The 203,374-nt window shown below is 46.7% G+C and overlaps 5 protein-coding genes across 8 annotated transcripts; 1 reads left to right on the top strand and 4 right to left on the bottom strand.

Moving 5' to 3' along the window:
• Positions 1-11,841: 11,841 nt before the first annotated feature.
• LOC126539275 (hydroxysteroid dehydrogenase-like protein 2) lies at positions 11,842-16,033 on the top strand. Of its 2 annotated transcripts, none has more exons than XM_050186062.3 (3): positions 11,842-11,986; positions 13,554-13,688; positions 14,252-16,033. In XM_050186062.3, exons 1-3 carry the CDS (start codon positions 11,977-11,979, stop codon positions 14,491-14,493), a joined length of 387 nt encoding a protein of 128 aa, XP_050042019.1. In that variant the 5' UTR covers positions 11,842-11,976; the 3' UTR covers positions 14,494-16,033. The 2 variants fall into 2 exon arrangements, with proteins under 2 accessions (XP_050042019.1, XP_054931270.1); XM_055075295.2 differs by having other exon boundaries at positions 11,843-12,024.
• Positions 15,268-37,567, bottom strand: LOC126539256 (DNA helicase MCM8-like). Its single transcript, XM_050186032.3, has 8 exons — positions 35,102-37,567; positions 34,215-34,594; positions 31,077-31,418; positions 29,010-29,289; positions 24,948-25,207; positions 24,261-24,487; positions 20,126-20,324; positions 15,268-17,971 (listed from the first exon to the last, which is right to left on the bottom strand). The coding sequence occupies exons 1-8, from the start codon at positions 35,556-35,558 to the stop codon at positions 17,666-17,668; spliced, it is 2,451 nt and encodes an 816-aa protein (XP_050041989.1). The 5' UTR covers positions 35,559-37,567; the 3' UTR covers positions 15,268-17,665.
• An 8,846-nt stretch (positions 37,568-46,413) lies between these two features.
• Mob3 (MOB kinase activator 3) lies at positions 46,414-64,291 on the bottom strand. 2 transcript variants are annotated; one of them, XM_050186052.3, is made up of 7 exons: positions 64,224-64,291; positions 59,742-59,904; positions 57,972-58,065; positions 56,324-56,457; positions 50,825-50,940; positions 47,538-47,624; positions 46,414-46,771 (listed from the first exon to the last, which is right to left on the bottom strand). In XM_050186052.3, the coding sequence occupies exons 1-7, from the start codon at positions 64,257-64,259 to the stop codon at positions 46,712-46,714; spliced, it is 690 nt and encodes a 229-aa protein (XP_050042009.1). In that variant the 5' UTR covers positions 64,260-64,291; the 3' UTR covers positions 46,414-46,711. The 2 variants fall into 2 exon arrangements, with proteins under 2 accessions (XP_050042009.1, XP_050042010.1); XM_050186053.3 differs by having other exon boundaries at positions 59,742-59,892; positions 64,224-64,259.
• Positions 64,292-70,227: 5,936 nt separating this feature from the next.
• Positions 70,228-120,534, bottom strand: LOC126539266 (phospholipid phosphatase homolog 1.2 homolog). Of its 2 annotated transcripts, none has more exons than XM_050186050.3 (7): positions 119,740-120,534; positions 119,056-119,135; positions 89,113-89,273; positions 88,226-88,419; positions 85,796-85,910; positions 83,496-83,681; positions 70,228-72,108 (listed from the first exon to the last, which is right to left on the bottom strand). In XM_050186050.3, the coding sequence occupies exons 2-7, from the start codon at positions 119,108-119,110 to the stop codon at positions 72,055-72,057; spliced, it is 765 nt and encodes a 254-aa protein (XP_050042007.1). In that variant the 5' UTR covers positions 119,111-119,135; positions 119,740-120,534; the 3' UTR covers positions 70,228-72,054. The 2 variants fall into 2 exon arrangements, with proteins under 2 accessions (XP_050042007.1, XP_050042006.1); XM_050186049.3 differs by lacking the exon at positions 119,740-120,534 and adding an exon at positions 119,493-119,722.
• Positions 120,535-125,296: 4,762 nt separating this feature from the next.
• Positions 125,297-191,076, bottom strand: LOC126539258 (lactadherin-like). The gene is made up of 13 exons (XM_050186036.3): positions 189,741-191,076; positions 169,238-169,388; positions 156,266-156,330; positions 148,141-148,433; positions 146,238-146,360; positions 145,269-145,407; positions 142,712-142,872; positions 141,021-141,176; positions 140,750-140,894; positions 138,074-138,121; positions 134,332-134,574; positions 133,513-133,812; positions 125,297-127,098 (listed from the first exon to the last, which is right to left on the bottom strand). The coding sequence occupies exons 3-12, from the start codon at positions 156,324-156,326 to the stop codon at positions 133,550-133,552; spliced, it is 1,632 nt and encodes a 543-aa protein (XP_050041993.1). The 5' UTR covers positions 156,327-156,330; positions 169,238-169,388; positions 189,741-191,076; the 3' UTR covers positions 125,297-127,098; positions 133,513-133,549.
• Positions 191,077-203,374: the final 12,298 nt, after the last annotated feature.

Here is a 203,374-nt window from a genome sequence, read left to right as displayed (position 1 = left end):
TCCACTGCGACACCAGTCACCCGCCGTGGTTCCTCAGTAGCTATGGTGTTGGGCTGCTGAGCACGAGGTCGCGGGATCGAATCCCGGCCACGGCGGCCGCATTTCGATGGAGGCGAAATGCGAAAACACCCGTGTACTTAGATTTAGGTGCGCGTCAAGGAACCCCAGGGGGTCGAAACTTCTGGAGTCCTTCACCACGGCGTGCCTCATAATCGGAAAGTGGTTTTGGCACGCAAAGCCTCATAATTTAATTAATTTTGCGACACCAATCAACAGCTCAAAACTGGGTTTGCTGTGTCCGTTCGCCCACCCGTCTGTCGGTCCGTCCGTCCATTCCGTAACGCTGTTATGTCGTCGTCGTCATCATCGTGTCATTGTCACCAGCCTCCTCACTCTCAGATTCACGTACCCTCGCCGTATGGCGAAGAAAAACTAAACTCGCCACCAGGGATCCAGCTCGCGCCCCAGCGGCAATGTGCTTGTATGGGAGCCGCGAATGGCTAGGTGCGCGTGTCTAAAACATGGCGTCTATGACGTGTTTCCTGCCCTGCAATAGCTTCCGGTTCCAGCGGTCAATAAAAGGAGAGTCTTCGAGGTCCGCTTCCGTTACCCAGAGGGAGCCGTCGCTGGTTCGTCGATTCGGACACCCCTCGTAAAGATTGTACCACCGCACTCTGACGCAGCTGTGCAGCTTAGTAACCTGCGCGTTGTCAGGCGCGCCGTGTATAGACTCCGAGTGTGACGGCATCCGTGCACATATTTTGGAGGCCACATATATAACTGTGGCGGGCGAGGACGACGTCGTGACCATCGCAGAGAAAAAGGTGTTGTTTTCGAGATGACTGCAGTGTCCACTGTGACGAGCCTGCTGCTATGGCAGTAGATGGGCTCGGAACCGGGTGAATCGTCGAAGACTGCGTCGGGAACTTGCGCGGCAGGCAGTATACGGTGCCGCTCCACTTACGACGACGTCGCCCACAAACTGCGAGAACGCGGCGGTGTCCTTTCGACAGTGAGAGACTGTACACCGGTGTACGCCTCGAGAAAGCGCGCAGGCGTCGCTGCTTAATTGCCGGCTCGTTTCGCTTCGCTGGTGCGAGACGTGGTCGAGGCCTGCGTTCGTATGTACGTGCTATAGGTATCCACACAGCGAAGCTCCACTAGCGCGCTCCGCCATACTGTGACTTGAAACGTGCCGCGTCTGCGCACGCGCAGACATAACGACTCGCAGTGTGCTACAATGTTACAGTTACAATGTTATAATGTTACTGTTACAATGTTACAGTGCGACCGAACGTCAGAGTACGTTAAAATTCATTAGCTGCGCCAGAAAGCTGTCCGCGGTACATGCGAAGCGAGAACAAAAGGAAGTCCATAAGAGCAGCGAGAAGTGCCTGAGCCAACGTTGACCGATGTTGGGCCAATGTTGGGTTTTCATCATTAGCCGTGGTCGGTTGTACACTGACTATGTTGTTAGGAATTAATAGTACGGTTGCGCGTGCGATCCGAGAATAGTAAGCCAGCAGCCTCATGCATCATGTAACCGCACAAAAACAAGGGACAAAGAAGGAACACACAAGACAGGCGCGCCTGTCTTGTGTGTTCCTTCTTTGTCCCTTGTTTTTGTGCGGTTACATGATGCATTCCAATAACGACCACCAACTAGCCCGCTTATCCCTGTTAAAAGCCTCATGCAGCAAGTTTCTAGGAGCTGCCAATGGCTCGCAACAGTCTCGGGACATGCATGCAGTCATCCTAATTTCGACGTACGACCGTGCCCATGGTAACAAACTCCTCGCCGTACCGTGTCAGCTCCTGAAAACTCCCTGCCGCTGTTGGCAGACGACAGGCAGACGACAGATTCGTGGCAGACGACAGCAATAAACAGTCGCCCGTTGGGACTGGAGTCACTTAATTCTGTATAGGTGAGAGCAAGGATCGCATTCAGGATTATATAGCAACACGACTGGGGGGTAAGACTTGTGCGAGAAGCTTGAACGATAACCAGCGGCAAGCTCAAAGCCTATTTCGTGCCTACCAATGACACATCACTATAGGTCTTCGAACACATATCAAGTAGTTTCGAGTGCGTACAATAACAAACGACGATCACACTATCGACACGCATTTGCCAAACACATCTCAACGCGTCCCTCGCGATTAAAGCTGGACACCTTCCTACAGCGATGAGGAGGACACTATTGAGAGAAGAGAAACGAACGCAATTATCTACAAGGAAATCCTGAACGGGCAGCCTTGTACCGCGATGGCCTTGCGATTATCCTAGGAATGGCGCACATGTGAAGAAACGATGTGAGAATCGGAAGGACACGATGAAAACACGCGCTGATGCTATATGCCGAGGATTAAGAAGAGCTTTGCGAAATTCGCCTAATAAGACTATCCTTGTTGGTGTTGAAGACATTGTCAAGGCAACGTATGGCTGGTTTGCACCACGGAGGTTATACAGACGCATTAAAGAACTCTACGTGTTCACGGCTCCTTCAATTTGAAATGCAGCAAGACAGTGCGGTAACTTGCGACAGTCGGTAACCGAAAGAAACTAAAGCTTTACAAAGATTGTAGTTGTTTAAGCGTCTTCACTTTGAAATCCAGATAAGCAGTGCTGAAGTTCGTATCAGTTCGTATGTCTGAATTGAAATACGTTGACCAACGTAGCCAAGAATAAGATAGACGGTATTACAAACAACCAAGAACGCCGGAAAGCTGAGCGCGTAGGGCAACGTGGATTCCTGGTTTTCAATGTTAGGCGTTAAAAACACGCACACACGAGGAACCAAAAGCGTTGTATTGCTTAAGCTTTTTTTACCCCTTTTGTGAGCGTGTTTTCTACTCGTAACTTTACAAACCGTGAATCAAGAAAATGGCTATTGTACATGTTGTACCTTCCCGGTTATGGACATCTCCTGCTAACTTTTCTAGCTACTTCTATACGCCAGCGAGTTCCAGCTTGTCCACACACCTATTACCTTACACGAAATAGCGGGTTACCACAGACGTAGACGTGAATAGCGGCGTCGGTGGCACCACCTTGCGGCGCAAACTTCAACCAAAGAAAGCACGCAGCTATTTTTGCAGTAACCAACCGTGTTCTTTACAGCTGCTGGTGTAAGGCGACATAATAGCTAACGTGATTTGCTTTTTTTTCCTCGACGAGAACACGCACGTAGCACGAAAAAAAAAAAGTTATTAACGCTTTACGTTTGAACAGATACGGCAACAAGGTGTACCTACCAGCGATGCAACTGCCGTCTACGTCTCCAAGCTAAAGCCCTCTACTAGTCTGTAAACTTCTCTGTTTTTTCTGTATACACCCGTTCAGAAACACGTCAAGCTTAACAAATTTTAATCAACGAAAAGTGAACCAAATAGCTTTAATTCTTATATCCATGAGCAGAATTCCTTATCTTGTACAGGAACGAACGAAGCGGGTCTAACTTGTTCGCTTTCTGAGAAATGACCGGCGGGCAAAGGAGTGATATACCTTCTTTCGTAGGTATACCACTCTGGGAGAGGCGCCCATTCGGTTCGGCAACGAGGTGTTTACGTTTTTAAGAAGGCTCCACACCCACCATCCTTTTTTCTCTATGGAACTACACACGACTACAGTGTATAAAAAGATGGATGGATGCTTGAATCCGGCAACGCTCTTTGTGTATGCAAATGGATGGATGGATGGATGGATGGATGTTATGAGCGTCCCCTTTGGAACGGGGCGGTGGCCTGCGCCACCAAGCTCTTGCTACTATGCTGCCTAATATCCTACCTAGGTTAACCCATGAAAAAACAAAAAAACCCCACTATGAACTACCACGTCCAAATTTTCTGATACCCTATTGCGAACTGTGCTTTTGTACGTCTCCGTCTTTTGTCGTTTCCCTACTTTTCTTCCACCAATCCTCCAATCGCCTCTTACTGATGTCTATTGCGGACCTGTTTGCTTTACCACTGCTCCCGCTGAACCCAAGGGCTTCAAGGAGGCCAGTGGTGCCTAAATCGACCGCTGGATAGACGTCTTCACATTCTAATAAAATATGCTCCGTCGTTTCCCTAGCTTTACCGCAGCAAGCAATGATGCTTGGTGCGCGCGCCCACCCGCGGGCATTCTTACGAGGAAGCTTTAGTTGGAGCCAGCTCCTGTGTCCCTATATATTCAAATTACACGCGAAATGCGAAAGCGTCCTCATTATGCAACCGCCGAAGTGATTTGAATGAAACTTCCCTTCTTAAAAAAAAAAATAAAATAAAAAAGAAGCAGAAGCCAAATTCTCGTTACCAAGCGTTGAGAGGACAGATTCCTAATCGCATGCTTATTTTTTGTTTGTTTATTTGTTTGTTTGTTAAATGCGGAAAAATGGGCGAATTGAAGACGACAAATAAAGGTTCGAGAACCAAATTTAGCAACGCAACAAAAATAGGTATAGCATGAATGGCGCGCTTTTGTTTCACCATATAGTGCCATATAGCTCACCGTTAAAAAAAAAAAACATAACGAAACTGCATCTATCAATTTCTAGAAATTACTGAATACAAGTCAACATGTTCATTTAAAGTTCGCGTGAAATAGTCACGGTGGTCACGTGAGTTTTGCAAAAGTCTGATTTACAAATATTCGCATTCTTAGTAGCGCAACGTTTGCAGTAATGTATCAGCTTTGTTCACTTTAGAAGTCTCAATGGACGCACTTTGCGTGCTTTCAATTGCCTCTCTTTTTTTTTCTTTAATTTTCCTTGACAGAAACCTGCATTCACCGAAATATTTTACGTTGCTTCTAGTGCAGCGCCTTTAAAACGGCAACGACGAACGTAATTACAGAGAGCATACGTATTGGCCGCGGAGAGGGATTGTTTGCGAAGTCCAATTTGCCAAATACGTTGTACATGCAGTGAAATAGAAGCGCAGCTTTGTTTCTTTCCCGACGTTAAATTTATAACAGGTGCCACTTGCAGAATGCTGAAATGGCTTTCCTTTATTTTTAATTTTGATTTTTTTTAACTAATTGCAGAACTTTCTTTTTTTTTATGCATCAATCAAACGCTTAACAATTGCCAACGAATACAGCGAGCATTCCTGCGTTCCTGCAACGCTGTAACGTGCGCTTCTAGCGTGATTTGCAGAGCGGTTAACTAATGAGAGCACTTCCGTTTCTCTGGTTTGTGCTATTGCAACACGCGTTCGACACTTGCAATGTGGCACCCATAAGGCGAAAAATGCACACGACTTTCTCTAGTACGATCAGGCCATATGACGTGCACGGAAATGAAAACTGACATTTGCAAGAGGCACGTCTCTGCCATTACGATGACAGCTGCCACTGCGACGAAGTGCCTACGACGTCAAGCCAAAAAAAAAAAAAAAAAAAATGCGAATCGGCTCGTGAATCTGAAAACGCTTTCGAGACGATAACAAGAGAGAGAGAAGAACTCGAAAGTATCGAAATCAGTCCCAGCATTACCTTGTGCCGCTGCACGCCAAAATGCAAAATACAACATAGATTACCATAACTACGATATGATTCTGAGCCACGCCGTTTTGTGTGTGTGTGTGGGGGGGCTCTCCGGATTCATTTTGACCACTTGTGTCTCTCTAACGTGCACCTAAGTCTAAGTACACGAGTGTTGTCTTTTTTCATTTCGCCTCCATCTAAATGTGGTCTATACGGTCGGGATCGAACCCCCGACCTCGAGCTCTCATCGGCGCAACGCCCTAACCACTAAGCTATATACCACGACGGGTCTCGCAAGATCCACCACCGGCGGCTGCGAAAGCTAGCCCACTGCTGGAACCGTCGCTATATAGGCGTCTCCTGTTTTTGGCCCGCGTCTTTCGACAATGACGACGCATCCTGCGAGAATGCGCACGTAACCGCATATATATATATACGAGCCGCGGGGAATATGCAGAAGCCCGGCGTGTGGGGACAGTGCGCGCGAGTCGGCACGCTCTGCATTTCCACATGCAAACGAAGTGCAGGCACGCGACGTGTCAGTACGAGACGCAGCCCGAGAAAGAGTTGTGTAAACATATGTTACTCAGTGGCGGGGGGCACGGCCCGCGTTGTACCAATTCGCACATGCGTCAACGGTGCACCAAACGTCGACGATGCATTTCGCTTTTCTTTTTTCTTTTTTCGTCTCCCGACCTAAGCCGCTCGGAGAGTTGGCGCTGCGTTGTATGCCAGACTGCTATAGGCTCGAACAAATAACTATACAGCCCGCTGAACACTCGTTGTCGCCGCGTAGGCCGACACGAACACTCGACTCGCGTGTTACCAGAACGTGTCACAAGGAAAACGTGTACACTATAAATCAGTGCGTCCAAAGACACGCGCGCGGTAGTTAGAAAACGTTAACGATAACTGCGGAAAGGTTAGTTGATCAAAAAGCCTTGGCATACTATAATGTAGGTTTAAGACATGGCGCGACTGGGGATCAAAGAGAGAACAAAGCGCAAGGTCGCGGGGTTCGAATCCCGGCCACGGCGGCCGCGTTTCGATGTGGGCGAAACGCGAAAACACCCGTGCACTTAGATTTAGGCGCACGTTAAAGAACCCTAGGCCGCCCAAATTTCCGGAGTCCCCCACTATAGGGCGTGCCTCATAATCAGATCGCGGTTTTGGCACGTAAAACCCTACAATTTAACTTTTAAAGAGACAACACACTCTCTCTCTCTCTCTCTCTCTGAAATGGGGGCAACTCTGAGCACCATGAAATGGATAAAGTTGGAAAGTATGGGGCACCCGGAATATACACAAATTGTCTTCTATCTCTCTCACCCTGAGGGCAGCAATGTACTACATCCTGTTTGACAAAATGAAAGAAAAATAAGCACAACTAATATAAGAAGGGAGCAGTTCTTTGCAGGGCGTTCCAGCAGGCCGGTATCTTTCGCGCCGCAGCAAATCGAGCACCGCAAGTGTAAACAACGTGTCCTTTATGTATACTTTCGCGGCGCCTCCCGGACACCATACGGGGAGACCAAAAGCGGGCAGCGGGGCTGGTCCGTGGGTTGGGTAGGGTTTTTACATTTCACCCCCACCAAAATGCGGCTGCCGCGGCCGGGATTCCATCCCGCGACCTCGTGCTTAGCAGCGCAACAGCATAGCCGCGCTAAGCCGCCACGGCGACTATCTCTCGCCCCAGGACGTTTATATTTTCGCATTTATTACGCTTTAGTGACAGTGCGATAATAACTCATTAGCACTCTAGTTTGCTTATTTGCTTTGTGTGCTACAGTTCTCGTTTTGTATTACTGGGAATGCACCTCAACTACGTACATCAAGACCCCTGGGTGCACGTGGTAGTATCAATGAATGAAAAATCGCTGGCTGCAAAGTGAGCTCGCTGACCAAGCCGGTAGCTCCTTGGCTTTTAGGGTTCTGCTGCAAAGTATGAGGTGACGGGTTCGAATCCCGCCATACAGTGGCGGCCTAATAACAACCATGGTTACTCCCATTTCAGTGCGCATCAGAGAATTTAACATTTAATAATATGCACATGCGGTAAAGATGAATGCTCGATCAGAGCCCACCACTATACGGCGTCCCTCACACCAGAGCTGGCGTTGCTTCAAGACGCGTATCAAAAGTGAGTCCGTTGGTTCTTTATGTAAATAACTGCTGCAGTTTGCACTACCCCAAAGGCTCTTCTCCGCTTTAAAATAACCTGACTGCATCGTCTCGCAATATACCATCGAGATTCAGAGTTGAGCAAACGTCTTATTTTTGCCGGCGACGACGGGGATCAATGCACCCTCGCGAGACAGTTACGTCAGACTAAGTCAACACTGCTCGCAGCGCTGTGTACACTCGATTGTGAGGGTCTGTCATCTTTCTCTCTCTCTCTCAGTCGCGACCTTTTGAATATATTTTTTTGTTTCTTTCGCGTAGTTTCTCGCAAACGACGCCAAGGTAATCTGGTTGTATTTTGTAACGGCGTTGACCCGAATGACAGTGAAAGAAGGGCCGCCACTGCTCAGGAATCAAATTAAACAAATAAAAACTGCAGAGAGTGGGGTGGGGGGGGGGGGGGGCGAATGCCTGTGAGACGCCTATACAGCGGCTAGAGAGACAAAAAGGAGCAAGGTTACGCTAGGCTTTTCTGGCACGCTCGCGAGAGAACGCGGCAGACGTGAAATTGGGAGACAGTATACGAGAGAGGGGCTGCTGGGGGAGAGAGAACGATGCAGACGTGAAACGGAGAAAGTTCATGATTATATTGCGCTTAGTGTTACACTGACGATTAAGTGAAGGACAGGACGTGGACGTACGTAGAAAGAACGAGGCAGACGTGAAATTGGGAGAAAGTATACGAGAGAGGGACAGTTGGGGGAGAGAGAGCACGAGACAGACGTGAACTTGAGAGAAAGTATACGAGAGAGGGACAGTTAGGGGAGAGAGAACTATGCAAACGTGAAATTGAGAAAAAGTATACGAGAGAGGGGGGACAGTTGGGGGAGGGTTTCGAGAAGATCGCCGGCGGCTCGGTTCGAAGGTCCACCGGACTTGTTTGTAGCGAGACGGGACCAACGGCGCTTTCCGGTCGGTGACGAAGAACGTGCCCCGCGGTGAGCCATTCCGGAATTCGAAAAAAAAAAAAAGAATAAAACGAAACATGTTTTCAACGCGCACGCGCCAACGTCGATTGCTTTCCTGGTGAGCCTGGAGAAGACATTATAGGCGAGTTCGGGCGTAACGCGGCGGGAAGACTTCTCGTTAAAAAAAGAAAAAGGGCACGTCTGAAACGAGCTTGCCGTCAGCGCGCAGCCGCCGTGGAAATGTACGTGTATACAATGAAGGGGAATCCATAGTAACAATTCAATACGAGATGAACCTAAAGCGGAAGACACTGTTAGTGGAAATGTTAAACCTGTTCTTGTGCTAGAGAGCTTTAAGCCTGTCCGCATGCGTAGCAATAAATTTACGGGATACTGGCCGGAATACCGGAGACGTAGCCGCGAGCGGCAAAGCCATCCTGTGGCGTTCGACCAAGCCGTGCAGGACTATTTATTATATGGTCATTGCAACCGTACAGTATGTACTCCCGTTACGACGAACTCGAAGGGACATTGAAAATCTGTTCGCCTTAATTGTGAGAGGTTCGTGTTAGGAGAAGCGATCCACAAAGCTCAAGATCTACTATTCCTGGTCGACCCACGTATCCACGACTTACGAAAACGAACATAAACATAATAAAAACGTGAATTGGATGTATACGTCCATGATACGAAGCATTGCTTCTAGCACTGTGCTATTGAGTGATCCTTGCTTGCCGTCGCTGGTGCAAAATTTTGCGATGTCACAGAAGCTGTCATCTAAGCTAGCTTGCTTGATTAAAAATTCTTCCGTGCCCTCAAGATGAAAAAAAAAATTTAACACAGTATTGAGCGCATATTTAGCTGCGTAACGTGTGAACATCACTTGTTCTTGAGGATCCTCTTCAGTGTCCTCACCACAACGATTAGTCGGCATAAGTCAACACCTTCCCGTGTAACTATCAGAGTTGCCTTCACGTTTTCCCAAGTCCGCTGTACAAACCTATTGCAGAGCGTCAGAGGCGGTAGGGTGGCTAGAAGAGGTGGCTCATGATGTTCGATTTAACCGAATGAGCGATTTGTGTTTAAGCGATTTTTTTTTTCTTGCATTGGATCTATAGAAAACCGACCAAAACTTCATAGGTTGTTCCTCATATCCGCAAAGTCGGCTTAAACAGTTTCGTCTTAACGGGAGTCCACTGTAGTTCTGTTTGACGTCAGTCTCACAAGGTGGCGCCAGCAGCGCCGCCGCTCACACCTACGTCTCCGCGGTATTTCCGTGTCCTGCAAAGTGGACACGACGGAACCAAATTCGCAGCGACCACGTTGCTCTAAGCTTCTGGAGTGACTATCTCTTCCTCCCCGAGCCGAGAGCACTCATGCAACTCGGGAACGTTTCTATATGTTGTGGTTGAACAAAGCGTGACAAGACGCCGGAAGATGTGACCATGCGTTGCTGCCGCCGCATACGTGTGTCCGGCGTCCCCTGGCGACAGCTGAATCGAACCCCCAACCTCGCGCTCAGAAGCAGAACGCCGCCACTGAGCTCTCCCTCATAACCCATCACATATGCAAATATATATATCGCGATAAAAAAATTTACACACACAAAGCACGTGGCGCCCTAATAGCGACAGCGAAGCGAAAGGTACTTGCGACATTCGATGCATGGACAAAAGGATGCTACATATACAGCGCAATTTTGTTTACAACATCGCCAAGCAGCGTGCATTTGTTGACGGTGTCATCTGGAGCCCCCCCCCCAAGCGAAGGTAGACCTTGAAAGCCAAGGTCTATAGCATGCGCCTGTAACAAATGGCGCTTCCAGCCTTCACGCCTCGTAAGGAGACCATCTTTCGGCAGACAATCGAAAGGAGCGTCACGCCCGGACAGCGTCGCGCATAGCAAGCAGAGTGCTCGAATAAAATGCGAGCTCCGTAGAAAAGAAAAAAGAAAAAACGAAGAAGCGTCACCGGGGCGATACTGCAAGGTTACAAGTACATTGCCTCCGATGATGCGTTTCTTTTTTTTTCTTTTATTGCTGCCGTCGCTTCTTTCCTCAATAACTTCCTCGATAGACGCAGGCCGGTACCGCTGGTCGGCACGCGGAGATTTATCCTGCTACAGAAGTCAAGTAATTACGGGTATTTTCCTCGTTCAAATTCGTTCTCGCATTTCCGTCTCGCCGGTGCCGATTTCGCTGAACTCATCGGTGAAAGCGAGTTCCGAAGTTATGCGCCAGGAAGCAAAATCGACTTTTGCAGTGGGTAGTTCGGACTACTGCTATTCATCACAGTTTTCTTGAGCTACGTTATTGACAGGGAACAAAACGAAGGAAGAGCGGCGACGCAAACGATTGTATGAGAGCGCAATCTACAAAGTGATTTTATTCAAGCGAAGCGAATGCTTATATTTCGCGATAAATGGGTGATCTGAGCAGTTAGCTGTGCATCACAAAATAAAAACAAGAAATCGAGAACGAAAGAATCCGAGCAGTAAGAAAAACAATGACACCTTTTTTCAATTAAAGGAATGCGGCATTTGTCGGCCGGCGATGCGGACGTCATTGACGGTTTAGAGTTGCACTTCGTTTGTTACGCAATCTATCTCGACGTCTCTGAGCAGAATCGAAGAAGCTTACTAGTCCTACCGTGGTCATCAAGAATCTAATAACACCTAAATAGGGAAACTATAGACACCCAACTGCTGCCACGATGACGGCTTGAATCAATCAGATAGGCCGTAGCATTGCTAATGCTACGGTGGTAATACGGCGAAACGCGACGCCATCTTAGGGCAGCACTGAATTCGCGCTTACAACCATTCCGGTTTGCACATATATACGCCGCTATCCTGGAAAACACTGACAGAATATGTGAAGGAAAAAGAAAAGAAAACGTTCTTCAGTGTTGCACACAGCTGCCGCACTAATGAGTCGCATATTTGCGCAAGCTTTACGCACTGCTAACGCGCTGTCGCGTGGTGAGAGAACCTTTCGAAATAACCGCCCAGAATGGCGCGACCCAGAAGCTCCTAACTAAAACTATGCAATGTATTCAATATATACATTCGACATGTCCTAATGTCGCGCATGTATTCAAGACGTTTGCGTCGTTCCCAGTCGTGTGCGGAACGCGCGCACGTCGTCTGCTACCAGCGACCGACGCGACGTTTATCAGCGGCCGGCGGCGGCTCGCATAGCCTCGGAGATACCCGGCAGTGCGTCGTCGAACTTTGAGTCCACGCGGCTAGCCCGTGGCGCTCGATGGCGAGCTTTGTTTACGGGAGGTCCGTGGGCGGCGGTAGGCGTATCATATGATCGCCGTCTGCAGTCTTTGACCCGCCTCACCGCAGCGCATCCGCTCACACAAAAGGACTTCCGCAGTGTCGCTCAAAAGCTGACGACGTGCTTCTTCTAGTCACATGTCAAAAGGTACGGCAACACGCCCGCGATCACGGCCGATACTAAAGGCACGACACGGCGCTACGCCGCGCGCAAGAAAGAAAGGCACAATCCTTTTGCTTTCCGCAGTACTTGCATAACCGATCACGTGCGTCGGTCGGCCTGCTTTCGGTTACACAACGACTGCGCAATTACGTTACGACTACGCCGCTTCGAAAGAGCCGCGCCGTCCGAGCGGGCCTACCCGAGCGTTTCCCTCCGTTTTGCTGCCGCGCACACCGAAACCTGTTTGTGGAACCGCGCTTGCATGGCTCTGCGCTGCGTTTTCTTTATATTCTTGGAGCAAAAGCGCGCGCGCAAAGCAATGCGCGTCCACGCAGTGTAACCCTGTTTTTCCTCAATGCGATGAACATGTGAACAGAACTACTTTCGCATGACGGAGGACCTTTTAAGTATACGGCCATTCCATGTGAAATGCACGAAGAGCGCGGCTCTTCGCTAGAGCTTATGTGTTGGAGCATATCAGTGCCCAATTAGAATACGTGCATTGCTTTCACAAAGCCTAAAGCTTCACGACAAGAGCTAGAGTCGTGAAGGATGTGAGCTTTTGGCGCACCGGTGTGAAATGTCTAAAATAAATCGCGAGAAGCTTTTCCTAACCCAAGCTCATACGTTGTGCAATAACATGCTGTCCATGGTCCACGCTACTAACCACCCCAACTATTACAAAAATCAAATACCAGCCATGTTACGAACACTCAAACTTGTGAACCATGCGTTTTAGAGACACAATGACCAAGCGACCTAGATAGAGGCACGTGTCAGTACATATGCAGTTGTACAACTATTTTATGCAGACTATAGTTTGCGTGAATGCCCCATGTAATCCCATACAATCAAGTACAATCTTGAATGAAACATGCCCAACCCCACGTAATCATGAGTTGACGAGAATAATGCAGTGCTACTGTACAACAAAAATATAAACGTCACTTATATAAAAGCCTCCCAATTGACTTTACCAAAGCATTTGTTCAATACTTGCAAACAACTTGAAGCACAAAAATAAGCGAGGCAAGGAACTCCAGTAGCAGCACGTGTTCGTAATCAGATATCTTGCCATCCTGTGCACTCTGGCAAAACAGTGCATCAGGCTGGTACTTCACATAATGATATTCGTTGTATGTTCATAGTGAACCCGAAACCTATGTAATGTACTTTTAACTTTTGTTTGTATTAAAACAGAATGCCCACGTGTAACAATTGCATAGCCGATACACTTGAAGTTACACAGTGCACAGCAAATCCACTGTCAAAAGAAAGCTCACAAACCAGCATAAGTTAAGTATCACGAGCTCTGTAGTAGTAAAAAAAAAATTTCGTCATGTGACGCATCACGCAAACCCAATATTGGGGAGAAATTATTGTCGAGACCTTCATGTGAAAACCGAGTGGTAATCAGACCAGAAATACTACTAGTTTGGTGCTCCCTTTTTTTAACAGTAGACCGTTACTGTACTTTGTACTTAACATTGGTTTCCTAAATAAGCCTTCCTTGCGTTTGCACAGATTATATATTATCAATGCTGTAATGCAGGCAGCAAAACAGGAAATATGGCGGCCCAGCTAGTATCAGCAGAAACCGTGGAAGGAGTATTCAGCATGATCACCGCGTACATGAACGAGGACCTGGTCAACCAGATTGGTGGTGTCTTCGTTTTCGACATCAAAGGTATGTCCTGCGTGCATAACATTTCTTGTCGAGTACACACAGCAACGTTGCCTACAGTTTAACTACAGTGATATTGAATGAGGCCTTCAAATTAAACCTGCCATTGTCAGTATGAGGACTGTGATAAGCCTTTGTAATCTAACTTTCATTGCAGACATCCCGCAAACATTCGATTGGCACTAAAGATAAACATAACGTGAACCTAGACTGGTAAACTACACCTCTAAAATACCAAATATGTGGGCCTTATCAGAATTGGAGGTATGTTGAGGCAGAAATGACACAAAAACAAGACTAGTGGCTACACCACCTTGAAGATGCTGCACCAGCTTCTCGTGATGCGACAGATTTTGGCAGCACCTGCCGAGTGCTAGATGGGCATTTACCAATGAAGGATTACAGCAGACTTGCAAAAACACAGACACAAACCTGGCACCCTTAGGGGGTATTTGATTGACAAAAGTGATTGAAAAGCATGAAAATCCACTGAAACCTGTGACCTTGCAACATTGTTGCTGGCATCACATTTCAGCCACAAAGTTAATCATCCCTTCTCATCCCAGGTGAGCCCAACAAGTGGTATGTCGACCTCAAGAATGGCAAAGGTTCTGCTGGCAAGGGAGACCCACCTCAGGGCAAGGTCGATGTGACCTTCGTCATGGAGCGTGACACCTTCATCAAGATGTTCACGGGAAAGCTGAATCCGACCAGTGCCTTCATGGGTGGCAAACTGTCACTCAAGGGCGACCTGCCTATGGCGATGAGGCTGGACAAGCTCATGGGAGAGATGCGTTCCAAGCTCTGATTCCGGCCGGCGCAGAAATGCAACCATCTGGACACTTTGCTCGTGCCGTGCGTTGACCGTGAGACATGCGTGGTGAAAATTGTTGGATACTTCTTGTGACAGTGAAGTAGATGTTGTGACAGAGAGACACAGTATCTGTGTCCGAAGTAACACCATCTGCCACATAAAAATTTTACGCATACGATAGACAGATGGAAGAGCTTGAGTACAAGCAAGAGTTTTCATCCTTGCTTGTCGCTTGCTCTATTTATGTTTTTTTTTTTCAATGTGGGTACCTTTTATGAGAGCTTATAAGCCATCCACCGCCTTATTTTTCAAAACCGTAAACCCACCTAGAAAAACTGTTCAGAAAGATAAAATCTCTTCTGCTATCCAGTGAGACTCGCATAACCCCAGAGCTTATGATGCGCGGGACCATTCCACATATATAAGCAAAGCAAAGATGATGACTTCGCAGTTCCCAGTAACCTAGGACTTGAAGCTAATGGTAATTAATGGCACAGTCAGGCAGTCCTGGCGACGATGATATCAGTGGTAGTTTATTAGAACAGAGCTGCAAGTGCAGTAGTAGTAAATTAATGTCAGTTGCATATGCTGTAGAAAAAAAAAAAAACGAGAGAAGTAATGCCACACAATTCATGCAAGGCAATATTAATTAACCCTGGTTTGTGATGCTTGGACGCCTGAAACCAACACAAAAACATAACGAGGATTCTCTGAACAGTTGAACCCATTCACAGAAGGGTTCACAGGCATGAGATTACACACAGGACATTACTTAGTGTACGTGTTTTATTTGTTATTCTCTATTTTTTTCTAATGAGATTTCAAAGCAAACTAACACAAGTCCACATAATGCGGGTACGAGACATGCTAGTTTGTATGGTTGATAGTATGAGTACCAATTTGCTGAAAACACATTTGGAAACAAGTCTGTGATCGAACAACTATTGTCACAGGACATGGTGATATATATTACAACTACAACAGAGATACCGAATATTGTGCAGTACTATAAATAGACCATTCAACAACAGCACTACGTTAGCTGTGTGCAGTGTTAACAAGTGTATTAAGTTACTGATCATTAGTTATATTACAATGACACAAGCATAGTTTGTGAAATACAGAAATGTGACTACTGCATGCACTTTTAACATACAGGCCATATAGCTGTGCCGTGTGTGAAATACGCAAAAGTTAGACAGAAAATTTGCATCTGCAATGCAAAGACAGTGAAAAAACACAAGCAAAATAAATTACCCAACAAGTGCCACTTAGAACAAGTGTCTCTGTACTCATGAAAAGTGAAAGTTTGTACACTCTCTCTGTACTTGTGAAAAGTGAAAGTTTGTACACATTGTGCTGTGTGAGTGTGGTACCGTCAATGGAAGTAAATGCGACACGACCAAACAACAGGGATGCATTTAAAATGCAAAACGAAAATTTAAAGATATATAGACACAAATGTTCCAAGAAATGCCACTTGGAACAACAGTTATTGTGTCCTTTCTCAAACAAAACTTTGTATGCATACCTATATACTTGTGATCTCATCAACTGACGACACATAATTCTGTACTCTACAGGCAATATCGTCCAAAGGTCTTTTCTTGTTTCGGAGGAAGTTTCGGAGGAACAATAAACCTAGTAAACACCAGTACACTGAGAACTGGTACATAAGCACACAAATATGCACATAACAGCACTATGTACTACAAATCAGTACAACTGTACAATAAGCTTTCGCGCTTTTGGCAAATAAAACTTAACACGCATAATCACATAGTTTTGAGCCCACTGATAGATGACCGAGAAGCTGGCTGTCGGGAGCTGATGTATCGGGCTGAGCCCTTTTCAAACGAAAAGCTTTGGTTGTCGGGGACATGAATAATGCTTGCACCAGTTGCGATAGTATTACAAAATGACAAGCTTAAGACCACTGTTTCTCTAACTTTCAGAAATAAGACTACCTATCAACAGAGAATACTTGTGAATTCGTTGATTGACAACACTTAACTCGGTAGCCTAAACCACGGACCCAAGCCTTTCCTCAAGAACGAAGCCCTGGGGACTCAAACCATTATCAATAACGTCGGGTACTGTCATTGATTCCTTATCACACTGCTGCACTTGGAGATGTTTTCTAAGAGGGATGTCTAAGTGATCACATCCTCTACAAACTGCCTAGCTTTCCTGACTTCTCCTAACTATTAAAGCAGGATGTTCCCTAACTCATATACTCATAACTGGCACTTGCTGATGAGCTGCAAGACCAAATTTATGATTTAGTACTAAGGTAGAAAAAAGAAATGATAGGTTACTATTGAAACCCCAATCTGCACCTTCTCTGTCATGCTAGCTGGCCAATTAATCCATGTTTGTGAAAAAAATGTGATGCGGAGCTTTAAGGGAGAGTCAACAAAGATAATTTTGATAAACAGCACTTTTCATTTGGTCAATTACCCTGACATGGTCTACTTTTTTTAAGTTTGCCAAACAATTCTAAAAATATTTTGATGCACCTAGGACAAACTTGATAAACTTTAAACCTCTCACTGCATATGAGGCTGCTAGACACCCGATTCACCAGGTTACCCAAAAGTAACAAAAATGAAAATTTAATCACTCGAAAAGTGTTGACAGCAGAGCACAAGCTTCTCGTAGAAATGTGCAGAAAAACAAGGGAGTCTTTAAAATAATGAAGCATTTAATTGCTGGAAGCTACATTTATAACATATAAGTGATGCTGTTATTCTATTGTACAAGCCACTAACACAACAGAAGCACTGCCTGCTGTTGGCAAATGTAACTACCTATTCTGGCAACAATTCATGCAATAATTGCATTGTGCTACTATCCACACTTTCCGAGTTATTGAATTCTTATTTCTGTCACTTTTGGATTGCCATTACTTGCAAGCACGTTAACCCATTAACTTCCAATGACTAGTCAAGTCATCATGAGAAATGTAGCACTATTTTGTAATTTTCTCACATAAATAACTAACACACATGTTTTGCAATTTTCTTCAACAAGAGCAGTAAAAAATCTATCAGCATTCCTGGTACCATAACTTTTAGAAGAATATGGCGAAAAGTGCAGGTTAAGGACAAATCTGCACTTTTCATAAATTTTTCATGGCAGTTAAAGTGTTAATGGACAGTCCCTACTAGAAATCGGTGGTTTGCAGCTGATAACGGCCCGAGCCTTTCTTGAGGAGAAATCCCTGGTCATTCAAAGCATCAATGATGACACGCACCGATGATGACAGTATGCCACACCGCTGCTCCGCCATCGTCCTCAGCTCGCTCGTGGTGAAGATGCGGTTGCCCGTCCGCTGCGACTCCTTGGTGAGCGCACTCACCAAGGCTCGCGCCTGAGCCGGTTTGCTCATGCCAGAGCCGTGCTGAGAGCGCCTGAAGTCCACGGAACCCAGCCCGTCACTCTGAGTGTCCGCGATACTGTGCCTCATGAGCTGAAAGGAAAAAATACTTGGAACATTATCCCTCCATTAGTCAGGAACTTTCAATGCTTATGTATACACATTGTTTCAAATATCAATTAACAGGCAACGCTATGAGGCTGGAGATACTGCTTGCATTTGCAACCTAAACATAGCGTATCACATATGAGAGATATAGGTAGGTGTCAGTTCGATGTAACCATGTAAATTCAATGTAACGTGAAGTTTTGTTCTTTTATGTAACTATGCATGATGTATGTATTTCATATAGAAAGTGTTGCAGATCTGGACCTACTATTCACCACCAAATGAGCGGAGTGACCCGTTTTTACGGCCAGCAGCCAGAGCTTCCACATCAGCGCTTGCAACCAACTTGGTTTGTCGCATACTGGAAGCACAAAGGCGAACAAGTGATATAGCAATTTGACATAAACTTACTTCCACAAGTTGTAGTTGCAATACAGCAGAACCTGATTCATACGTCTTGAAGAATAAAGCAAGAAAAAGTGTACTAACCGGGAAAATATACAATCTGCCCACAAAAAAATTTGCAGACTCAACTGCAGTTGACATTTACATAATGAGAAGGTTGCGTATATGTTGCCCCTTGTCGTTTTACTATTGCATAGTGTTCTAGTACGGCAAAGGGAAACAAACGAAATCGAGCTGACAAGTGATGCCAGAATACATTGCCACCGGTACAAAATGTATTCCTCGCTTCGTGTCGCCTGCAGCAAGGAACGTTCTGGTGGCAGGTTTGGATTATCGCCCTTTGTAACGCCTATTAAAAGCATGGAGTATGCTTCCAGTGGCACTACGACACAAGTCTTGTGAAACAGACAGGTGAAGATGCTTACCACAATGCGGCTGGCAGCAATAACGGTGAATGCAACGTGTGAAGTCCCGTGAGGAAATTTGCTGGTACCAGAAAAGGAAACTGAATGGGTGCCAGCATTTTCATGTGGCACAGTCAGATGTGTATTGCGGGCAAGCTGCTGTGGCGGCTGCCCACTACTCTCGATCGTGTGTGCCTTGCACATTTGCTTGTTCACACGGGATTTAGCAGCTGCAAAATGTATCATACGATCGCATTGTGGAGACGTACTGAACGTCGGTGCCGAATGATTGTGTTTTCCAGGAACATATTAACTGCTAAAGAGAAGCGCAACTAGTATTTGGTCAATTCTTGTGTTTATAATAGTGAACATTGGCACTGAGATATCATATGAAACAGGATCATGTAAACGAGGTTATACTGTAAATGGAGAATTTATTCCATAGAATGCACTGCAGATCCAAAACAACTTCCCTGCAAAGCGCACAGAGTGAGACTGCTATGACCCCACTACTTGCATGACTTCCGCAGTGCTGCTAGTTAAGCAGGTAACAGTGTATAGCCAACGAACATCAAACTAATGTTACATGCCACAAGTTCCTATCCTCCGACTGTCTACAATGATGCAAAGCCCTCTTGAGATCAAAGCTAGAAAAATCCTGTCGGCGCCAAATGTTAAGCTGCTCACAGGACTTCCAAATGAGCAACATGAGCAAAATTATGTGGAGTCTCGGTTGCACTTTTAGCTTGAAGTTGAGAGCATTGCAGAGCACTCTGAATGAACTAGGCAAATGTGCTCCAAATGCTGGATAATCGGCAATCTAAAGTGCTTGAAAGCAATCATTCTAATCTACTGTAAGTGTTCATTTCAGACGCTTCCGTGTGGCCACTTTCAATTGCAAGTGAACATGATGCTGCTTGGCTTGAGGAGTTCTTGTGAATTGTCGTGATGTCATTGTCACTTAATGCCATCGATTAGCACAAATAATCCCCGCTGCGACATTTTAAATTGGTGAGCAGATAAATAACGACAAACATCCTGCATAACACTTTCTACTGCATTTCTTAAGTTACCGAAGTCACTCCTGCGTAGTGTGCATCACAATCTGTTAGGGGTGTTCATAGTGCACGACGATGCACAAGAAGCCTTCTACTCCAATTACACGACAGCTATTGTTCCATAGCCATTCACCACTTACGTTGCTCACCTGAATGGTTTGCCATCACTTCATCCAGGACATAAGGTACCTCAAAAATATCCGTAATTTAGAGTTCCTGCTCGAGAATATAAAATGTGCTAGTACAAACGTGGGAACCATACAGTACTGTACCTCAATAATGTCAAGGGCATCCTGAGCCGTGCATTCTTCCCGTAGTTCGAGCCGGGCCCGTGCCTGGGTCAGCCGTATCAAGGACTCTAGCTGGCGGGTGGTTATGGGTACGCAGTCAGCTTGCCGAACTCCGCGAAGTTGAAGGTAGAATTTTTGCAAGTGCGCTGCACACTCACTGCTCAATGTCGGCTGGACGTATCTGGGTTGCAAGGCAAGCAACGTAGAGTTAAAGGCACATTAAGGAGAATCATTAAATGAGTTTCGTTCGATAAAGTGTTGTGCTCGTCATTTGTGCTGCCTGTAACCATAAAGAACTAACTAATCCTAAGTGATCATCCTAATTACTCCCGCACCGCAAATATTATTGCAATGAAAATTCACTGGGACCTGCTTGACCTTATGGCACGAAGAAAAATAGTGTGACTTCGGCTATTCCACAAAATATACCACACCAATCATCACTTTAGGAATGCATTACTCGCTGCTCCTCATTACATTTGAGGACGCACCGATCACAACTTCAAGGTCCACGGCCTAAAGCTGGCATATAAACCTGCATGCTTATTCCTTCATTCCAACGACAGGGACCGGCTCGAACTGCCTCACCGCCTCCATTGTCAGCAGCCCTGTTCCATCATCCTTCAAAACTGTGATTTCCATGCATTGTATGGAATTCCACTCCTCTCTGTAACGCCCCCACGTGGCATTGAGAGTATTGAAATAAATAAGTAAAATGCTGCCTAAAATGCTGTCTCCTCCTATTGCACTGTTGGCTAGAATGTGGATTGTGTGCTCCATACCAGTTTACAGCAAATTTGTTTTGTTTTTTCTTTTTCAGAAATCCTGCAGTATTTAAGAGGCTTGCTGCTTTAAAATCACAATCCTCTTGTTGACTAAGAGTCATCTTTTGGTGCAGCTGGGAGATTTTCGAGGACTTGCGGCTGGGCATAATTTTCCATAAGCACCAGTGGCTATAACAAGACCGCGCAGCAAGTCAACCTAGACCCATGCTGAAACACAGCAGCTGAGAGCAGTAGATTGTACAAATTTCTTATTCATGTATGTATAGGTTAGTTTTAGATGCTCACTCCAACACTTTTCGAACACTGCAAAAAGATAAATGCTCCCAATCTGTAAACAATGCTGCCACGAATGTGCAAGACAAATAGTATCATACCACTCTATGCAGAATTAAACCCACAATCTTGTTTTAAAGATCACTTGTTCTCCCTTGCAGCCATTGAGGCAATCTCTGTTGCGCCACCCATGATGTCATAGGCCCGCGCAACAGCCCAGAGCGACACAATGGGTGATTCAAGAGCTCAGTTGCTCTCAAATGAAAGCCTCGTGCATGCGTGCACATTGCTCCAATCTTCTATCAAATTGGAAAGCAGTAGTTAGCACGCCCTGACATCCTGTCACTGCTTCTTCACTGATCTCCGGCACCTTTGTCGGATGCCAACATTGCTGGATTATCATAAAGTTTACTGCGGAAAGAAAAAAAAGAAAGAATGGAGCAATAGGCTCGCCATTGCTGTCGGTGCTGACCTCAGCTGAGAGGAAACATGTTGAGGAGGTATGGGGAAGGTAAACATTACACTCTTTCTATCTGCATTATTAATAACTTCTTTTTAAGAGTTTCTCTGGGAATATAGTGTCGTGTTGCAATGACAAAGAAGGGCAAGACAGTGCCAAAACTATGACTCTCTAATCTAATTCTTTTTTCTTTTTTTATTGACATGATGCGAGAGGTTGGAGCCCTTACCGGCTACTCCTTGTTGCTTGGAAAGTAAAAATATTAGCGAAAAATGTGCAACAAAATGTGGCACAAAAGTATCACAAAAGAAAGTCTGTCAGCAATAGCACAAAGTTCTGTACACGAGTCCTCATTCAACAAACTTGTGCACGAAAAAAAAAAGAGAAAGACAAGTGACACTTAAAACATAATGCCAGGGGCCAGCACAGTCGGTCGTCAAAATCTGATCTGCAAGTCAAGTGGGTCAGCTATTGATAAACGACTTGTAAATTCACGTGTAATTGATGGAGTGAATTCACATCACATGCACAATCCGTTTAGATAAGACTCTCGATTAGAATTGGCAACAACATTCCGGAAACTTTGAACACATGCAGGTTTGTCTTGCCTCAAGTTATATTTTTGTAAGATTGGTTACATCGTGAAAAACTGTCACTGCAAAAAGATGACCGCAATGTGTAGGGCCTAGTGGGCACAAGGGCCAGGTCTGGCCAAAGAGTGCCATGCAAGTGCCTGAAAGAGACAGTTAAACCTCGATACTCGAACAAGTGTCACTTGTTTTTATTTTTTTCCGTACACAAGTTTGCTGGATGAGGACTCACGTACAGAACTTTGTGCTATTGCTGAGTGACTTTCTTTTGTGGTACTTTTGTGCCACATTTTGTTACAACCTTTGCACAAATATTTTTACTTGCCAAGAAACAAGGAGTAGCCGGTAAAGTTTTCACGCCTACTTCACCCCCGCGGCTGATAGCGTCTCCCACAGTAGGACGACACGACCGTGAAAAGCGCCAGCAGCGGGGAGCAAATGCTTCGTCTTCGACTTCAACACCTATACGAAACTCGAGATTACCCAACCTCCCGTACTAAACATGCAGGAAGACAACGTACATGATGCGACACCATCTCGGCATGCCAACTCCTTGCATGCACGGCAGATTAGCTCTAGAACAAGGCGTTCGGGCTGCATATCCGCTCAGCTGCACTATAAAATGAGTTTATTTATTTATTTATTTATTTATTTATTTATTTATTTATTTATTTATTTGCGATACCCTGAAGGTACATAATTGTACATTGCAGAGGGGAGGGGCGAGAATACATTCTAAGAGTAAAAAATACAGGATTAGTTCAAGGAATTTCCAAGGAACAAAAGCAATATGAAAAAAGCAGTAATGCATTCATAACAAATAACAGAGACTTAGATAACATGAAAATACAGAAAGAATACACTTTAGCAAGCAGACAATGTTCACGAATAAGTACATAATTATGCCATTTGCCACCATACATTATTTTATGTTGATTAGTGCATGCCAATTCCCTCTCCCCTCGTGCACGCTTGACTGCATTATCGCAAACTCACTCCCCTTTCCCCTTGCTCGCGTGGGAAGACGCCACTTGTCAAGCTACCATCCTCTGCTCACCCTCACACTCTTTCACTCACACCGAGAGCATACAACGCGCAGAGCGCAATAGAATCTTATCGCACTTGGACTTTTTAAATTTTTTTGTATTTATACGATACTGTGGACTCATGGTCCAAGCAAGGTGGTCGATACAAATGCAAAAGAAATATAAAAGACACACCAACAAAGAAAAGCAACAATAATACAGGCTCAGAAAGGTTACTTCACAGTTTAATCACTTGCTTTGATAAGGCCATTCACTAATGGTTCTCGGGAAATAAGAAAACTTGAACAGGTCTGTGCGAGCAAAATATGCGGTGAGGGCGCTTTCACTGTGGTGTTGGGTGGGCCTTCTAGTTAAGGGCGACAAATATGTTGATGCATCTAGCGCTGGATTGTTTTCCAAGAGTTGGGAAAGAAATTCTAATCTAAAATTTTTGCCTTTGTGCCTGTAATAGGGTAATGCCATTTGCTTGCATTAAATCAGAAAGCGAGTCTAATTCTTTATACGGACCTTATATGGATTTTATATGGACCATGAAGCTGCTTCGCATTGGTAATCACCCTATTTGAGAAGTGCATTCAGAACAGTCACTTGTAATTCAACTATGTGACTATCTGCATCGGTGGAAGTTTCCATTTATTGTCTTGGTATTTCTTCGCGACTGCAGTGAAATTTAGTTTTATTGAAATTGTGTATAAACACAGTTCGCCATATTGAAGTCTTGCGTTGTTCTATGACCAAGAAGTTATGAAAAGTTAAATACTTTGTTATAGCGAGAATTTCGTTATATGGAGGTTTAAATGCATTACAATGGACATGTTGTTAACACATTCATTCAAAGGGATTGCGCTCACTACAGCATGTCCTCAGTTTCGAAGCGAAAAGATGTTGCAAGGCCCTTTAGAGGATTAGCTCTAAACACAACGGTATCAAATTCGAAGTAAGTCAGAATAAAGCAACACCTACTGGCGTGCATATGTGATGTACTTTCGCAGCAGCGGAGCTGAAACGGGGTCCGTGACAGGCCCACGGAGTCGCTCCGCAAGCGATTTTGATGGATGCGGCATCTGGGAAAAGGCGGCCGATGCCTGAGTGTCGCCTGCGTCCTCCAACAGCTGCTGGCACGATGACAGTGAGCTGGGTTTCTTCAAGTGCATTGCCATGACGTGCTCGGACAGACGCCGGTCAAGATCCTGAGGAATAAGATTAGATTTAACTGCGGGGTTTAACATCTTGAAACTACATAGCGCGGTTATCAGAGATGCCTTAGTGGAGAGCTCTGGATTACTTTTGATTGCCTGAGGTCCTTTAATGCGCACTTAAATGCATTTCATATAGTAGATACATAATATCAATACAAATAACCCGTACACGAGTGTTCTTGTACTTTGCACCTATAGAAATGTGGTTGTGGTGGCTAGGAATAGAACCCGTGACTTTGCACTTATCTTTACATATGTATCATGTCTGTTTCTGCATTCACATGCTGTAGCTGTTGTAGTGCAAAAAGGCACAGTCCCCGTCGAGCCAATTAATGGATTTATGGCTGTATCCTCAACATCATGTATGATATGTTATGATCAAACAAAAATATGATGTAATTTGATTTGATTAGCAGTAGGAAGTAGTTCTCCACTGTTTGTGGTTACTCACAGCATTCGGCTGATCCAGCAGAATGAAGACCAGGTCGAAGCGCGAGAGCAGTGCGCTACCCATGCGCAGGTTCTCGGCCACCGTCTTTGCACGGTTGTAGTGGCCTCCGACCGGATTCGCGGCGGCCAGCACGCCAGCCCTGGCGGGCAGTGACACCGTCAGCTCGGCCTTGGCTATGCTCACGCACTGCTGCTCCATGGCCTCCAGCAGGGCCCCTTGCGCTGTCGACATCTTGTCCAGCTCGTCAATGCAGCAGCAACCTTTCGTTTTTTTTTTGGTGAATAAACAAATGTAGAAAACACTGAGTTTCATGTCTTAAACCCTTTCCATTCCATGTTATTACTCCGAGTTCTGACCGAAAATGGCCAAATTATTTTTAAAAAGCGCAGTTGCCAACATGTCACACTTCTCCCGCAAGAGTAAACTTGCTCGCGCTCATGCTGCCCCACAGATTGTGCGCTGTCATCTACCAGAAGCATGACAAAGCACCAACAGGAGACCAATTAGTAAGTGATACTACTAGAAAATGAAAAGTACCGTCATCGTTCAGAACTTCTCCTTGGCCATTTTTGCCAGAAGCATGTGGATGAACCCAGCTCATCCATGACACGGAAGAGGTTTAAGGAACACTAGAGACACACTAAATCAGTTTAGACTGACAAAGTATTCTTACAAAATTCTAGTTTCATGGTAGAAGGTTGATTACTGGAAAAGAAAACAAGGACCAAGCTTCCACTTGTTGGATTTCACACTGAAACCTCAGTGCTAGTACGTCAGCAGGACGTCACAGACTTTTATGTAGTATTTTTCTCCCACTAGACATGTGTGCTTGTTTACGTTTCTCTGGTGACCGCTTTTCACCTGCTAACAAATGTTAAACATAATCGCTCAGTGCAGAATACACCTGCATGTATTGTAAGTTTCTCAAATGTTATCGATAGTGGCGGATGTTATCGATAAAACATCCGCCACCGGATGTTTTGTAATCTTATAGTATGCACGACGTGAATTGTGTACTATTTTCTTGAAGGCATGCGGGCACCAGTGATTACGGTGGAACGTTTGACGAGCCACGTATCAAAGCCGACGTGCTTGACTCACTGATGAGATTTTCGCCGATACCGACTATGCTCACAACTATCATGCTTTTAGTGTAACCTGTTTTCTTGGCACAGGTTCACCTGATAAAGAGATAGTATCATGATTCAGAGTATTTGGTAATGCGTTTTTCACCGTCACTACGACGTGACACTATTTTGACCTATTGTGGTGCAGTAAAAGTTCCATAAACTCTCTAAGTTCAATTTTTTGCCTTCTTTACAATGAAATGTAGTTCGCTTTTACCTAAGAAAAATTGACCAGGCCTGAAAGGAGAGCGTCAAAATGCATGAGAACCCGGCAAGCTAGTGCAGGAAATTCAAGGTGGCATCACCAGCAGTCTTTTGCTTTTGCATCATTTATGGCTTACCAAGTCTGCTCTCACAGTAAGAGTGGCATTTTTGGTATTGTAGAAGTACAATTTGTTAATACAGCTCCACTTAAACCTTCCCCTCTAATGTTCCTTAAAAACTGTACTGACACATTTTTGAAGATTTATAAACTGCACCCCGTGCATCTCGGACATAAAAGGATTTAAGCGTGAAGGTGGAGAAATACTTGCAAGACGTTTTAACTTCATGGTAACGTTGGTGTCTAAATGCCGGACCTGGCATTGGTGACATCGCGATTTCCCGACGCACATCAATATTTGCCAACATCGTTTAGCAACAAAACTAGGTATAATGACATTGCCCATCAGAAAGTAAACAAGAGTGCTGCATACACATTTCTTCTGACTATGCTAGCATGTAGCAGTCACACTGATTGCAGGAAAAATGCAAGCCAGTGCATTGTGACAACCTAATGCATTCAACTTTCTGGATACAGAGACTGAAACTGGTCTATAGAAACAAGCACTCTATAGCAAGTTACATAGGGTGCTCTGACACTTGCCAGAGTTTATTCTAATGTTTAGTGGTCTTAGACCTTCATTTATAGCAAAAAAAAAAATGACAAGTTGAAAATGTCATAGAAGTGGTACCCCTCTAACGTGGTTACAGCCGCAACACTAATAGTCTGCACTCGCTCTTAACAAACTGCATCTTGCATGCATCAGCAAGCCATTGCTGTCGTTTCAATTAAGAAGTTGAACTTTTTATGCATGCTGCAATTTTAATTAGTGATATGAATAACAGAGACCCCACAAAGACAAGTTTTTCTCTTGTTGAAACATTGGCTCCAAGCTGCAGCTTCCCTTGATTGCCCACTATTGACCAATTACAATTCTTCATCTTCCAGTTAACGTTTTCCCTTCACTGAACAAGGACAGGCTTTGCATGTCTTTCATTATCTGTTCTGTTGAGGTAAGTGTGATTAGTTTGTCTAAGAGCATGTCTATTGCTCATGCCTTGTATACAAAGATGTTGAGACATACTGGCTGATGCTTTCAGAAGTTCTAGCTCTTCACTTAAGCTCTTAAGTGTGACGTACCAATCATAAATTTTCCTACAAAAATTACTAAAGGAAGCTCTACAAGAAGCATGGGGGTTCAGATTGTGGGTATAGCATGTAGATTTACTTAAACTATGTCCTTTTAGTTTCAAATAACTTCCCGAATTTGCAGATTGATCACATTGAACAAAGCATTGTGCTATAAATGCAATAATTTCAAATAAAAAGGAAAATTGACATCCACCCTACAGCAGCACGAAGCTACAAAGGAAACCCCATAAGGGTTTTCCAGAAAGAAAACTTTGCACTTGAGGAAAAGTTCACTCTTTTCTTTTCACACAGGGATCAGGGGCAACGAAGGGGCAGACAGCCTAGCTCGAGGGATGACCAGCCGAGCAGGAACGTCAACCGCCCCAGAGGGGCCACAGACCAACTGCGGGAACAGCTATTCAGAGCTATTAAACCTCTATAAGGGGCTAAGATATCAATATCCCCCACCACATAAAGCATTAACAAAGGAGGAGGCCGCAGGATGGCGGAGACTGGAAACGGGCTCCTTCCCAAACTTACACATACTAAGTAGGTTGTTCCTCACGCAGTATAGCGCAACCTGTCCGTGGTGTGGAGCTAAACCAACATTATACCACATTATATGGGAGTGTACAAGAAACCAGGCATTCCACAAACACAAAACACCAAGTGCGGAGCAATGGGAGAGCTGGCTTACCAGCCGCGAGCTAGAGGCTCAAAGAGCTCTAGTAGCGCACGCGTGCGAGGCGGCCCGGCTCAGTGGAGCCCTGGACTAGGGGCCCATCCATGGCTGAAGAGGACCCAAGCTTCAAGAATGAAGACTTCAGCCTCGACCCGCTAAAACCTTAAAAGAGTCAATAAAGTTTTCCATTCCATTCCATTCACTCTTTTCTGGGATTCGAACCTGGGACCAACGCTTTCCCGTGACAGCCTCTCAACCATCTGAACTAACGAGGATGGTTAGCTCAAATCGTAGAAAATACCTTACAATTACTAGCAGAAAATATTGTATGATCATTGGCAGAACATACCATACGATTACTTGAAAACTACAATTTAATTAACTTATGGGGCTTAATGTCTTGAAATTGGACAGTGGGTTATGAGGAAAGCCATAGTGGAAACCTCTGGATTAATGTTGACCACCTGAGGTTTTTTACAAGCACCCAAAACACGGTACAGGAGCATTCTTGACAGCCTGGAGACGAACAGCATGTTCAGCCCCACAATGACATAGCATGACATAGCCTCTGAACCACTGTGGTGGGTCATTGGTATTTTGAAAGATCAGGATATATAACACGACAGGAATACTTGAAGCCACAAGAGTGAAGATCAGACAAATCCATGTATACTAGTCATCATTCGTGCGGAAGTTGAACAACTGCAGCACCCGAGTTCCCTCTAGAAATTTTTCTAGAGAGCTCTATGGTATCAACAAGCCCGCCATGCAGCCTTAGTTAACTTTATGTAGCTATCACACTAACGCTAAAATTGCTACAGAACAGCAAAAGACACACAGGGATCCCTGTGAAGACTCACCCCTGTCGGCGAGGACCAGGGCCCCAGCCTCGAGTGAGGCTTCGCCTACCGAGCCACGGCCAACGGAGACAGTGAGGCCCGCTATGGATGCAGTGTTGCCGCATACGAAGACTCCCCTGGGCGCAACTCTCGCGCAGGCATGCAGTAGCTGACTCTTTCCCAGCCCAGGATCGCCCACCACCAAAACATGTGGGTCGCCACGTACGGGCACGTGGTCGGGATCATCCGAGTACCTTCGCACTCCTCCGAAGAGAGCCAGCAACAAGCCGGCCTTCACTATCTGTAAGGAATTGCAGCAGAGGAATCAGGTTAGGGAGGAAATTTAAGCAAGACATAAGTTCAGGAACGTGGAGGAACAGTGGTTGAACAAGGAATGTCACTGGAGTCAGCATTTTGGCAAGTGGGCTTGCATTCACCAGGCCAGCAACGTTGGCTCAAGTGACATTCCTTGTTCAACTATTATTGCCTCCATCTCAATCTTCTTGAACTTTTGTCTTGTTCGGAAAGTGTTACAGGAAATAGTTACAGCAAAATATGTGTACAAAATGATTGGAGTTCACTTTGTCAGCGAAAGTATGTGCAAGAATAGGGTACAATATATTTCAGTTAACCTGGCTGGTTGTTTCACTTTTTAAATTAATTCGATCCCGACCAAAGGTCCCAGCTGGCCCCCATACATTATTATGGGCCATAACCTTTGTCATTTTGGCCCTGAAATTAGCCTTCATCTCATAATTTGAACTTGACAGGTCAGCACGCACGAGCCTGATCACAATGGTGACCCCAGTGGCTGCAGCGTTTGTCTTGGGTGCACATTAGAGTCGGGGACAAGTTAGAATCGGGTAAATAATGCCAAAAGAAGCAGTGGCATGTTCAAACATTTCCTTCTGCCCCTCTTTTTTCAATTCGATCAACTGCATAATGCTATTAAACCTGTTGGGCTTGTCATGGTTTAATTAATAGAAACTGACTGTATGTGTTTGCATTGTCATAAAATGTACTGTAAGCTGTCAAATGCACACTGATCTCTCTTGTTCAGTAGAATCTAGTTAATTCGAACTCCAAAGGGACTGGAAACTTATTTGAATAAAATAGAGTTTGAACTAAGGAGAGTCTCTTTAAATGTAGTGTCCAATCAATTGTGCGGTACAGCACACAAAACCAGAACTGTCACTCCACTTGCATTGAAGGAGTGTTATCATTCCACCATCAGCGCATGAGGACATGCACTAGAAGAAACCTAGGTTCCGTATCAAGCCCAAGTGTGATAAGATTGCGCCACGCAAGTCGTTTGCAGTGGCTGTGAGGGAAAACGTGCGACGATGAGCCGAGAAGGATGGTGGCTTGATGCGTGCCAAATGTTGGAGATGATGTGATAAAGCGTGCACTAGGAGGAGTCTAGCTGAGTGCGTTGTAATGTGATAAAGTGCACACCACTCTGCTTGCTCCAGTTTGCTCTCTGCTTCCCGCACCAGTTCCCTCAACAATGACATTATCGTGGGTAGCAACACATTGAACTTTCGCTTTTGTCTCAGCTTTGTCCAAAAAGAGGTCCATGGGAGTGAGAGATCTTGTTTGAAATAACCGGCGGATAGTTTTTGGAGTTCAAATAGGCAAGGGTTTTTCTCTATTCAAATACGTAAGACTTTGCCAGGACCAGCAGAGCAGTTTGAATTATCCACTAATTTCAATTGAGACATTTCAAATGATCTCAGTTCTACTGTAATGCATTGCGACTTTATGCATTGTGAGTGTAAAGCATTGTGCTTTAATGTAAATCATTATGTAAAGCATTATGTAAGCATTATGTAAGCATCCTGCATTTCCACTGCTCTGATCAGCCAACTTTGTAATAAGTTTTAAAGTTTCTTTGTTAAGGTTGTTAATAAAGAAATTCAACAATTACCAGCTCTGTAGCTTTGGCAAAATTGCTTCTGTAGCACATATGACTACAGATTCATAACCAATAAAGCCAAAGTGATATTTTGTAGCAGTTGGCATTTGACAAATTACTGGTGTTGCCCTCTAAGGCATCAAAAAATAGATAAACAAAAGCTGTCAACCGACCTCATGGCCGTAAATTGCGGGGCACAGGGAGTTCACCAGGAGGCGGAACAAATCCGGCTTGTCATGGATCGCCTCGATGGCATAGTAGTCCAGGCGACCGAGGTCAGGTCCCGATGGAGTCGCAGTCGTGTCCGCCTCGCGTTGATCGCCGAGCACATGATTTGCCACCAAGTAACAGTCAACAGGACCGGTCAAGTTTGAAGGACCGTCACAGCGTGCAAGCTCCACAACACCCGTCACCGTAACCATGTCACCGGGGACGGCTGACCCAACCAGGTCGTCAGTCAGTTCACAGTCGATGATGCGTGGTATGCGACCACCTTCCGTACCCTCTTCTGACTCCTGAAAGAAGCAACCAAATTAACGGATGTCATGACAAAGGCAAAAAATAAACTGTTTATTCGCACGGTTTAATTTTATTCATTTATTCATCAAGCTTTAGCAAGACGTGCAGAATTTTGTTCAACTTTATGAAGGTCAAGTCAGAGGATTCCCTTAAGAGGAAGCTTTAGCTCAGGGCCAACTCCAATTTCCCTATTCAAATAAATCTAAAATGCGAAAATGTTTTTATACTACAACCATGGGACTGATTTGAATGAAATGGGTTGCACTTAACAGAGAAAGTTAAGTTCTAGTGACTCTAGCAAGCATAATTATGATTTAGGGCCTGAAATGTTTTCAAAAATTCCAAAATCCTGATAAGTAAAAAATAAATTGAAGCTTGCAAGTTTACGAAGTTTGCACATCCGTAACTTTGCACCAAAAACAGATATCGCTGTTCCTGTACACTGCATCTGTTAGAGCATCCCGAGCAGACAAATTTCATATATAAATTTATAGCATACATGAAAATGTTAGTAGGTTTTCGGGAGTTTTACAGAAGTCTTACTCCCATGCTAATGGTATAATTTAGACTGGTGTATAATACATCCCTTTTGTCCACTTCAGACATATTATTAGGTGCAGTTTACAAAATTATGAAATTATATTTTACTGCTGAGTTACAGAATTGTAAGTTTTTCTTATTTAGCAATCTTTGGCAACTTGTTTTGTTTTCTTATTTTTTTTATTTACGATACTGTAGGCCGTAATGCCATTACAGAGTGGGATTTCAGGCATCACAAATACCAAACTGGGTGTTACAACAGTAAATTACATCATTGAAGTGTCAGTCATAGAAAACAGACAGAATTTGTACTGTAGTATAACACTTTGGCAATCACTCTTCTAATTCATGAAAAACACTCGAATTCATAAAACAGACGATATGTGGTATATCTACTAGTTGATAAAAAATACAAATAAAAAAACATATATGCACAAGAATGGAAGCAAACAAATTTTCAGGTTTGTAATGATGTCATTCTGCATTTTTCGAAGGTTTCAGTTGAGGTGCAGCGCATAACAGATGATGGCAAGGCATTCCAGACTCTTATAGGTCGAGGTAGGAATGAATATGCATATGCGTAGATATGTAGATGTGGCGCAACGAACACCGAGTCATGCTTTTTCCTGAGAATTCACTTCTTTTGGGAAGCTAAGTAATCTGCAATGTCGATGTTAAAATGGTGTTTAGAAAGCAAAATGATGACCTAAATAAAATATATGTTTCCTCTAGACTCTCTCTTCTTCTATTTAAATGCAGCAAGCCTCATCAAAACCGGTGCTGTGGTTGCCAAGAAAAATTATTTCTCCATTCTTATGTATTTAGATAGTCAGCTGCCAAGTTAAATCTCCCTCTTAAATTTGAGTGCAACACTATACGAAAGAACAAACAAAGGAATGTTTCATTCATGGAGTTTACCATACCAAACCCACACTGGGACAATGAAATATGCAGTAGTGCAGAGCTCTTGGCCAGTTTTGACCACTTGGAGTTCTTGAATTTAAGCACACAAGTGTTTTTTGCATTTCATCCCCAACAAAATGCAGTCGGGAATTAAACTCACTACCTCTAGGTCAGCAGTAAGACACAGCCAACAAGCCACTGCAGCATGTAACAAACAAACAAACAACAACCATAAACTACAAACCAGTACCTGCCTCCTGTACTAATGAGCAAGTGAAAGGACTACTGGTAGCTGAATACTAAACCTGACATATTTGATTCAATTGCATTTGTCAATTGTGCTTTCTATTGCAGCGATGATGTGAATGTCCTGCATTGATACTCTCTTTTATATGATGCCATCATGCTGTAGGGCCACTTTTGATTACAGGTATAACTGTACTAGTACTATATTAGCTATTGTAAGTGTCTGTAGTAAAAAAAGATGTACGGATTTCACTGCATGTACAGTATCTATCAACTGGGTCATACTATACTCATCTTCGTATGCTTCATGTCTAAGACATGAAGCATACGAAGATGAGTATAGTATGAGCCAGTTGATAAATACTATACATGCAGTGAAATCCGTATATCTCTTATCGTACTCTATTGGGAAAAGACTCTTGCAGTCAGGATGGTTCAACAGAGCCGAGCATTCTTTAGGCACTTTGTATTGTTTCCAAGAAAAGTTTGCTTAGTATTGAATAAAATTAAGGTGCGCATACCTGCCGCCACTTTTTAAGCTTCTTGAACAAGCACAATGTGATGTGGCATACTGACATTTTTGTTTTCTTGTTTATCCTTAACTCTGGCAAGGGCATGTTGGTCATATAAAATCTAAGTGAGGAAGGAAAGGCTTATTGATAACAATAGCATATAGAACAGTGAAGTGATCAGAACAGTTCACAAGCTTTAAAGTTGGCCTAGTCAGCTCACGACTGTACAAGTACAGAAAATGGATGCAAAACATTGACAAAGAAAGCACAAAGTGCACAAGAAATATTGCTGAAATATCTACTCAACTTGTTTTCTACATAATGCCCCGTTTCAAATGCAAGTCAAGCGACTGATAGAGAGTAACCTAATCTGGAAGAGGTAAGCAAACAACCTAACCTAACGTAACCTCCACTTCACAAACTCAAATTAAAAAAATTTCATTGTTAGTCCGGTACAGCTCTGGCTCAATTTGTGCTTTCTTTGTTGGCATGTCATGTCCAGTAGTCATACCCATAGAATGACCAGAACAGTAATATCCCACCTAAGATTTGCACAGAGCTTACAGAGAGGTTAGGCAATGACGTAAATACCTGAAGTCTCAGCGACTGCCAGTCGCTGAGCTGGGTCAAGGGCGATGTAACCTGTTCCTGGAAGGTTTTAGATCGGCAACCCCTCTCTGGGCAGCTGGTGGGTGCTGTAAAGTAGCCACCAGGCTGCACAACAGCTTGCTGAGTGCCGCAGCCAGAACAACAGAAGCCAAGCACACGGTACTGTGGCTTCACTTCGCTTGCACGGACCACTGTGCCTCTAACGGCCACCATGTGGCCACAAGTCATGCTGCGGACGTCACGCAGAGGTGTCAAAGGCCCAAAGCCGGCAATGCGAACAGTTAGCTCGGGCAATGGGTCATCTATGCAAGCGTCTATTTGTTGCTGCTCATGCTTTGTCAGTGTCTGGTGTAATGCAAGACCTGGAAAAAAATGACAATGGGTCAGATAATTGCAGCTTGATAGAATAAGCAAATAAGTTCATTTTAGACATAAGCAAGGTTTGGTTAAAAAACAGTAAAGTAAGAGGGTTGACAGCTGGCCAAGTTAGTATGGATAAATGTAAAGCATTTGCATTTCACTGTGCTTCCCAGAATAAACACTTTCATGAATAACCAAACTTTCTAAAGTGTTACAGGTTGGTTTCCTAGCTTCACTTAACAAGCACGTGCACCCCTCACATTGACCAAAATGTTGATGCTTTTCATATCGACACTTATTCCATGCAGAAACTAACACAACTAGCTACGTCTATAGCATATATGCACGGTAGAAACTATCTGTGACTGTGCTTCGAACAACGTTCTAAACTTCTTACACTGACATTACGGTAGACCGCATACTCCACCAATTAAATTATTGGCTTCTGGCATCACAATAGCTTGCAAAGTTCACGGCATAGAATAATGAATAGAAAGATGGTGGCCTACCCAGCAATTTGAGAACGTCGTGGGGGCGGCACTTCAGGGACTCCTTGAAATCGGGCCATTCCTCCTTGACGCCAGAATCGTCCGCGACTTCGTCTACACGCACTTCGTACGAGTTTCGAGAGCGGTCGACAAGACCCGCGGGTCCCGCAAACTTAGACGCACTCTCGGCGAAATACGCCTCTAGGAGCTTAAGCCTCTGCGCTACGGTCGCGTCGGGAGGGTAGTCTTCGTTGGGGAAGTAGAAATTCCATCCAGGGTACGGTGATTGAACAGACGCGCGACGGCGGTTTGAGTGGTTTCCAACTTCAGGAGAAGATGAAGGGACTTGACCGTCGCCTTGACTGCCGTCCGAGGTTTCTCGGTCAACGATTCGCCGTCTGTGAGGAGCGAACCTCGAGCCGCCAGCCCGGCGTCGGAACCGCCCGCGGCCGCGGTTGTTCCAAGAGTTGTAGTTCATTTCAAGAACAAACTCGGAGTACCTACGAACAAGCTACACAAACGCATGCGGATGCTTCAGCTGCTCACAGCTCCCGCCTCCCGGTGGCAGACGAAAGTTGAAATGCGCGAGGAGCACACGTAAACCTGTATTTCAACTTTGGAAAAGATAGCCGATTCGCTTACCAAACCTCTGCTCTAATACCTCACAAAATAAGCTTTTGAAGACAGTGTTTACCCAGGTTCTTCGAGCACGGGTACAGGTAATTGCGAACCGTAATTACCGCCAGAAACCACAAACTGTGGCTTCTTTTATGCTAAAGAAGACTTGCGCTTGGCTTCAAGAGGCTAGCAGCGTGATGATGATGATATATTTTGGTGAAATATGGCATAGTGCGCGACCAACTTAACTACTACTGTTCATAAATTGTGGAAGCGGTATGAAAGCGTTAGTTGGAAAGGGAATTGAATTTGTTATTGCACCATGTGGTGATTGTGCAAGGATGCACAAATCCTTTCAGTAAATTGCCTGGTTAGCAAGTAAAGTGGACCATATTTAACTCCTTTTGCAACGCTAAATCACAAACTAAAAAGCTCAGCAAAGCAAGAAAAATATTCTAAGTCTGCATTTTTTAAATGTACATACTTAGCGTATATTTGTGACCTTCTAATAATAAAAAAAAAAATAACCGGTGCCCTTCCGCTCTGTGAAGAAGGATGACCAGCGAACCTGCGTAAGTGGGCCCTTAGAATTGTACCTAAGCAGTGGGTCGGCCCGACATTTCACTATCTTCGGGATCGGCCCACGTATAGGGAGTTTTATGTCTATGCACGGACACGATCCTGAGGGAACTAACCCTTAACAGCTTCGCTGTAATTCGCTATAAAATTGTTTACGTGTTTGTGTTCATTAATGACGACGACGAACGCGGGAGCAGTGGCACGAGCGCGGTTGTGCCGAGGGCACGGAGCAAGAAGTATTGTGGCCGAGGGGCGCCAACGAGCTAGCTGTGGAAGACGACGCTGCTGGAGCCAATCCTGATGATGATAGTTTTCTGTAGAGACACGGACACGATTCTGGGGGAACAAGCCCTTGACAGCGTCACCTAAAAAAAAAAAAAATCAAAGTTAACACACTACATAGCCCTGTAGTAGCCTCGCTGGCATTACAGAACACTGCAGGAGTATCACAACTTGGAATAACACCTATAACTTGTGCCAAATGTGTAATTTCATCACTTTGGTCAGCAACACTTGTTTTCTTCACGATTTTTCCTAACTAGACGAGATTTCATCAAACTATCAAATGAAAGAGACATGCACATATATGTAACGCTGACAGGCAATTCATTACATACCTGTGTGTCTGTCCTGTGGCTGTGCGCTGCAAGCTATCGATCAAGAGCAAGTTAGCTGAACAGCAGATTCTCGTGAATTCCTTTGAATGATATACTTCACTGTTCTGATCGGCATTGCTTGACTTTACAGCATCTCTGCGACTTGATGAGTAAATCAGGAAGCGAGTGCCAACTCAAACTATTCACACTAACAATTAAAATTTGAAACGTATCTGCTTCAGCTGTTTTATGCCGAGCTGTAGACCCTAACGTTAAAATTTAAATTAATATATGGGATTTTACGAGTCCAAACGCCAATCTGATTATGAGGCATGTCGTAGTGGGAGATTCTGGATTAATTTCGACCACCTGGGGTTCTTTAACATGCACCTAAATCTACTTCACTCGAAACAATAATGAACAGGATATAGAAACTCCTCCTATAACTAGAGATGAGGTCGGAAGGGCCTTGCGAGACATGAAACGGGGTAAAGCGGCAGGAAAGGATGGAATAACAGTCGATTCAATTAAAGATGGAGGAGACCTAAGGCTAGGAAAACTGGCGGCTCTCTATACAAAGTGTCTATCGGCTGCAAGGGTCCCAGAAAACTGGAAGAATGCAAACATTATACTAATCCACAAAAAGGGAGACGTTAAAGAACTAAAACATTATAGGCCCATTAGCTTACTCCCAGTATTATATAAAATATTTACCAAAATAATCTCCAATATAATAAGGGCAACACTAGACTTTAGTCAACCAAGGCAACAGGCTGGCTTCAGGAAGGGATACTCTACAATGGATCACATCCATCCACGTTATCGAGAAGTCCGCAGAGTACAATAAGCCTCTCTACATGGCTTTCACAGATTACGAAAAAAACATTTGATTCAGTAGAGATACCAGCAGTCATATAGGCATTGCATAATCAAGAAGTACAGACCGCTTATGTAAATACCCTGCAAAATATCTAGAGAGATTCCACAGGCACCTTAATTCTACACAAGAAAAGCAGGAAGATACCTATAAAGAAAGGGGTCAGACAAGGAGACACAATCTCTCAAATGCTATTCACTGCATGCTTGGAAGAATTCAAGCTATTAAACTGTGAAGGTTTAGGAGTAAGGATCGATGGCAAATACCTCAGCAACCTTCAGTTTGCCGATGACATCGTTCTATTCAGCTACACTGCGGATGAGTTACAAGTGATTGAGGACCTTAACAGGGAGAGAGTAAGTGTGGGGTAGAAGATTAATATGCAGAAGACAAAGATAATGATAAATAACCGGGCAAGGTACCAAGAGTTCAAGATCGCAAGTCAGCCTCTAGAGTCTGTGAAGGACTATGTTTACCTATGTCAACTAATCACACGGAACCCTGGCCATGAGAAGGAAATTCACAGAAGAATAAAAATAGGTTGGATCGCATACGGCAGACATTGTGAGCTCCTGTCTGGGAGCTTACCGTTATCATTGAAAAGGAAAGTATACAATCAGTGCATTTTACCGGTGCTGACATATGGGGCAGAGACTTGGAGACTGACAAAGAAACTTGAGAACAAGTTAAGGATTGCGCAAAGAGTGATGGAACGATGAATGTTAGGTATAACTTTAAGAGACCGAAAGAGAGTGGTTTGGATCAGAGAGCAAACGGGTATAGACGATACTCTAATAGACATTAAGAGAAAAAAATGGTGCTGGGCAGGTCATGTAATGCGTAGATAACCATTGGACCATTAGGGTGACAGAATGGGTGCCAAGAGAAGGGAAGCGCAGTAGAGGACGGCAGAAGACTAGGTGGTCCACTGGCTTCATCCTGCAGTGGACATAAAATAGGCTGATGATGATGACGATGAAATCTAAGTACCCACGAGTGTTTTTGCATTTCGCCCCCATCGAAATGCAGCCACTGTGGCAGGGATTTGATCCCGCTACCTCGTGTTTAGCAGCGCAACACCAAAGCCATTGCATGAAAACTACATTCGCACTGTAGCCGCAAGTTTGCAAAGCGCTTCCCCATTAAATGCTACTGTTTCTGTTAACCTGCAGAACTTGAGTGTTTGTTGGTGAACAAACAAAAATGAGAATGACATCCACGTCACTGCTTCAGATTTTATTTTCTTTAAACACAGGATGAAGCACTTCCTGATCACAAGAGCCACATGGAAAGGTTTCTTTGCACAGTATGCGCAAGGACATTTTGCACCAAGCCCAAAGCCTGTTGACATATAACCATACATTCCACATTAAGTCGTAAAATATGGTTACTGGTCAGCTGCAGGGTTGATTTTGACTGCCACTGGCTGTGCGTCCCCTATTTAAGTAGGGCTTTGCTCATGCAAATGAAACTTATGCAAATGAAACTCAGAAGCATTGTCGCTGTTAAAATTGCATGAAATACATGCACATCACATGTTAGCAGTGCTTTAATGCATGCATGTGAGAGTGAGAACTGTGCACATGTGTAAAATAAATATACACTTTAGTAAAGCGCAGTGTGCCGTATGAATAGAGAAAGCATGGCATAAAAAAAAAGTCTGGCACATTTTTTTTTAATCTCTGCTTCCAAAGGGACACCATAGAAAAATACTAAACCAGTTTCGACTGATAACATACTCCTTCAAAAGTCTATTTTTATTAATCTTATGCTGAGAAATTGATTGATTGACACAAAAACAAAGGGTAAATTTACGTTTTTCTAATTTGGCATCAGAACCCCTGCGCGGGTACATCAGCCTGACGTCACAGACGTCAATACATTTTTCTCTATTTGGGTCATTGTGGCATAATAAATGCTCCCGAAACTTTGGCTCCTTTAGAATATGATGTACTACATTTTACTGATACAAAATTAACCAGGCCCAAGCAGACAACGTTAAAATCCATGACATCATGGTGAGCTGGTGTGGGTGATTGGCGGTGGCATTGCCACCCTCTTTTCATTTTTGCGTCTTTTCCGATTTAATCAGGCCTGTCACGGTAAGATTAGCTTTCTTTATTATATTGCAGAAGGGTATTATACTGACACAGCTCGGCTTACCTTTATCTTTAGTGTCCCCTTAAATTTCCTGCCGTGGTTAGTAGCCAGTGAGTGCACAGGGAATATGATGCGAAACAACTAATTAGGAAAAGACAATAGGGTGTCTTGTAGCAAAAGCTATGCAAGATAAGAGGTTTGCAAATGTGGTTTTGAAAGAACACAGGACGAATAAGGGTATGAATGTCTGACCTCACACTCCACTAATCAGTAGGGAAGCACGGGGCTTAGTTTTACATAGTTTGAACAGTAAGTTGCAAGTGACAAAAGGACATGCACACACATAAAAAAAATCAACTCCTTATGCATATTTCACTACTCTGATTCGTTGGGAATAAAAGTCTAGTTTCCTCATTCTAATATATACCAATGTCAAAGTGACAAAATGTGCACATCCATGCGCAACATAATAAACATTTTCCTGATGAACACTGATAATTCTAACCCAAGTAGAACAACATGCAAGACCAACGCAGGCTCAATGTCGGACATACATTAGCAACATTGGTCCAATGATGGCCCAAAATGAGTTTACTATAAATAAAGGTCACACTGTGCTAACGTCCAAAGCAGCAAGTTAAGTGTACACCCCATCATCCCGTGACAGACAGATGGCACAAGGGCCAGACCAGGCTTTAAGACACAACATTTCCACACTTTACCATGTGAGCAAATCAGCAGTCAAGCAAAATGCCCAGCGAATTTCCGACGAATGGTCACACATGGCTGTGGCATTAAGGACTACAGTAGCGTGTACCGAACACCGCTTGTGGAGCATTCAGCAACTGCGTTTCACACTATTTCAACAGTACACTTGCAATTGTGATGGCACTTGAAGGAACTTTTAAGAGACACACAATCATCGAGGAGAACACACCACATCTCACGAAGTATGCATCCAATACAAGCTCATTTAGGCAATCACTGTATAACCACTTCAACTTCACTCCATAAAATGTGTTGAGCTCCTCAGTGAGCTCATTCCTGCATTTATAAATGCTTGTTTTCCGCACCTTTTCCGGTGTCAGAAAACCCTGACGGGCATAAAACAAATTTCTTCACATCGTCACAATGTCAACATTATCGCGCAACAATTTTCACAGTAGCCACACAAACAAGATGACAGTTTCAAACTTGTCCAGTAATGTTTAACAGGCACTCGCAGATGTCATCAGCACTACAATATTGAGCCAATGTAACCAAATCAACATCAGGGTTGACGGTGCTCTAAACAAATAATTATCCACATTCCTCGTAAGCTTATTCTGGTTAAAAACTTGCCATGCACTTACAAACGCACACACTCTCAATTTCAGTGAAAGAACAAATGCAACCACTCTCAGAATTTCACCGTCCCAAAGCCACCTTTCAATCAGCTGGTCTGCCAAAAATACTCTGTCGCAAGTCAGCATAAAAATTCGATTCAGTTTCCTGCACATAAAATGTACTTCATGCACACCATATTTATGGCAGCAAACTGACGGCAAAGACACAACCGAGAGCCAAGCAATAGTCATTCAATCAGCTCACAAAATGTGGAAAATGTGACGAACGATAATGGCACTTATATTAGATTTCAGCACATACCAGAAACACGCAACACACAGTAGATTCTGTTACAAGACACACCTAACTACTCCTTCAGTTCCAGTCAAGGAAATTAATAAGTGCACATCTGTTCTAACACCTGGGAGCTGTTAATTACAAGTTCAGAGCATAAATTTAGCAACCACACTTGTCAATGCTCTCATCGTCTACTTTCTTGGCCAATCTTCTATTGTATTTATCAAGATGTAGAAGCATGGCCAAACTGTACAACCACAATACAAGGACTGCAAGTGGGCACAATGTGTAAAGTTAAGCACCTTACAGGAAGACCTCGCCATAAACAACAAAGATGGCAGGAAGAAATGCATTCACCGTGGGTTAAAAATGGCAAATGTAAATGTCTTCATCGATTTAGACTGAAATGACATGACCACAAATTGTTGAAAGGTTGAAATTTCATCTAGAATGCGTGCTATACACATGTGCCTTTGGCCACCACGAACATACTACTCAAAACCAAAGCTTATCAGATTGACACTTTTCATACCGTCATCATGGTACTGGGCAGTCATAAAACGATGCAACAGGTTTCGTTTCTTCAAATTCTGCCACACCGTTAACAAGTTCTCATGATTCAGTGACGCCACTCGCCAACGTACCATGCACAGCTCACCGAGCAAAACAAAAATGTGACCTCTGTTTAAAACACACTATTTACAACCATTAGAAATGCGCCAACTTGAGACCACAACAGCACCACTTTTATAATCACAAGAAAGACACGGTTCACATCATTGTGCATCGTATGTTAAGTTTCTGAAATGTACATTTATACAAAAAGTTGCAGCAAGTTGCATAATTATTTCCAACAAAGTGCTCTCAGCTAACACTAACCAATTTACGAAGCTCAGCATTGTGCAAACATAATTAAACCAAACATGCTTTTGAAGCAAATTGCATTCGAACTTAGAGCATTGCAACACAAAGCATGCTTTCTAACCAAGTGCTTTCAGCTAACGCTAACAAATTTATGCCGTTCGGCATTGTGCCAGCATACATAAACCAAACATGCCCCTGAAGCAAATTTCATTCGAACTTAAAGCATTGCAACAAAGCATGCACTCACATTAATAAAGCATTTGTGTGAGCTATGAACACAGTGAACTTGTTTCAGGAGCAGAAGAAAGCGTGAATACTCGTGAAGGGCAGAAGAAAATTGGCAAGCAGGGAAAGTAGTGAAGCTAGCAGTTAGACATAACACATTTGCAATAGTCATGAGCGTACAGCATTTAATGCCCTCATATGACATTCAATATGAAAGTAATGTGGCCACAACAAACTTATTTTAAAAGAAATGCAGCTACACAGAGTCAATAACAAAAATAATCTTAATTATACGTTTAAATTTTATCTAAAATCAAATGACTTTCACAACATTACTGCATCAACCCATTTAGACCTTTTACACGTAATTGTTTTAGTCAAGCTTTATCAGGCTCTCCTTGAAACACACTGTACTAGGTTACGCCTGACCAGCCTTAAAGTTTCTGAATTATGCTTTAGAAATTGCATGTTTGCCTCTCTTGCCAAAGTGCTTGATGCTGCTGACAGTCAGCAATCTTACATTTCCTGAAACCTGCCCAAAGCAGGAGCTGGCAAGCCATGTTTTGTTTTTCAGTTTTATTTTTGCTGTTGCTATGACGCAGAAGACTAGGGTGCATATTATCAATAACTACAATTTCACAGCTATTAGCTGAAAGGGACAAGAGTACAATCTCGACATGCAATGTTCTATATTTTACTCACGTGAAGATGAAAAAACAAAGGATACGCAGCTATGCATGAGAATTGTGGCACCAAATTGAAAAATGCCGGAGCAGAATATAAAAAGAAGAAAAACGGGCTGCATGTCAGGACTGGGCCTTTTGGGGATCCTTTTACAACCCCCACCCAGCCCGAATGCTCAATGCCATATGCTCTCGACCTGTTCCTCAAGCGACCATCTGGCCATACCATTAGTTCTCAGTGATTTAAAGATCGTAGGAATAACAAAAACACATATGACGTCTTCCATGAATTATGCTCTAAGTAATTCTTCACACTACATTGCTCTGGCTGGTCAATTTAGATCTACTGGAAAAAACTTTTCTTAGAAGGTCACCGTTTGCATGTTTAAGGATAGTCAATCTCTTTAAAGGGGCAGTGTGAATTTTTTGAAGTTGGTAAGAAAACGTTCCTGACCTGAACACAATGCTGTCATGACCATGCAGGCCAAACATTGTTTCTTTAAATAGGCACTAAACCTACTATCACGCATAACAGATTGCTTGCCTTCTCCAGCAGCTTTTGGGGGCCTTGTTCTTCCCCCCCCCCCCCCCCCCCCCAGCCAAGCCAAAGATAACTGTCTGTCAAGTGCTAAAGCCGACACACGTGAGCTTGGGCATGTGCATGCAGATGCTTTTCCAATGAAATGGGGAAGTCATGGTTAATAACCCTTTAACTACCAAGCCCAAACTGCACTCGTCCTAGCTGCCTGTACTAACAGTGCAAAGGATGAGCTGTACCTGTCCAGGCCACATCGGCTTCTGCATTGCTCGCCGGAGACAAGACAAGCCACACTCATCAACTCAATTTTAGTCGTGCATTTCAGTTTCGGCACTGGGACATATTCCTGCACGCATCACGATTTCGTTATGATCTGCCCAGTTAATTGAGATCAAACATTCTACACATGCCGAGTGAAAGTCTCTCTTTCGGGGCAGATGTCTTTTGTTTATATTTCGGAGCAATATAGGAGACAAACTGCACGCATAAAATCTTTGAACTGGATATAATGTGAAATGATTAGCGGGAATAAAAAGCACTAAGGTTTGCGCACCTTCTTGAGAAAGAACTTGGTAGTGAAAGGGTTAATGTGTCTAGACTGTTCTGTCACTGTTCCTTCGTCGGAGCACCATTGTCAGATGTCAGCCTGGCAGAGTTACCATAAGGAGGCCGCACAGAGTAAAGAAAGGAAGGAACGATAGGCAGAAAATTGCCACCAGCACAGCCCAGCTGAGAAGAACCAATGAGTTGAGGGGGAACGGGGAAAGTAAGCACTGCATTCATTAGGTCCTTCTAAAAAAATATCCTTGGGAATATACTTGCTGAAGAAAATTGCATTCACTCCTGGATTCAGTTTCAAGAAAAAGTGTTTCAGGAACCATTTAAGAAAAGAAAAAGCGAATGCCCTAGAGAAAGGTAAAGTGGAAGAAAAAAAAAAAGTGCACCTGCCAACACGAGGAGGAACACGACAGTGCACAAATGTCAGCAAATAAAGCCCACCACAAAGACAAGGGGAAAATAATGCCCGACACTGCAGTATGCTGCAGATGTTCTTGCACAGGAAAGACGAGAGTGTCCAGGCTCACAGAAAATAAATACTGAAGTACTACAATGAGCGAATGAAGTGCAAACTATCAAGAAGGACCGCTCTTACACCAACCTAAGGGTGCAATTTCGTGCTGCTAAGGGTCCAGTCAGGAACAAAGGCACCGGCCTTAAAGCTAGGTGCCCAAGTCGAAATAATTCTGACAATCACAGAAGCATAGAAAGTGAAAATCAAGGAATGAGTTCTAGTTAGTCATAGCCTATTCACATCTCATTTGTACACAATAGTGCATGCAAAATCAATATTCTCATATATATATATATATATATATATGTCTTAGCCTTTTTAAGGCCTGTTTTATTCTTGTTCTTGGAACTAAGTAGGCTTGATATCCCAAGGCAACACTGGGCCTATGGGAGATGCCACAGCAGAAGGCTTAGGACTAATTTTTAACCATCTGAAGCTCTTTTAATGAAAACGAAGTTTTCAGTACACGAGTGTTCTAGCATTCCTGCACCTTGCAAATACTGCAAGTGAGTCGTTACATGGCATTTTTATACAAAGGATAACAGTAAACAGCAAGTGAACAGTCTCCTGCTGCAATCATGTATGTCTTTCTGCCTGCTTAGGTCTATTTTAGCTCTCTCCATCTGCTGGCAAAACAAGCCAAACGTGTAGTATATAACCAAAATATTGCTACCTTATCAGCTACTGCATGTACGTCGAAAAAGACTGAGCGGCTCACGTGCCGTGCCCGACTCTGAGAAATAAAATGCCGCATGTAATGCGTTGCCGCGCAAGCACTGCAACTTGTGGCGGCGAGCCTCTTTGTGCAAAACGAAGTTCTGTTACAGCACACAGTTAAAAGTTCTACAAGGGGACACAAGTCAAAGCGAAAGTGCCTTCCACATACAACAAACAGCTCGTCGAAAATTTTGCTACTCGCTTTTTAAAGTTTTGCAATGCGAAGATGGAAAATGATGAATAAAACGGTTGTCTCAACACGGACAATTAGTCTGCATGCAAATTCAAGCGCACAAACCACAGGCACTTGGCAAGCAAGTGCGGAATCACGTACAAAGGCTTCGAGCAATTCCAGTTCACAAAAACAATTGTAACATTGCAACTCTGGGGTAACCATGCAACCCACAGCTATGGGGAGCAGTCTGGTTGCCGTCTTTTGAGACATTATTATATATGGATACTCCATGTAAGACACAACTTACATATTAAAAGACATAAAATAAACAATCTTTTTTTTAGATAGAGCATCTCTGAAGTTTATAGACTATGTTTTGCAAGTCAATGTCAGCTAAATTCCATTCTTTCAAAATTATGAGCATTCATATTCACAAAAACCTCAATTACATGCCATTCACAAGTGGACATTGATGCCACGGATGTCCTGTTAACATGCCAACTATGAATTCAACACTACAATTGCTAAGAAAAGGAAAAAGCTTTTGCAGGTGGGAAAAAAACAAAATAAAATCAAGCTATTTACACAAGCCCTTCAGGTGCTGTACACAGGAGGTCAAGGTGTTTAAAACATTGTCAATAAGGGATGAAAAAGCATGTAGCGAAATGAGAAGAAAGCACTTTTTTCTTTTGTAATAAGTGCCAACAAAAGAGAGAAAAAAGAAAACGCTTCAGTTTGTGCGAATTTTTACCAGCAGTGTCCGTGCCAGCAAGACTAGAAGAGGTTTCCGTTCCGTTACGGTTGGTGGTATAGTACCGGTAACTACGGTGACATCTACGTTGCGTTAACCAGTGGACGTAACGATTTGTTGACGGACAAAGGCGGGGGGGTCAGCAGAGCAAATTGCAGACATCACAAGGAGGAGTAAAACGGCCGCCGTGCATGGTGCCGTCTCTCTTGTTTTTCATCTGTGACGGGGGCTCAGAATTACCATGTCCTTGCAGACTTTCCTCGTCATCTCCGTCTGCAGCCAATCAGGAAAGAAGACTTAATGAGCAACCAGAGGAATGCGATAGACATTAGAGGAAAACCTAAGTTTGAGCTAAAGTGATAGAATGCCGTCAGCTATGGAAAGGATTGGCACCAGTGTTAAGCTATGAAACCAGTTCTAAGTGACACACAATGTCACGTTTATTCTTTCTTTAAAACTAAACTGTGAGGTTCGATGTCCCTAAGCTGAACGGAAGATTACGAGAGACACTTAGTTCAGGCCTCTGAGCTAGTTTTGACTGGCTGAGGTTCTTTAACGTGCACTCCAAGCATGGTATGCAAGCATTTTTTACGTTATGCTGCCATGTGAATGCAGCCTTTGTGGTCAGGAATGTAAATCGCGACCCCGAGCCTGCCAGAAAATCGCCATAGCCACAGAGACACTGTAGTGGGTATGACCAATTTGACTGACAGGACAGGATTGACACAACGAAACTGTCAAACCTTAAAACCAGCTTCAAATGCATATGAGGATCCCAATTAGGATCCATACCAAGCACATCTGCGACGCCCATACGCCACTAGAAATATAAGCAGCACTGTTGGGGTGATATGCCGTGTGTGGAAACACCAGAACAAAAGCAGAAAAGTTATAGCCTGTGTAAGAGATTTTGATGCAACACAAGTCTCTGCACAACAGAAAATGTCTACCAGGTGCTTTGAGTTGCATTTAATTTTTCTTTTTGACAGAATGCAGACACAGCTCCAAATGCAGAAACATCAGGAAACACACATCTTACCAAGGGTTCTAGCTCCTTTTGGCTTACTAAGTCAAATTCAGTGATGAAGTAATAGAAGTGCTTGTAGCACGTGTTGACGTGGGCCTCCTGAAAATAGACACGCACGTAAAAACAAATTTACGTTTTTCAATATGTAGAAGTTTCACCCTTTATGTTACCCTTTTATGGACACTTTGCACTCCTTTTATAACATAGCTGAATGATAAGAACATGCTCGTAAATGTAGAGCAATCTGGGGGCCGCCAAATGCAATGACTGTAGATATGCAAAGCAGAGGCACGAGGCATCACAGCAAAACCCAGCGTCTACCAAGCACTTTCTGCTGTATGTTGGATGCTCCCTCCGAGTGATGGATGACATGATTACTTATTTGCCTGGTGTGCACTTCTGTTATGCTTCCAAATCTCCGGTTTTCTGGTCGGGGCTCCTCTGGTATCTCCTGGATTTCCTCACCACTGCCAAACACATCTTCAGTTGTTTGGTGACTTCTACAATCAACACATTCGATGCCGTTTTGCACAACAGGCTTTATTCTCATCATCTGCAACCTTCTTTGTGGAGCCCCTCTTCAAAAAAATTCGCAGTTGCACCGAAAAGAAGAAGCACTGATTGCGATAGAAAATTAGATAGCGGTACGAAGTAAGGATAGTAGTTGTATCGGCCGTATAAACTTGTATAAACATTCACTTACTAAATAAATTTCGTTTATTTCATTTATTAAGCATAAGCAAGTTCCCCTATGTTGTCCTTGCTGTCCGTGCTTGCTGGCTTGTGATATGACTAACAAAAATCGGGCTCCTCGGTTAACCCCCTTTCTTCTTGATTCTTTCTACGTCCTTTTCAGTCACGCTTACACATTCTATCATGGATTCAAACCAACTAGCCCACTAAAGTGTTTTAACTAAATTAACCAGCACGGTGTCATGCACGCACAGGTTAACAGGAATACATCTCACTCAATGAGCGCGGAAACTCGCTGTGAAAATTTTGTAGCTAAAAATCGCGGCAGCAGCCGCGAGCGAATTAATCTCCGTGCATCTGTCACTTCAACATGAATGAAACGCCGAAAGCACAGCACATACGAAGCTACCAACACTACGCGCACTCTGCAAACATCGCATATCACTTTGAAGACGACGCACGCACGAGCACGCGCTTTGGCCATGTTCCAGGCCGCTTTCAAGACACATGAGCACCAGCAACACGTCCCTACGGTGTGCACCAAAGACGTCTATTACGGCGCCCGCAATTCCCGTGGCCAACGCCATAGTAGACGCCACGTTTGTCTCCACTTTGCATGGAGCGGTGGACGAGGAGGACATTGAGGCACCCTAGCAGCCGCCATAGAAGAACACCCCTCCTCTCTCGCCTGACCGCCTTGCCTCGCATGTGACAGGAGAGCGCATGCATCCGGGCCAGGTTCCTCACTTGCGCACGTGAGATTGAACTGCTTGAACATCTTCAAGCAGGCAGCGCAAGACAACAAAGACAAAAGGCAGGAAACACACAGGACAGCGCTGCCCCTTAACCCTTTCGCTGTCACGGACGTACTGGTACGCCTTCGGGCTTCCCCCCACAGTGTCACTGACGTACCGGTACGTTCTCTATCGTGCGTTCAACATTTCGCGCCTGAGCGCAAAGTTGGCGTTCCTGGACTGGCGTCGCCATCTGTTGACTCTTTCGACAAGTTCGTAATTTCGCCCCGACCTGTGTTAGTACATGTATTGAAGAGTATGGTGCGGCTGCCACTCGCCCCTTTCTCTTTGCTGAGTGGCGCAGTGGCTCCGCGTTCGCTGTATCATGCGTCGCGCTCGTGTGGTTATGGTTCAAGGGTTGTTCTGCCGTCTCTGCTGGTTTGAAGGTTTTTATCTTTCTTCTGTTTGTGTGTCTGCTACAGCGAGTCAAGTTGCAGGGCACGCGCCGTTGCCTCTCCGAAAAGTGTGACTCGATTGCTGCTTTCGCTCTCTCGCCGCACCCTCGCTTCCGACTTGCAGCAGTAAACGTAAAGCCCTTCGAACTTTGTTTCAGCCTTTTTTATCTCCCTCTGTTTTCTTGATCATGCAACGTCACATTTCTCTCCGTTGTGCGGGCGACTGAGAACGCATCCTCCCTGCGCGCGGTTACTTTTGGATGACTGAGCACGCGGGACCTTCGTCTGCTCATTGGAGCGGTGGCTCAATTTCGATTCAGAATACGAGCCGAGCTCGGATTCGGACTTGGACAGAGTCTCATGCGAGAAAGAGATGAGTTCCGCATCGTCAGATTCGGATGTTGAACAGATGTTATAGTAAGGCTGATGATGATGATGATGTTTACTAACAGCTGCAGAACATTGAAATGTGCATATTTGTATACCAATCATAGATAAAAAAGAAAATTAGCTGAAGGCTTAGCTTGGTTAAGCCTGGAAGATTGCGAAAGCAATACCCTTGGCTGTGCCTTTGCTTGGCTGATGGTGTGGACATGGTTGCCCTGTGTTAAACTTATGGCTATACATCATCCGACATAGCGCAAGGCAGCGCGCCGACCACTGCGAGGAGCCGAGCTGTAGCCCCATTTATCCTCCTAGTGTGACGTCACACCAGCGAGCGCCCTCTCTCGGTAGCGCTGCAGCAGCGGTGCACAAGGCTTCGCCTCCACCATCGATGCCGCGAGCTGGGGCCCCGTCTCTCGAGCTGGGGCCCCGTCTCTTGGTCTGGCGTGACGTCACACGATCACGTGACGCACAGCTGTGTAAGGAGGCGCCACGACCACCAATGGGCCGAAAGTGCGAGCAGTATTGCTTTCGCAATAAAATAAAATGCTACGTTCATTCCCTGTTATGCTCGTTCTATGAAACCAAGCCGACACTGGGGGTGCGTCACGGCCAGAAAGGTCCGACAGCGAAAGGGTTAAAAATATTCAACCAGTACCAACTCGCCCAAACGTCGGTCCTTCTACAGAGATTGAACTGTGTTCGCCGGCTCACCCTCACACGCTTTCACTCGCATGTACAGCATACGGTGCACGGCGACTGTTTTATCGCCCTTGGACTTTATACGGAACCTCACAGCGAAGCCGACGGCAGAAGTGCGCCTGGAGTGTCCATACGGCAATAATGAAGTGCACACTAGCCTGTCAGGCCTTTATCATAACATCCACAAAATCATATCACATGCCATGTGCTCTGGTGAATACAGCGCTTAATATGTCCAAGCGACTCCAGGACCCTTAAAGGCCACAGAAGATAACATAAAAGAAAATCCCCTAAATAATATATGTCACATGGGTGCCACCAAGGTACATACCGCTCCTATGGCAACAAGCCTATCGAAATGGTGGATGTAGACGTGCACGAAAACCCGAAACAGCCGAGCCAAGATCTTCTTGCATGTAGGAACGAAGTTCCTGGGAAACGGGACATCTGTAAAAGTGAATGCGACTGCATTGAAGTAGGCATTAAGAGGCACAACAGTACAAACTGACCCAGTGTAGGTAAGCAATACACGAACAGCCGCTGCAAGCCAAATTAAGAACATGCATGACATGTTATCTCTTTAAATTCCCTCGATGAAGGAATGTGGAAGATATTGTACTGTTATAGCAGTCTCTTACGTTCCTAATAAGAAGCTAATTCCAGTGAGGCCCCGATATCCAATAAACAGACTCGTTCACTTTAACCTTTTAACAGCCAATGACATGATAACTCACATCACAACGAGCATCCTCTAGTGCCGATGATGAGTTAACACGTGAATTCCTGGCAATTTTTGCACGTGTGTATGCATTCAGTATCTTGCATTTTTGACAAGAAAATATTATACAGTGAGTTTTGCTGTAGATTTTTGCTCTTTTAAATATTTTTTTGCAATTGTCATGGCAGTAAAGGGGTTAAGAAGAATCTTTAGCTTAGGACCAACTCCGATTTCCCTGTTAAAATACATGTAAAGTGCACAAATGTTTTTATCAGACAATTGCCAAGCTGATCTGTAGGAAAGTGGTTGCATTTGAGAGAAAAAGTTAAATTCTAGTGAGCCTATAAGGAAAATGCACTGTTCAGGACTCTCACCAATGCAACCTTAATAACATGCTCGAATCTGTACAAAACCACGCCGTACAACTTATTTTCTCAGATAACTCATCAGTCACATATCACTGAACTAAAGTCACGTGCTAACCTGACAAACCTTTCATTATGCTTTATCATAGCTTGTCTGCGCGCTTCAAAGCTTTATCATGCATCACCTCATATTCCAGCCATCAAAACAGCCCTCTGTCACTCAGCACATTAAGCCCAAGAAAAGCTGTGTACCTGCCATCCACTCACATCACTGTGCACTTTTCTTAATTTTTTGTCAAGACATCATACACTTAAAGTGGCCTTCCCCCTGATGTTGTGTTCCAATCCTGACTTCATATCAATGAACAACCAACTGTATAACAATTGACTTTACTGTAATAGCCAATCCCTCATGCAAAACCCATTCACTCGGGCCTTTAAAGTAGTGTTTAAAAAAGAAGAAAAGAAGAATAATTACTTAGGACCTGGAAGTTTTGCGAAAATTCCTGTTAGTAGATCTAAATCATAAAGTTTACAAATTAGTAACTGAACTAAAAATAGATATCACAGTTCCATAAATTGCATCCGTTAAAAGCATTTAAAGTGGTCAAATTTGATGTATGGATTTACAGTTGACGTGAAACTGTTATAAAGTTTGAGGGCTTTTAAAGAATCCTACTAACAAATGAGTGCTATATTTCAGAGTGGTATATAATAAATCCATTCTGTCTGATATAGATGTATTAGTAGCTGCAGTTTACAGGATTGTGATATCATATTTTATTGCTCATGTTACAGTGATAAACTTGAAATGAGGTTTTTTAAAATTATTTAATTTCAAAAATGTTCTTTAATTGATGGCCTAAATAAAATATCTATTTCTTACAGTCACTAGATCTTGACTTTTTACTTTAAATGTAAGGTGTCTACCGAGTAGACATTTCCAAATTCCCTGAGTGCCTTTTCAAAACTCCCTGAGTGACCCAGAACTCTTATCTTATGTCAAGATGGGCTGACACCATGTCGCCCGATGCTGTCACACTCTAGTAAGCATGTTAAAAAGATTTTAAAAACGACTTAATCTAGTCTGAATAGTAAGTAGTAGCATTTATTTTATTCCAAAAGAAAACAGAAGGGAATGGTTAGTAAAATGCACAGCGAATAAAATATTTTTCAAAAAATAAGGAAAAAGCCATTTCAAATCGAGTCGAACATTCTCGAATATGAATAAAAAGGAGATGCATACAGAAGCAAATATTTTCGAATATGAGCTGTTTCTATCAACTGATAGCAAGCTCAGTGGTATGAGGCCCAAACTTTCTCCCAAGTGAGATTCTCTCGCAACAGCTGGTAAGTCAACCTCAACTGTCCTGACGTACTCTCAGCCTGCGCACAATGCCTCAGTGTTGCGTTTCACTGCTTTATAGAGTTTATTTTGGTTTGGATGGCACACACCTGCATCTCGGTGTCAGCCAACACTTTGTAATTCTTTTAGCTCAAGAACTTTCAAAGAAGCGGCGGCACGCTTCCTTTCCTATTCATCCTTCAATACGTAGGTCTTTTATGTTCTCGTCCTCCTTCTGCCACGCGTTCACCCCACATACAATTTGAAGCATCCTCTTGGCCAGCTGTACAGACAACGTCTGATTTTTCAGACTCCCTAGGGGCCATGAAAATGTCCGAAAAATCGGGCAGTTAGAAAAAATGAATGCGTACCTTTTACTGCTCTTAAGGGCTCAAATCGCTACAGGCACATCCAAAAAACCTCTGAAGGCCTGCCAGTACACCTATTAGGCATATCGGTGCTCGTACTGTGACAGGAGATGGCGGGTGCACGCGTGTATAATTAAGCAATACATACTGTGTTCCGTGACAACTGACCTTTCCCATGCTTGCTATGGTTCCTCACAATACTTTTGTGTACGCTTCACAGCGTAACATTGCTTTATTGAGACGAAGCTGACATTCAGGAACCGGCATTATGCAACACACTGTGCTTTCCGAGCTTCGAAGCCAATCGCGAGGACCACAAAGGCGAAGTCGGTGCCATTGCTGACAGCGGTGAAAGCAGCTAGGCCTAGATTTGTTCCAGTGGTGGCTACAACTACCAGCAAATCTGCGTGCGAGAGCACTGGTTCGAGGTGGTGAGGTAATCAAAACGGCAGCGGTGGTGGCTGTGATTAATGCCTTTTCGGACCTGCAGTCAATCAGATGGCGAAGGGTTCTCGCATCCGAAATTTCAGAGACGTTTTCAGAGACATTCTTATACGTTACTTATATGTTATGCGTTATTGTTAGACATTCTTATTGAATTATCGGGCATACGGAAGGTCGGTCATTGACTGTACACTGGGAACTCTTCCAGCCAATGACACGTCATGAAAGAGAATTCACTGCGATTCCTTCTCTGTTACTCGAACCAACATTACCGCGACTTTCGCTCCCTTTCAATAAAATTACAGCTAACTTTCCCTGATAGAAACACAAATTCCCTGAGTTATCCCTGAGTATTTCCAGTTTTCTTGGTTGGTAGAGACCCTGAGATGCAACAAACCTCATCAAATTCTATGCAGTAGTTGCTGAGAAAAATGATTTCTCAATTCCCATGTATTTAGACAGTAGTTCCTGAGCTAACACTTCCTCTTTAGAAGGAGCCCATCAATAGTGATTTAAATGCTCACAGCAGCTTAAATTTGCAGTAATGAGCTTGCACAGCTATACTTAACGAAGGGAAATCTGTAACCAAAATGTCAACCTAGCAGCTCTGAAGTACTTTTCTGGCACAGAAACTGCCTAAACATACGAGAGCACCACGAAAGTAAAGTCACATTAGCATAATTGGGATTCACCTTGGGCATGGAGTTTGAAATTTCAGCCTTCAGTTTCTCCAACTATAATGAACCTTCTTACACCAAAGAGATGAAAATATAGTTTCAAAATAATTTACCAGTATAACAGTACCTATGGAGAGTACCTCCTAAAGGCTCAGCCACACGAGGCACAGCATATGCACCTTGCTAGTGTCTGCATCAGCTTACGTGCCTCTTCACTAGTCAAACTTCCAAGCCTCTGAATACTGAACTGCTTTAGATGCATTGCATTGCAAAATTTAGATGCATTGCATTATATGCTTATTCAGTTGGAAAATTATATGTGAAGCCAGAAAACCCTTTTTCGCGGTTTAGCTCCATTGTGTGTGCAGAGCTGACATCTGGAGTAGAGTGCCAAACGACCCGCTGTCCGCAATAATACGCGCACCAGCACTAAACATTCTATACACACGTCCACTTTTGTCGTTCCCCATAAGCCACGTGTAGAAAGGAGCATTTAAACGTAGGAGAGAAATGCCTAAGCCTTATACCGAAAATTAAGCGGAACATCCCTGAATGGAAACTGTCCAAGATATGCATAACCTTATATGGTACACAGCAGGCACTGCCAAATCCTAACTGGGAGCTTAACACTGTCGTAGAAAAGTGTACAATCATTGCATTCGACCAGTGCTAACATACAGGACAGAAACTTGGGAGGTTAACAAAGAAGCTCAAGTACACGTTTAGGACCGCACAAAGAGCGACGGAATGAAAAATGTTAGGCGAAATGTGAAGACACAGGAAGAGAGCGGTGTGAATCGGAGAGCACTTGGGGATAGTTGACATTAAGAAAAAAAAAAATAAAGCTGGGCAGTTCATGTAATGCGTAGGGTGTATAACCGGTGGACCATTAACATTCCAGAATGGGTGCCAAGAGAAAGGAAGCGCAGTCAAGGACAGCAGAAAGCTAGCTGGGGTGATGAAATTAGGAAATTGCAGGCGCAAGTTGGAATCAGCTACCACAAGACAGGGGTAATCGGAGATCGTCTCACTGTGGACATAAAAATAGGTAAATTATGATATGGCTGTCAGCATGGTTCGTAATGTACATGTTCGGCGATGCAGATATGTGTATCTCTTTGTGTGTACGACTCATGCATAAATAAACAACACATCCAACAACATAACCCTCAGACATATCATTACCGTGCGTGACACATTCCACACCTCGCTGACTGCCACATAATGCTATGCATATCTTGTGACAGTTCCTGTTCAGGTAGGCTTCGTTTAATTTTTCTCTTTCTTCTCTCTGGGAATCGGTATGCACCCGTGACATGCGTCTTGCATGGGAAGATGTACAGGTGTGACACAGGTCTGCACAAGCCAGATATCTGTGCCTTGGTGGTTAGGGAGGCAGGGACAACTTGCACATCTACTCCAAAAATGCACAGACAGTGGCTGGTGAACAGAGAGGTGAGGCCTCCACAGATATCTGTAATCTCACTTATTCCCCAACGGCCTGTCACGTCTTGATGTGGGCTCTCTAGCTGTGCCCTCCCCCTTTTCATGCCTGCTACCTGCTAGCATGCACTCATGATCTCGCACACGGGATGCAAAACATCCAGAGTCAATTGCACTAACAGTCACTGTTGTAAATACTGCAAGTAGTCGTATGTTACTTTTCTTCTCCCCGCTAGTCTGCTTTCTATACCATCTCCTGTTCAGTTTTCTTTTTAATGCACCCACCTTGCTGGCCAATTTTCAGGTGAGGGCTTTGTTTCTTCTAACAAACTGCAAATAGCAGCTTTTTCCACAGCCACATGCCCGGGCATGGATGTGTAGCCATGCCCCCGTGTGGTCAGGCCTTAAAAGTGCCTTCCACAGGTATCCCAAATTTACAACACAATGACAACAGATCAAGACCAGCTTACTACAAGTGACGGGGAAGATTTCTTCGTTGTTGATCTGTGCTTCCACCCAGTCCATGAGGTGCGAAATATACTGCGGCGCTGGCAGTGGGGTAGGCTTCTTGTACTTTTGACCATCGCACCAGAGGTACTCGAATCTGCATAGCCAAGCCAAAGTGATTGTGCCAGCTGTCTTCTTGCTACAGGGTAGCACTCAAGGAAAATGGCTCAGTCACGTTCAAGAACCACCGGCGTGACATCAAAGCAGTTCATATGATCAAGACGTTAAGTGTTGCTCGATTGATTGATTGACTTACTAGACCTGTGCGAATATCAATGACTGTGTTTGAAGGCAACTTCAAGTAAGGTAGTGTAATTACTGTGAACTCATTTCTAAGTTAATGATGAAACGAGAATTTTGAAGCGAACAGCTTGAACAGTTGTCGTGCAGAAACACCTACTGCAGCCCAGCTCAATGCTAACTTGTCTAAAGAAAGAAAAACTTAAATATGCAAAAGGGCAAGGGGTTGAGAAGGTATTGCATTTCAGAAAGCAAATTATTTTCAGGGTGGTGTTGACAGAGAGATTCAAGTATGAGCACCAGTTCTGGCACATGTTGAGAAGGACGTTCTTTCTTCAAAAGGACCTTCTTACAGCCAATTACAACAGAAGACCACAGTGGAAAAAGCACCTCTAAGGGAACTGGTACGAATTACAGTTGCTATTTACTACCCACCCTTAGCACGCACTTATGTTCACTCCTCAATAAGCTGGCTCACAGCATTTCGTTGTCAACACCAGATCCATTACAGGCTGTAATGACAAGAGGGCATCACCATGTGCTGTTGAGACCACGTTTGTACTTCGCACTAGATGCTATGCGCCTGTACTGCCCCGCTATTGCAACATTTTGCTGTTTGTGAGAGTTCTTTGGCCCCACTCTCAGTTGCAACAACTCTGTGCCTGGTACGTCTGTATGTGCAGCAGCATTTACTGTTTCCATTCACAATCCATGTTTACGCACTGACGGCATTAAACATTTTGATACAAACACATGCTAAAAATAACACGACATGGACATGCATATATGCAACTACTGTAAAGTGACAAAGTGGTGCCGTCTGATTGTTTCAGATCAAAAGACAATGTCAACTCTCTCATCTGATCCACTGGGCCATTATTCTAAGTCACTATAACACAGAATTGGATGATGTGAGCTGTCCTGGGCTTATCTTGGCTTTATTCTTGATGTTGTGTGCTTTGTTGACGGCATTGTAGCTTGCTCAAGAAAACCAATAATGTCAGTGCTGTGCACAATAGCTACAACATTCATTTTCATCAAATACCTCAACACTTTCTTTCATTACCTTACTGCACACGCAACACAAGAAACAGTACACATAATGTGTAAACTCCATTATCTAAATTGTAGCAGCACAGCTACGGACTGAAAAGACATCATCGTGAAGCATAAAATGTAGTTCTACACAAGCTGTACTTGTAGACTGCAGTCTATGCAGCCAAAATCTGCTTCCTCTCCTGATCACCAGGTGGCAACAGTTGTTTGAATTTCACGCTCACCTTTCGCGCATTAGGTAAATTTAAAAAAGAGCACCCGTACGCCTCATTGTCATTCAGTACTTTAGCACTGCAAAAGTGAAGGCTGACTTACTTTGGGCCCCCTGACATTCTGGGGCAGCTCTCCTCAGTGCAGTAGTCAGAAATGGTGCCATAGATGAGGTTTATCCGGTTGAAGAAGTCCACCACTGGAAGTGTAGCACATATACATCTATGTTTCAATGTTGCAATTTTGTGGTAGATCAATAATTAGGTGCGAAGATCAGTAGGTGCTTGTACATCTAAATATGCACATGCAAAAGCACACACAAATAGATTAAATATGTGCACACAGTACATAGTGCACAAGAGGAGGGGTTCATTGTGATTAGGAGGGCCACAAGACTGGTGGGTAGGCAACGAAATAAGCAAATGCTAGAAAAGAAAGTTGGAAGCTAGAAGCTAGAAGTTGGAAGCTAGAGAAAAAAAGCTAGAAGAGAACTGTGGCACAGTTTATCACCTTAGCTTATTTAAGTCCAGTGCAGTACAAGAGCTACATGTGGTGATCTTCGAACACTCCTGTTCTGTGTCGATCGTGAGTACCCTCTGCACAACAGATTTTTTTTTCATCACCCAATCCACTTCTCTCTAACCCTAAACTGCATTTTCTTTTCCTTGGTACCCATTCTGCTGCTCCAGTAGACCACTGTTTATGCCATATTTATTCGAATATAAGGCACAGTTTTCGTTCCCTGAATACTTAGCATCGAAGTCACCCCATCGCCTTATACGTGAGGCTGATAGACTCAGTCACTACTTCAATACGGCGCAGCAACGCCACATTTATGGCGATCCAGATTTTAGACAGCAGCGCAATTGTAACAACTAATAAGCCTGGGCAGGTGAGGCAGTACCATAGTCAAAGGATGTATGGTAGCGCGATTAAAATATGGGACAAAAGAAGACACACAAGGACACACACAGTGCTAACTGTAAGTGTGTGTCCCTGTGTGTCTTCTTTTGTCCTGTCTTTTAATCACGCTATCGCACACCCCTTGAAGACGCATTACCAACAAGTCCACATTGCAAACCTCAAGTACCATAGTATAGCGCATTTAACCCACACAGATTATTAGAAAAGTTTACCGGTAAAGGCAGGGTACAGTTTTCCCCTCGAAGTGGTCGCTTCATGGCAGCATATATTTTGCCATATGATGCGGCCTCTCGGTAGTGTGCACCGATTTTACCTATTATTCTGGAGGCTTCAGTGTTGTTTGGTATTTCTGCCAATCCCCACCACCGAGTCTGACTAATTCGTCGGCTACTCTATATCACGTTATAATAGTGTGCATACTTAAGCATTTCTTTCTTGGGTCCCCCAAGAAAGAAATGCTTCACCTTATAATCTTGAATGCCTTATAATCTAACAAATACCAATAACAATAAAACAATAACACGGGTCCCATTGCAGTCATTGACTTTGGGACCCTTGTCTACATACTATCTGTTACATATTCATTGTTACTGAATGGAGAATAAACTGAAACTGAAAAAAATAAATAACAAGTTCAAATATGCCCTGCCATTTGATCTCTGCCGCCTATGACTCTAATAACAATTTCTTTATTTTGTTGTTGTTGTCCTAGAATTTATACTAGAGCAGCAAAGTGACATGCACTCTGTGCATACTTCTGCTGCTGTGCCCCCTCCTCCCCCTTTTTGTACACGCTAATGCAGTTAGCACTAGTTATTCATAATTTCACCAAGCCTGAATATCAACTACAAAGATCTCCACTCCAAGAGACTTGTTTTTCAAGTATGATAAGCTTTTCCACATGGACAAGAGAGAACAGCAATGGCGTAACATGAAACTGAAGCACATTACCATGCACAGCCAGCCAGTCATTCATGTCCTCCCTTGGAGGCAGCCGCACCGCGTCACGCAGATTGATGCCCGAGTTGAGAGAAGCCTGGGCCTGCTTGTGCAGCGAATATCGCATGGTGCCCGGCTCAAACTTCTTCTTTGGCCGGAACGTCTGCACCGATGACTGACCGATCGTCAGAAGAGAGGTAGATTTGTTTTGGGAGGGAGGACGGGAGGGAAGGCAGGCATGCAGATTTCACGCATGCGTTGGGGCTATGGCTAAAGCAAACTCAACGTAGTGGCACGGGAGGGGAAAAACACGATGGGATGCTAAAGAAAGACGAAAGATTTTGGTTAGCTGGTAATGCGGATTAAATGGGAAGACTATGGCAAGGCTATGGCAAGACTATGGCAAAAATAATATGGGATGAGAGGGGACACAAGTCAAATGAAGTTATAAGGGGGAAGGTCAACAGCAATGATAATTTTCATCACATAGAATGCCCTAGCCAGTGTCGACATAGGGCAGCCTTTGTAGAAAGCTTTACGTTTAAAATATGAGTGCATACATCATGAAGAGGTTGCAAAAAATGTATGTACCTGATATCCAATCGAAAAAGAAGAATAGCATCTATTACCACTTGCTGGAAAAAAAACAAAGAACCCAGAATATTGAGAACCATTACTGTTCCTTGGCATGATCCACAACATCACAGTACTCATGGCGTACTGCAAAAGCCTCGGAATCTGCGATCTGGGATTTCTGTACCATCTGCTAATTCCCAAGTACATGTGGCAGTTTCTTAAATGTTATTCAAAAACTGCTGATTTAGACAATTATCAGCCCAAGATTGCTTCAACAGTATACAATACCAGGCACAACAGGTAATATATCAGTTGGCCTGACTAAGTTATTGTTACAGATCAGGTATCAAGATGAGCAGGCTTAAAATGGGTATCAGGACACAACACACTTGACACACCACTGCCAACTTTTACAAAAGTGTCCAAACAAAGTCATTCACTCAGCATTCTTGTTCAAACGGATTTCAAGAACCATGTTAAGCACCACTAAAGAGAAACACTATTTTGCAGTTATAGGTCGTTGCTAGAGCAAAAAATCAAGGCAGAACTTCCATTTCCAAACCATGCCAAACCCGCAGTGCCGGATATCAGTGTGACGCCATGGACTTTCAAAGTATTTTCTTGTTGAAGCGCAGTAAAAGTTCTCGAAACTTACTAAATTCATTGTTTAGCTTTCAGAATACAATAAGACGCATTTGACGCAATAAGACGCATTTGTTTCCCTCAAATTTTCATTGGTGCGTCTTATACAATCTTGCAACATATAGCTGTAGCAACACTATATATGTATATACAGGGTGTCCCAGTTAACTTAGACCAAGATTTTAAGAATACCCAAGAGCTCTAGAGAAACTGTACCGACTGCATAGTAGCCATAGTCGTATGTACATGTGGCCGGTATTTTTTTCATCACAAAGTATTACTTAGTTAATGACTTTTATTTAGTGAACTTTCTAATTATTGCTTGAATCGCAAACGTGGTCTTGTTTGCCTCAGCATGTTAGCCACAAAAACAACAGGGCATCCTTGAACAGCGTCCACGTTTGAGCATGTGCAAGCACTTAAAGCTTTGGTATGACCTTTGAAACATATGCTGCAACAATGAAAGAAATTCTGCAACGAAGTGGCCGAAGCTGTGCTGGTGTAATACAGCGATTCCTTTTACTCAAATTCAATTCCCTTCTTATCACCCACTGCTTACAGCTGGCCGATGCCGGTGATAACGTAAGCAGAACACCGCACAGACCAGTGACAAAGCACGAAAAGAAACATAATTAGAACACAATCACTATATTATCCCAGCCCTGCTTTCCTTATCACTGCAAACCAAAGCAAGGTGAATGCACATGCCAGCATGTGCTTGTACAGTGTGAATATAATAAAGGCCTTGTGCATCATAACTAGTTCCCGCCAGTTTAGCAGCTGTTCTATGCTCGTACAAAATGAGCCTCGGCACATATATGCTGCGCTACACCCTTCACAACTGCGTACTTGTTTTGCCCGAATTCTGCACCATGTGGCATTAATGGCAATGGGCAAATGCTGCCTTGTTGCCCTAGTTAAAAGGCAAAGTACAGCTCGAGACATAACGCTTCTGACTTTCATTTAAAGCTGTGCTGTGGCGTGTGAATGCTCCCGTGCTTTCCTGACCATGACTGCTGGATGCAGCTTCCGTCTTGCCGAACAGGTCACACTTTAAAAGAGAAAAATTCAATTACGTGCCCAATGGCGGGATCAAACATTGGTCCCTCAGCATAGCAGCAGTGCGCCAATGCCAACTATAGCTCTTTGAAATGACCGCCACATGTCACATTGCATAGCATGGGTGCGCAAGAGCACATGCGCATGTGCCATTTCTCTTTACGCTAAAAACGCAGGAATTAAATGCGCAAATTCACAGCATTTGATTAACCATTTCACGAAAGCTTCCCTTCACACAGGTACCAAGTGTGAATTGGATCTGCACAAAATTCTTTCTTTTTAATGGAAATCCTAGAGAGGGTGTGCCACTATGAGCACCCGAGAGGTACTCCAGCAACAATCCCTGAGGAAACATGAGTAACGAGAGCTCACTGTAATACATAGCAAAGCAGCCGAAAAATTGAGACCTTTGTACTTTCTCGATTTCACTGCAAAAGCAAGGACAATTCAAAGGCTTGCATGCTAATGGGGTATTCCCCTTGACACTAGCTCTGCCTGCACGTTCCAGAGACCGCGGAGACGTAGTTATCGGCTTGCGTCATCGCTCACGGCGTCGACCGCCGCTGGCACGCGCGCGGCGCCTTTTATCTGATCTGCGTGTCGCCAGCGCCGTAAACTTGACCCTCAGCGACATTTCCCAGTTCCACCTGGAGCGCTCCGTGAACGAAAGGTGTAGGTAAACGCGTCGCACAGCAGTCGCGGCGGAAGCAGACGGCGACGCAAAAAGGAAACAACGAGGCGCTCGCGACATCGGAAAGACGAACGCGAGGCCGGATACGAAAGGAGCTCCGGCACCGCGGAAAGACGTACGAGCTATCGCGCCTTAAACCGCCGAGACTCGAAAACGATATTAAACTTCCTCTCCTGCTGTTCTCTCTCTTTCCTGACCCCGCTGTTCGCCGAATGCACGCGCGAAACCTGGAACCGAACTTCCACGTCCTACTACTACCCCCACATCCCCACTTCCGATCATCTGGCGGGGCTCGTTCCGTTCACAGGCCCTTCCGCTGGCCTCGGTAACAGCAGACGCGTCTGCCTCAGGTAGCAGGCAGCATCAACAAACAACGTCCGAATATAACTTTCCCCGTTTTCTTATTATATTGCCAACCAAAAACCGCCGCGTCACAGGGTACGGGAACCTTCGTGCAGAAAGAAAAAACAAAACGAAAAAGAACGCGGTTTCGACGATCTTGGTCGTCGAGCCTTTTTCTTCATATATTGAATTTTATCTTTACGTCTACGTGCCACACGACCGGATGCCTGGAACGTTACGTTTCGAAAAACTCCTCACGTAGAGTCGCTTAGCGAGGTTGTTACGACAGACCACGACATCGGAATGAGCATCGTACCGTTCGTTCTCGGACCGTTTAGAAAAAGAAAACGTGTCTGCGACACCCTAAAACAGCTGGGATCGGGAACTGCAAGCTCGACTTCGAACGGGGGTAACGATGTCTTCGTCCTTCGTCATCGTACAGTACATCTGAATCACGGCGCAGCCGTGGATCTTCAGAATATTTACACAACGACGCTGCGAGAATTAGCGAAGTATAAAACAAATACTGCTGTGGTGACAGAGCAGTGGGTTGCGAGGAGCATCGCAACATGCGAGGGCGATGTGAAAGTCCTGAATTCTTGATGGCAAGTTTCAGGCGTTGATTCAATTTGACGTCGCGTCAGGGCTGCTTTCAACGCAGCCCATGAGAGCCCGACGTAAGCGTGGGAGCTACTTCGTCACTGTCAACTAGCTAACTCAATAGGAACGATGAAAAAAAAAAAAAATGTCAGCATGCAGTACAATGCTACAGGGTTCATTCACTTCTAAACACGCGACCACGACTTTCTGCTAAGCAGCTGCACGGCTGCAGTGGGCGTGTTGGGGCTCGTCGCCGACTTCGTTTCGACCTTGGATGCGGCACCACGCGATGCGGGTCTCAAAATGGGTGGCGAGTTATTGCTGTGTAAATACAGACGGAGGACTCTCCAAAACTGCCGCCAGGCAATCTGGCAAAGGTCAACGGGCAGCCCACGAAACATCCTTCTCCGATTGCGGACGGTGCCATCACAAGCAGCCGCAAGGACAAACCTCCATAACTGTGTACGAAATCTATACCCACAACAATGTTAGGCAAAAACAGATGAATGTGCGGATCACAAACGCTTTTACGTGGAAAAATTAGCCTCAGAGTGCTCGTAAAGCAAAAGCAAGTCATTATTTACCTTTCCCTTGTGGAAGAAATCCACAAAGCTCGCCATCTTGGGTGGACGCTACATACGAGCGCATGGACGTACTCAACGAGTAAGGCAACTGAATGTATCCTTGAAGTTCTTGCGCAGTAGCGCCATCTTGTGGTACTTTAAGCATATAGTTTTTTAGGCTCGAAATTTGAAACAGTTGTGGGCTAAGCCGAAATTTTTAAGTGTTCGACCCACCCACAAAATGCGCGCGAGAAGTCTTGTTGCGACTACTCTTCCCAAGTGGTTTCCAAAAAATGCTCATTGTAAAATGGAATTTAAATACTGTTTGAAAAACCATCAGGCGGCATCGCCGCTGACTATCGTGGGTTCGTATACGGATTCACTGTCATGACTTTGGTTGCGCTCCTCTTTTTAATAAACACAAAGCATAGGATACAGCTGACTCGGGCAGTTATCGATGCTAAAATGATAAATAAGTTGGGGGATATGTGTGTTAGTGAAGCCTCCGTTGCACTGTCGTATCATATGTTGCCGGGTTTTGACAATGATGGGCACGTTCTTGAAACATGACTGAGGATGTGGACAGCACTGCTAGCTCTAAGGAGCGTCATCCTTGAAAAAGGAGTCTGGCTCCTATACCTCGGCTAGATGAAATAATCTTTTGGTTTGAGTCAAATCCAGTACTTTCAAATGAGAATGTACGTACGTAATATCAGTCGCGCTCCCTTGTCTTGCTTCCTTAACCCCGGTGCACATAATTTTTGGCCTCTCATGAAAATAAAAATAGCTGGAAGTCGGCGCTCTTTCAATTGCCAGTCCTTTTTTCTCGCAGTATGTGTGCGCTGTGAACACCGTCAAAATTACCAAGACTCTTTTCACGGCAAGAGTCGTCGTTTTGCTATTGCAGAAGCGCAGCTTACCATGTGGGTGGCAAATGAAGAACCTGCAAATTCATTACAAGCTCCGCTCACAGAACCATACTGCATCTGCGCCTCCCCCACTCCGAAACATAGTTCGTGACAGACGACAGTAGTTCGTTTCAGCCGAGATGTCACAGAAATTGGCAAACGTAATTGGCTGGCGCATTCATTGCCAGGATAGTGCATTTGCCCCTGCTAGGGATAGCCACTCTAACACTACAAAACGCAGAGCCAAGTACACCGCTGTCCGACGGGAAAAAATATCATAATAATAAGTATCTGCGGGTGCGCTAGCCAATTGTTTCGTTCATTTCCGCGGTTTCACGGCCGTGAACTTTCAATATAGGCGTCTCTCGGGGACTATGTTTTGGAGCGCGGAGGCACAGAAGGCAGACGCAGCTCGGTTTCGTGATTGGAGCCCCTGCTGAATTCTTAAGTTTTCACCGACCGTAATACAGTAAGCCGACGAAACGCTGTTCTGAGGCGTAGTATATGATTGCTTTATTGACAGAAAATATGGAGATTAAAAAAAAAGTCATGCTAGCCACACTGTAAGTGTGAGTTCACTTTAATTTCAGTGCTGACACACGAACGGTGGCCAGCAGAGGGGAATGGGGAAAGGGGAGGCAAGGAATCAAGAAGAAAGACGCGAAAGTGATGACGAAGAGACAAGCTGTAAACGTGATGATGGATTAAACTGTTTACGAAATACTATATGCATTTGGCGACTTGGTCAAAGTTCACCATTAGTTCGGATGTATTTCCACAGTACTTGGTAGTTTTTGCACGGCCCCGCACACCGTAACCGCACACCGTCGGGCGAGTCACGATTGCTGTAGAAAGTCGTCAAAGTCATCTTCCTGAGTGGCGAAGTGGGCTTGCGTGATCGGGGTTCTCTATACCGCACCACAATTCCTGCCGGAGTTCTGTATTGGCGAGGCGTCTCTTGATCGAGTCCAAACAGACGCGCAACCGCAACAACCTCGCACGTTGTTGCCTCCACGTACTACGTGCTGAACGCACCACTAGCTGGCAGCAGTACACCTCCCGCAAGGAGGGTCACAGAATGGAGGGTGGCGTGATGCTTTTTGAGGAGGTGACGTCTGCTGATCGGCCGCGTCCTCACCAGGCAGGGTAATAGATGGATGGATCAATGAATGGATGGATGCTATGAGCGTCTCCTTTGGAACGGGGCGGTGGGTTGCGCCACCAAGCTCTTGTACTAGAGTTCGGTGTCAGCGTCGCTTGTTATCAAGGCACCCTGCTGGGAAACGGAGACAGGCAGCATCTGGTGGGCGCTTGCCGCAGACGAATCGATGATCTCACTGTCAGCAACATTGGAATGGTTTGGGGCACATTGTAGTTGGGCGCTGCCATTCTTCTACATTTACGGGGAGGTGGTGGAAGTGGCTGAAAGAAAGAAGAAAAACGGTAACTGTCTCGCGCGGGTGGTAGACATATAAGTCTGCTGTCTGCAAAACTGTTGGGGTGTACAGGTGTGACTCTTGCATACGACTCCACTGTGGTTACATTGATGCCTGGAGCTCCGCTGGAACGATATAAATTCACCTCAACCGCGGACCTTTACGGGGAGATGTATGGCGAGAGGTGATGCGGCCTTTCTCTTCATGGAGGAAAGAAAATGTGTGCAGTGAAAATGGCGAGATGGAGCATGACGTCAGGTAGCTGTAGCCTCGTCAAGCTAACCTCCCCTGACACCGTCCCACGATCCTTTCTTTCGCAGCCCCTGTGGGCGTTGACTCTTGGCGAAATAGGCCTTCCATGGCTGCCAGGCATCCCGAGGCTTTAACCCCACGGTCAGTGGCAGCTTTCATAGGCTTCGCCGCACGCCGTGTGCACATACGGCATACGGCGCGCGGCAACGAATTTATCGCCCTTAGACTTTACACGGAACCTCACGGCAACGGCACAAATGCGACTGGAGTGTCCATATAATTGCTATCGCAATAACTCTGCTACTACTATTAATAATAATAATAATAAAGTTGCAACTTCGCTGTGGAAGTTCAGCGTTCTTAGACTGGCTCATACTCATATAGGAACGTTGGATGTTGCGGTGAATACGAAGCTATTTGTGATTGCGTATGTCGTGATTTGTGTGCTCACACGTATATTTCGCCGATCTTGAACGCTTCCCAACAGTTTTAGCGAAGTGAGTCCTTGCTTACGGGAAAACCTTGCCGACCTCGTTACTGCAGCTAACCTTAGCTAATTATTACCTGCGAAAGATGATTATCACTAGGAACCTGGAAACATATAATCGCAATAACGGAACAATCGCAGTTGACGACAAGGCTGACCGCGTTACGTGTAACTTAAGCGTCACTTACCATCACCGCTTAGAAGTAACCTCTAATCGCCGTTTATACAAACCTGGTTGAAGGAAGGAAGGAAATCAACTTTATTCGAGGTCCTGCAGGCCACGAGAGCTTAGGGCTCTCATGGAGTGGACGTCTCCCACGACGGAACCGGGAGGTTGAGTTTCCTGGCGGCGTGGACCTGCTGGACAGCCCAGAGTTGGGGAGCGAGTTCTTCGCTCCGGATTGCTTCTTCAAACTTGCGCTTGTCTGTTCGTAGTTTATGTGAGCTTGCGAGCACGGCCAGAGTAAATGATATACGTTAAGGGATCTATTGCAGTTGGTGCAATAAGACTTGTCGTAGAGCTCAGGTATGTAATGGTGTAGTCTGTTTTGCGTGGGGTATGTGTCTGTTTGTAGCATTCTGAGTGTAACCGCTTGAGCTCGAGTGAGCGTGCGGTGTGGCGTGTTACACTCTCTACGTTGTAGGTAGTAGTGTATAGTGATTTCATTGTATGTAGTGGGGGCGTCCTTGTTCTCCGAGTGGTCGGGTGAGCAACGCGGTCTGTAAGCGCGGTCTGGTTGAAGGCCACTGGGGGAATCGATGCAGCCACCTAAATACTGAGAACCCACCGAGCGTGTGAATTCCCGCGGCGAAGTGCAACGCCATGCCTCGGCGATTACACAGCAACTTGGTATTGAAGAGGAAGCCACGAGATGTGCTCTTGAGATCACCACTGCGTTCGAGGCATACTTACTCACGAGTACACATACTGTTCCACACGCGTTTCAAAAGAATGACTAACTGTTTGATTACTTAGCCTTGGGAAAACTGTTTACGGCAATTAGAACTGTTCGCCGCTTCTTCCCGTGTATGCGTGAGTACGCGCGGGAGAGAGTGAGTGCCGGTGAGTTTGGATTTGATCGTGGACAAGAGTGAATGCCGCTTGCGTGATATACGAACAGAGGTCAGCGACGGCGATCTTGAACATGGAGGTGAAGTACATTGTCTGCGAAAATAATGGTGAGCGAGCTAGCACGAGTCAGTATCGGCTTATTCTGTGGACCTATATGGCTTCTTCTCAAGCCTCCTTATCATCTACCAAGTTAGGCTCGCGAATTATTATCGATAGAACGCAGTGATTGATCCTTAGCGGCTTTCACGTGTTTTCCTATTTATTTTTTTTACCGCTTATTTGTTGTTGTTTTTTCGACGTTACACCCTATTCATCCGGAGTTGTATGCCAGGCATTTCGCTAGGCTAGCGTCTCCAGCTCTCTTTAATGTGTTTCTCTGCCCAACTGTCGTTAAAGTGCTGATGCTAATAGTGCATTCCACTCTAGCGCTACGTTATTGTGAACTTGGTAAAAGCAGGGAAGCTCACTTCCCACAAAGGTGATTCTACAAAAATATGAAGTATAGACTTTCTTGCTGATGAAGTAGCTCCGTACGAAGTTCCGATGTTTCAAATAAATACAATCGGTCAGCGTGGTATGCGTCTGTCCACACTCATTTAACAAGGGATACTGTCGAATAGTTATTGTATCGTACGAAGTTATAAAATGACTTACCAGCCGAACAACACTGGGCATGGTGGATAATTGGGACCCGCACTGACTTTGGTGAGACAGTGGAGTGATGAGCAAGCTTCTAATTTAGCTAATATACATACTGGCGGATGCATATATGGGAATACCGGTAGACAGACGTATGTGGGAACACAAACACTAGCGGCGACATCTTGCGGCACTGTGGTCCATAATGCACAATAAGCGTTCTAGTGTTTCAGAGCTCTCATATTTGTGATTTTTAAAAAAAGAAAACGAAAAAAGGTGGAAAGAGCGCCTACGTAAGTCGCTTTCATGTTTTTACGCCAGCGTATAAGAGTCATGCAGTCCATCGTCGCAATCGTGCTCGTATTTATGGGCATTGCTTCATCGTACCCGTCTTTTCAGGCGTTTTTACTGCACCATATACGAACAAGGCTGAACGACAATGCTTGTCAATAAAGTTCTGCACCATATTGTGGGACACGTATCGTCACAAGATGTCGCTAGCAGCGCTGCTGCCCGCGTCTACGTCGCCCGCTGTACCAGAACAGTGGGCTAGACTACCGTCGTACCAGTACGCGTGCGCGTCGGTATACGCCTCCACTTTGCTAAATGGAATGGTGTCCCTAAAAGTTCTCGATGCCAAGGAGGAAGAAACGAACCAGGAGGGAGCATTGCGCAACACGATTAAAGCCAAGCGAACCGACCCGACACGTGATGGCTACGTCTGACCCCGCGGTAGGTTTTAGTGCACCCGCTTTGCACGACACTTGCATGCGGAGCTATACGGTAGAGTGGCGTAGAACTTCTAGTGCACTCTATTTACGGCACGGCAGCCAAACAAGTGCGAATCGATCGAAAACTACGAGTAACCAAACACTCTCGGCCAATATGCTGAGTGTCAGAAGTCACGCGTTGGGCCGATACTGTGAGGGGAAAAAAAAAAAAAAAGCGAAGGGAATGGCTTCACGCAGAGTTCGCTTGCCAAGGCTGGCAGCGTAACGTAACGTAATGTCACCTCCTGGTTTATTTATCTGTCTTCATGCTCGAGGTCCATTGAAATCGTGTCGTCTGCACAGCGCATGCGCGAGAAGAGCGAACGGCGTTTGAAGATTACGTCCACCACGCATGCCGGGATGCGCGCTGTAACCTCGTCGAAGGGAAATTAATACCTGTGGGCGTAAACGCCCGCTTCAGTGTAGGCAGGCCACAAAGAAACGACAAAAAACAACCGAAGTTTCGTGTTTTCTTTTTAATTCCTGCTCAGCGTACAAAAATACGGCACCGTCAGTCTGCCGCTACGCGTCTGGCAACAACGCAGTGTCCTGGAGGCCGCTCTGGCAACATACAACTCCCGGGCCGGTCACGCCAGCTTTGGAAATAGAAGCGCGCGCTCGACCTTGGACGATGAGGAAGAAAAAAAAAATACTTCGATCGTCGCGGTCGCGCGCGCGCGTGTGAGTGCGCGACGTTGTTGTTGGTGTTACACTGCCGCGGTTACGGGGCGGGGGCGTGGGGGTAGCACGGGAACAACAACGACGGCGACGATTCAAAGAGAAGACAACCACTGTAGAGATAGAGCGGAAGCAACAACGACGCCGCGGCGAAAGCGCCTCCGCCAGACTGTGTGTGTATATATATATAATAACGATTCGATGCACACAGATGCTTTTATAGAAAAAGAGGACGGTTCGAGTTGTAGACGCTTCGCCGATGGTCATTTTGATTTGTGTGGAAGTGAAAGTATGCGTGTGTCCGTGAGTGAGCGAGCGAGCGAGAACGGTGAGTGAGCTAGCGCATGCGTACGAGTGTGCCCGCGTGCGAGCGCGCGCGTGTGAGCATGTGGATGGGATGGTACCGCTTGCAACGGGTAGCGCATGGTTCGCGGTCATTTTTGGAAGAAACGACACGAAAGAAGAGGACACGTAAGACTAGACAATGTTACAGGTGCCACTAAACCTCATTTTCCGAACGCAGTGCAAGACGTATGTGTAACCCTGTACAGCGCAAACGCACTGCGGTAGTGTCCTGTTGTTTTTCGTGTGGTATTTTGTACGAGGCACAGGCAAACGTTGCCGCCAACTACTCGTACTACTGCTTTTCAATAAATGAATCTCTTGCATCCTTCATTTCTCTGCTGGATATAACGCATCCGTACTTAACGAAAACATTAAAAAATCTTAATTTCGTTATAGGTGAACTTGGGTATATCGAATTACCTGATATATAGAACTATTTTTAGCACACAATAAGCTCGTTCATTATAACCTGGTTCGACCATGGTCGGTTTGCAGATACTACGTGATTACCTTGATGAACAACGCCGACGCACAGTACAAGACGGAACACGTGCGCTAGACGTTTCTTTCTCGTCCTGTTATCGGCGTTGTACATCGTGCTTCTGTCGTGCCATTTCTTCCAAAATGAACCTGTACAATCTAGGCCTAGTCCAACTCGAGCATCGTTCGTGATAACCATCGCTACCACGTGGCCGCGTAATCTCCGTCGCGATATTTTTACTGCTGTCAACAGTATGCGACACATATAGATGAAAGCCGTACAGAAATAATATTCACTAAAAAAACAACAACACGAAAACGACAGCACAGTTCTCGTATTGCGAAAGTCGCGAATAATTTTACGCTAGAGGTCCCATGTTCCAAAATACTGCTACACGCCCAAACTTACTTGTCCAACGTTTCGGAGTCTACGAGTGTCGCGCCACCTGTGAAGATAGGAATGAATCAAAAGTGAGCAAATACCTTCCGATGCCGCGGCGCCTCAAGCTTAGTCGTTGTCGTCTCACAGGTGGCGCGTACGTCTGTTAACTCCCCAAAATGTAGTGGCGGGTGAAGTCCTGCTACAGAAGCCAACACGCGCAACTGGCACACGATTAACGAACTCCGGGGAGAAGGAAAACAAGAAGCCGTGCTGTAACATTGCCCATGTCCTCGGCGCGCCGCGTTGGAATGTCGAACGAGGGGGTAATTAAATAGATGTGTATAATATCACTACTACTCTATGACATTGGCGCGGAGTGACGCGCGATCTCTTTCCCTCTTCTTCATTGGGCTTTAGATTCCATACGATGTCGACTGCTCGAGACGAACCACCGCACCTGGAACGAGAAAACAAAACGTCGACGATGAGTTCTACGAAATCATCGTGATTATCATCATCAATAACATTCGAATATGTCTGTTTAATTACAATGAATGAATGACTGGATAATGAATGAGTGAATGCTTCCAGTTTTTCTTTCTGTACAGAAAAGATAAAAGCTGCAATTACCGCACCTTGACGAGTCAGCAGCTCAGTGGTGACAACCTCGTCACCACGGAGCGGAAACGCTCAATTGCTTTATATACATATTTCAATTGAATGAAACATTCATTCGACAAGGCGTGACAGTTTACGCATTGTGGAAGCATTCGTCGTGGCAAAAAGCAGAACCACACACAATTGCAAATGGCTCATGATTGATAATACATGTGAATGGCAAAAAAAGGGTATTACATATCACTGCCGCAAGGTGTAATCGATGACATTACTTCTACAAGTGCCTTCTACTACCTTAGACATTCGTAGAGCCTAATGCGTTAAAAACCTCGAAGCAACGACGTGAACCCTACCTTCTCGCCCGATTTAACGAAGCTTTGGACAAGGCATGCTGCAAACTATGGCTATGTCAGGCTTCAAACTATGCGACGGGCGCTATCGGCACGTAAAAGCTTGCCGTTCCCATAAATGTACACAGGACACGCTCAACGGGCTTACAATGTATGGTAAGTGCATAAGAAGGTAAAAAGTATTCTTTTCTGTCTTTGAATAAATATTTTGTTCGCATAACTGCTTTGAATATTATAGATTCAACGAAGTTCTCGATTTAACGAAGTAATCCTCTGGTCCCATCGACTCGTTTAAATTGAGGCTAACTGCAGTTTTTTCTTCGAAATAAAAAGTCGCGCAAACAATTCACAAATGTTTCCAGCGTTTCATGGTTGATCACAACTTCACAAGAAGCAGTCGCCAGCCCTGTTGTTTTTGGCAGCGTTTACGCTAGTACCACTCAATATTCTAAATATCCCTAAGGTCTACTCCGTTGGTGTCCACGTCTTGCTCCGTCCACGCTCAACATGTTCCATGATGATCATCATCAACCAGCCCAGCGCCATGTTGTGTAGTCACAAATACGTCGTTTACGAATACACCAATTTCTCATTTTAATCTTGACTCGCAAGGACACAGCAAAAGGGCATGACAGCAATTACCGCTCGCTTTCCGAACGCACGGAATTACGTAAATGTCGACGCGGGAATTCATAGTTAAGGCTCACCTCAAAAGGAGAGAATGGAATATTCCCATCACTTGAGTCTACAACTTGAACAAAATAATCATAATAATAAAATAATAAGTGCGACTGAAGTACTTTGAAGTACAAGGCAAAAGAAAAGATCTCCCAAGAAGACAGCATCAGACCCACAGGAGCTCCTTTATACGGACGCCCTCTAGCGTGCATTCGAGGGGCAGTGACCGGAACAGCTCTCTCGGGGCTTATACAGTAGTGTATACGTCATGGCGAACGGATCACGAACCGGGTGGTACCGGATGGCATTGGCGATTCAGAGAAGATCCGCATTAAGGAACGAGCCCGGAACGAACGGCGCGCTGCAGCGAAATGGGATTTAATCTCGCTAAAGGTCGTATATATATATCTATATATATACGTATACGGTCGGCGAACATAAATTGCGCCACCGTGTTCACGTTCGTCTTCTGCTTTTACTTTCGCAAGCAAGCAGACGACAAAGAGAAGCAGAAAAAAAAAAGCAGAAGACAAGCAGAAGATAAGCAGACACGGAATAAAGCGAGGTGACGGCAAACTAGATTGTAGGGAAGAGATAACGAAACAGAAAATGGGGCGAAAGAGGAAAAATAAGCTAATTTGGCAGCACAGGACGCGATTAAAGCGTGGCTCTCCTCTCTGTTCTCTGATAAAATGTCTGTTGCGTCGCGATCGTGTACCACACAGACGCCGGCGCAAGGACGCTGTGAAAGCGAAGAATAGAAAAACAAAAATAAAAGGAAGAGAGAAAACAATTCCGAGCGAATGACAAATACGACGCTGGACCACGGCCGAATGTGGCCCGGTAAAAACGAAAGGGCACAGGGGGCAATAAAATGAAAAAAAAAAAAGAAAGAGAACCGAACTGCGGAGCGAGGAAAAAGAAGAGTGGGTGACAAACCGTGGTTCCTCGAATGAGAAGATTAAACCGACGAGACACAAGGGACACGGCCTGGGGAGGGAAGGCCGTGTAATGAAAGAGCTTTATTTCGCGATTTTTGTTTTGTTTCCTTTGGCATTTGTCGCATACACCATACTGTCTCGGCCTTCCGAAAGAAAAAGAAAATAAGGGTGATGTGGTGATGGTTAAGCGGGAGACAAGCACTGCCGGCGACAGGACTGGGTGAACGCGGCGAAGCCATTGAACAATAAGCAAATACTCGCGCAGAACCGCGGCAGCTGAAACAGGCTACGCGTGGAATGAGCGGACGGGCGAATATGTGCGGCCTCGTCGAAAAATTAGAACGGCAACGGCGACACGAGGCGAAAAGGAATTCTCTCTCTTCACGAAAGAAAGGAAACAAGGAAGAAAAGAAATGGCGAATGAATGAATGTATTGAAAGAGGGGAAGGCAGGAATGAAGGAATGAATGAATAATCAGCAAACAAAGGTCGAAGGGAATAAAATGGGAAGGAGAGAAGGTAAGGGAATGAAGGGGGACGGAGGGATCAAAGAAGGGACGAAGAAGATGAACTAAGAAAAGAAAGAAGGAAGGAGATGCGCGGGGAATCCGGAGGGAAGCAAGGGAGAAACGGGGAAGAGGGAAGAATGAAACAAAAGGTAAGCACGAGGAGCGGAAGGGAAAGTAACTGAATGAACGAATGAGAAAAAAAAAATAAACACAGTACGCAAGAAAGAAGAAAGATGCAACGAAGGAGAATTTAAAAAATTATGAATGAAAGAAATGAGTATTGGAAGTAGGGAGGAAGTGAACGAGGAAGGCGAGAAAGAAGAAGCAAACCAAGGAGGAAGAGAAACAAATGCAAGTAAGGATCCAAGGAAATGATGGGGATGAATGGAAGGGGGGAAAAGTCAAAGGAAACGTATAAGGAATAGTAGATGCACGAATGAGGAATGAGCAACAGGAGCACAGGGAATGAATGAATGAATGAATGGAGAAAGAATAAAGGAATTAAATGAGCGAAGGAAGTCGTGGGGAAGCATGTGGAAAGAGGGAAGAAAGTTAAGGGGAAGAAGAAAGAGGAAAGGGATAGACTGTTCCCACACAGGTTTTGCGAGGGACTGCCCTGGTCAGCCCATATATATCCGTCTGCCGCCGCGTCCACCCACTGCACTGTTCTTTATTTTGCTCTCCCGCAAAACGCACCGCACGAACCCTTTCTCTCGTGATGTCGCGTGTTTCCACACAGGGCCGGACATTGTAAGGGAATGAGGGGAAGGGGAACGGACACGACTGGCGCTCGATTCGAAATCAATACGAAACCGCCTCGGCTGTTAGAAAACTCGGGGCGGTTGATCTACGATCGTCAGATACCGCAGTTCCAACCAAGCAAGCCCGCGCACGACGGGCTGTCGATGGATGGACGGGACGGACACACAGACGGACAGACACACCAGCCACTAGGGGGCGCTTTTGACGTTCGGGGCGGAGTGGGGGAGGTGGCATTGGAAAGGGGAAGGGCTACAGGGAAGCCAGATCCGTCGAGGCTCGCATTTTGACATTACTTGGCCCCACGCACTATATATTTCAGTCCTTGTTAAGAGATGTCTCCTTTGCTGCTGCTGCGCAGAGATCCCGCACTTCCGCATTTTGTGTCCTTTGCTTTCCGAAACGGAGAAAGCCGACACGAGAAGAGGTGGAGGCGAGGGAGGTTTCATATTTTCGTGATGGAGCGACGGTAGCGCCCCCGCTGACCGTTTCTAGTACGACTCCCTTTTACCCCATTTCTTCCTTTTCTTCTTCTTTCCTCCCCTTCATCTAATCTTGCGTTCCCTTTGTCGCCTGCCCAATCGTGCGGGCGCAGTTACGACATTTGCGCCCCCCCCCCGCTCACCCCCCCTCACCGCGCTGCCACCCTTACCGCCTTCGCTAACAGCTTTGCGGACGCGTTAGGGTGGGCTTGCGAGATGACAGAGAGGAAAGGGAGGTCGAATTCTGCGCTCGCGCCATTGCTTCTGTCCATTTGTCCGAGCTCGGTTTCTCCTCACAGACAGACTGGCCCCTTTCATCGTATCTTGCACTATTATATTTTCTTTTTTCGCTTCTCGGAGACTTCCGTACAGTCGTTCTGTTTCATTCCTTCAAATTCTTTCGAGGACTTCGTCGTTACTCTCTCGAAAATTCTTCACTCAGTTAGGTTCTCGCGTCGAACAATTATAGAAGTGACGAAGAGGACGAACGAAGAAGGCCCGTCACGTATGAGAAGCTGCCAAGTCTTCATCACTTTTATATATTCACGCTTGTGCGCCTAGTATATGAGCGTGTGTCTGTATTTCATCCGCCTTCCGTCGTGAATTCTGCACGCACACACACACACGCACAAAATAAAAAGCAAGCTTCCAGTAGCCTCCCGGATAGTATGCGAAGTATGTGTAATAGGTCAACCCGACGCCCAGCTCGGATGGAAGTTCTGAGGTTTCCCAACGCTTTTGGACACTCTCCTTCAGCTCAAGCTGAGACGGGCGGCAACGACGTCAAAAAGTTTGAAGACACGCGGGTTTGAGAGAGAGAGAGAAAAAAAAAAAGAAAGCGCAACTGATAAATACATAAAGTGACGCGAGAGAAAAGAGTATTCGCGAGGTGGGAGGTACGATTTCAATAGGATATCCAGAGACGAGCTTTGTGAAGAGTAGCCTTTCGCGTAGCACCGCTGGCTAGAGAGGCCCCGGGAAGAATCTAAATGCCAAGTGGGGGAGACGTCTGGCCCAATCGGCTTACAGACGAAGCCAGTTCTTACGCATTTCTGTTTATTTTCTTCTTTGTGTCGTCTGTTTCTATTTTCACGAACGGAGAAAAGGGTTTGGTGCATTACAGGACAGAGGGGGGCGACGGAGCGCGTTGGTGTGGTGTCGGAGCCCGATTACACGTGAAAAAAAAAAGAAAAAAAAAAAAGAAAAAGGATGGTTCGGCGAAAAGCGGGCTAAAGCTGGGCGACGTGAAGAAAAATGGCCTCACACCACCGGAGACGGCGCAGTGACGCAGGCAGGAAGGAAGTTATGCTCCGCCTCGACATTTCTGTGCAGTGTGGGAAAAGCTATAACCGGCCGGGTGTCTCAAACTGTGAGGAGGAATTGGACACTGCGTGCAGTTAATCCTTGCGTGATAATCCTCTTCCTGCTTAGCACGAATCGCGCATCAAGGGATTAGCGACATACTTGGAGGAGCTGCTTATTTTCTCAAGTAGTATACTATAGTAAATTCAGTTCTCGCGGGTTCTCGCTCTTTCCCTGTGAAGCACGGACATTGGCTCTTTCGACGGCGTGCATTCCACCTGCTTCTAGTTGTTGGCACTGTAAAGCGAACAGTGTCAAGCATGCAGTAGTATGTTTACATGAACTCGACGCGAGAGGGTCGAGTTGGAACTCGAACTGACCCGACCCGACCGCGGTCACGTGCGTCTTGCACGACGGGTTGGCCGAGTCAACTCACCCCTTACAGGCGGGTTGACAGAATTCGCCTCGACGTCCACTCGATCCCGACACAATAGCGTTTACACGAATCCTATGAGCCGAGTCGACCCGGTTTTACCGAATTCATATAAACGTAGCTTGTTCTGCCACCTTGTTGACACTGTAAAGAGATCAGAGTTTGTTTGAAGGAAAGGAGAGAGGTCTGCCTTTGCTGGCGCGCTCTAGCCTAGTGCTACTCCGCACAAAGGGAGAGGAAACGGGTACATGAAGGTGTGATGAGGGATGGTGATGACGTAGAAGAAGGGATGTACAACGGTGAAGCCCACGCACTATAGCATCTTCTCTGCGCGTTTTTGTTGAAATTTCATTTAAATTAGTGACTCCGGAAGCCAAAATCTGGAACCCGGATCACATTCTTGAATGACATTTTCTAACTTTTTTTTGTTTGACGATGATCGAAATGTTGAACTTGGCACTGTAAAGCAAAGCCAAAGTGCCAACAAGGTGGACAGAGTGACGATATTTGGAAATCTGCAGGCACATAAGACTGGTTTGGCTGGGCGGCGGGGTAAACTGGGGATCTGTGACAGATTTCATTTCGGGGAGGTACACAAATATTTCACGAGGGAGGGGTGAAGGTACTCGCTCCCTGCGTGCCTATGCCCCGTCCTCCATGGCAACGACCCTGGCCTCTACACTGATAACAACGACAATGACGACACCTAAGGACGCCAACCGTCCAGTCCCTTGGAATGAGCCATCCTCCTGCTTTTAGATCCTGGTCGTGGCCCACGCGACCCGTAGAATTCGCTTCAATGCGTGCAACTATATAGTGAGGCGGAGTGCGTATGAACCTAAGGAACGATGCAAGAGACCCCGAGAGGAAAAATGAAAGAAGGAGTGTGCGTGCGTGAGAGAGAGAGAGAGAGAGAATCGGGTCCGAAGAGGAGTTGACGGCGACGACGATGGTGTCTCGGCGAAGCAGTGCGGCGTAGCAGGGCTACGACAACGAGGTGGTCCGTCGTCGCCGACGCGATGACAGAGTTGATATCGCTCTTCCGTCGCCGCGGCCCGCCGCTGATGACCGAAAACTGTCGGAAACGGGGCCAATGAAGAGAACCCGGGGGAGGGGATGGGGATGAGGGGGGCGGGGGCGTAGGTGACGAGAAGGGATGTGTTGATTCGAAGCCAGCGTGGGGGGTCCCGGCTCGGAAAGAACAAGATGAACGACTCCATATACCGCAACTAGGGAAGAAGACGCGATGAGGTTCGTATAGCGCGGATCTCCGGCGAAGTCGTTGTCGTCGTCGGTTTCTCGGCAAATTGGGAAACCCCGCGCGCGCGGTCCGGAAAAAACGCATTTGCTGGCCGTCGCTCTCACGCCACGTCGTCGGCGTTGCGACAAGTATAAAATGTATTATACGGGGTGACAAATTTTACGTCGTCGGCATCGCCACGACCCGCGCGAGCCTGACCACCACGCTGTCCCTAGGGTTGTAACGAAGTTACTGTTTCTCTCTCTCCCTTCTGCGTTTTTGTTCGTTGTTGCCTACACTGGAAATCACGGTTTCGGTAGGATATACGACGGCCAGCGATGAGTTGTGTGGCCGGGATGCGTCACTGACGTTGACCGACGCAACGCAGACGACTGAGGAGGAATTGCGTGCTGAGAAGAGGACGTCGTTTGCGAGGGCCGACGTTCACAATATACGCTGCTATACGCTCTTCCCGTATTTCCTTTGCCTTCAGTCTCTATCTGCTACGTTTGCCTGCCGTGGACTTGTTTCTGAGTCGTTTCTTGGTTTGCGATTATTAAGTTCACCATTTATTATAATTAAAGTGCGCTCGAATGGTCACATTTCCGAATCGAATACGAATATTGGAGGGAAAAAAAAACTACATTCGAACATCGAATCGAATGCCCAATATATATATATATATATATATATATATATATATATATATATATATATATATATATATATATATATATTTAATTTTTCAGACGAAACAAAATATGAAGTTGGAGCGCTACGTTTGGTTAAGAAAAAAACGCGCTTGTTTACGTAACTTGCGACACGCATGCAATGTCGTTCGCAACTCGGCGAGCTCCGGTCGAGTGAGGGGTTCGCAAACGACACACATCTTTTAGTAATTACCTGGTGCACCGCGACAATGAGGGTGAAGAAACGAGAGAACTGCACGTCACCACGTGCAAGTACTGCGTAGCGTTCGTCGATTTACAAACCTAATCGTAACACATCGCCGTACCGCACGCATGCCTATATAGAGTGCAACCGTAGGTGCTAGAACGACCAAACAAAAATCGATTTGCCTAAATCGGAACATCAAATACATATGTGCAACCAAACTCGGAGGCAACGGTTTCCAATTAATTAGCCGGTTAAATATCATGCCACCTCCTTGAGTGTGTGACGTCATTATGACGTCATTACTTCCGCTTTCTACTTCCGCTTTCTACTTCCGGGTTTCCAGGAATTTCGCCGAAGTCGTGCTCACGTGGCGGGTCTCTAAATTCAACGATTCTGTGCTTTGCTGTGCGGCAATCAGTGATTTCTAATTAAGTCTAACTACTCCAGACACTTCAGTAACTTAACTTTTTTCATTTCTGAAAGTGTTCTTTGCCACCGGTCTGCCAGTATGCAAAGGGGGCCAGGGACCACTCAAGCTGCCAATAAGCAGCTTTTTACCTTGGCCCCCCTTGTAAGTATGCTTGTAAATGGCCCAAATAAAATGAAATGAAAATGAGAACTTGTAACTAAACTTATACTCTGATATCACATCTATAATGAAACCCACGAATTTTGTACTGTACTACCCTTTTCTCAATATTTTTTCTGATTTATATTGAATTTCCTCCCCACTGTCTCGGGAGGTGAACCGGAAGTGCTGCGCAACAAACAAGAGTCTCACTCGATGCTCGTGCCACTGAAATGTGACAGATTATACAGCTTGTGAATATACGGTCGAAGGTCGGTCTGAAATCGACCGCGTGCTCTTGTGCGAGTGAAACCCCCACACAACGGGAAGGAGTGCTCGTAATAATTTGAACGTATGCTGTCGAAGCGCTGATGGGTAAAAGCAACCCACGACGGGGGAAAAAAAAAGTAAAGTTGCACTCGACAGTGGTCGGACACAGTTGTCAATACAACACGAACTCGTGTTGGAGAAATCGATTAAAACACCCCACAGACGTCGGATCGGAAAATTAAGACAACCAGACAGAAGATTCTGTCTCTTCATTGCTGCTGTCATTTAAAAATTACGCTGACGAGTCGACCAAAGCGCGAATTGTGCGTCGTTTTTTTATCGAGGAAGCGCTAGGAGTACTGGAGGCTAGCTTCGACGAAAATACTTCCATTCGAAATTTCGTTTTTCCAGACTCTGAAATCTGTCGAAAGTTGTCAAACGTGACCAGTAGCTAAAGTTCAGCCGTCGTTTCAAACGGTGCGCGGCGTTGCTATAGCACGAGAATTCCAACGGAAACGTTTTAACAACGTGTAGAAACGCTGTCGATCAAATTGGTCGATTTTTATATAGGCTCGACAAGGAAAGAGTTAATGGAACATGGCGCATGATATTCAACGGTTTCAGTGACTTCCCTAAGTTTCTTATATTTGCGCTACCCGATTCTTGGGCCATTTGACATGTGCCACTGGGTTATGTATCTTCGCCTCCCATCACATCTATATGTGATAAACCAATAAAGAATCAATCAATCAATCAATCAATCAATCAATCAATCAATCAATCAATCAATCAATCAATCAATCAATCAATCAATGTGCCCCATTCTTGGTCAACCCAGAATGGGGTTGGGTTGTAAGGAGTATAGAATCCTTAAACGTATTTAAGTATGCGTCGTCCACGAGCATGATAGATATCACTTTCGCGAGATCGCTGCATCGAAGCGATCAAACTGTGCACCAGTTTGAGTTGTCGTTTGCATTTCAGCACAGTTCGTGAAGGGTGTAAAGCATGAACAGAGATTGCGTGAATCTAATGTTGCGACATGTGCGGTTGCATAGGATGACAACGAATACATTCATGCGCGTCGCACTGGATTCTATATTAATCGCTTAACGAAAGCTTCGTTTCAGACAGATCCCAATCACGTGCGTTGAATCTGCATATTCTTTTTTTTTTTTTGAAACGCAGCGAAGACCCTGAAATTCGGCACAGTTGATTTTAGAAAACGATATCTCCGTTCTCATGTATCCAGAAAGGAGGTCTGACGTAAAACTAGACGATACCGAAAAAAAAAGTTTATTGGTGAGGTCCGCCATTTCACACTTACTTTAATGGTCTTACTGCATTCCTAATTGTCAGTGTATCCCATAGATCTTAAGCAACCTCCGTAGTCACCCATGTGGCGTTTTAACTATATCGGCTAAATAATTCCTTAACATGTACGGTAACTACAAAGCGCTAGCATCAGCAATATATACAGTTAGTTTTCTTTTTTTCGCAGTCCGTGTCTTTTAACATAAGATCTACAAAACATCAATAAACGCATAACAACAACAATCTCGAGGTTACTGGAACTTAGGTTACGGGGTTCTGAACTTAGTGCGATTTGTGTCGCGTTATGTCGCGATTCATATTCTCTCTCTCTCTTTTCCTTTCGATTTTTCATTATTTCAAAAGGAATTGAGTGCCTAAATCAACAATGTGGTACCAGGAGTCTCTGTAGTTTGGCTTTTAATTATTTTTAATGAAATAAATTATATTTGAATGCCCAGTGAGATGTATTTGTGCGTTTCGCATGTGCTCGAACAGGAACAAGTAAGCTGCCTTCACATGCCCGCACGTTGTTTGCTTTTGTGAGTGTGGGCGCGTCTGTGTGCGTCAGTGCGCGTCTGTGTGCGTCAGGGTGCGTCTGTGCGCGTGCGTACGTGCGAAGGCTCCCTACATGTAAGACGATGCCATATGCCTTATGCTGGTACTGGCGCACGGCATACATACAACCCTGAGAACGTTTGTCTACATACATAGTGCGCAAATGTGGTTGGCTCAGAAGCGCGTTAGCGCCACCTACGACAGACCGCTGGCTCGAGGCGACTTGCTTTCGAGATCGTGTTGTCATGCAGGTCTTCGCTACTTGCGCTTTTAGGTATGCGGTTTGGCGCCCGCAATTTCCTTTAAACAACGACACCCCGCTACGACGGGCGTATACCTCGGCAATCGACAAGGTGCAAGACAAAGACGGGCCTCACGTGACCTATTGCAGACTGCAGTAGCTATCCTTATGTTCAAGGAAGGCTGCGCGACTTGCGGTGACCTGCCAAAAAGGAAGCGCACTGCAAACAAACAAAAAAACGGAAAAGGAGGAAGAAACTCCCGATACAGTAATCGCCAACAGACGGTGCAAACGTTTGTCAAGGATGATGGAGTACACCCTAGTCCTTGCAAATTTTGTGCTCGTTCCCATCCTCTAGAGAGAGAGAGCAAATGATAAATGAAAGGTAGGGAGGTTAACCACCCTCTAAACATGCATACCTGCTCGCACAAAAAAAAAAAAAAAAAAACGTATACGGCTAAATTTGTCGGCTAGTCGCGCACCTTGACGTTTGCGGGCAACTACAGCGCGCCTTCTCGTCCACCGTTCCCATCTTTTCGCTCCCTTTATCCCCACTTTCCAACTGCAGGGTAGCAAACCGGACGTGCCCATATGGTTATAACATTCACCTATCCTTCCCTCCTTTCCGTCTATCTGTCCGGTTATACGCGAAGGAGGCTACATATGCATGCAGTCACGCGTCGCTCACCGTGGCCAGTCCACCGAGCACGCCGAGCAGTCCCCCGGTGACCACGTCCACGGTGTGGTGCCTGCGGTCGTAGATGCGCGACGCCGCGCATGCGCAGGCCAGCACGAAGAGGCACAGCTGTAGCAGACGGCAGCCGCCGCGAGACCACCGCGACGTCACCGACGGTAGCCGCACGGCGCAGTACGCCTGCGCATCGAGGAAGAACGGGAAAGAAGCACCGCGTTTAACACGCTGTACAACGTAGCACACAACACATTCATAAGAAGCCAACATACAAGGACACTGAGGACAACACAGGGGAAATTACTTGTACTTAGTAAGTGAAAATAAACAAATTGTAAATTAATGGAATTAAAAATGGATGAAAACAAAAATTGCCGCAGGTGGGGGAACGATACCACGCATTACGCGTACGAGCATCGCACGCGTAATGCGAAGACGCGGGATCGTTTGCCCACATGCGGCAAGTTGTTTTTTCATCCACTTTCAATTCCATTAATTTATAGTTTGTTTATTTTCAATTAGTAAGTACAAGTAATTTCCCCTGTGTTGTCCTTGGTGTTTTTGTTTGTTGGCTTCTTATTGTATGGTTAACAAAAATCGGGCCCCTCGGATTAACCCCCTTTCCTCTCGTTCACAACACTATAAGGCCCACAAGAAAGTGAAGGAGGAGGAGGGAGGACGAGGATATACGCGGGTGGCAGGTCAAATCGCCGCCGCCGTGTTTCCCTCAGTTTGTACAGGGCGCTTGCAGAGCTTGTCATTAGGACGTTGCCGGTTCGACTCCCATTGGTGCTGAAGTCGCGTTCAACCCCCCCCCCCCCCCTGTTAATTTCACTTCCACTTATCACGAATCCTCTTACTGGGCGCCTTAAACTAAAGGTATGAAAACTACTTGTTCTATCCATTCGTTTGCAACGATGTCTGTTGGTTCCATACGGACGGACTGAAATGCCGAACCCTCCCGTTCACACAAATCTTTTCGCTCATGACCACCAGGCGCGGAAGCAATCGACGACCCTGGGATCCAGCTCTGTGCATGCATTAGCGTAAGTGAAATCATCTCTCGTGGCATGCGATTGCAGAGTGGCTAGATGCGAGTGGCCGTGACAATCAACGCTGGAAAAGCGCGTAGCTGTGCTTTGTCGTGAGTGTGAGCCAGAGTCTCGACCGCGCATTCGTATGGCGTCCGTAAACGCGCCTGGACATTGGATGGATTGTCGGCCGAACGCTAGCAGCGGTTCCTTTGGGGCTGTGGACGTCGACATCTTTTACACGGAGTAGCACACGACCACCCGATCCTCGTCGACATCTGTGTTGTGGCGTCGGTATAAAAATTAACGGCTCAAAAAAAAAAAAAAAGAACCGTATATCGATGGTTTGCGATCGCTCAGTTGCACTGCCTGCTGCAGTGGTCCATCAACGAATGCATGCTTTGCGTCGTTGAGGCTACGCGCCGGTGTACACATTGACGTTATACGTACGTTTTACGCGTCACTGACCATCACTCGTTACATATTCAGTAGAGGAATATCCTTAAAGGGCGGTACTCTACGCATGCTTCCTTTAGCCACGCAAGGGATTTACTTAGACGCAGGGCGACATCCAAGCGTCGACGAAGGCTGAAGGACCACCCCTCGCGACCTACCATGTCAGTGGCGGACGACCTGCTTAACTATAGTCACTCCGGAAATCGTTCCAGTGCGTGTATTAGAGTTGCGCGCTTTAGTGGGTTATTATGCCGTTTCGGTAAGCTGCCCTTTCGGCGTGGCTTCGCGTGCGTATACGATTTCGTGGGCACTAACTCAAACATAGACTTGAAGGCAACTTTTTTGAAAATTATTATTACGTTTCTGTTGTTGCAGTTTTTGTCCCAAGTGTCAAATAAGCTTGCGTCCCAAGAGCACCGGCTGAAGGTGACGTCACGAAGACGTGACGACATGGGTATTCGCGTTGCGAGCCTCGAACTAGCCCAGATTTTTTTTTTTTTTTTTTTTGGGGGGGGGGGGTGTCTTCCTTTTTGTATGAACTCGATTTCGTTAAAGCGCCATAAAGTGCTTGGAGTTCACAGCTACGACGACATCATAGGTGGCTTGCACTTAGCCTCGAATTCCAGAACGAAACTTCTCGGATTTCATTTTTCTCCTCTAAAGAAGCAACGTTCTTGCGTCGAAGTCATAATGAGGGTGATATACGCGAGCCCAGTCTATTATTTCTCTTCAGCGTCCCTTTTAGTTACTGTTAGTTACGTTGGGTGGGCGATTTAAATTAAACCTAGACGCCATCGGCCGATCACTCACCGCGACGAAGGTGAAGAGGTAGAAGGCGAGCGCCGAATGACCGGACGGGAATGACTTGTACATGTCGACCAGGATCCAAGCTTCCTCATTGGCACACTGGTACTGCGTCACCAGACTGAAACGGAGATACGTAAATGTACGCGACTGTCACAAAGGATAGTTCCTTGTCAATTTTGGCCACCCGTGGTTCTCTTTGAGACAGTGACTCACTCACTCACTCACTCACTCACTCACTCACTCACTCACTCACTCACTCACTCACTCACTCACTCACTCACTCACTCACTCACTCACTCACTCACTCACTCACTCACTCACTCACTCACTCACTCACTCAATCAATCAATCAATCAATCAATCAATCAATCAATCAATCAATCAATCAATCAATCAATATGATTATTAATTCGACACATGCTGGATAGTCCGTTGGGTTTAATGCTGAGATAGCGTTGTAGGTTGGAAAGAGTACAAGGGGAAAGGGATAAAATAAAGATAATGACCATATGAAAAGAAAAAGGTATATTAAAAAAGGGAAAAGGAAAGAAAATTACCGGGAACACTTATCACAGCCGTATATCTACCTACCTTGGGAGGGAGTGAACTACCTCCCAAGAAACCCACAATGGCCTTCGTGGCCTGGCCCACACAGCATTTTGGTCATGGACCTAAATAGGTTTTCAGAAAGCAGCCATGTGAAGATTTCAGCGTTACATGGGCCTAGACAGTAATTACAAGGCTGGTCTTGCATGGGAACAGCTGCATGTAGCATAACACTAAAACATTGACAGTGGTAACATTGACAGTTTTTAACAGTGATAATCCGAAACAAATAACCAAGCATTATTGATACGTATTGCAATAAGGAAATTCATGAGTAGAAGAATTGAAGAGTGCAATCTCTAGTCAAAACCTATAGTAACATGCAAACAACTTTAAAAAAAATAGAGGATATGTAGTTGCTTTTGTGACGCATTGTTATGTCTACTTTTGTGACGCATCATTGCTATATCTGTGTGCACAAAATACACAAACATTCAATAATGCGTCTAAAACCAGCTATATATAATTACGAAGGGGTATACCGAAGGAAGTGGTATATTGCTTTTCTTTAATATGCACGCACGCACGCACACACACGCACGCATTTTTGTTTTAAAGTTACGTGTTGTGAAGTCTTACTTTGTGAAGCCTGTATTTTGATGTTTCAGTAATGTTTTACTATTAGGTTCTAGCTCACGTTAAATGTATGATCGGTCGTGCAAGTGTTGTAGTTGCAGCTACGTATTATTGCCATTCATACACACTACACATTTCCTTGTTGATAGCCTGCATAAAAAAAAATTGACCGACGATTACAATACTCCCTTATGCGAAATTTGAGCACAGCTCTTTAGGTGTTGTGAATTCCACGTTCATTGTTCAGAAAGAAAGCGTGAACAAGGGAACACGTGGCTCGCGCAGAGCGCATTCTCAAGTGTCGTCGTCGTCGGCGTGGCGGCGTAGGCAAAGTATATAGCGCATGCGCAGTGGGCCCGAAGCCCATCTCAGCCCTTTGTTTCCCGGTGGACGCGCTTGCCGCATGCCTTAGTAATGACGTCATAGGCTACCGGGTGACGGCGTACGCTACCACAGCGCCATCTCGCAGCGAGTCGCCGCCGTGGAGCCCATCTCGTGCGGCACTCCATTTTCCTCCGCGCCCTTTCGCCACACTCTCCTCCGCTTTCCTCCTCGCGCTCTCTTTGATATCGCCGTCTTTCATCTTTGGCTGCGCTCCGCTAGTAGTTACGCCGAGGCCGACGCTCAACGCATGCAGGGTCGGGTGCCTAAGTGCTGCGCTCTAAAATCGATGTGCATGCGTTTATATCTGTGCTGATGTAACCCATTCTGTTTGCACCTGCCGTGCACCCTAAATAATAAGACAACAGAAACCAGCTCTATCATCGAATAACTCGTTTACACACTCCTTTGTTTCAATCATATGTTACGCTATGCGCTTACGCTAATCTTTTCTCTTATCCTACACTCTAAAAAAATTTGTTGCAGTCTTCGGGGTTCTCCTTGCGCCAAAACAATATCTTTATGTATATTGAGTTCCTTTTATTATTTAGCACTCTGCGCTCGCTACTTCCTGCAGGAACGCTGCGTCGTGCTGACAGGCGCGTGCACTTCGTGACATAAAAGTACCGGAAGCGCATCACTGAATAAAGGAAGTACATTGCAAAATCGACTACAATTTTTATTTTAGGACAATATACGTCTCAGGGTGTGGAAATTTTCACTAGATCGTGGTACCACCCTATTGTCTGTGCCCTCTTTTAGAGGCAACAACGACATCATTATCATAGTCAGCTGAATAATAGTATTGATTAACACTAACAGGCTACATAAACAAGGTCTACCGCGATTAAAATGGACCGCTATAGTTACCCCTGCGAGCAGTCGAGCTTGTCCCAGTCGGGTCGGCACGAGTCGAGGAAGTGTGGGCGGGGCTTGGTGACCAGCGACTTGACCACCTCGATGGCCACGGAGACCAGCTCCAGGCCGAGCACGTAGTGGCGCAGCGCGGACCGGACCAGCGGCCAGCTCACGGGGCCGTCGGCCCACCGCTCCACCAGGAACAGCTGCGCGCGCCAGAAGGAAGAAAAAAAAATGACGATTGGTTTCTAGAAATTGCGGATCCAGATGTACGCTGGTAGTTTATTCAAGCCCCGCTGTTTGATTGGGATCAGCTTGCTCACTCGGCTCAATAGTGAGCTTGTGCCCGCTATTAAACTCTCTACTGGTTCACCGACACTGATGTAGTTGCACAGTTCATTGCAACTCTATAAAGCACTATTGCAAGAACTGCAACTGGGTCGACGCGGACATGCGCTCGGATTCACAGGTAATCAATCCGTGCGCCAGTCAAGTTGACATAGTGATAACTAGTGCATCAACGTCTGTTACGCAAACTTTCGTTCACTGATTGATTGATCGGGCATGACTTCCCATGGCGACACGTGGGTCACGAGACACAGCGGTGGAGGGCGCCGCAGTAATTCCGTTCACCCGGGGCTCGTTAGCATACAGCCGAAGCCCAGTATAGGCCATCTTAGTATTCCGCCCCCTCGCAACGAGACAGCAGCGCCTGGGAGTCGAACTCGTGACCTTGTGCACAGCAGCGGCATACGACACAGCCACTGAGTCGCACACCATCGGGACTTTTCTAAGAGCACAGACCGTATGCGGAGTATACACTGAGCTTCGCGCTCATCCCGTCCTGCAGACGTGCACATAGTAAACAGGCGAGTCACGCGCCTACAGTATATACGCACCAGAGGTCCCGGCAGCACGATGACCAGCGTCAGGATCTGCGTGAGCGTGACGGTGTCGCCTCGGAACGGGTGCCGGATGTGCGGGTCGTCGCAGCGGAAGCCCGGTAGCGTCTTGGGCATCAGGGCACCGCGCATGGACGCCACGCATATCGCCAGCAGACCTGCGTCACCGGTGGAGAGTCACAATGTACACAAACACCCGATGCACTATCAGGCGCAAGCACAAGACAAGGGACTGAATCGGCTTGGAGCATCACTAGGGCGTACGTAGAGACACCCTTCGGAAGGACATCGGAACGGAGTGCGTACTTCGGCCCCGAACTGTGAATAGAGCAGAACAGGAATAAAACCAGAAGTATAGCCGCTTTATTCTCCGATAATAAACATCCCCCCCCCCCCCGAAAGTTGTTGAAAGTGGGACTTTTGGAACAACACACTTCGGGTGTGACGTCACTTCTGCGCAAGAACAATGCGCCAACGATTAGCAGGACGCATTTGGCCAACAGATACGTCGGCGAGCCCGTCTGAGTCGCTTTACCTTGCATGCTTAATTCCTTTGTATTCGCATTCCCTCCATGTGTAAAATGTTCAATGAAACCCGTTTTCCCATAACCAATGTGCCTATATGTATAACGAAGAAACGTGTGCGTCACTGGCTGTGCTTATCGAATGACGGACAGGTCTCCTCCATGCATTGCCATAGCCATAGAGTTTCATACAATAATTGGCCACAGCGCTCCACTCTTGCTCTGGGCTTATCACGCGTAGGCAGTGATGGTTTTTGGCACTTTTGTCTTTCTTGAGGGCGACTGGCCTATGTGAACGCCTCTGACTCACTTAGGCCCTCCGTGTGCGTGCGCGAGCGCACTGCAGCCTTCCTCCCCCTCCCCTCCCTCTACCTCATCTTTCCTTTCCCTCTCTCCCGTCCCCCAGAGTAGGGCAGCCAACCAGACGCATTTCTGGTTAACATCCCTGCCTTCTCTCTTTATTTCCTCCTCCCCCACAAACGCTGAATTCCCGCTGATTAACGCGAGTAATATAACTGCTCCTGCGATAAACCAGAAGCAAATAAGAAACAAGCAGATCATTGCGCGTTTGCTTCTATGGTTGCAACTGTCCCTGCCAGACCTACGCGCTATACAGACGCCTAACTGCATATACGTGGACCTGCACCGCGTGACCAGCACCGGATACAAGCGGAACAGGAACGACGGCGCTGATTATGTAAACACGAGTTACCTTAATGCACACCCAGCTGCTCGCACGCGTGTGCACGATGCTTAATCCTCGCCAATCCGCGTACGGTGCAGCGAGACTCTCGCGACATGCGCCGCGGTGTTTGCCAACTAATCCGGGATAATCGCCCGGGGCTTTGGACATTGCCGGCTCCATTAGCGCGTAGTCTGCCTCGTTCGAATACGCCTCGTACGAAACTGCGTAAGAAATGCCCGGGCATAGCCGGTGCTGACGCAAGAACGAACGGCGCATACATGGTATGTATATGTTCTTTTTTTGTTTCCTTAAGCGAGCACCCAGTGGTTAGAGCGGGAACGTTTATTACCAGCTTTTTTTTTCTCATTAATGAGAATACAGGTAACGTCTCCTCTAAAATAAAGGAAAGAGGGAAAGAAACAAATGGGGATAAGAGGTTCGGTCCGCTCCCCTCCAACGATAATGAGCTTAACTCATTTCCAGCGTGAATAAAACATCCGATTAAAAGTTTAGTGTCTAAGGCAGAGGTTTTCAGCACAAGTTCGAGTAATAGAAAAGAAGAACGCTTTCGGGTGTCGTGGGGGAAAGACGAGAAATATATCGGCAAGACCGAGAGAAAGTTTAATGATAAGCGGAGGTCATCATTAAAGGTTATCAAGACTAGCTACAGGATTAGTATGCTGCCCTAGGTTTAGTATATGGTGCGGGAGGAAAGAGAGAAGGCCAACACACAAACGTGCGAATTGTGCAGAGAAAGAAAAAAGCATCGACGATTAGTTAGCGTCGCTGACACTGATCGGTTTCGGTAAGACGTTCATTACTAAGTTCTGTACTATATTTTGGTTCGTGCGCATTCTGAAACGTAGTGGAGGACTCCGGAAATTTCGACCACCTGGGGATCTTTTGATTGATTTTTAATGCAGACAGATAAAGAAAAAGATACTCTTTCATTATGATTATCATTATTTTCATTATTGACAGGAAATAGGGAGACGAAGTTCCGGAAACCTAGTCGACCCCTACGTCGTTGGCGCGGACAGAGCCCACTGTCGAACGGTCAAGCAACAACCGGTCAAGCATCGACGCGCTCAACGGCTATACACGGCGCGATATTCTCGGAAGCCTCAACGATCGAAGCTTGCGCCTTGGGATGAACTGTCCCGTCGACCGACACGAAATTCTCCGTGATGCCGCTCCCCCCCCCCCCCCCCCCCCCAAGGGCAACTTAAATAAATAAAAAAATTGCCGCTGACCCGAAAATGCGCTTGGCTTTTCTTTCTTTCCTTTTTGTTTAGATTATCTGTAAATGAGTTACTTCTGGCGCCGCCGCCGCGATCAAGCCGAAGTCGTGGCATTCTTCTCGGTTTATATAGCACAATGGCACGGCACACCCCTGCAGGAGGCTGGCACGCAACGGACGTTGTTCGAAAGTTTGCAGCGCGCCTCCGGAAGCTATGCGTGTCCCGAAATTGCCGCGGCCGCGACAGTCGAGCGAAATTGAATTCCTCTGCATGGTGTAGATTGTGCTGTGTGTGTACAGTGTTTAGGAAGTAGATCGACGCGGCCTACACTGAGCGCAGCGCCCGAAGGCGGCGCTTCTCCACGGGCCGAGCGTGTGTGTGTGTATATATATATATATATATATATATATATATATATATATAGAGAGAGAGAGAGAGAGGCTAGCGTGCGACATTTGCATAGCTTTCATGCACGTGCACATCCCAGTAGGGGTTACCACGCGATGCCCATACACGGATTAAAAGAACTATGTCTACAGGCTGCTTCCAGTCTTCTGCGCGGTTTAATGACGGAATGAAAGCCGTGCAATGGTTCTTTTTTTTTTTTCATGTGCCGTGGTCAAGCCCACCGCCTCTTTAGCAGCTTTAGCAGCACACAGTACAGGATGAAGAAATAAGTAAGCAGTTTTGTTTTTAGTTGCGTTTCGTTTCGTTGCGTTGCGTTGCGTTGCGTTTCGTTTCGTTTCGTTTCGTTTCGTTTCGTTTCGTTTCGTGTTTTTTTTTGCGTTTCGTTTCGTTGCGTTGCGTTGCGTTGCGGTGCGTTGCGGTGCGTTGCGTTGCGGTGCGTTGCGTTGCGTTGCGTTCGTTCGTTTCTTCAACTATAACGAGGGAAATGAGTTTGCGGTATTTCAGCTTACACCAATGGTTGAAGCCTGGCTACTCAAAAGATATTCAGACTGAATGTCGAGGTGAAAAATGCGCTGTTGGCTGTGTCAGAATGCCTGGTCTCCCCCTAACATAAGGTTTTTATTTTTCTAGCTGCACCAAATTTTTAAGAAGTGCCTATGGCAGACAGCACAATTCCACTCGTTGAGGCAGCCATTACGCCTTACGATAAATAAAAACGCTGAATTCGATCATTAATGTTTACAGTAATTAACATTGTAATTAATTATTTTACGGCGTGCATATTGCAATGTACGAATTGTAGCTAGTGAGTATGCAAGGCATATCGACTTGGAACGAATTCTGGGGATGGCACCGATGTGCAGATATGAGCCGTCAAACTTGCGGTAAAGAATACACTGTCATTCCACTTACACAAAAAGAGTGAGAGAGAACGACGGAAAATAGGCGCACTAGAAGACACGCACAACAGTCGAGAAAGACACAGGACAGGCGAAGGAGAGAGAGAGAGAAAAGAAAAGAAAAAGGAAAAACGCTGTTTTATGCACAGAAGCACACAAATAACTGGAACGACGACGCATTTAGTAGGACCTTTAGGAAATGAACCTCTCGAAACTGGTGTAGTTCTGAGAATTCGTTCAAAGTGGATATCGCCTTGAGAACTCACCGGCTACAACTCGCAAATTTAGATATGTGCCATCAAGTAATTATTTAAAAGGTTACTGTAACTATGTTAGTTAATCACTTCGGCATTTTGTTTTCTCGTAGAAAGAATGGTCGTCGCAATGACTATAATTTATCTCATTGATTAGAAATGTGCAATGTGCCATATAAGCAATCTATATTTTTAATTTGGTCCAGCTAAAGCGCGCGCGCGCACACGCACACGCACACGCGCACACGCACACACACGCACACACACACACACACACACGCACACGCACACACACACACACACACCTGGTATATAAGTATATACGGTAGCTGGCTGAAAAACTGGAACCGACGTCACTGCGTGCATATATTTTATTCGGTAGGCTTTTCCGTTCTCTCCTTATCCGCTCCCCTTAGAGGCGGTTTCCAGCTGGTTTCCGACTCTTCTATTAACGTTGTAATATCAAAAATAATAACATGACAATAACAAGTTGGCCACGATCGAAATACACGAGATTTAAGACGGTCTCACCAAACTCTGCTACCTAGTTCGCAGCTGCTTTAATTCAGAAACCAAGCACACACGACATATTTTTTTCATCCTCTAAGCTTCCCCGCATTTTAAAAAAATTATTTGGCACGTGGAGCATATAGCCCTTTCTACAAGGTGAGTGAGTGAGTGAGTGAATAAACTTTATTGTAGGTCCGGCGAGGACGCGAACTCGTCGCGCACCCGGCTAGTCCCACGTCGGGACCGGCAGGTCTAGCCCACCGGTCCGGTCGCGGGCACGCCGGACGGCCAGGATTTGCTTTTCTAGAGCGGGGCTACGCAAAAGCGAGTCACATGCTCGGCCAATTTTTTTCTGATGTCGCTCAGAGGGCATAGAAGCGGTATACTAGGGAACTGTCCCGCGACCCGAATCGCACAACACAGAGGTAATGTACAATGTAATCGAGAGTTCGACGGAAGCCAATACTAATCATATACTATACTATATACAATACTATACTATACTGCGCTATACTAATACACAATCGATGTCGGCGTCCCTTTTCTAACATAAGGTGCGATTTTCCACACGCAGTTGCAGCAACACGCGCACCATTGTGTATACGGCCACGTTTAAGGCCCCGCCCCGCCTGTGGCGTCGTCTTTCCCGCGCTGCCAGCAATCGCCCAGCCATAAAGCGCCCCTATAATTTGGTACTGCGTCAATGTGGGCTTTGCCGCATCGAAGGCAGCCATTACGCAACGCAGAGCAACGGAAACAGACCTTCCCGGTAGCAACGAATATATATATATATATATATATATATATATATATATATATATATATATATATATATATATATATATATATATATATATATATATATATATATATATATAGAGAGAGAGAGAGAGAGAGAGAGAGAGAGGAAAAAAAAAGGGAAGAGCGAATGAATATGGATACAATAAGAAGAACGGGAAGATATTTGAAGAAAGGAAGCAAGCAAGAAAGTAAGTAAGAAATGAGCATGCAGGCAAAGAAAAAAGCGACAGAATCAAAGACAAAGAATGAAAGAAACAGGAAATAAGAAAAAGGAAGCGACACAAACAAACAAACAAACAAATAAATAAACCTTGCAGCCAGCCGGGGTCAGGCAGACAGATAGACGGACACAACGAAAGTAAGACGCAGACAGCGAAAGAACACAATGGGTGAACAAATGAATGAACGGCACGAAGAAATTAAAAACGCACGGAGAAGGCAAGACGGAAACAGGCGAACAACGAATGAGACAACAATCGAAAGAAAGAGCAAGTACGCCCATCATCGCGAACAAAAGCCGCGCGAGACACAGGCTCGCTCTGTCCCGTCGGTCGCGATCTTCTTTCGGGGCCCACCGCCGTCGCCATGATGAATGCGTCGGCACCACGGACGACACACAGCGACACACAACGGCCAGGCAGTTCCGCCTACACTACAGCAGAGGTGGGCGCGGCCTGCTTCGCGATCGGGTTGCGACGCCTTAACGCAACGCGGACTGAGTCGGACATCCCCAGCCCGGCGTGACGATTACCGATTGCCACTGCCACACCGTGTATGTAGGGCTGGCCCGTGACGCAAGGGGGCGCCAATCGCCATGGGACGGTAAACGGCATCTTTAATAGCACCGCCGAGAGGTGGAGACAATGTCGCCTTATCGCTAGCGTACCTCGCGTCCAACGCTGCTGGACGGCTGGATCGTTTTGGCACGACGCCAAGCGGAGAAGGAACGCATTAAAGGAACGCGCGACGACGTTAAGGATAATGGTTTCGCGGAACGGGCCTCACACGTGATTAAAAAGAAAGGTGAACGGGACGGTTGTTGGGACGCAGAAAGAAAGCGTTCTGTCAATTTAAAACGAATACGCCCCGACAACACATACCGTCACGCCGGGAATGAAAACAGACGGGTCTTACGCTTAATTACTTGAAAAATGCGATGTGGGGTCGAGGGGGAACTGCGGGCTCCAAATGTAATCTAGCTCAAACACAAAGCGCCTGTGAATTAATCTACCCGGCACGTATGACCTGAGTACACTGGCAGATGGACGGATGGCTGGATACTATGAATGTTTCCTTTGAAACAGGGTGGCGGTCGATGGTACCAAGCTGTTCATACGAGTGTGTACCTTTTAGCTGCGTTCATTACCGGCCTTTGATATCTTCGCATTAACGAACCATCGGAATTGATAGAAATTTTATCACTTTAATACCTATTCTTCATTTTCTCTGCTACAGCGCCTCCAGTACTCTACAACCATCTATTACTATCCGCGACCGCAAATTCACCCACCTTCCAACTACTATTCTTAAGGCTCATGGCCTCGGGCAGAGTTACTATACGTCGTCATTGATCTCTGCATGGATACTACGACGTGCAACAACGTAACCGGACGTTTTCCGCGGAAGGAGAAAAATTGTAATTTAGTTTGCTTTCACGAACATTCGTTGCGGTTATGTCCTGGCCTGAGACGTGCTCGACGTCACCACCTGAACGCAGCTCACCTCGTACCACGATACCGCAGGACTCCTGGCGTCATAGTTCTTACCAGCCCGCCCTGCTGTGTAATACGAAAATACTGTCAGCCGGCATGTCGTAGGCGGAGGGAGGTTGAACGAGGTGGGTGGGGTGGACAGGGCCTCTTTTCTGAACCTGTCAGTGGTGTGTGTGTGTGTGTGTGTGTGCGTGCGTGTGTGTATACATTATATATATATATATATATATATATATATATATATATATATATATATATATATATATATATATACATATATATATATATATATATATAGTTACGGGGAGGAAAAGACTTATAACATATTTCGCATCGAATGTCACTCAATATGGCTACCTACCGAACCACACGGACATCACTGATCGTCGTCGTCTTTTCTCTCGTCATCTTCATCGCAGACAGCGCCTCGTAGCAATATATATATTGACGGGGGAAACTTTGGGGGCGAAGGTGCATTTACCCAGCACTTCCGCCACTAATGTCAGGGGCGAAACAACAAAGACAGTCCACGTCGTTACCGGAACAACACAAAGAAAAATATTCTCCTCTTCCAAACCCCAGGCGTGTACGTGCCGCAGCGGATGGCTCATACGTCATGGCATGTGTCAATATATATATATATATATATATATATATATATATATATATATATATATATATATATATATATATATATATATATATATACATATATATATATATATATATATATATATATATGTATATATATATATATATATAAGCTAAGAAAAAGGAAGGCGAATACAAATAAAGAATCCTAACGACGAGTTCAGCGTGTTCTCCTGTAAATGCTCTTTGTGTACCGTTTTAGAGTTGTATAAACTATGGCGTGCACCAACCGGGGTTGATCCTATTCTGGACAGTGTCACACTCCGCCGTATCGTCGAATTCCCCAGCTCGTGAGCTCTGATTGGTCCAGAGGGCTGGTACGGCCTCTGCCATTGGCTCAAGAACGCTAACATGGCGGAATTCGACAACGTGACTGAATGTGACAGCGTCCAGAACCGCAAGAGTTTCAAACACCACCACCAACGACAACAACAAGAAATGACCAGAGGAAACTGAGTAGCTAGTGTTTACGGGAACTGCAAGTATACTATATGGGAATGATGGGTGATACATAGATTTGTCTAAATGTTGTCCTTCTGGCTTCAAACGGCTTTGCGACTTTACGAAATTGACAATATTTAAACTAAATATGCGTTATAAATGCAATGCAATACTTCGCAGTTGTTATGCATGTGCTCAGAGACTCATCGGGTAACCCGATTTCTCGGAAATATTGGAAAGCGAATCGTAATAAGTAACGCCACAAGAACGTCTGAAGACATTAGCGCGAATATTCGACAAATCAATGTAGTACTGCACGTCTTCCTCATCGCAGCTGCTTGATTAGTAGCGCCAGGGTTCCCTCCAGTAGTAATTTTTGTACGAAACCTTACACGTCCAAAATAGTACTCTGGCACAACTATTATACACCGTTCCGAGTACTAGCACAACTTCCGCTATATAGTAGACTCCACCGAAACGGAACTCGAAGGAACAGGAACGAGCGCACCGTTAATCTGAAGTTTTTATTTAAGCGAATGACACAAAATTCACCACGAATCGTTTTATTCGGAAAGCGTCTGAGTGTCTCGATGTTGCCCTGTAGCAAAGAGAGACTTTGCGGGCGCTCGGCTTCCCATATCGTAGCCTCTTTGAGGCAAGGTTGTGTTCATGCGCGGAAAAAGAAGGAAATCGATATGATTCATACATACCAACTCGCCCAAACTGCCACGCTTTTTATTCTGCACAGTGTTCGGGCTCATCATATCGCGATATAGACTTTCAACTGGATAGCTTGTCGTTTGAACCGAAACAGAAACACCCACAGTAATACCTATGTCTTCGTCAATACGCAGAAATAGTCGTTACCCCCGAGATTCACCAATAAGATTTTTTTTTCAACTGTCTCCCCAGAACAGGCAACAAGGGCATCATCGGAGGTCTCTTATTCGTGGCTGTGCGAACTAAGCAACAGTGACAGCCTGACCGCAAGATCGTACCTACTCCGTAGTGTTACTCTCTTCCTCCTCGCGAATCATTATACTTTCCGAGCGAAGTCCCTATGATGTAAGCACCGTTGCAACTTCGATATCTTTAATTTCCACTAACCTTGCCGCAACACCCTGATGGATTGGAATTTCTTCATTATCTATAGCATCACCATTCGACATGTTTGTCGGATATTTTTTTTTCCCTGTTCCGAACGTCGATGAGGTAGGTGGCAGTGTCGGTAAAGCTACGTTTAACCGGAGTTCACGTGCAGAAACATGGTTTCCGTTTAACCGAAGTTTGCTAACATTGTGCCTACATATGGGCGGTCGACCAAGGTTGATACCGCTGCTTCCTTTATCCGGCAGCTCCGGTTAAGCGAGTTTCGTTGATCCGTTGTCAACTGTAATCTTCCTCGCCGATCGCTGGGCGACCGGATCAGGAACGGGGTGGTTGCGGCGAAGCCGCGAACCTCTTCCGCGAATTGTGCGACCGCACCACACGAGAAACGTGGATTCCTGGCAACGGGAGTGAAACTCGGAACGAATGACGCCAATCGGCGTGTGACTTCCCTAGTCTGGCGGGGCACCCCCCGAGGGAATTGTTTTTCTCTTGTTTTTTTCTCTCCACCTTGTCTCGGAATATCGCCAGAGGTCGAGAAAGTGCGGGGGAAACCGCGCGACCTTGCGGCGGTGAGCTTGCAGGACGCGTTTTCGTCGCCGCCGACGCCACGTGACCTTCCCACGACGGCGCCGTTGCAAGTTGCTGGCACGTTCACTGCTGTTAGTTCGATCCCGAAAGATTAAAAAAAACAAGAAGAAACGATTAAGTAAGAGGTACGTATATAGGAGGTCTTGACGCTCCCGTGTAAAAAGACCGGTTCAGAAGACGTCCGACGAGAAGGCGACAAACACGCCAGCCTTGTTCGATTATAAGGCAAGCACACAGATTAAGAAAGATTAAGATTAAGAAAGAAGAAATAAGGAGTAATTTGTTTACACGTTCCTTGCCTTATGTAAAAGAAAAAGAATGAAAATTAAAGAGAGGAAAACGAACACAAGACAATGTGACGTTGCCGAGGAAAACCCAGCTCTGAACGAGTCACACGAGGGAGAGATAAACACATCGGATTTCTCTGTCCGAGCAGGTTGGCACGGCTTTCTGTTGTGGGACAGCGCCGGCAAGGTTGTTTGGCTTAGTTTGATTACGCATACCGTTAGTCCTAGTAGGCAGTGTAATAGGAAGGGCAAGAATGTCTAGACAAGCGAGTATTGTGTACGAAGCCAACAACATCGTTGTAGTATGCAGTGTAGTATAACCGGCGGTACTAGCCTGGCGGTTATATGGCGTTACCCTCTTGAGCTCGCGGTCGCGGGTTCGAACCCCGCCGCGGCGGCCGCGTTTCGATAGGGGCCAAATGGAAATATATATATATAGAAACGCTCGTGTACTTAGACATACGTGCACGTTAAAGAACCCCACGAGGTCAAAATTATTCCCGAGTCCCCCATTCATATACGGCGTTCCTCATCCATATCAGATCGTGATTTTGGCACGTAAAAATATAGAATTTACTTATTTTTAATGCATAACAGAATAGTTTACCGGTCGCCATGTAAAAAAAAAAGCATTTAGGCAAGCACCATAAGTGACAAAACGATCGACGTTGTAACATATTTTTAAAAGGTATGACTGGGTCGGAGGAGAAACACAAGACAGCGACATCCGATTCACGGATGCGAGGCATGCAAGTCGCTTTCAACCAACAAAAGAGGAAACACTAAAGGAATCACAACAAAAGAATAACACCGCGTTCATGACTGCGAGGTGAGAAGAAATATCACTCGCATGCAACTAATACAGTCGAGCGCCTGCTACAACGAACGCGTCTACAATGAAATGACCTGTATATAACGAAGGAGAAATTCTGTCCTGGTTCTAGTGTGATCCGTGCCGTGCGCAACCTTTACAACGGAGTGACCTGTATAACGAATATTTTTGGTGGCCCCAAACACTACGTCATGAAGTCGTCTGAGTGTAATGAGAAGCCGCCAAAGGACGCGCGACTGGTAATGCACACGTAGTCAATCTATACCGCGTTTTATCGCGTTTTGCTGGACCCAACAAAACTCCACTCACTCACTCACTCACTCACTCACTCACTCACTCACTCACTCACTCACTCACTCACTCACTCACTCACTCACTCACTCACTCACTCACTCACTCACTCACTCACTCACTCACTCACTCACTATACCACGTGGTTATATGGCCTGCTGGCGTGAACGAAGAAAGCGCTCCGCTTCATACGCGAGTCGACATAACTGCACGAATGGAATTCTAGCCCATGTTTGTTTGAATGCTGCCCAGTGGTTTAAAGGACTTTGATGACGATGACGATAATGATTACGACGAAGATTATGAATGTGCCGTCACGTTCTGTAACAGCGCATTGTAGCTGTCCCACTGTTTTTTTTGTCTATTCAACAAGTCACACGCATTCTTCGACAGTTCACTCCAGCAGTCAGCGCACGCACAGCATCGATCCCGAAGCCACTGCCGGTTTTCCGTTGCGCCCGTCAGCCCCAAGGCGTGAGCAGTAAAGTATAAACCCCATGCAAGCGATCTTGCGCGCGACAGCGACAAGCGACGCGATGGAGATGGCTGTCGCGTTCGCTCGTCGCCTACAAGTTGTACCCCATGCGAGCGATGACCTCGAGCGGCGTCTTCCCAGTGTTGCCGGTATGAGGGCAGCAATATAGGCGCCGAAACTAGCGTGACGCGTGCTTTATTAACTTAAGTTGATGTGTTTGACTGTAAAAAGCAGCATAAAATATTTCTGAAAGTCTTGCAGTAGGTTCTTATCATTGCACGTATAAAAATTCTATCGTTTGCTCGTTCCGTGCGACAATCGGAAGTACTTGAGTTATGTACATCCAGTTACGGCTTCGCGCTATTGGCTAGACGAGCGACGTGTTCTAGATTTGCAGAACCGAGCGATTGCGAGACAAGACCGAGCGATCTGTTCACGCGACGGCCCGATCCGCCGCTCGAAGCCGTCGCTCGTCGCTGTCGCGCACAAGATCGCGCTCATGGGGTTTAGCCTTTATAGCGCCAGCGAAAGCAGATACGGCAACAACAAAACGACCTGCATTCCATTAGTAAAAGCAAGCAGCGTCTCGTCAACCCATCTACATATCCACGTGCACAGATTGCCACCTGTTCGAGGCGAACGTGCAAGACGCGAATAACGAAAACAGAAGAAAAAAAAACATAGAACAGACCAAATTATAGCCCTTTGCGTGAAGTTCGATGCCCGACGAATGAGATAAGCGCATGAGTCAAGTGACGCGTACGCAAGAGAAACATTTGAAGCGAAATGTATGAACGTGACAGGAGTGTATATAGGTAAGAAGAACCCGAGGCAGGAAGGTAGTGGTGCTCCAGGATTCACTGTACACACCCTTGGCGCGTCCACGCGGCACCGCCAGGTGTGGAAGCCATAGCGATCTATAAGCGACCTCCTGGCGGTTTTTCAATACAAGCGAATAAAAAAACAAAAATAAACAATAATACAACCAGTCTTCGTTAATGCGCTTTCGAAGAAACTTGTTTGTTTATGTGCTTTTTTTTTTCGTGCCGCGTGGATGATCGACACGATTGCTTCAGTGCTATAACCGTACCCGAAGAAGTAATCGAAACTCTGGCCATAAATACTCTGCCTTCTGTCGAAGTACAAGTCACACGCACGTTCACAGATATAAAAAAAAAATTAACCGAGATCTAAATACACTTTGAAATCATAGGGATTCAGTTTGGTTCCCTCATCGTAAGGGAGGCTAATTAATCGTCTGCTTGCGGCGATTGACAGGATCGACTTATGTCTGGTTTCACAGCGAAAACAGCGCAGATGCCGCCGTCTGCCAATTCTGTTTTTTTTTCAAATGAGAGTTAAACGAACTCGCAGAAGATCTTCGGCACCTTGCTGTGTTTTCGAGGCTGGCTTTATTTTCCTTCTTTGTGCGCGCACGTGTTCGACGCAAGGTCGCAGGGCGAAGCCGTGCATTCAGGGAGCAGGTAGGGGGTCCAAGTTTCCAGTGGTCCGAACAAACTGATTTGCCATATATATATATATATATATATATATATATATATATATATATATATATATATATATATATATATATATATATATGTGTGTGTATATATATGTACGGTGTGCACGTCTTTAGAGAGACGTGCCCTTTGTCCTCCTTCTTTGAAAGATTCTGTGTAACTCCAGACTGTTCCACAGCGTTGTTTAAGGGGCTAGAACGCAGAAAATTACACTTGCAAATCGACAAAAAAAAAAAAAAAATAGCGACAGCGAACACGTCGTCTGCGAGATCGACCTCTGCAGATTTGCTCAATCCGAACGCGCCCCGCGGTCGCTAATGACGCCAACGAGCTACAGTCAACCGCACGAGTGGCCGTTATGGTTACAAATGGTTATATGGTTACTTTCCTTTCGCGGCGAGCTTCGTGCGTCATTAAAAGGGGTTACATAGAAGTTTTTCGCGACGCTAACTGCATAATACCGTTTTAACATTCCTAAGCAGTGTTAAATAACGGGTACTTCTTTTTTTCTCTCTCTCTATTTCTTATACCTCGCTGGGTATCTCGAAGGTCATGCACTTCGCCCATACAGGCGGCTTTAGCAGGCGGACGCGCGAGACGTTGCCCTTCGATACAGCCGATATCGAACCTTCAAAACGAGACGGCGATTGCTTTGTGACGCAGACACAGGTACAGCGCATAGGCTTCGAGGCCTATGCGAGGACGTAACCTTATTACCGATGCAGTGGTAACGGCATGGGGTTGCTATTTCAGTCCTTACGTAAGGAGATCATTAGACAACGATATAATATATATATATATATATATATATATATATATATATATATATATATATATATTCTTTTCCGTACACCATACGACAGCACGGCGCATACAGTGATCTTAATTTACTGTTATTTATATACATAGCGACGGATGAAGCAAGCTGTGATTTTGCGTTTACCTTCGCGTTGTATAAGGCTACAAAATCCAAGAAAGAATTTCAAAATCACGAGTGCTCTGATTTCGTTAGTATACGAATATTAACGCATAATTGGACCACCTATAACTCCTGCAAATTTTTGCGTATTTCTGGACGCTCGTGAAAGGAGAACAAAAAAAAAAAAAAGATATTCTCCATAACGCGCTTGTTCGATCGTACGTGTTGTTAACACGGTAATGAAAATTCCGCGTGACATATTATGTAGTGGAATACTACGCCTAATTTCAATTTCAATTTCTTTTTCAATTTTATTTTCTCATCTTACAATACAGATGGAGGGGTTCGCGCAGCGTTAGTGCGTGCGAAAGCCGCAAGAAACGGAAACGGCAAAATCAAAAATCAAAATCAAAATCATGTTCATTTTTCCATAGAATATTTGGAAAAATATTAAGAACACGTTCATATTAGCGTGAACGAGAGCACATTGCCCCGCATATGTATACACCTTCTATACAGTATATGGATATTTCTGATTATGCACCTGTTGCGTTCTAAATCTCACCTTACACTTTATTGAAATTAGTTTTGGTAACTTAATTTGCTGCTATACGGTTGCGAATGCTTCCCAATCGAACGTGTTTAGTATAACTGTAGAACCTGCAGGGCAAAGACCCATTGCAATTGGTCTGTTGAAAAAAAAAAGAAAAACGTTTTGCGAGCACAGCGTGACGTTTGTTGTCACCACATTGCTCAGAAACACAATCACGACGTAAGCACCACGGATGCGAAAACAACTGTTGCTTAACGGTGGTCACAGAACCCACGCGCTACACAGCCGATTCGAGCCGCTTACTTGCAGTTCTTTTTTTTTAATAACGAACTACCTCCTACAGACAACTATTTCCGAAGATACTTTCCTTACTTCGAAGTCGCTCGCTAAAGTACCGCCAATTGTTCTGTCATGTCGCTAAAAAAAGTCGCTGGTCGCTAAATCTGACGACGAAATCGATAAAATGGCAACACTGGACTGATGATGGGAGTCACCGAAACTTGCTGATTTGATCACGTGCTTTGCTCATGGGCGGACGCGTGATTGCTACGCTTCAAAATGTGTTGCCGAAGCGGAACGGTCTCACAGCGTTTAATGAACCTCGCTTCACGAAAGCTTCGCTTCGCATTGATTTGAACGCGTGCGTTGGATTTGCACAATTTTCTGTTATTCCGTTTCATTATTGCTAATTATGAGACACGTCGAAAAGAGAGCTTCGCGAAACTGTATAAGACGTCAGAGAATGGTGAACAAAAGAGCAGGTCCGAGATATGGAGAGAGAGATAGAAAATAAATGAAAGTATACGTTAATCAGAGGTGGGCCCGGTTTGCTACCCTGCGCTAGCCAGACAACTAAACGTAAGGGGAGTAAAAAGAAAAGGAAGGTTGGAGAGGAGGACGTCTCTCGCATAGGTAGCGCCAGCAGAGCACTGCCAAGGACTATTATTGGTCCTCTGGTGACGAGCGACATTCCAACCGAAAAAAGTGCAATATACTCTGCGTTGTTGACTCTCCACACTGCTGCACGAACAGAGATGCAAGGAAGGCGAATGATTCGCTAAAACGTTGGCGGCGGATATCGTTGTGCTTTCCGTTGAAGGGCTAAAGAACAGCGGAGCGAGAGCGCTTGCGTTTTAGCATATATATAGTAACGACTGTATTAACTCGAGAGCGTTAAGGGCCCTGTGTCGCAGAAAATCCAGCGTCAGACGTCACTTTGAGAGGAAGAATTTCAAACGAAGTTCCGAGCCACGCATACCCAACAATACACTCTTCCACCACCTAAGTTGCTCAGGCATTGTCCTTCATTCTTTACAAAGTTATTCCTCGGAATTTCGAGAACGGCAGCCCACAAACAAATAAATGAAAAAGAAACACCGACAGCGAATATCTTTTATGTTAGCTCTTCTCAGACTGAAACATTAAAAGTGCGAAACAATAACAGAAGGTCGACCCACGCAAGAGGCCGCGTTTCTACCAGAAAGCTCGCCTTCGTACATAGCGTTCGCCGTCAGCGTTTTCCGGTAAACGTTACAGTTACGTAAGCTGCAGCTGCCGGGAAGCACGAAAAGTAGTCAGGGGTCTTTGAATGCTATCGCGTTCCACTCCAGAAGGCCAAGCTTAAGGGTCCTACAAATTTTCTAACAGTAATTCATAATTAATTCTTCGTTCGAATTAAAAAAGAGAACTACTCGTCTCCTCCTGACAAGCCCTGCACATTAAATCGCACATTTGTCTTCAATCTTTTTCTATATGAGACATTTAGCCCTACTGCGAGGCCCTCTGCGCATGCGCCGTTTCGCGGGACCGCGGTAGACACGGCGAGAGACTGACGTCACCTGTTGCGTCATCGCGTAGCGCGCCAAAGCGTCGAATTACGTTAATGATGCAGCGAAGAATAAGGCTCTCGGAGAATTGAGCATCGTCAGCGTGAATCACTGACGCTAACGCCGCCGCGGTGGCACCTGCTACGTGGAAGTCGAAACACTTTCCTGGCTCGGTGACGTCGAACGGCTGACTTCAATAACAATGACGAAACACGGCTAATAAATGGTGTTTCAAAGACCCGACGTCTATGACGTGTTTCTTTCTCCCGACGCAACTTCCGCCGCATTCAACCGGCGAAAGCAAAGCCTTCGAGATACGTATTCTAAATACAGAGGACGTCATCTTATCTTCGTAAGCTTAAATTAATCAACATTACAAGGTTCACCGGTATGTCCCATGACATATATTTATGAGAATGAAGAACAAAGGTTTTCAACTGTGTCTGCCACTCCAAAAGAAAATTGACCGAGTGTGTAAAACTGTAACGTGGCTGCTGACTGACTTGGAACAAAAAAAAAGTTTCTTTTTTGTTTTGTTACAGTTAATCTCTAATGGATATTTTGTGCTCCAGACGCATAATATTGAAGTGCTATATTAATCATTACACGATCGAAATGACGGCCGCATGTAAGACTCCGAAAAAAAAAAGTAATGTCATCGGCATAAATTACGTGTTCTGCATCAAGAGCGACCATTTCACTAACGTTAATATAGAAGTTAAAAAGATAGATTATCTTGCACAGAAACTGCTTGCATTGTACATGTCAAATACGATTTTATAAGGGACAAGAGTATAACCTCGTACATTATAGAGTTTGGACTGACTCAATAAGGTGAAATGGTTGAGGCGGTCAAAAGCCTTCGAAAAGTCAAAATATAAACAAGCGACATTTCTTTTTTCGGACGCTTGCATAACTAATTCTACTTGCGCCAAAAGTGCATGCTCTGTAACTCTGTCCCTTTGCGGAAACCAAAAGTTTATGTGAAATGAGGGAGAATTCATTAGCAAATTTTGCATAAGCCCAGCTATGTATTATCATTTTTTTATATATTTTCGAAAATGCCGGTAGAATAGATACGGGGCCGTAATTTGTCGTCATTGTCTCCTCCCTTAAAAAGCGCAGCACTAATCCTCGATACTCGCATTGTTAAATTTTTTTTTTTTTAGAAACGCGCAAGATTATTTTGGACTAGAGCGTTGAGCCGATACAGAAGGCGAGAATCACCCGTCAAGTGCTTTTCGAATACCACGAGATGGCATGAAAATCCAGCACGCAGCGTCAGCATGCCAACCTACAACCCGATCTTATACTTTTCAATCGGTGTTTCGGCATGGAATTGCAGAATTTTACGACATCAAATATGAGGAGACGGTTACATTGCTCACGTCCATGGACATACTGTGCTTCCAGCATCTAACTGTGGTATTTGGAAAAAAAAAAGTTTTTAACGTTGGTGATATGCTACCCGGCGATAACTGACCTGAAAAAGCACTTTATCATACTTGAGCTATCTTCTAGTATCAGGAAGGTATCCTCAACTTCACTGTCTGTTGGCAAGATACGCATACGGTTGTTACTAAAAATAGAGCACCCTCGATTACCCAGGTATCTATCACCGAGCCGCGAGTTGTGCTACCGCCTATATCGGCGTCGAGAGGGGTCTCGATCGACCCCGGCCTTTGCCGAATTCGCGAACCCGAGCACGGGCCGACCGACGCGAGCATATCTCGCAGGAATTACGAGATACGAAGCCCGCCGCGGACACAGCAGGAAATCTCTCTCTCTCGAGTTCGGTATCGTTTCATTTCCTGAGCACGCTCTCGTTTCCTAGTCGATCACCTTTCGGAGACGGGATCCATTCCCAACTTCCGGTGTACGGCCGGCGTCGGTCTACGTACTCGCGGCATCCACACGCGTGCGCTGATTGGGCACGGCATTCCGTGTCGTTCGACCATTGGTTGCTGCGGTGTCGCGTGATCACCGCGCGGCCAATCAACGCGCTGCGAAACGCTAGCGTCGGCGCGTGCCGAGAAGAGCGGTGTCTGCTGGAGCAGGAACTTGACAATGATAAAGAAAGAGAAAAAAGAAAGAAAAGAAGAAAGAAAGAAAGAAGAACAGAAAGAAAAGAAAAGAAAGAACAGAAAGATAGAAAGTATAAGAAACGGTAACAGCCCCTGTGTGTCTGGGGGGCCTTGCCGATGTTCTGCGGTTATAGCGTGAAGACACCTGATACCGCCGGCCAGGGCAACAAATTAGCAAAAAAATAAATAAATAAAACGCACGCATTGCCAGCACTCTGATTTCTCCCGCGTGCTATAATTGACCGGTGTGCTTCATAACACGCATCCCGCGTCAATCTACGGTGCGCTAATTATAGCGACATCATACGAACGAACCAGGGTCTCTCTATGCCCGTGAAACGGTCCCGCCATCGTTTATGTTGTCGCCGGTTTTGCCTGAGCACACGTAAATTCCATATTTCCCGGATGTCAGATCGACGGATGTATACGCGTTTTTTTTTTTTTTTTTTCTCACAAAGATATTTCAGAGATACCGTTAAAACGAATAATAGAAAGATAAGATTTCAATCCAACGACGCCGCTCGTGGAACGAATACATCCTTCACAGAGGTCATTTAATCCGTTCGCAAATGTTAATTCATCCTTCGGTTATCCATAAAATGAACGCGTTGCCGAATATCTCTTTCTCCACAAAGCCGCAACCATTCCTAGCAATACGATCCACACGCATGGGCCCGGGCTGATCAATATGCGGACGTTGCACACATACTGAGTATACTGAGTCACGCTGCACTGCCAAGTTGCAGTAAGCGGAGGTCTTGTGTCGTGGCGCCAGCGCAACGCGTCACTTGTCGGCCGTGCATACAAATAACGTCGTTCCGTCGGCCATAAGGAAGGCCCTGACCAATGCACCTCAGCTCGGAAACAGAATGCAAAGCACGGGGGTGACCGGATACTGGAACAACAATGTGTGGCTACCAGCCTGGTGCGCATAACAGGCTTGCGGGAAAGATCAACCTTGCCAATTTTTGCACTTGCTTGACTACACTGCTGTGTATATACCCCTTCCCATTTTTCGTGCAATACGCTTTCGTTGAGCGTATATACTGTGTTGTGAAATCCTGCTGGTTGAAACTTTCCTTCTGACTTCGCTCTCTAGCCCCACTGTTAAAAAAATAAACTGTTACTGCAAATAAGGATCCGTGACAGTTCCACAACGATGCAGTTTAATGGCGTTCGCAGTTTGCTTTTGTTGACTGCCCGGTACGGAGACGGCTGTGGGTTTCAATCAAGGTGCTTTCTCAAGAGTATAGCTTTATCCACAGCGTCCTCTATCAGATCGATGGAAAGCAAATTGTTGTTGTTGTTGTTGTTTAGCGGTTAAAATACGCAGGACAATATTGAGAAGTACGCAGAATACTCGTGTCCTGTGAGCTTCTCGTTCTCGTCCCGAGTCTTTTAATAGCGCTAGCATAAACGCGCCACGATCCTGCATTCTGCAGGCATCTCGCCAACGGCAATCGGACGCCTACTTAAGGAGCAGCAGTAGCAGCAACAGGGCTCTAAGAAAACGGAAAGCTGTCGAACCAGTGTCGTCGTTAATGCGAGGTTCCGTTATTCGGTGACGTCAACCCACTTGCAAATCACTCCAGGGACTGGCGGCGATATATTCTTGCTTCGCTTTGAAAGAAGAAGAAGAAGAAGAAGAAGAAAAAAAAAGAACACCGAGTGAACAACGTTGTAGATATAGCTCAAATTGTAATCTACCTACACAGTTTCTTCGAGTAGAGAATTATTATGCACTCGATTGAGAGCGGCTGAAAAGCTTCGCTGGAAACGTTTCTTTCTTTTTTTCTTTTTTGTCGCTCGCAGGGCTGCTTAATGCGGGGCAGCTGCGTAATCCGTAATCGTTAATAAAAATTCTGTGAGAAGAAGCCGTCTCACGATGACCGCCGGCGTTAATGCGATTAGCATTCGATGGCGACATAGGGGGACACCCTATTGCCGAAGACAACGTTATGTACTGTCTGCAGCGGACGAAGTATATACACTGTGAAATAACTGACAGCCGTAAAAGTAAATAAGAGTGTAAATCTGCCTATAACTCCGATTCGTACACCCTTTTGGACGTGAGGGTGTGGGTTACAGACCTATTTACACCCTTATTCACTGTTACACTTTAAGGGCGTACAGATAATATTTAATGGCTGAAAGGTGGAGAGGTCGGCCTGAGTGAAGTGCCTCTAGCCTGCTACTTCACACTAGGGAAGGGGTTTAGGGACTAACAGAGGTAGGATGGGAAGAGGAAGGAGGGTGGTGGTATGGTGAATAGGATGAGGGCTGCACAGCATACACTGTTTCTGTGCATTGCGTACGCGTACACTTCACACCACAGCACAGTCATCTTAACGAGCAGAGGTAGAAGTTACTGCAGTGTAGCCAGCGTAAATAGTTTAACAGTGTAGGCTACGAATATGCCGATCGCATTAATGCACACCCATGCACGGGCCACAGCGCCAGCACAGAACACAGCAATCACACCTTGGGCCGCCACACAAAGATAGCTTCACTGAACGCAGCCTCCCAGTCTGCAGCCAGTTTTGTCCCGGGGCAATGTGGAATTGGGGTTCAGTATATGTGTGGCTTCGAATGAACTACGGCGCGATTGTGTATAGACGTCGCTTTCAGGCGTAAGGCTTTATTTTCGTTGTCAGGCGAGAAGAGCGCGCATTTTCGCTTTTATCATTTGGGCATGCACCTATGGAGTGCGCTCGCAGCGAACCGATGGAGGTTATAGATAAAGATACCAAAGGAGGGGGGAGGGGGACTTTTCAGATAAGCTGTCACTCAAATCGGCTGCACGCAAACTAAGGTTCCGCGTAGAAGTGAATGGAAATAACGAAGTCGCAACATCCAAAACAAACCCTAAAGACGCCGAAATGGAGGAATACGCATTTTTTTTTGTCGCCATGTGAGGTTAGCTATAACGTTCATCTTCTTAATCTAAATACACCATTACTTAAGTATTACGTGTAACTGGCTCACGGAGGCAACGGCGGTTGCGTTTCATCTTGGTTTCCTTGGGTCCTTTCCCTTTTTTTTTTCCTGGTTCCTTCGGCCTTTCCCATTCTTTTCGCCTATTCTTAACCTTCATATGACACGTCGCAAGATACGAATAAACCTGTTGCGAGTTTGCGCACCATCCGTTTTCGTCATCGTCGTCTTTGTTTCTTCCCCGTCCCCGTCATTATAAGTACACAGCGCAACAAGAAACTACGAACGGCCCAAATCAGCACACTGTTGACCGTTAATCGAACCTTCGGCACGGATAAAGTGATCGGCAGAACTCGTGCTTAAACAGCAGGAGCGCCACGCCCAAAGAGCCTGCGCCGAGAGCCTGGTAAGCTAACCCTAACAGGATACAAAGCTCTACGGCACCATTCCGATATAATTGGATTTCTGCTTAGGAAGGGTCATAAACTCCTAATGCGTTCCTTCCCTGCTTCCTGCAGGGTCCTCACGGGATGCAGCAGAAGACGTACGATCCACAAGTCTTGGCTTGGCTTGGCTCGGACAGATGGGGAGCGGGGGTGAGGGGGCAGGGAGGGAAGCAGAGATGAACGATTCATCAATGTGATGACCAGCGGCAGCCATTATAGTTGCCGGCGCATTAAATACAGAACGGGAGGTGCCCGATTAAGGGGTAATCAGCCGGCAAATGAGGTCCGTTCGCTCCGGTGGCGTTTCCTGCTGACGACGGCCGAAGCGCGTCGCGTTTTTTCTTTTATCTTGTTTGCGTACCCCGCGCGAAAACGCGCATTCCGATGCCGACGAAAGACGAACAGCGTCAGCGTCTGTAAGGAAGGTGACACCACTGCAGGTATAACCGAGGACTTCCGCGGAGACCGTTATTAGCTAGAGTTTTGCAGATTTCGTTTTCGTTTTAACTAAAGAGACGCAACTGACACTACAGAGAAACAACGAATCAGTTTAAACGGATAAATCTGTTATCTAAAAAACTATATTTTCGGCAGTTTCGCGGTAATGTGCCGATTGCGCGCTGGTATCGCGCAATCTCGGCATCCATAATCTCGGAGGCCATATACGGTACTTTGCCGACAATCTAGCCCTTCGCTATAGCCGTCGACATACCGGACGCTATATACGGAAATCGTAAAAAAAGGAAGAACAAGGAAACAAACAGTCTACGCCGCAAATTACCACTGCTAACTCTCATGTATGCGATATCATAACTAAGTTACACCTGCAGAGTTCAAGCACGCTCAGAGATAGCCTACTTATATGGTATAAGCGTACGATGACATGCGTATATAGATTGTAATGGCTCGACAGCTACGTGCATCACGGCCGCCACCTTGCACTCTCCCACATCAAGTTGATGCCCTTGTACCTCGTACTTCTTCAACAAACTTGCGATTTCGCGCACACTGATACACGCTCAAACAAACCTCGAGTTTATCGCTAGACAGCTCCAAAGTGGGTGAAGTCCCGTCTACGTTAACGCTATATAGAAAAGAAATGCGTGACCGATGGTGGGACCGGACCGCTGTCTTCCAGCCAATCAGCACGATTGCTCTATCTAACCATTATGCCACGATCGCACACATCCTTATCTGTCGTGCCGAAGTGATTCTTTGAAACGTCCGGCGCGCGTTCCGTCACGTGCCACGTCTCTCGCATTAGAGAGTTTTAGTTTAGGGGACGCAAGCGGCTTGCGTCCCCTAAACTAAAGCTCTCTATTCTTTCCGCGTGGCAGCTGTTATACCGCTTTGAGACGCTGCGTCAGACATGCATCTGACTTCGGGATCGGCCCATATTCTATTGGTCAGGATGGATACACCTACAAATCAACGTGCTTAAGTTTTTTTTTTTTTCATTGCATTGCGAACATCGGTTATGAGTGCTGCGGACTGGGCTTAATATGTGCGTCCCTTCTCACGGGTATCGAACGATTCTCGTAATCTTGCTCGGTGGCCGCGCCAAATCGAAACCAATTTTTTGTCTCTTTCTATTAACCACTTCAAGCTAAAAGGTATTTGCGAAAGATTACATGTCATTCTGTTCAATTAGCACGACAACGCTTTTGCATCACTTCTTTGAAAATGTTCGACAGTAATACACATTTAACAAGTATACGACGGTATTGCGAGATAGTACACACGGAGGCGGAAGGCCGAACAGCTAAATTATTGCGAAAGACTAACCATTTTAATAACATGTGGTGGTGCGCTGCGGCGTACAACCTCAATAAGGCGCTGCGTGTTGGGTTTCTATAGATTACACCGACGCGAGTTAGAAAAAAAAGAAATAGTTCATAAACGCCTGTAGCGCTTACGTTCTTACATCAACCGTCCGGTGGTTAGATAAAAACACGCAGTGGTATCGCTTACCCGTACATACTCGAAAGTAAGGTGAATATAAAAAAAAATGTATTTTGCGGCCGCGTTTGATACGGTTGTCCTGCTGTATACGGCCCCCCATTACGTGTGGCAAGGTCGTTACAAACCCTGCTTTGCTCGTTCTTCTGGTCTGGAGAGGCAGAGTTGACCTGTAGCGCGGAGCTCGGGAAATCGCGATCTCGCGGCGGATGATTTTCCTTCCCCACAGCGTCTGTTCGCTGCCGGCTGTTTGCCCTGCGGTTCCCGTTCTGCCTCTGGCAGGGTGATCAGTGTCGCGCGCGTGACCCTGCATGCGATATATATATAGCCTTGGCAATCATATGCGCCACCTGTTACCAGACGCACGCCTAACTTGCGTGCTCCAATTTTATGTGGTGGAACCTTCTTTGCCATGCATAGCAGGTCTGTCCTGATGTGCGGACGTCCTCGATGGTCGCGCTGTGATTAGAATGACTAAAGCCCCTTAAACTTCGTGAAGTAGCGACACTCTCCTCCTCCGCCTTCACTCCTCCTCGTTTCTCCTCTCTTTCACGCTCCCTCTTCGACCGTGGCGCCAACATGCGCTCCTCGCCACTACGTAGACGCTTCTCGAGCAAAAATGGCGCTGATGCACGGCGCGAGGGCCCACGTGATGCTATTAGGCCAATAGCGACGCGGCGTCGGCCAGAGCGCGCCAGGAGGAGGCAGCATTCTTCAAAGCGTGACACTACTTTACGAAGTTTAAGGGGTTTTAAGAATGACAGAATTGTTGCTCCCTATATAGTTCGCATGTACCTATATAGTTCGAACGTGCGCATGCACCACACACGTTCCAGTTGTGTGTCGTGTAGCGCGATGAAGACAGGCACCCTTCATTGCCATCTCTACGACTTGATGCTGCGTTTGGGGTGAGGTGTGCTCAGCAGTTGTGATCGACTATTGAGCGGACGGACGCGTGGTACCAACGTCGGTGTCTCCCTACCGGCCCCTTTAAGTCCAACCAACATGTGCTGAAGCTATACAATAAAACCTCATTGCAATAACGAAGTTGGAGAAGCTAGCTTCACTTCGTCATATATCAAATACATCGTTATATCCGCTATTACGTGAACCGCAATATGAACCTCTATGAGAATTTCAATGAGAATTTCAATTCGTTATATACAGGTTTGTTATAACGAGGTTTCTACGAAGTCTGCGCCGCAACCGGTAAGAAGCAGTTGCAGCAGGACAGCGTCTCCACGCTGTTTCCATTTCATGAACAGTTCCGCTCTTAGATACTATCGTTTCTATTGTAGAAGTTGTTCTTCCTTGGGGAATAGGAACTTTTTTGGCAGTACAGCCAGGCCGCTTCCTGTCTTCTAGCTGATGGACGCGTAGCTGAAGGGGGCGCCGCCGCGGCAGCTTTGTGGCTATGACGCCGCGTTGCTAAGCTCGAGGTTGCGGGTGCGATCCCGTCCACGGCGGCCACATCTCGGTGGGACCGATATGCAAAAGCGCTAGTTCGCTTGGATTTAGGTGCACGTCAAAGAAGCCCAGGCGGTCAAAATTATTCCGGAGTCCTCCGTTACGGCGTGCCTCATAATCCGATAGCAGTTTTAGATAGGTGCATTCGTATTCAATCACGCATTTACGCTGAAACTTCCTGGCGGCATTCAGCACAAAGGGATCTTGAATGCCACACAAACGGCTTTGCAAAGCTCAGCAAGTGTCTGTCAGATATCATGCCTATAGTATCTGTGGACCTATAGTACCTGAGGACTTGTGCCGGCGTGCTGGACTCTATCGTGTAGATAATCTGTTTTCTTAAGCGGGGCTTCGTTTTATATCCTCTCACACAACGTGTGTATTCATAACTCGACGGTTTACTGGAGTTACATGAGAGACAACTGCTTAATTGACGAAGTAACATGCAGACCTATAGCGACATGTCGCTTTTTCATTTCGCGCATATGTTTCGCGAAACATCACGTAGTTGCCAAGCTTTCAGGTGAGTATACCTTGTCCTATGTAGTTGAACGCTGTGGTCCATTTAAATAACTCAAGGAGTATAAAGAAACCCAATATAAGACCAGAGAGACCCAGAGAATAAGATAGAGTAACACGATTAGGGGTTCACGATCGCATAAGGCAGGGGGACTGTAGTTGTTTTGTGTCATATGAGAGCTTAAAATGGGACTGGCCTTTTCGATGCAGAGGACTCAACTACGCTGCGACGATGTTAATGACGACGGTAAAACTCGCCATTATTGTTAGGCCACTTTGCATGTCGATCACAAATGCCTCTAGTTTATCTCACCATGCCACTATTTGACTGAATGAAAAAGAAAAATGTATAAGAAATTAACTGCGTTTGTCGTCCGAAGCATGACTCGTAAGAAGCCGAATTTCTGCTCTTAAAAGAGAAACACTATATCGGTTTATGCGCTACATTACTATGGTGTTGGGCTGCTGAGCACGAGGTCGCGAGATCGAATCCCGGCCACGGCGGCCGCATTTCGATGGGGGCGAAATGCGAAAACACCCGTGTACTTAGATTTAGGTGCACTTTAAAGAACCTCAGGTGGTCGAAATTTCCGGAGTCCTCCACTGCGGCGTGCCTCATAATCAGAAAGTGGTTTTGGCACGTAAAACCAAAAAGAACAACAACAACAATATGCGCTACTTTCATTCATTTGGCAGGAGGAGCGTTGATTACAAGAAGGCGAAACGAAGCGCAACCTTTTCTACTTTTCTTTAAATATAATTTCGCACCGAAAGTGCAACGCCGGCCCGTCAGTGTGACGTGACGGATGCCGAATCATTCTTTTCGTATTTATGCCGCTGTGGCACCGTAAAAAAGTTATGAAAGTATTCCGAGTTCCTTTTTTGGCTCCTCCACAAGTAAATGCAATCCAGTTTTACTGATAAAAAAATTAACGAGGTAGTATAGGAAGCGCCGTCAAAGTCTGTGACGTCACAACGAGCTGTCGCGGGAAGTTCACGGTGGCGGCGCCCCCCCCCCCCCCCCCGCACCTTTGTTTTTTGCGTCTCTTCTGGCTAATCAAGCCCGATTTTCACGGTAACAGTGGCTTCTTGTTTTTTCTTGTTAATTTCTGAAGCGTAATTTACTATTACAGCTCCTCAAACGGATTCTCTCTTTAGTGTCCCTTTAAGGAACCACTCGCGCAAGCGCAGTCGCGACCACAAACGACAGTATGCGGCCGCCATTTTGGCACAACAATGAAGAGAGAGAGAGAGAACAGATGTGCGTTCTTATCGATAACGACGCTCGATGATAGGACGAAACAGGGCCAGCCGTGACGTCAGAGAGATATTGCCGACGAGGAGCGCGATTTCGCCTTTCTCGATTAAAAGGGGCAAGTTCCCCCTTCCCGTCCCTCCGCCCCCGCCCATTTTTTTTTATCTGCGGCGAACTCTCCTATCGATTATCAGTGACAGTGACGAAGAGTTCGAGTGGATTTCCACATCGCGTTTAACTCGATAAGCTCCGACATGCACACACTGCGTCTGCGTGTGACTCGGCGCTACAACAAGGGCAACGAAGCGCGGCGTTGATTAATGGCATCCGCTTATCGGATGTTACCCCGAAACGTGTGCGAACCTGTGGGATATCAGAAGACAGTGCACACAGTGAAGCAAATTCACAATCGTTGTACACTAATTAGACATTGAAAATTTTTAACAAGGATGACGGCAAGATAAGGTGGAAAGGATGACGGTCGGAGCTGCGCAATCTGACAAGTGGAATGAACAAGACAAAGAATAAATCGAAATCGTTCCGTGGGCGCTCCACATACTGTAATGAATGTGGCATAGAACGTAGTCCGTTCGGCTAGCTTTTGCGCACTACACTAACGTCCGTGTATTTTTTTTTTTTTTGCGTGTCTAAAATAAACTTCATTTCGTAACTGCACTAGCCTCGGCTTTTTCTTCTCTTATCAGTTAATATGTACAAAATGAACGCCGACAATCAGTTAGCCTAGCCCTGCCTCTTCTTTTGTAATTTCATGAGGAAAAAAAATGAGGCGGTACGATGAAATTGAAAAGAAGGAGTAATAATAGCACTAACGTTCGCAAACGCCAGTCTGTGCTTAAAATCGGAAGTGGTGTTGTGTTTGGAAATTACCCAAACGTCGGTGGGACGATTAGCACTGGGAGGACACGGGTAAAACAACGAGTGAGGCAACGCAGGGTGACGTGGGTTGGGCGCCTTTTGAAGTCAGAGAAGTGCAGAGCAAAATTAGTTTTGAGGAGAAAAAACGGGAGGCTCAGTGCGCACAAATATCTGCCTCAAAAAACGTGAACACGGAAGGGAGAAAAAGGTCAGGAAATGCGGCAACGAGGCACAGGGCAATTGAGAGTGTGAATAGACAAATCGGGGTCATCAAACAGGAAGCGAGATAAACAGATACGATAACTTGGATTCAAAGGACGGAAACAAAAAGGACGGTGGGGATTTACAAACACAGGGCACATGCCACCTCTCCCACGCCCCACCCCGCCTCCCCCTCCTCGGAAAAATATTTCTGGCTACGCCACTGGTAGGAGTGGTAGTATTACACAAGTGTAATTTAGCAATACAGCATAACTTCATATATGCAGCTCTTTAGTGTGCCTCAGGAGGGGAAACAGATGTTCGATTGAGCGCAGCACCAGTGTAAAGCAAGGAATTGACAATAGAGATCGCTTCTCGTGATGGGGTGTTTCAGGTGTTCAGCAATTATCATCGCTCCAGAAGAGTTTTTTTTCGGCGACGTCCTTGGTTTCCTTTTTACATCAAACTACGAGCACCTGGATCCCCTTTGCGCAGATCCACGTTGGCACTGAACAAGCACGTGACTTACACCGTCAGCAGTCAGGTTATTTCAGCACAACCTCGTTAAATTATCGTCACACAGTGCAAAAACAGCTCTGCAAGGGTCAGGAGAGAGAGAAAATGTCACTGAATAATTTGCAGTCGAAAAAGAAAGAAAGAAAGAAAGAAAGGAAGAAAGAAAGAAGGGAGCATCAAGGGAGCTTCAGCGGACGCATATACATCGCAGTTGCAGCTGCCGACATAATTAGTTCGCGGTCTCAGTGTACACGTACGCGTTTTCGTTATAACCCGTTTTCCCTGCGCAGCATCGTGGCAAAGATTCCTCTCTGTCGTGTTTCAAATTGCCCGAAGCGGTCACAATGCGGTCGAAGGAATGCCGACAGTCAGCACATCTTAAATGTAAAATGTTAGACGAATGTACTTGAGGCACCAGTGCGCGCTGTTATCACCTAAATACTGTTATCTTACACTATGATCGCGCACAAGCGTGAGATAGCAAGAACCCGTCCTCGATAAGCTCGATAAGAGAGCAATACATAGTGCGGACGGATCGCCGCCGCTCCCATACAGTTGCCGTGTGCGGCCGAACACATACCGGCGGCGTAATTGATTCAGGTTTGCATCACAATATGCCGCAGCGATCTGGCGACTGGTTACACAAAGTTCTTGTTGCGTGAGATCTGTTAGTGATCACTCAAGATTTGAGCCTACGTATGGATGTTGCCTAATATATGAAACCGGCTAATTGCAAGTATGTTTTTTTTTCTCGCTTCAAAACTTTTTTGTTCTTCTCTTTAATAGATTGCGTTTGGCTGTGTATAGTTCATAATGAACTATATGTGGCTTATCGCTTCCCTTCGCTTTGAAACAACTTCGTACACTGACAGCAAGTGTAGAAAAATCACGCTATGTGAGTTCGTGCAATAAACGATAATTAAGGGTTCTTTTTCCCAAGCAGTTCATTTACACCAGGACAGAGCGGTAAGAACACATTGTGATATCTCCGCGAACTTTCTATTTATTTGCAATGAGTCGGATTAGGAGTAAAGTAGGAAGAACGAACAGGAAAACAGGTTCGTTAGCCAGCGCAACAACGCCTGCTCTGATGACGCACATCATTGTTTCTGAGCTAGCCTAGCGGAAAAAACGACAAAAGAGATTAACATACCGAGGATGAGTGCATACGTGAAGACCCTCTTCATGATGCTCTTGCCGGCCGGCATGGTGCTTGACCTGTCCACGGAACCCCTGTGTGTATCAAAAAAGGAACGCGCAAGCCGGAGCTGAAACGGCTACTGGCTTCTCCGAATAACTGACTGCTCGTCTGCTACCACTACTCGCCGCGTCGTCTGCTCCGAAAGCAGCGGTGCCCGCAGTGGCGCCCTCTGGTCAGCGTCGACAACAACGCTCCCTCGCCCACAGAACAGCGAGCAGCCCATTCATTATTATTATTTTTTTCCTTTCCGAGTTCGAGCTACAAGTGCTACAAGGATATCGAAGGCCGCGCATTCGAGACAAGATTAGAAGGGGAGCTAACTGGCCAAGCGCAGGTTAGGCTGACTTAGCGTACACGTCTTGCGACGTGATTACAACACAAGACCTTACCCTGCGAAGGCACGTTCAGCTGACAGTCGTAGTCTCATCAGAATTCCGATGGAAGCATCATCGGAAGGGAGGTCGCTGCCCTTTCATCGCTAGCCACGAGAGCGAGATTTGCCCGTCGCTCGATCTCGAATGCGCCCTCCTTCTCCCACCACACAGACCCACAATTGAGCGCCGGGGAAACACAGCTGTTGACCAAGGTTGGAGGCGGGGAAACACGCCGCCGAAGGCGGTCGAATCACTCACTCACCGTCGCTTCCTGAGCTACGACGCCGCGAACCCCTCCGCCGCGAACATCGGCGAGGCGGTCAACGCACTGCCGACATCGTCGCTGTTTCGGCTGTTTCACTCTCCAATCATGGACACTCGGAGACACAGCAACGCACGACGACTTCGGGAAGTGGCAACATTTCCTCTCCCAGGACCAGGAAAGAAACCAAGAAACCAAGGCGCACGCGAGAACTTGGCGCTTTCGTGTCTTTCGTATGCAGCGGCAGGCGGCGACGCAGCCGCACACGTGACCACGGAGTACGAAACCGCCGGTCTATTTGCAGCCGCTGCCGGCGGCCATAGTCAGCTCGCGGGACTACGGATCCGCTACGTCAGTGTGACGTTGCCTATGACGCACGTCGGCCGCCGCGCCGCGCGGTCGGTGTTTGCAAATAGGCGCGCTGCCGGCGCCGGTTGCCGCCGCATTTGTGCTATTTATTTACCGTTCCCTCGGAGGAGCTGTTGGTCCTGGATTCACCGCGTGTGCGTGGCGTTTTTTGCTTTGGCGCGGCGAATCTGTCACCCTCGCAGGGAACTAATCGGGCGCTAATGTTACTCAGCGTTGGCAGCTGTCCCCGCTACTGACGGCGCTCTGCTCACGTTTCAGCTGTACGGCCTGTCGCAAAATGTCTGAGAAAGCGTGGGAGTATGCACAAAGGTGGGGAAAGGGCGGCATCGTGTTACGTGCCACCACCACCGTAATTGCTCTATATAAAAATTCTTTTATAGCCCTTGGTGCTGCAGCAGTACGCCGTTTCTTTCTTTCTTTGTTTTTTACCCTTTTCAGAAGCGCTAATGGTGCAAAGGAGAATGACGTCACATCATTAGCGAGAGCTAGCTCCTGTTGCACCCTAAGCTGGTCCTACGCAAGACTCCAGTTTCGACACTTTCAGCCGACGGCGTTCGTTAGTCGGTCGGTGGGCTGATTGGTTTCTTTCGTTCGTAGCGTCGTTCTTCCTGTCGTTCTTTATCGTTCTTTCTTCAGTGGCTACCGCGTGTGTTCGAAAGTGCGAATATTACTTGAAAACTTCTATTTCGAATCGAATTTTCCGGTTCCCAACTTGGTGTTGGATTTGTTCGAATATTTTACTGTGGTCACGTATGCCTACTTGGGGATAAAAGGAAGTCGTACATCAGGAGCTCATATCAGAATACGTGAATACGGAAAAATTGTTTCGCTGGGGATCAACCGCACCGAATTTGATTAAGTATGCCGCATTTTTTATTGCGAAGCAATACTACTTTAGGTCGCACTTCAGCCCGTTCCGTGGCGAGGCGGTGGTAGGCACCATTGACCTTTAGCGTGACCTCGCTGCGTGACGTCACACCACGTGACCTAGAGTGACGTCACACCAGCTGTGTAAAAACGGGGCCCCATCTCACGCCGTCGCGAGGCGAGGCGGTAGCCACCAACGGCGGCCTAACTCCCGCTCCTCTCACCAGGGGCACTACGGTCGGTGTGACGTCACACCAGCTGTGTAAAAACGGGGCCCCATCTCACGCCGTCGCGAGGCGAGGCAGTAGCCCCCAACGGCGGCCTAACTCCCGCTCCTCTCACCAGGGATGACTTCTCTCGACGGATGAATTCCTCTTAGATGATTCACTGTAAGCCGTAACACTAGCATGACCCAAGACTACCACCAGCCATACTACCAGCTGATCCGAGAATAACACACTATTGCTTCGCAATCACCAGGCTTAACCAAGCTAAGCCACGGCCGTTTTTTTTTCTTAAGTAACAATCTACCGACTGTAGCAATCATGCATTTTATTTAGACCGTCAATTTTTTTTAACGAAAGTGATTGAACGTTGCGCAATTTAAGAAAAGAGATTTAAGGAGACGGTGAGATTTACAGCACCGTAGGTCAGCAATAAAAACAACATAATCCTGTAAACTATACATACACTGCGACATCTAATGCGGACGAAATTGCTGTATTATACATCGCTCTCAAATATACCACTAGTTTGTGAGTAGGACTATTGCGAAACTCTCGTAAATGTTCTGACAAATTCACAGAAGCTGCCCGCTCATACATCACGCTTTCCCGCTTGACACGCTCGAACAGATGCACTTAACGGAAATACGATACCGGGTTTTGGTGCAGAGTTGCTAATTCGTGAAATTCGTGCTTCAATTTTTTTATATAAGCTTCCCGATTTCCGGAAATTACTGTGAAAAAGAAATTAAAGCAATAAATGAAAATTCAGTTTTTTTGTATTTGGTGCAATTCAGCTTCCACTTTTAAATGCAACAACTTTAACTCAAATCATTTGAGCGGTTGTCTCATAACATCACTACAGCGTTTCTTTCGTATAAGTTTGAACTTGGATAACGGAGATGGCACTGAGGTAAAGCTTCCCCTTATCTACACTTATCATAGCGTGGCTTTCAGCAAAAAAAAGAAAAAGAAAAAAAATGCTCATGCATCCGGTCAAGTTGTAGTTTCTAGAGCCCTTTGTAAGACCATCCCGAACTATTGTGACCTTTCAATTTATTTTTTCTCATGCATAAAGTGCCCAAGGAACGTACACACTAGTGAGTAACGTGAGAAAGGGCACCGAGTTCATACTACAGCGAAGCTGTATATGACTAGGATGCCGGGATTTCTTCGTCTCCGTAACCAAAAACTCAATCACAGCGGAAGGCGCACGCCATGTGTGTTCCTTGCAGCACCACCAGATGGCGTTCGCCTCCGCACATCCGCGGCGTCGGTCGTGCGAAGGAAATAAAGAAAAAGAACCAGAAAGCTCGCCTTCGCGCGAAGCGTTTGCCGGTAAACATTACAGTTGCGTGAGCTGCAGTTGCCGAGAAGCGACAACTGTGGCATACGAAGCAGGAAGTGACGTCACTACACTTTTATATGTAAAAGAAGAACCCGCCTAGCGACTGATTTCATTTGCGTTGTGATAGCGCTATGACAGAGGCCACGCATGGTTAGGACTCCAGAAGAGCAGCGTGAGCATGATGAGTGGCGATGGGAGCAGCAACGTCAATATGCAAAACGGCGGCGTGCTCATGCTAGGCATGACGCAGCGGTTCCTGCCCAAAGATACTCATGCGCATTTAGGGCGCCCGAAAGCAGCGCGAATACTATGAGCGACGAAAGGAACAGCAACGTGAAAATATGCACAATGGCGTCGTGCTCAGGCTCAGGAGGACCCAGTTCAAGGAAACGCCATATTGGTCTATCGGATCAGGTGAAACCACAGCTTCGCTGGCCAGCCATATTCACTGCGTGGATTGGAGCCCATTTTTTTAGACTACTCGTGATGTTGGAACTATAATACAGCATGATATATAGTATTCACATACTATATATCAAGAAGGTAACAAGAAACTTTCCCGTCGAAAATTTAGTCTCATTGAAAAATCCTTTATTTTACAAATTTTCCACGTCTGAATATATGATCAGTGCGTTTTTATTCGCCAGTGCTCCTCCTTCTTTTCCAGTTTTTTTTCTATTTTTTCTATCAGTAAGTCTTTCCTCTCGTACAATAACCATTCGTCTTCCTTTCAAGCGCGCAAATATATCTAGAAGCCTAACAAAAGTAAGTTTTCGTTTATATTACAAATTGTTCCCGCGAAATCTTGTAATAATTATTTTCTAATATATGTGTGCAGTCAAAGATATAGCACGTGATCTAGTCCCCCCCCCCCCCCCTCTCCATGTAATGCCAGGGCCTTTAACGGTGTTTATGAATAAATCAATAAATGCGGGGCGCACGAATATCGTCGCTATGTCCTCTTGAAAACAATTCGGGTGTTCCCTTTTATATTGCTCGACAGGAGCCCTTCCACATAGCATTGCACGTATTAAAGGAATTTTCTTCGTGCTGCCTCTCCTATACATTCGAACATGCGATACTTACAAAATTAGAACACCCCTTCTGGAAATACACCCCCTACCTAACGCTATAGAGTCACTGCGTGCCTGAAGCGAGGTTCTAAGGATTGAATGTCGCAGGCAGAAGGCTGAACGTCCTGTAGAGGCTCACCGCAAATGTACGTGTACGGAAAGAAAGCCATAGAACACGTTCTTATCCATGGCGAGGCACCGCAGCTCCAGGCGAAAGAAGCCACTGTGGTGATCGTTGAAGATCAGCCGGCGTCCAAGAACATGTAAAGGTAAGCTCGTTTGAAAGCAACTGCTTCGTTATCACGCCGCCTTGAATAAATAGTGCACAGGGAATAGGGGGGCATGTGGTGTGGACTGGGAAATTATGTCGAAATTTCTAATGCTGCATTTGTCGCCGTTGTTGTTGCTGTTCTTGTTGCTACACTTTTAAGATGCCGTGTTTTACTCGCATATATTCCTGTTTGTGCGAACTTCGCGGATACAAACCGTTCCCGCGCTGTCATGTACAGAGCGGTTGACGACGATTTGTGGATTTTATTGGCGCCAGGGCCAAATTGGCAGAACAGCACCAAACAGAGTGGTTCACTGTTTACGCGAACAGGTTGTACAACACGTGCGAACTCCCGAATAGTGCCATTAGAGTGTTCCATTTAAGAATGGAACACACTACGCTTACGCCCCCTGCGACAAGTCAACCTGTTAGCGGCAGATGTTAGCACGTGCGTGAAGATGTTTCCAGTGTATGCGACATACAACATAAGGTTGGGTTGATTGACTGATTGAATGAATCTTTGATAGACTGATAATAGCGGACATATAGTTACCAATGCCCTAGCCATCGAGTTAAAGATAGAACGGAGCGAAGGCAGTATGGGGAGAAACGGAGTCGGGTTGTATACAACACACTGTTCCACTAAGCGAACTGCTACTATATACTAAAAAACCAACTGTGAATACACGGCTTAGCACGGCATCAGTTGTAGCGAAACAAATATTTGTTTACACGCAAATAAAGTTACGTAAGGCAGAGGCAGAATGTTGAAAGATTTGCGTTAGTGTCTTACAAATCCAGTTTTACGTGCATTTGACGCACGCAGTATGCGAAAACTGCGTTTTGAGTCCTCGCTCCGCCTGTGTGCTTTCGACCGTACAAGCTTTAGTACTTTAGTAACGAATGTTTTATAGCGAACAAAATGTTGCGAGATTGCGATATGTCAAGGTTTGTCACGGCACCCGTGGCGTGAAGTGCAAGTTACCGAGCACTATAAAAGTTAGGCACACATGCATACAGTGAATACGCGAAAACTGCACCGAGAGAAAAAAAAGCGTAATGCGCACGGCCATTTTGCCTTTGGTTATCTTGAACGCCCTTCTTACTTGATGTTTATAGTGGCTTTTCATGTAAAGGTGAAGGTAGTAACTCTTTTTCTTCCCGGCCAGAAGCTTTGACGAAGGCGACGTTTAGCTGAAGCCACAAATTAGTTGACAGCTTATAAACTGTACTCAACATTCCTAATGTCTAATTTGTTCATCCAAAACTTTTTGACTGACATTTTGTTTATACACGGTGTGCGAAAACGCCCCCAAAGAGACAATGCGCTCGTTTTGTAGGGGAAACAGTACCGCGGCCGTACACCAATAACGAGACAGCCATCTAAACGCAGTACGACAATCGCTCACGTTTTCTTTCAACTGGCTATAGGGTGTTTTAATAGCATTTCAAGTGGCAGTAATACATCGTTCAACGTGTTTGTACATAACACTGCAGGCTTAGGTAACGGCAAGTCACTGGTCGCTGATCAAGAATATACTATATCAAGCGAAGGTTCATCTGCTTGGGGATCTTGTTAATCAGACTCGTGCTAGCTGCGTCATTGCTTACCTGACTTAATCAACCCCCCCCCCCCCCCCCCTTTGAGGTTAGTAAATGCAAATATACGCCGCAGGCAGCAACAGAACCATGGTTATGGATGCATTGTGATATGTCATTATCTTTACAACAAGAGAAACGAAAATACGACGTCTGCACCCATTAAAAAAGATTCGAGATATGGCCTATAACATCAATATTAAGTAGTCCCATATCATTATGTGTGTTCATAGGTTTTTTTTTTTATATATATAAACATATGTGATCATATGTGATTACTAGGTACGGATGTTCCAACACACACGTTTCTTCGCTTTAACAGGGTTCTTATTGCAGTGTAACGACTACGATAACGGTACTGTGGAGAGAGTGTCGTCTCTATGGCGCCAACACAGACTTGGGAGAAGTCGAATGACATTAGGGGAAGTGCAGACACCTTAACAGCGTGTAGAGAAATGCAAGTCCTTTCAACAATGCCTACATGCGAATGTGGCGATCAACAAGTGTCACGGTCATGGAGCAGTAAGTTAGAGAGCAAGACGGTCATACATACACGTCTGTAACTACATTACAGCGTACGAGCACATGAAACGCGCTTGAAAACATTAAATGAAGGTATACGCAACAACAAACAACACAGACGATAAGATTGAGTTTGTTTGATTTGTGCTCGTTTTCAGAGGTGGTCGGCTGCAACACAGCAAACCGACTTGAACTGCGAAGTACCCCGAACTTCCACAAAACTTCATTTCTTTCCGGCAAGACTGTCAAAACATAGCCAAGGCATGTTCCAGTACAAACTTATGTAGACAAAGCACAGAAACAGTATGGATTAAATTCATGTATCCTTGCGGTTTTCCTTCATTTAACAAAAATGGTGCTTGACAGATTTCATCGGTAAATCTACCGATTCTTTAGGGCCAGGCGCAGGCGAAAGCTGCCTTGGTGACCGCAGGACTTTCCGAGTACAAGCTCACGGAAATGTTTCCGCGAGAATTCTCAAATTTTTTTATGCGCATATAATGTGTTACCGGCGCCATTATTAATCAGCAACAATTCCGCGTGTCCATTCCCTATCATTTCCACAAGGATTGCATAAAGAATGCGTGAAATTGTCGCAGTGCTTTCAGATTATCCCGTTAGGGATATCTAACCAGCATCTCCTATATTTATCGAGACTGCTTAATGACATATCTAAAATTCGTTTGCACGATTACGAAATGTTCCACATAAAACGCACTTCACAATGGTGAGATGAAACAGACAAAACTTGCACACAAACGCAGGAAAGACAGTATTTAACAGCATACGGCTACATTCCTGAAAGACCTAAATGCTATTGAAGAAAGAAAGAAAGAGCAAAAAAGAAAGAAAGAAATAGTCGCACGTCGGTGAAGAGAAAATGAACACAGCTTCGATTGCTTGGTTACAGAATGCTTTCGCGACATCAACGACTTTCTTTAAGCATGATGCCAGCTCTGATTGCAGATCTGTTCAGCAAACACCACACTCGGTGGTGCAAGGTTGACGCTCTGACGTGAGGACCGACTGCCCATGGGCGGGAGGTCGTAGCCGTGAGCTTGATCACACTGCACGCAACTTGGGCAACTGCAAACCAGAGGAAACCGGCTCAAGTCAGCGCGCTTGCGAGGGAATAACGTGCAAGACTGGAATCGATAGAGAAATGTACATAAAACCACCAAATTATATATCAGCACGCACTGACCACCAGTGCAAAATTAGAGAATACCGGGCTATAGGACGGGCCTGTATGCCAATTCTTTTTTTGTAAGAACTATCGCTCAGTGGAATCGACTGTCATGTGGACAGGTGTGCAGTGTGAATCAAGATGTGTTCTTTTAATGCTTGTAACCCCCTGCTGTAGCGCTTTCGGGCTAAGCGGGGATATGCCTGAATAAAGAATAAAGAAAAAAGGCTACTTGATTTCGGAGCAGCAGAAGTATCGCTTGACCGCAAATTCTGCATGCTTGATTATGCTCGTGATAAGCATGTTTATTGTGTGATAAGCATGCGACACTTATCGGTTATTACGCGTTGTCAATCTAGAGCAACGTGGCAATGTAAACGTGTCATATAGTGGTGGCGTATGTAGGCTCCGTTACAGATTCTGAGACGAAGTTATTGGAGCGTGTAAGCAAATAAATTACATGCGGACGCCGAAGTATAGAACCGCAGGGCCAAGTCTACCCAGACCAGCGTCATATTGCCGTGCGAAGCGTATGCTTCTGTATTGTTTTGCTGTCACCCCTGACGTAATGTCTTTGAGCGTTATGCTGAGAAGTAAATTATCTGCACACTTCGACGTGGTCGCCGCGTTCTCGGAACTGAGCTGGTATACAGAATTACATCCATGTGTGTTTTCAACTCGAAGAAGGGGGGTCGGAGGAGGGAGGGGTGAGACGCAAGAAACGCCCATCTACCGTTCATTGGGTGTCCGCTAAAGAGCCCCAGGTGGTCAAAATTATTAAGCCGATAGCCTTAAATAGCTCATGGGTCGAAAAAAATCCAATGACCGTCCGACGTTGTGACGTCAAAATCCAAGCGCATGCATAAGTCACCAATTTTTTTATGAGAAAGAGAGCTCGATTATCTCTGTTCGCGTTGAACGGACACCCTTCTAAATGACCAATGTGGCCACAAAAGTGTCTGCGTGTAGTTTTCCCGATTTTGTTCATATTTGCCGAGCAATATGCGCGTGTTTTATGACGTTTCGAGGAATATAAGTATGCCTGCGTGAACTGGAAATAAATCGGTTGTTGAAATTTAGCGCTGTGTGTTTACCTAATTTTCCTTTCCGTATTCCTCTCATTCTGCCTGCGCGAAAATAGAGTAGAAGGCACCATATATACAAGTCCATGTAGCTAGCCTCGTCGATTAAAATGTAAAAAAAAAAAAATTCATTCAGTGAACCTGAGCTTGTGTGTCAATGGTCTTCATAGATTTGCCACGACAGTTCTAACGTGCCATTAACTACGCAGAACCAGTGTCGACGTCTAGGTGACCGAAAGAGAGAACGAGTAAGGAGAAAAACAAGAAAAGAGAAAACAGTAATCGGAAGTAACGACACATTCGAATGAGAATGTCAAAGGAATTTTATGAATTACTCGTGAGCGCGCAGGCTTTTCGCCTTCATCCTCTTTAGCGCATGCTAAAGCGACTGAGAATTTTTCTTTTTTTTTCCGTAGTTACTCACTACGGCGTGCCTCGCAATCAAATCGTGGTATTGGCACGTAAACACCAGCAAATAAAAAAAAGAGAAAAATAACGAGAGCGTCAGCAGTGCGTGTGACCACCCCACGTCACATGGTAAAAGCGAAAGCACGAAACAAAAGCGATCGAGGAAACCTTGAGCAGAGTAAAAAAAAAAAAACTATGGCGTTTTACGTGCCAAAACCCCTTTCTGATCATGAGGCACGCCGTAGTGGAGGACTCCGGAAATTTCATCCACCTGGGGTTCCTTAACGTGCACCTAATCTAAGCACACGGGTGTTTTCTCATTTCGCCCCCATCGAAATGCGGCCGCCGTGGCCGGGATCCGATCCCGCGACCTCGTGCTCAGCAGCCCAACACCATAGCCACTGAGCAACCACGGCGGGTGCTAGCGGAGAGTGGACGCCGTTGACTGAAATAAACAGGCCCTCGATGGGCAGCCATGCAAAGCCACAGTCGACCAGCACCAATGACCGTTCATTTCCGCGAATCATGTCCTATTTTCTTTCCAACTCTCCCATATCTTCTCTTAATTAATCTTCCAGTTCCAAAACGACCTTGTCTACATGTGAATACACCAGCATTAAACTTCTTCAATTTCGAAACTCTTTTTTTCTTTCTTTTACCCATTATACTTTCGTGGTAAGCGGTGGCGTGCCTCCAAGGAGGTTAAAGAAAAACTGCTGGAATCAAAACTATGTCTCGAAGAACTATAAACAAACGATAAAAATGATGAAGGAACGCTTTTCGCACACTTCCCACGAGTTAATCAGCCTCCTTGGTTAATTAATCATGGCTTATTTACCAGACAGATACTTATTTACGTGTATCTGTGTATTACTGGTTTTAGTGTGAAATCTGAATATCCTGGCATATCGTATTGGAGAGAACGTCATGAATATTCAGAAGAAATTACTGTTTTCGTTGGGAACAACCAGCTTTTATTTTCTAATTGGCCTAGCATTACAATAACAGAGCTCAATCATTTAATTCAGGCGAAGAAGGGGCCAAGCATTGGTTTTACCTATCCCGGTAAGAAGCTACGGGAGCTTCCACTCCAGCAGTTTTTCTTTAACCACTTTGGGTGGCTAACCATCACCCCACCATATCCTACTGACGCGTGCACTTATCTCTCTCCGGTGATCGCTTTTCACCGGCTATCAAATGCTAAACGTTATCGTTAGGCGCAAACCGCGTCTGCATGAACCGGAAGTTTCTCGGATATTATCGATGGTTCTATCGACCGAAGCTTCTCTAACCTGATTGTATGAGCGACACGAATTGTGTAGTACTTTCTGTAAGGCACGCGGGCACTGGCGATTGCGCTTGAAACGTTCGACGATTCACGTATAAAAGCCGACGCGCTTGGCCAGCACCACCTAGATAGCACAAGGCCTGTTCACTCCTATCCATGACATCATGCTACCTGGCCCGACTGCCACAGAATGGGGATGCTCCCGAGTAAGCAACAGTGACTTTGACGTCGCCGCTTTCGTCACGCCAGCCTTGGCAATAGAAATTTCGGGCCAAGTAGTATGACGTCATGGAGCGTAGTGAACAGGCATTGTGCTATCTAGGTGGTGTTGGCTTGACCCGCTGATCAGGTCTTTGACGATCGCCGAGTGTGCTCGCCGCTATGGTTTCGTTTTGAGCGTAACCTGTTCTTCTGGGCATAGGTTCGCCAAGTAAAGTTTCGTGATTTACAATTCTTGTGTGTGTGCGTTCTTCGCCGTCACTACCACGTGACACTATCATATCCTAGCCTATCCATCGTGCGGGTGACACGCACAGGCCAAGCGCACGCAGCCAGCAGAGGTCGCCTCGCGCAGATAAGCTTCGTGCTCCGACCGACGCGCCACGAGATGTCACATGACCCGCACGTCACCATGTGACGTAACAACCGTAAGGCACGGCTACGCACGCTCCTGACGCGCTTTGTTTTCGGTTCTCGCGCTGAAAGTGAGTCGGAACTCTACGGGCCAGCATGCTGTAAATTAAATAAGAGCTTCTTATCAGTTTTAAAGGACGATTAGTTATGGGTTCGCCATTAGCTACAAACGTTCAATGCAGTCAGTGCAGAGTGCATACCCAGACGTTTCGGGATTTTTGTTTTCGCTCTCCCTCTTACGCAAGCTGCCTTTCTTTTCCTTCCTTTTAAAGTCTGTTGATATTGTCGTCGCGGGAGTGCTAGCTTTAATGCGTCGCCAGGTAATCGATTGAATGCACGCTAGAAAGCAATTGCCTTTCGCAAATTGACTAGCAGACATCAAAAAGCGAATAAAAAGACGAAAGAACAAATAAAGGAGAGCTGGCCGTGCTTGACGTATATATTCATCGACGGTACACAGCCAAACCTTCGAGGTTGGTATAAAGTGTATTTTGTTTTTCCCGTCCCACTTTCCGTGAAGGTTGACTTTTTATCCCTGCTATTACGTTGTGTATAGTACAGTCCTCCTTTCCATCTCCCATTTGAAAGAGGCTGCAACGAAACAATAACAATTGAAAAAAAAGAAAGATTCGCTTGAACAACATCCTCGGCAGTACACACATTCGACGTCCCGCAGCTCCTTCGTTTTAAGCGCGCGAGCATTTCTCTGCCTACCCAACGAGGAAATCCGTCCGTCCGTCGCGTAATCAGGCTCGAGAGTTACAATACACTTTCCATAACGCAGCTTTCTTTTGCGCGCGAACAAAGCGAACGAAGAACTGCAAAAAAAAAAAAAAAAAGAAAAGAAGCGGCACCGGCTCACGCACGACCGCGTCCTTTCCGCGAGACGAGTCTCGCACATATACGCGCCGAACGCAACCTGCGTCAGCGCACGTTCTGCGCCGCTGCACCTTCACAGAGTCACGCGTTCGCGGAATTGAGCGACAAGTAGGAGAGGCGGTGCCCCCCTTCCCCCTCCAACCCCCTCGCCCCCGGCGCCAGACCCCGGGGTTCGTGTGAGGGGGAGGGGAAGGGTGTGCGTGTGTGTGTGGTCGGCCTCCTCCTCGCCCCCAGCGCTAAACCCCGGGGTTTGCGTGAGGGGGCAAGTAAGGTGAGCTGGAAGCTGGGGGAGGGGGTGTATGGTCCCGGTGATTGATGTGGCATGGCCGGTAACGTGCTCTCGACGGACTACCGCAACGCGGCGCACGCGTCAAGATCGACTGCTTATTTCGTTTAGTATTTGTTTATTTATAACATACTGCTGGCCTCAGTAAGGGCCCAAGCAGGAGGTGCGTAGGTAGCATAAAAAAAAGATGAAGGATAGATAATTACAAAGGCAAATGCACAGTGAGACAGAACAATAATACAATTCAAGAAGATGCAGAACGCAGTGCAAAATTAAGCAGATAAATGTTACGAGAAAGTGCAACAATGCATAATCTCAGCATTAAAGGATTATATAATTTATTGGTATATTTACATACTATTTTATAAAAAAAGAACGCACGAAAAGAACGAAACAAATTTAACATCTTAACTGTTCAACAGCATAAATGCTGAATAGATGTGCTATAGGCAAATTGCTCCGATCTGATATGGTGCGGCGAAAGAAGGGATACTTAAAAATGTTAGCCCTCGTGAGATAAGGCGTTAAAGATTCAGCATGTCGATGCCTTGTACGGCGTGCTACAAGTGGTTTTAAAGAAGAGTGCCCTGCGTCTCCGTTGAACAGAGGGGGGGTCTGCATGACAAACTCTACATGAAAACTCTGTACTAGCTTTATATGTGAGCACTACGTGGGAGCTGCAAATGAGAACTATAATGAGCTCTGTATGAGAACTTCATATGGGCTCTACATGACGAGCCTTACACGAAGATTTGATATCGAAATTCTATATGAGCGCTATACTATATGAAAAGTCTATACGATGTCCATATTAAATCTCTACACGAGCTCTGTGCGAGAGCTGTACGGAACTTTGAGAGATAATGAGCTCTATGTGCGAACTTTATCTCATTCGCTTTCTCAAATACCTACTCCTCCCTCATCGGAATGTCCAGAAGTGAAGAATGTGAAGTGCGTGGGTGCAAAGAGACGGTTGCACACCTTGTGCGTGATTGCCCCGTTTTGATTGCAAAAAGAAAAAAAAACTGAAAAGACAACAAGAGTTCTGCACGATGCTCAACAAGCTTGACAATCGTTCTGTAATAAAAAAAAAAAAAGGAACAGAACTCTTGGGCCCTGGTCGTCCTTAGCATAAACATAAATTCAACGGTATTTCCCACCGAAACAAAATGTTAGGCGTAACGTTAAGATAGCGTTGTGGATCGGAGAGCAAACGGGCATAGCCGATATTCTAGTTGACATTAAGAGGGAGAGATAGAAAAAAAATGGAGCTGGGCTGGTCATGTAATGCGTATGTAGATAATCGGTGGACAACTAAGAGTTACAGAATGGGTGCCAAGGGAAAGCAAGCGCAGTCGAGGACGGCAGAAAGCTAGGTGGGCTGAAAAAGTTTGCAGGCGACAGTTCGAATCGGCCAGCGCAAAACAGAGGAGGTAGCTGGGAGAGGCCTCCGTCCTGGGCAGTGGACATAAAGACAGGCTGATGCTGATGATGACTTTTTTGTCATTCCCGACCGTCAATCACGCTTGCCACGGTGTCTAATCCTTTCAGATGCGCGAAGCGTAGGGAGTCTAAAACACCCCGAAGATAAGTGTCGGTACTTGTTCCACGCACTCAGTGCATACTGACAATGCACGACAAAGACAGCGACACGGTGATAGCTACAATGCACACTGACACGATGCATTTCTGAAATCAGTGGACGGAGAACGTGGCCGGTCGCGTTCGCGTGACGCACCTCTATACGGCGGGGACTGTCCCGAGGCGACGCGTGGTCAGTAGGCCATGACCTCGCAGAGGACTGCGGCGTAGAGACGGCCCTTGCGGTTGGGCACGCCGCTGGCCTTGAGGTAGACGTAGCGGCCCTGCATGTCGTCGGGGCACTCGAAGTGCAGCCGGCGGCGAGACAGCGCCCCGTGCAAGCGAGACACCGAGGCGCACTTGTAGGCGTTGGGGATCTCCTCCAGTCGCGGCCGGTCCACCACGTACGCCGTCAGCTTGTCCAGGTTGGACATCTCGTGGTGAAGCTTGCTGCGCTCTGCGCACGGGAGAAGACGAGCGCGCGAATCGGATCACTTTATTTTTGCTTGAAGACCCCCTTTTGGGGTGCTACATAAGGGACGGGAGGTTACAGAATGCAGGCGTTTACGGCAGTCGATAAAATGTTGACGGGAAGGTTGTGGAAGCGACATATCGTCACAAATGTGTGCGACGAGTTTCAGTCTGAATCACTCTTCCATCTTTTTTTTTGTGAGTTTTTTCCCAGTAGCGTTTAAGTGTCCTATATGTCACTAACGCGAACAAATAAAGTTTCTATCCGTCCGTCCGTCCGTCCGTCCGTTCGTCTGTACTACTACTACTACTACTACTACTACTACTACTACTACTACTACTACTACTACTACTACTACTACTACTACTACTACTACTACTACGTTTCTCCTAGCGTGTTTTGTCACTTCTCAGAATTCTCCTCGTTCTCCACGCGTTGCATCTGCAGTTCCGTAACGGGTCCCCATGACGAGGCCCGAGCCCCTCAGTGTTGAAGCCCACTGACCGTGCTGGTGCCTGGCCTGCCAGGTGAGCACCACCAGCCCGCGCACCCGCTGCCTCTTGGCCAGGTCGACCATCCACACGGGCTGGTCGACGAAGTAGTTGTCCAGGATGGCGCAGCTTCGTGGCGGCTGCGAAGTGCTCGCGTCGCCGTCCACAGCGAACGACGAGTGGCCGTCGGTCCACTGGGCGAACGCGTACCGACGGTCGTTCACCCACGTCTCGCGACGGTACGCCAGGTTCTCAGCTGCGGAGGGGGAGGGGGAGGGGGGGGTTGTTTAAATTTCATTTACCAGTAAATACACTGAAGGGGGCTCCTGGCGAAAAAAATAAAATAAAAAAGAGCTGTTGCAGCAGCTTGACGAGGGCCCGAGGTCAATCACACAGCAGCAAATACATACACATTACAGCAGGTAGAGCATAAGCAAATTCAACAAAACGTACTTACAAGGAGGCAGACATAACAGATAAAAACAAAGAGATCCCATATTTCTCCGCAACACTTTACCGAGAATACTAGAGTGAATTTCCCTCACTCGATCACAAACACAAAGAAATGCAACTTAAATTTCATTAGGCAACCTATAACATTCATCACCACCTGCACAAAGATTCATAATTCATAATCAGATCGCATTTACCAGACAGTACTCTGCAAGGTCCGCTAGGCTAAAAGCCGTGAAAGCGGCTTGACAGGGCGCACGTGACCGTTGCATCGCAACAGCCGCACAATGTGCATATGTTTGAATAAGGATGCGCCGTGACAGAGGCAAAACAAAAACAAGTAAATTAAAGTATATAATGCATAATACTAATGAATCACACAATTACACCTCAAATGTAGCCAAGGAAAGAAATGCTAACAGAACAGTTAATATCATCCATATCGTATACATACAGTCATTGCCTGAGCACAACAGAGCGAAAGTATGACCGTAACTGCTTTAAACTCCCACCGGCGATGTTTTCGTATATGTATAGTGTTAATTAGACGTTTTATGCCAAATCTTTGTATATAACAGTAGGTCCTCTCCATTTAGAAATGCCAAGGAAAGGCAGACAGAACTTCGTATCCGAAAACCACTTACGATGCACTTAAGAGGCGGTATCTCAAACGTAGTCAATGCATGGCGTCTACGAATTACCGACCAGGGTTTTTTCAAGCGCTCCGAAAAGGTCAAATGTTCGACAACCTCTACATTCAATGGATGAAAGGAACATCAACGATACAGCTCAAGACGGGTATAAAGACGCACAGCCACAGTTTTGTCGATGGGTTGCAAGAAATGAACCTCGCTTTCACGATACGGAGCCCTTGCTATACGAGCTGAGCCACATATGAGTTTACCTTTATTTACTTTCTGAAGAGAAGTCATCGTTTCAGCAACGATTCGAACATGTTTTAGCGCCGCGCAGTTACACAACACATCGCCGCATGCGTTGTGGCTCTCAGCTGTGGTTCGGCACGTCTAAACATGGAAGCAGTAATACATAATACATGCATACAAAACAACAACAACAACAACAACAAGACGAAAGAAAGTTGTACGCTGTGCTCGACACACGTGGCACGCGGTTCGGCGTCAGCGGAAATCTCGTGGGAAGCGATCGATCCGATAGTCGGCACTTTGGTGGCTGTCATTCCGAAAAGAAAGAACGCGTAATCGATTAAACGCGGCCCGATAGTCTACCTAGGCGCCGCCGAAGTACGTTATGGATTGCCGTGTAAGACCGATTGTCGAGCCAGCTCGGCAATATTCACGTCAGCCTTGCTTCACATAGATCCTTTAGGCAAGAACGATACTTTAACGCAAGAAGACACCACAAAAACTATGTCGAGAGACAATGTAGTGCGTATAAACGAGAGACAAGATTGTTGTTAGAAAAAAGAAAGGTTGCGTAGACACCACGGTTAATCGATCAATTGGAAGCCAAGAGCTAACGATTAGAAAAGAGAGGTACACGCGGGGAGAAACCGGATAACAAAAGTCCGTAGTAAGACATCAAAAATGAAGGGAACACGGGCTTATATACATTATAAGCTTTGGTGATTTTTTAAATAGCATTATTTGTGATATCATCTGTGATAACCAATAATAACCGATGATGCGATCTGAGCAACCGAAGCAGAGGCGACTTGCTGGAAGCGGTCTGCCGGTGGCTACGTTCATCGATGTGACAGGACGCTACACGCAAGTATCACTATGATATTGCACGTTAAACTGTTAGGTGAATTATCAGGGCCATTTTGGCGTTTATTTTGCACCAGGCTCCAAACGCACGCACGCACGCACGCACAAACAAACAAACAAACAAACAAACAAACAAACAAACAAACAAACAAACAAACAAACAAACAAACAAACAAACAAACAAACAAACAAACGCGTACTATTTTCACATTTTGCTGAAGATTTCGCCCGCATACATTTGAGAGAATGGGATACTGCTTAAAGCTGGCTTCCCCACTCATCAATACTTACTGCAGTGAAGCACGCTTGCAGTTTACTCATTGAGAAGCGTCGTGCGTGCTTTGTTGCAATAATTTGGAGCGGCACTCCTAACAGCTGTAACTCCGGCCAGTCACACCAGAGGAGTGATCAGTTCGGGGGGCCGAATCTATCCGCTCACTTGTGTCACTCTTCCTTTTCAATTATCTGTGCCTCTCTTGCTTCGAAAACGCTCATGGCGCAGATATTGCATCTGCGCGAAGCTTCAGCCGGCCTTACATGTAGCCTTGCCTGATTTGTGCATTCATTCGAGCCTGAAATCGTACGTAGAAAAAAAAAACACAATAGGCCAGAATTTAGCGCGGCCAACTCTCAAAGTATGCGGCAACCTACTTAGATTGTGGTGATAGTGACATCTCGACAACTGCGCATGAGTGTGTCACGGGCGACCTTGCACACTCTGATTTATAGAAGAGGCGTTTCTATACCTCGTATCTTTTTTTTTTTTTTTTTGCGATTTCGTGTACACTGTGACACGATCGCGTACGCTCAACGCACCTCGAGGTTTCTGTTAGATAGCTCTGAAGTGGCTGAAATCCGCCTATAACGCTATAAAAATTCGTGACCGCAGGTGAGTTCGAACCTGTGTCTTTCAGCACAGCAGCCAAGTAATCTATTCATTAGGCCACAACATGCACGCATGCTTACCTGTCGTGCCAAAGTCGCTCTTTGAAACGTCTGGCACGTGCGTCACGTGCCATGTTTCTCGCATTCTTTCTTTCTTCGTAACACCTAGCGTTTTGACACGCTGCGTTAGGCTTCACTGGCCTTCAGCATCGGCCCACATTTTTTCGTCAGACGGTTACCTACAACATGTGCGAGAAGCTCGCCTATAACTCTACCGCATTAAAAAGATGAAACGCGTTCGCCTCTCTTCTAGAGCAGGGCATTCTCAACAGTCAACTTCCCCAGTTTTCTCTGCAGTGTACGAAACGAATGAAAGCTCGAGGTACGGCGCAGAAGTGTCGTGAAAAATGCCATCGGATTCGCAACAGTGTCCCACATATTGATGAAATAGCTTTCAAAGAGGCGACGAGCCATGCTTATACAGGCCGAAGCATAGAGAATTAATATGCGTTTGTTTTACCCACTTGGCTAATACGTCCTGGGATGCCATTAAGAAGTTCTCGAAACATCCAACAATAATTAGAACTTTATTGTATCCATTGCTGCTTTTTCTACGTCTCGGCTCAGTTGTAAAAAAAGAAAGGAAATGGTAGTGTGCACTTTACGTACTGCATTCAGAGTCCTCACGAACCCTCAGGAATCCAGGACCGCAGTCTCCTGTAGAGAAAGGAGAAAATGAAGTGATAAGCTCGCAAAAGAGAAAGTGAGAGAGAGAGAAAAAAAAGAAAGCAATACCATCTCGTCTGAAACACGTGAGACATGTTAACGTTATATGCCAGAATACATTGTTTTCGCGACATTCGCGGTTCAAGCTAAAGGATGCTGCAGCATTCAAGACGAGGATTGCTCTTACTAGGCAGCACTGATTAGGCAGCGAGATTGCATTGCCGGGTTGCTGGCATGAACGCTGCATGGTGACAAGCTACGAGTACAAAACGCAAACTGCTGAAAGCCACACTCAGCCACAGAGATACATATTGATGATGTAAACACGATGTACTACTTTTTTTAATTACGACCACAATAGCGCTGATCGTTGCACAACGGGCAACAGTGATGCTATAGTTTGCAGTGATGGCTACGGAAGGGATGCTTCGAGAAGTTGTGCGTAGGAGTTACAGCCCTGGCTGCTGTCGTGCTATGTTAACGTGTAGAGGCATCGTTAGTACTCGAAGGGTTGCCGCTGCAACTCGCGCCGCGTGGAGTGTCAACGCCGCGAAACATCCAAGTCGTGCTTTCTGAACCCCTCTTGATAGTGAAGCATGCCGAAAGAATAGAACGAGCTGTTCCAACATTCACCGTCATGAGAAAACGACACGTAATAGCACTATAGAACTGCTTTCGTCCCCACAATGCTTATTGATTCTGCTTTTCGCGAACACGGTCTCTCGTCCGCGAATACCAATGCGAATCAAATCGTGGGATTCAACATCCTGAAGAGCACACAGGCTATGATATAAGCCTAGTGGAGCACACCGGCCTAATTACAACCACCTAGGGGTCCTTCAAGTGGATGTAAATTTAGCACACGGAAGTTGCCGCATTCCGTCCACATCGAAACGGGGGGTCCCTCCAGTTGCCGAGCGCCGTATAGCCCCTGCGTCAACGCGGCGGATAACGCTGCTTCTCGAACGCACAGGCGTCAACGCTGCGTTCGCCACCGTTTTTGCATCTTTGATTGGCTGAGCTGACTTAGGCAGACTGACAGTTTGCCTCATCAGAATACATCCCAAGTAGCGCTGTGGCCTTGCCAACAACCTCGCCGAAACATCGCGGTCGCGTTTGACCGTTGAAAAACGCCCGCGCAGACAATCGATGCCGACGGATGTATGTAGTAAGTAAAGTGGCGCCATCCCATTGCAGCTCAGCGAACCGTCAACTAGATCGATCGAAGGCGGGCTTCGACGCGGATCTTACGAGTTGACTTAGCACGAACGCAAACGTATTTCTCGTGTCACGAGTAGTTTGCGAGCACTGGATGACCTTACTGGTTACTGCCGTTCCAGGCGACGGTTTCCAGCCGTACGCCTGCAGGATCTACGATTAGCAATGCCCAACAACATCATTCCCTGCAAATGACGCTCGAGGTAGGCGATGCCGGGTCGATAAAATGTACCTATTCTGTAGTTCCACGCCATCTTTCGTGTGTACTATGACATCGAGATGCCTATATTTAATATTTATTTTGCTCGGCGAGGCAGGCAAAGGAAACGAGACTGACCGAGAGGAGGGTCAATCCGAGACAACAACTGAAAATTTCCAGATTGTCTTTTACGAGTTATCACGCCTTCCAACGGAAAGAAACATCCGGTTGTGTTTGCGTGACAGTCGGAGCGGGAAGCAACTGTTTCCTAGCTGCGATCATTACTCACGCGAAACACGACTACCACGTGCGGCCGTCCTCTCGAACCACGCGCTGCGGAAGCGAATTAATTTTTTACGCAGTGGCGTCGGCGCGGCAAATCGATGCGCCCCAAGCTACACGAGCGAGGATCGTCGAACTTGCACGGAAATGAACATTCACGAAGCGAAGCTTCCAAACGGGTCCCGGACATCCCTTATCCCATCGACGAGCGGGCGGTCGTTACTGACAACCGCGCGTATTGCTTCCCTCGCCGATGGAGGTGCGGCTCTGCAACTGGCGCACATGTGGAGTTAGCGGTGGAAACGGTCGAGCTGGTCGAGCTGATTTTCTTCGTCTTCTATTCTTTTTTTGACAAGGCGGAATCGATGACGAAAGGTGAAGGAAGAAAGAGAGACGAGAAGCGTCAATGGGCGCATGCATCGAAGGCACATTGAAGAGGGAGATAGCGAAACAAAGCTTTGTTTGAGCGGTTTGTTGTCCGAGCCGGGTCGCTATCGGAGTGGCTATACGACTGTGGTCGAGTCCAGTAAAGCATACCGACAAATATGTTGATAAGCCTTATGCCTGCCACCGGCCGTTGCACATTGTGTCACGTGTGGTTCGTGCGGTGCAGCAATTGTATGTAGCTGAAGCACTTCGTTCACATCCTTGCGGCGGAATCATTTAGCCCTCCCGTGGTGTTTGCCACGGAGGTAGAGATGATGGAACGATATGGGAATGTGGCGGAACGACAGTGTTCCCCAATAACTATGGAGCGTCTCGTGATGCTTTCCACACGCCTGACACGCCGGTTTGATTCGCCTCTTCCAAATATGGTATTTCATATGGGCGTACGGTGTGTCTGTGCCTAACACAAGGGAAACACAAACAAACTGGCCCAGCAGCTTACTATTCTACAAAGGAACGAACAGCGGTCTCACCCCTGTGCGGGCACCCGATAACGGCGGCCCTCAGCGCGATCCTCCTCTTCCACGAGGTTGGCTGGAAGCGAACGAAGCGCGCCACGAACGGCTGGTTCAGGTAGTGACGTCGCTCGGTGTCGCGGTCCATGTTGCCCCCGAACACCTGCAAAGGGGGCGCACGGTAGGCCGTGCTCGTGAACAAGCCGCTCGGGGGAGGGGCGAGTGAAGGCGTTGCTACAACACTGCTACACAGCACAGAGCGCGGCAGAAGAAGAGAAGGCGGACCGGCCTTGGGATCCAGGTGGTTGTCGTCCTTGTAGTGGTGCCACCGGAGGCTGTCGTTGGAGTAGGAGAGCAGGTACGCCGTGGTCCAGTGCTTGCGCCGGGCATCGCCGCGGCCCCTGGTGGCCACACCGGTCACTCGGGTCGCTGGCCCCAGGTCCACCTTAAATCGAAGATCAAGAGTCACGGATCGTCAGCGATATCAAATTTAATCAGATTCCGACGCTTTACGTGTCAAAACAAACGATATGATCAGGCACGCCATTGTGCGGGGAGGGGGTCTCCGGATTAATTGCATTCTGCCCGCACTGTAACGGGGTGGTATCGAACCCGCCAACTCTAGCTTGGCAACGCAACGCCGTAGCCACTATAGCTGCAGCGGCACGTGATCAGCGGTATCACCTGTTCCAAGGTGCATTGTCCCACGCAAGCCGAGACAAATCGATGCATTTAGCGAGATGAGTTTTACAGGAGATGCCACTATTAAAAGAGACAGCTTATCATATTCAGACAACGATTACTTTGGAATGTGAATGGAAAGATCGCTTCCTCGCGCGTGGTACTAAGCTGTTCCGGAGTTTCAGGAAATGTCGTGCGGAAACGTCTCGATTCAAATCAATGAGCAATGACACGCAATGGCTGGGAATATGAATAAGCAGTTACATTTCATATTGGTCCCACCTGCAGGAGACACACCTGGCGTAAGTGTCGCGTATGCGAAGCATGGTCAGAGTCACCTCTTTCATATATTGTCACCTTAGAACACCTCTCCTCATTTCCTCCCTTCCGAGTATGCGAACCTTGCAGTTTTGTTTATTGCATGTAATGAGCATACTCCAACCGGGCACAGAGATATACTCTTCTTCAGTTACAAACCCGAAGACTTGTTTTACATATCAGTCATTAGGGGTGACACATCAGCTCTAGGAATAGCCTGTAGCCTTCTGTGCTTTTATCTCTAAGCGTTGAGCTGTATAGGCCGGTTTTCGAAGTTACTGCGCAACACGCTAGAAAAATTACGCTTGTTCTTTTCGTTAGCGGTTCCAAAGCAGCACTCGTACCAGAAGACACAATTCATAACCATCGTCGTCATCATCACCACTGTCGAAAATAAAACTTATACGAGCAAAACACGAGCGCATTGCTCTTGCCATCGAGTCTCCGCCTCTGTCCCGTGTATCGCGCTATTTTATCGTTGGCAATGCTACACCTACTAGCCTGCATCAGATGTTCAACGCCTGCTTTGCAAATGCGTGTCCTGGAACGCGTGTGATCAGAGTTGGGAATTTAAGAAAGACTGGCCTGAAGCCAGACATGCCTGAAAAAACCACGACCGTTGGGAAACGGAGAAAAAGTTTGCAAAGACGCTGCTGCAGTTCTCGCACGACGCCGAATTCGAAGCTATTGTTGAACTTTCTTCTATTAGATAAGCCTTGAGGGAAATCCTTCCGAAAAGAAAATATGTATGGCCTGTTTTTCTACACATCCGAAGTTATCAGCATCATCATCGACGACGACGACGACGACAACAACAACAACAACAACAACAACAACAACAACAACAACAACAACAGTGACAACATTAAGCAGCGTACCTGAAGTCACTGTACAGCAACTAGGGAACAACAACAAACACAACAACAACAACAGCAGCAGCAGCAGCAGCAGCAGCAGCAACAGTGACATCAAGCGGCCTACCTGAAGCCACTGGTTGCCGTTGTTCCTGAGTGCGCACCAACCACCCCTGGCGAAGAGCTGCGCCTCGTCCGGGCTGCACGATCCCTGTTGCGGGTGCCAGGGACGCCAGCTGGACGCCGTCAGTCGAGCCACGGGCGGAACAGAGATGACCTCGTTGCACTCTGGGCGCGGCACATATCGAGAGGGCGAAGTCGGCAACACGTGTTGGGAAAAAAAAGGCACGACTCGCACAAGCCTTACGCGTTTGCAGAACGAATGATTCGTGATGCGGTTCTAACACTGTTCAACAGATTTCATACTCGGCAATTCAATTTGTAAAGAACCGGGAATAGTACACAACGTTGTGGCGAGAGAATGATGATTTTCATGTGCGCGATAACTTTACTCATCACATGAGTTCGTTATGAAACCCATACAAATGTATACTATATTAACGCGACAGCGTAAAGGGGCCCGTGTCGCGGGAAACCCGGCGTGCCGTTGACATATGGGAAGAGGACTTGGCACCCGGAGGCGCCGCGTCCATGAGCTTTCATGTACTCATCAACAGAGCATCATTCGATACATTGACCCCGGCACGCCCCCTCTACCCGGGTTGACTGGGCGGGTGACTGGTTCGGGCCAACGGTCCTTCCCGGACAAGGGGGGCTGTTGTGGTGCAGCACAACTGAGGAACTGCACTCAACACGCAAACAGCCATGTCAGTCTTACAGGACACAAGCCTGACTGACCCTCGGACTGCCTTGACGCAAAAGAGGCCAAGGCATACAACCATGGAGAGCACCAAAGCCATCCGCGGGGCAGCGCGACCACCCGGGGGTGCGCCACCACCGGTTCCGGCTCTGGGTTCCACTGAGCCAAACAAAAGCCCGTAGATCGACTTGCACACACGGCCGAGTCGAGCGAGCTTGTGAGCATGCATCATAACTTAATGGATAGCTTTCCACCTGACTCATCGAAAATCACGGCAGGACGAGCCCACACTTCGAGAAACTTCTTCTCCCCCAAGCGGTGCCGTTCCTGGGTGAGGTGAAACCAGACCTCCTTCCGTAGTTTCGCAAGCACTTCGTGAAGGGCCGGCGCCCGTCCCCCGAAAACTGCACCGCAGCGTGCCCGCCAAACTTGGTATGAGCACTCGGCGAGAAGAAGCACGAACTGGTTGATCGCCGGATTAAGCAAGGGGTACAAAAATCTAACTGTCTGATAGGGAACGGCTGGGAGATTAAAGAGGCTAGCAATCCTTCGGAGAAGAGCTGCAGGAAGCACAAACTGCGTAATGATATGAACCGAGTCCTCACGAGCGCCACAGAAGGGGCACACTCCACGAGCCGGGACGGCTGTGAAGGGCCTGTAGCTCAACGGCAGGCACACTCGCGCCAGGCAGTACGTGAATGTAGCTCGCCTAGCGTCGAGGAAACTGGCCGTGATGAGCTTCTAGTTTTGCCTGTGAATGGACAGATCATACATTTGGCAATGCGGGGGGGAGACCTGGGGTGAGGATATCGACTAATCCTTGGAGTGGAGTTGAAACTACGTCGATGCCGGGTTGAACCTTGCGGAGGCTTGCCAAAGAGTTGGCAGCCGCCGCATAAATGGTGGATGGGGAAGCTAAGCGAGGCACACAGTGGGAAAATGTGCTCTGCGAAAACAAGCGGAGTCGGGTGCTAAGAAAAAAGGAAGTGAAGCTTCGAGTCGGGAGCATATCCGAGTTAAGAGCTACCTGGGTCCACCAGACGTGTAGTGCAGTAGCCACGATGCCCAGGTCGGGAATTCTGAATCCTCCCTTATCCCTGGGCAACTTGAGCACCCGCCTAGCTACACAACCAGTTTTACCGTTCCAGAGGAAGCGAAAGAGGACCCTCTCCAAGATGAGCTTGGTCGGCGTCAGGTGCCGGCGCCGGGAATTTTGCGAGCGGAAAATAACTTCTAAACGCGCATGCCAAGCCACACAGGTCATCCGCGTGGTGCAGAGGCGTTACTGAACGAATTGAATTTATCAAAGTAAAATGCGCCAGAAGAATCGTAAAGCACGACTTACACACAATCTACAGACGATGATTGCACCGGTCTGTAATTTCTATATACGAGAAAAGATAATTCTGTTACGCGGAAACTGAAATACAAACCCATTTTCCAGCGTTTCTACCATTCGTAGCCTGGCGCGCCCAGCTCGGTTCATCGCAACACCATCGAGATGGCGCTAGCCGCCGCGCATCCTCGGTAGCGGAGCGCGGAGGCGAAGGTGCAGAAAAAAAAGGAAAGAACCTTAAAACTCGCCTTCGTGCATAACGTCCGCCGCCAGCGTTTCCCAGTAAACATTACGGTTACATATGCTGCAGTTGCCGGGAAGCGTGAGAAGCAGTCACAGATCTATTAATGCTACCGCGTTCCGCCCTGAAAGGCGAAGATTAAGCGTCCTCCTTTTATTATTTTTTTTAAGCCTTCTTCGCCAAGTATTCGTCTGAACACGTCGCGCAAGAGGGCAGGAAGGACACTACGTGTATGGCTACGGCGAGATACTCCCCGCGCTGAGGCGGTGACCTTTGTGTAGACGCACCCTGGCATCCGAGTGGTTCGAAGCGCAGGCTGGGCCGGCCGTACCAGCGCAGCACGTGCAGTCGAAGGAAGCGGGCGTGCACCGGAGGATCAAGGTAGCTGAGCTTCAGGCTGTGAGAGTCGGTGTTGCCCAGAAACGCCTGCACGGAGGAAAGGTCCGTCACGGTAGGAGAAGTGGAAGCTCCGCACAATCCGCGAGTTCTAAAACTAAAAGAAAGAAAGAAACTTAGCACGACCGCCATTGCTAAAGCAAAGAAACCGAAATAGCCAGACGACGGGGACAGAGAATGATTAGACGGGGGGAGAGAACTATAATAGAGTAGTAAGCGGCGTGCCAGTTGATTCGAAGTCATCTTGAAGAGCAGCGCGACAGGAACAAGGTACGGAAGGAGGAAAGGCAGAGACGAAGAGGCGTTGAGCTGCCTGAAGTTTCTTCCAATTTTTTTTAGCATTTGATTTTTTTTTCTACGCTCTTCAATACGTGCTCAAACCAACTAGCCCATCTCGCCGTCCTAACAGAGCTTTCTTCTTTATTTTCTGCGACGAGCTCTGCTACTTGTCCAGCTCAGCAAAGTATGCCATTACATTTTTTTTTCTATTGCGCCTCGTTTTGCTGCGCTGCTCTGAAAAATGGCTTGACAGGACCTGGCCAAGGGTCAGGCTCCAGGGTCACGTGGATGCCATTAAGACAAACGCAGAGGTAAGGCCATCACATGGACTCCATAGTTGCTCAACACACACTACAGCGACAGGGCTGTTGTTCAAGAACAGACTGACTTTAGGAGATGAGTAGGAAAGAGACCCCTTCTCACAGGGAAAGTTTCAGCGTCTCAAAGATGGCCTCCGGACCACGGTCTAAGAGAAGCCTCCACCAGGAATTCGTCCTTTGCTGAAGACGCACTATATATAGGGCTATCGTGTAAGCCCGCACTTTCTTGCTTTATCTAAATGCAACAAAAAGCTGCCTCGCCTTTTTGTTCCCGTGGGCGTCGAGGCAGTGTTTCCAGTGGTAGGCGTCCATGCTGTAGGACACGGCGAACGACGATACCCACTCACGACCGTCGCCGCGACCCTGGGTCAGCAGGCCCGTGATCTGCAATGACGCACATGCGGTCGTAGCTCAGAAACACGCTCGCTCGACGAAACTTGTCTGCCGCAGGAGTAACAACTTCTGTCGAAAGTCTGTGGTCCACAGCACGCCATATTGGAGATAACTTGGGAAAATGCGTTTGTGTTTGTCGTAAAGTGCACGCGTGGGCGAGCTGGTGTGTTTCTGGAGAGGGGACAGAGCAAATGAATACAGAACGAAAAAAAAAAAAAGCGCGACACCACAGAACACTGCCGTGCAGCTCCTCCCCACCTAGTTTTTCTTTATTTCTTTATTTTGACGCCCCCCCCCCCCCCTCCCCTGCCTTCCAAAGTCTCTCATACATTACAAAGTTCGGTAGAGAAATAGAGAAGGCAAATCTGCATCACTACTGCATTCACTTTGAAATAACGCTACCACGAGTACCCTCTTAAAGAGTCGCCCCCCGCCCCCTTCCACCTCGCCCAAAACAAAAAAAGGAAAGAAGAAACTTAATAACATTACAGCTACGCCACTTGATGCAACAAAGAGTAGCTACGGCCGGCATCCTAGGGAAATAGAAGTGCTGTTTAGAAAAATTAAAAGCGGTAAACTGAACTGATACCGGAAAGACAGAGCGACTGTTGGCTCGCACATGCCTGAACACGATGCGCTAGAACTTATTCTTTCTTTATTGTCTATACACAACCAGAATGCTAAGACTGACCCCACCACCAGCGACACCACGGGAGGACGCTCAGGTGGCCACACAAAAACTAACGCGCCAAAGACGTACAAGGCCGCCTCTGTGAAGTATAGGTCCTGCGATGCAATTTACCTGACTGACCCATTCTTATTTACGGCAGGTTCGATACTGGCCTCTTCGAAGAGACATAGTATTAAAAGACTTAGTAGTTTGCGCCACGTAGCTCCACATTTTGTTCTATTATTTTTAGCTCTTCCGTCAGTGTAATACTAAGCGCAATACAATCATGAATAGATGTCAGCCTAATGCGTCCTATATCAACAATTATCAGCAAAGTAGGTGTGTTCGAGTCAAATTGGAGGAGCAGCTGGGTGTTCGTTGTACTGTACATTCACGAAAGATGAATGAACAATCACACTGGCAGCAATGAAGGGCTAGATAACCATTTGAGCAGGAAAGATAGCACAACAAACAGGACGTCAGGAAGGTACTTACCAGACAACGAAGCCGTTGTCTGTCCCGTCCTCCCGTCCTGCCCACAGCGTAGTTTGTTCCCGCACAAGTCCCGAACCAACCAGCCCAAATACGCACGCTTCTCGCAATTCGCTTGATTACCAGGGATAACAGCTTTGTCTCTATTCCCAGGTTCGCAGGAAGATGGGAGGCTTGAAGTGACTTGACAGTGGCGTAAAACAAGGAATATCGCTGAAGACAACGTTTCGACGAAGGGTCTCGTCTTCGTCATGGCAAGTACGTCCCCGAAGAAGACGAGTACTTTTTGTCGAAACGTTGGCTGTAGCCCGAGACATCCTTCGTTCGATCGCTGTTGCTAACTGGTACCGCAATTAGGCTCTCGAACTAACTATACATAGTATGCACGTACGTGATTCAAGGATACTCCACGACTTCTGGTTTACGGCGGCGCCACGTTGGGGAACCTATAGGCCTATGCGCGCGCCCGTTCATAAGGTTCCCCAAGATGGCGGAAGGTAGCGGAAGCAGACGACAGCAGCGGATGTGACGTCACGCGCGTACTATGTATATCACCGCCCATACGCGTGAGCGCGCCTTAGAACGAGAAAAAAAAAGTGACTGCGTCACCTTCGCGTCGGCGCCCAGGTCCACCTGTATCCACTCGGTGTCGGCATCCTTGGCGGGACACCAGGCCCCGCGCGAGGCCAGCTCCAGCACGCGGGCGTAACGCAGCTGGCATTCGGGCTGGCGCGTAGAGCTGGCGCTGAGCTGCCACTCCTGGAGGCGGCCCGCCAGCAGTCCCAGCGGACCCGGCTGCCGGCAGTGGTCGTCGGACCCGCGGCTCGGGTGATGGTGGACCACAGGAATGGACGACGACGACGACGACGACGACGACGCGTTCGCACCCCACCACCGGGGCTCTGCGTTCGTGCACGGTCGAGATACCACGCTTTGAGGCAACGACAACAAAAGAAACATACCGTGATTCGTATACACTGAACCGTTTCATACGCAGCGGTCAACGCTATCCAAGGGTGAACAAACCCTTTCTAACCGCCTCGCATTCACGACCAAAAGTGCAGGTAGTCACATGAATAAACATAAATGTATAGCGTCATGTGATTCGATGAAACGTTAAGCGTAATACTTTTAGCTGACGAAATATCGCGTACTTATTGGATGGAAAGCGTCGCAGTTACGAACCCGTTTAGCCTCGTATGAGTGGCGCGACACGGTCCTGTGACCAGCGGTCAATCCGCGCAACTAGGACTCGCGACCTAAACAAAGTGCGTCGCTTACTGAAAACGCAAAGGTGCACATGAAGAAATAGTACATTATTCCACGCAACTTTAGTCCGCAAGTTGGAGTTGCAATGCACGAAGCAATTAGTCGGTGGATATACTTGGCCTGTAACTGTGGGCTGAATAAATGTCTTATATACTAGTAGTGCATACAAAGCGTCGCAGCCAGACTAAGCATTACGCAGATCCAATGCGCATTTTTGGAATCAGTGTGAAGCGAAGCTTTCTTGAAGTACTTCATTAAATGCTATAAAACTAAATGTGATGCGTACAGTCGTTTTTATTGTCATCTTATGCAAAGTGTCATCTCATGCACTGTTTATGTTTATGCACCACAGCGTTCACACCATTATACCGAAACGTAAAAAGCAGTTCATGTGAACGCACACTGCAAGTCGTCGACGCAGCGATGTCGCGAGGACGAATTCGACGTTTGACGAGGGAAGCATACAGGAGCGCGCAGAGAGGAGTAGGCTGTGAAATTTTTAAAAAATTAAATGCTGAGGTTTGACGAGCCAAATCCATGATATAATCATGAGGCACGCCGTAGTGGGGGACTGCGGAAATTCGGACCACCTGGGGTTCTTTAACGTGCACCTAAATCTAAGTACACGGGTTTCTTGGCATTCCACCCCCATCCATATGCGCCCGCCGTGGCCGGGGTTCCATCCCGCGACCTCGTGCTTAGCAGCCCAACACCATAGCCACTAAGAAACCACTGCGGGCATCTGCTCATGTTTCCCTACTGAATTGAAATAGACGAGATTTCTTTATAACGGCTGATAGCTCGATTGCACTTTTTTTTCTTTTTGTGTGCGTGTTTGTGTTCTGCAGCATTGTCATAAGCATGAAAGCGGTTTCAGATTAATAAAAAAAATTATGGGTTTTAACGTGCCAACCCCACGATATGGTATGAGGCACGCCGTAGTGGGGGCCTCCGAATTAATTTTTACCGCCAGGGGTTCTTCAACGTGCACCCAATGCACGGTGCACGGGCGTTTTTGCATTTCGTCTCCATCGAAATGCGGCCGCCGCGACCAGGATTCCATCCCGCGTCCTTGGGCTTAGCAACTTCTCCCTCTAAAAAAAATAACTTTTAAGTTCCAACATCGAAATTGCTAATTTTCTTGTCTTCATCCGCTAGGCTTAACCACCCGATTCATGGACATATTCCTGACTGCGTAATGCGCCCCGACCACTCAGGTCAACAACAACAACGACGACGACGACGACGACAACGACTCCTTAGGACACGAATCGAAACAGATAGAAATGAACAGAATCACACATGAGACGGTGCTCTAGATTTTCAAGACTAAGTGCTTAGCATTTTTGGCAAAACTGCTCACCTTCTTTTTTTCGATTCTTGTTCTCCGTATGGTCCTTATTTTACGTATAATTAAATTCTTACTGATCATTCACGTTGCCTGAGCTCAAACACACCAATACAACACCCCCCCCCCCCCCCCCCCCCAATCCTCTCTTTTTACGGTCTAAGTTAGTATTTATTTCAAATTTTAAATGAAGAATAGGAACGTAAGCCTTTTCATGACCGGCAAACCCAAATACACCACTCAGACATAATTAATAACGAAGCATCCTATACTTGTCACTATATATATAAGGGCATTAGGAACGACAGCACAGTCCCGTGCATGGGTCAACCAATTCTGCCATTTCTTGCGTCCGTTTATTATTACTTTTTTAAGATGTGGAAACATGGGAAGCCACAGGTTACAGCTGGCTATACCAATATACCAAATTCGTTACTCAAGCAAAAATAAAAAAATATCACAGTTTTGCCATAAGGGCGAAGCAATGAATGCAATAACAACTAGTTAAAATATTACACGGAGTGTAACCCCGTGTTTAGGAATGCATCGTAATTTGAAGCCCACGCTTGACTTGACTTGAATGAAAGAATTTTCATAAATTCTTTCATTCCTTGCCTTTTGACAACCCGTACATAAAATGAGCACATCACATTGCCCGCACCAGTCACTCTAATACAGTATATCCCCCACAAGCCCATACCGTTACTTTTCAGCAATCATTTTTTCTGCGCACAACACGAGACTGGAATGGCCTGCCTGCCGAAGTTGCCACTATCATCGACCCACTTGCATTCAAGCGACTCATCGAAAATATCCCTTTGTAATTTGTAGTACCTATCTTTGTCACTAACTCCCCACTCCCTCATGTATTGTCTCAACAGAGACCTTTGAGGAAATAAATAAATAAATAAATAAATAAATAAATAAATAAATAAATAAATAGGTTTATATGACGCCTGTCGTGAACGCAGCAAAGGAAACGCAATGGGCGTCTTGGGCGTGTTCAAGCCAGGAGTTATTTATATCAAATCAAGCATGGGCTTCAAGTTAAGATACATTTCTGAATACGGAATAAGACTCGTAGCTGTAGCGGCAGTATGAACTGAAGTAAACGTAAGCTGAGTAAAAACGATCTTTTGTACCAAGAGTCCTCTGTTTGAATCCTGCCATCGGACAGTTTCAGGTATGTTTATTAATTAAAGCCAACGTTTTTCTCAGCGACTTTACCATCACTTTTTCGTATCCAGTATGTCTCGAATCTCTTTCCTGCGTTGATCCCGGAGGTAGTGCACAGCCCCCCCCCCCCCCCCCCCCCCCCAAAAAAAAGAAGAAGTTGCATCATTTTCAGATTTGAGCTCTGTTATTGTTTTCCGCTTTCAAAATTTAGGGCTGAGAATACTTAATTTAAAGAGCATGCGCTGCCGGTGTTTTGTTTCATGATATTTGCTTGTGGGTTGCCGCTCAAAGTTCTGAGGAATAATTTTGTCAAGATCGTAAGACCTGGTATGAGCAACTTTAGGGATAGAATGGTGTGGCAATTTAACCTACACACACCGCATGTCGTATAGCATGGCATGGCACATAACATACATAAACCTAAATATATACGGACTCTCACGGCGACGGCAAAAGTTCACTCGGAGTGTCCACAAAATCGGTATCGCAATAAAATCTGAGGGAACCCAAGCGCTTACGAGTTGTGGATGCGAAAAGTATTGATATGCAATTGAACGCCGCTCAGCGGTCCTTCGAGTTATGAACTCCTCGCGGGCAAACGAGCGCGTTTTGATTTGGAATCACCGAGGAGCAGGCGACGGCTTACGCGGACAAGGAACACGAGGATAACACGGGCCTTCGAGAGAGAGGGTGAAAGGCGTCGCGGCCACGCCCTCTCTCCTTTCCAACCCCCTGGCGCGCTAGTGCTGCAGCAGGTGTTTCCCTTTCCCCCGATCTGCTCTGTCGAGGCGCGCTCGGGCCGTGGCGTTGCGGCCAATGGAAATTTAGGTACCGTTTCGCTGCTACAGACGTCGGCTTTTTCGCACAACGAGTCATTCGACGCTTTGGCATCAGAAAAAGAATGAGGTATCGACAAGCGGTGTACATACACGGGCACAAGCACACAAAAAGTGTCTTTACGGGCACCAGTACCGAAAGCCTAGCCCAGCACCTACAAGACGGTCATCTATCCCACAGGAGCGGAAGACACCACACAAGTCTTTCCATCCGCGCATATTTTGTTTGTTTGGCTCTAGATGGCCCGAAAACGTCTCGGACATCACTGCGAGGCACTGCTGTTAGCCTAGTCCAGCCGGACGATAACACAAGCCTAGTGCTTCCAGCATCGTTCACAGCCTCGCGCAAGCCCAGTACGCTCCCGGGCATCAATGATTCAAGACAGCGTGCCTTCGGGAGCCGCCGAAAGTCTCGTCGACGCCGCGCTAGTAAATGCCACTCCACCCACGGCGTCGTCCCACAGGAGGCACCACTGTCTGTTGCTGCTGCTGCTGACTACAAAGCCTGCGTTTCGTAAGGGTGCCGGAAAGGGCGTCAACGCACAGCAGCGCGGGCGCGTAAAAAAAAAAAAAAACCCGGCTCCCGACGTGGAAAATGCGAGATGGTGCGGGCCATCAAGCTTTAATGTCCAATTAGCCTCGCGCGCCGAGCCAAGCCAAGCAGAGCCAAGCTCGTACAGCGTGCATGCGTCAGAAGCGCTCGCGTATTGCCGTCGCGGCCGTCTTCAGCTCCGAAGGAAGCTTGGGAGCCACCGTTGTTCGTGCTGGCATGCGGTCTCACTTAGCGCATGTTATGTTTGGTTCCTGGACCATCTTTTCATTCTTGATATCTTCTTTCATTTCATGGCTCTTCCCCTGTCTTCCTGTTCTTGCGTGCTCTATAGTTGCTCGCATCTTCAAGCACGTGTTTGACACCGCGCGGCGCAACAGCAGAGCACGCCAAATGGGACTTGACCAAACACCGCATATATATATATACGCGTACTGATGTATACGCTACGGGGATCCGCACGCAACCGTGACATAACGTGCATGCAGCCCGCTCTCCGAATAATTATCTGCGTGTATGATTAAAAACAAAACGGCGGCAACCGTCTAAGCTGAACATACGCCAGCAAGCAAACATGCACGAAGAGAGACATCAAGTCGGAGGCGGTTGGAATTTAAAAGTGGGCCTGCACGCACCAGCGAAAAGCAGGTAATAAACGCGCCCGAGCGCCACCTCTAAACGTTCGTGTCTGGACATAAACGCGATGATGGAGGCCGCATGGGAAATACTAGAGCCATCTGAAAGAAGTTTCGCTCCTTTTGTGGTCACGAAGCAATCCTTACCTACAAATCTCTTCCGACCCATGGACCCCCTCTAATAAAGGACAGCCGGTCAATTCCGCGAGCCCACCAGTGAAACTGTGCATTTGAGGCGGCACTTAATAAATATTGTAAGTATTATCGTTTAACACAGCATAGCCACTTTTTTGTAACGTTTTCTCCTTCCCGGTAGTTCACCTTCCTTATCACCAGTCAAGCTGCCTATTCTCCAGACTTATTGCTACAAATTACCGCGCATCAGTGAACCTGCATACCTGGCCTGACGCCTATGTTTAAGAGCATTAATTTTCGAAGTCGACAACATCCGAGGCACCTCTGTCCCTTCAATGACAGCCCCGGAGTGCTGCTACAGCGCGATGCGCCTAAATATTTCGCGATGAACTAAATATAGATCGTGCGAAATGACGTTGCGAAACTACACAGCGAGTTACGAGGAACGCCTTAAAATGGGAACTGTGGAATAATTTCAAACCCTAGGGGTTTCTTTAACGCGTGGCTAAGTCAAAGTACAGAAACGTGCCTGCATTGCGCCTCCATAGAAATGCGGCCGCTGAGGTCGGGAATCGAACACGGGACCTTGTGCTCATCAACTTAACTTGTCTCCACTGTAGGACAAAATCTTCTCCCAGTGATAACTAATAATCCCAGTCTTGCGTCATCCATGCTTGCAATTAACGTACGCAGCGTTACGTTACACGACGTCAGTATAAATTTCGTTCCGGGTCATGACGTCACAATAACGCCGACGACGCCAGACCTTCAAACTGGCGAAGTGTCATCCATCTAGGTGCGAGAAGCGTGCCGTAGAGGTTCTAAAAGTTCGAAAATATGTCTCTTCGGTACTTGATAATATATACCTAAGCAATATACATTAATGCTACCTCGTGTTTTGCATGCGGGGCATACAATGCGCGCTAGAATACGGTATCCGCTGGCTCGCTTTCGGTCGTCCTTGCGGAAGGATACGGGCACATCACGCAGGCGCTCGGGGCGTCTAGCCATTACTGTGCATGACTCCGCAGCGCCTGTCTTCAATTATTGCTCGCGGTTTATGATCTCCCCCAACCCACACGTGCTCTGTTTTTCCCGCACTGCACTTTAGACAAAGCATAACGGCGCCTTCTTTTTCCTTTCTTTCTTTCTTTCTTTTTTCTTCTTCTTGGGTTTCCCGAGCAGCCGTTGCCACGAACCCCACACGCAAAGCTCGTTTATTCACGACTGCAGAACGAGAACCGCGTGAGGATCACAGTGTTCGCTTTTTAAGAAAGAGCCGCGGCGCATTAATGTTTATAATGCGCTCGTAGTTACAAGCGTTGTCGCTGTCGCGAGAAAGTTGCGTATCCATGTCGGACGTAAAACGAGGACGACCCTTTCGCAAAAATTTTTAAGTCCGCACGGCAGTTAGAGAGAAATGGGCGCCCGGCCGGAGATTTCAGACAGAGAAATGACTGAACGAATAAAGCATTTCTTTTTCTTTTCTTTTTTTCGCCACCATTCTTAAGCCCGGCCGTTGAACAATGTAGCTCTTGTGCTGGAAGCTACGCAACTGTAAGGAACGCGAACAAGCCTGACATGCTTACGGCTTGGTAACAAGCTGCACTTTCAGCCCTCGGTTATTGCCGGCACTTTAATTGAAGTTGTGCGGAGGCACCTGTATAAATGTGCTGGAAGTAACAAGCTCGTTTTACCGGGATGTGCATGATGCGTCGAAATGACGTTGCTATAGCAACGACGAGGCGGGACAGGCGCGTAGCTCCTCTGGGAGAGCACTGGATAATGTCTCTAGGTGGAACATCATGCCCTGGTATTAGTAATATTGAGGACTGTTGTAGACTCTAACACAGAGAGAGAGAGAGAGAGAGAGAGAAAGAAAGAGAAAGTATGGAAGGAAGCACAGGAAGGTCAACCAGACGCACGTCCGCCCTGGTACCCTAATCAGTGGGAAAGGGGTCAAAATTAAAAGAAAAAAGATAGAAAACTCGGGGCGTCGCTTCGTCGATATGCGCACCCTCGCACAAGCGCACCGTGGTATGGCACAAAACCAGTTCACGAAGAAATAGTGTACGCAAAAGTCATAGTGTATGCATGCATGCATGCATGCATGTATGTATGTATGTATGTATGTATGTATGTATGTATGTATGTATGTATGTATGTATGTATGTATGTATGTATGTATGTATGTATGTATGTATGTATGTATGTATGTGTGTGTGTGTGTGTGTGTGTGTGTATGTATGTATGTATGTATGTATGTATGTATGTATGTATGTATGTATGTATGTATGTATGGATGGATGGATGGATGGATGGATGGATGGATGGATGGATGGATGGATGGATGGATGGATGGATGGATGGATGGATGGATGGATGGATGGATGGATGGATGGATGGATGGATGTTATGAGCGGACTTGTGCTTGGAAAAGCCGGCTTCTAAAACTAGCAAAGTTGCTTTTCTACAAACTTGAGCTGGCAAACGCCCCATTCTGCTGAGTGCAGCTGACAATCAGCAGTATACACAGCGCCCAGCCGCCACTGGCCGTGCGCTTCGGCTCCACACAAGGCCACAAATGGACGCAGGCGTGCATGAGACTGGTGGCGCCGTCTGGTTTCAGTTGTACATACTGTTCGCAGCAACGCGTCTATACCCGTGGTCCACTCAGTATTTTTTTTCTTTCTTGTTCATGATTCGCAGGTGCTGAATGCATGTATCGCAATGAAAATTCAGCGCTTACTGGGACCGAGCATAAATCATTAGACGGCATGCTCACCCGTGATTGTTATGCCCAGGGTTGCTAGCAAGATGGCCGTCGTAGCCGGTACCTTCCGCATGGCCCTGTTGTGAAGAGACAACGAAACAGTAAATTACACATCTTGCACTGAAATAAGTCCATCTCACTCTAGTAAAACCATGCAATCAGCGAAGGGGTATTGCTCATTTATCGACGACGATGATGATGAAACAACTTTTCTTGAAAACGGCAAGTATCAGAGGAGTTTATCACCCCAGGAACCCTTGGGTTCTAGTGGCATCTTCGGCTTGCCTGACAACTACAAGTCATTGTCAACGACGAATTTGTAATATTACAGCCCGCTCTTATGTGGCGCATGTCCTCACTTCGAACAAAGAGAATAAGGGAATCGAGGACCTTGATCTCTAGTTCTCTAGTCCACCTGTCTATGTAAGTCGGTCGTCCTTTTACGGTTGTTCTCACCACATCATACCGTATTTATGAGTGGCAATGAGACCATACCGGTCAGCCAGGGTTCAAACACAGGCTGCCTCTAGGCACCGGGCGAAGACATGCCTGCTTCCTTTCTTAGTGCGCGACATGTTGAAAATGTTGGTGAAAAAAACGTCATGAGCCGCTTCGGAACCTGCTAATAAACGAAGACTTGTTTTTTATGGCTTTTCCCGATCAGTGCATGTTTATGCCGATACAGACCTATCGGGCCACTGAAGATATAGGTCACGTGAATATCCATTTACACAAAATTATGTTATATAAAAGAGCAGTAGCCTGTAAAATAAATGAATAAATAAATACATACATAAATCTAAACACACACACACACGTTCTACACACGCGTTTTAGCGATACTTTCTAAACAGCGGCGTTCTCATTTAAACCACACCATCCTGGGTCATCCCGCGCGTGAACGAAGCCAGTCAAGCGGGTGAAATAAAGATGTTACCAGAGTTAGTTATGACAGTGCAAGCAGCAGTCATCGTACGGTGATAAATGCAGCGGGTTCGCAGCTGCTTCTGCGGTGGCGGCGGCGGCGGGGCTGCAGAACGAGGGAGAGGGGGACCTTCGGGAGAACGAGCACTGTCCTTCTCACAACTTTTGACAGGTATATCAGATAGGCGAGGTCGAACTGGCGAGTCACAAAGTCGGCTATCTCTATGACCGTATAGTCGTATACTATATAGCGATCCTCGGCCCCTCCGGTTCTAAGTAGCGAATCGTTACAGCCGACTCCCGCGAGATGGCGCACATAAAAGTTCGATCTATCACGCCTCGGCAGTCGTCGTGCGCGTCATTAAAAGCGTTTATCAAGTGGGGGAGGAGAAAGACAGGAACGGTACAAATGAACGCGAAGCGCAATGGCGGACACCCCAAGCCGCCGCCGCGCCCTCTGCCGTCATCCGCGCGAACTAGAAATAAAAGCAAGCAACGAAGAACTACGCGTACCGGCGGGCAATTTATGGGGGCGTGATTAAATGCCCAAAACGTCGGACGCGGCGCCGTGAGGGCTAAGCCGTAAAAAAAAAAAAAAAAAAGAAGAAGGGGAGCAGTCGCCAGCCGAATGAGGATATCTCATTTCCACATTCGGGACAGGCGCAGTGTAAGGAGGCCGCTGTGTTTCTTTTGTCGCGAGCTTTCTCCTACGAAACCGTCTAGGCTCGGCGTGCTTTCCTTCAGTTTTATCGCTTATGGTTCAATCGTTAGTCTCACCGCGGTCTCACCTCCGAGCGCGTAGAACGTACGAAGGAATATACGACGGAATGCCGGCGCAAGGTTTCTAGCTTTTAGAAGATCTCTGAATTGGAGACGTAACTGCCTCCGGCACGCAAGCGAATGCGCGCGAGAGAGCGATATACCGGAGATGTCCGGTCGTATACCGTATGAACTCGCTTCTTTTACGCATTCTCGGGTGACGTAACCTTAAACGAGGCTTGGGAGTCTGCTTTCGTTCGAAATGATTGCCGCGTTCCACGATTACTGCCGTCAGAGTTATACGGCGCGCGTCGTAAGTTAAAGTTTGTGCTTTCTCGTCTTCGAGTTCGAAACTCGAAAGAGATTAAACTTGCGAGAATACTACGGCTACAAACTCTGCATATGTCGCGTCTTATGCGATCAAATTGCAACGGTAGAGAGCTTAGTAAAAGCCGTCGCGTACGTTGGAAGATGTTTGGAAGCAGGCACGTACCCAAGGGGGGGCCCGGGGGGGCCCGGGCCCCCCCCCGAAATCAAATGGCGTACCCCCTCCCCCCCTCCCCTCCCACGCCACCACTCCTCACACATTCCTAAAGCGCCGCCAGATCAATGTTGAGACTTGGCAGCTGTTCATCGGTCAGCATTATGCTGCCTTTTTCACTCTTTTTAGATGGCGGTAGTTATCGGCATTTCTTGTAATGTGAAGGACGGTTTTCTCATAGATTCCGCACCTGCGCGATTAACTCGAGATGCGTTCAGTTGTCACCATCTATTCAACCGTCACGCGCATAGCTGCTGCTTTTGTTAGTTCAACCTTCTTTGTTTAGGCTGATCCTGGATTGCTGATATCATCAGCAATCTCAAAGATATAGTAAAAGCATCGGAAAAACTCTAAGCTGATCTGTATACAGTACCCAGAGGAGTCACGATACCTCACTTAGAAACAGTAATGAACAGGATACAGAAACTCTCCTATAACTAGCGATGAGGTCAGAAGGGCCCTGGAAGACATGAAACGATGAAGAGCGGGAGGAGAAGGTGGAATAACAGTCGATTTAATCAAAGGTATAGGAGACATAACGCTTGGAAAACTGGCGGCTCTTTATACGAAGTGTCTATCGACTGCAATGGTCCCAGAAAACTGGAAGAATGCAGACATTATACTAATCCACAAAAAAGGAGACGTTAAAGAATGGAAAAATTATGGGACCATTAGCTTACTCCCTGTATTATATAAAATATTTACCAAAATAATCTCCAAACACTGGACTTTAGTCAAACAAGGGAACAGGCTGGCTTCAGGAAGGGATACTCTACAATGGATCACATCCATGTCATCAATCAGGTTATCGCGAGATCTGCAGAGTACAATAAGCCTCTCTATGTGGCTTATATAGATTACGAAAAGGCATATGATTCAGTAGAGATACCAGCAATCGTAGAGGCACTACGTATTCAAGGAGTACAGAACGCTTACGTAAGAAGCTTGGAAAATATTGCTACATGCGTGTGGTACTTGTTTGTTTGAACGAGGCGCGCAGGCGCCATCACTCCAGAAAAGAGGAGGAAGAACGAACTGGGCTCGCGCTGTGAATCTAACCGGTCAACGCTGCAACCGTTGTTGGAAATATAATCTGTAAATAGTTTCTCGTCTTACTGACTCGTCCTTCGCGTAAGAATATCTACAGAGGTTCTACAGCTACCTTAATTCTACACAAGAAAAGCAGGCTGATACCTATAGAGAAAGGGGTCAGACAGGGAGACACAATTTCTCCAAAGCGTGCTTAGAAGAATTCAAGCTATTAAACTGGGAAGGCTTAGGAGTAAAGATCGACGGCAAATATCTCAGCAACCTTCGGTTTGCCGATTACATTGTTCTATTCAACAACAATGCAGACGAGTTACAACAAATGATTGGAGACCATAACAGAGAGAGTGTAAGAGTGGGGTAAAATATTAATATGCAGAAGATGAAGATAATGATAAATAGCCGGGCAAAAAAACAAGAGATCAGGATCGCCAGTCGGGCACTATAGACTGTGAAGGAGTACGTTTACCTAGGTCAATTAATCACAGGGAACCCTGATCATGAGAAGGAAATTCACAGAAGATAAAAATAGGTTGGATCGCATGCGGCAGACATTGCCAGCTCCTGACTGGAAGCTCACCATTATTATTGAAAAGTAAGGTGTGCAATCAGTGCATTTTGCCAGTGCTGACATATCGGGCAGAGACTTCAGAGCAAGTTAAGGACCGCGCAAAGAGCGATCGAACGAAGATTGCTAGGCATAACGTTAGGAGAGAAAGAGAGCGGTTTGGATCAGAGAGCGAACGGGTATAGACGATATTCTAATTGACATCAAGAGGAAAAAAAATGTAGCTGGGCAGGTCATGTAATGCGCCGGTTAGATAACCGTTGGACCATTAGGGTTACAGAATGGGTACCAAGAGAAGGGTAACGCAATCGAGGACGACGAAACACTAGGTGGAGCGATGAAATTAGCAAATTCGCGGGCGCTAGTTGGAATCGGTTGGCGCAGGACAGGGGTAATTGGAGATCGCAGGAAGAGGCCTTCGTCCTGCAGTGGACATAAAACAGGCTGATGATGATGATGATGATGATGATGATGATGATGATGATGATGATGGAGGTGGTGGGCCCCCCCCGAAAAAAAATCCTGGGTACGTGCCTGTTTGGAAGCCAGGGTATATAGCCCCGAGGAAGCAGGCAATAAGCTAGAATCCAATTTTTCGGAGGGCACCACTGCGTCTTTCGCAGCAATTTGAATGTCGTAACATTGCCAAGGGCTTATTGTCTTGCTTTACTGCCGGCGTCCGTTTTTTTTTTTTTTTTTCACAGTGTTGTAATCGCACCGCTGGCACGAGTTGTTGGGGTCTCGGTGCTGACGCCCGTTATTGCCAATGGGTCGCAAGCCCCAAGGGTAGCGTTGGCCTGGCGGCCTGGGGCACTGGAAGCATCCGAAGGTCCCGGCAAAGCAAGAGAAGACTGGTAACAGAACAACTTGTTTATTCTAACATAGCAAAAGAGCGGCCGGTCAGTTCGACCGAAGTGGAGAGACGGGAGAGCACGTAACTCAACAGTACAAATCGGAGCCTCTCTCCTGGCGTCCGGGGGCAGCTGCTCTTATACTCTCGGCGTCGCGGTCCAAAAGGGAAGGTCACGGGATGAAGGTCACGGGACGGCGGAGCATGAGCCCACGACGGCGCGCACGGTCGAGCCGAGAGACCTGCTGAACCGAGTGCAGTGACGCATCGCCAACCCGCCCACACGACGGCGCGAACGGTTGAGCCGAGAGACCTGCTGAACCGAGTGCAGTGACGCATCGCCAACCCGCCCACACGACGGCGCGAACGGTTGAGCCGAGAGACCTCCAGGCTCCTCATTCGGGGAACTCCGCTCCCCGGCTGCCGCGCTTTGACAAGCGAGGGCACACACACACACACGCACACACGAAGACACGTGGCACTGAAACACGCCTGGACACGCTTGGCGGGGAGGCGTTGTGGCGGCTTCGAACGGGCCAAAATGTCCGCCGCTTTGACAAAGCCCCGGCGTCCGTTGCATCCGCGCCGGTATTACCGCGCGTTGTAGGCGAAACGTAACAACAGGATTACCACTGTTATCAAGTTATCTCACGGCGCAAGTCGCGCCCATAGATACGGTACGCGAAATTTATTGAGTGTTGCTGCTGATTCTATGGCGATATAGCCTTGTCTAATTCGTGGGCGTGCGCGACGCGAATGGCGTCGTACTTTTAAGGAGGTACACGAGCTATTACTCTAGAATTTACAGCGGTGCATGCATAGATAGCGGTCGTACTTGAACCGCGAGTTCAGATTCGAAGACCAGCAGCTGCTTTCGGCGCTGTCGTTGTCCTTTGAGTGCTGCTTGCTTTCCTGTGCACAAAGTCGCCCAGTAGAGAGGTAAATTTTCAACTGACGCTCTCGGCAGCGTTTGATTCCTTACCGTTACTAGAACGTGGCAATATCTTGGAGGTACCGAATGAAAACTCAGAAAACTCGTACAAAAATTTAAAGGCACATTAAGCATGAGCATCAAAATCAGTTTGAGCGGTGAAATATTAGTCCAGTACCCAACTTTTATTAATTTCTCGGACATGGGTCTAGAAAATGCGGAGAAAACGAAGCCCAAACTGTCTCTCCAATATTTTTTATTTTTTTTGCGCCCAAATCTCGGCTTCTTATACGTCAGTGCGACGTCACAGCTTTCAAAATGTTTTCTCTTGTTTAGGCCGTTTTGGAAGAGAAAAAGTTCTCGAAACTTGCAGAGTCGTGTCTTTGGTTCCTTTAGAATAAAACGTAGTGGTTCCTTGCGAATAGAGTTCTATAGAAGAGCAGACACCCCAAAAATTAACCGTGCCGTCACAGCGAGGTGTTGCGGGAAACCGAGGACGGGCGTCACCACGTGCACCTCTCCTTCATTACCGCGGATAATAGCGGTAATTGTGTTAGTGCGCAAGAACAGTTAACTGATACACCTAAGCTTAACGTTAATCTGAAGTAGGAAACGTACAGAGCGTTGCAATCAAGGTCAAACACAGAAAGAACTGACGTTACTGGACACACCTGGTGCTAGTAGTGCACATGAGTGTGAGTGAGTTTATAGTTATTCTGCCGACCTACGGTGCTAATTAACAACAATTAATCGTACATGTCGTCAGTGCTCTATGTTTACTCCTCTTATTATCACTGATGAGCCCTAATATAGCAACAAAGGTACAAAATATTCCTCTGCAGTGACACTTTAATGACAACCCGACGCTGGAGAGCCAGTCCGGCTCCAGCGTCAGGGTTCAGACAGCGAAAGACGCAACGCTTTCACGCTTAGCTCCTACATGCTCGCCGAGCTTTGAGGAAAAAGCGGGAGAAGCGAGTTAATCGGGGAATCGCGGGGGCTCTCGCACGGGTAACAGCCGCGCGAATACGGTAGTTGTGCGACGTATACAGCAAGGAGATCGGGCGGCTCACGGGAGAGTCGCAGGCGGTACGTACGGAGAACATCGCAGCAAGGGCAATCTTTACGGCCGGTAATAAATACGGGAGACGCCGCGAAAGGGAGATCTGTGAGAAAAACGGAAAGGTCCGCGAATTCCTCCTGACGCGGCATAGAAGGCCCCCTCCCACGCCGCCTCTATATACGATCCCGAAATGTCGTCGTTTCGTACATGCCTCGAGAGGAAGCGAAGAGCGGCCGCTGGCAGATGACGCTGCCCTATGTAGGAGAGATCGTGGTGGCCGTAGTATAGCGGCGTCCGAGCGGGCCTTCTGGTTATCTCTCGACCCCCGAAAGCCACAAAGCTGCGCACGACGCCACCGCAAGACGAATTGTACCGCGGGGCCTCGCGGCAAGCAAGTGAAGCCGTACGTTTCGCGCCAAAAGCCATTTGCCCTCGCCTCGGACAGAAGGGACGCTGGAGGACATTAACCCTCAGGATTTGGCCTGCGCGGACTCGCCGCCGCATTGACCGGACTGCTAACTAACCAGCAGGCCGTGCGAAGCGTAATGACCAACCGGCACGGCCGTTATCTCTCTGCTTGTATGGCGCATACCGGTTGGCGTAAATCACTCCGAACGCTATTACTAAGTGCGTTTGCCTCTGGCATCATCCTGGAAACCAGAGGCGCAAAGTGCATCTGGTTGCTCTGGGACAGAGAACTCGCATTCTTGTTTTGCTTTTCGGCCGCGCGAGCAAAGAGAGACAGTTTCTCCTGAATACATTTACCTGAGGCTGGAGTCGGGAAGATAATTAGCAGACGTCGATTAGCTCAGTACGTAGGCGTTTCCAAGTACCCACTGCCCGTACGTCCGTTTTATCTCCATGGCAAGTACTCAGTCTTCCGAGCTAGCTTACCGGAGTGTGCAACATCAAAAAGATTCAGTGCTGCTTTCAAGTGCCTGACTGGTTTGGCGTCGATGGTTTTCGAGAGGAACAGGTGTTTGGCGACATGTAAGGTGACCAAGGAAGTCGCTGTCGGCCGCCTTTAGCGTTTGCAGCTCCTGCGGAGGCGAATGCATTTGGCAGGATATATTGTCCATATGGAGTTCATTAATTCTCAACGTCACGACACTGGCAGCTTCGACCTAACAAGATTAAAACGAGGCGCTCCGGTTTCTTCTTGCAACAGCAGAGTCACTCGCGTGAGGGTCCAGCAACCGATTTAGTCGTTTATTAAAAATTCTACTTACCCCTCAAAGCGCACCGCAGGCTATCTGGAGAAACGAACTCCCGACGTTGCTGGGCCAACGTTTGGCTGTCAACTTCCAACCATTTCCGATTGCATATTATTGTACCAGGACAGGCTAGGCCTTCTCCTCAAACTTTCTTTCTTTCTTTCTTTCTTTCTTTGCACATGCGCGACAGTTGCTTTCCACAAAGCAAATCCACACACGAGCTGCCATGTCCATATGCACGTGAGACGATGGCACGTCATTCTGGAGGAGCAACCACGCGGCAACCTAATTGCAAAGGTCCGTCATGGGAATTCGCTTTTCTTTTGTTTGTTTCAACGAAGATAGCTTAAAACGCACTGACTTGGATCTTATTCAGCCTCCCCCACCTCCCCGCGCATCGCACGAAGACTCTCGCACCCCCTACCGGCCGACCGAGTACCATCTTTCGAAGTCATCCATCTTTGAAAAGCGAGGAAACCCTCGGCGAGTGAGTGCGAATCCGGTCCCGTAGGCCGATCCCCCCCCCCCCCCCCCCCCGACACCGATGGCCGATAGCAATTTGGGAAGAGAATGCAGAGGCGTGGGCCGGACGCCACGCCAGCAACGGCTAGAAAGTACCAAACGAGCAGCGGAGACGGCGAAAGGTGGGAAAAGTTTGTAGCTGATTTCTTCGCCGCTTTCGAAACCGCGAAACAGGGGCGGCTCCAACTACTCAGACTCTCACCTACGGCCACCACGCTAGGTGGGGGCGAAAGCCGCGGCGCCATCTTCCTGTGCGGAGAAAAATGCAGAAGAAAGAAAAAGAAAAAGAAAAAAGAAAGCCTGCGGTATGTCCATACTTGTAAACATCGTTCCCAAGCGCATGCTCCGTGACCGGAACAACTCGCGCGTGTGTGTGTGCTCAGGCCAAGACAAACAACGACCGCCCGTTCGCAAAAGTGGCCCAATGCGCTCCAAACCTTGCCACCACCGCCACCCCTCGATTAAAGCGAAACGAGCAGACGACGGGTAGGCGAAGAAGCAGCAGACGATAGCGGACAAGCAGCAACCGCCCCAGCGTCATGCCACCCCCCCCCCCCCCCTTCCCTGCCGCTTCAGCGACGCCGCGATAGCGGAGTGGGCGCCATCTTGAAAGAAAGCTCAGCCATTTGAGAAGCTTCTAAGAGACGTAGGCGACGATAGGATCTCGCGCCACTAACGAGCCTCCGCTTTTAGCAGGGGTCTTATTATCTCTCTGCCGCTAGCTTGCGTTCGAGGCTCGCGCGAGTGAAGTGGACAGGTTCGGGCAGACGACGCGGCACGGTAAAAGCGAGGGGTGGGGTGGCATGAAATCATCGATAGTTGCTTCCCCTGTAAAACACTGCCTACGCAAATAATCGCCCCGTCGTTCCGGAGAACCCGCGAGCGCTTCTTTCGGCCCGCACTCCTCACAGGTGTGTGTGTGTATTCTGCGCGCTTAATAGCCGATCAAAAATGGCGGCGGGTCGTGGCGCCACGTTAGGGCTATTTGTTTTAGGAGGTGGCGCCGACAGCGTCGCGCCTGTTTCCGGCGCTGCAGACGTAGATTTCGGAATGAAAATTAGTCGCGTCACACGGAACGCAATTAAACGTGAAATGAGACCATTAGCGCGACGTGTTTGCGGTCGTAATTAATGATTCCGTACATATTACTTCACGGACTCTATAGGATCCGGTGGAGCTAAATGGAAGCCACGTGGAATTTCTGAAGTGTGGGGAGAGCTGACTTCATTGTGCTAATGTCGTCGAAATGATTGCGCGTGGATGGCGCGTTCCCGTATATGGAGTTCCTGTCGTGTCAAATGCTGTTTTGAGCGATGTGTTACTTGAACGGCCCTAATAAGCTGCAATTTGTCATCGTTGGGCTAATAGCAAGGAAGTACTCTAAGTGACCCAGAAGGGACCCTTTTAGGCGGTGAATGAGCGTAAAAGCGACAGAGCGCTTCGATAGACAAGTTTCTTCTTGGGAAATCTCTTTCACGGGGGCACCTCTCCGCCTTTAATGGTTGAATGCTAGCAGCTCTGCGAAGTTTTAAAGAGCTGTCGATATTCAAAAACTAGAATTCGATTGCATGTTTAGGTCTTGTGATTAATCGCGCCTTTTTGCGAATTTAATCATGACGTACGTGACATAACAGTTTGCGGTGCCATTGAGCGTAATGTTGAAGGAAGCACATTCGGAAAGCTCCTAGTTCAAGGTTTGGCACTTAATGGCAGCATGTAATATAATTTCGTGAGCTGCTTCGTGTGTCAACCATCGAGTATTGACACTTCACACTGACTTCAAGCACTGTGTCTGGCAGTGTTTTTTGGTATAATCAGAATTATACAAGCCACGGAAGTCACAGGAAGGGAAGGCCGAGGTGTGAATTCCTCCGCCGGAGGCGCTTCATTCTTTTTCTTCTTTTTATGTGAATGCAAATCTGCCTTTCTAGAACCCGACCAGCGACTGACCGACAGAACGACCGACGGACCAAGGCGAAACCACGGAGTGCTATGTAAAGAGAGCTTCGCTTTGAAACTGCGGTGCTGCTTCCCTGCCTTTGCCTGGCTCCTGGCATGAAAAAAGTAAGTGTTCGCGCAAACGCTGAACGTTCGTACCTCGCGAAAAGGTGAACCTCATGGCACGAACCTGCAGAGGAAGCACCAATCCATTTACTTTTCCAACGTGCTTCGGTTGCGACGGCCAGCTGATATTGCATTAGTAGACTCCTTTCATTTTAAACGATACTCCGAGACTTTCGTTGCCGGCTGCTCAAGAACCAGAAAGAACAAAGCCACCTGCACGCAGATTACTTGCACTTGTTCGCCGTACTCGTAAAAAAAAAAATTAAAAAGAGAACAATAGTGCCCAAAGCGTATGCAGAGGGCGCCACTTTGCACGGGAAGCACATGACGAAGCGACGCCAACCCTCTGGCGGAGAATGACTGAACTAACAAAGAAGACTTGTAGAGAAACAAGCGAAGCTCCTCGACGGAACACGAAAACCGAATTACGCTGCCGCAGCCGAGTCGACCCGTGCATGCGTGTCGCAAGTTTATATAGATATACGCACGCTCAGACACCGAGCTCGAGCTTTCCCCGACTATAACGCGGCGAGGCCGAGTCTTTCGGATTCCCGGCGCGGTGGTGCGTTGCCTGCGCCGCCGAGTGAATATTACATGAACTAAGCCGAGAGCGAAAGCGGGATCGCGCGCGCTGTCCCAAAGCCCGAGGCTCGAGTATGATTTTATGGCCTCAATTTCTCGCGCGCGGCACGGGGTAGAGAACAGTTCGCCTTAATTCGCCGTACCTTGGAGTCCGAATTCGCTGGTAAAAGTCACGGCGCGGCATATTGCGCAAACGGAAACTTACTTTCTTTTTTCAAATGTATTGTTACTTCAATTGTTTCGCGATCGGAAAAAGAAATGAGTTGATTCAAGCACGTTCGAATGGCGAGTCGATTGCCGGAATGCCGAAGGTGCTCCGGAAGCTAATGTCAAAGGTGCGCTGTATGGCGAAATAACTTAGACAAATGTATATCGATTCTGTGCTCAAGTACGAAGGGAATTCGTGCTTAGTTCGCCAGATTATGGGGATATGAATCTACTGAAACAATCTGTGAAGGGGTGAGACGAGTCTTAATAATACGTTTTGAGCGAAACACCTATGTAAACGATGGGTATATAAGCTCTTTCACGGTCACTTTTACAAAGGTGCATCGAAGTTCGCAGCCTCGTTGCTTGTGACGTTTTAGTTCATGCACGACACTTCTATCACACTAAAGTTTACAGGGTCAAATTATACGTGGCAGCGCCGCCAGACGTAGCACAGGGAAGCTGACTTGCGATCTTTTGCAAGTACTGCACTCGGCAGACCATATCAGTATCCTCGTTTCCGACGCTTTGATATTTTTTTATGCTAGGCTTATCTTTTCTATGCAATCACATCGGTTCCATAAGCGTAGCTCGCCGTAACCCCGTCTGTGAAAACTCACAAAAAGATGTACGAATGATGAAGTCTTGCAAGCCGGTTTCCCCAATTGTCATTGCACTACGATGCGGTCAGGCTCCTACGTACGGGAATCAGCAGTGTCCCTCAGGCATGCAAGAACACAGGGGGATACAATGTTTATATCACTGTAAGTGTCATTTGATGTCATACTAAAAGCCATAAAATGGAAGGGAAAGGTTGTCGCTTATCCAAAAAGGGCTACCTTAATTCATTCTGCTTGGACAGCTGTCGTAGCAGGAGTGCACTTAGGGATCACAAGGGTGAGTGCACTCCACCAGACGGCCGCGGTACGAGCAGACGATACCAAATCATGCGCTTTGCCATCTTGAGTTAAGCCGACTCATACCGCACACGCAAAGTCCCATTTCCTCGCGCGAATCTCCCGCTAATTGAAATGCAACGTCACGCACGAAGATCTCGAGAATCGGACGTTCACACGACGCAGAGGCGTCTTGACCACCGTATAGCGCGACGAGCGAGCGCAACCGCATACACGTATCTGCAACTCGTATATAACAGTCGGCAGAGTGTGCAGACGACAAACAAGAAGACGACGACGCCTCGGGAAATTCAATGAGCCCGCCCGTTCGCGTACCTCAAGGCTTGCCGGTAAATAGGTCGGCCGGCCACTTTTGGACCGCGAGCGGCCACGGAAGATACGGTTTACGCGTTTCGTGGCGTCGGCGTGGGCGTCGGCGAACGTGTCCGATTCCAACTGTCGGCGGCCAGTGAAGTGGTTCGGCCTAAGTCGTGGGCGCCTCTCGACAAACGCATGTGCGCACCAACCGCACAAGGAAGACGGGCCCCAAACTTAAGAAACGGCTTCTAAAACGAGCGGCGAAGAGGGATGCATCTGCAATGAGAATCACGACGTCACCTCCGAAGCAAGCACGAGTTGTATCTTTCAGATGGAAGTGAGCTCCTCTCGAAGGAGTCGTTAAAGTTTACACCTTCAATGTGTGTTCAGTACGTGTGTGCCTTGAATAAAGGAGTGGCTGAAACGACTTTCTACACCCGTAAGATAATGGTTTCAAGCTGTTCGACAGGTGGCAGCGGATGAGGTGTGTATACTTGCCTAAAGAAGAGCGCGTGGGCGTCCAGGAAGCCCGTAGACGGACCGGAAGTGGTGGCGATAGCCGGCAGCGGAAGTGGGCGGGCGCCACGGTGACGTCACGGTGATACGGCCGGCGCAGCAGCTGACGGTCGCCAGGGGTGCGCATCGAATCCTGCAGAAGCGAGATAGGAGAGTTAAGATTGAGAAAACGCGAAGTCCGGAAGGTACGAAAGTACGCCTTGAACTTTAACTACGCCAAACAGAGCCGTTGAAAAGCAGTGACATTTCCACGTGGTCATTTTGTTAGGTTACGCATTATATTAGGATAAAATAAATTCAGATTCGATCGTAATAGAATTTGTTGCTGGGTTAGTTGATTCGACTAGCCCAGTAAGGTTTTATCATGTAGCAGCGCAAATTGTGGCCCCTGACCAGAAGAAACGAGACAAGCGATTTTGCCGTCTCAACAGTGCACAAAATTAGGCATCTACAAGCAGTAGGGAGAATTACGCAGATCCAACGCGCATGTTGGAATCAGTGTGAAGCGATGCCCTGATGAATCAGTTAATTCAGTTCTGTAAAACGAAACACGATGCGTACAAATGTCTTTATTGTCATCTATGCAACGCGTCTTATGCAATTTTTATGTTTATGTACCGCATACCAGTCATAACTTTAGCGTGATGCAATGTTTAAGCGCTACACGGTTGCCATTCTAAGCCGAGATGCAAGCAGCAGTTCGTTCGAATGCTTAGTCCAGACGGCGACGCAGTGACGTCACGATGACGAAGCTGATGGTTGTCGAGGATGGTCCTCCAAGAAATCTTCGCTTTAACGTTTGCCTAAATAAATATGTATACATATTTATATAGTGGGGATAAATCCTTAAAGTGTCTCTAATATATTTTGTTGCATACATATTAGTAAACATTTACGACACCAAAAAAGCATATCGAAAACACAAAAAAGAAAAACTCTGGCACACACGTTAGGCTTAAGGAGATACGCCATGAAAAGACTACAATGTTCCCCTCAGGGCGCGTTTAATTTTTTTTGTGCAGAATCGTTCTAAAACACGCAACGTTGCGGCATTACGATATATTAACTTTATGTCTCGACACGACCAGCAAAAAAACAAGACAGGGTTTACATGGATGAGTTTACATCTATTGTCTATTTAATAGATCAAACACCTTGTATAGACATATGCGTATTCAAATACTTCCTAAAGGTTGGCAACGTAATGGATTGTAAGGGCAACGTTCGCTGGCAGAGGCCTTCGTCCTGCAGCAGGCTAATGATAACGATATGATAATGATTATGATGATCTGATAATTATTAGTTATACAGCCCCTCTAAAAGCAAAGAAGAGAGGCGATTTCTCTTCTATACGTACCAAGTTTGCTTCGTTTCACTTTGTGGACAGCAAGTGACATAGTGCAGTCAGATGAGGTATAGCTTAGAGAGAAAAGGGTGGACAGGTTACTCTTTGCCAATCTTTATCAATTTTTGTTCCTCTACATGGAGGCGCCCAGATTAGGCCTTCGCACGACATTACTAAATCGTTCGCCACCCTCTTGATAACGCGCGCGTCACTGAGAACAGCTTCGATGGCTCGACTCCAAAATGTGCCGATACATCCCCTGGTTCGCTAATCCCGTGGCAACAAAACAACGCGAACAAACGGAACTAAAGCAGGACGACGCGACAAGAGGGCTTTGAGCAACTGAAGCGGCCGTGATTAATGGGCACAGACCGTAGCATGATGCGTTAAGACAGGAAGCCCCGGGTATCACGCACCGGATGCAGACCTGTCCAGAAGCAACAGGCGGATAACGCAGAAAGACGGTTCGGGGCGCGTGTAACAAGGAATCTTGCACTGTCCTTATGCGTGTATCAAAGAAAGAAAGAAAGAAAGAAAGAAAGAAAGAAAGAAAGAAGGAAAGAAAGAAAGAACGAAAGAAGGAAAGAATTGAAGAAAGAAGACATCGCCACAACGAGCTTCAGAAGTTGGAGACCGTACGCGAACGTACAGGCTTATAGCACACCACACACAATGCCACGCTAGCCGCATCCCTGGACAAAGGAAGAGAAATGAGACGTCGTCGCGCTACTGACGTCAAGACTCCGGGTCGTGGTCAACTGGCAAATCCGGAGAGCCACCCTCCCTTCCCCCGGAGGCGAGGCGTTGGGATTGACCGCGAGATCGAAATTGGCCTCTGCCGTCGCGATAATGCCGCAACAGGGTGAGGTGTGGTATAGCACAGCGAGGCGTCAGATCCGCCTAGTGCGTGCCAACGCTCACGGTCGACGGTACCGAATGAGACGCGAAGTGAAGATCAGTGAATGTTTCTTTTTCTTCTATATTACGTGTACGGTGTCAAATACCACTGATAGAAACGTGAGAGAAATAAGCAAAAAAAGTGCGAACGAGTTGGTTGAGAAGTGTCCGAGTGCTTAGAGGCAGGTCGGCCGGACGCACGTCCCGGTTGCTACACTCTTAGGCAAAGTTACACCCTTTGGAGTGCCACTTCTGCCACACAACGATAATCGTCATCTGCCTTGATGCGTTTCCTTTCTTTAACGCTGCGAGCCCGGTACTTTCCAGTAACGAACGGCATGCGCGTTATCAGCATGATAGCATTCCCGACAGCAAAGTAGCGGGCGCGGCGTTTTCAAGAAAGGAAACGCATCAAGGCAGATTACGATTATCCTTTTGTGGCAGAAGGGGCAATCCAAAGGGTGTAACTTTGCCTAAGAGTGTACCTTACGTAGTGGGAAGTCGGTTAAAGAATGGAAGGAAAATAAAGTTGCCTTCTAGTAGTGCAAACCGCTTTTTGAGAAGTCATAATCAAATTAATTTGTAATACTGCCCTCGCTGTGCTATTCGGCTATCGTGGAGTGAGTGAGCTATCAGTATAGTAAAGATTGTTGTGGCCCTTTACTGCATTTACCTTTTAATGTATGCGGTTGTGTTGTAGACGTGCGCGTGCAAGTCGTTGGGAATGAATTCTCAGTTGTGAATTCCGCGGACTTCCCGTCTTCGTCTTCGTCTTGTGTATAATTCTACATTTTTTTTTTTATGCGCTGTTGCTTCCAAGAATGGATAGAGGACAATACTATAGTGCGCGTAATCGGATGTCCGCGTTGAGAACACAGGCGGTCACTGTATCTAGCTGTCACTCAAACGGTATTGCGCAACAAGAAACGACACGGACGTAAGAGAAGACGACACACGTAACATGTAACATAGTTACGAGTCATGCGATGCCGCCTCCAAGAAACTTAGTTCTTTTTCTGTGAGAGCCAGAGAAGGGAAGCTAACACACTGCTTCGCATGTATAAACTCGATTCAGTGGCTTAATAAACTTAGTTGAAAGTTTGCGCTTGGTGTGTCGTCTTCTCTTACGTCCGTGTCGTTTTTAGTTGCGCAATATCATTTGAGTAATGGATCACCAACTTGTTCGGAATGCTGCTCTCATATAGCTGTACAGTTGCGGTCGTCTCAAAAGCAAGTACGAAGTATCAACAAATGGGTTTCTTGAAGTGCTACCCTAGAGAAAAATCTGATGCCACCATCTATGCGAGCTCCTTAGCGCTGTGACACCGAGGGAATGACGGGATACGGAAATTTAGGCTTGTCTTGAATGGGGCTTCGCCCAAAACGCGATCGTAGCGGCGCTAATGAAGTTTTCCTGGTATCCAAGTTTTCGGCATAAAACCTCCGTCGTCATCATCATCATCGTCGTCGTCGTCGTCGTCGTATTTTATGTCCACTGCAGGACGAAGGCCTCTCCCCGCGACCTCCAATTACCCCTGTTTTGCGCCAGCCGATTCCAACTAGCACCCGCAAATTTCCTGATTTCGTCGCACCACCTAGTCTTCTGCCGTCCTCTACTGCGCTTCCCTTCTCTTCGTACCCACTCTGTCACCCTAATGGTCCAACGGTTATCTAATCTGCGCATTACATGACCTGCCCAGCGCCATCTTTTTCTGTTAATGCCTATTAGAATGTCGTCTATACCCGTTTGCTCTCTGATCCAAACCGCTCTCTTTCTGTCTCTTAAAGTTATGCCAAGCATTCTTCGTTCCATCGCTATCTGTGCGGTCCTTAACTTGTCCTCAAGCTTCTTTGTCAGTCTCCAAGTCTTTGCCCCTTATGTCAGCACCGGTAAAATGCACTGATTGTATGCCTTCCTTTTCAATGATAACGGTAAGCTTATAGTCAGGAGCTCACGATGTCTGCCGTAGTAATTAAGTAACATAATTAAAGTCGTTGCAACGAACGCCATTTGTGGAACTTAATTTCACTATCCCCGCGCACTGTCACGTGGGAAAAACCAATGTCATTCGAAAATGATGACAGTGAACGCAGCCCTCTTTCCTTCTGCGAATTCGGTAACCATTCGCTGGTATATCATTCGCATAGATTGTTATCTTCACTTTCTGACGTAACTACTTAAGCTTTGATAAATGGTTAAAGTAACACGGCAAAATCGGTTTCTTACATTTCGCATTAGTGAATATTGAACTATCGTGACCGACTACAACTGATGACCAGACGTTATCGTCAAGATGGCAGTCGCCTTCGACAAAAAAATCTAAACTAAAGCTCCAGTCCAAATAGCCAGACAATCAGGTACAAAGGAGCAATAGATGTTTCCCAGTAACGCACTATGTATGAAGGTCGCCTTACCACAAGAAAGATTTAAAAGAAATAAGACATTTTAGTTTTGCCAATATTACCATTTTGAGCCAACGGTAGACTGTTGCAAAGTTTAACTCCTGTGAATTGCGTCCATCTTTCATCGTGCACATCACGAGCAAGCGGTAGGTTAAAGTTAACCCGCGTGGGCACGGATGACTATCGGCGGAGGCGACAAGGGATGGGTTTTCCGGGTCGCTGGTGAATAATCGATGCGAAATACAAGTGGGCCGACAGGATTTCGGACTCGGAAGAACTGAGACCCCGAACGACCCTCAGCGCTACGCCATAGACGCTGTCGTCTGTCCTCGTTTGGACGACGGAAGACAGCCCCGCGTTGAGCTTGGCTTCGAGAAACGTGATCGACCTACCCGGACATGCTGAGGGTTCCGCATCGGTCTCTGTTTTTCGGCACTAATAGTTGGGTAAAGGGAAAGTGGCTGCGCTGTATGCGTGAGGTTAAATTACAAAAGAAAATTGAACTGCGCTGTACCCTTCGCTCACTAAAGATGTAATACGCCTAATACGGGGTCTTTAAGGAAATGAAATAAGATTAAACTACGGCCAGTCCTCCACAGATTAGAATAACAGCAGACTCAGATGTGTTTCTAATCCGACAAGGAGCAACAAGCAACGCTACTTGCCTCAGTGCGGTGCTCTGGTTTGGTTTGGTTCGGTTTGGTTTGGTTTGGTCTAATCTGGTCTGTTTTGTAGTGGGTGTTGTTCTGTGCTGTGTCAGGTTGTGCTTTGGCTTGGTTTGGTCTCGTTAGCTGTGTGGCGTTCTGCACTGTGTTTTCTCCTTGGTTTTCGTTTTGGCTGGCTTGCTGCGTGGCACGACGTTCTGTACTTTGCTGTGCTGTGCTGTGCTATGCTGTTCTATATGTACTGTACCGTGTGTGTAATATGTGTTGCGCCATGATATGGATCGGTGCTGTGTGCGGTATCTGTGCGAGTGTGCGTGCGTGCGAACGGGTGCTTGTGCCGAGTAACCTTTGCAGACATCCTGACACATCCTCGGTCGACAAGCGGTAGCCACTCTTTCGCGCGCGCCATCAAATCTGCAGTGAACATGTATGGAAAGACGCGTTGGTTGCATGTTTCCGAGATAAACGAGAGTTCGACGGCGACTGCCCTTTCTTGCCACCGGTCGCGCGTCATGGCTCCCGCACGTTCGCGATTCGCGCTTGAAGCGCAGAGAGATCAACGCGCTGAAAAAAGGACGGAAGGAAGAGTTAAGCTGTCTTCGCACGACACCGTGTCCTGGAGGGAAATCCCCTCATCTACGAAGCAAGGGAGGTTCGTAAAATGTTTAGAGAACGGGCACGAAAAAAAAAAAAAATCAAAAGCCAGAAGTCTAAAGCCCTATAATGCGCAAAAGTCGCCGTTGATGATAAAGCGTTAAAACGATCCGGCCGAGTTGGCGCACACATCTTTTTCGCGTTGTGCGCGATGATATATTCGCGAAACGGTGAACGCTCGATATAGCGCTCAATCTAGCGTCCCATTAGGTGTTCCTCTCTCCTCGCATCCCCGTCTTTTAAAGACTCCACAATACAAGAGTGGGATGGGGGAAGGGGACGGGAGGGCTCGACAATCTGTCGCAAAGAGTTTGCGTACCTTTCTGGGGCTCAAAAAAACAAAGAAATAAAGAAAACAAAAAAAGCTCAAGACGACACAGATTACGAAGAGCACGGAGAATATGGACCGTGACTGATGAGTCTTGAAGGCGACAGAGCAGAGGAAATGCATACACCGAAGCGCATATACTGAGAAAGATGACGTCATTCACAAGGTTACAGATCGAGAACGTAGGACAGCCGTCAAAGAACGGGCTAAACGGTCTTGAACCATTGAACTGTGAGCACAGAACACACAGGCACGCAGTGCACAGAACGCACGTACACCTGATAGGCTTTGATAAGGCGGCAGGCCGGCACTCGCTGATGGCAATCATGCTCAGGGGCCGCGAAAGGTCGTTTACCACGGGTGAGTTCTTTCTAACGGCAAACCTCGCCGTCGATGTAACAACCGTTTCTAAAGCTCGCGCCACCATATATGCCAAAGAAGGAGAGCAGTTTTCAACGCAACAGTGCTGCTTTCAGGCACGTCAGTTATACGGAACGCACTTTCTCGCTGAACAGCTTGGTAGCGTATACTGCGCAAGTTACACGAAGAAGGCCAGAAAGAAAGATATATGCTTCGCTGAGGGCGAAATGCAAAAGAACGCCCGTGTATCGTGCACTGGGTGCACCGAAGTACGGCGTGCCTCGTAATCAGATCGCGGTTTCGGCACTAAAGTCCCCTGCATTTAATTATCTGGTTTATTACGACGAAAGATAGAGCAGAGCGCCGAATGAATCTGTGCGAACGTGTTCGCTATGAACCAGCCAGGGCGCCAACGGAACACTTACGCACTCTTTCACCATTACCTTTTATTGCTAAAAGATCGCGTGAACGCTACGTTCACCGCTGATGAAGCATGCTCACAATAAACGGTAAAGGGCGAAGTGAACGTATCTGGTGAGAATATGTGAGTAGTACACGAGAGCTAACGCATCCAGTTCGTTGAGCACGTCGACTGTGGATTGCGTTACCGTGAGGCACGTCGGTTGGTTAGCGTCTGGTGATGCGGACTGCGATACCGTAATACATATTGGCCGTTATGGAAGGCACTCTATCGTAAGGCACATCGCTAGGCACATCGACAGGCACATCCGTAAGCAAATCGGGCAATGTGGATTGCGCTGCTGTCGCATGACAAGTCAACACAATACTTATCTCCCGACGAGTACTGCGCAGGATGTGCCAACCCTGCTCCCAGAGAAATACTATGCGAGTGCTTCAGGGAACGAAGTGTTGGAACCTTTGCACACTTTTTACGCTACTTTCGGATAAACCCATATTATATTGCGTCGATGCCTAGAATTTTTGGAACCGTACGGTGGTTTGCACAAACCCGCCGTGGTTGCTCAGTGGCTATGGTGTTGGGCTGCTGAGCACGAGGTCGCGGGATCGAATCCCGGCCACGGCGGCCGCATTTCGATGGGGGCGAAATGCAAAAACACCCGTGTACTTAGATTTAGGTGCACGTTAAAGAACCCCAGGTGGTCGAAATTTCCGGAGTCCTCCACTACGGCGTGCCTCATAATCAGAAAGTGGTTTTGGCACGTAAAACCCCATAATTTAATTTTTTTTTTGGTTTGCACAAAGCAAACGAATTAAAAGAGACACTTATCATGGCGCATAAAGTGCATTGTCGGCCGTTCAGTGTGACGAGATCGAAGGACACAATAACTGAACGTTAAAAATAAGAAAGGTAAAGTAATCCACAAACGCATTGACCCGTGCAACGAACTCAAGGAAGGCTGTACTTCTGGAGATGGTAACGTTGATGTTGAGTCGTTTTTTTTTTTTCTCCTGCGAGGGGAACTAGTCGCACTGCGGGAACTTAAAACTGCGAACTAACGCCGACATTCCAAAAAATAAGCGAGGAAAGCAAGAACGTCGCAGCATAACCAGCCCCTTTAGCAACGCAAGTTAGAAGAAGCTTCGGTAAAGGATGATGATGAAGATGGTGCTGGCTGTGGTAGATCTAAACGCGAGCCACGGCCAATCCCTCCGCTCGTGGGTACTTGCCAAAGTTGAAGGTAACAACAACAACCTTCCCGCAGGTATTTATGCATCGCCGTAGAGAAATTCCTTCGCGAATCGCCTCAGTTCTTATTGTTAAGCTCATCGGACGTTGGTTTCTTCGCTCATACTTTCCTTGCAGATATTTTATTACTGCCATTCATACAGAATGACTATCCAAGATCAACTCCTTGCTCTGCTTGCATTTCATTTGTGTGCGCGCGTATTTGTTTTAATTATTTCAGTCTTGCAAAAGGTTGAGTGCTATGTTTACACATTCCTTCATTTAACATATGTGATCGCTGTTGTTTGTGTTTTCATTGAAAATTTTCTCTACCGTCTCGTTCGGTTCTCGGCCTATCCGTCACAGGTGGTTTACATTTGGTCGCACTATCATCATCACCACACCACCACCACCATCATCATCATCATCATTATCATGAACAACAATAACAAAAACAACAACAGTAAAAACACACGAAGAAGACAGCGCAACGAACGGACTTGCCATGTTTTATGGACACAGCCGCAACAAACAACAACAACAACAACAACTTGTCTGCAGAACCAAGAGGCGATATTCCCACAAGAGTGCGTAGAGGACTGGAGGAATCGAAATCACGACGCAGGCGAAACCCCCCAATTGTCGCAAGCCACACGTAGCGCGAACTTTTTTAAAGAAAGCACAAACAAGCACCAGAAAGAGAGAAATATGGGTCCTACCTTCGGTCGCAAAATTGTAAAAAGCTGATAGGCTAGAATAGAGAAACAGGGAAAAAAAGAGAAAGATAATGAAATGATGGTCAGTACGGAGGAAAAAAAGAAGAAAGGGGTGTATAGAAAGAACCTAATGGGGAGCACCGCTTCGGCGTTCGCGTATTAGCCCATACGCGGACGGCGAGCGTAGCGAACAGCGAACCAATTCAGATAAGAGCTTTTGCTCCTCGATACACGAGTGAGATGCCACGCCTGTCTAGATCGCACCCCTCTTCCCTACTTTTTACCCCACCCCGGTTCTCCTACTGCCTGTCCAACATTGTGTTCGTACTGCAGATATATAGCTATTTTTAATTTTTAAAGCCCTCACTTTTTTTTCTTCATCTTACAGGTTTTTCGTACGTTCCGGGTTTCGGCCGCACCATCACCGCCTCCACGTGAACTGCCTACTGCGAAGCTTTCGGGCCGACGTAACTTTTATCTTGTCACGTTGTCATTAAAAGAGTAAGGGGAACCTCGTACAGAGAGAGAGAAAAAAAAAGGAATGTAAGGAAATACGTAAGGCAAGGACGACCCATCGCGCTAATTTTCGTCGAGTTGTATTGAGGGAACGCTATAGAAGTGTTAAATATAAAGAATGTGTTAAAAGAGGAGGAGGAGGAGGAGGGAACTGTGTGCATTTGGGAGAGGAAGAGAAGGGGGCAAGAAAAAAAAAAAAAACGGGCGTTGCTGCTGGTGGTGGTTGTGGTTATAGACTCCCAGCTCTAGCTCTCGCCTTCCCTCCCCCTTCCCTCCCGTCAAAGCCTCCCGAGAAAGGGCTCCAGGTGGCGCTTCTAGCACTCGCTACCTCCTCTCCAGCTCTAAGCCCGCCTCGCGTGTTTTATATTCGGGCGAGCGGTGGGAGAGGATAACAGCGTGTTTTCAAGGAAAGAAAGAAAGAAAGGCAGGAAGAAAGAGGCCGCCATAAATCATGATTAAATCGCGTCGCGACTTTCGGCCTCAGCCTCGTAGAGGAGGGAGAGGATGAGAACGAGGTCGAGCATGCGAACGAGTGCAGACGTCAAAGAGTGAGAGAGAGGAGGGAGTGGGAGACTAATGCGAAACAGTTTGAAACGATGATAGGAAGATGTGCAGAAGCGCGCTATGGCATGTCGGTGGAAGTCGGGCAAATTTCCGGCATACTACAACTTTTTTTTTTTTTTGTAAATCTAACCGTCCTGGTTGTCCCTAAGACTCCGCATTTATATCACACGCGCTTTGGCGCTATCGCCTCTTGACATGGCCGCTGACAGTTTCCTTCCGAGCGCTAAAAAAATGACAATAAAATGAAAATAAATAAAGAACAAATGCTGTCGCATTAAAAAAAAAAAGAAAGAATGCGAAGTGCCAATTCATCCCGTTTTGGGATCCCGGAGAGCCGTGAGCGAGTCGGGCTGATTTTGCGGGCTTGACGTTGTTATTCTTCGTTTGTTTCGATTGTGTTGCTTTTCTTTCATCGTAGGGTGCATCAATAAATATACCGCACGAAGCGATTTTCTCATTTTTATTTTGTTTTACACGCTTATGTCTCCTGTGGTGAAATGCCCAAGGTCGTTGTCGCTGGATACAAGGTGGAGCGTAGATTCCTGCCGCGAAAACCGCGCTTTAAATTATAACGCAGCGGGGTATAACTGACACACCGCTAACCGTATTTTCTGCCGACACGCTCGACGATTACACGGTTTCCTAGAACGAAGTGTGCCGTAGAGAGTCTAACGACTAACTCCAGGGCGACTGAATCTGTACAGGCCTGCGCCGCTCGAAAGCTATATGGTTATCCGTATATTTTTCTATTTTTTTCCCAGGACAAGAGCCGTGTTGATACAAAGTTTATAGCTTATCGCGAGTTCCGGACACTCCACCAGCCGTGACTCTGCTGATAAATGAACAAAGCAATATATATAAGTCGAGAGAACTGTGATTCATTGCCATTGCGTCTGGTAACTTTACGCAGAAGTGGGAGAGGGGCTTAGCTGAAACAGATGGTGGTGGGTGTAACGAGAAACTTCGTGAATTCGGCCCCAGTTTACTGAGTAAGGCAAGTTCTTTTCGACACTTCTACGCAACCGCGGCTGTTGCCTTTTCTTCCCAAGAATGAAGAAACAGTGCTGCGTCACTTACGCCTGGGCGTTGCATTCACCAATGCATCTTCATTTTTTTATCGCAATGACCGATAGCACCGAGTGCAATGCCCGTGGCGTCGAGGAGACGATGGAACACGTCCTACGTCACAACCCGTCGTTTGAAAATGAAAGACATGACCTCCGCGCATCTCTAGCTCAGCTAGATGGAAAGCTTTTCACGTTGAACAAGGTCTTGGGACCATGGCCTCGCATATCATATCTTCACAAAAGGTCACCAAAAGCACTGCTGTGATTTCTGAAGACTACTGGACTGAGCGACCGTCTGGGATATACATGTAGAGCAAACAACTGTCCCTCGTCGGTGATATCAAGAGTGGACTTTCTCTTACCTTAATCTTCCCGCCCCCTCCCCTCCCCACCCCTCCTGCAAGGTAGGGTAGCCCATTGCCGTGCTCAGTCCTGCTTGCCTCCCTGCCTTTCATTTAACCTCTTTCCTCTCTCCTCTCTGGGCCCGGTTTTCCCGCACGCTGCACAAGACGAACCCGTTCAGATCCTCCAATTTTGTTATTCATATGCTAATTGACTCCGTATTAGTGCGTACCGCTGGCTGTATTGAAACCGCGAACATCTGCACCTGCGACTCTAAAGTGAGTCACATTGCTGTCTTAAGAAAACGAGCGCCATCAGCAAAAGCATGCTGTTTACCTGGTTCAGGGCAGTAACAAAAAAAAATTATCAGTTGATTACGTACTGCCAGATGAACAAAGCCGCACTGTGTACTTTGAGAAAGTTATCGAATTCTTCTACAAACTTTCTTACACAGAAAATCCCAGCCGTAAGCACAATTCATATTTTTCTTCATTCCTTCTCGATGATATAACCTTCAGTTTCGGCCAGCTCTTGAAAGATATAAAACTGAAGGGTTCACTATAACATGTCAGAGCGGCAATGTGTGTGATTGCGTACTTGTTACAAAAAAAAAAAAGGTGTACAACTCAACAACGCGATTCGTGTTTTTTCAGCAGGTCTGCCCTCCTCTACAACTACATTTGGTTTCCAAGCTTTTCTTTGGGCATTTGCCAATTTCCTTCAGATATTTTCGACTGTGTTACGTACGTTTATTCAAGTTACGTAAATTATCTGCAAAAGCCAGTGACCTTTGTTAAAAGAGCGTCACTGAACATCATAGTAAAATTTACTGTAACTTTTTAAAATTTATTTCAGTATCCTTCCAGTAATAGGTTAACTGACGATACGAGACTTTTCGCACGAAAATTAGTTTCTGAATGTTGTTTAATATCACTGTGCTCGTAATCAGTCATTAAAAACTACCGTTGGGGGACTTCATCGAGACCTACAGTCACAAGATAAGCGACAGTGAGTATGGTAACAAAGGTAACATTGATAGAGTGAATAGAGATACGCCATGTGACCATGTGAAGCTCATGGCAGTTGAGTGAAAATAAAAGCTCACTATAATTGAAGGTGGCTAAATTCGTGGTCAAACAAGTCAAGAAAAGAACAGTTATGGAGGGAAAAGTCCATCCTAAACAACAGCGGCATTTCATGAGAAAACCCATAGTGGCTCCCTTTTTTTAAAGGTATATTTTCTGTTGTCCAAGCACATTCATGGAATGAGGGCGACTAAAAAACCATTTAGCCTGAGTCACTCTCGCTAACTGGCGCGGGGATTTATGATCTCCGCGGCCAACGACATTCACGGGACCTTCGCTGCATGTAGAGACCATACGTTATACTCATGGGTGTGGTGGAGAAAATCAGTGGGGAATTCGCGGCGGTTGCTCCAGTTGGAAAGGCCAGTAGTATACCAGCAGTGGCGACGTGTCGCAGTCCATTCAGCTGAGCCACGCAAAAGCTCGAGAAAAATGTAAAAAAAAAAAAATATAGGAGTAACTTGAAAAAAAAAAAGAACGCGGAAACAGCTATATTGCTTAAGCTGTTTAGCCATGACATTAAGATAAGACGTCAACTGGACACGTCTTCCGTTTTTACATTAGCCGATAGATCCCCCCCCCCCTCCCTAAAGATTTGCGTGGCGGTGATGTCATCGTAAAGTACGAGTCGCCGTAGTGAACAAGATACGAACCGTTCGTGGCGTAGGAGTTGCTCGGCGGACAAGCTGTTCCACTTAGGGCACATCTGCGCTCAGCGTGCGTTACCGTGGCCCGTCTTCTAAACTGGGCCAAAGTTATTTACGACACAATCAATTCGACTGGCGTCCCAGACGTTGATCAGTACAGCAGCACAGGAGCACAGCGGGCGGACGTCGGCCCTCTATGCGCGTGCGTGAAACGCAGACGTATGGTTAGATTATATAGGAGACACTGCTACAGCTAGAGGCGAAGGCAATACGAAGAAACCCACGACACCGTGTTTCTCGAAAAACAACAACCACAACAATTACGGCGTGCAAGATTGCGACATCAGGCTTTCCATATGTTGCGACGGAACATATGGACAAACGCACACTGCCAATTGGAAGTTCGTAAAACAAGCGACTCGAGTGTGTGTGTTGCGCGGGGGCGTGGTCTTCACAATCTCTCGAGGTCACGGTTGTGCAGGTTCACGGCGGAATAGGCTTGCCGCACTGCACGCTATCGCATACGTGCGGCGTACTCTGTCCTACTTTTCTTATTTCGTTTCCTTCGTCCAGACTTCCAACAACTCGAAAGCCATTTTTCGTCGGCTGCGTGGGTGTGTCCATTTCGTGCGATACAGGGAACGTACGGTTCCGGCTGCCAACTTCCTCTCCATGACGCGCTTAAGCGAAGTGAAATCGCCCACCGTATGGCAGACGGCATAAAAACTGCAGCGCGCACAAAAGGTTCCCATAGTGCGGGTATAAGGCGGTAAGATTTAGAGCCTGTGGCTTGACCGGTCCGTGGTGCCTCTTATACACACCATACGACAGTGGAGTTCTCTGTATCCACGAAATTATTTTTATTATTTGTTTTGAACACATATGTACAAATAACAGGAAAGGAAAAGCGTGAAGCGGCCTGGCAACTGCCACCGGGAGGGGCACAATGCCTGCCTACTCTCCAGGAGGGAGGTGACAGCAACACAGAAATGGGAGATAGGAAGGAGGGGAGGAAACAAGAAAGGAAGAGCAACAGGACAAATCTAAAGAATAAAGTTTAACACACAGTACAGATCCACAAAAGCAACCTTCCGAGAAGAACACAGTGTTACGTTAAACTGAATGCCGGGGGGAACAAGCCACGGGAGATTAGACTTGGCCAGCACGCGGCAGTTATAGAAGGGCTGGGTTTGCACGAATATTTAAATGTACCAAAACACCTTGCTTGTGCACCACATTTGTGTATATGTGCGCTATACAATCATGCTCACTTGATTATTTGTACAAGAAAAAAAATGTTATTGTGACTAAATGATGTCTTTTTTTTTCATGGGTCCGACGCGCCGTACACTAAACATATACGCATGACGAATCAGCGTTCATGTATAACCACCTGTAACTACCGCTACAGGTATCCTTGTTGACGGCTCTGTTTCTCTGCGTGATCACGTGCAGTGAAGCAACACGCATTACCCAAATGTCATCGCCGTAGCAAACACATGCCTTCGAGCGCATCCTAACAGCTTTCTAGAAGCGTTCGGCTCTTTCGTGTATATACTGACAACTATCGCCGATGCTATCTACACAATTATTTTTTTTCTTGTAACAAGGAACTCTCGGGAGCACGCGTTACGTCCATATCAGTCCAAAGGGTGCGGCCACCCGACGATATCAACACCATTAACGCTTCTTAATATACCACCGAGACTATAATTATAGAAGGATCCAATTCCGGGAACACTTCTGTTGCCACTTCCAAAGCAAGCACCGGGCAAATTTGGCTCGCGCTACCTAGTTGTCCGCCAGCTCACTAGAACGGAAAAAGCTTGCTACGTTCTTACACCAAGCCGATACACTTTCAGCAGTGCTCGGATTGCGGCAAAATCGTTTTGGACGCTCACATACCAGGCGCCTCGGCTGATACCGCTGGCGCGTTTGAGCCGGCTTGGCTCGGCTACAAAAAAGGCCGTCGCTCGGCTAGCGGGCAAGGAAGGCAGGGGAGAGATATGAGATAGCTGTTAAGCGGACTGGTTAATGACGCGTTTCGCGGAAGGGTCACTTGCGAATGAGTGCAGCGCACGGCCTAATCTCACCACTTCATCTTCAGCAGCGCGCAAAGCTCCCTCCCAAGACCTTGCCTGCAAGGGTGCCTGGAGCCCAACCACTTCTTTCGCCCCAACGACCTTTTTCTTTTTTTCTCCAAGCCGAACACTTCCTTTGCAGCTGAGAGAACGATGTCGACACTAAGGACAACAAAGTCGGTCGTTCCATATTCTATTGATTTGATCGAAACCTTTTTTTGCAGCGCCAGTATTGTCAAGGTGCACAGGTCTACACATCTCAAGATGGCGCTGGAACTTAGGCTCCTGCAAACTCGCCGTAGGCGAATCAGTGGCTATGGCAATCTGCTGCTGAACAAGAGGTCAAGGGTTCGATACACTGTTTCGGCGGCCGCATTTTGATGCGGACGGAATGCAGAAACGCTCGTGAGGCAAGAAGCGTTAAGTGAACCTTAACGTACCCCAGGTGGTCAATTTAATTCGGAACCTTCCTCTTTATACAGTGCCTCACATAGCCCTTGCATTGTTTCGGATTGCTAAAATTCTTCGGTAAATCCATAAAATAGGCAAATAGTCAGTATCGCTTGTACAACGACAAGTAATTTGAATTATAATAACGTCGATAATCACTACCAGCATTGTCTGACGAAGAGGTCCAAACAAAATGCAAACGTGAAACCACAACACAAGAATGGGACGAATGATGGTGACAATCAAAGGCAGCTTATTTTGTAGATTCTGCGTTGTGCTGTTCTCGCGCTGCTTTTCTCGCGTTTCTCGCGCAGGCCAGTCCAAATCAGCACCCTTCTACAGTACACTTGATGAGTAGATTTTATAGGTTGGGAAAAACGTTCATAGGTGGCCAGTAAAAGTGACCAATAAGCTGCACATCTCGACAAGGAGCAGAAACCCATGAATAGAAGTGCCTGGCTTGGTAGATATAGAATTCTGTCACTATACATTCTGTTATACTATACTTTACTTACTATACTTACTATGCTATACCGCATCACTTTTTCTTTCTTTTTGACAACGTTAAATACTATTTTGTTTCCTTTTTTTTCAATTTAGTTCACGACGTGTCAAAAACTATCACCACGATGCTGTCATGGCAAAGGAAGTCGCCAGACAGAAAAAAAAAAAAAGAACTCCTCAAGTCCCAACCCAGTCAGACACATCACTTTTTCAACATCACGTATACGTGCTCCAAGTGTTGGACTGAGCGCAAGATTGCCGCCGGCTGGGTTTACGTGAAGCCAGCTCCATGGTGAAAGCGCGGTACTTACGGCACGTATGTCAGGCCACCGCTAGGTAATGCCCGACTCCCGTCTTTCCCTACCATAGTTTTATAACAAATTGAAAAGGTTATTTCGGCCTTACCGTTGCGTCGTTCCCGCTAGCATTTCGCAGCCAAGATCGCCTTTCTTTCTTTTCTTTCTTCTGAGTCACGTTGTTCCATGAAGCAAGAAGCGACTTTGTTCTCTTGGTTCACGCAGAAAAAAAGAAAACGCCGCCATTGCATGTACACCTAGACATTATACGTGTGAGCCACGGCAAAAACGTAAACTGATTTCGCTGCCTCTAGCCAACTAAGCGTCTCGGTTAACCCTCCCCCTCCCCGCCTCCCAAGAGAAAAATAGAGGTGACTCGTGTTTCGTTGAACGTTAACGACGCGAACCAAAACAAAATTCAATCTTGCTGCGATGTTTGGACGAGAACGATGCAGTGGCAAAGCGCGAAACCTTCCAATGTCGCCCGAATAAGAACGCAGGTCACTGTATAAACATTAGGTCCAAACACTTTCGTGACAAAGGAAATGCTTTCGTTAGCGAGTCAGCTATCGCGACATTTTCAAGCGGGTCGACGATCTCGTCAGAAGCCTCCCGCCCGTCCCGTCCGAGCCATCGGTCTTCCGGAATGCCGATACCGTGAGCGAACTCATATCGCGACGATCGCTTTCGCAAGTCGCGCGCCCTCCTCACGCCACGTCAGACGAAGACACCCTTATGTGGCGAGCTCGCAAAGACGGTTCTAAACTCAGCGGTTGCTTAAGCAAGCAAGCAAGCAAGCAAGCAAGCAAGCAAGCAAGCAAGCGCGCGCACACACACACACACACTGCGTATAAGCCTTTTCAATCTCGCTTAAACGATGGGCGTCCCGCGGCCGCATCTTTCCGGTAGGTGGCAGCATCTCCGCGCGAGCTCCGCGATATTAGCGCCGCGGGGGTGCCGCCAAAGAACTTTCCGGAGTGCGTCCGGCTTAATGGCTTCACATCGCGAGGTGACGTCGAACGGCGAGAGCCTGATCTATCTCGACGCGGTATCTCCCTACACGTTGTACCCGCGAAAACGGTGCAGCGTTTTCTGAGCGTTATAGGGCCATAGATTAAACTGACACTCTTATAAGGCGGACCGGCATGCCGAACGTCTTCCCCGTCGTGGTCAAGGATGCTCGTTCCATTGTACCTTCTTCGGGGTATACTGCTCAGGTGGCCCTTTTGGTGCAGTAACGCAGAGAGCGGCACAACTCCTAACTGCATAACAAATAAGAAATTTGTCCGGTCCTACGCTACGTTTTGTCCTTGGCACCCTTACCCCCACCCACTTTCTCGCCTCTGGTGGCACCTCCCCCCCCCTCTTTTTTTCTTTGATGTTGTTTTCTCGTGCACGATACACTATAACCAGCCTGTTCCAGAGGCTCTCGCAGCCTCTACAAAACTGCACCAATTTAGTGAGCGGGTACATACCAAACACACAAAAAAATGTTCGGTGGCACATAACTGGGCGTCGCGCCCAGCGGCGTTACCCGTAGTCGGCAACCTGCCAGGGGACGACGTTTCGGACCCCGCAGGGCGACGTGTCGGAGAGGAAGGGGCCCGGTCCGCCTAAATGCGGTGGCGTGGCTCGCCGCACCTTTCCAGCATGTTTTTTTATTATTATTATTATTATTTTTATCATTATTATTCTAACTGGCGCGGCGAGCGGCGGAATCGATTCCGCCCCGACTATGACGGCGACGACGTCGACCGCAATTTGGGAAGCGCCGCGTCGCACGTGGGACGCGCCGCTGATCGTCCGCCGCGATTAAATTGGGCGCACACTCATCGCGCCCGCAAGACCCTCTTGGAGGCAAGCACCGAGAGTCGCTAAGACGGCCCGACAGCCGCAACAAGCGCACTTATTTTGTTAATTGTTAACGCATGAGTGACCTCCTTCTAATGCGACAAAGTAACACGGCCTTAGTACTAGGTTGCGGGTTCGATACCTGACTGCGGCTGCACACGTACATAAAGCAACAAATGTGTAATAGCATCGTACTGTGGCGTCTAATGTTGCTTCTGGAAGGCGAGTGCGAAGTGTGTTGAGTCCTTCCTGGTTGGGTCATATCGCCGTGAACATGTTTGCGAATGCGCGGATGATCCGCTTCCACAATGACATTTGAGATAATTGCTGCCTGCACATTCAGGGTTAGTTGAATGTCATTGGCACAGTGTAGCTGCTGGAACCTAATTACATTATGGCATCGATGTGAAGAATTAAAACAAGCCAATGTGGCTTCGAGCACGTCGGTGACCTCCGCTGTTGCCCAGCGAATGTGTTGTTTGCAACATTGGATGCGAAGCAGAGGGTGCGAATCCCGACACCGGCGGTCGCACTTCACTCGAGGCGAAACGCGAGAACGCGCAGAAACGTTGATCATTGTATGAGAGCCTGAAGTAGCCGAAAGTAGCCTCGAACCCCGTCATAGCATCGCCGAACGCCTATAGGCGTAGCCTTGGGAAGCAAATCTTTTATCAATATAAGCGCCAACAGCATCGAACTCGTTGGAATATAGCTTGTAAGCGGCGACTTCTGTCGCCTGATAAGGCGAAATACTGATTCCGTGATGTTGAGGGAGTAATTCTATAAAGTTCATTGAGGACGCAGATTCAAGCCTGTGGCCTCCTTGCTCAGTGACATCAATTATGTACCAGAAACTTGTAGTCCAAAGGTCACGCGATATTATGGAAGTACAAACAGCAAAAACAATGGCGCAGGTTTTTCCAGCTGATTCACTGGAAATTTATACATTCACTACATCAGACGGAGCACTAGAAGCAAAACGAATGTTGGCTCAATGGCAGGACCAGCGTTGTCGAATGTAGGATCAATGTGGCCCCGCGTTTTACGTCATCAATGCCTTCGCTTCGTGCGCTCTGATAGTGTTCAGGCGACGTGAAGTGACGTTGAAAGTTCCTTTTGGAATAAATACAACAAGAGAGAGGGGGGAGCTGATTAAATCATGAGTGAGAGATTACACTGTATTTTTTGGAGGTAGTTATTGCCTCAAATGCACATGTAAATCTCACTTTTCAAAAGGTGACAGTCACCGCTTCCCGGCATTAAACGCCGGCAGGACCAGATGAAACGTTTCTCAACATATATTTTGTAACACACATGCGCACTGAGGAATGAAAGCTCCCTCGCTATCGAAAATTCAAGCCTAACGCATGCAGACGAACAACAGACCTGCCGCAGACGCGGCGTGGTCGTAATGCCGTCTTTGTCGTGTCATTTTTGTCGACGAGAATACGTCACGTAACACTGCTCTGGTAACTACTGCGATAGTGCTGTTTCTTAAAACAGCTGACAGACGACAGGATGAACCAGACCTTTTACTGAGAATTGTTATTCGCTACGTAGCGTCCAAATGTGGAAACAGAAACAACAACAACGAAAAATGCATTACGTGGTAACAGCACGTGTTGTGAGGAAGGAACAGAAATCAGGGTCGAGATCATGTAACGATTCCATCTGAACTCCTTTTCTGTCAGTGGACCAGGCCGCGCTCCGTCTGCGTTACCACCAGAAGGATCATAAAAAAGGGTAGAATCGAGCGGAAGTAATCGCTGCATTATACAGGGCCTGGGTAATTTTTGTTGATTTGATTCTTTACGTGCGCGCATAGACGCTGGACTGAACTGTCTAACTGCAAGAAAAAGCTCCTTCACTTAGCAGTCAACGTTCCGCTTTAACCAAAGCAATATTTTCGAAAAATCTTGCCCGCCACAAAATCAAACACTTCTGCCTCGCCCTGCCCCTTCCTCACCCCCGTCGTTCACACACACAGATTATATGCCCTTCCCTGTGGAAAAATGAACAAAAAGAAATACCGTGAGTCGTATTCGGCATACGACGCAAAATCTCACCTCGTCTGGTGATGCAGACGACGCAGTGCCAGCGACGAACCATGAGAAGGTAAGCTCACGCGCTAGCGAAGTAGTCTTTCTCCACCACCGAAAAAAAAAGGGGGAAAAAAAACAGAAAAGCAGGTAACGCAAGACGCCAACAACAACGGGAAGGTAGGTGTCCAGCCAACAAAGTTCCCGGCGGGGGGGTCAGCTACAACATTCGACGGCCACCATTCACCGCAAGAACGACTGAAAGCAGTCACCCACAAACTTAACAACACAGCGCGGCTGAAACAAGCGCGCCGCGCACAACCACGCACCACACGGCAGCCTGCACGCGCGGGGATGCGCCGTGTTGTGTGGCTCCCGAACTCGGAACAGCGTTCGCGGTTTTGCCGGGAGCGGACCGAAGAGGGGGGCAACTTTTTTTGTTTTTTTCGTATCGGGCAGCGGCGCCCGCCAGCGCGAGAAAACGCTCTCAAAAGCGCGCGCGAGTGCCAAGGAGGGCAGCTTCTCGAGTCGGCCGCTCGGGGGAGCGAGGGAGCGCAACGCCCCGCGTGACGTCATGTGACGTCAGCTCTGCCCCCCCCCCTCTTTCCACTCTTGTTTTTTCCGTTGCTCTCTCACTCTCCATATCGTTCCATGTCCGCCCTGCATGTTTAATACGAAGTTCGTTTCATGACTTCTTTATGGCTGTTCTTTCGTTGCCGTTTTGCCAGGCCGTGGTCTCTTTCCCGTCTGTTTCTTTTCTGCCACGTTTGTTTTGTTCTGTGCGCTACTGGGAGTCACAAATTAGGCCAATTAGAAGAACGCACTCCAACGAACGACTCGAGCCAAGTCGGCCGGGCACATCGCGCCTGCTGCGAAGTCGGCGTCGCTTTTGCAATGAGCCAAGACAAATCACCCTCGGAGTGCTAGAAAATGTCACTGTCGGTGTCTCGGTGGTGAGCATACGATGACTAGTGGCGCGACATTTTTCTTTTCTTTTTTTTTTTTTTTTTTGCCGGCTAAATTATTTTTCTCATGCTCTGTCGTCATGACCACCGGTGAATGAAAGTGGCGTTTTTTGTCACCGAGGCCGAGGAAAGTGTACGCGAGGCTAATGAGTGCGTATATCAACTGCCTGTGCGTGGCGTGGCCGTACGCGCGAAAATTTATGGACAAACACCGACCTAGCGAGCGAAAGTAATATTTAACGGGAGCCTACCTGACAAATGTGCGCAACTGAACATTAATCTTTAATTGCCATAATATATTAATATTCAGTTTTCCATCAGTGCAGGCTGGCAGAGTGTTCCAGGACAAGAAAGCGAAGTTCTTGGCTTGGGTATCAACGTACGTTTAACAGCAGACAGCGGCAGGCAACTTCACGTATACATATTAATGCGATAGCGTTAAGGGCTCCGTGTCGCGGGAAATCCAGCGTCGGCCGTCGATTCGGCAAAAATAATTTCGCGCCAAGTTCCGAACCACGCATACCCAACCACTCTTGTACCACCAAAGTTGCTCACACCTTACCCTTCATTCTTTACAAAGTTATTCCTCGGAATGTTGAGAACGGCAGTCCACAAACGAATGTAATGGGAAAAAACACCGACAGCGCATATCTTTTATGTTAGTTCTTCCCAGACTGAAAAATTAAAAGTGCGAAGCAGTAATAGGAGATTGACCCACGCAAGAGGCCGTGTTTCTGCCAGAAAGCTTGTATTCCTGCACAGCGTTCGCCGCCAACGTTTCGCTCTAAACGTTACGGTTACATAAGTTGCAGTTTAATGCTGCATAAGTTGCAGCATGAAAAGCAGTTGGGGGTCTTTGAATGCTATCGCGATCCACTCTTAAAGGCGAAGCCTTCAGCGTCCTCCAAATTTTAAAGCGAAAGCTTTACTGGCCGCGTACTTGCGATTTCGCCGTGCTCCGAGGAGGCACACGACGTCACACCGCGTTCCTCGTCGTTGCGCTCGCCTCCGCTCGCTTCGCCAGCTGCGTCGCATGCCCGATAACATGTCGGAGGATTGAAAAGGAGAGCTCGCGTGCGCCGCAACCACAGTTGAGGCGGCAGTATGGACGGCGACAATTCTGATAAGAAGGAGTAGGCCTGGAATCGACATTGGAACGAGATGAAGAGGAAACGAATCGCCCAGGAAACAGACGAACAGCGCGCCGAACGACTTGCTAAACGGCGCAACATAGCGAGACAACAAGACTAACCTGGACTTGCAATCAAGATTAACCAAGGCTAACCATGCTATGCCTTAGCTTTCGCTACGTATATCCTGGCATAGCCGAGCTAAGCCACTGCCAATTTTTTACACTCGTAATAACAAGCATAACCATCGGACAGCCAAAAGATTTACATACTTCGCGCGACCTCGTGCAAGCTACGCGTACGTACAAAGCATACCGTGTGTCCCAGCTAACGCTAGCCAAGGTGTTCAAAGGAGGGGGGGGGGGGATTTCAAAAACGCGGTGCAAGACACGATTTTATGACCCACGGTATTCGGTCGTCTGGCCTCTGACGACAGAACAGAGAAGGTTTGAAAAGCGTATACCGACGTGGAAGTTGTCCGTTACGCGCTAACGGGCGCCTTGCAGGACCTCAATAAACTTTTTCAATCAGCCAGCCAACCAACCATCATAACACCATGGGTTTTAGGACCATGTCTTGCACCGTGTTTTTTCAATCTTTCTTTATTTTTCGTTGAACAGCTTGGCGAAAATTAGCTGGAACAACCCTGTATTTCGTGCATATGAATGACAAAAAAAAGAACTGTCAAAATACAGAAAAGAATTATCAGCGCAGTTCCCAGAGAAATAGCGAGTGCTTTTTTTTTTCTCTGAGAATAGCCAACAAATCTAGGCGTTGGAAGAAGCGCACGGTTATTCAAACTGTATTATTTTTCTTGCCTACACAATCGTAATGTTGTGAATTTTTATGGGCCAAGAATATTAAAGACCATCTTTTGTGGCACCCAAGGCACGTGATATGCCTAAGGCAGCATTCCCCAGAAATACCGCACAGAGTCGCCGCACAGCGTGATACGATCGACGCACGGACATTTATGAAATATCAGCAAAATCACGTCTTTTTGCAGTACACAATCCACAAGTTACGTAATTGGAGTTGATGACGCTCAGATTCTAAAGTCAGTCTTTGTGGTGGTGGGTTTTATTTATTTATTTATTTATTTATTTTTACGTGTCGTTGGATAGTTGTTTGAAAGCGGTATCATTTCTGCAGGAATCATTCGACCAGGATGGGTTAAAGATAAATTATGAAATGCATTTGCGAATACATTTCGCCGCTCTGCATATATATATATATATATATGCTCATATCGCTTCGGCTTAGAATTTCTAATTCCGATCTTACTATATATGTGCTCAGACGAAGTTGACAAGCCTGGGCAATTATATAAATGTGGAATGAGCCGAAGATACGGGACAGAAAGCGGCAACCAATTTTCTTAATGTCAGTGGAGGCCTTCACCGATCGCAAAGGTGGTATTTTTCTTCTCTTTTCCTATAAGAAGGCACGACATAAGATCCAAGGAGCAATACTGACATGGCACGAAAATTTGCATGCACCCGAATGTAAGTACGAAACTAAAAAGTGTATATGTACATTCGTTTCTAGGCTAACCAATTTGTGTCACATGATCGGAGCACCATGACACCGTGCTGCTGAGTGCGGTACCTATTCGTGGCAGCTGAAGCTATGCCAAATGGTAGATAAATAGATAATTTATCACTATTCGACGGAAAACACAAGGCTCAGCTATCGAACTTACACAAGTCTCTGTTAAGGTAGCTGTGCAGGCTCACACACCAGTTTCTTTTTGGGGTATCGATTTCGATTGCACTTCGCGATAGGTTTGCGGTTCGCTCGGAGAGGTAACCACTTACCGACTTGTCGCGCGCAGAAAAGTACCAAGATCGAATTGAGGAGACCACGTGCTCAGAAACCAGAGCCTCTGCTAGAATTTGTCAATCTAAACTTGCGAAATGGGGATGTGCGAATACTAAAAAAAATTTGAATAACGAATCGAATAATCCTATATTCGAGTCTTCCTTCGAATTGGATAGCCTGTACTGGTAATTAAGGAACACTTTTTCGAATAGTTTAGATCTTCGAGTGAAACACAGCACTGGAGCAAGTTTGCTATGACATTTATGCCGGTGGCTCCAGACAACTTAAAATACTTATCCTGCTGAACCGCGGTCATTCGCCCTCTCCGAAGAATCCGGGGTATGTGCGAACAAAGAAACATCTTTAACAAGCAATAATATCACACAAACTTGCTAAGATTGCCGTTACTTGTTATGAACATCCTTTTATATTAATGGCGTAAACCGTGATTCTTTCTTCTTCTTTTTCCTTTTTTATTTTGAAGCTATTCGATTGTATTCCGTTTAATTCGCTTCTGGCACTATTTAATTCGTGTTTGATTCGGTGTCAAATGCTACTATTTGCACAGCCCTAACGTTTCGGCATGGAATTTCAAAGTCCGTTCTTACTATGCGCTCAGACGAAGTTGACGAACCCGGGGCAATTACATAAATGTTGAACGAGGCGAATGAGGCACCGCGGACAGTAAGCGGCAACCTATTTTCTGAAGTGTCAGCGGAGACCTTCACCGATCGCAGAGGTGGTGTTTTTCATGTGCCTTCCTACAAGAGGACAAGACATGGGATTCAAGGAGTACTACTGACATGGCATGAAAGGGAAGACTGTCATCCACACGAATGTATAGCAGGAAGCTACAAAGGAAACCCATGCGGGTTTCTTACTGAGATGGCGTTTTCGACTTACAAGGCTCAAACCCTATAAAACCCTAGAAACACTAGTAAACTGTCAGAACGGCATAAGCAATTTAGTGTAATGCTTGTTTATACATTCCAGTTACATTTTTCGTACCGAGATGGTGGACACTTCGTGACGTCATGATACACCGGCTGTCTGCGCGCTTGCTACGCGCGGGATCAACCAAAGGAAACGCGTGTAACATTCGCGTTTATATACTTTTTTTTTACACGGGAAACTACAAGGATAGCCTTACTGTTACACAACGCCTGCCGATTTTGCTCCGTGTCGTGACGTCACGATAATATCGATGACTTCAGGTTCGATGATGATGATGAAAAACTTTATTTATCCCTCTTTAAAGGGAAGGGGGCAATGGAATAGAGGGTGGGGGGAGGAACTACTTGAAGTAGGCCTCCTTTATCCTCTCAGCCCACTCCAGGATGGCCTCCTGAAGTTCGGGCCTGGAGCTGCGCAAGGCAGCCTCCCACTGCTCCTCACTAGATATTAGTTGCTTGAGGAAAGGGGGAAGGGGGTGCTTAGGGCACCCCCACATGATGTGGTTTAAGTCTGCTCTGGGAGAGACACAGAATTTACAAGAGGGAGAAAGGTAAATGGCGGGATGAATGCGGTGGAGGAGGTAAGGGGACGGAAAGGTGCGAGTCTGCAGCTGTCGCCACAGAACTTCACGCCTACGCGGGGATTTGCCCACGAGTGGCGGAAAGGTTAAGCGGTCTAATCGGTAGTGTGTGCAGATTTCGTGGTAAGTAATAAGTCGATCCCGCGCTGTAAACGGCGCCTCCTCCGTGGCGAGGTCCGACGCATCTGATGCCTGAGCCCGGACTGTAAATCCTCGGGCACTGGCATGAGCCGCCTCGTTTCCGGCAAGGCCCGCATGCGCGGGAGTCCAGATTAATGCCACAGTTTGATTGAAAGGATGAGACAAGAGGAGAGAAAAAGCTGGCTTAGAGACCCTACCCGCTCCGAAGTTATGTATGGCTGCTTTGGAGTCACTAACGATAACTGATGAATTTGGAATTGTGAGGGCCAGGGCTATGGCCGCTTCCTCCGCCTCCTCCGAGGAAGAGCCAGGAATGGAGGCGGCCGCAGCGACCTGCCCATGAGAGTTAATGACTGATATTGCGTAATAATTTCTGTTCGCATATTCGGCGGCATCAACATAGAGCACGTCTTTAGAGGTGGAGAATTGTTTTTGGAGAGCCTTTGCTCGCTGCCTCCTGCGCTGTTTGTGATGCACAGGGTGCATGTTTTTAGGAAGTGAGGGGATGCAGAGGTTCTCGTGTATGTGATGTGGAATGGTGTATTTAGTCTTGATGATGGGTGCCGGAGTGATAGAAAGAGTTTGTAGAATGTGTCGACCTGTTGCGGTGTTAGACAGTCTGCTATATTGGGATGTGAGGTGGGCTTCTGTGAGTTCAGAAAGTGTGTTGAAAGTTCCAGTAAGCATTAGCCTTTCAGTGGAGGTACGTATGCGGACCCCGAGAGCGAATTTATATATTTTGCGTAAAAGAGTGTCGATCTTATCTGATTCTGATTTAAGGAAATGTAGATATGGTGTTGCGAATGTAATTTTACTGATAACGAAGGCCTGAATCAAGCGGAGAAGTTCGGCCTCCTTTAGTCCGCCATGTTTATTGGAGACTCGCCCTAGAAGACGCAGGGTGTGATCGACTGTGGTCTGGAGTGTATGTAGGGTATATGTGTTGAGCCGGTTGCTTTGAATGTGTAAACCGAGCACCCGGAGCCTGTCCACTCTAGTAACGGGGATGTTATTTAGGATTACCTCTATGCTAGACATGTGTTTTCCGGCCCCCCGGTGGGATGGCAGCAGTAGCAGCTCGGATTTTTGAGGGGAGCATGTGAGATTCATAGCCCCGGCATGAGCCACGACGGCGTCTGTTGCGGCCTGTAGAGTGTTTTGAATCTTTCCGTCGGAGCCGCCAGTCGTCCAAAGAGTGATGTCGTCGGCGTAGAGTGAAAACTTGAGATCGGGAATAGACCGCAATGCTTGTGCCATCGGCATCATAGAAAGATTAAAAAGAAAAGGGGACAGCACTGAGCCTTGGGGCGTGCCGTAGCTACCTAAAGCGTATGAAAGGGATTGCTCTGTGCCTATGTGTATCGTTGCGGTACGGTTGGATAAGAAGGTACATATGTAGTCATATGTCTTTCTGCCAACCCCAATAAGATTAAGCTCTCGGAGGATGGCGGAATGTGAAACGTTATTGAAGGCTCCGTGGAGGTCCAGACTGAGAATTGCTTGCGTATCTAGACTGCTATTGGGTGTAATGATGTCATGCTTCATTCGAAGCATGATATCTTGGCATGAAAGAGATTTTCGAAAACCTACCATTTCAGACGGATAAAGATTGTTGTCCTCCATGTATTTACTGAGTCGGTTGAGGATGACGTGTTCGAATGTTTTACCTAGACAAGAGGTTAGTGATATAGGCCTGAGATTAGAAGTGTTGAGGGGTTTGTTTGGCTTAGGGATAAAAATTACCCTGGCATCTTTCCACGAACTAGGGAGGGTGCCAGTGTCAAAGCAGTGATTGAAGTACGCCGTGATGGCTGTGACAGAGTTGTCGTCTAGATTTCGGAGTATTTTATTGTTAATAAGGTCGGGGCCTGGTGCTGACATTGTGCGCAGGGTGGCGAGGGCATGGCGAACCTCTGCTTCCGTGATAGCGGCGCTAAGTAGGTCGTTGGGTTCGCCAGTATATTTTGGCATGTCATACTTCTGAGCGGGAGGCAGATGTTTATGGCGGAGGTCGTCGAAGAATCCGTTGAGATTGTTTTTGTGTGCATGTAGCAGTTTGTTTATGCTATGGTTGTGGTGTGTGCGCGATGTGGTAGGATCTAATAAGTGTCGCAAGAGTTGCCATGTGCGCTTGTTATCGAGGTTGTCATGCATGCTTTCACATACCTGGCCCCACTGCTGGCAGGCCAGTTGTGTGGCGTACTCCTGGATCTGGAGGTCTAATTTGGCAATTCTCAGTCTTAGTTTTCGGTTGAACCGTTGCCTCTTCCACCGTTTGAGAAGAGACTGTTTGGCTTCCCACATGTGTAGAAGCTTGGAATCAACCGTAGTGAGAGCGGTTTCGGGGGGCAGAGTGGTAGTGTGCGTCTGGGCGTCTGCGTGTAGTTGCTGAACCCATTCTGAAATGTCTTGAATGTTTTTGGGAGCTGATATCTGGCGGGCCTCTCGAAAATTGACCCAATTGGTAAGGCTGAGGCGTTTGGGTGCAAAGGGTTTGTGTTTGAATTGTAGTGTGATGGTAATGATGTAATGGTCGCTGCCGAGGTTAACTTGTGAGTTGTGCCATGTGACGTGTTGGATTCTGTGTGTAAGCGTAAGATCGGGGGAGGTGACCTTAGCTACGCTATTGCCTAGCCTGGTTGGTGCATCAATGTCGTTATGTAATGTGAGTCTGTGGTCTTGTATGTGGATCCATAGGGCTCTGCCCTTAGGAGTAGAAACAGAGTGACCCCACAAATGGTTGGGTGCGTTGAAATCTCCAAGGATTAGGAGGGGGTGGTGGGTGGCAGCGGCAATAGCTTGAGCGAAAAGGGAGTCAAAGCGGTGATGTTTGTCTTGTGGACGACTATAGATATTGAGAATGTAAAGGCCAGGTGCATTATTTTTGCGAGGAATAATTTCTAGGAACTCGTGCTCTATATCGACGCTGTCGAATTGGGAGTGATTGGCAGTGAGGTGCTTTTGTATAAGAATTGCCGTATCGGGCCGGGAGACCTTATTGTTCTGATAGACATTATAACCTGGAAAGCTGATTAGTCCGTGAGTTTCCTGAAGCGCAATGACAGCTGGGAGATTAGAAGCGGAGGCTAGAAACTGCTGGAGATGTGCTTTCTTTTTTCGAAACCCCCTACAGTTCCACTGCCACACTTCAAACTCGGAGCGGGTCGGTCTATTGGCCATTGTTAAGCGGAGCTGGTGGGGAGGCGGATCGAGCAGGTGCAACTATGTTAGGATGATTCGCGGTGACTCCAGCTATCCAACTTGTAGTTTGTTGGATGTGTGCTTGTACGAATTCAATGAATTTGTCGAGCTTTTCATTCCTGGCTGTGTTCTCTGTATTGATGTTTTCAATTGCAGTGAGTATATTATGAAATTTAGTCTCCAAAGCGGTTAATCTGTCGTTATAATTTAAGATTGTCTCGTCTAGGGTGTCCTCTGATCGCGGAGTGCTCGGAGTTATACGTTTGCTGGGGGGAGGGTGAGGCGGTTCCCGTTCAGTGGAGGGGCTAGTGTCCATGGGGCGGTGTGAAGAGGTTTCAGGTAGAGCTGATGGATGATGAGTCGAAAGGGTCGTGTTAGAGAGAGGGGCTTCACAGGTTGAAGTAGAGGGGTGACGAGATTGGAGTTCTAATTTAAGTCTTTGAATTTCGGCTTTTAAAATTGTATTTTCTTCAAGGAGGGATTCATTATTAGCACTCTGGTTTGAGGAGCAGCTGGAAGAGGCTACCTTAGCCCAGCTTACCTGGGGTGGGTTGCGCGAGGAGTTGGCGAGAGTAGGGCTTGATGACAGAGCTGGCCAGGCGACGTCTTGGGTTGCATAGCCAGGCCCGCGGTCCTTGCTTTTGCTCCGACTTCTTCGCCGGCTTGAGTCGCGAGTGCGATCGAGACTGGGAGTTCGGTTGGTGGGTGAAGTGTCTTGTTTGTGCCTGGGACGTGTAGGGCGCGGTTTGAACCTTTGTTTGCACAGTGAGGAGCCGGTTTGATGGTTTCCGTTGCACACAACACATATCGGTTCACATTCGTGATCCATGGGTGCGTCTTTCATTCCACACTTGGGGCAGAGTGTGTCGGTGGCATTAGTGCAGACGTCCTGGCGATGACCAATCCCGCGGCATCGGGTGCAGGCTTCTACCTTCTGCCTGAAGGGGCGGCATCGAAGTGAACAGCCGTCGTAGTTGACGTAGAAAGGGATGATTTCTCCTTGGAATATGACCATGATGGTTTCAGTATTGCCCAGGCGTCGTGCACCCCCAATAGTCAATGTTGGGTTGCATCTGCGGAGGGTTGAGGCGATGTCATCTTCTGAGTAATCTGGGGGCAAGTGAATGCATCCTCTGCAGGTATCGATGGGATCGGCCACATGGGTGGCGACTTCGTAAGGGTTACCATCGAATTGCAGACTCTGGATGTTGTGGTAGAGATCTGCACGTCCCATGTCTGGTGTGCTGATTAGAACGGTATTGTTGATGGGGTTGACACGAATTTGGTCAGAACTGGTGCGGTCGGTGATAGGGAGCCCCGCAGCTTTGAGGATGACTTGTCTGAGGATGCATGCATGGATTCCAGCGCAGTTGAGGCCCCCACGAACTCTTAGGATGATTTTATAATCGCTGCGAGGCAGCGGCGGGGGCTTCGGTTCTGCTCTTGATTGAGTCCTATGAGCCACTGTGGGGTATGCTGGTGGCGAAGGATGCTGACGCTGTTTCGACAGGTTATTGTGGATCTCGCGCCAGGTGCGCGTGCCATCGCGCTCCGTTCCTGCGCCCATGCTAGGCGGAGCTAGGCCCAGCAGCGAGACGGTCACCCGAGAGCCCTAAAAAGGGCTGCGGCTCGCGTAAGGGACGTCGGAGTTGCTCAAGGAACTGTCAAGAAGTGCCGATAACACTCACATAGGTCCAGGCAGGAAATCAGGCTCTTGAAGCGATTGGGTAGGCACAAAAAGGAAAAATGCAGGAGCCGAGGCAGGTTCGACTTTTCGAGACCAACTTTAGTACCAAATTATAATATCTTATGCTTTTCCAGCCTTCTTACTTCGTAAATGTTATACTTACCCTTGAGACAAGCGCGCCCTAGATTTTCTACGACTTTTCAGATATGTGACGTATGCAGATGGTGGGATTTAGGTATCTGGATCCAAAGCCTACGGCACCACACTTTATACAGAGATCAAAATTCAGTCTTCTGTGTGTACGCATAACATCGGATGCAAGTTGAGGACCCGGGACATTCGCACTGCGCAAGATTCCTTCTAGGACACTAAATGAAAGCAGACGTCATTTTAAAAATACCGGCCTTAAAGCCTTCAACACAGCTTTCTATTATTTAATACACTGATGAAGACACTTGCCCATCGTCTCGGTCAAAACATGATTTCAGGTGTCAGTGACTATCCGCGAAGAATAGTCTGTGAAATGACTCTGAAGATCAGATGGTTTGAGGGGTGGGAATGCCCGAAGTCATATTGTAGCAATTTTTGGACAATGAGTAACACTTCATTGCGGAGCAGATTGGAGCAGGCAAATTCTAACTTTGAAGCAGTATGTAGCACATATATCTTATTAATGCAACAGTCTGAGGCAAGCAAGCTGTAATCATAAACTTGGAATCATGTAGAAATCTTTATACATGGCCATATACAGATATGATTAACAGCGCATAGACGGAAGAGCCCAAGGCATGTACGAAGCTCTGACACGAGGTGGGTTATATGAAGACATATTGACACTCGTACAATGTTCACGTCTTCTTTTTTTTTTCGATGATCATTTCTCACCGGTTAATCATTGTTACAAATATGCGGGGGGTGTTAAGCATGAACTCCTCGCCGGGATAACACGCAACCCACCCAACAATGTCGCGGAATGTTGATAGGAAGCCACGACCATCGAGAAGACTCCGGAATTGCGCCCCAGGCAACATAACCGCACATGCTTAGGGCGAAGTGCGATGTTCAAGCGTCAGGATCCGACCAGCTTGTAACGGTGGTTAAACAAAACAACAACAACAAAAAAAGCAACAAAAGAAATGATCACCGGAAATAGGTAAGCAATGTACTCGTGTCAATGTGCCCTTTTAACAAGCGCCCTCCTGATGCTGCAAACAGAACACCAAAACGAAAAAGGACACGTAAAAAGAAAGGAATCGAACGAAGCAAGTAAGAATCAAAGTTTTCACAGTTCGTTAGCCCTCGTGCAACGGCTTAAGACGGACTACTTCGACAACCCCAGCAGTCGCGGACAGCGCCGCTGTGATTGCGTGACATCGTCGAGCGCGACCTCACAGTCCGGCGCGCCAAAACGTCGAAGTATCTCGCACGGCCCGAAATAGCGTCTTTCGAAACTATTTTTGCGTTAAAGGGCCCCTTGCCAGGTCTGGCCATTTCGAGCTGACAAGCGCTGTGCATACAATGCGCGCTAACGATCGTGTCTGCTAAGTATTACATCGCTACGTGCCGAGGAAAGAGCTTAAATTTCAAACCAAACGATGTTTGTCCTCCTCGCGGCCGCCGCGCTACCACACGGCGAGTCGACGTCAATCGCACAAGTTCACCTACGTACTTGGCAGTGCTGTGACGTCACTCAGTGACACGTGACTTCGAGAATTATTAAACACATCAGTTATTTGTTTGATCTGTTGCTTCAATAGACCAATCGTCGTTCAGAGAAATAATAAAACATACAAACCGAATGTCTGCGTGTTTTTGCTTTACTTCTTACCGCGGCAAGAGAGATGCACTTCTGTGTCGTCTGCTTGTTCCCACGTTGCGGAGTCGTGCGCGCAGAGAACGAAACTATTTCATTTTCTGCCATGTTCCAGCGCTGCGATTATGCTCCTTCATCCCCTCGTGTCCGCCCCAATGCTCGTTCTCGTGGCACTGACTTATAACACTAATCAGGTGTTCTCGTGCAGAGCGCTTCTCCTCTGCGCGAAACGAGACAAATGCAACAGCTCGCGCGCGAGACCGTCACCGGAAGCGCGCAAAAAGAGAGAAGGCGGAGTCCGTGACGTATTTGTCATGCGATCCTCCGGCTCCAGTATGGGAGAACGCAGGGAAGGAATTTCGCTTGTAGAGGCTATAGACGGGGCGAGTGGAGAGAGTGCCAGTGTTGGCGGTGACGCTCGCCTCCTTAAATGATGGGTTCTCGGCACTTCAAATATTTCTATCCCTGCAATATCGATGAACTTGTAAAATTGTTACTGTAGAACACTGCTTAGAGGGCACGTAAGAACTACCAGCGTATAAATAAATGTTGCTATGCGGCCTGGTGAGGGGCTTTTTAACGTGCATTCATTTTGCATGTTGCTTGGGCATTTTCTTTTTTCATTCAAATTCCATCGTCATCGAAATGCAACCGCTGAGGCCGGGATCGAACCCACAACCTCGAGCTCAGTAGTACAACGCCATAGCCACGGTCAGTTGTACCAGATAAAGTTTTAAACCGAACTTCCAAATTACGTATCTCGCGCCGAAAAACCCGCCGCGCCGTACATCAGAGTGACGTCATTGGCTTCCAAAGTAGTTTCTCGTATACTTTCACCATTGTGGCGCTGTAGAAGTTATCGAAACCTGCTAAGTTCAGTTCCTGAATTTTCTGTTTTAGAATGCCATGTAATCCACCTTTGCGGATAATAAATCAACCAGACGCCAGTAGACGCCGTCAACATTTGTGACGTCACGACGGCCTGGTGCGGGAACTTCACGACGGCGTCACCACCGGTAATTCATTTTTACGTCTTTCCTATAGCTTATCAAGCATCATCTCACGTTGAGAGTGGCTTTCGTGTTGTCGGTGTTGCATAAGCGTAACTTACTATTATAGCGAAATCTCTTTTTTGCCTTTAGTGTCCCCAGTACGTTCTCGCCGGATGCGCTGGAAGAAAAATAGTCACAATGAATCATTCGCTTCAGCTGGAAGGCTCCCTCATAAAAGCGATATAATATAGTATATATAACGACAGACATATATTATTTAGGAGCTAAAAGAAAAATGTAAAAGAAAGATGCTCCGGCATAATCACAGACCATGCGATTGTCATTGATATTCTGTTTCACGTCTTCCTCTGCCTTCC

The sequence above is a fragment of the Dermacentor andersoni genome, chromosome 11 (genome assembly GCF_023375885.2).
Source record: "Dermacentor andersoni chromosome 11, qqDerAnde1_hic_scaffold, whole genome shotgun sequence".
Taxonomy (NCBI): domain Eukaryota; kingdom Metazoa; phylum Arthropoda; class Arachnida; order Ixodida; family Ixodidae; genus Dermacentor; species Dermacentor andersoni.
This window is presented reverse-complemented; position numbering and strand designations above follow the sequence as displayed.

Excerpts from the sequence above, each read along its gene's own strand:
- LOC126539258 (XM_050186036.3), bottom strand. The coding sequence starts at position 156,326 with ATGCGGAAGGTACCGGCTACGACGGCCATCTTGCTAGCAACCCTGGGC. Across the intron at positions 146,361-148,140 it reads ACCTGGGCGCCGACGCGAAG|ATCACGGGCCTGCTGACCCA; the intron begins GTGACGCAGTCA and ends GCGTCATTGCAG. Across the intron at positions 138,122-140,749 it reads TATCGGGTGCCCGCACAGGG|GAGACTGCGGTCCTGGATTC; the intron begins GTGAGACCGCTG and ends CTTTCTCTACAG.
- Mob3 (XM_050186052.3), bottom strand. The coding sequence starts at position 64,259 with ATGGCGAGCTTTGTGGATTTCTTCCACAAGGGAAAG. Across the intron at positions 47,625-50,824 it reads GGCTTGTTGCCATAGGAGCG|GAGGCCCACGTCAACACGTG; the intron begins GTATGTACCTTG and ends GTCTATTTTCAG. Across the intron at positions 46,772-47,537 it reads AAAAGGAGCTAGAACCCTTG|ACGGAGATGACGAGGAAAGT; the intron begins GTAAGATGTGTG and ends GATTGGCTGCAG.
- LOC126539275 (XM_050186062.3), top strand. Across the intron at positions 13,689-14,251 it reads CTTCGTTTTCGACATCAAAG|GTGAGCCCAACAAGTGGTAT; the intron begins GTATGTCCTGCG and ends TTCTCATCCCAG.
- LOC126539256 (XM_050186032.3), bottom strand. The coding sequence starts at position 35,558 with ATGAACTACAACTCTTGGAACAACCGCGGCCGCGGGCGGTTCCGACGC. Across the intron at positions 20,325-24,260 it reads TACATCACATATGCACGCCA|ATACGTCCAGCCGACATTGA; the intron begins GTAGGTGTTGCT and ends CTTGCAACCCAG. Across the intron at positions 17,972-20,125 it reads ATGCCCTTGACATTATTGAG|CTCATGAGGCACAGTATCGC; the intron begins GTACAGTACTGT and ends TTTTCCTTTCAG.
- LOC126539266 (XM_050186049.3), bottom strand. The coding sequence starts at position 119,530 with ATGAGACTACGACTGTCAGCTGAACGTGCCTTCGCAGG. Across the intron at positions 89,274-119,055 it reads CACGTATGCACTCATCCTCG|GTCTGCTGGCGATATGCGTG; the intron begins GTATGTTAATCT and ends CCGGTGACGCAG. Across the intron at positions 72,109-83,495 it reads TGCTCGGTGGACTGGCCACG|GTGCGGTGGTTCGTCTCGAG; the intron begins GTGAGCGACGCG and ends TTCTCGTTCCAG.